This window comes from Pseudopipra pipra, chromosome 1 (assembly GCF_036250125.1).
Source record: "Pseudopipra pipra isolate bDixPip1 chromosome 1, bDixPip1.hap1, whole genome shotgun sequence".
In the NCBI taxonomy this organism is placed as follows: Eukaryota; Metazoa; Chordata; class Aves; order Passeriformes; family Pipridae; genus Pseudopipra; species Pseudopipra pipra.
In genome coordinates this window covers 50,556,506-50,844,863 of record NC_087549.1, presented here as the reverse complement: position 1 = coordinate 50,844,863, position 288,358 = coordinate 50,556,506, and the positions used below count along the sequence as shown (strand labels likewise).

At 40.2% G+C, this 288,358-nt stretch overlaps 3 protein-coding genes across 34 annotated transcripts; all 3 read left to right on the top strand.

The window, feature by feature from the left end:
* Positions 1–72,959: 72,959 nt before the first annotated feature.
* On the top strand, positions 72,960–214,580 carry EPB41L3 (erythrocyte membrane protein band 4.1 like 3). 29 transcript variants are annotated; one of them, XM_064656282.1, is made up of 27 exons: positions 72,960–73,097; positions 149,035–149,240; positions 154,246–154,443; positions 172,051–172,155; positions 174,404–174,446; positions 177,591–177,666; positions 179,238–179,456; positions 179,772–179,859; positions 183,368–183,520; positions 185,623–185,720; positions 187,059–187,234; positions 189,322–189,542; positions 193,040–193,606; positions 197,677–197,730; positions 199,624–199,659; positions 199,826–199,891; positions 200,367–200,558; positions 203,903–203,977; positions 204,397–204,498; positions 205,256–205,984; positions 206,510–206,632; positions 207,146–207,538; positions 208,567–208,695; positions 209,133–209,231; positions 210,310–210,390; positions 210,657–210,773; positions 212,015–214,580. In XM_064656282.1, exons 3-26 carry the CDS (start codon positions 154,390–154,392, stop codon positions 210,765–210,767), a joined length of 3,990 nt encoding a protein of 1,329 aa, XP_064512352.1. In that variant the 5' UTR covers positions 72,960–73,097; positions 149,035–149,240; positions 154,246–154,389; the 3' UTR covers positions 210,768–210,773; positions 212,015–214,580. The 29 variants fall into 29 exon arrangements, with proteins under 29 accessions (XP_064512352.1, XP_064512518.1, XP_064512305.1 ...); XM_064656235.1 differs by lacking the exon at positions 72,960–73,097 and adding an exon at positions 79,976–80,076 and having other exon boundaries at positions 149,014–149,240; XM_064656227.1 differs by lacking the exon at positions 72,960–73,097 and adding an exon at positions 118,428–118,526 and having other exon boundaries at positions 149,014–149,240.
* A 27,736-nt stretch (positions 214,581–242,316) lies between these two features.
* ZBTB14 (zinc finger and BTB domain containing 14) lies at positions 242,317–249,807 on the top strand. Of its 2 annotated transcripts, none has more exons than XM_064656159.1 (3): positions 242,317–242,710; positions 244,656–244,736; positions 245,143–249,807. In XM_064656159.1, exons 2-3 carry the CDS (start codon positions 244,734–244,736, stop codon positions 246,484–246,486), a joined length of 1,347 nt encoding a protein of 448 aa, XP_064512229.1. In that variant the 5' UTR covers positions 242,317–242,710; positions 244,656–244,733; the 3' UTR covers positions 246,487–249,807. The 2 variants fall into 2 exon arrangements, with proteins under 2 accessions (XP_064512229.1, XP_064512237.1); XM_064656167.1 differs by lacking the exon at positions 242,317–242,710 and adding an exon at positions 243,245–243,498.
* An 11,293-nt stretch (positions 249,808–261,100) lies between these two features.
* Positions 261,101–279,757, top strand: AKAIN1 (A-kinase anchor inhibitor 1). 3 transcript variants are annotated; one of them, XM_064656190.1, is made up of 3 exons: positions 261,101–261,598; positions 268,602–268,835; positions 276,232–279,757. In XM_064656190.1, exons 2-3 carry the CDS (start codon positions 268,802–268,804, stop codon positions 276,417–276,419), a joined length of 222 nt encoding a protein of 73 aa, XP_064512260.1. In that variant the 5' UTR covers positions 261,101–261,598; positions 268,602–268,801; the 3' UTR covers positions 276,420–279,757. The 3 variants fall into 3 exon arrangements, with proteins under 3 accessions (XP_064512260.1, XP_064512251.1, XP_064512267.1); XM_064656181.1 differs by lacking the exon at positions 268,602–268,835 and adding an exon at positions 265,818–265,925; XM_064656197.1 differs by lacking the exon at positions 268,602–268,835 and having other exon boundaries at positions 261,121–261,598.
* Positions 279,758–288,358: the final 8,601 nt, after the last annotated feature.

The window sequence follows — 288,358 nt, the reverse complement described above, 5'->3', positions numbered from 1 at the left end:
TTCTCCTTCGGTAGCTATTCATGATAAAAAGCACACAAACCAAGCTCTCTCCAGCCTCTTGGGATATTTAGACACACAGCTAAAGTCAAAGATGCACAATTTCCCAAGATGAAAGTTAGCAGTGGTAGTAGTTGTTTTAAAGAGAACTGGCTCCTCCTTCCACACAAATGAGAACAAGGTCTGCAGCTACACCACCAGTATCATCACATACCTGTCTCACTAATGAAGTATTTTTGAGATGTAAATTACAAATTGTTTTAGTAATTCTCTCAAGGTTCATATATAAAACACTTAAGTTGCATGAAATATTTGATCAACATCCTTACAAGGAAAGAGTTATTTATGGTACAAAAAAAAGTAATTACAGCCAGTAGATGGCATCATAATAACTAAAGTGATATTTTGTCTTATTCATACTTTGGCATCTTCTAGTGTTTAGGAAGGCTGATTTCTGTCCTGCAGTATTTAGGAATAGGATACTATAGAAGTAGTCAGCTTTCCTCCTTTTTATTCCCATTATATTTTGATTTTGAAAGAAGTAAGTTGACAGTCTCAACTTTCATATCAACGTATGTGCCATATCTCAGAATACATACACACTAATCTTCCACTTTGATCTTTGAAGTTATATACTATGTCTAGGGTTGAGCCTTATTACCCTCAAGGAGATTTCTGCATGGAAAAACAGAGTCCACATGCCCCTAATAACTAACTTAACATACAGCCCCACTCCAGTTTCACAGCCCTGGTACATTGAATAGTATTTTAGGAGCAAAGGTTTTAAGGTGAAAACAAATTTGGACAAAATGAGTAATGTTTGATAGACAAGGGAAGAGCAGTGAATATGGTCTAACTGAATTTCTGGGGGGTTTTTGACTCTGTTTCCTGGGAGATCTTCATAGAGAAGGGTGATGGGTTATTGGCTGGCTGAACAGTGAGGTGGATTGAAACTGAACAGCCAGGTCCACATGGTAGTGATTGGTGGCATGAAGTCTAATTGGAGCCTGGTAACTAGAGGTGTACCCAAGGGGGCAATACTATGTCCAGTACTGTTTAGCATCTTCATTAATGGTCTAGATATTGGGGCAGAACACACCCTCAGCAACTTTACTGAGAACAAAACTGGGAGGAGTGGCTGATTCACCAGGGGTCATGCTGCCATCTAGAGATATCTCAACAGGCTGGAGAAACAGATTGACAAGAACCTCGTGGAGTTGAATAAGTAGCACTAAGTTCAGCCATTAGGCAGGAACAAACCAAGGCACCAGTAGAGGCTGAGGGCTGACTGTGAAGCAGTTTAGCAGAAAAAGACCCAGAGGTCCTGGTGGACCAGGTTGACCATGAGCCAGAAGCATGAGCAAAGGCAGCCAGTGGTATCCCGGCCTGCATTAGGAAGAGTGTTGCCAGCAGAGTGGGGGAAAAGATACTTCCCCTCTGCTCAGCACTGGTGAGGCCACACCAGGAGTACTGCATCCACTTCTGGACTCACCACTCGGTACTTCACCATTCAAAAATCTATACACTTGCATATTTATATATAAATATATATGTGTGCAAGGAGATGGCATACATGAATAATGCTGTGGAGGAATTAGCTATTTTTAGTGCTACAGGCAAGCGTGCAAGAAATTTTATTAAAAAACTTGATAGTAAAAAGTGCAAAAATACCCCAGACAAAGCCAACAGTAATTCCTACATGCCTACTGCATAGTTTCCTTTACATTAGACATTGCCAATGCCTGTGCTCATGAAAATCCCTAAGAGCAGTATAAAAGAAAAAGCCTTCAGCAGAGAACTATCAGTCCTATGCAACTTTGACTGTATCATGTATAAAAAAGGCAAATATCAAGTCAACATAAAGTACTTGAAGTGGACAAATATAAGGTCATTTTCTTCAGCTATTATAGGATTCTTTTGTTTTCTTTCTGCATGCTCCTCTAGTGTTTTGGGTTTGTAATATATTGACCTCATAAATATAAGTACTATTCCTGGAAACAAGCAGGACAGTATGCCACTGGGAAATGAGCAATCTAATCAAAGTTGTTTTTTACTTTAATTGTTTGTGATAAATCCCATACAATGCTGCAGTAAATGTTAGAAAAGCACATCACACATTTCTAGCATAAATCAAGGCATGAGCCTGACTTCCAACAGGACATAAATCTTGTGTGAAGACAAATATTACTCAGAAGCCAACTTGCCCTATAGAATGGGTTTTGTGTAAATTTGACTAGCCATAGCAGAAGGAAAGCACTCTGTACTCTACAAAAGAGCCATACACAATATGAGCAAGAGACCTCATTTCTCCCAGTCGGATATGAGCAAATACAACTTTGTTGACCAGTCTATATATAACCTTTGTCAAATAATAGAAGTTATATGGTTCTCTGGTTACAATGATTATTGCCTAAGTATAGACGTCCCAAGAACATCATTAGAAGGAAAATAATCACTATAACAGATCCTAGAAATAGTATTTTGCAACCCAGTTACTTACCCTTCTTCTCAACCTTGATACTTTGGAGAGTTTCAGGAAAGTAAGATGTGGTTTGAAGTCCTTATTCCCCAAAATGTAGAGATTCATTTCAGTAAAGCATTCTTGCACGGCTTCTATTAAAAAGATGAGAAATGAATAACATTTAGGAGGTAGGGAAAAAATATTTACAGGGAGGTTAGACAAAAAGCCACTATGCCCTTCTTGAGCAAGACACAGTTAAAATGTACAGCAGGTAACCGGTTACACTATCACAGGCAACAGACAAAGAAAAAATACACAAAACTGAAGTTGTGCATGACACACAGACATATGTTGCAAACCTGATACTAGATCCAAACTTCTATATTTGCAACACAACTCCTTCCAAATTCGTAGATCTTCTATCACAATGCTGAGTTCAGGAAAGCATACGCATATGACAGCCCTGCCAGCAGCAAGACGCAACCACCAGTGGACACAGCTGGGGCCTATGATAGAACAGATTCTACCCAATTATTGCCAAGAGCAATGTGAGAAGCAGAGTGCTTCCAGCAAAAGAGTGGCTAGATTCCCAAAACTACTACAACTCCACAGCACTTACAGCAATTTAGAAGGGAACATCACAGAAACATAATACTCCTTCCTCAGAAAATGCGATAAAAAATGTTTATGATCGTATTGGCTTAAAAACTTGTCACGTAATTATAAAACAGTAAGGTATTATTCCATATGAATAAAACAGAAGTATCTGAGTAACTCCAGGATTTATATTCTTCAAGGCCTTTCAACTAAGGATTGTAATGACAAGTCAAGCCAAGTTGAACTAGCCTTGGTTTTCACAAACTTGGAATTGGGGGATGCAGAGTCAAGAATAGCAAGGCAAAGCTTGCATGAGGGAGACCTCTGCAAGTCTGGCAAAGGTAGAAGGTAATGTCTTGTTCAACAGTTGTGCTTAAGCAGTAAGAAATAATTCCAAAGTTACTGCTTAAGCAGTAAGAAATAATTCCAAAGTTACACTGAAAGCCTTGTCTAAGACTGGAGCACCCTCCAACAATTTTTCTTGTTGCCAAAAGTCTTTATTCCTTGGTTATACATAAAGGACGTAAAACAGTGGAGGAAGAAAAAAAAAAATTAAGATTTTAAAATGGAAACCTGTGACATTTGTGGCTCTTCTTGCCAGACTCCCCACCTTGACACCTATCTTTTTTACTCTTAATTTCTTTACCTGTTTGAGAGAAACAGGTTCATTGTTGAAATTGTGTAAAAAATAGCATATTGCATATGTGACAAGTGTCTTGTTTGAAATCACCCTACTCACATTTGATTTTTCCACCTATCAGGAAGTTTAGCTACTTGTATGTTTACGAGTTTGTCATAAGCATTTATATCAAGGCCAAGTCTCTGGCTTAGAGTGTTGCTAATTAATACTTTGAAATGTTTCTTCTCAGAGTATTCTTAAAGGAACAGCAGCTGGGACCGTATGGTCACTTTGCCAAGGCAACCGCTTTATATATTTTCCATCTGGAAAACACAAAAACCAGGATCCAGTTGTCTGACTAAGCATCTAATACCCTTTTAGATGCCCTACAGGATGCCTACTTGACCTCCAGCTGCTGCTGCAGAAGGGTATAGTCTGGCTATAGGTCCAGTGTGAATGCTGCAGATACTTTAGGGCATCTAAAAGTGATCCTATATGATCATGGTTAGGTATCAAACCACCCCTGAAGTGCCTCTGGTACTTCATCAAATAGAGCACATTAACTTGAATAATTTCTGCATATCATTAAGTCTTGTAGCCATGCCAGTAGGTCAAAGCACAGCAAATCCCAGGGAATAAAACACAGCAGCAAAGTGGCTAGGTTCCTTGCAGAAAAAAAAAAAAAAAAAAAAAAAAAGCCCTTCCGCACACATCACCCGGGCAAATATCTTCTAGTTGCATAAAAAGAAGCAAGCTAGAGCTTAACCTAACAAAGAAAACCTGAAAGTAGCATTTCCTCTTGCTTACTACCCAGTGTCAATCCCACCAAACACCATGAAAAGCTTATTACTGGAAGGTGAAGGTCTTACTGTCACGAGCAGATTTTCCTCAGAAAGGCTGATGAAGGAAGAAAGGTCAAGGCTAGCAATAATCTTCAAGAAGTCAGTTTAGGAACAAGGTTCATAGATGGTGTCCTGCCCATGCCAGGATGGCACTCAATTTTCCAGACACCGTCTTCTCTGGCTCGTTTGATAAATATCATAAGAAAATTCCAAGACATCTTAAGCAGTATCTTTTCAAAGCAGATGAGGTCACTAGCAGCTAGAAAAACACGCTAGTGCTCAGTATTTACCAACTAATTGTAGTTAACTGATCAAGAGACAGGTTAACTCTCCACTTAGAAACTGAAGTTTATGGTGTAGCAACAAAAACAAAGTGGCAGTCAACTATTTTTATATTTTATGATGTCAGGAACACTTCAGAGGTTCAAAGACTTCATTAGAGCAGGCAGAACTCTTAATCTTGTTGACAAATCATCAATAAGGGCATGAAAACAGAGATAGCTGGCAGGTGTACCTTGATCTTTGCCAGTCAAGTCATTGACCCACCATGCCGCTTGAAAAGGCACCATTTGAAATCCACACCTACCTCATGAGCAACCAAAAATATTGACTAAAAGGTAAGAAAAAAAAATCCCTATTCATTGTATAATAATTAATTCAATTGCTATGCTGAGGGAAAGGAGAGGAGACAAAAAAAAACCAAACAAAAAAAGCTATTTCTTTGGAGATATTGTAAGGATAGACTTTGATACATATTTGCATAATCCCCAGATTCATTAAGTTCTAGAAACAGTCAGAAGTTATGCAGAATAGAAAAACACTGGAAATTATATCTCTCTGAATAGCAAAATCATTGGTAACAGAGTTAACAGCTTGAAAACTGGCAGCTTGTCTCCCAGTCAAGGAATTATTTCAGGCAGTGAACAATCATATTGCACTGAAAACACAAATACTGACAGAATATTCCTGGGGTTTTCAATCAAAATTTTTCTCCACTATCTGATTAGGAAAGGGGCTCAGAGCAGAAGCTAGGCATCAGGTTTCCAGAACCCTGAAGATACATATTATCCAGGCAGAGAATATGGAGGATCTGCCACCAACTATTGTAATGGTTTTTAATGTATATGCAGCTCCAATATATTTTAAAAGAACATTATACACACATTCTGCAGAACCAAAATTAAACATTTCTGCTGGTGATAAAATAGCATGATAGAGATTGACCTTGTGTGCTATGATTCATTGGGAACAAAATTTTCAGTTAAGCAAAACAATGAGTAGAGGAAAAATCAGCAGTATTCAGACAAGAGAAATGAGGTGTTCACTTCTGCATCTTTCAGGAGTAAAGAGAAAGCCAAGGTAGGGCTCTCAAAACAGGCAGATCAGGCCCTTCTTTCAATGGCACCAAATGTTATGGACAGGTATATAACAAACATGATCTTATAGGAAATTGCATGATCTGACTTCTACTTTGTTATCTTCCAGTCCAGATTACTTCCTGGTAAAGACTTTAGAAGAAGCAATTTGTGCACAGGCAAGTTTGTTGAGGTTGTAGCTCTAATAAGTAGGGACAACATCAGAGTACTTTCAACAAAAGCACAGCTGTCTTGAGTCAAAATTATCTTTGGAATGGGTGGAACAATAAAAGAAGTGAAAACCAGAGTCAGGCAAGAGGTAATGGATAGTGAAGTGGCTAATTTTATTTAGCTGAGCGAAAGAAGCTGTTCATAAGAGGCATCCTCTGTCTAGTTGCAACACTGACTACCTAAAAGGGAAAATAAATAGGAGGATAAGAGAGCAGAATTATTATATCAAAGCTGAGAACTGGAGGAGGTAGGAAGCAGCATCAACAGAAAGAAAACAGACTGTTCTGAGAAGTCATTTGAAGATTACATAGTGTCTTTTTGTTGCATGCCTTTTTGAGAAGCATTAGTTGAACTATGCTTCCTTTTTGCTTAGTATAAGAACAGCAGGGGAAAATAATGTATATTGATTATTTCTCTTCTGTTGGAGTGGAAGCCCAGGACACACATTAGGTTCTGGATTGCAGGCTAAAGCAGCTCCTAAAAGCAGAACAGAGTGGAGAGGAAGAGAGCACCAAGCCCTTCTGAAACTGTACTCAGATGCAGGTAAGCAGGCCGAAGACCTGGAACATCTCCACAAACCCATCAGTGCTTTGAGAAGTCAGAGCAGAGGACAAGCTACTCTTACACTTCTGTTTCACATTCTACAGTGGAAGCAAAAGACATTTGCTGGTGCTACACATGTATATGCAGACAAGTACTGCTTTTTGTCATCTTCAGTCTCAGAGGTACTCATGATTTCACACATATTCCAATTTAAATGAAGTCCTTGTATTTTCAGAAGTGGCCAACACTTAATAGGCTTTCAGTTTATTAGAATGAACAGAGCCCCAGCTTTGAGGTGTCACTTCGAAGACTATGTACACCACAGGCCTGTGAGATCCTGACTGAGGGCAGACTAGGACAGCCTTGCTGTGTGATCTTGACATACTGAATGTCTTTGTGTCTCATTTGTCTCAAATACATACAGAAAACCTATTTTAGCCCTAATGCAGGGCTAACCCGTTTGCTGGCTTCATATTTAACAATTAGGAAAAAGAAGAGATGAGAGGAAAGGCAGAACATGAAAATCATGAACAACAGCTTGGGCCAGTGCTTACAAGAACTAACAGACTACAAACTGGTTACCACAAGTGGCAAAGTCAGATTTGGTACTTACCTGCAATTCTGTTCAGCATTTTCTGGTCTTCCTCTAACATTTTCACATAGAGCACTTGGTTATTAAACTGTCCAATCCCATGAAATGTCATATTAAAGTCTTTACCCTGCAAGATGTCTTCCACTTTAGTCTTGCTCTGCTTCAGTGCCAGAACAGCCCTTAAAAAATAATATATAAACGCTCAAAGTTAATAGCTTTTTTTGCATATGAAAATACTGTTATATTTTTAATACCAGCCAATATACCCAATTTTGACCACTCTGCAGCACTATGCATAGTGTAACAGGTACGTTATAATTAATTGCTAATGCTTTTGTAACAGTTGGACTTAAAATACATTGTGTCTTTCACTTCAACCTTAGATTATATATTAGAAGTGAGTTTTGCTAGTGAATACTCAAAACATTAACATACCAGAAAAGCTACTTGAATATATGCTGCTGAAGAGTCAAAAGGGGTAAACTGAACTTAGATTTGTGTCATGTAGTTTTAATTATCACCATTTTCAACTGGCTCACTAGTTTTATTCTTAAACTAAAACAAATTCATTCTCCCACCTATCATTTGTCTCCATTCTATTCTCCTATTCCAGGCCAGCTAACAAAATATCAAATTGATGTTTCTGTTGTCAGCTCTATGTCACATTTCAATAAAGTTCAGGTATGCACCTTGCTGTGCACAGAAATTTCAAGAAAGTGAATTACCCAAAGACATTAAAGCTTCAAATTAAACCATTTTTCTTAAAGACACAGAAAAAGCATGACTTTTAAATTTCTAGATATAGGCACCAAGTCTTTCAGTAATATAGAACCTGCTGAAGTTTTACAGGTACCTTTCTTTACCCTGGTCTCTCAGGAAGGGAGATCCTATCAGTCTTCAAACAGAGTTTGAGAAGAAACATTCTACTAAGGCTTCATACTTCTAACAAATACTGCGCGTTTAATGCATACAAAGGCCACTTAAGCCAACAACAGTCAACATTATGAACAGTTGGAGTTATAACAGCTACAATCACGTAAGAGCTGCTTCTTTCTAAGGCTCCTGGGGATTCAGCAGATGAAGATTTAGTAAGGACAGGATTCAAGGTGGAAAGGGAATTAATTCTTTGTAAAGGATCTTGGTTTTTCTGCCTTAATAACAAGTAGTGCTATTCTAGCCCTTCATCTAAGTCCATAATGTCTAAGCAATCATTTAATGGTTTGTGTTGAAAGGGACCTTAGAGATCATTTAGTTCAAACTACCCTGCCATGGGTAGGGACACCAACTAGATCACCAACTTAAAATCCCATCCAGCCTGGTTTTGAATACTTCCAGGGATGGGGCATCCACAACTTCTCTGTTCAGGATCAGCACAGCAAAGAATTTCTTCCTAGTATCTAATCTAAATCTGCCCTCTTTATTTTAAAGCCATCCCCCTTTGTCCAGTCACTAGACGACCACCTAAGAAGTTCCTCTCCAGCTTTTGCCATGGGATTTGAAGATGTCTCTCTCCCCCTGTAGGGGGCTGGGCTGTCTGTATCAGCAGTGCTGTTAGCTTGAGAGTGAGACATACTCAGCCTAACAGCTTAAGGCATTCTTTCATGTGATAGCACAGAGCAGTAGCCACTGAACTACAGCATCATTTGGAAGAGCTACGTAGGTAGGTGAAAGATACAGAGTGAAAAGCATTTTGCAAGGCAGATCTGCTTTTCATTAGGTATGCCCATTATTTTTACATTACAGACACACATTGACTCTTAAGTTCATTAACACTACTTAGCTCTACTCACCTCCCTAACCAGTTGATTCCCATTTTTACTGCTGCTCTCAACTAGCTTCCTATCCTCTTGGATGACAGCCTGCCCAGTCAGCAGCACTGGCACAGGTTTTTGTTACTGAATTACTGTACATCATCTTCTGCATGAGGTTCTTTAGCACATATAACACTCCTATTTTTTTTCCCCTCAGACACTCCAAAAAAGTCCCTGGAGTGTACAACAGAGATAATTTTAAAATAAGGCACATACAAACTTGTCACGTGCATCTTAGTCATGTTTAACTGGTGCTGCCTGTATGGGCAGAAGAGTCTTTTTTCTAGTCATATTGGTTCTTTTGACACCTTTCCAGCTAGGCATTCTGCTTTAAACCCAAGCAGATCCTGTGTGACACTCATGGTGTTGAGGCCTGTTTTTCATTCCTATGCTGATGTGTGCTAAGGCCCCTGGATAAAGAGCTGCTCTCACCAGGTCCCCACCTCTACCACACAATGCCTTCCCTGGCATATAAGGGCCTTTCCTTTCTGCCTCCTCATATCAAGAAGTCTCAGGTTTCCTAGTGGGGTACAGTAGCATAAGTCTTAGAGAAAAAATCTGCAGCATACTGGCTCTGCTTTCTCGACCCTCCTAGCAGTTCTAGCCTTTCTGACCACAGGGTATCTTTCCTTAGCCGTCTTTCAACATCCTCTTAATTCACAGGGCCACAGCAACAGCCCACAGCTTGAATTAGACAAGAGAGCAACTTGGAAAGGAATTAGGCAGATTATTTTGTTGTTTTCCGCTTAATGTAAGATGTCCTAACAGCTAACCTTTTCCAGCTAATACAAATATAACTGATCTGAAAAGCTGTGGTTTCTCAAGAAAACTTACATCTGTTGAGCTAATTTGTGGTAGTAACACAGTAAAAAAGTAGTAATATCATTTACAGAAACATTGCTTTTTCCCTTCACCCCATGGCAGATACACAAAATTTCAACCTCTGATGCATCATCATATCCAGCTTTTGTAAAGATTCTTCCTGAGAGGTATTAAAAGCAAGACAGAAACCAATCAAAAAAGGTCTTAGAAAAATAGTGTGTAGGCTCTAATAAAACAATTATTCACAATAGCAGCAGTAAAGCTACCACATTTACAAGAAAATTAGCTGCACTTAAATTTTGCAAGAGTCTTACTTTTTTATTTCTTCTTCTGTTCCCAAGTGAGCTACTATTATAGTAAGGTGCATAGTTTGAATAGGAAGAAGAGCTCGTGACAGGTCAGGTTCTTTAGAGAATATGTGCTCTTGGACATCTTCAATTCTGTCCAAAATCTGCAATGCAGCAAGAGGAAACAGGGAACAAATTTTCATTTTGGAATGCCCATATATTACTTGAAAAATTCAGAATGCTGAAGCCTTACACACTCAAAAATGCAACTAAGTGTTTGAACCAGGAACCCACACAAACAACCCCCTCCACCCCCTAGATCCATCATATAGCAATTTTCAAACTTAATTTTTCAGGAATTGATTGATCTCTTTTCCTTCTTTTAAAGCCTACAGGCTAAACTCATAGGTCTCCTGTGAACCACAATGCCTAGATTTTAAAGTCGATATGAATCTGACCCTAAGCATGTTAGATTTAAGCTTACAGCACTGTGTAAATATTGATGGGATCTTCATGCAGTTGTCAGTTGTTAATAGGCTATGGAAATTGAATAGCATTTCCATAATTAGTCTTATGCCATTTTCTGATTACAAGTTTGATCACAGATTAAACTGAGATCTCTTCCCAAAAGGAAAAAGTAGCAGTAAACAAAGTAGATTGACTGGATAAACATGCTGTTTTCTGAGCTGGTGTTTCTTAGAGCTGTGTGGCCAGTTTCTGGCTCTTGTGGATCTGTGCCTTTACACGACTGACTCCAAAGATTTTTTTTTTTTCGATATGATCTCTTAGGTTTTATAAGTCAGTCATAGAAACAGGCAGGAGAGAGAAGAATTCAATCACACAGGGACTAAGTACCTAGTGGAAGCCTTTGTTACAGACAAGTCATTTAGAGATTTTCAGATTATTTCACCGAGCAAATTCTGGCTCACATGCCTAAGTGCTCACACTTATTGGAGCTCCACTTTATTCTTACATAGATTGAAACAGCTGGGTCAATATGCTTTTGTTTTGCTATCTTTCTACATACAGCCTCAGCAGTCATTGTGCAGTCCTGTAAATAGTCCCACAGTCTGCACGTCAGAAGAGATTAGTATAGCAAGTTTCTGATAAACATGAGGATAAAAGCCACAAACAATTAAAATAACCATTTGAAGATACAAACTCCCTGAATTCACAAACTCTTACGGTACATTTGTCACTGTGAAAAATGCATCACCGAAATGACTCTTACATTAAGCTAATTCCTACTGTAACTGAAGCACAATTTATTGCAGCCTGCTATTTACAGCACATGTTTAGATTGTGAAAACATGGAGCAGGAATCAAGCCATCAAGTTGTCTGACCACACAAACTGCAACCTTTGCTTCAACAGACTGGGTTACATGTTGAGAGCAATTGTAAAACAGCCTCCCCTTCTCCTCCCTTGTCCAACCGTTCCAAGAATATCTTTGAAATAAGAAAGAAGATCCTTTTACCTTCTCAATTTGAGGCACAGACACCTGGGAAGCTGAGCTGGAGTGAAATTCCTTCAGGTAAACATTTAACTACTATTACAGAGCAATGTTAATGTCTTTTCTTACCTCTCTTTGTCAGCTTCACATGTTTTTTCAAAACTTCCTGTTCCCTCTCCCATGAGAATGATCTACCTTATCTCTCTACAGCTTTTTTTTTTTTTAATTGGTGTATCAATCTGTAACACTTTTCTGTAAGTGCTGTGTATTTGATGGGATAGCTAGTTTTTTCTTTTCTCTTTTCTTTTTTTTTTTTTTTTTGGAGCAGTGTGGGGGGATTATGTGAGGAACAGGAAGGAAGCACTTTTAATGGAGTATTGAATGTCTGAGACCACAATATTCTTAGATCCAACCCAGTCCAAGTCTGGTGTGCAGCCTCCTGGAGTCCTGCTTAGACACAAAGAGAGAAGGGCTGTGCACCCACCAGGGCTGGAACAGGGCTTTTCCTTTGTTCTCTTGAAAGAGAAAAATGTAGACAGTCCTAGGCCCTGTCACGAGCAGAGCTCTCTTAAAAGTATAATTAGGGCAAAATAATTATACCCAAAAAACTAACGGCATCTTTAAAACCCTTCTCTAATATAGAAGGTCTACAGTGTAACAGGCAATCACATTGTATGTTCAGTAAGGTAAGGAGCCTCTGCTTTATAGGTAAAAGCATCTGAAATATGTGCATATATGTTTGTATACACACACATTTGGTCAGCAGGTTAAGAGAGGTGATTCTGCCTGTCTACTCTACTCTGGTTAGACCCCACCTGGAAGTGTTGCATCCAGCTCTGGGGCCTCTAGCACAGGAAGGACATGGAAAAAAATTCTTTACTGTGAGGGTGGTTAGACACTGGAACAGTTTGCTCAGAGAACTTGTGGATGCCCCATCCCTGGAAGTGCTCAAGGCCAGGTTGGAGGGACCTCAGAGCAACCTGGTCTAGTGAAATGCTTACAGAACTGCACCCCTCAGTTTCTTTCAGAGCCTCACACAGGGCTGTCTCAGGTCACTGCCACCCTTAAAGGTATCACTTTAGAGGAGCATAAACTGGCAATATCTTGGGCAGAGCATCCAGCTGAGGATGTCAGAGCTGCCAGATTACCAGGGCTGGTGTGAGAGCAGAGAAATTTGGAAGAGAAAAATCGAAAGAGAGAAAGGAAAAAGAGGGGAAGGACATTCACAGAGCTGTACAGGATGTGGTCATAAGCCATATATTAGGACACTCAAATCTCATTAAAATACCAGAATAAGTTAGGCATTCATGACCCTTCAAGCTGTTCCATGATCTCATTCCTCAGATGGCAGGAAACTTTCCAGTTTCCAGCTTAGATTTATTCCTTGCCCACTTTATACCCATTTGTTCGCCTGCCAACATTGTCTTCAGCTTACACAGTTATTTTCCCTTCCTGGCATTTATCTTCCTGATGTGCTCTGCACTTTTGTTCACCTCTCAAAAGCCAGTCATATGCAGGAATCACTGAAAGTTATATGAGGCCATCCTCCAGATAACCTCCAAAGATCATTCTGCTCAAGACAAAGCCATAGCAAATAATTGCCTACCAAGAGGAAGACACTTTTTGACGTCTCCCTCTAACACACACATAGTGTTTTTACACTTAACTAAGGCAAAAACAAAAACACAGAAGCCTGCCAAAGCAAGCTACTGTACTGCAGCTGCTTGTCACACTGGAAAAAAAAAAAAACAAAGGAAAAAAATCTGTACAACAGATATAGCAATCCTACTTAATTATTGCCTTTCAGCAGCATAAATACAGTCATGCCAGTTACAACGTGGAAGCTTAAACTCGGAACACAAAAGGAATCAAGTTATATATTGCAACAAACAATATCCATTTGGTTCACTGGAAAAAGCACCATAAACTAACAGCAGGAGCTGGTAGTAGAGGGTTATATTTTCACTCTGCTCATACAAGTTAATATTCAGGTTTTGCCTTTTACATTTGCTTTAGAAGAAGATATCCCAAGATGCATATATATATTTGTATTATAAATATTAATAATCCATACAATTTATATACTCTCAGTTCTGCCCATGCTAGCTGGGACTCAGTAGTCACTGATTCAAATTAAGACTTTCCCCTGGTTGTCTCTGTCAGGTGGAATAGTATGCTCCTTGTCATTACACCCCAGAACTTTTCTTTCTCTCCATAGTATTTTTGAGTGCACAGTCACCTGCTGCCCCTATGTAAAGGCATGGGGCATGTCCCACCTTACAGTGCTGCTGTTCTGCAAGAGGAGTAGGGCTGCAGCCAAGCCCCCTTGGGATGCAGCAGGTACTGGGACAAAGTGAGAGCTCTTTCTGCTTCTGCATCCTCTGAGCAACTGTGAACAAAACACTGCCATCAGCAGGTCACAGTTGTCTATGAAAGGCTAATGGGTAAAAAACCTGTTCATAAAGGTACTAACAGTGCTGCTTTGAGAATGAGACATTCTGTATCCTCCTTCCAGAAAGTTTTGTGTGCGCTTCGAAATTCATACCAGCAAAATGGGAAGAAGTAGTTCAATGTGAACTACCATTTTCCCCACTAACAAGTACAGAGAGTTATGCAGAAGTTATTTATGATTTGCTTGAAGCCCCTACCTTGTAAAGAAAGTTTTGTTCATTGAAATCAGTCTCTACAGTTATTGTATCCTTCTTGGAATTAATTCTATGGATCTTAAGATAGTGCCTGTAGTAGCCAAGCCCTGCAAGTCTGTATTGACATATTTCAGAAGAAGCCTTTACTGTGGTAACTGGAATGCTTTAGGTCCCCCACAAAGTCTCTAGAAGAAAATCTATTTGGATTTCCACTGTTTTCTGTACCTAGGTTTAACGATATGGAGGTGAAATCATCTCTTGCTTTTTTCAACATTGTTTAAACATGGAAACCACAGAATAGAGCACATCTGGATAAAGTATGAGCATAAAGACTCTACACATGGGTTCTTGAAATTAACTGTCTGCCTAAGATCTCAGGAAAGTTTGTGGGATAAAAGATGGAGAAAAGAGATCAATTCCATGTAATCTTCTGTAGAAGAGAAGAAAATTCTCATTCTCCCTTGTGAACTTCAGTGGAAAAGAAGATGAACAAACAAATTAATACCATTTTACTAAATACAGCCATAAGACAATGTAGGATGGGACAATGCAAGATGATAAAAGCCACTGCTTTTGTTTGAAAAAATTACAGAATAGAAGATTATTTATGGAAGACAACACCTCTGACCCTTTAGAAAGGGCAGTAGTAATCCTGAAAGTATTTTTTTTCCTAGCAGTAGCTGAAACATCGGTGTGTTATAGACAAAGCTCTATCTATAAAAAAAAAAAGCACAACACTTAAAAGGGCTGGTAAGGGTAAGCTTACTCCATCCCAGCCAGACTCAATACACCACTTAAGGTAAGGGAGCAGAATTTGGTCACTCTTGGCTTGTAAACAAGCTTTGCAACAAATATAAATAAGAAATTAAGTGTAAGTTTAAAGTTAAGGGTTTTCTTTTGTTTGTTTTAATAGAACAGCTACTCCCAAGTACCTGATCATCTGTTATTGGAATAGCAACAAAGTAATTTGGAGCCTCTTGTGGACATTTCTTAGACACTTCTTGTCCTTGGTCTTCCTTCTGGTCTTCCACCTTCTTGGGCCCTTCTTGAATATCACCTTGCTCCTGCCTCATCTCTGTAGTTCTTTGGCCTTCCTTTTGTGGGGGCAGATCTGCTTTTAGCTGTTCCTGCTCTTGGCTCTGGTCCTGCAGCTGCTCCTCTGTCATCATCCCATCCAGATCTGCTTTGCCTCCAGTCTGCATCACCTGCAGCTCCACCACTTCTGCTCTTTCCTCTTGGTTCTGGTCCTGCTGGGTTTTTGCCATTTCTCCTTGATCTTCCTTTTGGTTCAGGACCCCCTGCTCCAGCAGCTCCACTACAGCTAGCTCTCTCTGACCTTCAGATCCTGTCATTGGCTCTCCCTGATTTTGTTTTGAGGTCCACCGTTCTTCATTACCTAAGGCTTCCTCTCCTTGGTCCTGGAGGCAGGTTACCTCTTCTGGGTCACAGACCAACTGCAGCTGCACTATGACTTTGATGCCAGCAGTACCTTGTCCTTGTTCCTGGGGCTGTACCTGTACAGTTACTTGTGGGAAAGATGGCCCTTGGCCCTGCTGCTGTAACTGCACCTGCACATTCATTGATGGGGCCTTCCATCTTGGGCTTGGCTTCTGAGGCTGCACCTGCACAGTCACCTCCGGGCACTCCCACTCCTGGCTCGTCTTCTGGGGCCGCACCTTCACGGTGACTTCTGGGGCCTCCCATCCCTGGTCTGTTTGTTGTGGTCCCATGTCTGAGGCCATGCCTCCTTGCACTGTCTGCCGCTGTGGCAGCACATGGATATTGTCCTCTCCCTGGGGCTGCAGAGCAGGGGTCAGTGTCTGTGCTGCTGAGAGATGGCCTCTTCCTTGCTCCAGCTGTCCTGGTGAGCAGAGTTGCTGAGCTCTCTCTGGGCTTTCATCCACGTGAACCTGCTCCTGGATCATCTCTTGATGCCGACTCGTACACAACTCCCGTTTTATTGCCTTCATCTTATTACTCCAAAACTTTCTTCTTCTAGGCTGGGGATTCTCCAAGATCCTCCTGCTCTTTCTCTGGGGCTTGAAGTACCTATTTAAAGGAACTGGAAGAGGGGAAAAAAGAAAAAGTCCAACAGCTATCAAAAAAATATTTCTTACAATAGTTCAGTCTGGGTTCACCTCTGAAGTTGGGCTTACTACAGGGAGCTCCAAGCAGGTCAAATAGCTCAATCTAAAAACCTCTGGAGAGCCCGCCTGAAGACTGAACCACTGCTTCTAGTCACTATACTGTGGTCTTGACTTCTGCTCTTACCCTGATTGTGTCTCCCATACTTTAAAGCATGAGCATACCATTTCACAGCATGAAGCAGCAGAGAGACATAGGCCTAATCAAGAGACTGCAGGTGTGTTGCCTAGCGGTAGTTACTTACAGAGATTCAGATGTAGAGAATAACCTGATTAAAAAGACTCAGAAGTTGAATACATCCAGAAACAAATCACCAAGGAAGCTCTGGTCTCCTGTAACTGCAATATGTTGCCATCTAATCAGACCAGCACACACTACTACTTTTTTTTTTCCCCTTTCCATGCATACATTACAGTTTTTTCTACAGTAAGTTGCTGCTACATCCTTATTTATCTTAACATCTCCCATTCACTCCATCTCTCACTCCATTTCCTTCTCTTCTGAAGTAAAGTTGCAGAGAATGCATTTTGCTCATCCATACTGTTTGGATAAAAGCAGTGAAGGCACTGAAAGAACAAAGGGATACTTTTTCCCCCCTACTTGTTTCAGAGGCAAATTCCACAGAAGCCCAGAGAACCAAGAACATTTCTTCATCAGCTGGTGTAGCTCAACTGAGCTGAAAAGAAATGCCACTTTTTGAGGAAGACATCTAAGCAAATAAATTCTACAGACTAAACAGGATTGAGCCGCATGAGAAAAATGCTTCAAACCCCAGACTATAACCTGCCTTGACTTCAAGTCCTTCCAAGTCATGGCAGCATTGTGGTTTTTTCCACTGAAGCTATAAAAAAGTAGGCAGATATATTTTTCATAAATCTGCTCTCCAAGACAACCAAAATGTTTGTTCAAATTTTGCAGGAAAACTAGATCCCTTCCCACCCCCACAAAACCCACAACCATGAAAAAAAGTCAAAATTAAATAGAAAAAGCCCAAAAAATTCACACACAGCCTACATATTTTAATGTTGGGCAACCCAATATATGTAGTACAGCTATCTCCTCATTAAAAAAAAAAAAAAAAAAAACCAAAACCACAAAACCAACTTATTTTTGCAGTGGGCTAAAGATGAAAAGCTTAAACTCACACTGAATTTCACAAGAAGGCTATTATACATTCTTTCTAGAATCCAGAGGTAGGGGTGTTGTTCCATAGATTAGACTAGTTTTAAAAAGGATTTTTTAATACCTGCATATATTTCACATGCAGTTTCACTAGACATATCTACATTTCTTGTATTCTATTACACTTTAAGAATTTTGTTGACTGTACATCAAATGTAAAGCCTTAAAGAGACTAACAAAGATTTTTAGAATGGAAGAGGCCAAATGCCTATGGAAATAGACTGATCCTACCTCTCTGGAAATGAAGCACTGTGGTCATAAACTTATTACAAAATCAGCTATTATCCATGATATTTGTGCCTGGGCTTCAACAGAAGATTTTGTCCTTCTGGAAGAGTGTTTAATCAGTGATATGATGAGTCCCTGATCAGCTAATAGATGATCCTTAATGAAGGGCACTATCTAATGCAGTACTTCATCCTGAAACAGCATGAAACTTACTTTCAAATATCTCTCTGACATCAGCTTTGACAAAAAGAAGCTCTGCCACTGCTTTCATGTCTTCACTGTCCAAGCGAGGAACTGGAAGAAAAGAACAGTATTGAAGTCTCCCAGAGAATCCCTTTCAACATAAAACTGCTGTAGAACACTTGTGCATTTCAGTACTTGTAATGGGATAGCAGCTGCTGAGACACCATTACACTCTACAGTCAAGGTACTTGAGAAAGCTTTTTCTCTTTCAGAAGCTGTCATGTAAATTAAGCCTCAAGGCTGTGCAAAGCCTTGGTAAGCAGCTATTACAATAGTTCAGAGAATGCAGCATCTAAGTTAGCTCTAAACAAGTATTTAGATGCTTGAAGATGAATCAGAAAGAGTTTCATGCATGTAGAGTGACAAGATTCATGCCACTAAAACTTCATAAACCCCACTGAAGTGTCTTATTAGCAACGTGCAGCTGAGGCATAACAAGCTGAAACAAACCCTGTCTTGCACTCAGCCTGAGCTGCTCCACTATGAAAATTCATTAAAACAGGTAACAGCTTGTAACAAGATGCCATGATGGTGGACATTTGTTTATGGTTTTGTTGGTCTTTTTTTTTTTCACCCCTGAACTAACACTTAAAATCATGTCATCTCTCTTGCATCTGTGCCTGCACAGGCTATCATCAGTGTAGCAAAGAGAAATGCAGCAACTCATGTTGAATATAAAAGAATCACATAGAAAGAAGCTTCGGTGCCCTTTACAAGATAATAGATAATTTTTATGGTTTTCAATACATAATATCAAGGTAGTCTCAACAATATTACAGTTCATTGCCTACACTATTTCACTCTTAAACCTGTATTGCTTCATATGTGCACATTTACCACAAAAATTTTAGTTGATAATCCCACCACTTAAAAAGGATTAGAGATGCAACTGTTACCCAGCCATCCCTACACTATTTGCAAGTCCTTACATCCATTGTGTGGCTGTCAATAATTATGGGCTCAGGATTCTTCTGCCTGAACTCCTCAGAGGCTGATGGAGTGGTAGCATCTTAGTCCTTCAAACATTTCAGCACTTGTGTAAAATAAAAAGCGGCTGGACATCCTGAGTGGTAGCAGTGTCTCAGAGGACTCCAAGTTTTCTCCAAGTCTCCCCTCCAACTGTTATTCTGACCCCTGCCAAGATATTTAGCCCACAAGACACCAAATACTTGTCTACCAGCAACAAGCTCCAGCGCAAGGCGGGCAGCCAAGAGCTGAAGAATGCAGTCTATACAAATAAGAAAGGTTCCTGCCCCCATGGCACTTAAAGAGCCCTGAAATACACCCTGAGGAGGTCCTGCAAGAAGCTGGAAGGCCACCCACCTGCATCTCAAACATTTAAACTATGAAGAAAGCTCTTTCTTCAAATAAGTTGTTTATTCCATTTTCAGTCTTTTGACAGACAGAACTCATGTAGACACTTGTATCCCAGCCAGCAGCTCTGAAACAACACAGTTTTAAAGCACAAGCTCCAAAGGCAAGCTCCCCTCACACTCAGTCCCATGCCAAAGTTTGGAAATCAATACTAACTGTGCCTAACTAGCATCAGCCTTGATCAAAAGGGTCTAGAAGCATCTTGAAGGAAAGCTGACCTGCCTCATGCAGACATTGGCTAAATGCTGCCTAAGACCTCAGTCTTTCTGATACTTCTCACTTCCTCAGTCTCAAAAGAATGAAATTACCAATGCGAATGGCAATACAAAATTCAACTCTGCTGCTCTAAGCTTGAATTCTACTGTGAAATAAAATTCCCCTTTGCCCAACTGACTGCATTGACAGTGTTAAGATCCCATACCCTAGAAGTCAGGCAACATTTGCTTCCACCCAGAAACAGTTTTTGCTCTTCAGAGAAGTGCCACAGGAAATTGTTGAATAGGTGACACTGCCTCAGTACCTCTGAGGGATGATGCTCAAGTCTGCTACAGCCACTTTGTCTCATGCAAAACATCCTCTCTGCACAGAATAAAAGCCATGAGAACAGCTTTTACACAGTTCTGTTTCATCAGATAGGTCAGAAACTCCTCAGCTGTGACAGTAACATGGAAGTTTGCTGGCACTGGTCTGGGAAGCTGAAAATAAAACTCTATTTATGGGTCTTGCTTTCTGCACAAGTCCTCTCCCTTACTAGCCAGTTACAGGAGAGCAGGATGCAAATGCAGTTCAGCACATGAGGCATAGACTTGCATCTTAGGTACAGAGAGGCAGCTTAGAATGCTGGGAATAAATGGAAGATTTACCAGGTCCTGGTCAAGCATAGGCACATGGCCACTGTAATAGTTCTCTTCTTGTGCTTTACCCAAGATCTACATGGCTTCCTGGGTCCTCAGTACTCCCCCTATTTCTTTTCAAATAAAGCTATCAGCTTACTGAAATAATCTGATGTACATGAACCAAAAGGCATTTGAAGCCAAAAGACCTGGATGCTGCAGAAAAAAATCTCTCTCTAAACAATATCACCCTCTGGCAACCCATGCTTAAAACATCCTGCCATGCTAGGTTGTTCTTCTTGCAAAGATACCTTTTCAGCATTCAGCTCCCCCAATGTTAAGGAGAAGACAGTGCAACAAGGCAAGGAACCTGCCATAAATATACTCTTACAAACAATATTTCTACATGAAGATATGTCATCTAAATCACCACAGTATGCCACAAGATCTGTTCATTTATTCTCTATGAATTAAAACTAAGTTAAATCAAGAGAAAACACAGAAATTATTGGGTCCAAGTTTCTCCCCCCTTACCAGTTTATTGCACCTTCATAAGGTAGACATTTTGTTGCAGTTGTTGAGAAATGGTAGCAAGAGAAGAGGAACCAAGTTTAAATACAAAATTCATCGTACAATACGACTTCAAGTAGAGAATTATTTTACTGAGGCATATTTTATCCTGTCTCATTCTTACTTTTTCCTAGAGGTTTAATACAGGGACAATAGGAAGCGTAAAGGTGAGAGGGAATAGAGAGCTATAGTTAATTAACGCAGAATAGAGAATGAGTAATCAAAAGCATCACTGTTCTCTTGTCCATACCTACATGTTTCTTCAGGGTCTAAACCAAGCCCACTCAGAGTGTAGTAAATTCTTCAGTTGCTTTCTTTGTGTGTAGCTTTATCTATTAATCAAGAGGTACTGAAGTTCAAGGGTTTCTTGACATTTTAATTTATTAGTTCCATTTTCCTAGTATAAACATAGCAAAAGGAGGCAACTCACACCTCTCAAAACTGATACTGTATTTGGTGATGTCTATTTTTCTCTGACTAGTAGACGAAGTAACAAATGAGCATAGCATTCCAAGCTGCTATTCACCAGTAGGCTGCTAAATCCTTACCAAGATTAAATTTAAAGGGTTTGTTCCCCTACAGAAGTGAGGCTAAAGAAAGGGAGGGTGAAAATAAGAGAAACAGCAGCTCTGAAGTGAATAATATGTATGTTTGGTGGAAAGACATTAGAGACAGAAACACCCACCATTCAGAGGACACGTGTACTTTACAAAGGTACTTTTTCCTTAGTGGCTAATTACAATTCCACACTTTGTCAGACCCCAGTGAATGAATTGTTCCCAGAGTACAGATGAAAGATAAGAAAGGCTTGACTTGTATTTAATGATCTACCATTATCATATCTGTATGTGGATAGAGTTTCAGCATTTAGCATGCCGTATGCATATAATAGTGACTACAGTACCTTAAAGACCATCACTACATGGTGGAGAAGGAAAGCCAATACCACCATTCCTCTGAAGTGGAATGCAGTTATTAGCTTTTAGGTGATTTTGTGTAGCTTGCTTTATTAGCCATTGTTTAAAACACTATAATTAGAAAAAATATTGGATATGCAAGATAAACCATCCTCCCTCAAATAATACATGCTCCCCTTTGTGTTATGGTCATTATACATTGTGTTAAAGAGGTTTTGTAGAAGTTTCTTTACACTGACTAAAATAATATGATGATTGTGCCACTTTCCCACTGCAGCAAAAAACCAACTCACCCATAAAATGTGTCCCAGTCATTGCATTTCTTCATGAAGATCTCTGAGCAACCATTAAACAGTAATTATCTTGGATACTGTACTGATCTTTTAGGTGTAACAGAAGCGGATATTCTATATCTTCTCAGCTGGTTTAATTGTAATCTCTGCTGCCTCCCTCCCCACAGCCCCAAGTGAAGCAAAACTCAGTTAAGGTGCAATTCATTTGGGCACATTAGTCTGCATTTCAAAGTGCATCTTTATACTCCCTAAAATGAAACAAGAGTGTTGCCCAAGATAATCTTAGGAATTTGCATAACATAATCAGCACACACTTGAGATTACTTTGATTTTTGGTAGGCTTATCATTTATGCAAGCAAACACCATTCTTTAAAAAGGTAAGATTCAATCACTTCTGATACATGAGCAACTAAAATACTGTGTCTGAAGTAATAATTAAAAAGCATGATGTTACACACAATTAGCTGCTCTCCAGCATGCCTAGCAGGGATGTCCTGACTTCGTTAGTCCTTCCCAAAGGCAGTCCCCATTTAACAGACAGGTGGGAGGGCTAAATTCAAGACTGATTTGAAAAAGATACCGTTCTGGTAACCAAGGTTTCCCCCTCACTCGAGCAGAAGCTTCAAAGTCAGGCCCTCCGCACCAGGACACCCTCAGCTCCCACCAGTTCAGCCAGACCTGACATCCCCATTGCCCTTTGGCGTCAGCACTTCTGAAGCACTCACAGACCAAACAAGCTCCATACGGGATGGATGTCTCTTCCACAGGTGCTTCTGTCTTTATATTAAAGCACTTGATGCGTGCAAAGGCAGGGCTTAACTCTGTCAGATTTACAAAGCCTACAGCTGTGGGTTTCTGAAAGCATAGTCCAGATGCCTTACTCTATCACAGACAACTTCTTGTTGCACTTCCACAAACTCCATTATCTCAGCAGTAGTTCACAAGTCAGAATACTTTAAGTGTCTGCTTTCCCACTATCAACTAAGGATACAAACTTTAATCCAAAATACAGGGCATTACATCACCTCAGCCTCTGCTTGTGGTGGTCTCCAGTAGCATCCAACCACAGTGACTGTCTGCAAGTTAAAGGATTTACTCAGTAGATTAATGGATCTTCTTAAGTACCTCATATCTACTTTGAAAAGCAAATATGGATTATTTGCTGCTTTAAAAAAATTATTCTACAAGAACACAAGAACATGTGGAAGTCTCCATCTTAAGTGACTGTATCTAACCTTGAAGAGAGAGAATACCCTATCTGAACAGCTAAGCCTTCATGAGTTTTAATTTATACATATTTCCAAACCCTGCATGAGCATCCAAGCCACTTAATGTCAAGCCCTTAGTTCACACTTGCCTGAAGCCTTGCTAATCAGCCAATTACAAAAATACTATTCAGACAAGAAGTGTGAAAGGACTCAGGCTCACACATTCTTTAGCCTTGGGCAGAACATAGTATAGCCAGGGCATCTGTCAGCTGTGCAGCAAGTGCTGCAAAGGAACATCCAACCACCACACAGCATCCAGTCCTCCTTCAGCCACAGCAGTCAGCTGCAAGGTGGGCTAGAGGCAGGCTTGGAACTGCTGAAAGTCAGCATGTTCCTCTCCAGAGGAAGCAGAGATAGTACCTCTTGTCCAACACAAAAAATCACCTCATCTTATTTTTTTTTGCTTGCTTGGAGGCTGGAAATAATTTTAGGGAAACAAATGCACCTATTTAACAAATATCCTTTAAAAAAAATAAATCTGTTCTTTAAACGAAGAATAATAAATTATTTTAATATTGAACACAGTTGCTAGACATAGTTGCCTAAAGACACTAGGTTTGACACTATACATTATACATAATAAGGTCTGGTTTGTACCTATTGTATAAACAAACAAATATTAGATGAAGATTTAGTTTTGCAGAATTCAAGTTACTGAAAAATATTTTTTTGGTATTTCAACAAGAGTTTTAGGTCAGTAGCTTAAATATTTCTTTGCAAGTTAACTGTCTTTCACTTCTTTATTGAAGTGTTTGAAACTGCATTTTCCATTCTTCTGTTGGAGAAACATATGTACCTGACTGCAAACCTGAATATTTTTCAATAACATTTAAGAACCTGCATTACACACACCTCCTTGGGAAATTTTCAAGCATGATTAATAAAAATGACCTTGGGTATTGGTGTATGTAAACGGGATGAACCATCGAATCACAACAGGGATGATTTTTCTGTCACGTAAACACGCACTTCTGCAGAGTCACGCTCCCATTGTGGTTCACCCTGCACTGAAGGACTGCAGATCTAGTCAGATATGAAAAGGTAATGCTCTCTCTTCCCAGCCTCCCTACCTGTACCCTCAAGGGAGAGCGCAGGAAAATCAATGTATATGAATGGTCCAAGAAAGTGTTTCTATTTCAATAAGTAGCTCACATTATGCATGCCTTCTGTTAGAGGAACACAGATCCTTCTTCCAAAAATTATATAAAAGCATCTGAGCAGGGGGATGGAAACTGTGACGTGAGAGGCAGCCAGTGGAAAGACATATGGAGGCAGAGAAATCAGAAAGATATCAGCAGTTGGCAAATCTCCTCTTATATTTCACATTCATATGCTCACCACATTTAGACACAAAGACAGTATCCAACACTCCAGCACCAGAAGAGAGGCTGGTTTTTTTGCATTCTCCGAAGAAGCACATGCTATTATAGATATAGCCCCATACAGCACAATAATCCTAAATTGTTACTCTGAATTTTGTATTAAAGCCAGAAATAGTAACAACACACTGGACTGTAGTGAAATTATACAACACATTACTATTATATCATCATGCAAGTATGAATTGTCGACTACCATTTAATTTATACATTACTTTTTGGCCTAGGAGATGAGCAAAGCAAAAAGTTTTGTGATACTTGACTGTTATCAAGAAATTTTCTTCTCAAATTGAAGAATAATTGTTGGATATAAAGAAAACAGCTATCCCTGAAGCTCCTTTCTCTATTTACTCTAGCAAGCTGATGCTTATTAAGTTTTCAAAATTTTCCCTGTGTTTTAGTCTGGTTTGATTTGGTTTAGGGTTTGTTTGGGGGAGGTGGGGGTGTGTTTGTTTGGTTTTGAGTTTTTTGGGAGTTTTTGTTTGTTTGTGGGTTGTGGTTTTTTTGTTTGTTTGTTTGTTTTGTGGAAGGTATTGGGGTTTTGTCTTTCTTGTGTGGTTGGGGTTTTTTGGGGGGAGGGGGTCTGAAGGGGGTGACTAAGAGGACATATTTCCACTTGTATAACTGCAATATGACCAAAGTAGAGAGTAAAGAACTACTGCTCTTATGCCACAGAACACCTACTGTAACATGCTTCTGCCAAGCCCTCCTTGTTGTGCTTATGCCCTCTGTCTGGGGGACCAAAAAAAAAAAAAGAACCACCACAAAAAGTAGTTTTCTCAAATAACAACAAAAGAGCTGAGAGCAACCTATCACTATGAAAGCTGTACTCAGATTGCAAAAATAAAAAACACTAAAACCTCTGTAGTGATTTTGTTCTGGTTTCCCTTTTAGCAGGATGTGTTGGGCTGGATTGATCCCTCCATGAATACAGGGAAGTAACTACCCACAGCACCTGCACCATTTTTCTTGGAATGGGTTAGGAAAGGAGCTTACAGCAGGACAGAGAGGAAGGTTACCTCTGACTGCATCCCAACAAACTGCCAGAAGAAAATGAAAGTTTGGTGAACAAATTTAATCTGGTACTACACAGTGTTTTACTAAACCACACAATCTACCCAGAGTTACAAGTTACAGGATGAGACATGATTTTGGACAGAACTCAGTTCTATACTCAGTCATCCAGCTTACTGACCTTCAAAAGCAAATCACATTAAATGCAGATCTTTTCTCCTTTCATAGAATCATAGAATAGATTGGGTTGGAAAAGACCTCCAAGATCATCAAGTCCAACCCCTGATCCAACTCCAATTACTATATCATGGCACTAAGGGCCACGTCCAATCTCTTTTTAAAAACCTCCAGGGATGGTGAATCCACCACCTTTCTGGGTAGGCTGTTCCAATGCCTGATAACCCTCTCTGTAAAGAATTTCTTCCTAACATCTAACCTAAACCTCCCCTGGCAGAGCTTGAGCCCATGTCCCCTTGTCCTATTGTTGGTTGCCTGGGAGAAGAGACCAACCCCCACCTGGCTATAACCTCCCTTCAGGTAGTTGAAGAGAGTGATGAGGTCACCTCTAAGCCTTCTCTTCTCCAGACTAAACAACCCCTGCTCCCTCAGCCTCCCCTCGTAGGACTTGTGCTCAAGTCCCTTCACCAGCCTCGTTGCTCTTCTCTGGACCCGCTCCAGCACCTCAATATCCTTCCTGAACTGGCTTTCTATCTGCCAAATTTGTTTTTCTTTAAAAAAGCATAACACTGGGACATACCAGGTAACTTGTCTTTCACAATGAATTCCCAAATGGGACAGCAAAAAGCTGACCTCTCACCACAGCCTATTAACCCCATTAACTAAACTCATGGGTATTAGCCATAACATGTTGAGACCCTTCTGCTTCCTACAGTTACAGACACAGACACAACTTCTTAAGTATCCATTAGGAAGTTATTAAGGCACATGCTTGCAGACACTTGAGTACAGCAGGAACAAATTAACTGCTTTGATATATTTTGTGATTGTTGTTGAGACTTCAAAGAAATGGCAATCCTGAAAGATAACTTTTCCATGAATGAAATCTTAATTTGCTAGGATCCTCTTGAGGAGGAACAACAGCTCTGGGTATATATTATGCAAACATTTCTTACATGCTGTGGCTTGTGCAGCATGTCAGAATTATTGTAGGCACTTACTACCCTCATACTGAAACAAAATTAACATGTCATAAACATTTCAGAGATATTTAATTTTCTATGGCTGAATGTCTCTCGTGCGTTTTCAGACAGGTCAGATGTCCACAGAAGAGGAGGCTTTTCTGTGGGTTATGCAGGTCAGTCATCTCCACTTCAAATGTGATGCAAACACAAAAGGATGGCAGGGATGGAAAAGGAAATACACAGCACCTGCTAGATGAGATACTCTAGGGAACAAAGAAATGGGAACTTCTGAAATGTCAAGCTTGTTTTTGCAGAAGTTCTAACAAGGCTATTACTCAGAAGCATTCTCAGGAAAAGAAAATATTACTTAATGCTACAAGATAAGCAATTGTAATATATATATGTGGAATACACCTCCAGCATATGTATAGTCTCATGCTTTCTTTAGAAACTGCTTCAAATTTTGTTCAGTCACTGAAGAGAGAAGGCATACTATGCTTAATTGCTCAAATAAACTATAAAGAAGGTATTTACAGGAGTTATTTTTTCTTTATTATGGATTTTTAGGAAGCGGTAATTCACCTTTCTATATCAAAGAGGCAGAAGAAAGAGTACATAAAGCTATAAACACTATTAATTGCAGAGCAAGGCACAATATCATTAAGAGTTATGGAAACTGTCCTATCTTTTTTATTCCTTTTGCATCTGACTATCAAGTTTAAGAGAAAGAATAATTGAACCATTCCATCAAAATCCTGGTATGGATTAAGTCCTTGCCAAGAGTGAGCTAGCATTGATTACTTATAAAAGCTACCAGTTTTAGAGCCAGTTTAGAGCCACAGAATAATACCAGAATCTCAGAAGTTGGTCCTTGAATGAACAGGCAGCTGTGTCATCAGCATGAAGGAGACAAGCATATGATCAGTAGCTTCAGAAGCAATTCAAATAGATTGAGACATCAACTGTAGTTGATCTATTTAAATTCATGAGATCATATTCGGAAACGTGGAAGAGAGCTGCAAGAATAATACGTCTCTTTGAACTAAGTCTTACAGAAAATTTATCTTTTGATAGTCTGTCTTAACATCTCAAGGCAGACTGGCACCATTACATTCTACATCAATAAAAGGAATAAAGAACTCCACAAAAAGTAATGATTAATAAAAATAAAGGAGCTCTAAAAAAATGCTCTGGGTTGGGAGCATTAGAATTGAATGTTTTTTTTAGAAGTAAACACTATGGCAATAAGAATCTTAAGTTACAGCTTGTATACATAGATATATACACATATAATGTGTATGTACATATACATACACATATACATTTTATATAACCTAAACATGCATTTTATTTATACAAACTTATGTGTGCCAATATCAGAATATAAATCAGATTGCTCTTTCCTTAACTGTGGAAAGCCTTTACACTGCATATCCATGAATTCCTTTCAGCACTAAAAGGATCCCAAAAGCAAGGAAAGATTATCTGACAGAGAACAGCAAGGACTTATCCCTGTTAGCAGTCTGCAGAGGACCTACAAATCCACTCTGCAGATCAGAGCCAGCAACTTAAGGAAGCAATTTTCCCCTCCCAATATCCCCCTTTTGGCTTCGAAGATTAAGATATCTCCCAAGGCCATGCTCTTATTAAAGCAGTTAGAAAACCCTAAGGAAAGTCACAGCAGACTTACTGCACAGCTAAGAGGAAAAGAGGCAAATTGGATTTAAGACAGTTATTCCATAGGTGAAAAGGAATGAGAGCCACAGACAGGATCTTGGGGCAGCAAGACAGAACAGACAGCCAGTGGTCAGTAGGGGGCAAGGGCAAAGGCGTCACCTTTTCTTACTGCATTTTACCCAAGCAGAGCCTCTCAGTCCCTCAGCAATGTGGTAGAGCCAGGAGACATCTCTCTGGAGGTGATGAAATGCTCTCAGCTACAGGCAATCCTCCCTCAAGCACACTACCAAGTACTCCCCAGGGCAAGGTAGACCTGCATTACCAGTGCTCATCTGCGCTTCTTGGGCAAACAAAACAGGAAATTTACATTTCAAAGCTACTGGCTTGGCATTGGTCCAGTAATACCAAGTTCATCTCCAAGCTGTTATCAGAATCACGTGCCAAACCCAAACGACAACCTTAAGGCTGAGAGAAACTTTACTGTCTTCTTTCTTTGAAAAGCATCATGACAGCAAATGCTAAAGCATAAACAAAAATAATACACAAAAGTTACAAAGAAGTGGGACAGTTTTGTCTTTAACTACTCCCAGTGGTGGTAGCTGATTAGGCCAGTAGTCACTTGGTAACAGCCTTAGATTTAGGTTATTATTCAAGCTCCATGTCTTTGGAGGCCTATTAAAGGGACAACAGAATAGCTCAGCACATTATATAGCTATATTTAAGAGGGTCAGGTTTCTACTAACATACATTAACTGATGTTTAAGGCCAGTTTGCTCCAAGGACAGACATTAGTTCAATAAATTAAAAAAAAAAATCAAATACAGAGAAAATATTTTTATTATCATCTCCCCTCCCCTAAAGGAAGGGTATACAGATTCAGTTTCAAATAGATTTGGGTTCTGCTCCTTTTTAGTTTTCCAGTCACTTCAGCATCACAGATAGACATAGCCAAAAAAAATTGGGAACAGAGTTTTAAAATAGGAAAGATATAAACAATTCATAACTCAGATTTATAGCAGACTGCTACCTCCTGCTATATAAGCCAGCGCTAATGGACAGCACTATAATAAATCATATACCCCAAGGAACACATTTCAAAGGGAGATTCCCTCAGAAGTAATAACAGTCAAAAGGTACTCTACGGAGTCACCATAAAAAGGGACAACGCAAATATGGTGAGCAATTAGATTTTTCTGCCTATAATAGCTACATTTTTACCCTCACTAATACCAAATTAGCTCAGACCACACCATCTCATGTTTCCTCTCTCCCAACCCGCAAAGTCCTACGATGCTTACCTATTTTCAAGCACATTAGCAGAAGCCACAACTTGCTGCTTCTCTACACACAGCATATTTGCTTAACCAACTATCGCTCTTTAAACAGCAATGCTATAACCATGAAGACAGTTATGAAGCAAAATTTAACCACCTATTAATTCACCTACCTGCTAATAACAATACTAACAGCTTACATGGACATCCTTTAGACTAAATATTTTGATCAGCAACAACTATGATGCTAGACACACCTAAATCTTTTGATTAAGACTTTCACTCCCTACAGGCAGAACTGAGTGCTGAGATGGGGTTTTATACCAAATCCAATTCACATGACCCAGCCTTTCTCATGAGTGTGACCCGTCTGCACCTGTAGTAAATAAAGTGATTAAAACTGAAGCTGAACTACTACAAGTTACTGCTTATCTGATAGATTGGAAAGACAGCAGGGCAAACATTGATACAGCTGAAACACCAAATATTTCCTCAATAGATTTACTGCTTCATATATTTTCTTACACTGAACACATGAGGCTCTTGGACACTCTCAGGTAAATGTTAATGAATAAAAAACTAGGGCTGGTTGTGACCTACTTTTATAAAAGCTTCTCCTTTACTATGCTCTTTCTTTTTTATTTTTGCTCTGCATGGTCTTTGAAATTTGCTGAGAAGACACTCTTGGTGGCATTTAGCTATAAAGTTAAGGTGTGTGTTATAAATCTTTGCAGAGAAGGTGGGTTCTTTAGCATGTTGCTTCTAAAGGGAAGGATTTGAGTTATTTCCAGCATTTTGAAATTAATAAATTGGCTAATATTAAATACGTGCTTCTAAATAAGCAGTAGGATTAGATGAAACAGTGAGTATTTAGGTAGCAATTCTTAGAAGAATAGACTGACCTTTGAGAAGGCAAGAAAGCTAAACACTAAATACTGGCATTGCACAACTTGCTGGTACTACCAATTGTTATTTTCTCTAGTCATGCTTCAAAGGAAGAATGTAGATTACATTGCAGGAATTCCCTAGTCTTATTCTAAAATCCCTGTTGATAACTCACTCCCTAGTATACTAGGGCCTCTGTAATTTTTTTAATCATAAAATAATAAATATCATGGCATTAGGTTACAACAACTAATACTGTCTTTATACAGTGCTGACAAGTCTTTTATGAAAAACATTTAAATCAAGTTTTGTTATGGGTCAAATGAAAGATGGGTTTACCAGTAAAACAGGAAGATCCTGACATTTTCTTACACAATATACCCAGAAAACAAGGCTATTTTCTTTTCCTAAGTAAGTAGAGTTGCTGAGAGAATTTACCTGTCGTAGTGGGCCTAACTGATTTATGGAGGTCACAGCTGGGTTCTTTTCTCTTTATCCAGACTTCTTAGCCAGCTTTCCCTCTGGTTGCAATATTGATGCAACAGATGCCTGTTGCGGAGGAGTCTGTACCAGTACCCCTCAGCACCTTGCTCTTGCCAGAGACACAGGAGAAGGACTGGATGACCCATGTAACATTCGGTGCAGGGACTGGTGGTATAAACTCTATATGGTGAAATAAATCTTGTGGGGGTACATCCTCACGGGACAAAACACTGGACTGCCATTGCTGGACCTGAGATAAGGCTACTGCTCTTTGAACTGTGGCTGGCATGACCTTATCACTACCACTGTTCTAAGCCAGAGCATCCTTCCCTGGTTCCCTACTGGGGCAGTGTGTGGGACCCTGACCTCCCTGGGCCCCTACATGGGCTGTAGGTGTAGTGGCTTATTGTGCAAGTGACAAGCATCCACGTGGTGGGCTGTGAGTACTATTAGGGGTCAGGTAGATGTTTTCTTGTGACAAGCCTTGCGAAGGTTGATTATTATTTTGTTATGAATTTTGCAGATAAATGAGAATTCGAAACAAGAAAAGGTTCATCGGTGTCCCTAATGCAGTCACAGCATGCTAATGAAATTTGGTGCCTGCTGCATGGGCAGAAGACACTCACAGTTTCAAGAGGTGTGAAGGGACAGCTTGGTGTGCAGTGAGAGGCAGTGATGTCCTCTGACAAGTTACCCTATCAGAAATTTTAAATTACAATTTTAAAATGCTCTCAAGAAAGGAAAAACTTATTCAAGAATCTTGTATTAATTTTTCTTTTTTTTTTTCTTCTTTTGTCCAATGACGCAAACATATTCCTGAATTTGGACTAGCTCTGCAATAAAATATTTTTATGGTTATCTAAATGGGTTGCTCCAGATTTTAATCACTCACTGAAGACTCATCCTTTCCCCATTGTGAATGCTGTCACTTGAATAGCTGACTCAATTACATTTTCAGATAGGTAGTTTTAAAAAAAAAAAAAAGAACAGTGATGGAAAAAAGTGCTTCTATTCCTCTGGTTCTTAGTTTGAATTGACTATGTAGGGTGTCTTCCAGAAGCCTGTAATGATTAGCTGTTTTGTTGTTCTCTCTTTTGAAAATATTATTAGAACAATCTATTCCTGGAGAGAGTGTTTTCATATGGGGAAATTTTGTGGGGGCTTTTGTGGGGAAATTTTATGCCCTTTAAAGATTTGATAATGTTCTCTACCATTTACAGATTCTGCGGTGTACATTTAATCTCAGGGATGTTAACCTTTCTAAACTTTGAAGTGTAAAAATCTTTTATTTACAGCTGATCTCTCCTTAAAGGAAATCTCTAGGTTTTTGCAAATCTGATGCCTGAGCTGGCACTTTTCTGCCCAAATCGGCCTCTGATATGTGCTGGCTAGAAGGATGTCAGCGCTTTTACTTAGGTGAACACCAAATACCATCTCAGGCCTCACGGTGGGCTTGCAGAAATAACTGATGGCAGATGGGCAGTTAGCTATGACTCTCCAGTCTCTCTTACTGTTATGTACGGGAGACAGGTTTGATTGCTTCTCTTCTAGCAGACACAGGGCAGGATATACTTGGTAGTTGAAGCTTAGGAATTTCTGCATGTAGAGTACGTGTGTTTAGGCACAAGCCTGAACTTAGATCTGCACCAGACATGCAACCTGAACTAGCCATTGCAGTGTGCCACATGGAGACATGCTAGAGAGGTGGTGATGGTGCTGCTGAATCTCCTACATATTTCTCACTAAGCGCTTGCGCAGCATGTATAAAAGCACAATCAAATTAGATGTCTCCTACCCATAGCTGATCTTGATTTAAGCATCTGTGCAAGGAATGAAAACAATTTTTTTTATATTTTTTGGAAGTGGTAAGGGCTTACATAATAAAATACACTGGGGGTATATACAAAGCTAATGTAATTGCCAAGAAACAGTTAGGGAAAAAAATTTTCTAGCCCTCATTTCTTCACTCAAAAGCATTTTCATTTCTTAAGTACAGTCTTGTGAGATAATCCTTTAACAAACAGCTGGTTTGACTCTGCCAGCCAGTAATACCTGGTAACTTCTCTTTTCTACCATGAGTCAGTTCTCACAGTCCTTTTAATAGCATATTTTCTTGGAGCATATTTCTTTGCTTTGGCTGACTAGAGGGACACATTCATGGCCTTATGTGCAGACCAGGCAGTCAGTGCAGACCAGTCAGTCACCTCCTGCCCTAGTGGAGAACAGCAAATGCATGAGGCTAGAGAAGCAAAGAAAGGAAATATCTAGGAACTAATACATATATATATATATATATATACTACCATCCAGGTAAAAATAGTTAAAAATCACATAGGAAACCTAATGGTTATTTTTTCTTTAATGGTCTGTCTCTAGGAATATCATTCTCTGATTTTCTCCAGTTCCTAAAGAATAATTTGGCTGCCTGTGCAAGCTCGATTTGAGTGTGATTCCACAGCTGCAGAAACCCATTGATATATGGTGGTGAGCAAATCACCGCATTTTTTTCAGGGCTCAGCTGTTTAAAATATACTGAATGCAAAATCACTGGTAAGTTACAATGTGTTTAAATTACTCTAATTAAAGCTTCTGTAATATGGCACAGTTCACGATATTTCATTGCAAATTATAGCTCATGTACCTACCATGGCAAGCATGCATTTTTCCTTATCTCTTTATTCAAAAACTAGGAAGAATGGGAAGAAACAAACTTTTCAAGCTAAATTGCAGACTAACTAGCTGAAGTCTTTTCACAAAATTTTTAGCACCTCTACAATGAGACAAACAGTTAAATTATGGGTCTAAAGAGCTTCATCTGGTTGCGGGAGAATGAAAAATCCTTCCTTAGGATGGCTTTGGTCTGTTACTATTTTTACCAGCTTGGCTGTACTGTACAAAAAAGTGCACTTAATATTGCTTATCCCACTGTGTACCATACCATGCAGATTGAAAGTCTTCCTGCTGCAGACAAGAGCAAATCAAACTCATTAATGGCAGGTAGATATTAGACTAGTGCAGATGGATGTTTGAGAAGGGTTTATTTGAGGATTGTATTAAGATGAAGACCAGCAAGGAGAATCTTAGAAAGTGTTTTCCTGGCTTTGTTGAAGATACATACTATGGATTTTCTGGAGTGTCTTTTCCACGTTTCTTGGTAAAGCTTGAATTGCTTTTCCTGTATCAATATAACCAAAGACAGGCATTTGTAACTTAATGGTCCATTGTAAAGAAGCTTCAAGCAAGTGTCAACAGTGTTTTCCATCAACCTGGGTTGCAGCTACCCAAACTGAGTTTAAAGAGCTTGTTCTGCATCTAGGACTGATCTGGCTTGGGATGGGTATGTAGAAGTTTGTACTTCTGCATTTGCCTGCTCCAAGACAGCCTCTTGTGAAGAATTTTAGTTCCAAGTCTACGCTGGGGGTTTATAGAGTATCTTTCCTTTTGTATATAGAAATAGAAAATGATGACAGAAGGAGGAAAAACTCCCAGGTGAGCCCAGGTATGAGGAAAATAGTTGGAAGCAGGGACAGACTACCCCCAGGCAATGAACAACTACTACCCAGAGTTATTTCAGGGAGAAACTTTGGTAAGCGAAGCACAGCTGGATTTGACACTGCATAGATGTGAAGGCCAAGAAGACAATCTTCTCTAAGTACTTTGGCAGCAAAAGGAATACCAAGGAATATGGTGTCTAGGAGCAGGCAGACTAGTGGCAAAGGGCATTGTAAGGATTTGATTCTCAAGGTCATCTTCTCATCAGTCTTTATTGGCAAGTTTTTGACCTCAGACCTCGCGGTTTCTTAGTAGTGGCATTTAGAAGAGTGAGGTATAGGAAGTCAAGATATATATTCCCACCTTGATAGAGGAGATCTGAATTCAAAGATGGAGTTGAAGGAACTGACCCGTGTTGTGCAAAACTGCTTTTGGTGTTGTATTGGGTCTGGCTGAGATGTAGCTAATTTTCCTGTAGAGGCCCTCACAGTGTTGTACTTTCCATTGTTTTGGCTATTGCTGAGCAGCACTGGCACAGCATCAGTGCTGTCTCCCCAACATTCCCCCTCATCAGTAGGTTGGACCTGGGCAAGGTCCTGGGAGGGGACACAACTAGGCCAGCTATCCCAAATTATCCGAAGGCATATTCCATACCACATGAGGTCAGCTCAGACATAAAAGCAAAGAAAAGGAGCAGAAAGGAGGGCATTTGTTACTTATAACGTTTGCCTTCTCGAGCAACCACTATGTATGTGGAAGTCCTGCTTCCCAGGAAGTGGCCAGATATCGCTTGCTGCCAAGAAGCAGAGAATAATTTCATTTTTTTCTCTTTGCTTGTCACATGCAAACTTTCACATTTGCTTTAGCAAACTGCTTTTTCAACCTGTGAGTTGTTTTCCGTCTTATTTTCTCTCCCCTGCCCAGCTGGGAAGGGGGAATGATAGAGCGGCTTGGTGGGCACCTGGCATCCAACCAAGGTCAGACCACCACAAGTGTTCAAGAGAGGTTTCTCATGACTGGGAAAAGAGGAATCTTATTCTGACTTTAAAAAAAATAAAGCAATGAAGGAACGACTATAGCCTGGCTCGACTCTCATCAGTAAATGGGAACATTATGGAGCATATCCTCACAGAGGCCTTTTCCAGGTACATGAAGGACATAAAGTCTTTGGAAGCAGCTAGTACAGATTTATCATGAGCAAAAGGAGACTGACAAACCTGATTGCATTCTGCAACAAAAATGAGCGACTCAGTGGATGAGGGGAGAGCAGTGGATGTTCCACATATCTACTTTGGCTTTTACCTTGACAGGACCTTCCATAGTAAACTTATAGGAAAACCAGGGAAATACAAACTGTGAGGATTCACTGCAAGGTGGATAAAAAAATGGCTGTTTTTAATTGACTAGTGCAGTAGTAGTCAGTTGTTGGAAGGTTTGGCAGCTATGTACAAGTAGTATTCCTCAGGTATCATACTGTGTAATGTCTTTATTTGTTACCTTGGATGAGAGGATGGAATGTGCTTTTAGGAAATTGGTGGGTGATATGAAATCTGGGGAGAAACAGCTGAAAGACTGAAGGGCAGGACTGAAGCTGAGGACCCTCAGCAAGCCACAGCAGTGGATTGACAGCAACCTCATGATGCTCAATAAAAACAAGCACGGATGGGATAATCTGTCACATGGATTGAGGCTGACTGGCTGTGGAGCAGCTCTGCAGGATAGGACCTGGAAATCCTGACAGACAAGCTTAACACCAGTCAGCAGGTTTTTATGGCAATGACATGAATTACAGGATGGAGAAGAGGCTGAGCAAAATTCTTTTTCCTTTTTGTCTTGGCACTTCTGAGACCACATCTGGACAACTGTGTCCAGTTTTGGGCTCCTCAGTACAAGAAATATATGGACCTGCTTGAGCGTGTCTGGAGCACAAGACATAGGAGAGGAGAAGGAACTGGCTTTTTCAATCTTAAAAAACAAAGGGCAAAGAGATTAAATTGCTGTCTACAACTACCCATGAGGGTGACTACAGAGGGGATGGGGATAGATTCAGCAACACATAGTGACAGGGCAAAAGAACATACTGCAACCTGGGTATATCCCAGTGGTTAAGTTCTGCAACAACCTGTTGAAAGGGTCTGAGTAGGTTCCGTCCCAGGGCTTATTCATTCCTGTCATATTCCTAAAAAGCATGAAGAACCAACTATCATCTTTATAGCAAAACTTTTACACTCTTGGGTAGTCTCTTCTTTCTTGTCTTTCTCAGCTAGGTCTAATCCCTTCATCCTTTTGACTTCAGGTGTTTTAAAGTGATTCTCCCTGGTTAGTTTTTCTCTCCTTGTAATTCTGCACCTCGTGGTATCCAGAACTGGACACTGAGCCCTAACTACTGATTCTAGGCACCACATGAGGTGAAGAAAACCCCAACCTGCTGCCTATGACTTAGGTGTGATGCCTGTGTTGCAACATACAAAAATTTAATTTGTTTTTTTTGTTGTAATAGCATCATAGCATCATCATGTATGCAGTTCACGATCAATTATATGAGCTAGGTTATCTTCTGCAGTAGTGGTATTCAGCTGCATGGTTCCTACTCTGTGTTTGTTCTTCATTCCTATCTTGCTTCCCTGCAGTTTTATGCTTTGAAATTAATTTTACAAATTTCAGGCAGTACCTCTGGTTTTCAAAGGTGCAGAGTTTGTGATGCCCCTTTCAGTGTGCTCCAAGTTGGCATTTGTTCCTGCTCTGAGATGGAATTTATTAACAGAAATATTAAGTTGTGGCACTACATTACCAACTACCCCAAACTTTTAGCTAACATCACATTTAGTTGCAATGACAAACCTCTTCAACACTGAAGGCAGATAACCAAGATCAAAAAAGCTCCACCATTTCTTGAAACTTTTGATTTGTTCTTCCTGAGTCTTGAAGTTAAGCTTTCTGTTTTGTTCCATAAATTTCTTTTTTGGAGATACATTCTGAACCTTTCCTGTTCTCAGACCTTCTTTGTCCTCAATGAATATTCAAAGAGAATTGTTCCAAGATTACTTTGGCTTATTTCCCTAGACTCTTTCCTGGAATTTCAGCCATCCTGACAACTCAAATACTTTTAACTCTTTATGAATATTAAGCATTTTCTTCCAGGTTCTGGTCTGTGTCTTAGTCCTCTATTTAAAATTGCATTAAATGTCTGGTCACAAATAAACCTAATTGCAGATGAGATACAGATCTAAAGTACATACTCACTTAAACCAATCTTTTAAAAAATCCCAATAGAAATTGTGACTGGTTTTGCTGATAACTGCATTTATGTAAACACTTAAAACTAACTTGGTTCTCTTCAATCCTTTTCCTTGACTATTTTTCTCTATACAATCTACATTCAGTATGTAACTGTGTTTCCTTTTACTGGCTTTTGTTTTTTTTCTGTTTTGCCTCAGAAATATCCTTCACTTCACATTGGTCAATGCTTAATCTCCACATTGATATTCAATTCAAACTGGACACTTCCTTACGGTTCCAGTACAGTCATTTACTAAACCCTTCTCGAGAAAGTAACCTGACATAATGGATATCTCACAAGCTCCATGTGGGCTGACACTACTGAAGCTGTGCTATATGTTGTTAAGGTAGAAATTATGTACTTGTTTTCAGAATAAAAGTTTGCTCTTAGTATTTGTAGGCATTTTTCAGGACAGGGAGTTGGTCTACATATTCATAACTGAGCCAGTTCTGCAAGAACAGTAAGAAAAAAAACCATGTTTATCCTAAAGACTAAAATTACATAATTTTTAAATTAAATATTCTGATTTGATAGTAAATATACAAAGGTTATAAACAGGTGTTGTTTAGAAATGTATTACTTCAATGCAAATATTCAAATGCTAGTATTCACATTACAATTCTTTATATCCACTGAATAGGTGCAGCATAATATCTAAGGACAAGAAACTAGTAGAAGGGAAGCAGCCTGTCCTTCATGGCTAGCTTACGTGAAGCAGAAGGAAATGGAGAAATAATCTTAATAGTTTTTATTGATCTCCCTTTATATTGTTACAAGCTAGAAAATCAAGCTATTTATTGACTGAACTTTGGATAGCCACCTCTGATTAGCTCAGCTTTCATGAGCAAATCTTACAGTTCAGTGAAAATGCTGCAGGCTGTCAGAAAGTGTAGGAAGATGTGAGGTTACAAAACAGATGTCATTTTTCTTCTTAACCAAACAAATTCAAAAATATTCAAGGTTAACCTTATCACAGTTGATAACAAAACAGAAGGTGTTGACATGCTTCTGAACTTACTCTTCTCTCATTTTTATTGACAAATGAGCTAAGATATTTGTCAAGGATTGACAAAATACAAACTCACAAGAAGGGAAATATTCAAACTATAACAATTTTTCCAGATGAAGTCCTGCTTGCCTACTGAAGTTCTCAGACCAAATTTAATGATGTTCCTATATTCATGTTTCCTTTGGCAAACATACTAACACAGTAATATCAGTCAAGTTCCAGCCTGGCATCCCCTGGTCACAGAGGTTTCCCCCTGGAAAACTCTGAATTTACCAGACCTGCAAGTTTGGATTCTGCATTGGCAAATTAAACAGGATGGTGGGACCTGCTCCTGGGGGCTGTCCTGTGCCATCTTAGGCACAGTCTCCAGGTTCAGACAGGAAGGACAATGCAGCCCTTGATGCCTCACACTCCATAACTTCCCAGCAGTCTATAACAAATTAAGGAATAAAAAACTGCAGATACAGGTATGCTATCAAGAAAAGCTGGGGTCATGTATTTCTCCCAGACCTGTTCCATGGAAGAAAACTTCTTACTGTCCTAAACCGTTGTTTAGAAACTAGACTGTGTTCCACATGATCAGTGAAAACAATCTTCAGCATCTGTTTGTTGATGTGTTCAGAGGAGGTGGAAATTTTCTTCAGACTCCAGATCTAGAGGTAGGTATAATCATGAACATTTGAGCAAGACCCCTTAACTAGATGCCTGGTAACTTGTGTATTACTAGAAGTAAATACATACTCTCATTTTCAAGCTTCTTTCTAGAATGAGAAAGCCTAAAAATACTAGAGTTCAATTCTATAAGAATATGAATAGAAGAAAACAGAACTTATAAATAAGTGAAGTAGAAAAAATTGGAATTAAGACTAAACATATAAGTTAAAAGCATTATCAACAGACAAGGATCGAGTTTTCTTTTAAAATCCAATAATCAGACACAATCTCACATACCCAACTTTAGCTGCACAGAATAGATCCTGGAGTTAAAAGTTAAAGGTAACTAAACTGTACTAAAACTCTTCATGCTGCTTTTCCCCACAGATGATCTGAAATACCTAGCTGTTACTACATTCTTTGAGTGACATGAAAACACCATCAAGTTTCAAATCTAACCATAATGACCATTTATATTTGTCTAAATGGACAAAAATTTAAGGCCCAGGTATTTTCCTCTTCCAGGGGATGCAGAGCACCCAGTTCCCTCCATTGGGATGATCAGCCATGGAGAGATCCAACATGGTAGAATCACAATTTTCCCCTTCCCACTTTGGACCCACAATGAGAATGTACAATTTCCAATGCAAGCCCTCTCTTCTGAAAGAAATCCATTTCCAATTTATATCGCAGCAGTTGCAGTGCTAGAAAGTTGGTGGACTTCTGCTGGAATTTTCCTAAGCTTCTTAAATTCATCATGTCTTAAATCCAATAGATAAATACTCACAGGATTTTTGATTTAAAATTGGTGCTTTTGGGGTGCTTTTTATGACCAAACGTATAACAGTGTTGCCTGGAATGAAATGCCGAGAAACAGCATCTTGGATTAACAAACATCCATTTTAAAAATAACTGCTTTTGATTACTGGGCTCTAAATCAAAAAGTCAGTGCAACATCCAGGGGTGCTTTTCTCTATTGAATGTGAATACTATTTAAAGTGAGATGTCTTCTAACCCTTTAATTTACACCTTCTAGGGACGGTTCTGAGTCACGGTCTTAATTTCTGACTATCTTTTCCTCCATGGGTTGCAAAACACATTTCAAAGACTCGAATAAGTGAAGAGACCTGATTCAAAATTCCTTGGCAAACCTCCCTCCTATTGTGAGGAATATTGGCTGCCAGGAGTCCAAGACTAAATTCTGTAAATACAGTGTGTTTCCAACACTCTTCACTCATTTCAAATATCTCTTGAAAATCTGCTCTTTGTATATTAGGTGGACACAGATATTAGGTATTCCTATCTGTATTGTCCCAGATGGTAGCATTCCTTTATCCTTCGTTTGGACACCTTAGAAAATGAGAGGATCACTCAGTTTCTATGTGGCTCTTGTACCTGAAACAAAGAACCTCCATGTGCCCCAAACTCACATAGAAGGAAGAGTTTGCATTAAATATTATCACCACTGAATTCCGATATTCCTCAGAAAAATATAGTGGAAGGCTATTATAATTATGTAAAACTTTTTACAAGTCTCATAGTCTCAGTGTTGCTGCTACAACACTGTTTCTGAGATGAATGAGAGGAGTTTCATTCACTACAGAGGCAAGTTTCATTCAGATATTTGTTACATCCTACTGATGGCTTGTAGCTTCCAATAGGTGAGGCCTTGTTTTCTTAGCTAATGGAAAAAATATTTCTCGACTATGATATTATCTGAAGCCAATTTACTTGAGAGGTTCAAAAGGCAAGCAGTGTGGTGGGTGACCACTAACCTTTTGACAGTGCATGGTTTGATATGGGGGAACGTTTATTAAACAAACAATATTAACTTGACCTAAGACTGACTTTGAAGTTTGATCTCTAGCAGGAAGACCTATCTAATGATTAAACCATGGAATTAGGGTCTTAGGACCATAGCTAATAAAAGCCTGGGATGCTTATAACCGGGATGCTGCAATTCTTCATTCTAGACACATGCTGACCGCAATGAAATCCAAGGACCGAGGAAGATGATTTAAAGCCATTTACTGAGAAAAGAGCTGCTTTCAGCCAGCCCAAGGAAAGGATTAGTGCAGGAGTAAAGGCTGGACTCTGACCTCTTTAGAGGTTAGATGCCTGAGGGAGGCATATGAGGTGATTCACAGCAGGGCAAGATTCATTGAACCAGAAGGGGAGGTCTAAAGGAAGCTGACTCTGTGGTATGCTCTGTGGTATGTAGCTGAGAGCAGGTAAGTTCTGCCTTTGGAGGGCTGTTTTCTGCTAGGCAATCACAGAAGAGTTGGAATGACCCTGAGATCAGAGAACTGAGATGAGTGGGGATCCCAACCCAGCTGAGGCCGTGATTTAGAAAGTGAGGTCCTGCCCAGGAGGGCCTGCTCTGTTGGGAAGAGAATGGAAGAGGAGAGTCACCACTCACCCCTTTGCACAGCAGATTGAATTGGCTGAATGGATGGGAATACATATTGCTGCCTCTTTTTTTCTTCCTTACCTGTAACACAAATCTTTAAGCCTTCAAGAAGCCATCCTCCTGCAGTGATATGATAGGATTCCCAAAAATGTTTAGCCCAAGAGAAAGGCAGCACTGTTAGACTGTAGTGTTTAATGTGGTCTAATCATTCTTTAATTATTTTTTTCTATAGCCAAATACACAGCCTTTAACATGACCTACAATGGTTACAGTAAAGCCAAGGAGAGAACTTTGGAGTTTAACAAAACCAGCTTTAGAATGTGTAAATTTGGTGGGACCTTTTTTATAATGGATTTAGAAATAGCTGTCAGAATACTCCTCCTATTCGCAGTATGGCGTTGCATAATGATTTTGGTGCCACCATCAAATTTTACACACTGAGGCCAAGATATTTGAAGACATTTAGGTATTTAGTCCTATGAACGCAGAGGGGGCTTGAGATGAGGTTCAGCAGCCTAAGCTCAAATGAGCAGAGCCCTCTCAAATGCCCAATGGTACTCAAATCACCTTTATGGGCAGGTAGACATGACATGGTACCTGCAGGAATCCCATACTCTACCTGAGAGGCAGCTGAGGAGGACAGCCCATGGACAATCCAATGACTCTGGACATGACAAGGTACCTGAACCACTTTCTTGGTTTTTGAGGGCAGTGCTTCCTGCAGGCAGAGAGGTGCCCACGTGGGCTCTGTCTGAATATTGCACTGAGCAGCCTACTCAGCCTTCCTTGGGGACTTCCATACCACACTGCATTTTGTGGGGGAAGAAGGTCACAGTAGGGAATATCCATGTCCAGATCCAGCATTTTCCAAGGGAGGAATACTTTTTATTCTGATCTGTGAAACCTAAGTGAAAATTTGAGTCCTAAAATAATATATTATAATTATGTGTTGATAAAGCACTGCAAAGATTTTCAGTGCTTTATTAAAGGTTTTTAATATGGATGATTGCATATATCCCAGCCAAAATCTTCTCCATCCTACATAGGTATTTATCTCAGCTAGCAGATTTTGTTTGCTCAGATCCAAATTAGAAAGTATTTAAAGCAGATAGCACATCTCTAAAAATATACTGAATTTACAATGAAGCTTTAACATTCTCTTGCTAAATTTCACACATCTCATTTGATTTCTGAAGAGAAAAGGTAAACACAGAAATTTTCTTCACTAGCTTTCATGCACTGCTTGTAACAATAAAAGAGGAATATTTCTCCTATTATTACCATGCATGTTAAGTAGAGAACAAATTCCCATTCCCTTTACAGGCAAGGAAGTCAAGTTTTCAGCCACAGTTTGTGCCATGTTTTTTTCTCTTTATTGGTAAGGCAAGCTCCTGTGCAAATTGAATTGCTGCTGTTCAGGCCCAGCTGAATACAACAGGTGAGGATGAAACAAAATTACTTCTGTCTGTCTTAACAGGACTTTTTAATAAAATTTATTTTACACAGCCCCAAATCTTGCCAGGTTAAATTTTTGCTTTAGCCGTGTTGACATTCTTGTTGATTTATTTTAGCTCCAGCGCAAAAGTTTAGCGTAACGGGAAGAGCTGAAGTTGGAATGGTTACAGTGAAACCTGATTGCTGCCTGTATTTAGATAATTTTCCTTCCAAGTGACAGTCCATTAAACTTCTAAATTTTTTTATTTGCTACTAAAGAAGGTCTTTGCTTAGTCTTTGGGTGCCAGGAACTAATGAAAGATGTTTTAGAAGAAAATCACCAGATTTTGTAAAAGTAGAACTAATAGGACATGCAGAGCTTGTACAGTATTACAACTTTCAATTTTGTAGAAAATGAGATGGTACATCCCAAAAGGGGATTTTTTTACAGACATTACAGATGTTTATTTTTCCCTTAATTTTTAAAAAATAATAGTTTCAAAATTCAGGTTTGGAAAAATGTCCTAGTCATTACTTTAAAAAAAACACTCTCTCTATTAAATATATTTGGTATCTTATTTCAATTCCATTATTTTTTGCTACTGAACAAAAGAATATAAAAAAGGTTTTCAGTTTTAGTATCATACAGGTCTACCTTGATTTTTATCACAGAATCCAATATAAATAACACTTTGAACTACTCAGTTATCCAAAACTTTTAAGAACTTCTGTAAATCACTTTATCTGATACCTTCTCTTTCTTACCCTCTTTTTCTCTTCACCTCATATGGCCTCAGAGCTTCTAGCTCTTCACCTCTTCTCCATCTCAGAGTTCTTCCAGCTACTGCAAATACTCTGAATCTAACTGGAAAGATAATCGGAATTACCGCAACCATGTGATATGCCTCTCCCGAGTTATGTGCTCATGACCAAATGTTATCAACACTCATCAGGTGAAGAGTTAAAACTGTCATTATGCTTTTATATTTAAGTACATTATACTCTCATATTTGTGTATATTTTTCTGTATACTTGCAGTGATGTCCCACTTGGGAAGAAATGTAACTTTGTCTACTTCTATGAAACATTAATGTTTGGTGAGAGAGACCAAGCTGCCCAAGTGTGTTGGGGTTTTCACATTTCACATGCAAGTCTGGATTTCCAAAACTGCTAAGAACACATTCTTGGGAAAAAAATGGAGCCCTGAGCCATCCATAAGAGGTCTAAACTATGGAATGAAATAAAGGTGACTGTGTGGTCCGATGTCTGTGCTTAGGAGTGAGTATAAGAGATTTCAAACAAGGAAAATGCAGGGTGACAATATGACAAAAGAAAATATATGCACCCTCACAGTAGAAAAGAGTTTTCTGCTGTTGAGAGAGAAATTCCTGTGTTTCAGGTTGTGTCCGTTTCCTCTGCTCTCGACAATGGGCATCACTGGAAAGGTGCTGTCTCTGTCCTCTTTGTACCATCCTCTCAGGTGTTTATAGGCATTGATGAGACTCCTCTGAGCCTTCTCTTCTCCAGGCTAAGCAGTCCCAGCTCTCTCAGCCTTTCCTCACAGGAGAGATGCTCTAGTCCCTTCATCATCTTTGTGGCCTTTTGCTGGACTCTCCAGTATGTTCATGTCTCTCTTGTACTGGGGAGCCCAGAACTGGACACAGCAGGAGTGCTGGGTCCTCACCAGTGCCGATCGCTTTGACACAGACTCTACAGTAGAAACCTCTGATAGGCAGCTACTCTGGGACAGTCTTTCCTCTCATCATAAAGATCATTTGCTGCTGTCAGTTTGAAGATAAGTAATGCCAAATGCTCAGCTCAAAGTGTGGGAATAAAAACAAAGGGGCTGCAGGTTTCAGCATTGACAGGGCTGTTCTGTCAAGAACAAAATCCTTGTTTCCTTAGTTGTACTTTAAAAGTTTTTTAATATAGACTGAATTTATTATTCTGGTCAACCTGACCAGCCTGGTGTTCAAGAGACTTCAACGTAGTTTTACAAGTTGGATTCCTCATAGGCTTACTGTAGGGCAAGTCTGAACTGCTGAGTTTTTTTCCTTTTAAGTAACAGGCAACAGCTAGCTAATGGTATGTGCCATTTTCCTAATTTATATAGCCTATATTATCTATGAGATCCCTAGTATTTTGCTATGTGAAGTAATTTCATGAGCTATGAAACCCAAGAGTCTGCAGACATAGTCAAATCCACTTCCACAGAACAAAGCTGTGTTACTCAAACACATGTTCAAATATGTTACTGAATTTGGAAGTAGCATTTGTGGAATGTCATCTCTGAGTTATCCCCTCACCAGAAAAATACAGGGTGAAATTCTCAATAGAGACAAATTTGTATCAGCAGGGTCACAGTATCCCACACTGATGAAATTTTTTCATTGCTTCAGAGTTTGGAGTATTTAGTAGGAGCATCCTGGTCAGGAGTGGTGCCCCACAGATTCATGGTCTCCCATGGGAAGTGGACCCCACCCACTACTCTGGTTTGGCACAGGAGTGACCACTGCAAGGTTTTATTGGGTGGACATCCTGTTCCCCTGAGAAAACATAGCCTTTGGGGAACTTCTCATGGGACCCACAGATGCTGAAAGCAGAGGCTGCTGTGCACTTGGTCCCCAGCGCCACTCCACCAGCCAGCTCACACAACTGAGCATGCTGGTCACAATGGTTAATGGTGTTATATCAGGATGTTCAGGAGTGTTGGGATCGTTTATTTCCTCCTAGGCACAGTATGGAAAATTGGTTCTGGAAATTATATGGCAAAATCAAGTGAACAAATTGCTGCCTACACTTTCCTTTTATATAGCACCAGACTGGAGGCTACAACCCCTACTAGTGCCCCAGTGAGCAGCCAGCCCTGTGAGGTACTCCACCAACTGCTCTTGCACACCATGGAAAGTGAAGTGGGCAATGTAAATGCAGTACATTTGGGTAAAGAATATTGTGCTGAGATAAAATCATCCTTTCAGAGTTTTATTTTAATATTATTTCTTTCCCATAAGAAAAGATAATCAGACTATAAAACCTTACTATTTGCAATGCAGGTAGCATGGAGCCTTTCCTGCATGAAATCTGAGCCCTGATCTCAGACCTTGATATAAAACCTTCCAAAAAACTACATATCAGCCCAATATTTATCTCTACAATAACCTCTTCTTTGTGCCACACCATTTTTCGTTCCCCCCTTGTACTTCAAGAGCTTTGGAAAACCTGTTTTTCAAATACCTCCGTGCGTGTAGCTTATTACATTAGTCTGTTCCTTTCTGTATAAAAAAATAGATTAAAACTCAAGTCATTTCATGGTCGGAAAAGAGTGTCAATAAAAGTGAAATAATGTTTGAACAGTTTAGTAAGGTGGGTTAACCTTTCGAAGAACACAGCAAATACTTTGTGGAAAAACAAATTACATTCACGTATCCTCTTGGCTTTGCAGAGGTAGTTTTCTGATGTATCTTGAAAGAGCTGCAAATGCGTGTATCAAATGGCAAATACGCTGATGGTTGCCCTGTGGCAGGTTTAAGAAAGGCGACAGCCAGAGTACACAGCAGAATGGTTGCCATGTCAGTTTTGACATCTGTTTTGGAAGAATTTTGTCTGTCTCTAAAGCAGTGTGATCCTCAGTGTACAGTCACTTTGGAAGTGTTAGCTAGTCCACATTGTGCTGAGCACTGTGATGCTTTGAAGTGTCAAAAGCTGCTTAAGATATTTTAGCAATATATAAGCCCATTTCCTTTCACAGAAGATTCAAGACAAGGCTGTGGGAGAGTGAAATTTCTTCTGGAAGATTACACCATTTCTATATTAAGTGGCAGAAAATCAGTCACTCTAGCCCTTGAAAATTATGATCTAAATTCTGAGTCAATATTCTTGTATTCTTCCCTTGATGGGTTGGCTGAGGCTCAGGAATTGTCTCCATTGAAACAAACTGTATGTGGCTGTAGAAGATGAAGCTCTGGGCTTGAAAGAGCCTAGAAGAGTATCCAGAACGGCAGGGGAATGTGGTACAGTGTGGAGAACTCCACAGTTTAATCATTTTCCTGCACACGTTTGTTCTGTTCCCTGTAATAGCATATTGTAATCTAAAATTCAGTTCATTATGAATGTATTTTTTTCCATTCTGTTAATTTGAGAGACTTTGACAATTAGAATTCTTAAACCAAATTCATTTAATGTTCAAAAAGACAGAATTGTGGCTAATTAAAGATAAGAGCAAATCAACCACATAAAACAATCACATGCTGTACTGAGTGTGATTACAATAGCCAACGTATTGAGTACTGTGAGCTATAGCCTCTGTTGCTGATGGGGAAATACACTGTGTCTTCTCTGATAATGCAGTTTCCCTCCCTTGGTCAGGTAGCATTTATCCATTTTGTAAAATGCTGTCGTCCTGCAGATTAGTTGCAGGCAACAAAGCTTTTCATAGTCTGGCTCAAATTCCCCATTATGATACAGCACTGTGCCTTAGGCATTGCACTGCAAGCAGTAGCGAAGATTTACTTTCTACCAGTAAGTGATGCACAGGCACCAGAGCCAATCCTTCTATAGACACTGCCTATTTAAACAGCTATGGATGGACCATCAACCCCCTGCACTAACAGAGAACAGCATACAGCTCTCATCTTTTCTTCCCAGTTTCCTTCATCCTCCAATTTTGTTTCCCTTACTGAAGATTATAGCAGGCCACAATGGTGCAGATCTGGTTAATAAGCAAGGCAACAAGTTAATTATTGAAGTTTGGAAACATGAAAACATGTTAACTCAATCAATTTGAGAGGAATTTTTATGTACTGAAATAACTGATTAACATCCAAACTTGTGCACAGGCAGAGACACATATTATCAGCATCAAACCAGAAGTCAATTTAAACCTGCTAGCTGAATTCAAACTCCCATTCAAGAAAATCTATGGATATATGAACAGATGCTCAAAAAGAAAAACCCTCAGAGTCTGTTGTTATAACAGTGATGACACAGATATTGTCTGGGCTGAACTTATTCCAGTCAAGATTCCACTATTAACCTCAAAGCCTGAGTTTAAGCGCACTTTATTCTATATAAATTAAATGAGAATCTTATATGAGCGTCATATAGAAGTAGTCCAGAGGGTCTACTTTTGTCCCAAGAGTGACCCTCATTAATGAGGTTGTGGATATAGACTTGAACCAGCATGAGATGAATAGTCACACTGAAGTGTGAATGTTTTGGACAGCCGGTGACCTTTGCATTTCAGACCATTGCCACTATCACAGAAATAAAATAATAGAACAAGGATATAGCTCCTCTCTTGGAGGACTTAGAAATGTTTTAGGATACTTTGGCTGCTGGCAGATGCTAACTAAGCTAGAATGATAAACACAGCCTTCAAGTGCTTCTCTTTGTAGATAGTATTTATCTGCCCAGCTTGCTGTAGCTAAACCAGTGCAAAAGCCAAAGATTTGGTGAAGACATATAAGTGCTCCTGTGTAAAGAATATGCCTGTTCTTTTCTAAGAAGCAAAGCTACCTTTATTCTCACTTATAATGGACTTGTTCAGAAAGTAGAGGAGCATGAAAAAGAAGTGCAACTTTCTCTTGCCAGTTTTGCTTGCTTTCAAGGTTCCTTGAGCTGTCAGAAGGGGACAGAAACATATTGTTCATGAGAATTGGGCCCACTGTGTTTAATAGCACAGAAGACTATTCAAAAACCGTTCAAGAATGAGTAAATGAAGTAAAAAAAAAACTTAAGCATTAATTAGATTTGGAATATATCACACATCTCCCAGATCAAAGAACTTATAATTAAAAATGAGTATGCAGATTTCAGTTTTCCCTGTATGAAAAGTCATACACTCTATTTTTATCTACCATTGTTCTTGGCAGTCCATGCCAGTCTGGAAATACTCTGGATTTTGGTCAAAACCCTCCAGAAAATGACCTCATTAAAAATATAGTTGTATAGCATAAACTGGCAGAAAATGATTGCAGCTTCTAAAAGGCTTAATCTTTCGATATGCACAATTACTTTGGTAACTGGGGCCAGATGCAGCTATAGGTAGGGGATCTCTGCTACTTATGGACCTAGAAAAGTTAGGATTTAAGATCTGCTTCTGGTTTATGCTGTCAAGTGACTTAATGAAGGTCCTGTTTGGGCTTTTTTTCCAAAGTGGATATTTAAAACCTGTGAGGATAAGTTGGAAAAACTCTTTATTTTGTAGATGTAGCCTTAGTTTTGTAGCTACTTCTGATCATCATGATATTTGTTGCACAGATTCAGAAACATGCCCAGCACCATTTGTACAAGAGGTCCCAGGTCACTTCTCTTTACAGAAAACAACAACAAAACCAGTGTTAATTTCATTCAAATATCTTCGCATGAGAACTCAGAAGTAGAAGCATTGCTATAAATAACAAGGAAAAAAGTAGATTGTTACTAAAAGCTAAGGATCCAGTTTTCCTAAGAGCAGGATCTCTAGTATACCAGTGGTCCTGGTCTTCTGTTGCTCAGAGCACTAACATATCATATCTTCAGTGCCAACTTCTCAGAAATCATGATGTTAAGGCAACATTTAAAAGTTAGGATTTCCTCTCACATTTTGTATCAAGTCAAGTACCTTCCAATATTTTTATAGGTTTAAAGGAAAGGATTTTTTTTCAAAAGACCATGATAAAACTTCGTTTGGAAAATGTATGTTTATTTCTTCAAACAGAAATGCCTACAATTCAGACTATGTCAAGTCATGTTTTTCTGCAATATTTATTCTGTGCTCTTGACAGTCCTTTTGGCATCATCTCCTTCAGTATTTCCCATTACAGCCAATTATTTTAGTATGTCACATCAATACCCTGAATCTGTTTGAAACAGAGGTTTCCCTGAACTTAGGGACTGTTCTTGCTCTGAGAAGCTAAAGATTTCATTAAGCAGGATGGAGTAGGGACTCAGAAAACCCAACACAGGCTTGCTGTTGTGTGCCATGGCAGTCTTGAGGAAAGCACTGGGAAGCCCAGCTGCTCAAGCAGGAGCACCTTGTTCCCTGCCAAGGAGAGTACACTCCAGCTTGGTGTTCCAGATTGCAGGCTGAAGGGGACAAAAATGGCAGTCCATGTCCACGTGACTGCCTGCTTGCTCTGGCACCTTGTGTTGAACAGACAGCCCAAAGACCTCCATGCCTGTTATCATTCAGTACACATTCAGTATGTGATTCCAGGCAGTGCTGATATTGGCATACACTGATCTCCAAGTGTGGTGGGTCTACTTTGGCTGGCTGCCAGCCACCTACAAAGCTGCACTCTTCCTCCCCCTCCTCAGCAGTGCTGATGGGGATGGATTAGTTCAAGGTGTGATGAAGCCAGTGCAGCAGCAGACTTTCTCCTCAGTTGCATTTCTTTCATTTTCCCCTCAGACCTACCAGTCGCTCCTCTCACTTGATTAAAATTAAATCAGTTAAAAAAATGTTCTTACTGTTAGTTCATCTGAAAACTGAGCTGGGGCCTCAGAGTGCTTCAGTCAAGTTCATTCACAGTCATTTATGTTTCTTCATTTTGCTTTTTTTGATGGAGTTGTCCTATAGTGCACTCACCTTTCCTCCACACAGAGCAATAATTCTTTGTCACTCAAGGCAAGAACTACCCCATGGGTCTTCTTTCTCCACGTGAGATCCCACACAGCATGGACACACCTTGAAAAGAAGAGTTTAAGTGTCAGCACTCTTCCACAGTGCCTGTTGCTGATCAGGAATGGCAAGATGAGATCCTCATGAGTGCCAGACACAAGGAGATATCATATACATTTTGTATTTCTAAAGCGACTACATCACTCAGGCTATCTATCCTCTGATCATCTGCACGCCTTCCTACCCTCCCTCCCATATCTTCTCCACTTTCCTAGTCCACGAGACAGCTGAATGACTGGTGAACTTCTGAGGCAGTAAAGTAAGGGAAGAAAGAGAGAAGACTTGGACGGTGATGAGATTGGTGCTACCTCTTCAGCATCTGCCTGGCAAAAGCAGTGTCCCACAGGACACACCCACAATCCCTTAAAACTTGTTGGGGAAAAAAAACCAGTCTTTCCACCTTGTTGAAGGAGAGATTACCTTCATCTTCAGCATTGACATGCCAAATTCTGTGCCAACTTGCAGAGGGAGCCTTGGCTTAAAGACTCGTGGTAGACCATTAACATTACAGGTGGAGGAGAAAGAGTGAGGTCAGGGCAAGGGAGGTGCAAGCTGTCTCTATCCAAATACACAGACAGTTTTTAGGAAAAACCATGCCTTGTAAGTGTATTGACTTTTTCATGGCATGTCCCAGGGGAGGTAGAGCCACAGCTGCTGTGCTGGGTGAATGCCTGTCTGGATTACATTTGCTCTGCCACCTGTTGCAAGTGGGAAATTATACTGTCTATTGTAGAACCAATGACAGACTTTAATAGCAAGCAAATAAGCAAGGGCATGGCTGCAGTTCTGCTGGCTCTATTTTGACCAGCTGCAGCTCCATGAAGAGAATGCTCAGGGGAGAAAAAAGGACCTAAGCCCTGGTAAGAGACTTTTCAGTGAAAGTGGAAGCGAAAATTCACTGTTTGCCCATACAGATAAAGAATAAGGAAGTAAATAAATAAAACAAAAAAAGCTCTAGTTTAATTTTTTCTTCTAGCAAAGAGATATATCTGAATTTCAGTTTTAGTTCAGAGGATTGCAATTTATTTCTAGACACTGAAATTTATACAGAAACCAGCAGGTTTTCCTGTCTAAATAAAGTATGGGAGAAAAAGCTGTAAGCGTACGGTAGCCTTAGAAATCCTATATTCATGTTGTAGTGAAGATGGGAGAAAAACAGCTATTCTTGCTGAATACGTCACTAAATAATCCACTCCGTTACCATGATAGCCACACTGGTACCTTGAAAGGAATTGTGCTTGTGTTAATGTGGCATGATGAATGACAAAAATAACCTTGGATCCTCAAAGAGCTGCAGAAAGAACTAATCAATCATGTTCTGTTTCATTCTTTCTAAGCAACAATTGTTGCTGATAACAGGTAAGTAAATAGAATTTATTATCCCGGTGGAGGAAAGCTGAATTAGTTGCCTGATGATAAGCTTCCATACTGTGAGCAAACTGACTGTTTGCAGATACTTCAAACTCAAGGGAATGTGTATGGTCAGAGGTATCATTTCTGATGAAACAGCGCATTTGGTTTTAAAGGCTCTGCAGCTGGCTATCCTCACCCAGCAGGGATTCACAGGCTGCATTTTGGGGCTTTCCTCCCTTAAAAACTTGTCTTGGCAGCACCAGTGCTCTTCATGCAGCCAGGCATTCCTTGCCCAGAAGCCCAGGATAAGGCTTTGCAAATGTGGGACTCCAAACTTCTCTGAGCAAATCCAATGCTGTAGACACTGGAAAAAGCCTTCTGCAATCTCCCATATGTGGAATCAATCTGTGTGGCCCATAGAAATGAGGCTTGGGTGCTCACACTAGGGTGACTGATTGACTAACTGTGAATGAGTGTGAGTGTGGGCTGGGGGAGTCTGTCTCAGCTCGCACACTTGCCACTGGCCAGATATGACAGCAGGTCTAAAGTTATGCAATCTTCAGATCCTGAAAGTTTCATGAAAATAAACAATAGTATAGGTGAAAAGACCATCTCAGTGCTTCCTCCAAGGGGAAGGCTGCTATGTAATTTCATCCCTTGCTATGCATATACACCAGACAAAGTCAATAATGCCTGATTTGTTCACAGTGAAGATGAGGTAGTTCACAAATTCAGAAATCTCTGTAGAAACTGTCACTACGAGAATTTCATGAGTGATTAGTTACTCATCAAGTAATTCTTCCCTTCTGCTTCTCCTCAGATAGTTCCCCTGTTAACCTACTACAACTGAATAAATACGTTTAATTACTGTAGAGCAAAATAAAATGCCTGCTACAGAAATGTGCTTTATAAGAGTAGCAAAAAATTTGAAGACTCGTTGCCCTGTGTGCGGAATCAGGTAAAGGTCATGTGGATGAAATATTACATGGTCACCTAATTAAACACTGCTTCACAGTGAACACATACATGGGGAGTGTACTCAGTCTCTGTTAATTCTGGATGCTTTTCTTAAATTCTGAGTGCTTTGCTCTGCAGCTTTTTTTTTTTCTTTAATAAAAAGACTAGTTTAGAATTTTTCTGGAGGGCTTAATGATTTCTTCAAAAACCAGGCATGCATCATTTGAACTTTAGCAGCAGTATTGTTTATCCCCACAAGAACAGCGTAAATCTTGGCTTCCTGATCACTTTTGCTACTGGAACAGTGGGGGGGGTTGTGCTAGATTGCAAGCCAGCCTTTTGGAAATGAGGGAAGGTGAGATTCACACATAGTTATTGGATTTCTTAGATATCGCCTGACAGCAGAAGGGTGGAGAAGCCCCTGGGATCAACCTGGCTTCTTGGAGGGCAGAAAACCCCAGTGGCTACAGATGGTCTGTCTCCATGCTCTCTCTTTTCTCTTCAGTTTGCTCTTACCCATATTATTTGGTCTTTTATCTCCATTCATCACCACCACACATCCCTGTGTTCCACCGTTCATCCCATATGCACTTATTCTGCCTCTCCAGTCCTACTCTGGTTCTCTTTTCCCTCTTTTCCTCCCTCAGCCTTGACAACCCCTCAGATACACTTGCTTTTGGGCTCCTTCTGACCTTCAATCCAGGCAGGGGCTTCTACCCCTTCAGCTGGCAGGAGCCCCCACACCAGGGGGATTGGCTCGCTGCTTTTGGGGCTTGGACTTGTACCCAGCCACACTCGGCTGCAGAATAAGCTGGCTGCAGGCAGCATTTCAGAAGACAAGCTGCCTTCCCCAAAGCTGTGACAAGGACATCTAAACTGAAATAATTAATTTGTCATGTGGGCCGAATGTACAGTTAACAGTGAGACCAGTCCCCTGCCCATAGGAGAAAATGAAGAGAATGATCATAATATTTCTTAAAATGGGCAGAACAGTAGATTCTTTCCTCATCCCATCCACCAAAGCTGTTCTGTTGCAAAAACACTGTGGGGAAAAAAAGTCAACTGGCAGAAGATGGGGTTTTTTCACATGGATTGCTTCCCTACAGTTGCTGAGAATGGCAGCAAAACTGGCCATCAGTTGGAGACTGTCAGTCTGTGTCCCCGTAGGTGCAGCTCTCCGTGCTGCCTGGTGTTGCAAACCTCTTACAGCCAGGGCACAAACGTCTTGGAGAGGGAATAGTGGCAAGCATTTACTCTGCTCCTCCTGCAATCTTTTTGCAAAGAAAATATTTTCTATTCAAATGTCCAGTGCACCTTCTAAGACATCTAGATAATCTATCTTCCCTTGAAAAGGAGGTGTCATATCCTGCCATATTTGCAGACCAGTAATTGTAGAGGAGGTAATGCTTTGTGGGGCTGTCTCACTAGAGAAGCTCAGAGCTTGGCTGAAAGCAAGCCTTTCGTGATTTCCATCATCATAGAGCCACATAATAGAAGAGGACTGTGATCCAAGAGCTAAGCTTTCATTAACACCAAAATAAAACTCATATATAAATAGAATATGAACCAGGTCATTCTTGCCAATCCAAGTTGGTAGACAGTCTGAAATAATAGCTCTGAGCAACATATAAACTGTTGTCATTCTTCTTAATGTGGTGCTAACTAGGAAATCTAATTATCACAATTTAAATGTCAGCATCATTAAATATTTTGCTACTGAATGCTCTAACAGAAACATCCAGCTAATATGCTCTTATTACATTCCCAAACCACTTCCCATATTTTTCACTGTGTGGCAGAGGTACCACCTATTCTCTGCCCAGTCAGCAAAACCTCCAGATTCCTCCCTACAATTCCTAGGCTACAAACTAATTTGGCATTGTCAATCTGCCAGCCTGGGACACATCTTGAAAAGAAAAGTTTGGGAGAAGATAAATAGAATTTGGGGCTGAAATGAAGAGCACAAGGAATACTTCACAGGCAGAGATACTAATTTTAATCACTATAATACTAATTTTAATATTCATTTTTACGTTAAGTTTGACAGAGTAAGGTGTTCATGATTGCATTTATCTAGATCTGATGGCATTTCAGATAGTTTCATTCCAGTATGTTGAGGAGCTGATAACAAAGATTTTGGCTAGAAAGATAATGCAACTCATAGGGGTAAATATTTGCCAGAAAAATAGTTGCTGCTGGTTCCTCAGTACAAGCACTCTTCACTGATTGTTGCATATGCTGTGCCTGAGGCCCTATTCCACCTTGAGCAAATGGCTATTAAAAGCTTGCAAATAAACTCTTGCTAAGAAGCTTTTTTGGACACATTTGAATCAATTGGTTGTTTGAAATAAAAATTGAACTTTCAAACTTACTTGTGATCACAGAATCGCAGAACTTTTAACGTTGGAAAAGACCTTAAAGATCATTTAGATCTTTTAAATCACTTCAGGCATGGTGACTCCACCTCTTCCCTGGACAGCTTGTTGCAATGCTTGACAATCCTTTCTGTGAAAAAAGTTTTCCTAATATCTAATCTAAACTTACTCTGGCATAACTTGAGGCCATTTCCTCTTTTCCTATTGATTTTTATTTGGGAGAAGAGGCTGACCCTCCATTCACTACAACCTCCTTTCACGTAGTTGTAGACAGTGATAAGGTACCCCCTGAGCCTCTTTTTCTCTAAACTGAACACTCCTAGCTTCCTCAGCCCCTCCTCAGAAGATGTGGGTTCCAGACACTTCACCAGCCTCATTTTCCTTCTCTGGATACACTCCGGTATTTCAGTGTCTTTCTTGTAGTGAGGGGCCCAAAACTGAACACGGGATTTGAACTGTGACCTCACCAGTGTTGATTACAGGGCAATGATCCCTTCTCTAGTCCTGCTGGCCATGCTATTTCTGATAAAGGCCAGGGTACCATTGGCCTTCTTGGTCACCTGGGCACACTGCTGCCTCATGTTCAGACAACTGTCAACCAGCGCTCCCAGGTCCTTTTCCACCAAGCAGTTTTCCAGCCAGTCTGCCCCAAGCCTGTAGTGCTGGATGGGGTTGCTGTGACCCATGTGCAGGACCCAGCACTTGGTCTTATAAGAAGGGCAGTGAAGCTGTTGATGATGACTTCTACACCACAGGAAGTCAGTTTCTCCAGGAAAATGGTGTGGGAAATGGTGTCAAGGGTTTTACAAAAGTCTAGGAAGACAATATCCACAGCCTTCCCCTCATCCACTAAGCAAGTCATCTTTACACAGAAGGAGATCAGGTTGGCCAAGCAGGATCTGCCTTTCACAAATCTATGCTGGCTGGGCCTGATCCTCTGATTGTTCTGCATGTGTCATGGCACTCAGGATGGTCTGCTTCATGACCTTCCACAGCACTGAGGTGAGGCTGACAAACTGACAGGCCTGTAAATTACCTAGAGTGTGTGCACTCAAAGTGTGAATGAAAACAATTATCATGAAATGCACTCTATTCATGACAAAATTGAGAGATGAGGTATAAGAGGTGGGTTGATGTAAAAGTGCTGTAGTCTGGCTCTGAGCTGCTGAGTAGTTGGATTCCCCTATAAACTTCATGGTCGCTAGTGTAAAATGCTGTCTGCTGCCATGCCCAAATAGTGCCGATGCACGGCAGCAAATCTTGCTGCTGGGGCACTCTGACCTCCCAAACAGCTCCTGAACATGCCTGTGGCCGGTGGATGAATGGTTCTGTCCATGACACTATCTGACCTCAGCCCCAGGCACCTCTGATGTCAAATATTACATTGGTTAATAGGAGAGGCAGACCTAGAAGGAGCGGCCAAGGCTATTTGAGGAAGGGTGCAGACACATAACTGTGCATGCTGGCAGAGGAGAGTGTCCAAATTAAGAACTGCAACCTGTATAATCTGCAAACAGTGTGTCCATCCCCATGGGGCCACCAGTAACTTCTGCAGGGAGCTTGCATTCCAAGCCATTACTTCTCTGAGTGATTGTAATGTCCGTAAAATAACATATATATCTCTTAAATAAGGTGAGACTATAAGCTAAGGCTACCATCCTCAAGGGAAAGGCTGTATCTGAATTCCTGATGACAAAACACATTTAATGTGAATGACACTGAATGTGCTGCAGAGATGGAAGCAGTCAATGACAGTCTCTTGCATCAGTAGGTATATAAACATCTGCACTATGCAAATAGTGCAAACTGAACAACCAGGTTTCCAAACTGTAGCTTTCTTTCCAGAAGTTCAAGCGAGATTCATGTTACAAAAAATGTCATCTTGGACAGGAAGATGAAAGAGAGCTTTTTATGTGAAGGCAGCAATACTTACCACAAGCTGTTTCTCCTTTAGACAATATCACTACTGTAAAAATCAAATTGAATGCTTTGTACTTTCAAATCAGGAATCAGAAATGTCTTCTCAGAGTAATCTCTTGTTGAGATTCAAATTGCAGTTCCCTTTAAAATGGAGGCCACTACAGTCTGTGTAGTTGTGCCAAACTTTTCCAACTTGCCAATTTGCTTGAAATAGGGAAAGCACAGTTCAGACAAGTGCTCACTGTGCACTCAAAATAGATTCTAGTGACCGAATCACAGAATATGCCAAGCTGGGAGGGACCCACAAGGATTTTCAAGTCCAGCTCCTGGCCCTGCACAGGACCCTCCCCAAGAGTCACACCATGTGCCTAAGAGTATTGTCCAAACGCTTCTTGAACTCTGTCAGGCTTGGTGCTGTGATCACTTCCCTGGGGAGACTGTTTCAGTGCCCAACCACTCTCTGGGTGAAAAACCTTTTTCGAATATCCAACCTAAACCTCCCTGATGCAATTTCAGACCATTCCCTCAGATTCTGTCACTAGTCATCACGGAGAAGAGGTCACTGCCTACCCCTCACAAGGAAGTCTGCAATGAGGTCTCCCCTCAGTCTCTTCTTAAGGCTCAACAGACCAAGTGACTTCAGCTGCTCCTCTTAGGACTTCCCTTCAAGTCCCTTCACCATCTTCATTGCCTTCCTTTGTAAACTCTCTACTAGCTTAACATCTTTCTCATATTGTGGTGACCAAAACTGCATACAATATTCAAGTTGTGTTTTTGGAAATAACTAATCAATCAGCACATTAACATAGGGACTTTATTTCCCATCAGTATCATCCCTCCATATAACTGGTGTACTGCACTTCAAAAATTCTCTGATTAGGTACTCCAAAGAGATCCTCAGGCAGATCAGTTCAATATCACCTTTTCTGGTCTCGGTGTCCCAACCAAAAAGTATAGTGTGGGCTGCTGGTTGTTTTGGATTACCTCCAAGGGCTAATTGATAGCTCTTTGGATGCAGCTTTGCCATCACTTTTGGAATGATAAAGCAGTGGGGGAAAAAAAATAATTGATAGCCAGGCCACGGAGACCAAAGATCCCGAAGTTTGCAGACTCAGTGAGGAACTGTATAAGAACAATTCAGATGGGAACAGCATTGGGTTTCTAATGGTGTTTTGTTCTTGCTCTGTCTTTTCATCTCCTTCCAGTCTGCCAGTGCTCAGAGCGGAGCCTGTGTGGTCTCACTGCAGCCATCCAGAAGGAGAGAATTAGTGGTCTGCTCCATGACATGATTAAAGAAAACAGACTTGTAAAATAAATACAAGTTTACTGGAATATGAACATTGTCAGTGGGAATGAAAAACAACTTCACTTTTAAAGTAGTACTTAAAAACTAGCCATCCATAGAGCAAAAAATTAGAAAAATAACCGGATATTCTGTAGAGGGTCAAATCTGGTTTGCATCAGTCTCTTAAGGCTCTCCAGGGAAGAAAACTCTCCAGAGGTGAGGAGATTTTTAGGTCCCGGAGCAAATCTGTGGCAGGATCTGGAGCTGATCTGTGAGTCTCACAGGATGGTGTGGCTGGAAGTGCAGCAGGCAACACTTTATTGTGTGCCATACTGCAAATACTTTTGCTGTTCTGATCTTACCAGACTGTGAACTATTTTCTTTCCTTCTCCTGGGAGATCTTAAAAAGGAAAATTATAAATAAACAAACAGAACCTTTCTCTTTGTTCCTGTGTCCTCTGACTCTTCACTGAAATTCGTCTGTGAAGAGGAGGCCTGAACTGGAACTGAACGGGTAAGTTGAGCTGAATTGAATTTTGATGATCTGGGAATTCAGAAGTCCTCAGCAGTAGAAAGTGCATTGATATAGATCCATCAAAGCATTTAAAAACTATGTCCAAGGCTCTTAGTACTGGTGATATTTGACCTATAATGAAAGTAATTTACTTGGCATCATCCCTTCCAGAAAGAAAACACACTAATGGCTTATTATTTGATAAGTGATTTCAATGGAAACATTTCTCATTCTTGGATAAGATTTTCATCCATAAAAAGAGTATCAAATCAATGGTAGAGATCTTTGCTAAAGTGAAAAAAGGCTTTGGAGATGCTTTGAAAAGTCCTTCGCTTAGCTCAGATAGTTTGCATAAAGCAACATGATGTTTCCACTTTGAAAATTATTTTCACTGAAAATAGAAGAAAATTTTAACCAAGGAAGTATGTTTTACCTGGTATAGCTTTTGTTTTAACAAATTATTTCCTCCTGCAAATGGTCTATTAATCAAACTAGAAAATTAATGTTCTTTTTCTTTTACCCATGTATATTACTGTAATTTTACTTTGTTCAGCAACTATAAAAGGGACTTTTTTTCCCTCAGTTCTCTTTCTTGCCATTTGACTAAACATATATATACAAATATGTATATATATAATATATAAAACAAAATACACACTAGAAAAAAATGCTAACTTTTAGAATGTAGATGAATTAATATGGTTACTGCATTATTTATTTCGCAAGGAGCAAAAAATTTTGGCCAGAAAGTAGCTGAGTCATATTAGCCTGTCTCAGGTGCCAGCCTGGAAGCTGAAGACACTCAGAGATGATTGCAGGCAGTTCTAGACTTACACCAGGTAACTGCAGTGCAGAACTGTTTGAGGTAGACTTTAGTAAAAGGACAAACATGTAATGTCTGGACAGATGAGGGATTTCAATGGCTGTTTGTTGGACTTAGAAGAAAGGTTGTTTAACAAAAACCTCATTTGTGTTTACCAGCAGTACAAAGGTTCACTGGTGGATTTTTTTATAGAAACATCATTCCTAAATAAGTATTCCAAATTATTCTCTTTCGAAAAAAATAAAGAGTAGCATTTGTAACTGCTAAGGAACAGAAACCTATCAAGTACCTCACAGTATTTGCCTAAACTGCTAGTAAAGAGAATTCAGATGTATCTTTTAAATTTAATGAATTAATTTTTATTTCATAACAAATGTTATTTTCTTATAATTTTTACATGGTGAAATAAAGTGGCCTTAATTCTATTCAGAAAAAGAAAAAAAGATAATAACTAACAACAGGAGTCATCACCATCCTGGCAAGAATTACTCAGATATGCTGTTTGCTTAATAACCAGAGAAGATAGTTTTCCATTTTGCTGGAAGCATGCACAGTGCTTAGAAACATTCCTTATCTCTCTATGTCCAAAATGCCAATGTTGGAACCTAGAAATGTTCCCTCCTATTACACCCATGTGGGAAATGGTCGTAAGTCTGCAGGATGCATTTGGTTGTGCCAAGCAGCTCCTGCAACTCTTAAATCCGAAAGGGTTACTGTCCAAAGTAAACAGGAGATGTCCAAACCCATGTCTCATATCCTGGAGGTTTTAGAGTTTTTCACAGGATTAATTATTTATTGGGACCTTGCTTGGGCCTGGAGTACAATGAGAGAAATTGCACTTGAGTCTGATGGCACAGTATTCACCTTTCTGAAGTCTGAACTCGGCCACCGGTGTCTGTGTAAGCTGCATCAGCCAGACATCAAACTTGAACAAAATTTGATATATATTTTAGGAGCAATTGCTGATGGTTTTCTGACTAAAAGTAAGATAAAACAGATTATATCAACAGTTCCAAGGCACTCTTCATTCTGGAATGGCAATGTTTTCCAGACTAAAATACGGTTAAACTGAGGGGTAGATAAAAATGGATGGTAAACTATCCTAGTTTATCATATTGTCTTTTGATAGCATTTGCTAGAAATATGTTTGTAGGACTACAAACAAAATCTACAGTTTCAATTACAGAATTCTGAAGTTAAGGATATTAAGTCTATGCTGCCTATGCTGTCAAGTCTTTAATTATGAGTTCGCCCACTGTTAATAGATGGAATGATTTTGCCAATGAATGCCATTGATTTTTTTTTTCTATTTTGCAATTCAGTCAAAAGTATTTTCATTTTTTAGAAAAAAAATATTTCTACAGCAATGAAATTTGTTTGGGAGTTGAACTTCTACTGTTACTTCTATTGAAACATCCTTCTTACTTCATGGTAAAGTTATTCCATAGGATTTTCTCTCTGTATAGTGACTTAATTGGAAAAGGATAATGAACAAAAATCATGCCATTCTTAGAAATATCTGTTAATGTATAATGTTTTAATGTAATATAAAAATGTATAATATTTTAATGTAATATAAATGGAAAGTTTCTATGTAATACTTGGGAAAAGTTATCCTGTTTTGAATGCAACAGTCCATAGTATCACAAATTCATCTTCACTGTGATGAAAACTTTCTCAGCACCATCGTGCTGATTGAACTCCGTCTCAGTCTTTATCTTACATCACAGTAACCTTTGGTAGTCAATATCCATTAGCCATTTTCCTTATGTTTTATTGTAAATCTGAATTAAAATCTCAAATCCTGTTCCAATGACCTGCTTAGTAGCTTTATTGTGGGCATGAAAATTTATTCAATAATGTTCTAATTCAGGGGAGCACTTAATGATTATATTTAAACGTAATTTTGTTCTTTTAGATGCTTTACTGAGGACTAAAACTGCACACAATGTTATCAAAAGAATGTAAAACATATTAAAAAAAAGTTTTGCAAATAACTTAAAACTGTGCAAGTTTCTCTAATCGAGCTCAAAGGTCACAGAGTAAATGGGAAGTGACAACTCTGACTGTAATATTAATTTTGAAGGCACAATACGTCCTCTGAACTGGCATAGTTACTGGCTTATCAGAGGAATGGTAACACATAAAACATATGATTAATCTTCTTCCCAAACTGCTGATCACACATTTAAGGCTTTATAGTTTCCTGCACAGGTGTCAGGCTCTGCTCTCTGCCAGGGTAGATTATGGGGGCTCCACATATAAAATCAGTGCCATAAACCCCTTTACACTACCCATGACTCTGGCATATGGTGTGTATGACATGGAATGGGCAGATGTGTTTGAAAGCAGCTTAGAAAGATTTTTAGAATATAATTTTTTTGTGAATAACAGACTGGCAAAACAAGTCTTAACTACTGCAAACAAGACAGCTTGCTAGAAAATGTGTGTAAGGTATAGTGTGTAGTGGGACTAAATGCCATAAATAATTTATAGGAAACATTACAGATTTAAATAAAATAATACATATATGAAAATTATATAGTTTTTTATTATTTTGGGATTTTATATATTCTTTAGTCTTTAAACAAGTAACACTCTCTAGTCAGAGGACATATGGCCCTTCCTGTATTGCCAATATCCCAGGATACAATCCCACTGCTCTTTATATGCTCTTTTAAGTTGCCTCACTAAAGTGTTGACCACAAGAAATAACCATTCCATCTCACCCATACAAAACACACTATTTACAGGTGGTTAGATTTTTTTTTACACCTAGTGACTACATTAATATCCATGCTAGAAATCATAATTAAAGCTAATTGCTGTCTTCTGTTGGGCCAAGTTTCCAAAGCGTATCCTGTGCTTTCAGCTTCACTGTCTTTCCAGCAACACTCAAAAAATTATGCCCTCAGTTATGAAAAGCTATTTTCCTCCACTCATATGATTAACAAAGATGCTACGGGTGTCAAAGAATTACTGAACTTAGACATATGCCTTCTACTACTTTTGCAGTTGCATGTATTTAATTTTAGTGTGTGGAGTTAATAAATTGTGTAAAAATAGTCAAATATGTAAACGTATTTGTAGTTATTGAGTCTAATAGATGTTATTCTGTAATTCTTAATGAATTACCTATTGTTTGCAGGATCTATTTCATCTTTTAGCTCATTTGAAGTCTTTTGTTTTTTTAAATAGGGCCCTCATGAATGTTAATAATCTCTTTTTTACTGTAATAAGGAGTGTGAGGTGCTATTTTAATAATTAGTTTTGATGCCTTTACTTAAAATTGAAAATTAAATAAAAAACACAGATTTCATGGTGATACCACCCGAGACAAATATTATCTCACCAAGGAATTATTTTCTGTCTTTCAGTCTCTAGTGTGAAGGAGTTGGACTAATTTTCTGGTGGTTTTTTTTTTTTTATCAGTACCCTTACCACTTGTTTTGTGAAAACTTTTGCAGCTGTCAGGAGGTTTAACCCTTCCTCTCCAGCATTTGAAATCTGTGATTCAATCAGGGAGAATAATATGGTCTGAAAAGATGTGTAAGTCCATTAGACAGTCTTGCTTCAAGTATTTTTTATTTTTTTAATATAGCATACACTGCATATGGATCTTAAGTATATGCAATGATCCTTTTGTAATCAATTCATGATCCATGCTGTAAAATCATATATAATAACCTAACGGGTTATAATAGTAGCTGTCACAGTAACTGTAAATGCCATTGAGAAACAACATAGCCAAATATAAAGGCTGTCAGGAAGTACCTTTACAAATTTTCTGATCCTCAGAATGTTTTCACCTTACTTGTCATCTGTATTTTCTCAACTATAAAATCCAAAGCTTTAAAAGAAAATAGTGAAAATGCAGCTACACAAGCATGGTCTGCTTCATGTCTTCTTAGGCTTGTGGCAGCTCACACAGAAACAAAACTAACCTTATCTCCAGCTGGACCTGGGTCTCCATGTCCATCCTAGTCCACCTATGCCAGCAGATGCAGTGCCCATCTTGCTGGAGGATGTCCTCTGAGGACCACCCTGGTGGAGATGTGGCCAGGGACTGTGAGAGGGAGAGCAAAAGCTCAGCAGAGCAGGGCAAGCCCCACAAATCACAGCACCTGCTCTTATTCCCAGCCCATCTACCCAAACCAGGACAAATGAGTCCCAAAGCAGCCCTGGTAGCAGACATTTCCAGCATCACTGTGCACAAGCCTTCACAACAGGAAGTTTGCACACTGCAAGGCTAAATGCAGGGACTGCTCCCACAGCCCAGCCCTATCACAGGAAATCCTCCACAGAACAAGGAGTTGGAGGTCCTACACCATGGTTCAAGCTCCCAGTGCTGCACCAGGACTAAAACACAGATACAGTTGCTATAACAAAGTGCACATTGTCAAGAAAAAAAAGAAAAAAGAAAAAAAAAGAAAAGCAAGAGAGAAGTAAAAAGCAAGGGAATCCACAACTTGCAAATGTTTGTAAGATTTCAGTCTGTGGGCTCATCCCAAACTCCTGAGGATCTGAATCCTTCTACCTCTCCTCTCCCTACATATCAAAGCTTACCTCCCACCTCCAAGGGCTGTGCACACTTCCCAACTGAGCTCTTGACACAAGAGCCCCTCTGCTTCCAGAAACCAGGTGCATGAGAAGACAAAAGCGGAGGAGCTGCCATGCTGTGCTTTGGGTATGAGTCCTTTGCATTGCAACAGGGTAGTAAGAGGCAGGAACCTATAGGGGATATGCCAAATAAATATTCCAAATAAGAATTCATCTGTCTTTAACTATGAGGCACCTGTTCGTTCAGAGGATTAAGGCATATGTTTGTATCCCCCTGCACTGCTAGACTTCTTCTGTGACTGTTGGCACAGAAATGCAGACTAGAATTTTCACCTTCAGATTGGAGCTATTTTTGTTGTATAAGTGAGAAAGCCCAGATTACAAACAAACACCTAACAGTACAGAAGCACAATTTCCACTGTCAAATTAAAAAAGGTTTAGTCAGACATGACAAAAAGAATTTTCTGTGGGCTTCATGAACATGTTCAGAAGAGAAGATGGATTTTCAACAAACTGAAAAGGGACACATTAAAAGCAAATGTAATAAAGCTTTGCTGCTCCAGTACCGTATAGCATCCTGAAGGGATTTATCGTGTCACTGGGGTAGAGAGCACTGCTTCTCCTGAAGCGTTTCCATGGACAGCCCCAAGAAATCAAGCTGTGACACACATCTGGATAGCTCTGTACACAAATGGCATTGCATTTAGAGATGAGGAGTTGGCAAGAAAAAAGCAGTAGTCCATGCACTGCATGCATTTCTGCAAATTCTCAGTTCAGCAAGAACCACAAGTAGAATGAACAACTTTTTCAGCAAGTGATTTTTTTTTCATGCCATAGGCCACCAGACATAAAACCTTACCTGGAGAACCACCTAAAGGACAGTTGGCTAATATTTTACCATTTTGAAAAAGCTGTCAAATCACAAATCTTAAAAAAAAACATGGAAGGAAATGTGAAACACTAGTGACATGGCATGATTTAGTTTGCACTAAAATAACAGGTGAAAGAGTAATACATTCAGAGAAATCAGAAGAGCTTGAAAATTCATCAAGCTGGAAGTATTTAAGCATCTGGAAGAGTTATTCATACAAATTAGATGTTTCTTTTCTGTTTATCCCTAAAGGAAGAAAGGTTTCATAACTGTGGGAGAAGCTGTATTGCTCCAAGGCTGCAATACACATCTTTTTCAGTATGTTTTGTGAGAGGAGTTCTAATTGATAGTGGGATGGGACTCTAGCCTGCTGTATGGAAAACTGCTTTAAGCGCTGTAAGTTATATAGTGTTGCAGTAAGATAAGGCTGCTCCTTGCAGGAAACCAAAGTTCACAGAGTTCTATTGTTTTTACAAGTAGGGTAAAATCTGTTTGTTAGAATATAATTTTCTTTTTCCACTGAAACACAGAAGGACCAGACAGTTAGAAGCTGTCTTTTTGTTTGTGAGATCTTTTTTCGGGCTTTTCAGGGTTGGAAAGAATAAAAAGTCATTTATTCTTGGCTACCTTTCTGGGGCCACACACACACACTCTGCCTGTCTAGTTGCCTGCTCGCTTTGTGCTTCTTTCCACCCACAAGCTAAAGCAGAGCTTCAACCAATTCAATGCCCCATTTCCTGGGTTTGCAACCAATTTCCGGTGAAACCCCTCTAGCCACATGGCCGAGCTTCCAATCCAGCCTTCCTATATTGTGTTGCACCTTGGGCAGTGGCTCGTCTTGTTTCAATTACCACTAAATAAATGAGACTTTAATTCTTCTTTCATTTCATTAGAAAAAAAGACGATCACCATGCCCTTCCACTTCAGTGTGGTCTGTGACTGTCCAGACTTCACACTTGCAGGCAGCCACCAGTCCTGTCCAACAACACAATATGCCTCTTGCATATTCGTGTCAGCCAGACCAAGGACAGATGTTTCTCTGGTTTGACTGCACTTTTGGTCTGGACTGATGAGCCATTATAGGGCAGAATGGTCAATATGTGATACTGCCATCTCCTTTGCCTTGACATAGCTTTCTGATTGAAAATTATCTAATTTGTTTTAATTTGAAACATGGGAGTGTGCACGTTCCATCTCAAACGTTGAACAGAAATATTTTTGTTTCAAACTAAAGAATACATGCAATTGGCGTCACTAACTGGGAGATCCATGTGGGCTTATTTCATTTTTCAGATTAATACAGAAATAAATTTGATGGCAGTGGTTAAAAAAATATTCTTTATTTTACAAGCTTAATATGGTTTTAATATGCTGGTATGTTGTTAATGATGCATAACATATTTTCGTTCATCAGAGTCAGAAAATGGAATTGCAGTGGAGTAATTTGCTGTTTTCTCACTGAGAACTGGGAAGAGTGCACTCTGTGGAGTATCTGAATTACTCAGAGAATCACAGAATGGTTGAGATGGGAAAGGACCTCTGAAGGTCATCTTGTCCAACCCCCCTGCTCAAGTATGGACACCTACAGCAGATTGCCCAAGGCCATGTCCAGATGGCTTTTAAATGTCTTCAAGGAGGGATACTCCACAACCTCTCTGGGCAACCTGTGCCAGTGTTTGACTGCCATCAATGTAAAAAGTGCAGGGCTTTTTTGTGTTCAGATGGAATTTCTTCTGATTTAATTTGTGCCAGCTGCCTCTTGTTCTGGCACTGGGCGCCACTGAAAAGAGCCTGGCTACCTCATCTTTTTTCCTTCCCATCAGGAATTGACATACATTAATAAGATCCCCCTTCTATTCTCCAGACTGAGCATTCCCAGCTCTCTGAGCCTTTCCTCATGTGAACCTCAGATGCTCAGGTCTCTCACTGACCTTAAAGGCCACTAGCTGGACCTCTCTCCAGTAAGTCTGTATCCTTCCTGTACTGGGGATCCCAGAACTGGACCCAGCACTCCAGCTCTGGCCTCATCAGGGCTGAGAAGATGGGAAGGATCATCTCCCTGAACCTGCTGGCATCACTCTTCCCAGTGCAGCCCAGGATACCACTGGCCTTTGCAGCAGGGGCCAGTTGCTTCAATGAAGGCCACATAGCTGGCTGGTGATCAGCTGGTGATCATCAGAACCTCCAGGTCTTTCTCTGCAGAGTTGTTTTCCAGCTGATCAGCTCCCACTCTGTACTGAGATTGTTCAAGTCCGGTTGCAACACTTTGCATTTCTCTTTGTTGAACTACACAAGAATCTTATCTGCCCATTTGTCCAATATGTCAAGGTCCCTCTGGATGGCAGCACAACCTTCTGGTGTATCTGCCATTCCTCCCAGCTTTGTTTCATCTGCAAATTTGCATTCTGCCCCATCATCCAGATCATTAATAAGGAGGTTACACAGTATTGGCTCCAACACTGAGCCCTTGTGCACATCTCTAGTGACTTGTCCCCTTGAACCCACTGCCCTTGATCACAACACTCTGGACCTGGTCATTCAAAGAGTTTTCAGTCCACCTCACTGTCCACTTATCTAACCTGTACATCATCAGCTTATTTATGAGGGTCTTATAAAAAACAATGTTAAATGACTTTCTAAAGTTAAGGTAAATAGCATCCACTGCTCTCCATTCATCCACTAAGCAAGTGACGTCATTGTAGAAGTCTGTCAGTCCACTTAAAATGTCAAACAGCATATTTCTTGCTATTCTTTTCAGGGGCCAAGCTATGGAGGCTGAAAAAGCACCATTTCATATGACGAGATCATAATTCACAATAATTTATTTAAAGTCTTTTGTGAACAATTTGATAGATATGCACTACAGATTGTTATTATTATAAAATTCATTGAAATTACTCACTAAATAAGGAGACAATCAATAAATAAGAAAAGCTCAGGAGACATGGCGATGGCTTTGTCATTTGCAATTTTTAAACAAAAAATGACATTTTCTTATCAACAGTGAAAAATTGCTCTTGTGACACGGGGAAAGAATGATGCTAAAATAAATTCCTTTCATTAAATGAAAATATGGTGTGGGATGAATTTAAGATTTTAAACAGCACAATGTGGACATGCAATTACAGTCATAGCTGGTTATAAATGACCAGTTATATCATCTGGTCAAGTCCCCTGCCAATGCTAAATTGAATTTTGCATGCATTATGTATATTTTTAGGCAGCCTGGACACCTTCAGTAAATGTGATAAACATATTTTTAAATAAAAGTTATTCTGTGGTGTCTCAGAAGTCTAGAGAAAGAGAGAAAGAAAAAGAGAAAGAGAGAGAGAGAGAAAGAGAGAGACAGAGAGAGAGGTATCACCTCAAAATCCTCAGTGTTTCTACATCAGGTTAGTCTCATTTCAGCTTTACAAGAAAAAGCTGACAAGCTCTAAAAGAGGCCTCACTGCACAAAGAAATCAATGCTAAAGTGCACATTGATTTCAATAAATCTGTTTCAGTCCCCAGACCATGTACTTGCTGGGGCAGGGATGCTGCCTCTTTCTGTCTTTTTGTCTTTCAAACTCATGTCTGCTGATGATAGTATAAAAATGAAGCTGGGGATAGCTCTAATCTCAGATAATAATGGTCTCCAATTTGAAAGCAACCCTCAGGGGCTGACAAATTATAACAAACACTGCCCTGGTTCCCCTAACAGACCCCTATGATTTAAAATGACCAGGCAGGGGCAAAGCTGCTTCTATGGTGTATTTTCATTTACTGGAAACAGAGCATTTAAACAAGTGCCCTTGGATTTTATTGTAAGCAGGTAAGTTGTCAGACCAGAAAACTTTTCAGGAACAGATTTGCACAGCACACAAGTGAGGATTGGTGCCACAGTGGAAGGTCTGCAAGCTGCCTTTGGGGGCAGAGGATGCCAATAGCCGATGTTGCCAGTTGATGTGCCTGTGACGGCGAGGATGCGGAGACCATTCAGAAAGGTGCTTCTGCAAAGAAAAGACCATCTGCACAGTGTATTAGTGTAGTATTTATTAACCTTTTTATGTGAACACAAACTTAATTGTAAATCTGTACCTCTGGCCTCATCCTCAAAGCACTCCAACCCTCAGGGAGGGGTTGGAGTTCTCCTTCAGAGTATGAAGTGGAGTGACCACCAGCCACTCCTCTCCCACCATCTGATCTCCTGGAAATGCCTTAATAAGCAATCACAGATGAAGCATTATTAGGTTCATTTAAAGTCAAAAACCCACCACTGCCACACAAATAATATGGAGGACCCATAAAAGTTTGGATATATGAGGCCAGTCCACACTAGGAACTACTGGAATGTGTGGAAATAATGATCCTGTCTGATGTAAATGGCTCTTTAGAGTGATGCTGCAAATACTTCCCCTCATTCATCATCCCATGCTCACAAGGTCTGTGCTCTCCTGAGCCAGCCCTCTGCAACTTCCCATGATGACATCATGGTCAGAGACGAATGTCCTCTGTCACAAGGTTTCAACTTTTTATCACCTATTACCACGAATTGTCATGTCAGGTTACCATAAATTAGGTTAACATTCTTCTAATGCAGTCCCTGAAAGGGATACTTAGCAGGGGAGTTTCAGAGACAGGTGCTTAGGATGGTAGTTTTAGTAAGGAAAGACTCCTATACAATGTGCTGAAAGCATTAACCACAACATAAGCAAAAAAAAAGTGCTTCAGAGCTGTTACATCCTACTAAGTAGCGACATAACGAACGTATGTAAGCCACCTCCCAAAATGTGGCTTTGGAAATATGAGCAGAAAGTACCAGAGGAGGGTCAGCGTGATTTATTTCTGTTTTACCTGCCCCAGAACACCCTCATTTCCTGATTAACACAATGACTTGGCACAACTTGAAGCCCAGCAAGTCAGATTTCTCTCAGCAGACATCCTGATCACTCCGATGGATATTTTAGGAACTCACCATTAGTTCCTTTAATTAATGCCTCCCCAACAGGGACTGACGCGGCCTTTTCTCGCATCAGCGGAACAAAATATGCTTCAGCCATTTTGTCCAATAAAGCAGGGCCGGGCAATTGCTTAGGAATTACCTGAAGCCAGTTCCCCTAAAGACCCAGGCACCTGCTGCCACCCATGGCAGAGCACCAGCTTCCCCCAGGAGCCTTGCCACCCCTAGCACTCACTTTACAGCACTTTTGCTACACACTTGGTTCCTTCCCAGAGCCCACCTTGACCTTAGCACAGCTAAGAAACTCGTTATTCTATAGGATGCACTGTCAGCCTATTATGTGATAGCAACGCGTGGCACGACCAAAGCCACTTTGGTGCTCACAGCTTCACTCACCTCACAGCCCTGCTCCTGCTGGGAAGCCTGGCCTCACCATTCTCAGCTGGAGCCACCTGATGCATTGGCCAAGGTCACATCCCAGCTCTCTCACCTCATTATGTGCATCCTGACATAGACACAGGACTTTAGTTTCTGTGAATGCTTTGCCAAACAGCAAAAGAATGAAGTCAGAGCCTTTGAGACCATCCCCTCTTGCATATCAATTTGCAAAGCTGTAAGAGTCAATAACTGTACATAGATCCTCAGTTAAATAAAATAAAAAATAAAAATGCAAGCACCCAGGAAATTTGCTTGCCACACAAAAACTCCCTTCGATAGCAAAATGTTCTCGCTGAGCCAACCTAAGCATAACTTATCATAGAAAATTATCTTGTGTGCTGAACTAAAATTTCCCCGTCAGAACTTTAACCTTTGCCACTGGCAGCTGGCACACCGTGCCCCCCCCCTAAGGAGCTCTCCCCCACGGGTATCCTTTGAACTCTTAAGACTACATGTGGTGGATCTCAGCAATTATTTGTGCTGCGGGCAAACTTCAGGCAGAGGTGCCAGCAGGAGCTGCTGGCCGCACGCCAAAGGACGCCACAGCCCTTCCTACTGCAGCCTGCACCGTGGCCTTTGGGACACAGACCGTCTGTCCGTGTTGCTTGGCTCCGGGGCCTTCCCTGCCGCTGAGCAGAGGGATTTGCTGGGCGTTAAGCGTCGACTCTGCATAGCCAGCAGGCTTTCTAAATGCGGCGATTCTGGCTGCCTCCCACGGAGGATAAGTCAGCCTCGGCGTGACTTACAGACCTCGGCAGGGTCAGGTGTAATCTTGGTGTTAATGATTTAGGCATGACAACCAAAGCGGCTGGTCTGGGAACACTCTTCCCCTCGTCTGGACATCTCACAATCGCTTTGCCCAAGACAAGTCAGCCGTGAGTGGTTTGGGTTCTTCCCCGCTGTGCTTTGGTCCAGGAAATTCTCACTTCTGTGTGGGTATCCTCTTCACCTCTAAATGTGGCTGAAGATGTCCCCTCCTGGGACAGCTGTTTTGCCAGAGCTGCAACCTCCTTCTCCAGAATTTCAGGGTGGTTTCTCCCAAATCCAAGAGGGGATTCCCACTATCTGGAAACTGTCTTTAAACTCCAACCAGCGCAGCTGCATTCTTGTTTCCGTCCCTCAGTTCCCATACACTGTCTTTCTCTGCCTAGAACACACTTGTGCAAGTGCTACCTTTAAATTGAACAGGAAAAAAAAAAAGTCAGAAATTACAACGGGCTGTTGAGGGAAGGAGACTGAAAGGATGAAGTACTCAGGGTTTTTTGCGGGCAGCGTTGCCCGGGAAGCCCCGAGGCTGCTCACTCGGCCCTGTCCTCTAACTGTTGCACAGAAGTTTGCGGTTTCCCTGGGTCTGTCACGGAGTGCTGACCCTGTGACATCCTGCCTGGGCTACCGCTGCCTTTTCGGGGCATTAGAGACCATGTTCAGATGGTTCGGACCGGGTGGCAGCGCCTGCATCAGAGCCTCTCAGCGACTGCTGAGGCAGCGAGCTCCCCGTAAGCCCAACAGTACGAAGCGATGGCATAAAGTAACGTCACGGATCCGCTTTCAGCATTTTCCTTTTTCCCCAGAAAAGGGGAAAAAAACCCCACCAAAAAACAGAGACGGTTGGGGGTTGGCAAGGGGAGCTGATGCCTCTCACGTCTCCTCACCTGCTCCGACCGCAGATCCGCGGGCAGAGGGGTCTGGGACCCCTCTGCCCACCTCCGCCCCCGCGGTTGCTCCGGGAGGGCGGAGGCGGAGCGGCGGCGGCTCCAATGGGGAGGAGCGGGGCGGGCCGAGCCAAGCCGTGCGGTGCTGTGCCGTGCTGGTCGCCGGAGTCTGGCGGGCGCTGCAGGTGGGAGCCCGGCTCCGCGACGGCGCGTAACTTCGGCGAGCTGGGGCTGTCCGCGCCAGCCTTCTCCGCGGAGAGCGGGAGGAGCCGCAGCGGCGGCGGAGAGCACCAACCGGGGCGTGCTTAGGTGAGGAGCTGCTGGCCCCGCTCCCCTCGCTTCCTCTGGTCGCTCTTGCTGCCGCCTGGCCCGGCGCGGTTCAGCGGGGCCCGCAGGTCGCGATGCGCTGCGGGATCGCCGAGCTGTCCTTGGCTTGAGGTCAGCGGGGAGGGCCGAGGGGCGTGCGCTGCCCCCGCGGGGCGCGCTGCTGCCGCACATCGCTGCGCGGGGAGGAAGGGCTGGGGGCGGCGGGGCTGCGGCGCGGGGGCGCCTTCTCGTCTGCTTCCATTCTCCTCTCCGCGTTTTTGCTTTTGGCCGTGTGGGCTGTCCCATGCCCCCGCTCGTCCCCGCCGTGGGTCGTTTCGGGGGTCCTCGGCCACGGCTCGCCCCTGCCCCGGCGGCGGGGCGGACTTGCCGCCCGCGGCGCGGGATGCGCGGTGCGGTGCGGTGCGGGAGTGCCGCAGGCGGGCTACAGCTCTTGCGGGAGCCTGTCACTCAGCTGCCCTTCCCGCCTTTCTGCCCCCCGCGGAAATTCCGCCTGGGCGCTGGGACGCGGCGGCGTCTGCAAAGTTACGGGCGGTGCGCGGCGGGGGTGGGGTGCGGGGGCGCGCAGGGGCCGCGCTGCGCCGCGCAAGCTGGAGCGCGGCCGGGGGAGCATCCGCTGGTAAGCCTAGCCCGTGCTGATGGGCGCTGAAGCCAATTTTTGGGAAGGTTTAACGTAGGCTTGGGGCCAGTCCTGAGGAAGCCGCAAGGTTTTGCGGGCGGGCGGCAGGGTCAGTGCGGCTTTAGCATTAAAAATGTTTAATAGTGGACATTTATGAGGTGTTCCCCCCCCCATCCAATTTCTCTGCCTTTTCGGACGTTTAAAAAAAACCCGAACTAGTCAGCTGGCGATATTTACATTTCTGTAGCAACAGCAGCTCATTAGAAAAGTGATACTAGCAGGAAAATTAAAAGTAGTAGAGTAATAGAGACCCGGAGGTGGTTGCAGATAGCGCCGAGGGACCCGTAGTCCCCCGCTTCTCGGCAGTGGGCAGTGGCGTGAGGGGGCCAGGGGGGTTTGGGAGCCTGTGGGAATGCGGGGGGCTGGGAGCGCAGGGTGCAATGCAGAACTGGAAGCGCCGAAACTCTGCATTTTGTGCATAGTTCAATGCTGGGTGGCCATTTTTCTAATTTTTTCCGGACAGACTGTTAGACCCACAAGATGCTCATTTGGGACTTGAAAAAACACCCCCCCCCCCTCCACTATTCCTTTGCTAGGGGATAGTTCCGATGCTAAATGCTTGCATTTTTGTATTCCAAATGGGTGATCCTTCGTCAAGCTTTAAACCTCATTAAGATGTAGCTAACCATTTGTGAGGAGGATTTTTTTTCCCCCCTTCTCTCTGTCTCTCTGGAGTTTGCTTGCTTGTTTCTCTCTTCTTTCCAGGGAAGGATTTAGTCCCTGGTGTGATGGCTGAAATGGTGGCACGCAATTCAGTGTGCTGCCAGATGCTTACCTTCTTTCAGAGTTTGGGATAGGCTCAGGCAGTATTAAAAGCTTGCTAAGAGGATACTGTTATATAGTTTCCTCCATTTTTGGGTTCTGTTAAAAGCAGTCTAAAAATACTGGATCATCATTTCCCTCATGTGTAACTACAGGACTTTCCAAGAAACATTCTTAGATATGTGCCTTTTTTTTTTCTCCTTTTAACCTTGCAAATTATTACTTTTGGTACCTAACAGGGAACTGCTGTGGTATCCTTGTTCTTGTAACTTGGAGGCATCACTATTGATTCTGAATCAAACAGTTTTTAATATCAAATTCTTCTTATGACACAGGGTTGATTATTTTAACTTGCTGAAGAGATACCCCCAACGTTCCTAGAAGCATCCAGTTGTTGCCAAGTGCCATAAACATTTGCAATTAGTGCAAATCTGTCAAGAAAATGGCCTTTTCTTTGGCTTTTTTTTTTTTTAATTGGGAAACAGATTATCAGTATCTCAGTACTATTCCTGTCCTTCCTGCAGCACCATTTATTTCAGCATATGACATTTATTTCAGAGGTAAATGTTATAGAAGTCCCTTGCTCAAATATTGGTTGCACATTACTGCCCAGAACTAGCTTAGGAAGGCACTTTACTATCTCAGGCAACCCTATCTGCCATTCCACAACTTCATAACAAACCCATTGGAACATGAAATGACCTTGGAAAGGTATCTTTCAATCTGACACGAAGCATTCTCTTACGGGGAACAGCATTGCTCCACACAGAGCCGATGTTTTAAATTGATGCTTCTAAACTGATTTTTTTTTTTTTTTAAGAGGGGAGGGAAATGGGTGGAATATTGAATTTGAAAAGAAAATATTTTTTTAAAAACAAACCCACTCAGCTGAAGTTTGAAGCACCACTCAGCTGAAGAAGGAGGTGTATTAAGAATGTACATATGATAGTGACACTTAAGTCATGGGTGAAAACAAGACTTTAATTTTAATCAAAGGAAAACAGCATTTCCTCTGCCAGTTCTGATTTGCTCATTCATGAGATCTTCAAAAGCCCAAATTATTAGTGGGACTAATTGAAAGCTAGTTGGGTGTGTTAAATGGAGAAAAGAAGTGATGAAGTCTGAAGGAAGCTTTACATTTAATTGTATTGTTCTTGACATCATAATGTGATGCTTCTACATCAAAAATGTTCCATGACCCTTCAGTCCACAAAATATTGCTCCTTTGGAAAGGTTGCGAGAGCTCTTGAGAATTAACAGCAGTGAAGGGAGAGTTTTACAGCTGTTGAGGGAATTAATGGAGATGCCTGGCCAGTAAGCTAAATGGGATTTTGGCCCAGATACTGGACTTGACACATCAGGTATTGCAAAAGAGTGATGAATGCTTTCCTGCCCGTGGTCTCTTTACCTCCCATAACGGTGGTGCCTCCTGTTGAGCAGTGCCTGCTCCCAGCCTCCCACCATACTCCAGCCTCAGGAGCTCAGGTTATGAGTGCCACCTGCTGGGTGATGAGCCTCTTTATATTAATTATAGTTAATTTATATATATGTATGTATGCATTTGTATGTGTTTACATACATATACTCTGTTTATGTGTATATTTATTTACATACAGGTGTATGGCTTTTTCATAGATGTTCTTGGATGAACCTACGAAATGTTGCTAAGACCTGAAGTTCCTCACCTTCTGAGGGCTTACCACAGCTTGTGTTCGGTGACACTCAGATATCTCTGAAATATAAAGCCCAAGTGCTAAAGGGGAGATTTTGGTACTGCTGTTGATTAATGTTCCCTTTGCTTTACTGAAGGCAACCGGGAATTTTCAGCTGTATAGCTCATTGCTTGTGATATGGTAAGCTTTCACAGGTGCTTCAATGGTCAGATAGCAGGCTGTGGAGGTAGGGCTGTAGACCTGAAATGGAGGCTGAACAAACCAAACTCATCTTTACATTATGCATTGCTTAAATGGAAAATCTTCACAGCTTATTTCAAAATTTTTCATATTAACTACCATATTTCCAAAAGTTTTATGAGCATCCCATCTTGATACAAAATATCCCTTCTCATTTAGATTAACTGAAGATGCACAGAATTTGCAGAATGTTCCTGGACAGTTTTTTTCCATTTTAAAGAGCACATTTTTTGTATTTACTTTTTAACGTTTGCATAGAAGAGTAAAAATATAAAAGTTTGATTCTCACTTAGAATTGCTACTGGAGGTGGCATAAAATCTGACATCATTCCCAACAATGTCTTTCCAATTTCCAGTAGTTTCCATCTCTCCTAGACCACAGGAGCGTTGGCTGGAATGCCGTTTAAATACCAGTTTGATTCAGCTGGATCCAGAGTGAAATCAGTTGCAGCACCAAGGCCTGTAGCTGTTCTGTGTTGTACTGACAGTATTAGGGAAAGATGCGTAGCCATGGGTTTTGGTGTTTTGTTGGACAGGTAACCTCATTACTGCTTTATTGCTTATTTATTTCATGGTGTGCTGGTGCCAGATGAGTCTTTTACCCTGTTTGTGGATTAGGAATAGGTCCAAGCTGAACTATAAAAGTTTTGAGGAAACTTTCAAATGCTTTCAGCTGGAAAACCTATATTGATGTACTTTTGTGATAAATGGATAAAACGCTTTGCATGGTTTTGAAAGCGTATTCCACCACTTGAGATCTGGACTCTGGAGAGTGCATAACAGTCAGGAATGAGTTGATGGAGCAAAAAGCAAGTAGTGCAATTGCGGAGTTCATCTTAAAGTGTGATTCTAGCAAAGGAAAAAAAAGTACCTGCCATATCAAGAGAGATTGCAGATAGGCTTTTGAGGAGGGGGACCCAGTAATAATACATAACTCAAGTTCACTGTCCCCTAAAACGTTCACAGTTAATTTGATGCTTGACAAATTGTGATTTCAGTGTCTGGTGAAGAAGCAATTGACCCTAAAATTGCTGCCTAAAGCTGAACCAATGTTTTCAGTTTCATAACAAGTGTCATGCAAAAATAGAATGTGAAGAGGAACAGGGGGAACGCAAAATGCCTCTGTGGTCTTGCTCTTATGTATCTCTTTGCACCCTGACCCAAGCAACTGGTGGGTAGTGTAGGCAGTGGATGCTGCTGCAATGCTCAAGGCAATTTAAATCTCATCTGTTTGTCCATCCCATCATGGCATATCATGACTTTTTTTTTCCCTCACAAACCTTCTGAGCTGATAATGTGTCAAATTTCAACAATCACACCTTCTCCTCGCTGAGAAATGTATATGCAGTATTGTCAATGGAAATGCTTCTCTCCTGTCTCCTCCCCATTCTAAATAAACTAGTTCAGCAGCTCTTCTGCTCAAATTCTGCCAGCTCTGAGTCATCCATACATTTTTGATTTGTTCCTTTCTCATCTTTTGGCACACCATGCTTCCCGCCATTCCCCCCTACTCAGCATCTGCTTTCCTGTGACCCCCTCCTGATAAATTTGTTAATATTAAGCTTGCTTCATACCACCATCAAAATCTCAGTTTCTTTAATATGCAGCCCTGTGTTTATGCAGGTCACTCAGTGGCCTTTGCAATCCTTGGGAGTATCTTGGAGTCACGTCTGCTCCAGTGAAAATGTCCTCTCAGTAGTCTCAGCTTCCCTTGCAGAGGTAAAAGACAGGTAATATCTTGTGGGCAATCCGTCACTACAGTCATGCTGACAGTAGTGGTGCGTGGTTGGTGCTCTGGGGAAGGACTGTGGTTCACAAGACTGACAAGAGAAATCAGAAATGAAGGCAAATCCTTTGCAATCTCTTTTCCCTTTCCTCTCCAATATTCTTCATATGAAGGTGTTGGAAAGGCTCCTACTGGAAAAGCAGTCATACAAAAACAGCAACAAAAAAAAAGTTGTTTGCTAGCAAAGTGGTAAATAAATGAGCAATCCTCATCCTTCTTCTGCAGTCTTTCGTGCTGTCTTATTAATGGGCCATGGAGGCAGAGGAGGAGGTAACTCATCAGTTGTTATTCATCGGTGGGGGGCTGCAAATGAGTTGATTGTGCCAGTTCCGTTTTATTTTTTGACACCAACAGATAAATTTGTCTTCATATGACATGATTTCTGCAGGGATCAAGTAGAAACTACATCAGGGGCTGTAATGGTGGCTCACTGCCCTTTTAAGCTGCCTTGGGATTTTTGGAGGCCAAAATGCTGCTCTGGCTTTGAGCCCTTTTCTGGTACCAAGCAGAAGAGCATTGAGTTGTGAGGATATCTGTTCCTGAGAACAGCTGGTTTGGACAATTTGGATGGTTGAAACGTGAACTGAGAAGATATCCTGCTCCGTTGCAATGGACTCTGCAATGACCTTTGGCTTTTTGTCATCTCATCAGCCTTGGAGTGATGATCAGTCTGATGGTCATAAAGCTGCTGGGAGAAGATGGCAGCATTTTCTTCATTGCCTCCTTTCCTTCCACCGCAGGCTTTGGCACTCTCCTTGCCTGCTGTCTCTATGCTTTGGACCTTGCGCATATCCTGAACTAGCACAGGCAATTGGTTTCTCTAGTCAAAAGAAGAGCACGCCTTTCCCTGCCCTTACATACACACACGGGGTTTGTTTAGGCTAACCCATAGCAATTGGCATTTCATACTGATGTCTTTGAAGTGTTTCCTCTTCAAAGGAATAATAATGGAAAAAAACCAACCAAACAGAAAAGCAAAAAAACCAAATGCTAAATTGGTCGAGTGTTTAGGAGCAGTTGCCAAAAGAAATCAATGCTGAGCCTGGGAAAGCTGTAAAATTCTTTCTTGGGTTTTTATTAGTAGGAGAGAAGTGACACACTCTGTGTTTGGACACTCAGACACTGTTCAAGGTCCGCATTAAAAAAAAAGTTATTTCAGCTTGGGTGTTCTTGACAGTTTGCAGATGTGTAACAGTGCATCGATACTCAGCTGTGGGGTAGGCTGCAGGCCCCCTTAATTGCAAAGAATAAATTATTGGTCCCCCATCCTTGACTGAGGATTCTGAAAATGAGCAGTTGCTGTGGCCTGTGGTGGTTTTGCCTCACTTCCTTGCCAAATGTTACATCTCTTCATCAAGGATTTAGAAATGTCAGCAGTATGAGAAAATAACATACCTTTTCTGTATGTGATGTTGCCCACCTGTCATAGCCTGATGGGGGAGGTACAATAGAAGGTTTGATTTTTCTTAAAAATACCTTTTTCCCCCCCTTAAAAAAGTATTCTTTATGAGGTCAGCCTTGACAGATCTTTATTAGACTGTAATTATTATTCTTTTATTAATATGGCATTGCAGTTGTGTTTATTTCTTTTTAGAGTAAGTTCAGGGTGTGGGTTTATGTTCATGCCATTTAATGACTTATCTGAAACTGTTCTGTAATGCAGACTGTACAGAAAGCAGTAGGTTTGTGTTGTTCATTGAATCTCAAAAGGTTTTTTTTTATTTCTTTTTCCCTTCATTTTCCCGCTGATTGCTATGACCGTGCTGCAACCATGAACTTCACAAACTGGATGAATGGCTGCCTCCTGGAATATGGATAATTTTGGTGAGTCTGAAAAATGAATTTCACTTATTTCTATCTGCTTGGGAGAGAGAGGAAGAATGTCATGTATTGGAAGTTGGGTTTGATGAAAGCTAAGGCTGTTCTTGCAGTGCTGGTTTTGTCAAAGCAACAGGCAAAGCTTACTGAATTTCAACTTATTTTTGATGGAGTGTTTTTTTTTCTTATTCTGCTTAATCATTGGCAAAGGTGAAGAAATTAACATGCACTGGATTAATTTGGAATACTGTCATTTTATGAGATTGAGTATTATTGCCTTTGTAATAATTTTTAAATTACTTTTCTGTAAGACACACTGTGAAGCAACGGCTTAGAACATTTTAATTTTTCTTTTCTGGCTTATTCAGTTGTTTTGCAAGTAGTTAAGACAGAAAATGATTAATTCATTGGATGACTTTTTAGAAAAGCACTATGTCGTTCTTCTTACTGTTCCTAATACTGGTGTCGCCTGTGGTGTGAACTTTAAGACCTGAAGTGTTGATGGTGTGTTTGCATTAAATATTGTATCAGATTTTTCCATGAAAAGGTCTTCCATTCCAAGTAGTTTCTGGTGAGGTCTCTTTTTTTCACAATAAAATAAAGAAAGCACCAAACTCTGTCAGGGTCATATGCTTTTCTCATGTGCAGATGGCTGACCTGCAGAATATCCATCTGGGGGTACCTGCTGTTGCTACCTGAGGATGAGGTTTTGGCACTTTGGTGTTTCAGTAAAGATGACTGGACGGCTGCAGGGAAAACATTTGGTTTGAGCATATCAGCCTGGAGATCTGCCCTAGAAGCAAGCATGGTTGGAGGTGGTAGTATTTACTGAGCTTTGTCTGTAGGAGTAAAGCTGCCTCTGAGCACTGATAGGAGGTGGTTGGCAGCTTAGCAGCCTTGGGATTTATCTCTGAGCTATTTAGACCTAGCAGGAGTGACTCGTTACTACTAATAGGCTCAATTAAGGAAAACAACTTGCTTCACCTCTCACTTGTGTTGTGACTACCTCGCTTATGCACAGGCTTAAGTTTTGAGGGAGAAGGCAAATATGATTTGAGCATGGAGTTGGCTGCTTGTCGTGTTCCAGGAAAATGTGAGTGTTCTTGGTGTGGCGATGGCCCGTTCCTGGGTAAGGTGTGGGAGTGAGCGTAGGGCTGGCACTGGCCACTTGCTGACAGATTGCAGCTGGGTTTAGCTGGGGCACACCCCTTGGGGGTGGGGGTTGGCATTGGCTCTCCCTCTCCTTCCTTTTCTGTCTCTCGAGTGTGCACAGTCTGCGTCACCTGCATTCTTGCACTGATGCAAAGAACCTGGGAGTATAAGATGGCTTTTCAACTTCTCAGGCACAGCTTGAGAGATAATTTGAGATAAAGCCTGATATTTTACTTTTAAGCATTTCTGAAGTATTATTGCTTAATCCTTTTTATTGATCCATAGCTTGTGTTGGAAAGCTGTTGTCTCAGGGCAATTTTCAGAGTCCTGGAGGATAATGGCACTAATCACATTTCATATAACCTTTCAGAACATTTGTTGCACTGCTGCATTTACCTCCTCTCTTAGTTCCAGTTATATGTCTTTTATTTCTCAGTTGCATGGCTTAGAAGTGCAGTTAAGAAGCCTTCTGCTTGACTGGTACATAGTAATTTGGTGACTGAGAAGCAGAAAGGTCTGTAAGTGGACTGCTGCTTCAGATTGCCATCCGTTGATGTGCTAAGAAGCCTTGATCAGCCTGAGAGAGCAATAGCTTCTGGGCCCAGAAAGTAATGCATATTTACTGTGATGGACACACTACTCAAAACTCTTTGAGTCTGAAAACTAGAAGATTGCATTCCTCATGGCTTTGCTTCAGCATGTATCTTGCTTTTCTGGCCTATTTTGTAATCTACATGAATAATTGGCTCTTGTGTTGCACCTATATAAAGAGATGCTGCTTTGATATCTGGAAATGCAGCAATGAGTGCTGAAGTGCTGCTGTCACCATGGCACATCAGGGGGAAGTTCGATGTGATCACATGGGCAAGCATTTCCACCCAAGTTTTATTCTTAGATTTGTTTTTCGCTTTCACTCTGATTTGGTTATATTTGAATTTTTGGCAAATGCTGCTAGCAAAGTTAAAATTTGAAATAGCAGTCTAAATCGAAGAGCAAAGTGTACTTTGCATAAACAGATAAATAGCAGAGCTAAAAGTATAAGGAATTATTTCCTTTCTTTTCACTAGAAGAGTTATGTCATTCCAGTTTCTTCCCAGTGGTGGAAGGCCAAAAGACAGTGGACACCAGTTGAAATGAGAGAAATTCGCTCTGGTTACAAGGAGAAATGTGTTCACCTGAAGGACAGACAGCTGGCTAGGAGCACGGGTTGCCCAGGGAGGCTGCGCAGTCTCCATCCTTGGGAGTTTTCAGGACCTGACTGGACAAAGCTCTGAGCAACCAGTTGGATCTCGTAGCTGGCCCTACTTGGAGCCGAAGCCTGGATCAGACACCTCTTGATGTCCCTCCTAGCCTGAATTATCTTGTGATCCATTAAAAAACACTTGAATTTAGAAGGACTTTTCTGCTGGGAAAAAGAATAAAGCAATAAAGGAAGGGTAAAGTGGCAGGGTCATGTAGGGTGTTGTGGTAACAGCAAGGCTGGTGGTGGCTGTTGTAAGACAAGGAGGAATGCAGCATCTGTCCAAGCTCATTCTGGAGTGCTATCTGGAGTGCTATCTGACACTTGCTGTATGCTATTTGTTTTATGTCAATGCTAGGTATATAGCTAGTTTCCAAAATTTTGGAAATAATCAGTTGAGTTTTGTTTATATTGGTTAACACTGCTCACCTTGTGGGAGCAGTCTTCAGGACAAGTAGATTATTCCTTCAGAAAGCTTCTAGTCTTTGGGGGACTTTTTGTTTAGGTTGCCTTTTTTTTTTTTTCTTTAAGATTGATCTATGGCTATTTCCAGTCCATCAAAAATCGTGTAGGAGTGCAAAGAGAAGGCAGATTAAAATCTGTGGTTGAGTGAACTGAAAGTGAGTCAGCTCCCCAATGTGAGGTAGTGCTTATCCATGGTGATATGAAGCCAAACAGAGCTTCTGTAGAGGGAAGAAGAGAGAAGTGGTCCAGGTACTGAGACAGCCTTGCAGGATGAAATAGGTGAGCCTGTAAAGAGGAGTGTGGATGAGTCAGATGATCATAGCACCTTTGGAGGACCAAAGCACTGCTAATGGTTTAGACAACCCTCCAAGTGTGTTTTCCTCTGTGTTTTCAGGAAGATGGCCTTCAACACTGGAGTCCAGCAACCACTTGAAAACAAACAGAAAATGTACAAAATTCACTGTTAGTAGTTATGCCTTGTGAATGTGCAAATGAATTTGAGTATTTAACCCAATCTCAGTTTTCCCATTGTATTTCTGGGTTTGGTTTTATGCTTGATTTTTGTTTCTCCTGGAAGGGCATCAGTTTAATTTACAGATTGACTTTCCTTCTTTGTGTTTGGAGGCAATACAGGTCAATATGGAAAGCAATAGTTAGTAACTCCAAAGGGGATTTAAAAGGTTTTTGCTTATTTTTGCCCTTTTTCTACTGCTATTCTGTCTGCTTCCACCCATCCTTGGCAGTCACGCTCCAGCTGTGATGGGCTGGGTGAGGTCCCAGCAAGGACACAGTCTTGTCCCTTTCATATTCAGAGTCTGAAAGCCATCAGAATTATTGCTGTGGGAAACTGAAAGCTTTAGATTTTAGCCTTAGCTTTACCTTGTCTGTAACCACTCCGCTCAGGATGTCTGCACAGTGTCTGTCTCCAGAGTTATGTTGGTGTAACTGTTGTAACTTTGTGTCCACTTTTTCTTCAGCATCAGATACTTCACTGGGTAATTTGCCTTTTCTTTTGATTTCTTTTATACATATGCAAAGCCTTTGTATTTGTTCTTTTCTCTGTTTTTCCCACAGATGGTTATCTTCCACTGTTGCATGGGTAATAGTGCTGATGAACAAGTATTTCCTTTGACACGTTAAAGCATAGCTGTAAAGAAAATGAAGCAGAGAAAATTACAGTGGCAAAGGTTCCTAAATTATAGTTGTACAGGAAGATTGTGATAAGGAAGTAGTTAAACATTACTATTTAGTCAAACCTGCAACTGTGGCTGGTACTTCGATTGTCTCCTCCTTTTGCTGACACTTAATTTGTGTGGTTGGTCAGATACTCTTCCTGCTAATAAAGTCCCTGTTTTATTGAACTGAAAGCTTGTGGAAGTACATGGGTGTGTTCTCCCAGGGAGTTTTAGGTTAAGTGTCAAACAAATGATAATTATTTTCAGATTTACTTGTAAAAGAAATGTTAGATGTTTGCTATACCCACTGTTAAAAAAAAACAAAACTAGAACGAACCAATAAAAAACCCCGTGACACAAATCAATCTTCCCATCTGGGAGCAGATACGTGTTCAGTTTAAATATATTGGAAAGCAAACATAATGTAATAGGATTGAACCACGATATTCACAGATAGAAGTATTAACGTTTGAGCTGGCTGTGTGCTTGCTACAGCTGGAAAGCACATTGCTTTTATGGCTGCAGTATGTTTGCTCTAGCTCTGACAAACAGATGTGATCATCGTCCTGTGCGTGCTCTTCAGTGGGGTCAAGCGGTCGCTTGTCAGCGTGATGGTGACTACAAGCCACGATCTCCTAGCAGCAGGTCTCACATTTGAAGAGCTTTGCTTGGTTTCAGAGCATTACAGCAGTAATCTGCAAGACTCCAAAGACCATCTTTCATCCACAAGGGGACCAAGAAAATGTGCTGTGTAGGTCTTTCACGGAATTAAGGAGTGAGTAGGGCCTTTTAGGAAAACTTGCACTGATCATCCTAGACACTGTGCTTTTCCTTCTGAAAATAGCCATTAGGTAATAACTTCCTTTGTCTTTCCTCCCAGCCAATTTACAATGTGCCCTAAGGCAAGGTGGGTTAATTTTGTTTTAGGAGGATGGATCACTGTGAGCAGAAGGTAGTTTTCTGTAGTAAAGCTAGCTGCCTTTGTGCTTATCTTAACCTTGATGAAGCTATTACCATAGGTTTGTTAGGAAAAGAGTGAGGTGAAGGCAGTGGCCCGGACTGAGCAAAGGTTAAAGCAATCAGCGATAGCTCTGCTGTCAGCAGAATTGCATTGCTGGGAATCGCGTCTGAGGCTTTGCACAACTTTCTTGTCTGCTCGGCTCTTAGCTGTTCCTATGAGCATGTCCTTAGACAAGCTAAGGAAGGGCCAAGGGTTGTCGGCCTGCAATTTCTGCCTGCCCTGTGCGTTGTGAGGACAGTCCAGAATGTAGCAAAAATACTGCAGGAGTGGCAGTTGTTTGTGGTGGGGCCTAAGATAAACGGATTTATCCAGTAACCGTGAGGCTGCTCAATTTGGATCTTGGCAACTTGGCTCTATTTTTTTTTTTTCTTTCTCACCAGAATGCTTGTACTGAGGTTTGGTATTGTGGCATCCTATTTTTAACACCAAAGCTCACTTATCTCTAGTTGAACGTGTGGTATGTTTCGTTGGAGAGAAGTGGCATTTTATCAAATGTCATAAATGAGCTTTCATGCTGGAACTAATTCAAGCCAACCACTGAAAAAGGATTATTCCTATTTAATATAAATTTATATGTACAAAATGATCATAGTTGGAATCAATAGAGTTTATTGTCAAAATGAAGAGATGTCAGACTCAGTCATAGTTCTCAACCCAGCAGTATGTTTATCATATGGTATTACAAAAATCCATATATGCCTAGTTTATCCCAAGTATTGTGGGTCTTTTACACCAAACTAATATATCTGTAGAGGAATATAAATTCTTTTGCAGTTGCGCAGTACTAAAGGCTGTCCTTTTATGCAGAGATATAATTGCTGACCAGTATATCTTTTTGCATTAAGGACAGTCGCTGCAGCTGTTTGAGTCTTGTCATGTTTATGCATGACCAGATATTGCAATAGGCTGTAAGAGTTTGCTGCAAGGAAAGCTTTAATTTTTCAGTCTTGGGAAGTGGGCTCCATCTAGTGTTTAAATGAAAGATTAGACTCCAGTTCCTTTTCTTGAATGCCCTTGCAGCATGCATAAAGGACATAGAGGAGGAATTGCGATAGGCATCACTTTCTCTGATGATTATCTAGAATGAGATGTTTCTCGATACAGTCAGTATGGGAATGGCAACCTGAAATACTTCATCTGTCTTCCACATTCACTTGAAGCTAAAATAATGCTTTTATGAAATAGCACAGAGATAAAAAGAAATTAAACCAGCCTGGCAATGATGTGATCCTGAAATATTTTGTGGTTAGTTCCTATATATACTCTCACAGTATTTGATGTGGCATGTTGGAAACCAGCCTGTTCTATAAAATCAAAATTAGAAAACTAATTGTGGAGATCTTTTAAGAAGTAATGGATTTTGAAATGGGTATTGGGTATTAATATCCAGTCAACAGAATAGTTTCCAATATGCAATGCTTCTCCAAAGAAGCATATGGGATTCCATCCTTTATTTTTACTGTTTTCTTAGTCTTTCAGCTTTCGTAGTATTTAACCCTCTGGCAAAGGCTATTTAATTTTTTTTTTTAATTAAAAAGGATATCACATTTTGAACTATTTTAAACTAAAATAGAAAAGTATCTGATAGTTAATATCTCATGTCTCCAGTGCCCTAATGATAATGGTGCTGTGCAACAGGACAAGAAGCATCAAGAAGAAAAATGGTTTTTTCGTGTATTCAAGGTGGTGTGAATTTATCCAAGCAATTTTTTTTTTCATTTTTTTTTAACCCAAACAGACTGAGAAAGTTTAAATAAAAGTCTTAAAACTGAATACAGATTTATCTTCTACACTCCAAACTGATGAAGCAGAGACTTAAAATATTTAGTCGGGAGGGCACAACAGCAGACCTGCAGAGAGGAAAACCTGGGATGTCTGAGAGCTGTTTAATTATTAGTACAGTGGGGTTTTGTCCAGTTGTGTTTTTTCCTCTGGATAAAGGGAGATTTTGGAGGCCACTTAACCAAGCTTTTAGCCTGAGCTACCAGGCACGCAGGAGCCACTCATGTCTTAGCCCTCCTTGCCTGCACGGGGATGTTGCAGACCTTTACCACAACTCAAAGGCATGGTGAGGTTGTGTGACTTGACCCCATGGTTGCTTACACTGAGGGCTGGGACTCAGAGAGCTGCAGAGCTGCCGGCCCTTGTGAGATAGAGGAGATCCCCCCACCAAATCCCAAGACAGCTCTTGGCTTATTTTCCACCAGTTTCTGGAGCAGTGTGGAGTAGGGGCTGGGATCCAGGTCTGAGTCATTGGCAAAGAGTCTGTTGTTGCTTCATCTGTAAAATATTTGGGGTCTGGGATTTCCAATTGACACTTGCGAGCTGAGTGCAGACAAAGTTAATGGGAAACATCTGGTGCCAGGAGGGAGTGGTGAGATGGCTACCTCGGCCACGTGAAAACAGGGAGCTCTTGTGGTGGGGTGCCAGGCTGCTCACATGTCTGCAGCGTGGGGGAAAGGGTCAGGAACGATGGCTGAAGAGGGGAGCCAGGGAAATGGGTGGTGAAATCCTCCTGGGCACAGGGTACCACTGCCAAGCCCTGGGCACGGATGGCCCCACAGCATCCCAGTGTTGGGCTGTGCTTGTTTCACTTGGCTAAGGAAGGTAGCTGGTGGTTCAGTGGGGGTGCTTAAGTACGTATAAGTATACACGCTTTCTTAACACTTCATAACTTTTTGTTGTCGTTGTTATTGCTTTTGAGACATGGCAACCTCTCATCTTCAGTCCCATATAGCTGTAAGTTTGGTCTCTCAACCCCACAAGAGATGATAGCATCAGATGGACACCTGGACTTCTTTTACTATTAAATACTGTCTACTGTAGGAAACAAAAACGTTTCTTTATCTGTTGAATTTTTAAAAAATTTAAAATAGCACATTGCTAAATCCAGTTTACTTTTTTTATGTTACTTAATTTCACATTTCTCCTGGAGTGGACAAAGAAAGCAAGCATGTTTTGTGTTACTTGAGGCTTCTGAGTCTTACAGTGGTACAGTAGATCACTAAATATTTTGTGTTGTTTGTTTTTATTAGTTACCCACTTAGAAGCAGTGGTTATACTTCAATTTCTAAAAAAAATCTGGATATATCTGTTTCCTATAAATCCTACAAACCCTTTTGTCTCTTCCAACAAAATTAAATTTGATCTGAATCTAAACTGCCGCAGCACCTTAAGATGTATTTGTAAAACTGCAGATCAAAAAGGCAAGGCATTATTTTTCTTTTCTGGTGCCTGATAATCCAGAGTCATCAACTCAAACACTGCACTATATACAAATCCCCTTTCTAGCTGAGGCTAAAATTGACCACAAAGGTCTTAACAGGTGGCTTTTTTTGTCACCCACCAGGTAACAGGATGGGACTCCTCATGTATGTTGTTGCTTTGAATCTGTGAGAGATGAGCTTTGAACCTATGCTTGCCATGTCCAGCACTGCTGGTGATCATGCTGGTGGTGTCTTACAGCCAAGAGAAATGGTTTGGGGCTGGCAGGGGAGGGAGGGTCCCAAAATAGTTGTCCCTGTCCCCCAGCATGGCTTCATGGCACAACTGCACCAGTTCTTCCTGGCTGGATCCAAGATAATAAATGGTAAAGCTCAATGAAAGAGAGAAAAACCTCAAAAAGGCTGGATTTGGTCATGATGCTGAACTGCTGGAAAGAGGGTGGCAGCACTAGGGGAGGCTTGTAAATACTGTGTGCTGCTGCATCCAGGAGCTCCCTCTGAGCACAGAAGAGTCTAAAGGGACAAAGCAAATGTCAAATAGTCTCTGAACCTCAAAATGGCAAAATGGAGGATAATGTAGAAGAAAATTGCTTTGCTGTACTTGGAAGAGCTGTTGCTGAGTTTATAACAGCAATTGAAGAGGAAATCAAAGTCTTGAGAACATAAGGTTGGAACCATGGTTCTGGTACATGAAAATTGAGATTGAAGCTTTCTGATCATTCCTGTTGCTGTGTTAAAGGAGGAATGTACTAAAATAGAGACAGGGACTGGAAAAGAGCAGAAATAATTAATGGTTTCAAGTAGTGCAGTTCATGAAGATGATGTAATTACTCCTAACCTATTTAACCTGAAAGAAAAAGAAAGCTATAAGTAAAACGGGGAGGGTTAAGGGGGGAAAGAAATTGAGTATTAAGAAGACTTGACTATTTTGAACTCTGTATCTCCAAGTAAAATTAAGGTATAAAATACTTTATCATCTACCTGTTCTCTGTTGTAGTAGAGGTAGCAAATAGTGCACTGTGGAAGTAAATAGTAAAGGGCAGGCAGTTGGCATCAGCTAATTGATGGGTTGGGCCATGTATTTTGAGAGAGAGTACACTAATACATCAGCTAACTAGATTAAGACTGATAAGATGGCAAGATCCTTAATTTAGATCAGAGGTATTTACAAGGTGTGTAGATGTGGCGCTTAGGGGTATGCTTTAGTAGTAGTGGGCTTGGCAGTGCTGGGTTAACAGTAGGACTTGATGGTCTTGGAGGTCTTTCCCAACCTAAACCATTCTATGATCAGTATTTCAGACCGTGGTATGTGGTCAGCTCCTGGCTGTCAATGTTCCTCAATGTGGTGGGCACAGCACCCATGTCACAGTAGATGTGTGTTCACCTCTCCTGCACTTTCATTCCTTTTCCCCTCAAAAACTTGAGCCTGCTGGTTTGGGAGCTGGACCTAGCTGGCACCTACAGTTTTGCATTCATTTTGGTTACCTGACTTGAACTGCTTTCTTGCTCTGCTGGGGATTGATGTCTTTGGTAGCTGCATGACCTGTTGGGTCTGTGCCACATTAGCATGTGACATTGGATATTTATGAACCAGAAGTGTGCTAAAAGGACATCCATTTAAACTGGAGAAAGAGAAATTGGGAAGGTAACTTTGCTGTCCTAAGATTGAGAGGATTGGTTTTGTGGCCTAAACAGTTGCTTTTAATATGAAATTGTCTTTTTAGTTGGGGAAGAGATGCTATCATCCTTCCTTCTTAATGTGTCCATAAGAAATAATGGCAATCATTTTATTGTAGCTCTGTTTTCATGCGTTTGATGAGATGATTTGCTTTCGGTTCTTCTAGAGACATTTCTGAAAGAAAGCTTGCTATAATTTGTAGACACGAAATTGGTAAGAATTTGCCTGTTGTCACTGATGTAATTTCTTCTTTGTCTGACCTTATTCACCTGGCATTAAAATCGTATTACTGAATTTCAGTTTAAAAATTGCTACAGCTAATAGGGAAAATCTTTACTTTAAGTGGTTTTTTGGCTTGATCTAATCTGTGTCCTTAATGTCCACTGTGGGACTGGATCCAGCTCTTCAGTGCTGACAAGAGCCTTTTAACGTCATTTATTTATTATGGGGGAAACAGTGTAAAAGCTTAGTTATTAAAGCCACTGTTTATAGGGGAAAATAATGAAATTGCCTAGTCCGAAGATAGAAGTTATACAACTTAATATCTAATCTTAAATAGCATTATTAAAGCCAAATACACACCATTAAAATAATTTGAGGTTTACTTTGTTGCAAAATCCAAGCAGAATGCCTTCTGACATAATACTTTGTAATGCAATGGCCAAAAGTTACTGCTCTGCCTGCAGTGCAGCGTGTGGGTTACATGTAAGGCAGGTTTTATTAGTTTGCCATGCCAGACTGCCTGCCCTTGCAAAGTGTCCCTTGTGCTGAAAGCCCAAGAATGCTTGCAGCTATTCTCCTTACAAAAGTAGGCATGCGGTTAGTTGGAGTTATTTTGGATCTAATTGCTGTTTAAATAGCAATATAAAACTAGATTGAACTGGAATATGCAACAGGATTTGTAAAGGTTTTTTCCTTCCTCTCAAATTTCTGCTTTGCTCTGAAGTTATAAAGGGGCAACACATACCTAAAAATTTTTGATTCTAGAAAAACTGGGATGTGATCTAAACTTGTCAATTAAAACATACATGTTCCCACATACAAAAAAAAGTTTTATAACTTTGTTGTTGTTGTTGTTTTGAATGTAAAATACAATGTTGAATTCTTGAGGGTTTGTTTCTCTTGATAATTCTGGTTAAGGGAAAAGCTGACAACTAGTCAATAGCATGGAAAAGAAAGTGTTTAATTAATGTTGTAAGAGGAGAAAGAGTTTCATTAATTCCAGAGATGATTTTACTTTTTGTTAGATTTGATTGCTTTCATGCTTTGATTTGCATTAGCATGCAAATATTTCTTCCTTGCTATGCTCAGTGTTGAAAGAGATAAATTAAAGCAAAATACAAAAAGAAGCAATGAAGACAAATCTTTTTCTTCCAAAGGAAAATGTAAATGTTATCAGTACTAGGAGAAATAATGAAAAAAAAAGTATGCTTCTCAGAAAAGTGCATTAATCAGAGTTTTGAATATTTAAAGAACAATTTTGTCATTACATCAAAATAGCTCAATCAGAGGAGGCAAAATGTAGTATTGATAAATGATGATGCCTCCAAGGGAGATATTTCAGGTAGTATTGTCACCGAAGTGTATTTATAGAGCTCCCAGGAGCTAATCAATACTAGCACTGTGCAGGAGTGCTATCTTTTTGCATCCTGATTGGGCTTATTTTACCTGCTGTATTTCAATATTTGAATAGAAAATAGAAAATTTTTGAACAGAAAATAAGCCATCACTTCTGGGATTTTTGGAAATGAGAACCTTGACATTTGTTCTGAAATACACTGTTACTTTTTTCTGGAAGAAGATGGGGAAAAAAAGTGTAAGGAAACTACGATTGGTTTAGATCACCTGATGATAATCTTGTGTGGGGGAATTATTTCATTTATTCCTGACCTGTATTCAGTCCTAGTATCTGTCATGTTATTATTAAAAGAAAATCATCTTTTTACTGTTTTACAAAGGAAATGTTCCTTGAAAAATCTCTGATATCTCAGATCAGCCTGTTTGATAATTTTATACATATGTTGTAGTACGAATTTGATGGCTTTGCATATAAAATTTAGTGTTGCTGATATTACACTGGTACTACGCGGTATATTATTAAGAAAACCTTGCTGCAATATTTCCAGTTCAAAAAAAGGAAAAAGAAAAAAAACTCTGTTGCTTGAATGCTGCTGACAAGAAGGTAGGTGAGAGAAGGGAATATGCACAGAGGGGTCACAGTCTGGAAGTAAAGAGGAAAATGCAGAGGCTATCATGCAATTAAGTTAGGCAGTGTTCATGCATATACTCCACATTTGCTTAAGAGAGGGTTTGTGAGTGGTCTCAATCTCAAAAGGCCTTCATACATGCTTGAATTTAAGCAAATTTATAATTGTTTGTTGGATTATTAGGAAGAAATTCTTTACTGTTAAAGTGATGAGACACTGAACTGGTTCCCAGAGAAGCCATTAATGCCCCATCCCTGGAAGTGTTCAAGGCCAGGTTGAATGGGGTTTTGAGCAACCTGATCTAGTGGAAGGTGTCCCTGCCCAAGGCAGTGAGTTTGGAACTAGATGACCTTTAAAGTCCCTTCCAACCCAAACCATTCTATGATTATCTCCCAAGCTGTTTTGGAAAAATACTACTTCCTATAAATTCCTAATGCTTGATGCAAAGAAGGAGGAAAGAAAATCCTTGAACCATCTATGGTACTATTAATAAAAGAAATAATGAGACAGAAAAAGGGAACCCTTTTATTGACAAATGCAGTCTGTCCCCCGAAGTGCACCTGTTATCCTTTGATGGGCTTTCCCCTTGAAGTCTTGCTGTGCTTTTGCCTGACCTGTTGCTTTGTTACAACGCTCAAAAACACTTTTCCCACCCTGCTGCATACAGGTGTCTCCTCTGGACCTTTCCCCTGCTTCCTGATTAACTGCTCTTGACCTCCACTTACTGTTGTGCTTGATGCCTCCCCAGTATGTCCTGCTCTTGCTGTCCTTCCACGCCCTCCTGTCATGCTGCAGGAAGCCCAGGTGCCTCCCCATACTCTCCTGGCTCTAGCAGGGCTCTGCCTGTCATCTCAGCCCTGTGCCACATGGATCCCACCTTGCTGCTGACTTCATCCTTTTTCTTACCACCTCTTTGCTAGCCATGGGCAGCTGCATGGGGCGCTGTGCTGATGAGGCTGGTGGCTCTTGGCACAGTCTCGAAAGTGGCTGGATGGTTTCCTGTGTTCCCGTTCTTCCCTCGAATCCCACTTTTTCTAATTTAAATGCTATGTTTGCATTTACCAGCTCTTTAATTTTCCTCCTGCTCTGGTTTTTGTGGCTCTCCTAAAGCTGAAGCAGAGGGCTGGAGACCCACTGAAACTTTCTGACTGAGACTGGAATGGAAACAGAAGGCCTGGGACCCCAGGAGTAGCATAGGAAAGCTTGTTTCTATTTGGATCCTTTACTAGGACAACTCTTTTAAGCTGCAATACAGTTTTAAAAAGTGAACTTCCTTTTGAAAACCTTGAGGTGTCTCATGGTTATAGGCTGAGAACTGACTTGGAAGTGTCCCAGAAGTGGAGCCATTTGGCTTGCTGTTGCTGTCTAGAGTGGTCACCAAAGACAGCTTTCACTTTTTAACCTCTACAAAATATTAGTAAATGTAATTAATGTCTGATGCCAACCTTAGATATGTACGTGATGTCTCATGGGGAGAATAAGATTAACATTTTAGCTACTGATTTGTACTTTCCAAATGTTCACATTTACTGGAAGAAATTTTAATTATTTCATTTTAATGCAGTTAGATTTGTTCTTATGTCCAGGCACAAGAGAATCATTAGGTTTCTGGCTCATCACATTTATTCTGTAAATATTTTTTTAGTATATCAAATTCCCTGCATTTTTTGAATATGAATACACTGAAGTACAGTGGCTTAATTAGTTTTATTTTCATTTTGCATATTCAACATTAGGGAAATGCATCTTTCATCCATGATGGGGGTACTATATTTTGCACTAAGAGTTGTATTTTGGCCAGCAACATAAAGATCTACTTGTGTATTGAATAAATATATTACAACTGCTGATGAAACACTACTCCCCTTCCACCTCCCTGTGACGTGCTGCTGCTTGCTCCTATCCTAGTTAATTTCTGGAAATGTTTTTTTTCTGAGTATGGTTAAATGGCAGGCCAGAGATGGCCCAGGTTTTATTGTCACCACTGAGTGGAAAAACAGTAACAGTGTGGTAGAATGTGTCTGGCAGATAGGGTACAACCATTTTGACTCTTCAGATTAAATAAATTCTCTCCTATTCTGGTATAAGGGTTTTAGCTTGGAGCTCTGCCAGTCCAGCGGGAGTGCACCCTTCTCTCAACTCTCTTTCCTGCCGTCACTGTCTCATATTCATGGTCCAGCTCCTTCCCTCCCTCTTTCTGCAATGCCTCAGATCTCACTTGGATGTTTCTTCCAGGTTGACAGCTGATAAAATACAGAGTAACCCTCTTCTCTTCTGTGTTTTAGTCTTCTTTTTATTTATCAAACAGTTTCTCTAGGTTATCCTTTCCACTGCTTTCTGTACAAAATATAGCCAGAAAAGGACTTTTAATAGCTGTCAAGTTTTCAGACCAGTACCACATTCATGAATGGCTCTTGTAAGCTTTTTATTTTTCTTAAAGCTCCCTTTTGTGGTGACACTAAGAGAAAAGCAGTGACTGCTGATTATAGGCTTGCTGGGCATCTGTGGGCTTTTCTTGCTTACCTTACTGTGTCCCAGGAACCAGCTCTGTCTCTGATGCCTTAGTTGCAAGCTCTGCCTTGAAAGCAGCATTTGGGAGGGATGCAACTGCTGCTCCTTCATGCAGTGACATACCTCCTCCTGATAATGGAAGAAATAAACCATTAACAGGCTCTTGTATAGGAGAGAAAAGCATTTTGCAGTTATTAATCAAATCCAAACATACTTAGCCCCAACAGCAGGAGGTTGGGCTTTTATACTGAGAGAGAGATCTTTTATCCTTTCTTTTATAGGCCAGGGCGAGATCTTTTCTGCACATAGTTTGCAGCTTCTTCCGTAAGTTTTCTCCATCTGGGATGGTGTGCTTTGAGTCCAGTGATGTTGTTTATTATTATTATTGTGTTATTATTACTATTATGATTTGTTTTTAGCTAGAGATTTGTGAGAACTATATTTCTCACAAAATATTGGGTTAGGTTGTACTTGAAACAGAGCTGTCTCTTTTTGTGGGTCTCTCAGAAAGTAATAGTTCAACATAGCCTGTTGGTCAGAGCAGCAGTAGTCAATGGGAGGACACTATAGCAGCACAAGTCATTAATAAACCAAACCAAAAACAACTAGAAAAACCCACAAATGTACTGTTTATTTTCCTACTATCCCATTCCCAGAGATCTATAGGATCCTGCACGATGTCTGTGGCTTCTTGCCCAGCAGAGCAAGCTTGTGTCTCCTAATAACAACCATCTGGGAGGACCATTGGAAGGGATTCCTGCTAGTTAATTATCTTCCTTCAGCATCTTCTCAGTCTTTTTCTGGGCTGAATAGGGAAGTCAAAAGCAGCTATACAAGCATTTTTTTTAAAATGTTATATGTGAGATGTTACTACTGCCAAATAAACTGCATTATGCCTGTGGAAGCCATTTGTATTTTTTCTTTTTTTATTTTAACTTCATGCTGTGTACTAGAATTAACTAACTCCTACTGAGCTGGTTTGAAAGTTTCAATGTAAGACTAAGTCTGTGTATACTAAATAATAAATCAAGTTCATAGGTATAGCTCTTCATTATATTAATTAAAAAATGATGCCTTTAGATTCATATGCTTGAAAATTATTAATATGTGATGCAAAAATAAGTAATTTTCTGGTGTGTCTACTTGTTTGCTTACAAGCAGTTTCTATAATTCCATGTTGAAATGTGTTTTCCTACCTAGCCTATATTGTAGCAAGACATGTTATCATATATCAAGAGGAAATCTAAACAAATCATCAGGTCATAAAGTCCACTGATATTTGATTTTTAAAGTGTTCCTTCCTTTCTTTTTTAAAAAGTTTATATCAGGCAATGTATGGCAGAGAGATTAGATCTCTTATTCCCTCCTAAATCCTTCCACCTGCCCCAAATTTATAAAACACGTGCACAGAGTGCATCCACAAGACATGTTGGCAATTACGTTAGCAGAGGTGTTGCTCAGGTTTCTGCATTGCATTTGGTGGATGTCACCCGTGGTGGCTGCAGAGGGAGAAGGCAAATAGAGCAGTTGGTGGTCAGTGGCCCTGGCTATTATCACGGAGGGAGGAATGCTTTAGGAATGCCAAGTGAGTCCCAGGCGTTGGTGGCTTTGCAGAGGAAGGAAACTGCCTTTATTCAACTCTACAAACACTGCAGAGTCTCGTCAAAGTCTCAGAAGCTCAGTAAGATGTTCTAAACACTATTTAACTCCTTACTGTGAATATTTGTTGTAAATATAGCTGTTCAGATGAAAAAAAAGGAAGTGATCTGCATGCATTTTGTTCCTGAGTTAGGCTTCCCATGATTAAGGTTTTTGTTCTCTTTCCTCATTTAGAAGTAGTCTCCCACCCTCTTTGCAAGTGTAAATTGCTCTCCTGTAATGAGATCAATGGACCTTCACAGATTTACAGTAGTAGAGAATAATTTGGCTCATTACACATTTGATGAGATATGAACTGTGAGGCTATCCTTGCATGGACAGACAGTAAAACATTAAGAACTAATAAAAAAATGTCATGTTCTCCAACAGTGTGCTCTGGCTGTGTATATAGGAATATATTATTACATACAAGTGGAGAAAAGGTATCCATGGGTCAGCTCCATGGATTCCCCAGATGAAGGATTTTCTCTACTTCCTAATTCCTTTGTGTGAAACTGTTTTGTCGGTCTGACTGGACAGAGGCTCGGGTTTAATCTTGGGTTCAGCAGATGTCCTGGAAAAGTGCAGCTGCTTTTACACAGACATTACTGGAGAGGGTTTTTTGTCTAATGGAAGCACAAATCCTAATGAAGTCTCTTACGGTGGTACCATGCTGATGTTAAGGGTGGTTGTTTTGAGTCATAATCAGGATTTAAAATCAAACAAATCACCTAAAAATTGGTTGTTCCTGTAATTTGGTTGAGCAAGTAATCCATCACCCTTTGACAGCCAGCTGGCTACAGGAAAGGCTCTCACATTCCTGCAGGTTTGGTGTAGATCCTTGAAACCTCTATTCCTGTGACAGCTCTGGTAACTGGTTTGTGCTCCCTGGCATCCTTTGGGAAAAAGTTAAATGTACTTTCTTAATTTAATTTTTCTGGAGTATGTTACAATGGTATTTTCTATGATATTGATACATGTTCTATCCCTGGTGGTGGGAATTTTGGAAAGGGAATGAGAGTATAAGATAAAATTGATTGTGAGATGTGAGGAGTGTACTTTAAAAGTACTAACGTGGATTATATGCAGGTCTTTTTCTGCAGTTTGTTTTAAGAGTTAAATTATTTTTGTTTCTCAAGTTTCTACACATCTCAAACTCATAATGAATTAATATAGGGAAGTGAATTTTGTTGAAAAGCTACTATGAAGACTTCTATTGAAAAGTAAATTTGAAAGAGCTCTGCTGTTGGCCAGCTGGTTATTGCATGCTCTTTTCCAAGTACTTTGTGGAAGTACTTTGTTTCCTCATGTGCAAAAATTTCCCCCCACTACCATGACTGAGATGATGAACTGGTTTGTTCACATCTTGCACGTAGACTGTTCTAGGCTGCCTTTTTGTCCTATACAATACACATGATGTTTTTACCAAACACATTAAGAGAAATGGGCATAAGATGTCTAAAGAGATCACCTTGAACTTATAAACTTCATCCTCATAGTGTAAAAACTCAGTGCTTTGATATTTTTCACTCCATAGTACTCCACTGGTGAGTAGAATTGGATTCTCTCTGTTCTTAGTAAAGGCAGAGCTCTTTACTGGGTTGTGTTTGGTTTTACTTTATTTTGGGGGGCATGGTGGGGTGGTGGATGGGATGGGAGTGGCTTTGTTTTTTTGTTTTTAATAGATAACTAAATCATGCTTATAATACTGGAAGGCAATGTATTTTACACACTTTGTGGGTTAGGAGGCACTCAGGAAAACAAAGATGGCTTTGGTGAGGTGGAATAATCCTCCAACCTCCTGCTCAGGAGGCTTGGGTTAAATTTCTAGGTTATGCTACTTCAAAATAATTCTTTTCCACCCCTCAGTTACTGCTGACGAGCAGACAGGAGTGTTTTGGCTGCTCAGTGAGGCCTCCCTGCTGTGGATCTGAGACATGTTCTCTGGTGGCAGGAACCGTGGATGAAATATCTGCGAGGGCATGGCAGCCCTTCAGCATCTGGGGCTATGCAGTGTGGGTGCTTCATTTTGTTTATCCACCAGCTGCTTTGAAATGGGTCGTAACAGCGCTGGAGTCTGTGCACAGAGCAGGTGCCCAGGCTGTGGGAGGGATACTGTATGGAACCTCCTGTGCTCCAAATCCGACAGTGACATCTCTGTAAATCAGAAACCTTAACTTGCTTAAAATGTACTGTATTTTGCATGATTCTGTGGCTTGGTCTGATGTGGGATGGAGAAGATGCCTCTTGTCTGCTGTCACCGAAACCTTCCTCTGGTGTGTGGCCATGATGCCTATGAAAATACACATTTGCAAAAATGGCAGAGATCCTTGTCTGATACCAATGTAGGGTCCATTCCAACCATAGATAGCCCAGGGGCATCCTGAAGTAGGTGGGAGCCTCGTGGGCTGTCTGGCACTTACAGAGGTTTTTCATTTACACAATAAATTTCCACCTTTTGTAGGGATGTTATTTTGCTGCACTTTGTACTAATTTCAAACTAGAGTGAGAACTTAAGGTTTGGGGTTCCCTGCCCACACCCCTCCCGCCACTAGTAAGGGGCAGCAAAGGTTCTCAAACCTGGTTTTCATGGGAGTTGTAAATAATTTTGGGAAGTGAATAAGCAGAATGTTAAATTTTTTTTAAGGAGTTTCGTAGGTCCCTGGTCTTTACGATGACTAAAAATGTTATTTTCAAAATTTTTTTATGAGAAGATGATTTTTTAAAATTTTATTTTATGTAACTTTCATTTCATGCTGTTTAAGATTTCACAAGTGAATATACTCTGCTTCTGTGGAAAAAGTTAATATAAACTCCAGATGTGATTTCCTTCTCTGCAGAGGTAAATTTAAACCTAGTGATTCCTTACAGGCTTTGAATCAGCCATTCTTCTTTTCTTTTCCTTAATACCTAACTGATGAATTACAGAAGTAATTCGAACTTTGTTTTCCAATTCTTTTCCTTTTCTGCTGGCAGCTGGAAGTTCTTTCACTGTGGTGCATATTAAATCACAGCTCGCTGAGGGTCCTCTAAACAGGAGTGCAAAGGTCTCCCGTAATGTTCCTCAGGATTTACACCTTTGGGCTGAGAATATGCTGGTTGCATATGAAGCCGTTGAGAACTGTTGACCTAAGAAGCCTTAGGAAATTTTGATTTTTTTGTTTTTAAAAAAATTAATTCTCACTACCCCTGACTATTGCTTAGAAAGTCATTACTCTATTGCTGCTTTTTATGCCATTTGCACAACCTTTCAGAATAATTTGCTTTAGAAAATTGTACAGTGAGTCTTGACAAAATCAGATTGAAGGCTCAAATAACAAAGTGTGCGTTTGCAATGTTCCTACAGCTAATGAAATATAATTTAACAAGTCAGTTTGATAATTTGCCTCTCAATTCCAGAGTAAAGTTTCATTCAATGACTGTCAAATTTAAGATACCCCAAGCCTCACAGATGAAGCAAAGAGCATGTTTGTAGCCCATTTACACTGGGAACCAGACTGTCAGTGTGGAGCCCTGCCAGTTTGAGACAGATGAGAATCTGGCTCCCTACTGAGAGCATGAGATCTCGGTGTTTTTGGCATCTAGTTTTTGACCCTGACATCCAATCCAGTAACCACAACTGTGACTGAACTGCTAGCAACCAGCAGGTTTTTTTCTTTTTATTTTTTGTTCCACAGTAGAAACGTGTCAAGAATAGATAGTGAGGTTCACATGCTGTTGCTAGTGTGTTCAGGGAATCTGGGCAGCCCCTCACACCACTCTAGCAGAGGGTGAGATAGCAAATGCAATCATATCAAAACCCCCTAGGATAGTAGCACATGGGGCTTTGATGCTTTCGGAAGGGGCAAAGGACGATGAGGAAGCAAAGCTGGCCAAAGCAAGGATGCTTATTTTTTGGACAACCAGCACAACTGCAATGCCCTTGGCCTGAGCAGGTGATTACATCCCAGCTGAAATCACCATCAGCTGTTTCAGTGTGGGGCCACACACTAGCCCTTTCACAGGGAGAACTAGTCACATCGCTTACTGGTTCAACTAAATATTGCAGGAACTTAGATGGCAATTATCATTCTATCATCAGTACATTGCTTCAGTGGTGATGGATGGTTGGATGGATGGATTTACCTTCCATGAACTTTTTACTTGAGAAACAATTCTCTCTCCATTGTGGGCAAAGTGTAATTAAACAAGATTCTCAGAGGGATGAGTCAGCTAAATCTATTCCTTTCTCCAGGTTCCTGCTTTTTCTTCATCTTTCATGTCTAATATTAATTTGATTCTTTCAGAGACAACCATTTTAACTGATTAAGTAGACCCTAAAAGTTGATGATGTGTTGCCAACATTTTTAACAAGATGTTCCTTCAAAAAATCATCCATCAGCTTCCTGCTCTTCTCAGAGGAGTGGGGAAAAAGAAACCTGTCAATTCTACATCCTTCACTTTGTTCTCAAAAGTTCCTTCATTTCTCCTTGCTGCACATCTGGTTTCGTGCTTCATAGCTTGCATTGATTTTTTTGTGTGCCTTCTCATAAGAGTAGTTAATGTTTCCAGAAGTGATGCTCGAATAAACATATCCTGTCCCTTCTGTGGGAAGGTGGTTAGGGGACCTTTTCTAAAGAAGGCTTCATGAGCAGAGTTTCCACTGCATTGCTGGGGCTGCCTTTGAAAGCAGTGGGTATTGAGCCTTTCCCTGGCTGAGCAGAAGTGTCTCAGTCCTAAGCTTGGGCACAAGCTGTTAAAAGGTGTGCCAGGGTCCAGATCTGGATGGGAATTCCTGTCAGGTGACTTTACACTCCAAAGCCTTTTCCCTTAGTAAGTGATTTCTATTCACTGTTACAGTGCCATGAAAAGGCCTGAAGTTTTTAGAAATAGTGAGAACTGCAGAAAACTTCATTAGTAGACTGGGAGGCAACCCTGTGAAGCTTAGCAAAATCAGAGAACTGCATCTAGGAGGGAATAAGCAAAAGCTGGGGACGGCTACCTCAGTAACAGCTTTGCAGGAAAGTCCTTTTGGTGGACAAACTGAATGTAAGTCAGCAGTGAAGGGCAACCACAGAATCATAGATCATAGAATCATTTAGGTTTGAAAAGACCCTTAAGACCTTTCAGTCCAACCATAAATATAACACTGCCAAGTTCACCACTAAACCATGTCCATGATGATTAAAAAGAGCATAGACAGGCATGTCAAGACAAGTGCCCCCTAATCAGGAATAAACAGGCTGTATCCAGAGTCCTGGGCCTCATTTTGAGTCCTGCTCCCATAGAAAAAAAGATTTTCCATTTTAGAATGAGGGTTATCAAAATAAGAAGGAGGCTGAAGGGTAGAATGACAGTCCAAGAGAGGTGGGAAGTGTGGCTTTATATATCCTCAAGAAGAAAATTGTTAAAGGGGAATCTTACAAATGGTTTATAAATAAGGGGGCTCAGAGTCATCTTGAAAGTGGCAGCAAGGGGATTTCCTGCTAGGTGTAAATAACCAAATTTCACAATAAGGATGATCAAATATCAGGACAGGTTGTTGTCCTAGTTAGAACAGCTGGGCCCAGTTCATCACTGTATGGGTGTAACCCAAAACTGTGTATTCTATAGCCTTCCATGCCATTTCCCAGAAACTGTTATCAATGAACCGTTTACACCATCTGCACATAGAGCCTGACTCCTCAGGCTATAAACTAGGCGCTAAGAGGCCTGTGAGATAGGAGTTGCTCTTGTCCTCACACCCATTAAAGAACCCCCTGCCCTGAGGGAGGTACTGAGCATTCCTGCCTGAACTGGAGGTTATATAATCTTGGAGTCTTGGGACCTTTTGAACCACTCGTGGGATCCAGAGGAAGACTGCAGATCACCGCTCTCTACCAGACTGCAGACCACCACTCTCGACTGGACTGCAACCACCACTTTTCAACCAGACTGCAGTCACCACCCTTGACCAGACTGCAACAGCACTCTCACCAACAGGTTTTCCCCTCTCTTTTTCCTTTGGACTCAGGGGGCCCAAAAAACACCACTCTGTTCATGCCCCAGGGTGCTGGGTTATACATTTGGGTTTTGTGGGTTAAAACCAATTGTTTGTCTGTATAATTGTACTTACTGTATTATTTTATTAAATTGTTATTCTGACTTATAATCTCTCTTTTGAGTTGAGTTCATTTCCCCTGCTGGTTTACCTTTAAACCAGCACAGTTGTGCAGAGAATATACACACTTTTCATACTTGAAGATATGCAGAATTTGACAGAATAAACACTTGAGCAACCTGATCTATCTTTGAAGTTAACCCCACCTTCAGCAAGGAGATAGGACTTGATGACTTTGAGGTCACTTCCAGTCCAAATTATTCAGTGATTCAAGTAAAATCCTATGCTTTATGAACTCTTTGATTTTTAGCAGGAATGACTGCCAGTCTGGTCTTTCTCATGAAAACTGTTTTCCAGCCCATAACTATTCCTGATTTGAAACACTTCAGCTAACTCTTTTATCCAAAAGGAGTGTGTGCTTCACTTGGAATGGAAGAGAAGGGATTTGTTTTTTACCAAGTCAAAATTATCTTAACCTTGTTTTCAGGAATGAAAGGATTATATATGGTTTTACCTGTATTAAAATATTTTTACAGTCCTTTGTCAAAAATTCTATTAATCTCATGCTTTCTGGCAAACCCTATTAGTCTGGCAGGCTGCGTGGCTTTTTGACAAGGCCATACTGAGTGAAGTACTGCATAAAAAGTTTGTGTTTAGTGAGGATTTGAACAAGTTGGTAAGACTAGGTCTGGACGGAAGGGAAGTCTCAGAGTAGAGAGTGTGATGTGGATCAGAAAGGGAGGAAAAAGAAGGGAGCAGGAAAGAAACAAGTCAGAGGAAGGGACTGGAAGGAAAGAAACAAGTCAGAGGAAGGGAATGGAGCAAAAATCTTGCTTTTTTCCTGGCAAGACTCATTTAGTGGTATACTCAGAAACCAGTCAGCCTGCTTTTTACATTTTGCAGAAGGCCTGTGATAAATAGGACGAGGCAATGCAGGTGATGCAGTAGCAGACTTGACTTGATTGACCATTCAGTTCTATCCGTTAGCCCAGAGTTCCCTAGTGATGGTATGTCACTTATCTGAATTTTCCCTTTTCTAAGGTCTGAGCTGTAATTTGAGAATCACAGTAGAAAAAAAAAAAAAGAGATGTAGTTGAAAAATATTGAAATTGTGCTAGAAGATACCAAGTGGTGTTCGCACGCTTCCCTGGGTGGCACAAGTTGGGCATCCCAAACTGATGGATGCTTTTGACACTAATGTGTGTGGCTCAGTCTCCTGTGTAAAAAATGTGGCTGGAAAGATGGTGATTTATCGGTATTGATGGCTATTATTGCAGTGCTCATTTATCAGTGTTAAGTACCACCGGAAAGCAAGCGAGGAAATTGATAATTCTGTCTTCATAACTCAATTCCTTAAATATTCTTCACCTTTTCCACTGGATAAGGCAGCAACTCCTTCCTGGTCAAAAAAAAAAAAAAAAGAGAAAGAAGGAGGTTGGACATAGTGCATCAGTAGAAGGCAACTTAATTCTAGCATTTCTGAAGTACTGACCAGTGTAATGCTAATGTATTCTGGTGGGTAATTTTACCCATAAAATTACGTTCCTATTTTTTTTGGTCAGTTTTCTGTTGTAAGTGTTGGCTTTAACGACATGTTCCTCTGAAGCTTCTCGGTCTGTTTGCATCCTCAGCATTACTGATGTAAAAGGAGAAGTCCAGCTTGTCCTGTTTAGATCACTCAGGGAAAAGGTAAAATTGTCTTTCAGGGTTTAAGTGGACCTTTCTGCTGCAGGAGCTTCCACCATCTCTTTAACGTCACTGATAGCAAATATATATTTCTTCTGAATTTTGGCTCCTGCTTATGATACGTTGGAGCCTTTATTTTTAGAGTTACTATCTTTTCTCCCGCTGCCATATCTGTCTGCTGAGTGTTGCACTCCTGCCAAGTTACACTTGCTCTAGACACAACATAAACATAATTACATGTAAGAAATGTGAAGTTGCTTGGATTCACTGTGAAAAGGGGGTTTAGTTTCAAAATAATTTCACTTTAGTCCTGTTTCTGGTCTTAATCCTGGCTATCTAAAGCAAGGGTTACTTGCTGTTGATGTGTACACGGTATAGTGTGCTTAAGCTCTTTTCACTATGGAGATCTGAGATGCTACAGGAGAAGAACTAATAGTATGACTTAGGTGTATTAATGGAAAAAATTTTCTCATTTTCATATTGACATCTGAAAGGGATCACTACAACTGTGAAATAAATAGGGCATGGGGGAAAAAAAAAAGGAAATATAGGAGAAAAAGGTTTTATCTTTCTTTAAAAAAGGTGGCCCAAATAATAAATGGTACTAAGGACAGAAAAGATTTTATTCAGTGTCCCTGAGGTCTATCTTCATCCCAAGTCCATTAGTTCTCCAATTATTAAGACTATTGTACAAACCACAAGGAAAATCTGGGCGTGTTTTGAGAAAGTAAAATATTTGTGCTTGAAGACACATTACTTTGATTCTAAGAAAATAAAAAAGGAAAAAAAAATAACAGCAAACAACTTTGTGTGACTCCCATTAGTTCAGAAAATGCCTGTTTTCAGTTAGCTCTGAAGAGTAAAACTTTGAGTCTGAACTTGAATAACATGTGTATTACTTGAACATTGCTTTGATGACTGATTTTTTTTTTTTAAACTTGTGGAAAAGTCAAGGAAACAGAACTTAATTGGTAATTTGGATGAGTTCTATTGTCTGATCCAGTGCTGGTGCAGAGGGATATAACTGCACATCACAGCTACCGTGGTAACAGACCCATTGAAAGGAAATTTTTGTTAAGATCTGGTGTAGATGTTATGCAAACATATACAGTTGATTTAAAAATTAAAAAAAGGTAAAAATTCATCAAGAGACACAGAAACTGTTGAATATAATTAGAATGTTAATTTTATTCCTGCTTCTCTTCAGTGTAATGTAGAACTGTCTGATATCTGGTGGGACTAAAAAGGGTTTGACTCTCCCTCAACTAGATAGTGTTCTGCAGTTGGGAAATAAAAGTGGTACCACAAGCAATGATGAAGGGAAGGAATTGCATTAATTAATTGCAAAGCAAGGCACAGGTGAGCCCTAGTCCAGAGGACTAGGCTCCTGGGGAGGCAGGCAGCTGCACAGTTCATGGGTGATGTTCTTCTCTAGAATTCATTAGAATAAAACAAGGTCTAGAGAAGAGGTCCCAAACTACTCTGGTCCTGAGTGATGAGCCCAAGAAAATGTTATGCTGCCCTTGACCTCATGTGGAGCAGTGTCTTGCAGTGATTTAAAACAACAACAAAGGCTTATGTGGCCATTTATGTGAATCTGTGAATAACTTGCAGGGTCATTTGTGAAGCTCCTGGCAGAGCAGCCTGGGAGCTGTGGGGACTGCACCCCCCTTTCTCTTCCCTAAGAGGCTAGTGGCAGCTCTTGCCTTGGCTGCGCTCAGCCTGACACCCTGCAGAAAGGGTGCTCTGTGTGCCTTCTCTCTGTGGCAGGGGATAAAAATTAAGCTTGGGAAAGCAGGATACTTCAGACCATGCATTTTGAAAGTTCTCCTCTGCAAGAAAGGATTGGTGTTGCAGGATTGGTGAAAACCTGACTCTTCTGTGTCTGCTCACTGCATGCCAAGATAAGATATAGTGAAGTGGCACAGCCTATTTAAAAATATTTTTCATAGTTAGAGAAAAACACAGGTATGAAAGAAGGAAAGACTGGGGCTGTGTTCTGGCCTGGTTGTGCTCTTGTAGCACCCATTTAAATTTCCATTTATATTTTCGTAATACACTCATCTCCTTTTTGCCTCAGAGCTATTTTAATTGAATTTACTTGTTCTGCCTGCCATTTAACTGTGAGCTGCTCCGACTAAAACCAGTTTCAATGCAATAAAAACCCAAGATGTTTCACTAAATTTCCGGTATTAAAAGCAGCTGACCTTCATATGCTGCGGGGGGAATGGGGAGGTCTAGTGGATCTAATGCTGAGAGACACACAAAAAATCAACTGTGCACATAACTTGGATGAGAAATTATTGTAATTGCACTAACTACCCATATTATGTGCAAGCGTGTGTGTGTAATTTTCAAATATTGTCTTCATTTGAATTAAATTATCAAATGGGCTGTAATATTAGGCTAGAATACTTTTGGGATGAGTATGTATTTTGTAATAGTTAGTTCATTACTAGGCATAATGTAGCTGTTTCTCTTGAATGTACTTTTTTCCATTTATTTGTAAGAAAGAAAAAAGAGGTATTTTTAAAAATTCTCCAATTAATATAGCATTACTACTGGGTAAAACACAAATAAAGGGATAGAGTCAGATTTTAGTTCTCCCCAGTACATATGTATACAGCTGTACAGCTGTTAAAATTGTCTGTGTCTAATTTGTAAAACAGAGCAGTCAGACAATGCACTGTTTCTCTTCAACACTGTATTTCTGTTGGACTTCTTGGGCTTGACCACCAGGAATATCAGACCACACAGGGCAGGGACACCCTTGCATCATTAAACTGATGAGTTTTCCCATCCTTTTCTATAGCCGAGGACTTCACTCACTGAACTGCTGAGATCAGACCTCTCTGCAGGAGGAGTATCACCTTTGCTTATTCAAAGCTACTGTGGAAAATTGTATAGATATAATTGATTTTATTTTTTTTTTCCACCTCTGCTGTACTTCCTGGGATAGTCTGTTTAAGGCTCTTGTTGAGTGAGTGATAAGATTTTCAAACAGAGGTTTAGAAAGTCTCTGTTGTTTCTCAGTGCTTTGGTTGGAAAAGAATGTGTTGAGATAAGGCCTTTCAGTACCACCAATGGGTAACCTATGTGCAAACAGACAGAGAGGCTGCTTATTTGTGTGTTTTATAATGCTGCTTTAATTCTTAGTCTTATAAGCAACACAACTGTTCAGGCAGAGAAGCGGTCTTGTGAAATCCGATATCATTATCAGCTGCTGCCAGAGAGCAGAATATGCATTAGAAAATCATATGGAGGAGGCAGGGCTGCTTCTGCCTGCTCCCTCCTTTCCTCTTGCCAACGTGCTGAGAATCAGTGCAGGTTTCAAATCGGATTTGAAACCTGTTCGTTTAACCTAAAACTGCCAGATTCACCACTAAAACATGTCCATAAGTGACATATCTACATGTTTTTTGAACACTTCTGTGGACAGTGATCTCATAACTTCCCTGGGCAGCCTGTTCCAATGCTTATCAACCTTTCCAGTGAAGAATTTTTTCTTAATATCCCACTATTACTTATAATAACTTGAGGATAGCACCTCCTAAAATCACTTAGTAGAAAACATAATACAAAGTAGATGGATGCATTCCCAGTGTAATAATGAACACTTGGACAAAATGCCTTGATTGTTTTTCTAATTCTCATACACCTGATTAGTTTGATTTTCTTTTATACTAAAAAGTAAACTTTATCATAGTACAATGAAGACTACAAAAAGTAAAGGAAATTGTAGTCTACAGAGGTGTAAGAACCCTGGATAAGAACAGGTCCAAATACTGGCTGTCTTCTGGGGAGTCTGAGTTATACGATGCTATTATTAACTAAAAATTTTTTCAAACTTATTTTTGTTGTGATTTAAAAATGTCACATGTCTCAGCATGATTCATACCACCTCTCCTTTCTATGTTTGTTTTCTCATTCCAGTAGCAGACTGTTACAACACTCAGCTTCCCTTCCACAAGTTACTTTACTGCTCTTTGGAGCCATAAGGCTTAAGCAAAATGGAGATGTACAGATGTGGGTGGGAGGAAGAAGGGGAAATTGAAACTCTCAAAAAGACTTGGTATTTTTTATTTCCCTAAATATATGTATATAAAGAGAACCTGGTATAGAAACAAGTATAAGAACATCAGAAATTTGGGAGAGAGAATATACAATACAGTTGAAAATTAAATAACTGCTACATTGCAATGCTTTCAAAATGCTTTCTCTGGTAAGAATTTCAGCTGGTTTTAGTCTGAAAGTATTTGCAGCTCATCTATTCCACAGAACTTGTATTTTTCAAGACAGATTCACTATTGGTCCTTCATAATGAACCAGGTTGATAACATCCCAGTACTTAAAATATAATCTTCCAGCGATGTGATCCTGGTATCCTCTGGAGTCATGCTCCAGCATGTATTATTTGCTCAGGACACTGGCTGTGTTCTTCATCTGTCCAGCCCCCTTGCTCTTGAGCGTGGCAGTTGCAGAGCTGAGTTCCCACTACAAGTCTCAGCTTGTTGGCCCAGAAGATGGAGATGTTCCCTGGGCTTGTCCAGGTTCAATGTTGGCTGCGTGGTTACAAGTAGCTGTTGTTTCTCTCTCATGCTCCACTTCCAGTGTGTCATCTCTGTGCACACAGTGTACAGTTGTTCCACATATGTAAAGCTGTGGCTTATTTGGGAATGCCTAAGTATAGCTATCACTACTTTCTGTGGGCTAAGAAAATTGACCCAAAATATTCCTTAGATTTAACTTAGTCAGTTGACACTTGGTAAACAACTGCGGTAGATGTTTTAAAAGTGTCTTTAGTTTTCATCACTTTATTCTTTTGTAAATAAGTAAAAATAACTGAAATTTTCCTTACGCAATGCAAGTATTTTATAGGTTTCAGGCACTAAAAGAGTTAATTAAAAAAAAAAAGTGGTTAAAAGCAGTTGCTGTACTCTTGGTACAGAAACTGAGGGTATTAAGGACTTAAAAGATAAGAAAGTAAGATGTAACATGCTACATAATCTTAGCATAATAACTCAGTTTGCATGTATATAATGCATGGTAACTGCTGTTTTATGGCAAATTTTTCAGATGCTGTAATTGCCTGGTGAACGTTGCTCTACTACATTCACTGACTGATGAATTCTATACAAACTTTAGACACACCACATAATGGGATGTCTGGGAAGTTGTAAAGTGAAAATTTTATTTGATTAGCCTAAATAAAATTGATAAATAACAGGGAACATAATTTTAGCTTTAGAGGGGCTTTGAAGAAGGAAACTGAATAAAATATCCATATTGATGATGCAGTGTTTGCAAGAGACCTTATAATTCACGCGCATTTCAAGATCACAGTCAGTTACGGAAAAACAAAATTTCACTTTGCTTTACTTTGTACGTTAACCATTGAGGAGCTTACAGAAGTCCTTACTTCAATCATCATAGTGGACATATATTAGAGTATTTTATTTCATGGGTGTTGTGGAGTATAGAAAATTTATTTCTCTCAAAGGCTAGACTTTTTGTCATATAATTCCAAGAAATTTTCATTAAAAGTTGGTGTTTAAAATTATTATTGGTGTTGTTATTATGATCATAATGATTTGCTGCTCATTAAAAATAGGAGGAAGGAATACAAACCCAAAACCTGGCAGTTAGGAATTTACTGATGACATGAGAACACTTTTTGTTTGAAGCTCATTTCAAACAAAATTTTTCATTTTCAAAAAAAAAAAGATTTTGCTCTCTGAAGGGTGTTGGTACTCTTGCAACCCAAGAAATGTGTCACCACAATTGTGGTGGAAGCTCAAGGCTGAGTTCTCCAAGAATAAACCACTCTATCTCCTGCCTTTTCGCTTGGTTGGAACATGAGAACAAGAGCTCACATTTCATCATTCATCAGTGTAATCACTTTCAGGTTCCTTCAAAGAGTGGCAGAATCCCCCAGAAAAGAAAATAGAGCAGGACTTTGTATGCCTAATGCAAAGCAGAGGGTGGGTGGTGCAGGGAAAGACATGGAGCATCTACACCACAAGACGATACTTCAGCGTCTTTGATGCTGCACATTCAAATCCACCCTGGGTAGTGGTGTGAGAAATAAAGAGGTGTGGTGGTGGTGTAGCCATGGTGGTCTAGGATAGTCTAGAGGCAAACCTTGTCTCTCCAAGGGACATGTTTTGCTTTGGCAGGAGCTCAGCTGTTAAATGCCCTGTGTGGCCATAGCAGACAGGTAGCCCGTTTGATTAATCAAGGCATGTGTTGTGATAGACAATCAGCATGTGCAGTGCTGCCTGTCAGCATGCATAGAGCTACTGCATATGCTCTTTCCTGCCTTGCAGAAATGTCTAAAGATTCAGAGCACTGGGCTTGGTGGGGTAAGGATGGAGTGTAGAGAACAAGGAGCAGCAATAAAACCCTGTGAATACAACCTTTCTCATACTTAATTTTCCTCTTCCCAATTTTTCTCCCCAAAATGTGAAAGGAAAGTAGGAGAGCAACTCATTGAAGTCATCTGAACCTTCTGAAGGCTGTTTTATGATTTCATTTATCTGGCTTGCTTGCGTTTCTTTGTAACTTCTTTCTTCTGCCAAAAATAACTTTTAGGCTATAGATTAGCTGCTCTATAAATGCTGTATAAATAGCAGTGAAATGGCCCAAACCTCCAGAAATGGATTCAACAACAAAGTCAGAATTGGAAGGGTTTGGGACGTTTTATTCCAAACTAATTGAATTACAGAATTTTCTTGCAATTGCAAAGGAAACAACTGTGTGCTGCATATTGTGTAAATGTAATGTTTTATATCAATGCCACCATGTTTTTCCTTTGAGAAAATATTTGTAGCACTCACTTTTTCCAAATATAAGTCTTGTCATGTAAAAGCACTGTCTTAAACTGAAAAGACTCCTTTTCCAACCTTATTGCCCTTGCCTGGCACCTCAAACATCAGCAAAATTCCAAACAGCATGAAGTCTGGTTACTTTTGTTAATAGGTGCAATGGATATTGCAAATTTTTCCTAAGCAGATGGCTTGAGATACCAAAGTGCAAACTGATGCTATCAGTCACCATGGTCTCATCAGAGTTGAGCAGACAAGTTGGGAAACTGAGGACCAGACTTGTTTTTAAGCCCTGACACTGTTGGCATGATTTTATCTTGTTGCAGAGATTCCAGTCTCATTTTTTCTGTTTGTTACTTTGTTTTGAGAGAGGAGCTAGCATTAAAACTTTAGTAAGTGTGGGTACTTGGGTTCTCTGATTGATGTGTTAAAGTGAACCTTGGAAATAATTTGCCTGAAGCTTGAGCAAAATGAGTTCAAATATGGGGAAGAATGCAGCCTGGATTTATTTAGTTCACAGACTTTTTGTAAATACATTATTTTAATGATTCTTTTGAAACCAATGACATGTGCTTGCCTTTAGCTGTCTCCAGTGGTGCTGTGTCAGCCCCCAGGACACCAAGTGGATATTTGCCTGTTCCTGGAGTTGAGTAAGGAATGGAAAGGCAGTATGTGCTTTGTCTGTTGCTGCCCAGGAAATAAATTTCTCAACCTGAATATTTGTTTAGGTTTTAGTTTCAACATTAGAAACTTTAGCACACAAATTTTTTCTTTTTTTTTTTTTTTTTTTGGAGTTGATGACAGGAGTTGCTATATTTATTTAATTGTGCACCCATAAATTTTCTGGAAAGTGGCAGAGCATCTCTTCTTTTAAACGCAGGGTCCTTATGAAAGCTTGTGTGTTCCTATCAGCCTTTTTCCAAGTAACTTTTTAAAGCAGTCAAGTTGGCCTGATGCTTAAGGCATCGAGGGTGTTGCTTGGCAACTTTGGGCTGTGGGTGCGTTTCTCTGGGAGCAGCTGGACAGATGTTTGCACTCGGGCTGACTGGGAGCAGCGCCTGGTGGTGACTGAGCAAACCTGGTCTTAAAATTATTGTTTCAGGGGATGTGGGATAAATTAAACATTTACATTGTGAGAAGCTGTTCAAGATACTCATTATTTGCAAAGTTTAAAAAGCTTTTCAAAAGGGTGAGAGGCTTGAGATGCTTTTCTTGGGTAGTTTTCAGTGCCTAGGGGACAAAAACATACCATTTGTCATTTGGGTGAGTGAAACTTGTTTAGTTTAAAGCTGTGAGTTGAAGATGATGGTTTGTTTTGCTGTTGTTTGATCTCCCCTTCATTCCCCCCCTCCCGTTCCCCCATTTGAATGTAACAGTATCATTTACATGCTATTAAGAGGATTTACCCTTCAGAGATACAAACCCAGATCTCCCAGGCTTGTTTCTCAGGTCTGTGTCCAGTTGGCGCTTGGTTTCATTTCAGTTAGAAAGAAACCAGTAGAATGTGCTACTTTCTATCCCACAATACAATTTACTGGGTGCACGCAGGGCACCTAACTTTAAGGTATGCCACTGTATTTGCCAAGGGCAAAACACAGAAAACCTGGATCTGATTTTTCTCTGTGAATACTGACAGTGAGAGTGAGTAGCAGGGGGAGTAAGCTGTTGAAGCAGAAGGAAGGGATGGGTTTCTCCTCACTACTTTCAGTTTTACTGGCAGTGTCCCATCAATTGAATGTGAGACTTAAACTGTAATATGAATTAAAGCATGTTTTAGTGCATTTTGAATGCGTCTGAGCAGCTATAAACATCAGGTGGAGGAGCTCTTGGTTGTGTGCAGAGACTGTCTGTTAGCTGGAGGTGGGCTGGCCCCTAGGAGCCCTTCTCAGGTGGGAAATGAAGGTTAGTGGTATCATTTTGAGCAGTTACTCACATAAATAAAGGCTGTTGGCCAACACTGCCATCTGATGCCAGCACAGGCTGGCATAGGCCCCAAAAGAGGCAGCAGTGTGACGTTGCCATCATCTCCACTGCTCATGTCATACCACACCACCCACTCCTCCGTCTCATATTGATGAGATCTCACAGGGAATTGTGGTGAGGAATTGATCAGATTTCTCACCTCTCCTCCCTTTTTAGCTTTAACATGAGAGGGTTTGCCTATTTCTCCCCATGGCTTTAATGAATACTTGTAGTGTCTTAGTGAAAGGGGCAGGACAGAGGTGGGAAGGAGCAGCTGGGAAATCAGGGGAATGATGGAGACTTTTCTGTTGCTGGTATTGCAGATGTTTAACTGACTGGGAGAATGTGGCAGACTGAGCCAGGGACGTGCTGTGTGGAGCAAGGCGACATCTGGCTGGGTGGGCCCTGAGCCACCGGGCACAGCCCCAGGTCCTTCCTTTGTGAAGAGCAGCCACTTCTGCAGTAAAGTTTTGTGCAAGGAAAGAAGTAAGAGCAAGATGAGGTGGTGTACTGGGAACAACTGTGGACTTTTCTAACTAGAGATGGAGAAATTGCACTGTATATATTGGGGTTTTGCTTTCTTGTTTCCTCCAGTAAGTATATTTGGTAGATTAAAAACATCAGCCCTTTCCCTTTCTGTGAGTTTACTTACTGACAAACATTGGATCTGGGTTTTCTACTTTTATGTCACTTTGAGAGAATAAAGATGGAGAGGTATAATTTGACAGGAAAGATAGCCAAGGAACCTAAAGTTCTTATTTAGACATGCCAGGTCAGAAATATTTTAATTCTAAGGAATCCTTGAGCCTAAAGTAATTCTTATACCACTAAAGAAAGCAATCTGTGACATCTTAGCATTTAAGACAATACAGATAAAGGATAATTGTGTTCACATTTGAGCAGGACTTCTTACCTCTTCTCAATAACATTTTAGTGTGATGATAAGCATAAATATTCATTGTACTTTAAATAAGAACCTATAGTGCTTCCCTAATTGCTATTAACCTTCGTTAAGATGAGAGTTGAACTGTGTTGGGTGCTATGCAAACACTCATTAAAGTGCTTTCCCTCCCTGGTAAATCTTGCAGCTAATGAAGACAAATTATATAAAAGCAGCTGGGGGCTATGCCTATTAACTTGGCCACCGAGAGTTGTTTTATTAGAGGTGTCATGAGAAAGAGGTATCTTAAAATGGGATTGTAGAAGGCAGTTATGATTCAGGGTGACATTTCTATTTCTCGTAGTACTTCATGAATACAAGCATTGATTCTCCTTTGTCTCAATGAGACTTGAGCTTATGCTCAAGGTAAACTCCTGCTTAAATCCTTCTCTGAATTAGATGAAAAGAAGACACAGGAGAACTAAAAACAGTTTTGTAACTAAAATGCAGGACTGGGTTTAATGGTATGGAAAAGGAAGAAGGAAGGCTTTCCTATTTAACACCCCAAAAGTAGAGCAAAACAACGTGCACTGTGGGAATGAAAACAAAAAGCCAGAATTTCGTGGACTGAAATAGATGGACTCAACAGAAAACAACACAGTAAAAGGGAAATGGTCTGTGTTGACCTCCATAGACATGGTTACCATCTGGGAAGCTTGCAATCTTAGAGTTGCAAATAGAAAATGAGAGTTGTCTTTGCCTCCCTCATTGTTAGGCTGTTCAGGAACCCTACTGAAATTCAAATAAATTCGCGATAACTGCATATTGCACATCTTCTGTATTGTGAGTTTCCTGTAGTCAGTGTATGTTAGATCAGAATACAGTTAAACCATAGCAATGATTATGCATAAACAAAATAAAAAAAAAAATAAGATCTTAACTGAGATTAAAAGCTTCAGTTTATTACTCTGTCTGAAAACTAACTTTTGTATGTTTTGAACATAGCCTCAGGTACATGCCAAAGCATTGTGTATCCCTAAAATGTGGCTACCTTTGGTTCACAGTGGGGCTGGAGAACAACAGGAGGTAATCACTCGATAATCCAGTTAATGCTCTCAGTCAGAAAGTAGCTACAGATATGAAAGTCGCAAAAGGCAGTTGCTGACTTAATTGCAGTAAATCTTCTACAGGCAAGATTTCAGTTGCAGAAGCACTGGGGCCAAATTTGCTGATTGTTCCTTCAGTAGTATTAAAATGGGGTGGATTTGGCACTGAATGGCAGAGTGAGACTTACTTCAGACGGCACACCAAATAAATCTCTTCACTGAGGTTAATAAACCGGTGCCAAGAATAAATCTGACCTGCAGTGTCACTGAGTTGTACTAAGGGATATCTCACCAGAAGGTTTACTACTTACATATTTGAAGGCAATGGTAATATTGGCCAATTAGTGGGCATTATGTTTGCAGTGAGGGAAGACAGAAATAGAAGATCTGGTCTGATTTCTAAATCTTACCTTCATCTGCTCACAGTAATCACTCTTAATTATGAGAATTTTGTTTCATTGCCATGCAGAAAGTTAAGCTGCATGAGTCATGGGCAGAACAGTTTGCTTTTAATAAATGGAAGTGAATACGGTAATAATAAAAAAGAAATTGAAAAAAAAAATCAGTTTGACTCCAAACCCATCTACCCGTCTAGACAGATATTGCCAAGCTCCTGTCTGCTAAGAAGTATCTTCTTAATAATGCTGTACTAATGCTACTACTTTTACAGTACTTTCCATTTTTCAGTGCTAATTCATCATTGGCTGGACTTGAGACAGTCTTTTGCCGAGTTTGATAGCATTTTTGTGTCTTGCTTTTCTGTAATGTGCTATTTTGAATGCCATGTCCAATCAATTAGGGAATCACAAGAATGTTTTAGGCATCAGTTCCCAGAGCTGGGCAATAATCCTTGTCCCTGTTCTTCCAGGGTTGCCTATTCATCTTTTCCTGGCAGAGACCGTGTGTCTCCCCAATCCTCTCTCCTATAAAAAAAGTCCTTGTAGTGGCCAAATGCTCTGCACAGGCCTGTTTTCCTTACGGCTCTCTGCCTCTGACTGGAACCCTGTGGGGAAGGGGGTGTGTGTGTGTGTTGGCACCTTCTCCTTCTCCACCTCTAATTTACCTGCTTCATGTCAGAGGCTGTCTTTGCCTTTATTCTTCCCTGGCTTTTTCTCCCTCCCTCCCTCCCTCCCTTTAAAGGGCTTTCCCAAGCGAGTTGCAAGTGTTCACCAAAAGGGAGAAACTGGAATAGCAGAAGTGATGGATGTATAGAGAAAGGAAGGCAGAGCTTGCCACCTATTTTATCCATTTCCCCAGTTATGTGTCGATCTCCTGAGTGACTCTGACTCTTGCTTGTACAGTTGTGTCCTGGTGTCTCGGTAGCTATGTGCCTCCCTCCCCAAAGGATGGGATGCTGGGGACAGCCTGGCTTCCAGACCAGCACGGAAGCAATTCGGACATGCATCAACTGCCCTTGGTTGGGAGAAGGGACTATTTTGGGCTGCACCAAGTCTGATGTGAATAGAAACTCAAACAGAACCCTTTGCTCCTGACATTCAATTCTGAAACATCACCTCCAGAAAGACGAGAAAGCAGCAAAAATAAAATTATTGTCCCATAGCAAGGCAGGAGATCAGTCTCTTCTAGTGCTACCTGGACTTGTCATCCGGTCTTCCTTTTGTGTAAATACTTGGAATAACTCCAGTGAAGTGCAGGGGGATTATTCACATTTCTCAACTGTGAGAGAAAAGTATAGATTCAGGCTTGCTATAAATTACTGAAAATACCTTTTTTTTAAAAAGAGAAATTATATTAAAAGCTGTTGACTCATGGAAACCTAAACTTCCATGGAGTTCCCATCTGACAGAAGTCAAGGCAAGTTGGACAACGAACCCACTTTGGAATTAGAAAGTAACATTTGAAGTTGAAAAAAAAATATTAAAAATACTGTGAATGTTGAGAACTCTGAAACTTGGGCCCATATTAGTACCTCAGATTAGTACCAGCTACCTTTTATCTGTAGCAAAGATTTCCTGCTTGTAGGAGCAACCTATTAATACCACTTTATATTTTGAAGTTAAATCAATATGCTGAAAGCCTTCTAGATCCTCAGGTGAAAGATGACATTATATATGCAGTATAACCACAAAAGGGATCACAGAGGATAGTGTAACTATGGGGCAAATCTACCTGCAAGTACTGCTTAAAGACAACAAGTGTGGCTGGGTAACTCAAATGCTCCAGCAATGTATCTCTGCTTAAAAGTGATGTAATGGGCAGTGAGTGCAAGAGCTGTCAAAGGTTGAGCTAGTAAATTCTTCCTGTTTTTTTTCAGAAAGATTTCTAAAGTTTCCTAGCTTCTTTTGAGGCTCAATTTGACTCAGACCAACTCAGTCCTTCTTTTACTTTCCTCTTGTTTTTTGTTTTTGTTTTTTTTTTCCAAATCAAACCTTGTTAACTCTACTCTGTGTCTTTGCTGTCAAGTCCATTCCCTTGTGATTCGTGATGGTTTCCAGAGCTCCTGGTGGAGAAGAATGTGCAAGTCTTGTTATTTCAACGACATGACCAGAGTTATGCCCTCTCTTAGTTGATGGCACACATTTTTCTTTTGAAGTCTCTTTCCCTTTTATGCACGTTATGGGTGTGCCAGATGTGTTAAGTGGCACTCCTGCATAGCAGGTGAAGAGTGGGGTATGTGTCTGGCTATGATTCTACACGAAATACAGAACAGCACAGTTTTGCAGACCTGAGAAATTGTATGCTGCTGCTTACTATAAAAACCTCTTACTCTTCTTAAATCCCCCAGAGATGCTGCTAATTAAAGGAGATATTCATGCCCCCCTTACCTCTCCCAATTCATATCAGAGCCCTGAGTATAATTTGGATCTCATAAGTTTTGGGAGCTCTCAAAATGCCTTATATAAAGGGCCTATGTAAAGCCCATTTTATTCACTGTGCTGTACCAGTACTGAAGGTGCAGCATGAGAACGTGTCGATCTGTCGCTCTTCTGCAGGCCAAGCCATCACTGCCCTTCCTGTGGCCAGTTACTCCTCTGGAAAAGAGCAAGTTCAGCTGCTTCTGGTCCCCTGGAGAAGCAAACAAGTAGTTCCTCTGGGTGCCATGGTGCATCAGAGTCTCAAACCCAACCGTGTAGTAGTTATGAGCTCTAAGAGAAGCTACATACTTACCAAAGTGGAATGGTGCAAGTAGGATTAATCCGCTTCCAAACTACTTCTATATGCACTAGAAATTTTTGATACTTTTTGACATGTGGTAATGCTGTGGTCTGTACTGGAGTGAGAACTCCAAAGTCGTATTCAGTTTTACAGTTTCCTTTTTAGATTGGGAGCCGATATGTAGCAGGACCTACATTTTATTTTTTTCTGTTTTGGCTATGTTGTTAGGGAAATAGGGTTCAGATTTTAAGAGCATGGAGTTTGTCACTGGAAATTAAAATTGAAAAAGCTGGTAACTTCCCTCCCCATCAAAACCCCCCTAGTGTAATTGAAAGCTAGACCTTGCCAGCACACAGCTTGCTGCTTTTAAATTGACGAGGAGCCTCTCCATCGCGGGCGTTTGGCTGCAACTGCAGCAGCTAAACTCATCTCTCTAAATAGACGGATTCATTTAGCTGAGCCAAAAAACGGCCGGATTTCTCCGGACGCAGGTGGGGATCCCTGTGCCGGGCGGGAGGGGTGCGGGGGTAGGTTCCCTGCAGTGTGCCTGGGGAGCAGCCCTTGGCGGTCCGGGGAGGCGGGGAGGCGGGCAGGCGGGGGGCCTGGCTCCACAGCCCTGCCGGCATCCAGCTTTTGCCGTTCTCCGCGGCGTACGCTTTTTTGCCCTTTTTTTTTTTTTTTTTTTTTCCCCTTTCCTTTTTCCCTCCCTCTCTCCGGAGAAGCCTCGGCAGCCCTGATTTGCTGGGGAGCGGCGGAGGCTCGCTCTGGGCAGAGCCGGGCTGCGCTGCCGCTGCTGACGCGTGGCCGCCGCCGCCGCCGCGCCGGGAGCTGCCCCGCGCCCCGTCCCCGCCGCTCCGCGCCGCCGAGGAGGGACCTCCGCGCCGCTCCGGCATCGCTGCCTGCGGCGCCCTCCCCGCCGCGGGAAGCAGAGGGTATGCCTGGGGGGGCGGGAGCAGATTGCATCCCCCCCCTCCTTTTAAATATATACGTATTTATTTATATATATGTGTGTGTGCATATATACATTATATATGTATATACACATCATTCTTAGGAGCCATTTTTAAGTTGGGGGCGGCGGTGTGTGCGCTCGGCCGGGCTGCCCGGGGGGCGCCGGGGGTAGGCAGCGAGCGGTGCCCCCCGCAGAGCGGGGAGGGCGGCGGGGGCTCCGCAGGGACACACAGACTGGGCTGCTGCCGCCGCAGCTCTGCCGGGGTCTGGGGCGGGGGGGCGCTTTGCAATTCTAAATTTTTTTAGGGCGATACGCATTTCTGTGGGAAACTTCTGTAGGCGGCAGAGGCGCGGAAGAGTGGGGGGGTGTCTGGCGTGGTAGGGCGCACTCTGAGCCCCCCCCGGGGCCGTGCCTCCCCGAGTGTCCGCTGCCCCGCTCACCTGGGGGGCACAGCACCTGGGCGGTGCAGGGGCCCGGCCGGGGCTCCGCGACTGGCGGTGGCGGGGGGGGCTTCACCCCCCCCACCCCGGCCCGGGCCGTGGCTTCTGCAATGCGGTGGGTGTGGTTATGCACGGAGAGCACATCGCAGCCCCGGACCGCTGCAGTGGCAGCGGCGCGCCGGCCCCTTCCTGGCCGGCAGCGAGGGGCCCCGCCGGGCCGGGGCTGCCCCGCTCCGCCCCGCGCTGGGGACGGCGCGTCCCTGCCCACCCGGCCCGGCGCGGGCTCCAGGTGCGCGGGAGCGCGGCCCGGGCGCTGCATCCTCGCACTCCTCCCCATCCCCACGCCAGGCCCCGCGGAGTGCTGTGTGGAAGTGTCGGTGCTCGGTCAGGTCTCTGGGGAAAGGGGAATAGAAAAGCCGCGGGTGCGACCAGCGGGCGAGCTGAGCGGGTCCGGGTGCGGCCCCTCGCCCTTGGGTGGCCGGAGAGGGGCTGGGGTGGGTGGTTGGAATAGCATTTTGTCTTTTTCGGTTGTCCCATCTTTCACTCAGAAGTGAAACTTTATCGGATATACCGAGAAGCTTACAAACTCGCACTCCTATGATGATCGCAGTAGCAAAGCATCCTCATCCGGCCTTGCGCTGCCTTGATTTAATTTCTCTTGGGGCTGTGCTGGAGGAGGAAGGTGCTGGGTAAAGGCTGTTATCACTCACCGCTGTTCTCCAGCATGTGCCCGTGTTTGAGGCAGAGATGGAAAGTATTTCCTCCACTGAACATGCATGCTGCTTGTAAGTTGAAGGGAAACTACCTACGTTTGAGGTCTTTTCTGTCAAAATGATTGCAAGTCAGAGGCCCGCTTGCCAAAAAAAAAAAATAAATAAAAAAAGCTCTGGGTTAGTTGTGTGCCATGTGCATCCATCCTTTTACAGCCTGGTGAGCTGAGTGATACCTTTTTCATTTTACTTTTAATGTTGTTAGTATTTGTCTCTGTCCATAGAAAGCTGAAATATTTGTATAAAGAAAGCAACTAAATCTCATAGAAAATAAGAATATAAGCAGAATACATAAGGCTTTGACCAGTAAGGTCAGATGCAATCAAATGTATGCTTTTTCTCTAAATCTATGGAGAAGAGTCCTTTGATAGAGTATTAAAAGGTCAAGATCATCGTACTGCATCACTGATGTGGTTAAATTCACTAGTCTTGCTGCACTTCTGTGTGTGTACATACATAATGGAGTATAAGCAAATACTGCTGTGCTGGTCTCCTTGGGTTAGAAAGTTTCAGCTCTATGTGAGCATGAGACCTGCATGGCAATAAGGGGAGGAGAAGAGAGCCCGAGAGCACCGCATTAGAGTAGGAGCATTGGGAGTTTATTCCTGACGGCACCGCATGAACAGAAGGGCTCCTTGAGCCGCTGGCATGCTGCAGACCTGCTTGCTGCAGCAGAGAACATGAAACATATCGGGAAGCATTAAAAATACACTGGTTTTATTTAATCAGACCAGTACAGCCCGTGCCGCTCCCCAGACTAACTGCCCGCAGTCGCATCCCTCCGTTAAGTGGCGCAGCCTACGGCCTTTTCTCCCGAAAGGCTGCCCCGTATGACCGAGGAGCTGGTCGGATGCGCATCAGGAGCTCATGCGATGGGAGCCCGCTGCTGCGGTGGGCAGGTTTAGCCTTGAGGAGGAGGAGCGGGGGAGGGGGGGAGCAGGGTGTGGCACCCATCCCCAGCCTGCCCCTGCGCCTCTGCCTTGGCGGCTCCTCACTGGATAGGGCTGTGTCTGACTGCTGGAGAGCTGCACCAAAACTGGAGAGGTCTGGTTTGGGTTGGGGTTTTGTTCTCTCTTCCGAGGAGGAGCAAGTGAAGGTGAAGCTACAACTTATGTAATTTTTCAATTAAACAGGGTGAAATCTTTTCTTGTCTGTAGTGGAAATCTGCAGAATATTTAGTCTTTGATGAGAAAAAATTATTGTTCACAGATTTTTCTTTGAAGTCTGGGGAGGGGTCTGTGGGTAAGAGTATAGGTAAGAGTACTGATAGGAGGTTTGTCCCACAGCAACATGGTCGCACCTATGGTTGTTAGATTTGTTGTTTGATGCATGCTTGTGAATTCCATGGGGGTTATGCGTGGTTGTTTTCTTAAAATATGTAAAATGTCACTCCTTTGTGTTTCAGGCATGATCTTGAGTTAACGGAAAGTTCTTGAAATGTGTTAAATGTGTTATTCACGGTGGGTGACATTCAGACTTGTTTTGTGGAAATCTCATGTACCAGTAAATGACTGCTTGTTGTCTGAGGGAAAACGTCAAACCATTTATAAGTGGTTATAAAAGACTACTTGTCTCTCATGAGAGGAAGCATCAGCTTTATTTCCCAAGCTACAGCATTTTCAACACAAAACACAAAAGTAACTGTGACTTTTTTTACATCAAAATACATCATTGGGTGGGAATCTCTGTATATTCAGTGCATGTTGGGCTTTGAAAATGAAGGGTCGGTCCATGCAGAGAGAGCTGTTGTGAGTCTGCAGGATTGTGATCTTTCATTGTGTATAGCATGGACCCAGGATACCACAGTTTAGCATCTTATTTATCACATTTTTACAGGAAATATGTTATGACTGCAGTGTTTGAATGTTATAGGCATATGTTATGAATGCAGTGTTTCAAAGTGCAAATTCTTCCCAACAGAATTTCTCTCTTAATCGAGTGAATATAATGCATGCATATAGCTGAAAACTATGTCTGCTGTCAACTAAGCTGAAAATTAGGCTGAAAGTAAGTTTATTCTGAAGAATCACGATGGATTGTTTTTATTTGGTGTGAAAGTTAGAGTATATAAGAGTGTTACCCAGAACTAGACTTAAATAAGCATCACTAAGCAGTTTGAGTCAGTACCATAAAGGAAGTTTTTTAAACAGATGAACCACAGATGAAAGAATGATAGATTAGCTAGTTTTTATAGCAAGTTTCTCTAAATTTTCAGTCTCCAGTTTTAGCCATTCATAGGGGCTGCGGAATGGTCCAAGTCTAAATGTGTATATGGACACACAGCACTTCCTCTTCCTTTAACTGGCTAAAAACACCCAAAGAGAAATGCTTGTTTTCTTTAGAAAGATCTCAGTTTCTTAAAATAAACAGCCTAGGTAGTGGAGAAGAGGAGCATAAAGCACTTATCTTGGCTTCAGTAAGAGAAAACCTACAGGCCCTTTGCTCCCGCCCATGCCATTCTTGATCATCATCACTATAAGCATCGGTGCAGAGGAAGCTCGGGAGGATTGCAGAGGACTAAGTATCTGTGGAAAAGCAGAAATGGGTCAGTATTTGGGACAAGTGAGTTAATCTGAGACAGTGTGCTGTATAGATGGCAAAATCGGTATCTTCTGCACCCTTCCTGAGTAATTGATATAATGCAATTTGAGTAATTGTCAGCTTTCTGTCTCTGGAGGAAAATGAAATCTTTACTTTTTACTTCATCTTTGTATCAGCAGAGCTGGCTGTTCTTGAATAAAGTGGATAAAAGCAAAAAAGGAAATTATAATAATCTATTTGCATCCTATGGGATGCAGTATGCAAAAGGGTAATACATAAATAAAAAGTATATGAACCAAAAAAAAAAAAAAAAGGTGTGGGGAAAACTTTTTACATAGACCTCTTAAATTTTTACCCTTTCCTTTATGTGTCTTGGAAATACTTTTTGTGGCACAGAGAATTCTCTTCAGTGGCTTCACTACCTGTCAAAACTGATCTGTTGGCAAGCTGAGAAACAAAAGAAGTACTGAAATCTGCATGAGCATCACCCACCAGATGTTTGATCCCACTGAGAAAAGTCTTTCAGTTTAAAGGGTTAAAGAGGAATGTGGAAAATGAGGACTCAGAGCATGTGTCAGAGTAAAGGGCTAGAATAAATGGAAAGCATATGTGAATATAAATAAATATTTTCACAAAGGCGAAGGGAATGTGAAGAGAAAAAAGCAGGATACAATTTTGAATACCTGCTCACATGCATGTATTTGTATGAAACAGATGTTTATTGGCAAATGTGACAGAGGGAAGTAGTCATAGCACTGCTTTAATAAGTGAGAGTTGGGAGAAGAAAGCTCCTGTATGGAATAGAGAATGATGTTTCTGGTTTGGGGCTATGTTAAAATTGAGACTACGAAGGAGTAGTGTGCATCCATCGCTTGGCTTTTCTGCAGCCTTTTTCCTAAACCAGGGGTTGGGGTTTATTCCCAGATGGGCTGCAGGTAGCAAGTGGGGGGGTAATTTGGGGTGACAATAGCTGACCCTGGTGGGCTCTTGGCTGGAGCCCTGTTGATGATCGATGGGCTCTTCCTGGGAGAGAGATAGGGAAGACATCAGTCCCTGGCCCATGTCACACCAGAGCAAGCACACTTACATCTGTAGTTTTGCTCTGCTCTTTAGTTGTGTCCTGCTCCTCCAGTCAGGCTCTTGCCTATTGCTCCTGCCACATATCCCTTTTCCCTAGCTGCTGTCACTGGCTGCGTGCCCCTTTCTTTGGGCTCCTTGGTGGGGTCCCTGCTGGGACAGGAGCCTCTGGCACTGTCCGTTCTTCCCGTTACTCAGGAAGGTGGTGAAGCATCTGCTTCCTTCTCCTCCTCCCCATTTGGGATTATTCCTTCATGTTCTTCTTCCTCAGAGCTTCATCCCTTGCAGTGGCTCAGCTTCAGCACTCTCTACCTCCCCGGAGGAGAGGAGTAAATCCTGGGAGGCAGCCACGTGCTGGGGAGCACCAGCAGCCCTTTCCCTGGTGGCAGGAGGTGACACTGCTCATGGCAGCCAGGGAACATCACGCTGCTGGTAGCAATGGAGCAGGAGGACTCCCTGGTGGAGGTTACCTTGTTTACTCCTTATGAATCTAAGGGCAATTATGTGTAACACCTCCTGTTTCCTAGGACATACTGGCTGCAAATACAATCTTGTTTAATAAGCCAGCAGACGTAAACAGGCTGTGAAGAACAGAAGAAGGAAGAAAAAAACTACTCAGTTCTTCCAGACCTAGGAAACATATGTTTATGCTAACTGAGAGACCTGTTCTTGCACCCTGACTCATGTCGGGGAGTGTCTTAATCTGCCAGTCTTCCCACAGAAATCGGTGAGCCTATCTGTGAAGCAAGGCTCAATTCAGTTTAAATAGAGGTATCAAAATCTGACCCAACCAAATTGTAGCTTCAGTCAGGAAGCTGTAATCTTTCTAAGGACCCTGGAGATGATTACTTCACCAGGTAAACTGAATTTATCGCTGTTTTCTTTCAATTAAATTACTGCTGTTGCAGAGCAAGTGTTGGGAGAGGCAGCACTTAGCCCCTGTGCTCCCTAGTGTGATTGCTGAGGGTGCCCCACAGATACACTGGAGTCAGTACATGGACATATGCATCTCTATAGAGAAACACTGCCACTTGCCTGTGGGAATTATTTGTATCAAGAAATCTAGTACCTCTGTTTTGATCCCAGTAGTGGTTCTTAACCTTTCATATCAGTAAACAGGAGGTTTGATAAGGGTAAAGGTAGTGGTTGATGTATAAAACTGTGCACTCGGGAAAGCAGGGTCTTCTTAGTTTGGCCAGATGATCTTGATAGTCCAGGCATTGGTTGCACAGAGCCCTTTGTATGGGGTATCTGGCACCAGCATTGCCAGGGAGGTTGGAGAATGATGGGCAGCTGCCTTTTTGAAGGTCAGCACATCACCTTGTCTTGATGCAGGTGTAAAACACAGGTCTCACTTCCTCTTAAGGGTCTGGCCTAAGGCACAGTGCCCTCCTGTTGTAAGCAGGTTTCTCAGTTGATCATTTTATAGTGAACCACACCACACAGTTGGCTGCCAATGCCCAACTGTTTGGTGCGATTGACATGCTGGAGGGGAGGGATTACATTCAGAGGGACCTTGACAGGCTTGAGAGGTGGGTGGGCCTGGATGTACCTCATGAAGTTCAGCAAGGCCAAGTGCAAGGTCCTTCACAAGGGTCCTGCACAATTCCAAGCACAAATACAGGCTGAGAGATGGATTGAGAGCAGCCCTGAGGAGAAGGACTTGAGGGTGTGTGTGGACAGGAAGCTCAACATGATGCGACAATGCATTCTTACAACCCAGAAAGCCAACTGCATCCTGGGCTGTATCAAAAACAGAGTGGCCAGCAGATCGAGGGAGGTGGTTCTGTCCCTCTACTGCACTCTCATGAGACCCCACCTGGAGTATTGTGTCCAGCTCTGGGGTCCCCACGGAAGGGTGTAGACCTGTTGAAGCAGGTCCAGAGGAGGGCCACAAAGATGATCAGAGGGCTGAAGCAGTCATTCTATGAAGACACGCTGAGAGAGGTGTTGTTCAGCCTGGAGAAGAGAAGGCTCTGGGGAGACCTCATTGCAGCCTTCCAGTGGTTAAAGGAAAGTACAGAAAAGATGGAGAGACTTTTTACATGGGCATATAGTGATAGGACATAGGAGAATAGCTTTAAACTGAAAGAGGACAGGTTTAGATTCAATATTGGGGAGAAATTCTTTACTGTGAGGGTGGTGAGACACTGGAACAGGTTGCTCAGAGAAGTTGTGAATGTCCCATCTCTGGAAAACATAGAATCATAGAATATGCTGAGTTGGAAGGGACTCATCAACATCATTGAGTTCAACTCCTGGCCCTGTGCAGGACACCTCAAGAATCTCATCATGTGCCAGAGGACATTGTCCAAAGCCAGGTGTTCAAGGCCATGTTGAATGGGGTTTTGAGCAACCTGGTCTAGTGGAAGGTGTCTCTGCCCATGGCAGGCGGTAGGAACTAGATGATCTTTAAGGTCCCTTCCAACCCAAACAGTTCTGTGATTCTAGGATAATGACAGTACATGACTGCTTTAACCATGTGTCTCACTAGGAAAATGCCGTTATAAAATCTCAAGAGCAGCCCTGGAAGGAGAAGCCCAGCTGCAGGGTTGAAAGGTGAAGTGAGATGACAAGGGTTTTTTTTAATGTTGGAATTTGTCTTTTCCATTTCTTCTGTCTCTCCCATTTGGATCATTCCAGAAGGCTATAAGTTTTTGGTCAATTATATGTGCTTGAAGAGAAACACTGTAATGTAGTTTCCTCGCACTGGAGCATTATTCTTGTACAGCTGGAGCTGGCAGCCTTTCATTCCCTTACCACCTCCTTTCTTCTCCTAAAAATAGCAGCACACTACAGCGGTATTACAGGAGAGGCAGAAGAACGTTTCCTGAGCAACAATTTTTGCCGGATGGTGGTTGAAGTAGCATCAAGAGCAGATTTGGGGAGGGAGTTGGAGTGAGATAAAAATAGGAACAAAACAAAATGGGACCAAGGAAAAACTGGTGTGGAGAGGATGAAGCTGGTCAGTGAAAAGTACATGGATGGTAAGGTTCACTGGGCTGTGTAACAGCTTGCCTGGGGAATTGGGAGAAACCTCAGCGGTTGAATCATTTAAGAGTTGTCGAGACAGAGCACTCAGCAGCAATGTATGGGTAACAAACTCACAGTGCGGATAGGAGACGTGGGTGACATGACCTAATTTCCATCTCTGATTTCTATGATTTATTAAAGAGTTTTGCAGACTTTCTCTTAGCAAGCTTAGAGCTGGAATTTGAGGCATGGCAATTAGGAGGATCCTTTAATACTGTGCCAGCACTCTGTCGGGGTTTCGTCAGTGACTTGTAGGGATAGCGTGCTAAGTGCAGCCAACAGAGGTTGTGGACAGGCTCTACACCAGTTTAGATCTGGTAATGACAGTGGCTTGTATTCTGTGTTCAGTCCTGCCCTCAATACCACTAGTCATATTTGTAGATTATAATCATTCTATTCATGGGCTATAGTAGATATTTGGAAAAAGTAAAAAAGATAACCATGACTCACAACCCTTCTCATGCCACCCTATTTAAGGACACTCTCAAGAACTAGAGAATAACTGATTTTTCATAGTTTATTCTGATCTTGGAAATCCTTTCACACCTGTAATGGGATGGAGAAGCAGAGCCAGCAGACAGTGCTTCTGCCATCACTGGTTGTCCAAGGCAGGGAGAAAAGGTAGTGCCCATCACCTTCATCAATATATTTAAATATATTCTGTCTGCATAAACAATGTTACTTACTTTTATGTGCACATAACTAAATATGCCACACAATTATTGTGATGGCGAAATGCTGATATAACTAAAGTACTTGAGAACTAAATTACTTGAGAACTAAACTAAACTAAACTTACTTGAAAAGCCTACCTTATTCTTCTAAGTGTTGGTGCTGAGGTTGTTATTTCTAATCTGTTACCCACTGACCATAGTTTTCATGAAGCCAAACCATCCAGAATTTCACACTTAAAGTTTGAAAGTATTTTATCCTAATCTACTAGTTCTGTGACTCAGATTTCTTGACTTGTTCTTCATTGTGTGAACCCAAGACTGTTTTTCTTACACTTGTATCATATATAAACCATGAATATTGTACTGTGCAGCATCTCTGCCAACATAGTGCTGCAGAACAGTAAAGCCAGTCCTTTTTTCAGCCTGAGGGGACAGTGATTAAATTAGGGATGCAGAGCTGAAAAAATAAAAAAGTTCCTTCTTTTTAAATTTTTACCAGCTTCCCACTGCTGTTCTGAAGGAACAGACATAAAATGTCTCTTGCCAGTACAGGGCAAACTGCATGGTTTTGGGGTTACCCGTGGAGGCAGGATGGTTACCCTGACCAGAAGGATGTCAGCAGCTTCTGTAAGAGGAGTGTCTCAATTAAAGTGAACTCTTTACCTGGCTTTCGGCTGCCTCCCTCTTTGGCTCCAATTTTGTTTTTACCAATCTGCTGTGCAGACATGATCGTTGTGTTTTCCCCATCTCTTATTGTTCTGAATCACCTTGCCTCACCCCAGTAGCAGTTTGGTTACTGCACTTTATTTTCCTGTTTCCCTGTGTCCTGCATTTTCCATCACCCGAAGCGCCCCTTTCTAACTCTTGCCTGTGTTTCTTCTATCTAAAAGAAAGATAGCTGGTATGAAAAAAGATGCCCTCCCATGACCTTCTGATCCTGTGATGTTGCTTTGAAGAATGCTGTCAGTGTAGCTATGCCTCCTTTTTTTAACCACTTTGTGGAAATCTATACAAGTGTTTGATATCTCCATAGATTTGTAAGAAATCTTGCTGTGCTCTTTTTTTTTTTTTTTTTTTTAAGTAACAAAAGTGCTGGCATGCAATAGAAGATGTGGCAACAAACTATCATATGCTAAAGTAACTAACTGTCATAGGATATCCATCGTTCTCTAGCTTCCAATCTAAAATGGATACATTAACTACATATTGCATTATGTACTTCGCTGAAAATCCTTTACTACCTTTCTTTTAAGGTATACCAAGGCTATCATTATTCCTAACCTGCATAATTGTGAGTGTGCTTCCTTCATAGTGTCCTCTGCACCTGGAATGTTGTAAGAAGAATAATTTCTGCAGGATGGGAATGTTGTAAGAATTATCTGCAGGATGGGACTTGGCAAACAGATCAAGGTCTCAGCCAAGGAGCTACACTGTCTGTTCATTTTCTAAACAAAACTATTTCAGCTGAAGGCGAGTGTTTTGTATCTGGTTTCCACTGTCTGTGTTTTGATTTTGTAAAGTAGATGTGATAGGCAATTATTTCTGCATACGTGACATTGTTTAAGAAATACTAGTGGTTAAATATTTCTTAATTAAATGTTGGCTGCTGAGCCTGAAATAAACTGTCCAGAAATTCAGAAAGAATAGCAAAAACATTAACAAGAGTCTGAATAAGAGTTTCCATAATGAATAGAATTATTTCCTACTTGAAAACATACTAGTTGGAGATGTGGGCTGAGCAGAATTCAGTCTTTGACTAGAGGCATGTTTAATCCAACATCTTTAGGTTCCCAGGCAAGGAATCCTGGTTTTGGCCCTCATTTTAAGACCTTGGATAACCTGTTCTAATTTATCCCAGTATTCTGAAATTGTGGTGTATGGAAATCCCATTTTAAGTAACTGTGGAAATTTTTAGAACTTTATTTCTTTCTGAACTCTGCTTAAACACATAAGAAGGGAACTATTGATCACTCATATTAGAGAGATACAAAATTAGTGTATAAGAATAATATAAAGCATTGAAGATAACAGTTCTGCAAAACGGTTCTGGTGTGTTCCAGAACTGGAGTAACAAGGCATCATGACAAGTGCGCTCTGTTAGAAAAAGACAACTCCTTGAAAACTTAGTGTGAGCTTGGAATATTTATTGCCTTCCATAGGCAAATGAAATAGTGACTAGCAATAGGTGAGGCTTTCGTTCAGATATGAGTAAAAAGCTCCTCGGGCTCCTTAGCCCTCCCTACCAGAGCCACAAGTACAGAACAAACAGCTCTTTCCAGCTGCAGATAAAGCCCTTAACTTTGTTTCTCTGTCACCTTCCTTGCAAACCACAGCATTTCTTATCAGTGGGGCTGCCCAAGGTCCTCCTCTGCTTTGGAAAACCAGAGGTAGGAGGTAGCAGTGGGAACAAGGACAAGGTCTCGGGCCCTCCTGGCTGCAGTGCCTGGGAGGAGCAGGACTTCACACTCAGGAGCTGCAAGACACAACTTCCCCTTCTCAAGGATTTTCCGTGGTAGCTCCTGGGGCTGGTGACTGACTGACTGACTGTTCTGCTTGGTCTTTTGTCGTAGGCACCACGAAGATGAATAATTCAGTTTGTCAGGTGAAAATTTAAATTGCATCAGTCACACCTCTTCTAGAGTTATCCTGTGATTAAAAATGACAAACGGGTTTCAATGAAACACTGTTTTCATGTTCTCCTAACCTCTCAACACATACGTATTTGAAGCCTAAGAGTGTCATGTGCACTCTTCAAAATGCACGTTTGAAATGATATGTTTAATGTAAGGACGGAGAAAAGTTTCACCCATAGTTTAGATGTAACTGAAAGTGTATTCATTTTCTCTTAAAATATTGAACTTTATTGCCTTACTGCTAGGAACAAGCCATAGCTGTCCAAGCTTTGAATTTTTGCACCTGTCATTAAAGCTTTACTGTTAAATTGTTAACCTCAACCACTGGGATAACATTGAAAACCAATGGGTTCCTTTTCTGAAGGTGCCCCCACTTTGTGTCTGCTTGCTGTTCTCAGTGGTAGTGCTTCAGCACTCAAACAGATATTGCCCTACTCTACAACAGATAGTATGTGGAGATGTAGGCTCCTAGTTTGCGGTGCGTGGAGTTGCAGAGCTCTGGGATTGAAGATGCTGTGCACGGTTCTCTATCCTTCAGGTTTGGTTTGGGGGAGCTTTGTGGGCTCAGAGATGCAGCAGATGTCCAGAACATTTGAGACCCACAAAAGTTAATGGGGTTTTGTGGCTGTCTGGTGCAGTTTTCTTGCCCTGGATTTGAAGGGCTTGTGGATGATGAGTGTCCTGAAGCCCATACTGTGTGTGCACTGGGTGTTACACTGCCCCGACCTGCTTCAGGGTCTTACGTCACATCACCAAAAACTCCAGCATTTGCTTTAGACATCTTCTCCCTTCCTTTTTCAACAGTGAAGCCAGTAATTTTCTCATAAAATATGAAGTCCTCTTGAACACTGCAAGAATAGCACCAGACAAAAATGTTGCCAACAAGCTCTGCTACTCAAGTAATCATTTACATGAATGTGAGAAACAGATTTTTCAAGACTGAAGTGCTAACCCCAATTTACTGTTGCAATCTAAAGTTAGATATTAGGCCTTTCATTACTTCTATTCAGGTGGTCTTTCCAAATCTTAATTCTTTTGCCACAGAGTTCCAATTAAAACTTAGAGCTTGGATCAAACAGCTTTGTAAATGATGTTGATTATGCAGCTCTTTCTGGTGTGTTTTCCATACAAAACGTGTAAACACATGCAGTGTTTATCCATCGGTTTTCAAGCTCTTTGCATTCCACTTATTGACACTATAAAGATGCATGAGTTCAATTATTGAGATAATACTACTTGACCATTTAATTTCCCTAGTAAAAGATGGGACAATTTGTAAGCAAATGAAAGGTTTTTAGCCTAAAACCTGTAAGTGTAAGAGGCTTTGATCCTAGCCCATGGCCTTGGAAATCGGAAAAAGAGCTTTCTAGGGACTACTTAGAAATAAATGATGGATATTGGTGCCATCTCTGAGTGTGGCAGCTGGAAAGTTTAATTATAGGCTGGGAAGTCAGTTAGGGATTAAGGAAAGTGTTAGCAGAAGGGGTGACTGTTAATGACAGCTGTGCTGTAGGCTTCAGAGAGGCAAAGTACATATAGAAGATAAGTGTAAGGCTAGACATATGCTGGCTTTGAACATTCAAAAACTCCAGGCCTTTGTTCCTTGGCACATGAACCCAATTTGTATCATTTTAACATCTCACACATGTGAAAAGGTATGTGTAGAGTTGGGGAAAAATTCCTTCTTTGGTTTCAGAGTCCTGAGCACTGGTGAGATTGTGTTTACTGTTGGAAAACAGCACGTGGGCCAGGGATAAATATAAACCAGGAGAGAAGGATGCACCCATGTCCACATTAGGTGAGTGGCATTGGCCTGAGAGAAGGAGATCCATACAGTGAAATATTTGGGCTGAGGTCCTGCCGTCCACATGCTTTGCACTGGCTTTGCTCTGGTCCCAAACAGCACGCTGCCTCTGCCTGCCAAGACCTGTGAATTAAAACAAGTTCAAAAACCCATGCCATGGAGTGTAGGGTTTGTAAGCATGCTGTACCTTATGTTGCAGACCCACATTAGTAGTTTGAAGAAAGTTCCACATCCTTTTGCCTTTAAAAGCGATACGTTGGGAAATAGTTCAGCATCTGCTCAGGGTGCCTATAAATCCTGTTGCAGAGGTCAGGCACCGCTGCCGAGGTTAGTAATGGTACAAATGGCTAGGATAGCTACAGCTAACACAGTGTTAAGGCTCAATCAATCTTCTTCTGTCATTTTTCTAGGAACTAAGTTCAGGTTTTTTCATTCAAGTACATTCACTCTGTTCTGAAAATAGCAAAATAGAAGGTTTTTTTCTTCTGTGGTACAGGTTTTTCACTATATAAATTTTGTTTGAATGAGGAGGAGTTGGAAGGGATGTGTGCCAGACTTAAACTTACTAGGTGCATACATGACTTAACAAATCTGCTTTCTCACATGCTACAGTATCTGAGAGGACAAAGAATGATAACATGAGCCATCTTTTAGGGAAAAAAAAAAAAGACACCACCCCCCAAAAAAACCCCAAACAAGAAAAAAATGCCCGAATACCCAGAGGCAATCAAAAAACCCCAACCAGCCCACAAAACATACATCAAAAATCCAGACCTTTTGTTATGAAGAGTGTTTAAAACAGATGTGCAATAATGACTTGGTGTCTCTATTGAAGGTAACTGCCTAAATAGAGAAGTTTGGATTTGTCTCTGTTTTATGTGAATTTTGAAATTGCCTTTTATGCAGCTGCAGTAATGGGTCTGCTGTACCTTGCAGACTGCTGTGTCCTGAACATTAAAGGAATAAACTAAGAGAATCATCATTTCCATTACAATCGAACTGATTTGAACCTGTGGCATTATCTATAATACATTTCATAGTTTTATAGCTGTACATGATCTTCCTTAACAATGAAACCTTGTAGAACACAAAAACGTATTTAGTTTAATAAGTTACAAAACTGTCTCTTATGAGATTTCTGGGTGTTACAACACCAAGGTTGTTGCAAAAAGGTAATAATTTAGCTTTTCTGCATATAATTCCATAATGAACACATGGCTGTGATGTATAGGGTAGTATAGTTTGTTGCTTTAAAAATAACTGAATGATTTTCATATAAAAAAATCGTATTTTTGGGGTGCTTGCCAGTTTTGGTTACAGCTGGAGCTGGGTGGTCGAGAGAAGTGCCGATGGTGTTTTCTGTCCTTGCTGGTATGAGCATGGGTGCTGGGTAGGTGCTGTGGCATGTAGGGCCTTTGGTCTCCCTCTCTGGTCCAGCTGCTTCCCACTCACTGAGGAAGGACAGAGGTATTTACACCCCTTGGTCTTGGAGAGCTTGCATGGGAAGCTGTCTCGCATTGAAAAGAAAGCGTTTCATGTGGTATTTAAAATGCTGGACAAGAATTCACAGCAGGCATTTCCTCTCTTCTGAAGTGTGAGCAGAGGAAGAGGAAAAAGAAAAAAAACCCTAATAAAATAGAGCTCTCTTTAGGGATGGTGAAAATGCATACTTGAACCTGTTTTACTTAAGGTTATGTCAGCGCAGGTCAATCCATGTGCTGAACTGGAGATGAAATAAAAAGAAATAAAAAAACCCTCATGCTTTTGAAGGCAGCATGCTTTTATGAGCTTGTAAAAGATTATAAATGGGGTGAAACGAGGAAGAACCTCAAATATATGTATTTTGGAAGTTGTGCCCTTGATTGTATACTTGTGTGTGAGCAAGAGAAGGAATCCCTAACTTGCTTAGTCTGCAGGCTGCTGGGGTTTTCTAAGTGGTTTTGGTTTAGAGTTCCTTTTTCCTTGTTGATTCCTCCCCTCTCCCCCCAACTTGGAAAACCCATTAACTACAGCTGTAATTCTGAGGCTTAGATGCAGTTCTGAGCACAAATGACCCTGCCATATTCCTGGTCTTATTTAGCACTAATGTGTTAGACAAAAAAGAAAGTCTCAGAACCCCACCCTGAAATACTGCAAGCTGCTTTTCTTCTTAAGAACTCCTAAATATCCAAGTCCATACTTGCATCCACTTAAGCCAGCTTGAACTAGCTTCTCTGCAAGTTTTCAGTTGTCTGAATGCCAGCCATTGTCTAGCAGTGGGTTGGAATGAAGCAATATCCTATATTGGCCTGTCAGCCCTTTTTGTGGCTTTGTGTCCCCATGGCACATTTACTGTCAGTACCAAAGGTAGGAGATGATATTCTCCTTAGTGGTGTAATGTAGGCTGGGGTTTTGCTCCCTCTTGAGAAACCAATATCAAAATTGTTTTTAACATACATGCTAAAGGAATCAGCCTCAATCAGTCTTTTGGCTTTTCCATTTCTCTCATTGGAGCATGAGCTACAAGCAGAGCATGTAGTTCATTTCATGAGTGTATTATGATTCACAGATTAAGCTGAAATTGCAGTCTTTCCTCATGATTTAACTTTTGGTTCGTTAAGGGTTGAGGCATACATTTACCAGCATACTGAGAGGAACCTGACACTTATGTTGCAAATAACTTTTCCCCAAAAGCACTGCTTGTGTTGAAACAGTTTGGGCTCTGGCTTCCAGCCATGGGTTCACCTAAGCATATTACAAGAAGTGACAGGTAGACAGAAGTAATACGTATTTTAATGTACTTGACTCAGCTAGAGACCGTAAAACGAGGTAGGCTAGACTTTCCATTCCTAGCAGATGTGAGCTTGCTCTCAATTTATTAATAAGTTACGACACTGCCAGCACTGCCACTCAGGTCACCTTAATGGCCCTGTGGCTGTTGAAAGCGGACAAGAGCATCGAGTTCCTGTGTTTTTTGGAAGATGTCCTCTGCTCTCGTGAAACCACTACAGCAAACGTGCTGGGGGGTCAGCCTGGCCAAATTGCTAATGCCCTCAAGACCTTCTCGAGGAGGTGGAATGCATATGTCAGCGGTGGATGGAAGCTATAGGTGAAATTGGAAATGTTTCCAATTGCAACTCCTTAATATTTTAATAAATAGGAGAGTGTAATGGCATGAATGTACTTTGAATCCAGGGAGCTGCAGTTGTTCTGATACAAATCATGTGCACTCTGTCACTGAAACTAGATCTTTTACAGCAATAAATACTTTACTTTTTTGATGATACACAGCATAAGAAAAAGGACTTTTAAAGTATAAAATGAAAAAAAAATAATATTTACCCAGTAAGTTGAGGGTTTTTTCCTTGCTTTTTGTTGAACGTAATGTAGTTAGGATAGTTATCTTCCACTTGGGAGATCTTTAAGCACGAGTTTGAAGAAAACAGTGTGGGATTTTGAACAGATCAAAGGTTAAAACTGAGTTGCTAATTGTCATAATATGGTGAAATTATTGAGCTTTTTGCTAGCAGGAAAAGTATTGTTTTCAGGTATAAAGCCTTCCTTCCAAACTGTTAAGCACCAGTAAGCACAGCTGATCTTCAGCTGAAAGTAGGGTTTGGATGCTATTACTCGGAAGAAAGGTGGACTGATGGGAAAGAGAACAGAGAACAGGAGAAAGACCCTGAGAGAGAACTAAAAATAGGACTTGCCAGAAGAGACAGAGAGTGGTCTGAGGGACGAACAGCAGCCGTCTGCGAGCTGCAAAGCCGTGTTATGTATCCATTGTCGTCAGGGTGAGGGGGAGTGTGCCTACATTTCAAATAGGAAGAATTAGGTCAGACATTTTGGAAAATTTTTATTAACAGTAAGGCTAGGAAATCAATGGAATATATGGCCTGTGGGGAACATGGAAACTTCAGCATTGTGGGATTTTGGTAAAAGGTGACATAAATATATACCAGGCTGAGTTTAGACAAAGGAAGCTGGGAAGGGGAGCATAGGGCATTGATGTCAGTATGCAAGACAAACCCCCTAATTAAGATCCAGCACATATCTTATGTGCTTGATTTGTTGGTGGTGCTTTTGGCGTGCTTGCATGGCTGTCTCTCTCCAAAGAGAGAGAGCCTCTGGTGGCTGCTGCTGTAGGAATAATTAATGCTGTTCTGGAGCTGAGGGAAGGATTTAGTAGTTTTTGCTTCTTTGGAAACCTTTAAAACAATTATTTCTTAGGGGTAAAGTTTCTGTGGCCCCAGATGTGGTAAAACTCATGCATATAATGGAGGTGACAGAGAGCAGAGTGGGTTGGAGCCCAGCTGCAGGGTCCCGCTTCCCTGGGGCATTCATGACATCTAGCGAGGGGGTGGATTACCTCATTCATTTTTTAGTTCAGATGTAATGGCCATGTGAATATTGGCATGGAGATTTGTGTCCCCACAGAAAACAGACTTAAGAGTGAACAGAAGAGGGGAAGGAGAGGTGAAATGCAACTCTGTCGTTAATCTAGCACCAGGCAGAGCTACTAGAAGTTTTTTCGTTGTTGAGCCACCATTTATGATGCAGCAAGGGTAACTCTTTGTGTTTTCTGCATGTTTATTAGATTCTGAGAATGTTGAATTGTGCACTAAGGTATCAAATTTGTTTGATATATTAAACTTTGAAATTATAAATGCCTTCTTGGGCAAATCTTTCCAGTAAGGAGTGACTGTTACCCAGTTACCTTTCCCCCCGCCCCCCCACACTTCCACATGCTGTGGAATATAAACAAGTTGAATTTTATGGTCTGTGACCTGAAGGGTACTGAAAAAAAAAATTTGGCATAAAATCATCATTAGATAACAATGCACAGCAGTCCTTTGTCACTTGCCCAGAGACTGTTCTGTGCAACATTAGGAGGAAGGATGGAAAAAGCTACTGTTCATGGACTTGTTTCATTGATTTGGGCATTTATATGGTTAGCATGTGAGACAAGTTGGAAACTCAGCACACTGAATAGGGTCTGGTATCAAAGTCTTTCACTCTGTTTCTGAATTGCAGGATTCTCCCTTAAATTAAGGTAGATTGTTTGGATTATTTAGTAGCTATGAAATTAGTGGTTTGTAGCCTTAAAAACACACCATCAAATATTTAGCAGAGGTGTGTATAAGGAAAAGTAATGTGGGGAAGGAAATAATTCAGGTTGTAAAGTTATTTGTTCCTCAGTTAGGTAATAACACCTTTTCTTCTGCTTTTAAGTTATCAACTCAATACAGAGTATTTTTTTTTTATTATTTTAAATGCTCAATTCCTGTTGAGTAACCTAGATTTACATTACTTGCTTTTTTGAAACCCTCATGATTTAAAAGCTGCAAAGAGCTTTTCTTCCTCTTTTTGCTGCAAGAAGTCTGTCTATTCCCTCTTACTCTTAACTTTTGTGATTAAGCTGCATTATTGCAACTTCCTACTTTCTTATTCTTTATCTCCTCCTCCATTTTTTGTGACCACTGTCTTGTGGGGACACTTCAAGCCACCTGTCTGTCCCCATTGCCTCAAACCCTTCTGTCCTCTCTGAGCTGCTGTCACTTCTATGTGTCTGAACTCCAAGAAGGTCATACATGTCACAGAGGAGTTGCCAGATCTGGTGACATCCATCTTCAGAGCCAGCATAATCCAGTATAACACTGGGTCAGGAGTATATAATGTAATTACTATGTAGCTGTATGTAGAGCATTTCAGGGTTTAATAGGTAAAAAGGGTTAGAGCCTCTTTAAAGATAGCTATTTTCTTTGTCAGGCTGTATTGGATGCTGATCTGCAAATCCTCATAGTTTAACTGCACAGATGGTGAAAGGTTTTTGGCTTTATTGGGATGTTATGTGAAGACACAGAAAGCTTTCTCTTAATTCCATGTAGAGCTCATCGTGCAAAGGACCCTCAGGACTTAACTAGTATGCATTGGGACAACATATGTGCGACCTTCCTGTGCTTTGGAAATATGTAACTAAAATGGTCCTAAAACATGTAACCAAAGTGTAACTGAAGCTGGGAGAGAGTCCCGCTTACTCTCTCATTTTAAGTGAGATCACTCTACAGATGCCTGGATCCACTGAAAATATTCTTGTCATCCATGCCTTTCCACTCTGATTGATTCATTCCTAGAAGTCCCTGCTCCTACAGCATCCTCAGATCTTGATTTGCATCCAACACATTATTTAACAGCTGGTGGCTCTGAGGCATTAAAGCAGACTGCTAGCATGTGTATTTTAGTTTTGGGGGAAAACATTGAAATGCATTTTAAAAGGTGGCTGGGAGACTGTTTTTGCAGTGACAGTGTAACTTGGAGCACAGGTGTCATGGGCTAGCTGCCAGTGCCAAATTAACAGTATTTTTGTAATCTGTAGCAGGTAATTAAAGCTCTGGGGAGCATGGGGATCCCAGAAGAGTTTAAGTATAAAAAGCTAGTTGTCTGATGCCGTGGGTTTGGTTTTGGAGAACTGCTGGTTTGCTGATGCAGTGCTCCAAATTGGAAAGTCTATTAGTTGGTATTGCAGGATGTGTTTTATGTTCAAAACTGACATGAATCCCCATGAAATTAAAATCTAAATATGACATTAATAATCCATTTCAGAAAAACAAAAGCTATTATGACTAAACACACTATGATGCCTCACTATGTAGCCTTACTGTATCAGTCCCCTTTAATACCTTTAAAAGTTGAAAAAGTGGATGTAAAATTAGTGTTAGTATAGGAGGGAACAAAAAAAAAAAGGAAAATGAAGTAGGAGCACTTTTGTCCCAAGCCTTAACATGTTGGCTCTCCTTGCACAGAGCGTCTTTATCTAACTAGGTTTCAGGATGGTTTCTCTGGGGTTTTTTTTCACTGCCTATGACTTCTTCCTTCCTTTTGTGTCTGCCTTAGTTTTTGAAGTTTTACTGATTATTTTAATCCAGCGTTCAGGAACACCTGGAGCTCCTCAGTGATGAAGAGCAGGCGCTGCTCTGAGATGCTGTGGGGGAAGGCATTGCTCAAGAGCCCTGCCTTGCACGACCCGTGTCACACATCTGCCTCCACAAAGAAATGAATGATGACCGCCTTAAAAAACTTAAAAGGCTCAGTTCTGGGGAGGTTTATGGAAAACAGTGTGGCCTCCTGAAGCTGAGTATACTGCAGGGCAGCAATGCCTGTGAACCTGTATGGAGCTGGGAGCAGAGATTGCAGCCACAGTGCTGATGTATGTCTTGCCAGGATGGAGCAGCAGTGGACAATGGAAATGGCTGTGGCCAGTTGAAAGAGGTGTTAGGCAGCTGCCTGCCAAATGGCTGTCTTCTCTACTTCCTTCCTCCACCTCTGAACCACTCTGGATTAGAGACAAAGCTACAAAAGTGTAAAAATTAATCCCCTCCAAACTGTAAAATTGGGGAGATAATATCCAGTCACTGCAAAAAAACACCAAAACCCCAAAAAACCCACAAAAAATTATAATACTACATTGCTTTTACAAGTAATAGGCTGGGGAGGGTTTGATTCATCAGTGAGCAGTCCTTTGTGACTTTTTCAAGCACTACTCAGTAAAATGAAGCAAAAAATTGACTGTTTTTGTTGCTGAATTCTAGTTAGTAAGAGATCCAGGAAATCAGAAAATTCAGGTTGATATTTTAAATTACAATTCATTTTTTTGTTTTACTTAATAGTCTCTTCCATCACCTGAGCTAGAAAGATAAATGTCTGCTGGGAGGGAGTCAGAAGCCCTTGGAGGAGATGGGCTTGATGCTCTGCTCTGTACCTTGCCTGTCTGATTCCCTTGTTTCTGTGAGGTTAGGCAGGTCACCAGCTTGGGAGCACTGGAGCACAGTCTATTTAGGTAGTGTATGAAACAGAAAATATTGTTCACAGGTGTTACAGTATTTTGGCCTGAGGGTAGTGTGATAATGTAGCACACCTGCCATGTGTCAGCAACTTGTGAAACTCTTTTTTTTTTTTAAACTTTGAATTCATTCTATTTTCTGCTCAATGTGAGATTATGAACTTTAATGATGTGATGCCTAAAGCACTCTTAGCCTCTGTGACATTAAATGCAACTTTTAAATAGTGACTGATGCACAGGGAGCCCCATGTGAACATTTGGCTCCTGAGCAATTTAGAAAGGTCAAAACTTCATGTAAATGTGACCCAAGTAATCGAAGTCAGTTGTCTGCAGAAAATTAGGGTGTGCCATTGAGAGGTCTTTCTTGCCTTTCTAGTTTCTGAATGAAATATTTATCAATTGGTTTTAATCACAACACTACAAGCAGTTTTGCTGGGGGGGTTGGGTTTTTTTTTTGCCTAGGTTTTTTTGTAACTGCAATGAGGAGAGGGGTGAAATTAAGGGTGTTTCTATGCAATTCTCTCATGACCACCATCTGTGGGATGTAGTCTCCGTTACTGGTTCCTTCATTTCCTTCTCCTCACATCTGTCTACTCCCTGTAATTCCCTGTTGTTTCTTACCATACATATTTATCAAGTTATTTGTGTATTATTTTTGGTTCCCCTTACCTTTCTGCAATTGCAGTATTTCTGTAGGTTAAAGGTTTTTAGTGTGTAGATGCTTTGCTGAAGTCTATTGTAAGCAGGAGTTTATTGTGTTTCTCATGAGTTCTCCTTTTACCTTTTCGGTTTTTTGGTGGGTTATTTTTTGTGTTGGTGGTGACACTGGTTGTTATTTTCTTAATGAATGAAATAACTGTCAGTTTTGGGTTTAATCACTGTGCATTTCTATAGTTACACTCGGCACTCCCAGAAAGGTGTGTGTTTTCCAGCTTGTGTGTGCTCCTGCAGACAGGAGCTGTCTTGCAGGAACTGACATGAACAGTGGCCATGATCAAACCTGCTTTTGAAGCTGGTGGTTGAATCTTGGCAGTGGGGGATGAGGGGGGCAGAGCCAGCCCTCACTCTGGATGCAGGGAAAGGTGCAGTGGCAACTGCACCCCATGCCTGCAGACCTGAAAAGAGAGTTTGATAGGAGAATGCAATTTGCTTCTTCCTCTGGTAAATCAATGTTTGCCCATAGGGAAAGCTGCTTGGATCAGCAGGATAGGAAAAAATGAGCCAAAACATGTTATGGTGGCCTGATTTTTCTTGTCCTGTTCAGAAATTAGGGTAGCCTTGGGGTGCTCTAGGTGTTATGACCTCCAAAAGATGATCTGGTGTTTTCAGGAAACCTGGTCAGTCATACTCTTCATAAAACCTGCATGCAGGAAGGGCAGCAGAAAGGGCGGTGATTCTGGGTTTTATTGCAGTGGGAAGCCACACAACCAGAGAGGAAAACAGACCCAGGTGATTTCACTGAACTGCAGAAATGAAAGGTAAACAGGAGACAAAAACGTTATCCTGTGTGTCCGGGTGCTCTGAAACAGAAGCAAATATGCATTTCTGAATTTACAGTTGCCAACCCAAGTGGAAGGGGTAGCAAAATCAACAAAATTCTAATATCTTATGCTTTATAAAGTTGCGAACAGAGAATTTTTCTGCTCCTATTTGTCTGTATGTAAGTGTCCCATGATGACTCCACACAACTATAGATAACCTCTTCCTGACTGTCATTACAGGTGATATGCTGTCTACTCTAAATCCCACTTGATGACAATTCAAGTTCTTGCTTCACTGTTAGCAAATGCTTGATTGATTTCTGTCTGCAGGAAGTTTGTATGTATTGCAAGGCTCTTATCAGCCTCTCTTTCTGTTCCCTTTCCCAGAGTAAAAAAATCCTGCTCCTTAAACCTTTTTCCACAGATCACATTTTCTAAAGCTGCTATTGTTCTTCCTACTCCCTTCTTGATGTATATTTTTCAAAAAATATGAATCCCAAGCTGAAATACAGTATACTGTATACTTTTCCCTGGTGCTGCAGAAGGCAGAACATCTCCAGCATTGTGTCGACAGGAATTCGCCTTCCTTAACACGACTTCAGACCCTCAAGCTGCTTCATTCCTGACACATAACCCATATCTTCCTTATCACTTTTAACTTCTGAGGTCTCCACTCCTGCTGCCATTATCCTTACAGGAATGTAGTTGGATTCAGCATATATATGATTTTCTGTCAGGCTGCTTTTCTCGTCTTTAAGTTGGGTGAGGATGCCAGCAGTGTGTCCCAACCTCCCCAGTTTGTTGATGAGCATGGATCAGGCACTCTCCTGTCCTTCACTGATCCTCAAATGGCTGTGATTCTCCAAATCAATAAATTTTCACAGGTTGTTATCATGCTGCTAACTGTAGGCTAGTGTTGGGGTTTTTAATCACTTGTGCACCTTTTTTATCCTCTTTTTCTTGTAATGGAAACTATTTCTGTAGTTCACTCATGAAAAAGTCGTGTGGGGCTGTTTTAAAAGGCTTTCTAAAGATAGGCTCTGTCATCTGTACTACTCTACTTCCTTTTTATCAGCTGGGACAGATGTCCTGTCACAGAGAGCAAAAGAAACATTACTCCAGTTTGACATGAATTTTTGATACATTAATGTTAGCTATTTGTTTTGTTTTGTTCCTAATCTCATTATTTTTACAGGATTAGAAATCCTTTAGCAGTGTGCTCCCGTAACTTTGGTATTAAAAGTACACTGTAATTTCTGGCTTTTCTGTTTCCTTTATAAGCTTGGATGCTGTGTTTGGTCTCTTCATTTCTTTTAGACCTTACCTGGCCTCTCTGGCATCTCCATGGCAGTGGTTAACAGTTTAAAGATGATTGATGGTGGTTTCCCAAGCACCGTAAGGAGGTTTCCAGTAGTTCCTGCTGACTTGAAACCAGCTGGCTGACGGATGGGTTTGCTCTGTTCTTCCCTTGCACATCCTTTGCATCAAATGAAATATGCCCCCATTATCTGGTCCCATCTAGCTGCTGTGAAATGAGACACTGAAGAATTCAGCCTTTCTCGTGTTCTGTAACACGCCTGGTTTTCCTTATTATGTATTTATAGACTCTCTTATTATTTGCCACAGCTCTTGGTGATTTTAAGTCAGTTTTTATCCTGGTCTTCATGTTTCCTTTTGTGTTCATGTGTCCTTGGTTCTGCTTTGGTGTATAATCCCTTTTTGATATATTCCCCTCCTTCCCGGGTCCTTTAAAAGCTTCTGACACTTTCTGTCCCCAGCCTTGCTAGGTGAAGGATAATCTCTCCAGAAATGCTCAGCTGCACTTTCATTTGATGGTGGTGCCACCACAGAGGTGCCTGGGATGGCGGAGTTTTGGGTCCTGATGGGTATTTCACATCTGCAGTACCCTTCTTGTCCCCTCTGAAGGGTGTGTCTGGTGGTTTTAAGGTGTCTCCTCTCTCTCTTCTGGATTACGTGACTCCTTCCTTAGATGTTACCTCTAGTTTTCCTTCTTTCATCTTCATCAAGAAACTTTAAAGAAATCTGTATCATGCACCTTCCTGGCAGACCAGACAAATATTTTGAGTCATGCTATGTCTTTCTTGCATCACCTCCAAGCAGCCATTTTTATTATTGTTGATTAACACCTCCCTGCCCTCCCTGCAGTCTCCCTCATGCACTTATGTTTGGGCCCATGTCTTGTGCCGCCACATCTGTTAAGTCACTTAACCTGGATCACACTTTGCTGGCACAATGGCACCTCACTCTGATGCTCAGTGCCTTTCTTGGTTTTCCTCTTGTCTCTTTTGTTATGACTTTTTTGACTTTCTTTTATTTTTTTTTTTTATGTGCAGACTCTAATGCTTTTATGCTTATATGTGTACATTTAGGGTGAGATGCTAAACTCTCAGTACAGCCGGTGTGTTTGTGCCTTGAACTATAAGGGTTGCACTTGCTGGGCTGGAGCCTCACAGCCATGTCAGACAGATGGGGCACCCACTGATGCTGGAAGGAGAAATGCTGCTTCTCCCTCTGCGTGGTGGTGAGGTTCAGCCTTCCCAGCTGAGCCACCAGGCCCCAAAATTACACTGGTGCTGGCATGAGGGGGGTGACAGGAGCTTGTGGTTGGGAGGGGGCATCCAGTGGCCCTTTTTGGGGCTGTTTCCCAATGATGTCCATTTAGGACACATCTTTGCAGTTGCTTTGGCTTGTTGGTGTTCACTGGAGTAGCTGTAGTGCCAGGGAGATGCCTCCTCTGTAAGGCCTGGCTGGCACTGAAGGATGGTGATGGGTCAAGAAAGAGCTGTTTTTAACTCCCGGGGTCCCTGCACCAGATATTTGTGGCTTGGGTGCCTCCTGCACATGAGGGCAAAACTCACCCAACTTAAAATGGATCAACAGAAAATGGTTCTTTTCCTAAAAAGGAACACAACTGGAATGAAATGAGCTGAGGCTTCAGGCAGTTTGATGAAAACAGTTTATATTTCAAGCTTAGAAGGTGGAGTTCTGGTGTGTATTCTTTTCTTGAAACATATATTGGCATTTCTGTTACTGCTCATTGCAGCAATATTGTTCTCCATATGCTCTCCTCATCAGCATCTCATTATTGTTGGATAAATATGCCTCTCATTATGGAGAACATTATTTTTGAAGTATGGAATCATTATTTTGTTACATAACTTCCAAATTTGGACCTTTGCAAAGATTTATAACAATCTTCAAAAATTACTGTAATTAAAGGAGAACTTTCCACAAAGAGAATTAATTAGATCAAAGAAGCTTTTAAATGTAAATCATTAATCTGTGCATTACAGGAAATAGTTAGTGACTATGTATAGTTCATTTAATTATACTTGGTTCAATTTTGTTTTCTCATTACATCACAATTTATTCAGAATTAATTCGCAATTTCTTTTCTAATGTGATTTCTGTTTGCTTAATATAGCATGTATTTTCACTAGCATATAGTTATATATAAATAAAAGTTTATTAGTGACTGCTGGGTTAATTAAACTGTGGAATCTGCTGTCAATTATCTGTGAATTTTGTTGCTCTGTGGATGCAACCCAGAAGGTCTGTGCTTTGAGAACGGGAGGTAGAGTGTCAAATAAGTTTTTGAATGGATGAATGTATACAGTAGATTGGGTCTGTCACTTACTGGAGGGGACCAGGTGACACAGAAGACAACATAGTTTTGGTTCCCTTGTGGAGAAGAGGAAATTATGAGCTTAAAGTCCATAGCAAGTAATTGGTAATGGAAATGGTAATCTTCTGAGCAGTAATAGGTTGGTGGCTGAAGGTAACCAGGTCTAGGTGTGCCATAAGGTTTTAGGATGTAGGGTTTTTTTGTGCAAGTGGTTTACAGGTTTTGTAATCTTATGTAATGAATTTGCATAGTGTAAGGGTAGGAAAATATTTATTTTCTGTAATTTAACCTAATAAAATTATTTTTAAATGTCATGGGTTTTTTTATACCTATTAATATACCTTGACAGTATATTAATATTTATACTCTCTTATCTGTTCATCTGCAGCACTCAAACACTTATATTTTAAAACTGCTGGAAGTACATACATTTTTAACTTAATTTTTTAGTAGTAGATTAAATAAGCTAATTTTGAGCCATTTCCCCTCCCCCCCACTTTTAATCAAAACACTTGATTTTCATTCTGATTGAATTCTGTAGCCAAATTTACCCTAGCCTCAGACTATCCAATATTAGCATCATCTGCGTTGAGTTTGGACTCAGCTAATCTTTTTTGAATCTTTGAACACTGGACTGTAAGCCAAAACTTAGCTATCCAAGACCACATCTGGCTTGCATAGTATTACCTCATTTGTGTAAGGTAGTGCTCCCAGTTTCTTTTCATTATTTTGTTTTCTGTGTGCTGGAAAGGGGAATTTGATATGAAGGCTGTGCTGGCAACAGAAAAGGTTTTTAAGGAACTTCAGTGATTTCGTTCTCACAGTAGAAGTCGTGGTTCTGGTACATAGCTAGGTACAGTAAATAAACTAATCAAATAGGAATAAGAAATTCTCAGCCAGCTGCATGTTTGATAAATGTTTAGGCCCTACTAGCTATTCTGTCAGGTTTGCTGCATACAAAGGTAGAGTAATATTTATGTTGGTGAATTTCTTAAGATTACTGTTATTTCTTCTAGTGAGTGAAATTACCTCTTACTAGGAGGACTGTTTTGCTACTTATAACAGATGAAATGCTGTCAAAGTTCATGTGGATAAGCAGCTGTTTGCTGAGGAAGGCAAAACAAGCTATTGGTTTGCACTGAGAGAGGAATGTTGGTTTTTGTCTTGCAATTTAGGTATTTTCAACCTACACTAGGTGGAATGAGATAACTCTTAATAATACAGTCATCTGAGCAGTTTGTAAGAGATTGGATTCACAATGTGTTTGCTTTGCTTCTATTTACACCTGTAACATAACAGCATGAAATGAATAGTATTTTGTTCTCAGTATTTGTTACTAAACATGTATGCATGGGGAAATAAAGACATTTGGAAATGGGTAACCTTAGGTTAATTAAACCCATCTGCTGTCTGACTAATGACAGTAATACTGTATCCAGGGAATCTCTTATGCTAAAAGATTTGATAAGGCACACAAAGTTTTCTAACAAAGCACTCTTAAACCAGCGAGGACTCATGGAACTGGAGAGAAAACCAATCCTGGAGAGTAACTCAGTATTGTAAGGCTGTGTTTCATGTGGGAATGTCCCAGAAGAATATAAGAACCACGTTTGTTTTTCCCTGAGATTCAAAATTATAACTGGCAGGAAAAGTAAAACTTGTTTTTATCTCATGCTACATGAAGTTGTGGTTTATGGGGCTGATTTAAATGGCTGTGTTTCCATGCTTACAAACAGCTAGGATACAAATGGTCATTAGGAAAGAAGCTACACAGGGTGCAAAAATGAGCTTCAAGTGACACCATGATGGCAGCTGAAGGAAGACAGACTTTTGATTTGTATTGGTTGGCAGTCCGATCCTATACTTCTTATATATATCCTTATATATATACCTCTTATATCCTTATATATATATATATATATATATATACCTCTTATATATATCTTATACCTCCTTAATACCTCTTTCTAAACAGCAAGCATGATAGCTACTTTTTATTTACACCATTCTAATTCATACCAAGAGGGGGGAAAATAAAGACTTGATACTACAACTTGTATGCATTACACGTCGTATTGGTCATAGGTCCTCTTTAGTATTGTTTGATCAATGATTTTTGTAGCTGTAAGTTAGGTTTTGGCTACTTCCTAATGCATAGTTTCTGGAAAAGAAAATGAAATATGTAGTTTGAGTTTACTGAAATAATTACTTGGTTAATTTGCATTTCATATTTTCATACGCTTGTACAAAACATGATGTTGGGGGAAACTTGGGACATTCATGGAGGCCTGCGTGCTTTTCAAGGCAACTGTAACAGCATCAGATGAAAAATAGTTTATTCCATGTTGAATTGACAGATGGGTAAACCAAAACTCTGAGAGAATAATGTTGTTCTGGAATTTAATATTTAAAGCGTACAAAAAAGAGTGGCTTAGGAGAATTGAACGTAGAGGATGGGTTTGTGTGATCTACATTGGAGGAACTTGTTTAGGCTTCCTTTGTAGTGAGTTGGACGAAGTTGCGCTAGTATGTGATTTATCTCAGCTTAAAGCAGGAATCTAAAATAGGTCAGATGAATCGCTCTCTGAAGCGTCTGTTTTTCTCCTCCACATTTAAAGTGACCATCTCAGATATGGACAGCTGAAGTTCAATTAGGTGAACACATTTCCGACTGTCACATTTTAAGACCCAAGCTAATTATTGCTTTTTGTAGATGCTAAAGACAATTTGTTAAATAATGCGTTTTAAAAGGGCTTTTTTTATACAGTTGTGCCAGTTTGAGTGTAGAAATTTATGATGTGTTCCTAAACAAGTGTGTCACACGTTAGTACTTCAAAAATGTGGCCTGAAGCATAAATCTGCCATGTATGCTTTCTAGTTCTGCTTCTCTCTTGTGTTATTTTGGCTTACATGGGGTAGGAACATGCACTCCTATCCCCATACGCAGGGCAAAAGCTGAGCACAGGCTGAATGCTGTTACTTGCTTTGCTCTACAGGGACATGTGTTCACTAGAGAGCTTAGCCTTGAAAGTGCAGAATACGTAAGTGAGTTTGGAAATAGTAATTGGCCTAATTTAAAACATTTTCTGTCAAACAATTTAGCTTATTAAACATTTTAAAAAAAAATAGTTTATTTTTCTTGTGATCTATAATAAACCTACTTCTACTAGTAAACATTGTAGTGTATTCTGGGAGTTGATAGTGAATTCCTAGCAGATGAGTTAGCAGATGTATATTCTGTGCAACCACCTATAATTACACAGTAGCTATGGTTACCAGGTTAAAGGAATCATGTCCTGATGATGAACAGAAATAGATTGCAGCAGACTGGTTTGTTTCTTAAAAGCAAAATGCTCAAGCAAAGTTCATGAGGTCTGAGAACATATGAGTAACAAACGTAAAAGCACACTCCCTTTACTGAATTGGTGCAGAGCCTGCTTTTTCAAATCCTTGTTTTGATACAAAATCGCAGTATTTTTTTAACATTCGGTTTTGCTTGTATGTAGTTGGAGAATTGGCACATTCTAGCACATGCAGAATCACAGAATCCTTTAGGTTGAAAAGACCTCTAAGATCATGGAGTCCAACAGATAATATGTTGCCTGGAAGCATCAAAAGCACTTGAGTACATTTCCCAAAAGGAGTGCAGATGTTGAGGAGCTCAAGCCATATTGGTTTCAGTGTAAAGGACAAAAGATTTAATTTTTCAAAAGTTTCCAAATGCTTTAGAACTGCAGTGGATTTTGTTGGATTTAAGGCCCTCAATCACATAAGTTTTTCTCATCATGTTGCTCTCCCTCTATGAATTATGAACTATGTATTCTATATTTAATTGGAACAGAAGTCCTATAATGTCAGTGTATTACAGTGTAAAATAAGATTTTATGGAAAAACACTCTTCCTTAGAGTATGGATGCATTTAGACCTGTCTTTTACACCAGGGAAGCTTTCCTAGGGATGCCAGTTGGATCAGTGTGATAGCCACTTTAAATTCTAAGCATATCAAGACTAACACTTTGTGCCCGATCTTTCTTCATTTTGTAAGCCTAGCTTACAAATTCACGGCTGTGAGAGTGTACTCAGTGGGTCTGTTCACCTTGTTTTGCAGAATAACCAACCATGACTACAGAATCAGGATCGGACTCCGAGTCCAAGGATAAAGAGCAGGATCAGCAGGAGAGCCCTGCGCAGCAAGGGGCAGCAGAGACCCAGCCGCAGGACCAGCAGCAGCAGCAGCAGCAAGAGCAGCAACAGCAGCCAAGTGAAGAACCTCAAAACGCACTCGAGCAGTTCTCAGCTGTGGCAGCACACAGCACACCAGTGAAAAAGGAGCAGGTAAGGGAGCCTGAGCATGCAAGTAGCTGTGTACCCACTTACTGCTCCTGGGAAATAACAAGTCTGGTATGTTAGGAGGGGAAATATATATTCAGTGATGCATGGAAGGGTGTTTGATGTGATGCTGTAGATCTTGGCTGGCTGGCCTTTTGCATCTAAAGAATAATAGTTCTCACACAGAATGTTTTGAAGTTCATGGCAGGTATTTCTGCCTGCAGTGCTTAAATATAAAGGTAGTCTCATTAACTAAGCAGGAAACATCTTCGATCTTGCATTTGTGTTAGATAGCACACAGTGTCAGTTTTTATGAAGCTGAAAATGTTTTCAGAGTTCATTTCTTTTGACACCTGCTGAACACTGATTTCATGCTTGCTTGTCTGATGTGTGAGCCATGAAGTCTGTGGTCCCTTAAGTTTCTCATGGTTCTGGAATAACTGCATTATAATTACTTGAACTATTCATGTAATAGGTTTCAGAAGAGCTGTTGCGTGCTTTTCCATTTGGTTTATTGTAACACTTATTAAATTTGCGGAAGCTGCTTTCTTCTTCCCGTTAATAATTTCCAGTCAATAGGATTAACAGACATTGTTCTTCATGGGTAACTGACCCACAAATAATGAGGTACCTGCAAATCACTTCACTTAGCTCCATAAGGTTATGACCCTCATCTGATCACATTCACCTTTGGAGAGAGTCAGTCTAACTCCTCCTCTCCTCCATCCTTTAAAAAATTTCTGGCTGTTTGAAGTGGGCTCCTGTTATTTTACCTGGCTGGAAGAGACAGTGCTGGTGAAGCAAGCAGATGTAAGGTGTTACTTAAAATCAGTGTGAGTGCTCCTCTAGAAGCTCTCGGGAGCTGGCTGTGGTCTTGGGTTTTAAGCTTTTTTTCAGAAAGCTACAGCCCAAACTTAGTGTTGGTGTGGAAAAAATGAGCGTATGAGCAATTTCAGATGCAAAATATTTTTGTATCTCACTCTGGTAGGCGTGCATTATCTAAATGTTTGGCACAACAAATGTTTCTGGGACCAAATTAAAACAGGTGTCTAAAATCTTCCATCTCAAGAAGTAGACAGCAGGGCAGGATTTCTGCTGTTGATTGCTGTTGAAGTTCAGCCCTTGGAAGAACTGAGGGTTTTTTTGAATCGCCAGCCATTTCTATTGTTGATAACCCTTGATAACCTCACTCCATTGCCCACTAGACACCTCTCTTTTCTTGCTCCCACATCCACCAATTATGTGTTGGGACAATTTTGGTCTCTGAAATAGATCAGAAATTGCCTGTAATTATTTTGGGGGAGAGAAGCAAGGGCTGCTTGTCCAAAAGAGGAAGGTGTTGAATAAACTGGTCATTAATTTAAAGTGTAATTTTATCAGTCCTAGGCATAAGTAGTATTATTTTGTTTTTCCAGACATTTTCAGTAATCATTACACTTCAAGTTTCTTTTCATCTTAAAAAATTAAATAAACCAAAAAACCCCAAACCACAAAAGAAATCCAACCCCAAAATAACCACACACACAAAAAACCACCCCAAATTAGACACCAAAACTGTCCATCTTTATTAAGAGGTGTGAGTTTGCAGACCTGAGATGCTCTCATGTGCTGCGTGATCCCTTTCTTTCCCAAAGGAGATCACAGTGAGCTGGTGTCTGTAGAAGGCTTGATAGAAAAACTGGGTTAGTGAAAGGGATATGCGACACCTTCCTGTTGAGATTACCAGATTGAATCCAAATGTCCATGCTGTAAGCAGACTGCCAAATCCAACAGCGATGGTAGGCCCAGTACATTTCACAGTGGCTTAAGTGTCTGTATCACAGGAAAGAACCGTTCAAAAGCAGCACTAAGAGACAAAGCTATTTGCAATGGTGTCATTAAAAAAAACAAAACTTGAAGCTGCTCATTCTCTTTCTTGATGTCTGTAATTGTAGTGAGGAAATTGATTTTTGCTCTTGCTCATATGAGAGAACCTTGGGAAGAAAGATTTAAATTACCAATCCATGAAAGTGTCTTTTGTCACCTTATACACATAAAAAACCCCAAAACATTTTAATGAAGAGGAAGAACCTTTCCATATTGAGATTAATAGTTATTAGAGAAATAAGTCCTTCCTATCAGGTGTAATAATGCAGCCTAACTATATGCCTGCCTTCCTGTCTCTTTGAAAAAGAGAAGGTGGCATCACATGGGTTGGGCATCAATATTTCCAAGCAACTACCATAAGTAGGTGGGATTAATGTGTTGTGCAAGCGTGGTAATATCACTTCATACCCCAATGAGACGCTGCGAAGTAGCCAAGATCATTACTGCTGAATCCCGAGACTCCAAAGGCTTCCTTTGAGAGGAGGTGCAGCTTCAGAAGGGCTTGAACATACTGTGTCACAGATGAAAGAGGTTATGCTCAAAAAATGCAAACCCTGAAGCAACTTCTGCTGCACTAGAATTTAGTCGATAACACCAAAAATACTGCAAGAATATGGTACAAAAGTATCTCGGAGAAGAATTTAGAAGAAAATGCAGCTACGCTTGCAGAGTTCAAAATGATTCACTGTGTACATGGATTTTTCACTGGCTATCTTTTTTTCCTAGATTCCAGAATGTCAGGTTTCTTTAGGAAGAAGGGTCTTAATACAGTCTGAAAGTACCTCAATGCCTGAACATGTCAGCATAGTTTGGGGTAATCTTCTCTAATAGTTCTTGGCATGTTTTTTTCTCCAGACAAATGAGAGAAAATCTTCTGTATGATTTTAACCTAGACACATTCCCCTGATCTTAATGTAAAAGGGAACTTTAACAAACAAAATAACCTCAGTAATATTTTTAAATATTTATAAATAAACAAAACTCTGCTGTAGTCTTAAGTTTCCAACTGTCTTTATGAAGGAAAATAACTACTAGTCCATTAGGATTCCCAGAAATTACTTGCAGGCCAAATATAGTTCTCAAGTTTAAATGGGCGATGGGCACCCTTGTTGTTGTGGGCTTTTCTCTCAAGCAGCTTTTCTGTTTTCTTGTAAAAGATTAGTTAGTTCCATGTGTCTGGGGTATTTCGTTGGTGTTTTTTTTTTTTGTTGGAGTGGAGTACTAACTCTCACATCAGAAATGTCATGAGCCACTGTGTATGACAGTGCTGCTTTTTTTTTCATCCCCAGAATGACTTCTGCATCCACATATAAGCACATGCAGCTTCCCTGGCAGATTTCTTTTAACAAAATGTACAGAAATCATCAGAGTCCCTCTGCCCATCAGCAGCAGTGCAGCTCTGCACAGAGGCCCTAGGAGGAGGCATCTTCAGTCTTTTTTATATCTCATTGCACCAGCCTGGACCACTTGCCAGCTGGTTGTGGAGGTGGTGGAAGGTTAGCTGGCCTCAAGCCTTGCTGTGAACCCAGGGGGACTCTCTCTCTTTGTCACAGCTGCTGTGAGTGTTAAATGCTCAGCAAACAGCTAATCCACTGACATACTTTGTGTCTCCATCTCCTGACAGTCTTCAAGGTATGTTAGGACCTTGAGATCCAGATGTCAAAGCTGATGTCCAAGTACTGGAAGGAGAAAGTCCTTTAGTGCTAGAGCTAGATGGGAGAAGAGATGGCAGGTGCTGGTCTGCTCCTGGGGAAGAAAATCCATGTCTTGGGAGATGTGGTGGATTTTGAAACCAGCTCTTGCTTTTTTATCTTTCTAGTTCCTTTTTCTTCTAGCCTCCCCACCTAGGAAGTGCAGGAGACCATTGCCATGTCCTGTGTTGCAGAGAAAGTAGGACCGTGGGGTCTTGCCTCACCTCCTTGTAATTTGCTGGGGCTTTGGTGGGAGCTGGCACCTTTGGTATCACAGCCAGCCAGCTCCAAATTCCCCTTCTCCCCATTCACCTGAAGGCAGAGGGGAAGCTTATGGCTTGTTTTTATGAAATCACTCAGGGACAGTTCACTGTGATTTAGCAGTACACTATTGTTTCTGGTTATATGATGCAAGGTTGTTCTGGTCTCAATGCAGATTAAAGCCTTTAGATGGATTTGCTCCATTCTCATGAAGTCTGTTATATTCAATGAATGGAAACAGACTTGGAGGGTTAATTTACAATATATTTCCAGTAATGCTTGTTGCTTATTATACTGAAATAATTCAGAGCTAAAGCAGGGTGGGGGTTTTTTTGCCTTGTAGTGAGATAACAGAAAGACTTTTTTATTTTATTTAAGCTTTAGCTTAAGTATTACTGCACTCTTTTTGAGGTTTTGTTTGGAATCTATCAGGACATAACTGATGAGAAGGGTAATGACTGCAGCACAGTGCTGTTGCTAGGAAGGGTGAAATGCTGTAGAGCTGCTCTGGCTTTCATCTAGTGCCGTGGAGAGAACCACGTGCTGCACTGTATCACGGTAACTCTTCAAATGGCCTTATTCTCAGATAAACCCAAACAAAAGTGACCATGGTTGTTTCTTCTTGCCCCTTTTCCCTGCAGTATATTTGTCTTTCAAACAGCACCTTTCTTGTCAGCCGGAGGGACTTACTGGGCATCTTCAGAGAGCAAAATTCAGCATCTCATTCTGTACTTATGATCCATTAGTCAGCTGGCTGCACATAAAAGTTGTTTGGTCCCTCACTTCCATCCTATTTGTTTAACCCTTTGCTTGGGTGCTTGGGTAGCCTTTTGCTCTCCCGGGCATGTCAGCATCCCCCTGTGAATTCACACTGTTAGGGGGGGCATCCATGCCCTCATTCAGGGACTGATTTCTCACTGACAGCAAAATTAGTGCAAACCTGATGGTATTTTTCTATTCCGTATGGCACCATGGAAGCATCATATGATTTAATAGGTATGGGACTTTAAAATAATAGCTGGGAGGAACCTGGGAAATCTTTCCAATAAAGATTGTCCTACATCAGGGGCTTTCTTGTCCAAGCCCCACACAATGAAAGGCTCAATGAAATGCTTGGGTGAAGGGTGCACAGTGTACTGCACGGCATGATTGGTTTATCTCACTTCAAAAAGTATCTATCTTTCTCTCTATAGGTCACAGAGAAAGAACAAGAGTTTGCAGCTACAAGTGCAAAACAGCTGGAATATCAGCAGCTAGAGGAAGACAAGCTTTCTCAAAAATCTTCATCTAGCAAACTCTCCAAGTCTCCTCTAAAGATTGTCAAGAAACCGAAAAATATGCAATGCAAAGTGACACTCCTGGATGGATCGGAATATGCATGTGAAGTAGAGGTAAATGGCTTTTTGTCTTCTTTTTTTTCAACTGTCCAGAAGTAAATAGTGGAAATTATATTTCTAATTTAAGCAAAAGGATGAATGTCCTGATATTTTGCCGGTGCCAAGCTCAGATATGCTTTCGTTGTTTTTTCTGGACACTGAAGAAGGTGCACAGATTTGAGCTAGGTAAGGCATTCTGAGCACTCCCTGAAACAGCCAGAGACTTTGGATTAATTTTTTGTTGGCACATGCCACATCAGAATGCAGAAAACAAATTATGGGCAACAAAACCCATAAACAAAGAAGGATTTTGATCGCATCGGGCTTTTCTTTTCCTCGGTACTCTGCTGAGTTGAGACTTACATTGAGTCATTGTCCATGAAGTAATTCTGACTATTGTGAGATGAGTAAGGGCATGAGAGATGTCCTGGGTAAGTGGGGGAAATTTCAGGAACAAATAACAGTGGGAGTGGAGAGTTTTGTGTGCTTATCCATGTCTGTGAACCATAACTGTGTCTCAATGTTACTGGCAGAAAGATGCTGTGATTTTTCTGTAAGGAAACTTGCTTTCCCTGCTGAGACTGACAGGAGCCTACTTTTGGGACAAGTGCACTCTTACTAAGGAGCCAGTCTGTGCCAGGGGGCAGACCCGTGCTAAGAGGATACCTTGCCTTGAACTCCAGAAGGTCCCAGAAAAGCAGAAAGTGAGCACATTGATTGCCTCAGAGTAAGCATGACAAAATTCAGCATTTCAGAGTTGACCCATTTCTCCATTCACTCGTTGTCAACGAGATGATTTTTGGACAGTGGACTAACCTTTCCTGAACCTGCTTCGGGTCAGGAGGTCATGCATGCAAGGAAGGGCTGATCCCTGGCTGAGCAGCGGATAGTAGAGGAAGGATATGTGTTGGAGGGCTTGGCAAAGCCAACCCTTCTTTGGGTAACCTCAGAGTGCCATGGAAAAGAAAAGTCACCTGGGGAGAACAGGAGAGTATAAAGGCAGAGATTAAATAGTCTCCAGTCTTGAAAGGGGAATCCGAAGGAGCATGGAGAAGGAGAGAGCGTGGAGGAAAAAGTACTGACTGGGAGCCAAATCATGACATCTTTACAATCAGGTTGTGCTTGGCCCTCATGTCTGTCAGCTGCTCTCCTTTTAAGTGCTTTGGAAAATGGCATGTGAGGAAAAGCCTTATTGGTTTTTATTTAACCCTGACTTTGCAGTTTGGGCCACATTTTGCTATGGTATGAGTGAGTTGCGAACAGAAGCTGGTATTTTACTACTCTTACAACAACTTGGCAGTCCATGCTGTTGAGTATCTTTTAATTTCACTGGTTGAGTCCTCTGTTGTTTCCTTCAGTCTAGGACTAGCTGTTTGGCCACATACCTTGTGACTATTAAATGGTCATTTCTTGACCTGCAGTCTCAGTTTGGTCTCTCAAGGATAGCATGTGAGCCATTAAGCTGGAAGAATGACTCATACTGGCTTTGATGTAAAGAGTCAAACTTGTTTCAGCTCTTGCCACTTGCTTGTAAAATGTGAGTCACTTTTTGGAATACAATCAAGCAAATTTTACCAAATAGGATTTCTATCGAAATCTTGTAGCAGGCTGAGCTTTATTGGAATCTAAGATGGTGCAGAAAGAGAGATTTGTTATGTCAGGTTTCCACTTATGCAAAAAATATGAATAATAATTTCTGATAGGAAGTTGCACTCTTCCACTAAACTTGAGCTCTGTTGGAGTTGAAGTGTCAAAATGCTAGCATATGCAAGCCATCATGTTTTATTGCTTGTGAAATTTCTCTGCTCTGCAAGTTCTGAATAGCTCTTGAATAATGTCCAGTATAAATTTTGTATGCATTTTTCTACTTACATTGCTGAAATATTTTGAAGTTGTATTGACTGTCATCAGTAATCATTTTATCTGCTTCTAAGATGATCAGGCTGCCTAGGCAGAATGTAATATTGATGAGAATATAGCTCCTAAAAGGATGAATCCTCAAATGACAAAGCTGTAAGGCTATAATGATGAGCAGACTGTTGAAACAGAAGTTAGTTAGAAGGAACAAATATTTCAGGGAACAAGTGCAGCTGGAGTGACCTATGCATTTACTTGCCTTAAAAGGGCAATTCAGACTTTGCATCCTTCCTAGGTGGTATTGTCAGTATGTTGTGTGTATGGAGGATGCAACTAGGGGGAACCTCTCTGGCGCAGCCCACTCCAGCCCATCAGAACATTTTGTAGATCCCCAGGGGAGTCTACTTTCCATGTGCATAAAGTTTAGCTACAGCAAAAGGATGCTGAGTCCAGCCAAGATAAATTCTGTGACTTTCACTGTGCTTTTTCTCCTGAGGAGAAAAAAGTATATACAAAGGGAGTTAGTAGGGCAGAGAAACTGAGGGTCTGTCTCAGCAGACATCTCAGGAAATCATGTAGGAGGCTGAAGGTGAAGTTCTCCTACAAGAATTTTGGATAATAACAAAGTTTTGTGGCTGTTTCACAGAAACTCAGTGCTGCAACATGAGAAATAAATCTGTCATGTTTCAGAAAAATGCTGTCATATTTGAAGGCTCACCTACAAGTGAACTCACTGTATCAACTTAAATGGGGAAAAAAACCCTATACATGCACATCTCTCTCTCTATATATAGATAGATATATGAAGTATACTGAGACACCCAACAAGTTATGGAGGTCAGTAAATTCCCCAAGATTAATTCTTTAAAGGAAAGGTGAGAGGGGCAGACAACACATGGCAATCAGATATTTAATACTTCCATTCCTTGTGTTCAACCCACTCAGCTGCATCTTTTGGAGTGGACAGTGACCCAGGGTAGGAATGTGACAGTTGGTGAATGTGAGTCAGAAATGTCATCCTATGTTGTCAGCTCCTGTCTTTCAGCTCTGTGTGTATTGTGCTTCTATCTACTGAAGGCTGCAAAGCAATGTAATCTAGAAGGACCAGAACCTTAGAAACCTAATTTTGAGCTAGAATTATAGCTCTGTCAGTGAATCTTGGTTTGGATGCAGGCCAGATATTTATCTCTCCAGAACTGCATTCCCTAGTCTGGGAGTTGGGGATCATTATAGAATCCATCAGTTACTCTACAGAGCGGTTTGCAAATGACAAATGCTTTTTATATATGTTAAATATTAATGTCATTTAAAGGAGCGTATTGCTCTCCAGTAGAGTGCAGCCTGCAGCTTATCAATTATGTGTTCATCCAGTTAATGACCTGGCAGCCAATGTGGCACATACTCTCAGATTGAAACGCTTCTGAGGCAGGTTTGGTTAATCCATTATCCTCTTGGTGTCCTTTGTTTCAGAAGCTCCTCTTTATTGTTCCATATTTAATTCTGAGCCTCTTTGCTGCTTTCTGCTGTATCTTTCAGTCTCTCTCACATTTAGTGCTTTGCATTTGTGACACTGGGAGTTTTCATATTGTATGAGATGTATCTAAAGGGAAAATGTAGAGGAACTAACTAACTTAAACTAACTAACTAACTTAAATGTAGAGGAACTAACTTAAAAGCTGAGGTTAACAGGGGTTCGTCTAATGTGGTATCCATTCAGTGAAAGGATCTTAAGCAAATGCCAGGTAAAATCCTTCCCTTGAGGCTCTGCAGTGTTACTGCCTGTGTGCTCTATCTGTCCTGACCCAGAAAGTCTTTCATGCGGTAAGACATTACAAGCCAAAACCAGGTTAAGTAGGTAACCCAAACCTGTTCATTCATCCTCCTCCAAAACCATAAACCACCAGTGCTGCCATCTCTACCCTTCCTGCTGTTCTTGTCCAGAAGCCTTCAGATGGTAGTGGCAGTCTTATTTCAGAGAGGGGTTTCCTTTTAGAGGTGGGATGGCCACCTAATGGTGCCTCCCTTTCCCAGGGAAGGCTGTTGGCTTCTGGAGAAGAGATATTTGCTGTACACAGACATTTCCCCAGTACTCTGTTAAAGAAGAACAGCCTCAGGGTGGCTGCGTGTTTCTCCAGTGTTGTGAGCAAGCTGGAGCACTCAGTCACAGGAGTTGACGCAGTCTGCTCAGAGGAATACTGAGTGGTGGTATCCACCTAAATGTCCACCCCTGCTGCAAGTGGTTCTCCTTGGCCTCTTCACTGTCCTCTCTCAGCCAGCATCAGGCTCAGAAATGTCGACTGTCAAAGAGGCCATAGCTGTGGTCAAAGCTGCACTGCAAAAATTTAGCTGAAGACTTCTGTGTTAAGCAAGCTAGACCTGTGCTTTGCATTTTTTTGTTTGAAGAACCAAAGATAAAGCAAGATCAAAGACTGCTAAAACCTTAGAAAAGACAATGAACAGACTAGTTCAAGTTTTTTCTAAGATACAAAAAAACAAGCAAAGTAACTTATTTCTGGGTTTCATCAGCTTTAAGTAGGGATACAGTTATGCTTTTTCTGGGATTTATTTCCCTCCTTGTTCCACTCTACCCCATTTCAATTTTCTGTTATCTAGACTACTGCATTTTAATTAAAAGATGCAAGTGGAACCAGCTGTTATGCTCTCCATTACACATAGCCTAGTTTAAAGTGTCTTCCTAAAACAAGTTGGAATTTGTATTTGTTTCTGCTCTAAACATGTACATGTTATTATTCACAAAGTGAGATCAGAAATCTATAACATAATCTGTCTAAATGGTAAAATGGTAAAATAATGAGATTTCTTTTTGGTAGGCTCAGCTGTCTGAGCCCATTGGTAATTTATACTCTTTCGTCATTCCTGTACCGCTCAGACTTTCTTACTGTGCAGACCACCAGTAAATTAAAACAAATGTTTCCATGGCAGCCTGTCTGTGGCATCTCTGCAGCCCTACATCAAGCAGTGAGTTGACGCAGGATTTTGATAAGCTGCAGAGCACATGGAAAGCTGACATCTCACAAAGCATTACTGCTACCCCCACGTCTGGATGAGTGGAGGTCAGCTGAGGTAGGAGGGGACTGGCAAAAATACACTATTTATGTTTGGTTGTTGGGTTTTTTTCCTCAAATTTTCTCAGTCACACTGCCACTGGGATCTGGGCAGTGGTTGGGTGTCCCATGCTGTAGCTGCTGCTATGCCTTTGTGATGAACCTCTGGTCACTTCGTCCCCAGATGGGGGGGACATGTCCTCCATGATGGAGACCCCACTTCCTTAATGAGTTTCCCCACATCCTCAGGTAACATCAGAGTAGCGTACTTGAGTTGAAATGGCAAACAGTTTTGTTTCCATACATTTGAAACCAGGATTTGTAACATGGACAGAAGCCGACTGGAGTAAACAGGTCCCTTTCTGCCCTATGTAAGTATGGGCTAACACTCCTTTTTGAGGGCAAAACAGAGGTGAAATAAACGGATTCTCTAATAGGTTGAGATATCGCGTTTTGCATAAATTTCTCTTTTTGCTGTTAAAAAGTGAGAGTACATGGATGCTTCTTTAAAAAATAAGTTATTAAAAACTGTCATAGGACAGGCTTGAAGAGTTGAGAACAGACGGACTTATTTCTGCACTGCCTGAAATGAAAGGGAGTTGTTGCTGGCTTCAATGCTGTGTGTGCTGCTTTTCCTGCCCTGCAAGACTCCCTCTGGAGGAAAAATCCTCATGTGTTTCTGTATGACAGTGGGGGAATGCATGGCCCCGTGGTCCTCCACTTTGCACAGTGTCCGTGCTAACCCTTCCGTGGGAGCTGTCTCAGCATGGACCTGCTTTTGCATGGGGAGTTAATAACATTGAATTTCTCATCCATTTTGAGGTAGGCTTTAAGGTCAAGAAGGAAACCTCTGTAATAGGATGCACTCTGATTTCTGAAGGATACAGTTTCAGTTGCCCCCTGCACATTTTAATTGTTTAATGAATTCCACACAGTCTCTTGCAAACGGCTTTACATGTGAAACTGATTACTGAATGCAAGAGGGAATTTTTTTAGTAAGTCTTTTCCTTTTGACCTACTCGTTGCTTACATTTCACTTAATTTAATATGAAGACTTTTGTTTTGGGTTTTGTTCCTTCCCCAGGACGTGTTTCAGTAAAAGTGACTGGGTTGGGAGGCATCAGTGCCGTTACACAGCATGTTTTCTGTTCCCAGACCTTCTAATTAGGGCTGACTTGGATTAGCCAAGGGATTCACTTAAGATCTATGTTACCTGACACATGTCAGTAGGAGTCTAAGTATTGCCTGAATATGTTTCAGCTGAATAAAGTTAATGTACAATTCTTCTGGCTTTCTTTTTCCAAATACCATAGGCAGCTTTTTATGTCTTAAAATACTCATCAATTCAAGAAGCACAATAATCTGAAAATCGACACCAATGTTATCCAACTCATGATAATCAACTGTGAGGCTGAGCTGAGAAAGGTTTTTTGCTTAAGCTTCGTAATTGAAACAAAAATAAAAATGTTGGGATTCTCTTTTAGTGATGTTTATTATTACTATTTCACTGAAGCTAAAGAAATCTTTATCAAAACAAATCACTTCAGGTTAAGCTAAGCCTTTTGGAAATGCCATGAGGCTGAGGGAGGATGTTGGTGTGGGTCTGGACCATTTCTTCCTCACTAGGAGAGGCTCAGCTCCCTGACACCTTCTCACAGCTGGGAACATCTGGGCTGTGTGGTATTCACGGAGAAGGTCTCTTGTAATCTTGGTAGCAAAACACCTAAGTGGTGGTCTCTTGCATTTTCTCCAGTTAATAGACAAGTATTTTAGAGACTGAATGAGAAACCAAGAATTAAAACCAAGTAACTCCTCCAAATGTCATACCAAGTGAACAGCACACTGGGCTTTAAATTCCACCTTTTGGCACAACAGAGGACATGGCCACAATCAAATGCCAGAAGCTTAAAATAACAAAAAATAGAAAAAGTTGTACGTGTCGTCTCCACATCTGTTTTCTACATCCAGTCCTCTTATCTCTTGCCTTTTGTTAATAGTTTCTGAAAGTGATTTCTGCTGTGAAATGAAGGACTTAGCAGGTAAAAATCTTCATTTTGATACTTTGGAGGTGCCAGCTATTTTTCATAGTGTTGAAAACTATTGAGAGGGGTCCACCTACATTGACAAATAGTTTCAGCTGCCCTGAAGCTGCATTTTCTAGGGAACAAATGGCTAGCTGAAAACTTCCTACTGAAATATTGCCTCTGGTCCCCTTCCCCTGGGGCACCAGTTGGACATAAGCCAGACAACAGGAGCTTGTTTACCATCTGGTGAAGTTGTTAAAAAATCTGGTTTGGTCATGCACACTCAAACAGAGGTACTGCAAGGCTCATTGCTTGTTAATCTGTTTGCAAGAGCCTAGGAGAGGATGATCTTCCACTTGCCCTTTACCCCAGACAGATAGATGTCTGGTGGCTCCGAGGGTCCTGTCCTTGTAATTGTCCTTGCTGATGGCCTCACCAGGGTGAGACTGTGTCACTCTCTTCATATTTGTCTTCTCCAGGCTTATTTCCTTGGGTGGTCCTTGCCTCCAGCTTCTTCCTGAGTGTAGCCAGCACTCAACCTCCACACATGTTTTTTAAGCACTGCTGGAAAGTAAATCACAAAGAGTGGATGAAGGGCTTTGCTTATCCTTTTCCCTTTCCCAAATGGATACTCAGATTTTAAAGCTTCTTGCTGTTTGTGAACAAATGTGTTCATTCCCCCATCTATCCCGTGCCCATCCAACAGAGAAGTTGCTGATTTTCATGTCACTGCCCAGTCACGCTCCTGCCAAGCTTTTGTGCATTTTGTCATGTTTCCTGCCCCATTTCTGTGTCACTGAAGTGCCTGCTACTTGCTCGAGCTCCCAACTGAGCTGTCTAAATTCATCATCAACTCTGTTGCTAGTTGCTCCAATTTATAGGTGCTGTCCCCATGTTAGCAATAAGAGTTGCTGTTTCGAGACCAAAACCAAGTAAATCTCACTTAATTATCATTCCCTAACTATATTAGCTTGTCATATAAAATCCTAATGCCTCATATGGGAGATTTTTTTTTTTCCCAGCTGAGCCCCATGCAGTGTTCACTGGGCTGCTTTTATGTTTTTTACCCGTGTCTGTTGATACAGTGAACAAAATATCAGAGACAGGACTGGGTGGTGAGGAAATATCTGCTTGCAAAGCAAAGTGTTGATAGGCAGCAAGGTCGGTCTCTCATGGTTTATCTTGCTCTGACAGAAATGATTTTGATCTGAAGTGGATAAAGCTTGGATGTAGCTTGAGAACAGGCTGTTAGTTTTCTTCACAACCCCAGCACTGATGGTGTAATACGAAGGTACCTCAAATCTAAAAGGTTCATCATCCTGCTGCCTCTCCTGCCTCAAGAGCATCTCTCTTTGCTGTGGTTTCTGTGCAATGTATTTTTTTTTTTCCACTTCAGCCTGGCAATGTAGGTCAGGGAGAGCTCTGTGGCTTTAAAATTCATATGGCAAGATTACTCTGTAAATCGGACTATGTTGACAGTGGAGCTGTTTTCAGCTGAAAGTAAACAAAATGTTTATGGTTGGTTGTTGTTAATGTCTGCCAGGAACTATTTATATTATAGGTAGTGATTGGTTCCCCTTGCTCACTGTGACGCTACTAGGCTTGTGCACAGTTAGTTAGCAGTTAAGAAGGAGAGATGAGCATTTGCTGAATTGGCTCAAGTATAGGTAGAATAAGGAAAATATTTGTATTTATAACCTCCCTGGAAAAGCTTCAGCTGCTTTACTGAATCCCAAGAGACCCATCTGAGTTACTGCAGAGTGTTTTGCAGGAGATGGTAGGGCAATCAGGAGGCATTAAGCCAATGGATCAGCTGCACATTTAGCTAAAATCCGAGCCCAAACAATCTGTGTTCTTAAGAAAGCTGAGTGAGGGGGTTACTTTCTCTGTTGAAAAGCCTCTAGAAATGTGGAATACTGTTTATTATTTTATGTCATCATTTAGCAAATGTGTAAGACTAATCAGTGCTGAGAACAGAACTGCTGATTGAGAAATTGTGTCCACTATTTTTGTATTCATTTATCAGAGAGTAGTGCTCATAAGCTGTTACCAGATCTCAGTTTATACAGTATGCATCATTCTGTTGATGCACTTGGGATGCATTTGATAATCATCGTGTTTGACAGGTATTTCTGTAGTCATTGCGCACAGGCAGACATGGCTTTTACATTTCCATGTATAAAAGCATGTTCCAGAGTGTTTGTTCTTTCTCAGGTGCCCCCAAAGCAGTTGCATTGCCGTGAGTGAAGTGCCCACTTTTTTCCCAAGGACGCAAACAGTGTGGTGCACTTGTTGGTATGCTGAGAGCTCATGTGATGCCAGTGCTGGTGTGATCTCTGCTGCTGATGTAGAAGGCAAAAACCCTAATTTGGTTTGATGCCAGAATCGGGACTAGGTCACCAATCTTCTTACTGGGGTTTAGCAGTCCTCTGGGTTTTTTTAGATTAGTGCGAGCTGTTTAGGATTGCAAGCTCAAACGGCATTAAAGAAGGTTGCCCCTGATAAAAACTATGTCATATTATACAATGTCATTGACATTTGCTGCAGGTGTGTAACTGCAGCATGGACAGTGTTACATATTTATCTGTTTATCTAAATACTTCATTTGCAGGAGTCAGAAAAGGTTATTTTCAGGAATGGTAATACATTTCAATATGGTATATTAAGATAAATATCAATAAGCTGATAAATTATAGTACTACCATAATGAGGGAAAAAAGAAAGTGATCAGTCATCATTTTTTCTCTGTGGGTATTTGTTGTTTGCTTTGTCACTCCATATATCTTACTTCTGTCTTTGGTGTACAGTGTTGTACAATAGACTTCAGCAAAGGTTTTGTTCCGTAGCAGAAATTACTTACTTGAAAATGTTTTGTGTAATGCCTAGAACATCACTCTCAACATGCTGAACTTTCAGATAAATTAACTGTTGTTGATGTTCTGGAACTGCCATCGCCATTTTCGGCAAGCACAGCAGGGGATGTAGATGTCTAAATTCCAGTGGTTGTCATATTATGCTTACAAAAGTTTTTATCATGCACATTACACATGTAAGATTTAGTTCAGTAAACCAGCAGAAAAGTTGCTCTTTTTCTGCCAGTTAAGACTCCACGAAGGATTCTTTGTCCTGTTCTTCTTTCTGGATGCTCCTCACTTAGCTTCCTGCTGGAGACTTCAGTTGAGAAATGATAGATTTGAAGAAAATCAGGGTTTCTTTTTTCTTCTGTCACCTTTCTTCTTCATCTTCTTTTCCCTGTGGAGAGAAATTGTGGAGAAGTGTAAACAGCACAAGAGCAAATCCTTTGAAAATGCAAATTAAAAGTGTGTAGAAGTGAAATGAAGTTAAACTTCTTTTGAATTACTTCTTCCATTTATCTTTCTTGGGAAAAAAGAAAAAACGATTTGCCTTTTTTTTTTTTTTTCAGCTTGAATCACGATTTATTCAAAGAATGTGTTCTCCATATTTGGAAATTATCTGACCAAAAGTGCAATGATTAGCTTCTAGAATTTCCTTCATATCTTGACCAGCTCAAAGTCTTTTCAGAAAAAAACCATGCGAAATTTCATAGTATGTTGATTATTATTTCATTCACTGATAAAAATGTGCTTCTTACCAGAACAGCTGTGTGAGTGTAGGATCTCTCATTGGCTCTCCGTAGATGGGGAAGCAATGTGATGTGACCAGGAGCTTCTCTGCATTTGGAACCACACAGAATTCACTTATGAATTTGCATCTGTTTGTATGCATACATTAAGTGCATTAAATTTTACATATTTGCCTATGCATATTAATATATTACATATATGTGATGTTAAGATCTCTCTCCCAGAAATGGGGTTCTCAATATAAAAGTGATCTTGGAAGTTTGGTCACTTTAGCTTGCAAGTCATGAGCATTTGCAGAAGTAGTGGGGCTTTTTTTCTGAGATGAGGCATATTTTTGGGTAAGTTGGGTAATTCACGAGGAAAGAATGAGAAAATGTGCTGTCAGGAGGCTGGAATTCAGCAACTCAGCGACTCAGCTGGGGGAACTTTGGGAAGAGAGATCTCACTGCGGTGAGAACAAAGTATAACCACTTAGTCATTTTCACTTGTTTGTGTTGCAAGAATAATTGCAGAAGCTGTAACAGGGGAGGGAGAAACTTCTTGTATGTTCTAGTTATTTGTTGCCATATACATTTTAACTTTTGCAGGTGTTTTCCTTGTGTTTGCACAGAGGAGACTACTGTGCAGACCATGTAGTGTAGAAGCCAAAGTGTCAACCAAAATAAATTGCAGAGAGTAATTTAAATTGAAACAGTAAAATGAAATAAAATCAGTGGTCTGGGCACAGTTGGTATCTTTTTTATCAGGCACATTGCAAAGGAAAAAAATTAACTAATGGTTCCCTACCAGAAAGAACAGGGGAAAAAGAAGAGGTTAGTACAGCCACATGCCAAAATACATTACAGCATGCAAGGCTAGAGCCAGCCCATACATTTATACAGTGCATTGTTAAGATTCATTGGAAAGTGCAAATGCTAATTAGGAATGTGAACCAGATAACCTCAACATCAGTTCGAGTCCAATTATTCCTACTGGGATTTCATGATACAGATCTGTTTGTCCTTCTTCCAGCAATCATGCCCAACTAGAGTTATTACAGTAATTGCATGGAGTTTGATGCCAGGCTAGTGCTAGTGTGACACTGCTCGCTGGCAGCTTGGCAGCTTTTCCGAGGAAAGCGGCGATGTCATTTTTGCATATGTATTCGCGCAGAAAGATACGTGCAAACTCCATTTAAAATCCAGGTCCACAGCTGTGATACTTGTTCATCTTGCTGTGCTCCTTGACTAATCAGAAAGGGAGGTAAAGTTTCAGTCCATCAGGGTGCCCTGACCTTGAAGTTACTGTGCAGTGGAGATGATGGTTATTGGTGGCAAAAATTAATCCTGTTGTAGCTGTTTGGTTGCAGAAGTCTCTTCTCTCTTCAGGTTTTCCCTAGCACTGCAAAATTTGGTCTGAATGTGATCTCTTGTAATTGATTCCATGCTGCAGGCAGCTCTTGCTCCACATTCTGCACCCACATGAAACTGCAGTATCGAATGCCAAAGTAGAGCCACCCCTAAATGCATCGCTTTGGAGACTGCAATAGTTTCATTCCTAAAAAGCAGAGAGGGCTGTTTGCTGCTCTTCGGCTCCTCCTGTATCCCTATCAGTGAGAGGAAGGTAATCTGTGGAGGTGCACAGGGATCCCAGTGTCATGGCTGTGTATCACGGTTTGAAGGGACTGGGGAGGCCCCTGACGTGAGCAGGGCAATGGCTGGTGCTGGGTCAGGCCAGCTGTGGCATTGCCTGGCCAAGGCCTTGAAACCTTCTGAGAACAGAGACTCTTTGGCCCTCCTGAGCTGCCGGTCCTAGCATGGCATTGCCCCTCCAAGGAGAAATCTGTCACACAGAGGGTTGGGTTCTGTCTGGAAGAAGCTCAAGTGTGACAGATCCTCAGCATGGACACCTCTTTGCTGGAATAAAACTGGCAAAAACAGCTGGTCCTGTAGGTTGGAGGTTACCCCAGCAAGCGAAAGTGGGTCATTCAGGGTGAGGTGCAGCAGAAGAGAGGCTCAGGCTGCATCATCAGTGGGTGCCAAAATGCCCTGCAGGAAGACTGCAAATGGTTGCGTTTCAGGACAGGCCAAACCAGGAGCCACAGCAGCTTAAAGGAGACATTTTGGAGAGGTGGTGCCTGCTGGCATGGGGGAGCCAAGCCTACAGGCTTGCACAGAAATAAAATTTGTCCCTTGGAGGTGCCAGTTCTGAATCCTGATAAATTTTCCTCTGGCACAACTGGCTTCCAGTCTGGGAAGCACCATCTAGCACATAACATTTGAAATCTTTCTGATCTCGTCCCTGTATCTTACTAAATACCAAAGGAATTTCCTGGGGTCTTACTAGTACCTGTATGACAAGAAAGTTGGTGTCACATCTTTGTATTAAGTTGTTGGTTGCTCATTTTCTACGTAATTTTCCCCTTTGCTTATCACAGTACAAGAACATACGGGTTTGGTAGCTTGGTTGCTGCAATACAGGTTTTTTTATTACCTGAGGGTCCCGATGGGCAAAAAGGTTGAAAAAAGTCAACAATGTGCCCTGGCAGCACAAAAGGCCAGTGCCATCCTGGGCAACGTTACTAGAAGGTCAAGGGAGGTCATCCTTCCCGTCTACTCAGCTCCTGAAGTGCTGAGTCTGGACCTGGACTCCCCATACAAGGCAGACATGAACATATTGGACAGAGTCCAGCAAAAGGCCACAGATATTATGAAGGCCCTGGAGCATCTATTTCATGAGGAAAGTCTGAGAGCTGGAACTGTTCTGCCTTGAGAAGAGAAGGCTCTGGTGGGATCTTAGCGATGTCTGTCAATATCTGATGGGAGGTGTAAAGAAGATGGAGCCAAAGTATGCTCAGTGGTACCCATTTGCCAGGACAAGAGGCAAGGGCCACAAAGTGAAAGATAGGAATTTTCATTTAAATGGAAGAAAAAAAAAAAAAACCATCATAGTAAATATCATATCATGGTCAAACACTGGCACAGATTTCCCACACAGGCTGGAAGTCTCCATCCATGGAGATATTCAAAACCCAAGTGGACACAATCCTGAGCAACCTGCTGTAGGTGGAAGGGCGGGTGGACTAGGCAATCCCCAGAGGTGCCCACCAACCTCAGCCAATCTGTGGTTCTGTGATTAACATGCAGTATGTATTTTATGGCTGGAGTTGCAATGTATCAATAACAAAGGCTTGAATGTTTTCACTTGAATAATGTGTGTGTATTATAAGTAGGTTACAGCTTATGGGCTTAATCATAATAAAGGAAAACTTTTATATTTTTTTTCTGCATAAAGAAATACTGAATATTTTACTCAAATGTTTGCCAGTGAGAATAATTGACTTTATAATAATCTTGTTATCCGGAAAAAGCTAAGACAGAAGTACTTAATTTTTGAGCTCCTCATTGTTATCTTGTTCTGGTGGGATTGTAAGGTGGTGGGGGTATAATGGAGGGATATGGGCTGAAGAAGCTGATGTAGAAAGGTTTGAGCATGAACTGTTTCTGGAGAAAACAACTAGGGGAGGCCTTCAGCCTTGGAGGGAGGGAGAAGTTCAGTTCCAAAACCAAAGAGAAGCTGGTGAGAGGCTACTTCTCCTTTCCCTTGTGTGTGTATGGGAATTGCTGGCAGGCACAGGCTTGCCAAGTTTGCTGCTGCTGGCTCCTCTCACTAGGAGCTTGACCAGGAGGCTGTTTATTCCCATTCCAGCTTCAAGAGAGCCCTGGCCTTTATAGAGCTGCAGGGATGAGACTGTGAAAAGCGTAAAGTTTTTGCTCCCAGACCTTTGTGTTCATTTATACCATTAAATCTATGTTTTGTATTTTCTCTTTTCTTGATTTGCCAGAGCTTAAGCAAAGTGTCTTTTTTCACATCTGCACATTTCATTTCATCCCATTCATGCCTGAAAAATATATAAGAGTATTTTTAGTGGAGACTCTTGCAATATTTGCCTTTCAGAAAAGCTCTTCATTTACAGGGCCAGTATTTTATAGCTCGAAGTCTTCTTTTTTTTTTTTTTTTGACTGCTGAGAATTGATTGGCATTTTTGGGATTAACTTATGATCCACAGTAACCAGCAGACTGTCAATCTTTCATCGTCTTAGACTTGTCATTTCAAAATGATAGAAAGCGAAGGTTTAGGATAGATTGAGGAGCTGTATGAATTTCTAAGCTGACCTTTCTCTCCTCCTCCACTCTGTCCCTGCCAAAGCAATGATACCCGTGTCTTTCTTGGCATGGTTATTTGGGCACACAGTAAAATAAAAGCAATTAGCAAGAGCACAGGAGGTCTGTTCAGTTTCTTTAATTATATATTCCTAACTAAACCTCTTAATTTCCCGTGAATTTATGCAGTACCTTCCCTTCACTGTATTTCTGTGCAATGGTGGTTTAGAAGCAGAGTGTGCCTGCTCACACCACATGGGTGCAAAGTGGCAGTGCTGCCAATATACAGGTGCATGAGGATTTCTTTTGGCTTTTTCATTAGAGCAGCAGGGGTGGCTCCATTGCAAGGCAACCCCCACTCCTCAAATGACCAGAGTCGTCTAAATCCTGCTCCTGCAGGTCATCTCTGACCTGGGACAGCGGTCAGAGGCTCATCTGTCTGGATGCTGATGGGCGTTTCTGTGGATAGTGGGAAGGGAAGTGGTCCTAGTAAGGCTTTCTATCAGCTATCACTAGTTCCTACCTTTTGATGGGGAAGAGAGCACCGGAACCAGGAAAGGCTCTCAGTTACATGTGGTATTTCTGATATGCTCTTGCAGCACCAGCAGTGTTTTCCCATATCCTGATGCAGCAGGAATTTTGCAGAAAGTGACTGAGTACAGCTTGGGCATCTTCATACAGGAGAAAGAGGAGGACGGAGATATATTGCCATGCAAATTATTCGGGATTGCCATAGCCAAGAAATCCTGAGCGCTGGGCGTTTTCTGGTTGGTTGGTTTTTATTACGACACAGCCCTGCACAACTGTTTCCTGTAGTTCCCTGCTAAAACACCCTACCTTACAGCTGCTAGCTAGTATTTCTCAAAGCAGACATCTGTGTAGCTATATGGATTGGCCAGATAAAACAGCTCCTGTGTTGGCCTTAAGTGACTCTTAAAATTAAGAGAGCACTGAAGTGTCACAATTTGAATACATGTAAATGGCGCAGTGGTGCAGACAGTATTTTTCAAAGCTGGTGTCCTCTAGAGCTAACCTGCTTATTTCTCTCCTTTCAGTATAAGTACTTAGTTTGTTAAGAAGTAAAGAAGCAGGAAATTTGGCAAAATGCAGCATTGCTTGCTTATAGCAGAAATGTGTCTATTCTGGCTGGAAGATTCTGAGTTCATTGCTCTCCACACAGCAGTAGTGAGATCTTTTTTATCCTCCTGTTCTTCTACATGGAGCATCAAGTATAAAACCACCAACCTCTTGTTATCTACTTCCAAGTTTGGAGCGTGAAGAATTAACTAAACATTTGTTTGACATTATAAAGGAGCTGGAGCATATTTATGCTTTCTACTACAGGGTGGAAAGCATGTGACATGTAGAACAAGGCCATAAAGCTGTTTGCTCAAATGATGCTGGAAGACACAGTAAATGAAGCTACAGCAATACACTCGTAATGCAATTCTGGGCCTGTTTTTTTTCCTCAGCTGGAGAACACTTTTTAGGCTCAGCCACATGCATCAGCTTCCCCATTGATAAAAATGTAAAGGATGTTTCCCAGTGTCCTTTCCAATATACCATCAGAACACCAAATTTAACATAAATTACATTAAGCTGCACAACTCCCTCCATTGTCTCTTGTAATGTTTTCACGGAGTGTTAGGCAGCAATCCTCAATTCTTTTCTTTTTTTTTCTCTTGGCTTGCTTACCACTTCTAAAATAGTTTGAGGCCAGCATTGGGCTCCATGGGTTTGTTGGCATAGCTGTGTCAGCTTGGATTGTGAACTATCCTCTCCCGGCCAAGACTGCTGGGCTGGTAACGCAGTCTGGCTGCAACTCTGTCAGCAGAGGCGCGTAAATTTGGGGGAAGCATTCTCTCATCTTCTGTTTCAACCGCCTGCATTGCCTTTGAAGCAAGTGGTGTATTTCCAGTCTGCTTCAAGTCATGTGTATGCTACAGATAAAGAAAATGCTGTGCTAACATCAACTAAAATATTTATGTATGCGTGTGTTTGGAATAAAACGGGGAGATTTTTTTCCTTTAGCTGAGTTGCACTTACAGAAGTAAGCAGTAATGAAACAGTGTCCCAAATAATTTTGAATTGATTATCATAATTAATACATATCAAAGTTGGAACATGTAGCTTATAAAAAGGACATTTCTGTCTGTGTTTGGTCTTTTGGAGATTTTTTTTTTCTCAATTTCACATACAACACTGAGAACCAGGATGACCTGAATATTTACTGTCCAATACGAGAGATACTACGAAGCTTCTGCTAAGGGCTCTGGCTGTTGACAGATATCTTCTCATCTAACATGTCAGCAGTAAGGAGGGTTAGTGGGACAATGGGAAGATGCTTTCTTACCCAGCTGCATTCCCAGTTAGATACTAGGCTCTTTCCATGATTTCAGTAGATGGTGCAATCACATTTCCGTGTATATTAGACAAAAATGAGTCCTGGAATCAGTCCACGTTGTTGCTGAAGCAAAAAGTATATCTCCATGTTTGGTTTTATCTCCAGTGGATTGGCACCCCGCTGCAGTCACAGCTCTGATAATCCATGAGCTGGAATATTTTGTGCTGCTGTTTGTTGCTGTTTGCACACAAAGAATTGCTCTGGTTTTGCAGAGATATGACCTTAGCATGCCCTTGGAGTTGCAGTTTCTGAAAGACAGGAGAGATCTTCTGTTGAGACTTGAAACATGACATGTGTGACTTACTTTTAACTCTGTAAGAAGACTTGAGCTTTTAGGGAAAAAGAATTTGCCCCATTCAACAGCTTCCTGTGAAGCTCCAGGTCAATAGGTTAGAAAGATGGATGCATTGAATTGAATGATTTTGAAGTTATTGATTTGACAGAAGAGGTGCTATTTTAATGCTTTATTATGTTATTTTGCAAACGTAATGTTTTTTGTTTTGTTTTCTGTTAATTTCCTACAGAAACGTTCCAGAGGTCAAGTGCTATTCGACAAAGTGTGTGAGCATCTGAACCTTTTGGAAAAAGACTACTTTGGACTAACATACAGAGACACAGAAAACCAAAAGGTAACCCACAGAGCTGCAGCTGACCTTTGGCCTGCGAACACCAGAGCTCACTGAGAGACTCCCCAGTCAGTTGCAACAATCCAGAAGTTGGTTTTATCTTCCTTGCCAGGTTCCATAGACATAGTTTGAGCTATTGTTTTTTGTGACTCACTCTACTTCATAAAAGCATCTCCTGTGTTTCCCTGGCTTCCCTCTGTTTTGGCTGTTTATGACATGAAAGAAGTTAATCATATAGTTGGTTCTCTTTCTAGTATAATTTATTCCTTTACTGCCATAGATGAAAGTCAGATTGACATTCAGAGATACACTGCTAAATATATGATACTAAAATATGGCTTAATAATACTGTGGTTGGGACACAGATAAGCAGGAGATGATTGACTGCTCCTGCTAACTGCTAAGATAAAGTAAAGCTCCAAGTCTTGACTTTCTTTATCTTAGCATTATTGTTGCTTTGACTAAAGACATTAGTCTTCAGAAGCAGTTGGTAGCAAGAGTGAATCACATTCTGCTTGTCTGCATCTCAACTTCAGTATGAAATAAGCTGTGTCAAAGATTATCTAGTGTGCAGGTGATATGTATATATATATTGTTACAGGGAAAGAGAGAGTATCAAAGATAATTTAAAATATGCTGTGTGATTTTGGCATTTTAAGATAAATATTTTGAAACAGTGCAAAACTTCTTAGCAATATATGCAGTAGCCCAGCAGAGCTCACCAGGTGAAGCTGTTTTTGCTTTACGTGGCCTGAAAGGTCTTCCTGATGGAGCTGGAGCTCTTACTACTTTTTTAGCTGCTTGTGTCTTGTGGGAGCAACAGTTGTATTTTCTAGACTTCCATTTGTTTCAATTATATATGATACAAAAAAAGTCAGTCTTTTTGTCTCTCTTTCCCCCTTTCTTTATGGACTTCTTTGTTTCTGATTCAGAAAATCACTTAAGCAGATACTTACTTTGTCCATGTCAGTGCAAGATAACACTTTAACATATGCTTAGTTTTGAGTTTTTATAAAAGCTAGGCAGATGTCTGAGTTCATTTCCAGATAGGTGTGCTTTCATGTACTGGAAAGAGAAGAATGGATTTATTATTAACACTTGGTTTAGAAGCACTAAACATTTGTAGGTCACCATTTACTTTACAGAACTAAATAGTTAAAAGAATAAGTGCCTGCCACCACATGTATTGATCAAGAACATATATTTTTAATGTCAAAGTACTTAGCAATTCACCTCCATCCTCTGCTACATAACTTCCAACCAGACAACATATGTGCCCACATCACATGACATCTTTGTAAACAGAAATGCTGATGCATCTTTAATTTTGTGGTACATAGTGTGCTTTTGTCCTCAGCAATAGCTGGAGTTCTTCAGGCTCATGTTTTGCACCACAGACCAGGTTTGGACAGCTGCAAACTGGTTGTTTTTGTTGGGGAGGGATTGTTGTGTTCTGCTTGTTTGATATTTCTTTAGTGTTTTTTTGTTTCTCCAATACATTTGTTTTTCTTTCTTTGGAGAAAGTGAAACTTTCCTAGGGGAGGCAAACTTTGTTCTGGGCTGTTATGCATTTTAAATTTGATTCTGTTAGAGGTCAAGGCAGCAGTGGCACTAAGAGACCCCAAGCTGTTATGTACCTCACCCAGAGGAATTTTCATCTGCTCCTTGGCGTCCACAGAGTACTAACACATCACTGTGATAATTCCCCATCTCCTCAGAAGGGTTTTTATCTTGCATAGTCACTGGGCTTTGCATGGTATGGATGGGGGCAAAGGTGCTGTGGTTCTGCCTCTGGTTTCCTTGGAAAAGCCCCTCATGCCCACATTGGTTTGCAAATGGGGTAGTGTCCTCCTCTGCACTTGCTTATCATCTAGCAAGACTTTTCAGCCTTTCCAGGATTAGAGAAAAAAAATTAACCAAGCAGCCAATTGTAACAACCTTCTAGAAATTTAGTTTTTCCAGAAGATACTATGGAAAAAGATTTCTGTGGATTCACTTTACCAGTTTCTATTTTTTTACTCTTTTATTTCAAACCATTTAGCCCCTCAGTGTCTGGGAAGGTTAATAAAAATCCTGCTTCTACTCAGGGCCACATCATGAAAGGTAGTGTTATCCCAGCCTACTGCTGCTCCAAGGAGAAAGGGGTGGCAGACCTTTGCGTGTTCTAGCTTCGACTCATAGCACTGTTTTAAAAATAATGTTTGTTGTGTTTTCTAATTCAAATTGAAAAAAGGAAACATTTTCTTTGCAGAATTGGTTGGACCCTGCCAAGGAAATCAAGAAGCAGATCCGAAGTAAGTTTGTTATTCTTGTCCCCTTTTACATGTCTCCCTGTGGCAAAAAAGCTTATTTCACAATCATCTTTTTATCCAGTCCCAACTCTTTGGCAAAAGAATTACCTGCATCTTTTGGATATTTTACCCCATAATGAGAGTGGTTACTGAGGCTCGTAACAAATGAACATGCATTGCTGAAAACAACTTGACATTTGCAGAGATGCAAAAACCCGAGGTTTGACATTAAGCAATGTAACCTTAGGGACTAGGCCATGTATATGAATTATTTCTTATGTTACTGATATTTATATCGTATCCAGGAACACTACTCATGCCTTGTACTGAAATATTTCACTGATGCGAAGATAGCATTCTACCTAAAATATCTTTCCTGTCTGCATTTCAGAAGCTTGATCTTTGCTCCTAAAATGACCATGCAACTCACAGAGAAACAGTCAATTTTCTGATTCACATGAATCTTTTAAAAATCTTGGTTGTTAAAACTAGATGTCTGCTACATTAGAAATTCAAAAACCTCTCGAAGGAAAGCCTTGTTGAGACTGCTAGGTTCAAAATTTGACCTGCCTTTTTTTTCTTCCCCTCACTTTTAAAACTTGACTATATTTTATGTGCGTGATTTCTGTGTGCAGGAAAGCTCAGTTTTTTGTTTTTGTTTTTTTTTTTCTTTGCACATGTTGTAAATTATTTCTTCTAACACTTTTGGTTTTACAAGCAAATATATCTGGTAGTTCACATTTGTTGGACCAGGCCTGGCAAGTGAATCCTTTCCCTCCCCAAGATTCAAAAGGTTAATTTACACTGGAAAATTTCCCCACTTACTATGAACAACCTCACCTTTCCTCTCGTAGTATTTTCATTACAGGTAAGTGATCTGCAATACAAAGTGATGAAAATTTGCCTTTTCTAAATCTCACGAGAAGATGTATCTGGAGAGGAAGGTGCTTTAGACCTTGATGAATCAGGTTATGCTACTGCTCAGTACAAGTAAAGCAGCTCAGCTCCGCACCACAGATTTGAAATGCATTTAATATGTTCCCAAGCCATGAAATAGACAATGAAAGGTTGTGACAGCGGGAGATTAACCAGGGCAGAAGAGTCTTGTCCTGTACTTGAGGCAGTGGACAGTTGTATTTGCGGAAGATGACAGCAATAATTTGCTTGTGCAATTCACCCCAGAATTTTGGAACAGGACAATGGTGAAAAGTAGTGCTGTTACCCATGATGCTTTCCAAACATATATATATATAGTCCTGCTAAACCCTGGTTGAGTTGTACACCACTTGTACCACACTGCAGACCACAGGGATTTCATCCCAGTGGTGAGAAAGGGCCATGTGTGTGACTCTTCATTTGCACCCACTAACTTGCACAACGTTAGGTTTTATTTAAAACCCTGTGTGAGGTGAAGGCCTCTTACTGTAGTATCTTAACCATCTGTGCTATATGATAGTCTTTATCATAGATTTGATTTATTTGATGTGTGCCAAGGAATAGGTTTATGGACCCCTTCCATCTGTTGTGGGACCAGGTGCCACCCACTGGCTGCACTCCCACCTTGGGTCTGGTCCACTCCCAGGTGGGACCATGCCTCATCCTCGCTGCCAGCCAAATCTTCCTTTACCAGCTTTTATGGCCCAAGAAAACAGAAAAGTTCCTAAAATCAAGGACTCCAAAAGTCTTACAAGGAGCTGAAGTCCTGATGATAAACATCAAAACTCTTCCTGCACACTCATAGAATAGTTTGGGTTGGAAGGGACCTTAAGGATCATCTTAGTTTGAACCCCTGCCATAGACCAGGTTTCTCAATGCCCCATCCAACCTGGCCTTGAACATACGAGCCTATGTTCTCAGGTGTGTGCATCATCAAAGTGAATGGGGGTTTGCATAGAATGAAATTTCCCTATTGTCTCTAAATAAATGCTCCCAAACACCCAATTTGGAGAACTATACAGTATTTCTGGGCGAGTAGATCTGTCCAGCATATAAGCTATCCTGCTAGAGAGTGCACCAGATATACCTTCAAACCCCTTCAAACCTTCAATACACTTTAGGAGGTACCTAGGCACAACATGCCCCTGAATGGAAGATCATGGGAAAGCCCTACCCTGTGTCAGGTTTATAAGGAAAAGTCTTGATTTTCACGGTGTTCCTGAGCACTTTCTTGTTACATGGCCAATATGGATTTTTCGAGAGGGATATTTATTTCTAGTTAGATTTGTCCTTTGACACCAGTGCATTTCAGAATAGAGAAGTGACATTACTTTGCATCTGTAATTTATGTGGCAGAAGTAGATATGAGGGGTATATCCCAGAACAGAGGCCTTGGTGAAACGTCTTGTTACTGTAAAAGCACCTTGTTGCTTGTGGTTTGGGGTTTTGTTATTGCTTTTTATTTGCATTCAAGACATGCACTAGAGTAACCTGACCCTTTTTTCAGAGTAGCTTCTATATTTACATACCATGTTCAACTCTTTTTAAAATCTTGATATTCCTTCTTTACAACATTTAAAGCTAACACTCCAGAAATAATTTCACCAACTGTGGTGGTACAAACCGGTATCCATCACATGGGTCACCTAAACTTACTGAAATAAGTCAAGAAGAATTCCCTAGTGCTACGTACTTTTTTCGGTCATGCTTTCTGTGTTTGTCCTTGCAGCTTTGTCTGCACAATTTATGTCTGCTGAAGAAAGGAGCTATGTGCTGAGGCAGCACTCTGAGAGGATGTTGTGAGCTGGTTTGGGCAGCTAGACCTTGGCACATAACCCTGCCCCAGAACCCATTCGTACTCTTGACTTGTGGTGTTTTCAGTACCTCTGATTTGGGTTATTGTTTTTTAAAGCTTATATAGACTGTGTTTTCAGGCGGTTATTTTCAATAAACCTGGTTTTCAGACTGAGGGTTTTTTTAATATTGGTAATAAATTACTGCTCCCTCAGAGTCCTCGCTTCAGTGGCAATCTTACTAAATAAGAAAAGAGCTGTAAAATCTGATCTAATACAGTGTCTTCAGTGTGAAGTGTGGGAAAAAGATACTAAATCCTGTTCTTATTAATTGCTTGGCTGGGATATTTTTAAGTCAGCATGAGCATCTTTGTTTGCACTTACAGTGTACTTTCAGTCAATCTACGTTTTTTTCCAGGTGGTGCTTGGCAGTTTGCATTTAATGTGAAATTCTACCCTCCAGATCCTGCCCAGCTATCTGAAGATATTACCAGGTATTTTAAACATTAAATACCTTTCTAGGAGGGGCTTAAAAGCTGTTCCTAGTAGCACTTACACTGTAATTATCCAAGAAAAGGAATGTTTTATGTTCTCATTGCCTTTCTTTCTCATATGAGCTTATGGAAAATATGCAAGGCTTTGGCAGAAATGACAGTATGAACAGTGTCTATCTTTGGAACTATGAAGACTTTTGTTTAATTTAATTCTAAACCCCAGCTTTTTCAATGCACATATTCCTGGGAGTTGATTTTAATTTTCACAAAGATGCCTGATACCCATTTTTGCCAGTAGTAACGAGTTATTATTGTATGTAAAATCATATCTGTGAAAGAAAAGAAGTGAGATGATGCTGTGGTTTAAGCACCATACTGATTCCCAAACCCCAGCTGAAACCGGAATGGATAAGAATAAGCATGTGTGTAAATTTTGCGTGTCATTTGACAAAGTAAGCAATTGATGTGCATGGAATAGAGAATCCGATGGTAATGAATGGCTGCTCCCTGCTCTCCAAGTCGATTAGCTCTGCAATCTACACCTCTGCTCTCTGTTTTTGTATTCAGATTGCAACTGCAACCAAAAGAACCCTCACCTGATTTCCTCCTTGGTGTAAGGCACAAAAGCTTTGAGCCATGAGAAGTTTTGTGCCATCAGCTAATTGTTCTCTAGCCTGTTTCAACATTTTGAAACCTGTGGATATGTTTAACCTTTAATGCTTTATGGAGTTGCTTGTTGCTTTTAAGGCAGCACAAAGCCTTTGGCCTAGATCAGAGGTTCCCTGTGGTGGGTACTGTGCAGAAATAGTATGCCAAGAGTTCACATTTGAACAGAGGACTTCAAAAGGAAAGGATTGCTTTTTTCCTCTTGTCACTCTCAAATTTCCCCCGGTAACTCTGCCTTTGCCACCAAACCAGTGTTCTCCACATTATTTTCTGTTTTCCTCTATCTAGTGATCGCTTGCACTGCTTATCTCTGTGTTTTTAGCAGCATTCACTGTTTAAATGAATTTTTGAGAAAGCACAACAGTTTGCTAAAGAGACAGCTTATGTTTTTTGAATGACTTAGAGGTCAGCTGCACATTAATGAACAGTATATGAGGTTTTTAATTATTTTTAAAGAAAAATATAATTATAATTATATTTTTATATAATTATAATTTAATTATTTTCTTAAAGAAAAGAATTATCAGGTAGATTTATATCTTAGTGATTTGTGATAGAAATCTAGTATGTTTAATGGGTATTTCTCCATTTATGTCACTAAACAAAGTAATAACCTATTTTATTAAGAGATCACCATGCTACTGTATAACGGTAAATTAGGTGTTGCTACTGATAAATTAGGCAAAATCTTGGTGTTTTGATTTTGAAGTTCTTTTGGTTGTTTGGGATTTTTTTTTTTTTTACAAAATTATTATTATCCTTGTAAATACATGAAAAACTATGGGCTTGGGAACTGTCTGCAAACTACTAGCAGAACTGAGACCTCTTGACAGCGCTCGAGTGGTGCTTCTCTGAGGGCAAAGGTGGAGGAGCACTGTCTGAGCCGCCTTGGTGCTCTGTTGCAGGTACTACCTCTGCTTGCAGCTGAGAGATGACATTGTGTCGGGTCGGCTGCCCTGCTCATTCGTCACACTGGCCCTGCTGGGCTCTTACACTGTGCAGTCGGAGCTCGGTGACTACGACCCGGATGAATACGGCAGCGACTACATCAGCGAATTTCGCTTTGCCCCGAATCACACTAAAGAGCTGGAGGACAAAGTGATTGAGCTGCACAAGAGCCACAGGTACGCAGAGGGCAGCAATGTGAGCTCTAGCCTGCTTCTTCAGGTACCATCCTGGTGCATCAGGAGATATTAAAATCTGCTGCTGTATACTTAATATTTTTCGGATAAGACTCCTCTCTGTGTCTTTGGATAGAGAAGAGCTTTGCAATGTGAAAGTTAACAGGGTCTGCACCAGATCTTTGGCTCTGGTAGGTACCCAGCTGCCTAAGGGGTATGGCTGTACTTCTGACAGGCTGAAAATGTTTTCCAGCTGCTGGATTTTGTTTTGGATTTATTTCCTTAACATTTATGCTAGAACTGGTTGCATTTCCTCAGGGGAATGACACCTGCAGAAGCTGAGATGCATTTCCTGGAGAATGCCAAAAAACTATCAATGTATGGAGTAGATCTCCATCATGCCAAGGTAGGTACTTCGGTTCTTTCATGGGTCACATTTCTCCTGTGGCATGGTACTTTAATCTGCATGGACTCCCTGATTTATTCTTTCTTGTATTTTTGAGATGGGAGTTTTTTTGGGATAAATCATGTGTCAGCATGAGGAAAGGTGACTCATGGGATAAGCATAAATATATCTTGTACTGTAACATAATTTAGCCTGTAGATTCAAAGCACATCAACTTCCATGTTGATTAAACAACCAAATCCTTGGGGAAAATATTGAATGGATGTAGTAATGAGGAAGGATATTAGAAGCTGTCTAGAGAGTGATCAGTTGTCATTTCATTCAGCTACATTTTTCAATTTAATAAGGCCAACTATGTTATCTTAACTAGATAAGCAGATAATTTCTAATGCTGCAGAGAACTTACAAACAATTATTTAGCTGGGCTGGAAACCTAATCAGATTGATGGTAATGGGGAGACAGCATCTTGTCTCTCTTCTGAAGTGTGGTCATCGCAGTTGACAGGAAGGGCAGTAATTCTTCTGGAAACATTCTCCCATGATCAAGTAGATTCTCTAATCATCAGCAGGTTAAGTTATGAATAAAACGTGGTCATTCTTATTGTGGCTTGAGAGAGCCAGCTACTAGCCTTGTGTTGGTTGTCTGACTTTTGGGTTTGGGTTGGTTTTTTTTCTCAAATAAATAATTACTATTTTTTTTTCACTCTTCAAAGTAAGACTACTGGATTTTAACATTTTTGAGGTTAGCAAGCATCCTTGGCAAATGAGTATTGAACCAAAGAATTCTGCCCTGTGGAGAGCACTGCATTTTCTGTAAAGGTCAAATTATTGTGAGCCTGTTTTTGCACTGCAGCAGATCCTTTCAAGAACTGAGATAAATTTGCAGCTCGGATCTTGAAAGAGCCTGCAACTGTGTCCCTGGGGCATTTCATAGGAGCTGTGCATGTATGTTAGAGAATTCAAGGCAATCTTTTGTGTTTTGTTTATTGCCTTCAATGAAAATGAAAAATCTGAGTACAGCTCAATGGGCAGCAGTCTACTGCCTTCCCTGTGTCTTGCAGATAGGCACAAAATCTTGAGGCACACTCAGAGCAGAGAGAAATGGATAGGCAACTGTCACTTGTTAGCTTTTTTCCAATACAAAGATACCCATAAACCAACAACAAAGTGGATTTCTGTTCTAAATATTTCCTGTTCAGGCTTTGTTACTGAAAATAACATAGCATTAAGTATTATTTACAGAATATTGGAGAAAGGCTGTGAAGTTTAAGATAGGATATTCTAAGATAACCATTTTATTTATTCTTTTCTGAAAAAAAACCCCTAGTATCCTGGTTTCCTATTCTTTTTTTTTTTTTTAAATGGAAAGACTCAGAGCAAGAGAAGTAGGTAGACAAGCCAATCTCTCTCTAAAGTGATTCTCTTAATTTAAAAAAGCTACAGTGGTAACCAAATTGTGTCTGGAAATCCAACAGTAATCCTGGAAACTGAGCTGGAGGTGGAAAAGGTAGACTGCATGAGAAGTCATGTTTAGTTTTAATTAGGAGTGCCAGCGAGATCTGGTGGTGTCAGGCTAGGGGACAAGCATCTCTGTGGATGCCTTTTGGAAGTCACGCTGTGGCAAATGTCTTCATGTAAATGTCAATTCATTAAGGCTGTGCCAATATATTAGGTGTTAGACAGATGCTGGACTCACCAGCTGCTGTTAAAACTAGTTCTCAGTTATCCAGTGCAAGACTGTGATAAAAAATATGTTAAAATAGACAGATTTATCCTCTGGGCTAACACCATTCTGAGGTAGCCCCCAGTTTGTATGTGGAGCTGCAGGGATGTGCAGCTCAGCATTTCATGCCTCAGATGTCACAGCTAACAGTTTTCTGTTCCATGTAACCACATCTCTCCAGAAAAAAAAAACAAATTCTTTTACTCAGTTTCATTTTACCTGTAGTATCACATTGAAAACCAGTCTCTGACACCGACAAGTAAGAGAAGGTTTGAACAGATGTAGATCCGTGGTGAAGGTGTGGAAAAGGGAGGAAGGCATTTCTCAAAAAGTTTTTGAGAAAGCGTATCAAAAGAAGGAACCCCTTGCACCTGCAGCTATGTGCCATGTATGGGCACACAGGCATTTCTGGCATTCACCAGGCAGTGGGATTACTGGCAATGAGACTTTCTTTTTTAGAATCTGGTCACTGTATTTTGGCGTTACTCTTTGCTTAGGAAACTGAAACCGAAGTACTGAAAAAAATTAACTTTGTCTCTTCTGCAGTACTTGACAGTAATATCACACAAGAGCTTTATATAGAAAAAAACTGGTTTTAGGTTATGATACTATCATTGTTGGAACACTTATCCTCTGTTGGTGTATTCTCTAACACTGGAGTGACTTTGTGGCACTATTTCTATGTTGTGATTTTTAAACTTTTTTTTTCTATTATTATTTCAAGCTGTGCCATAGTCTTTTCATCATGACTGACCACGCGTACCTTTGTGTTCATTTTAAAATGTAATCAGATTTTCATCATGTGCTTAAAAGATGGCTGGTTGTGAAAACCAGATGAAAGTTATGAATTCATTTCATGATTATCATAGACTGACATCTTCATAGCTTCTGCTGTCAGGTTTTTGTGACTTCAAGTTGTTTTAAAATAATTCAAGTGCTTTAGTGCAGTCAGTGCTTTAAGGTGGATTTTTGTTTTCTCCAGCACTGCTAGTACTTAGCAAAATAAAAACAACAGTGATAGAAACCAGTGAAGATTTGGTTTAGACTATTTGAAGAGTTCTAGAGGAAAGAGAAATGTATATTTCTTATTTTAAAAATACATATTTATGGGTATATTCTAATAAGATTGTGGACAAACCTTCTGTAGTACTAATGTGTTTGACCTACATCTTCCCTGTCAAATGTAGGTTATAGCATAGGCACAGCCCCACACTTCTAAAAAAGAATCTTTTCTGGTCCAAATGCCCAACTTTCTGCCCACTGGGCATTTCAAAGTGAAATTACTGAGCATACACACAACAGTGTTAAAGAAACTAGCAAACCTACTAAAGCCAAGATGAGCAAACTACAGAAGAAAATCCTTTCTAGGGATTTACCAGATTTAGTCATGGAGATGAGTGATACCAGGAGACGTAAATTTTTATGCTGTCCTACTTACTTTCAATCTGGTATTTATGCTAATAACCCTTTTTTATTATGCTAATAACATTTTGATATATGGCTGACACAATTCTTTTAATAACATCCAACATTTCCCTCCTGTTTTTGGAGTCTTTCTAAAATATAAGGAAACATTGGCAGCCCTCAGTTTGTTTCACCCTGCCCAACCTTACTATTACTTGCATGAATGCATTCAGTGAGTAGGGTAGCACTCAGAAATCAGGTCACTACAGCTGATGCATTAAAAAGACATAGCTCAGATAGAAACACAGGATACAGGAATCTGTAGTGCTGTAGGATGCAAGGATAGGAGTACTCAACAAAGTGCATTGCTTGCTTTTCCAGGATTCCGAAGGAGTGGAAATCATGCTAGGAGTCTGTGCAAGTGGACTTTTAATATATCGAGACAGACTCAGAATAAATAGATTTGCCTGGCCAAAGGTTCTGAAAATTTCCTACAAGAGGAACAACTTCTACATAAAAATCCGACCAGGGGAGGTAAGGGCATCCTGATACTCTTTAGTGAATGAACCTCTTGAAAAGAACTGAGTTCTCATCGATTTGTTGATTTTTCATGTCTTACAAGCCTTGAACGTTCCTCTCCATTTATATTTTTTTAATTTATGCTGATTTTCTTAGGAAAGATAAGGTACATACTTTCTTTAAAATACTGGTTAAAAAAAACTTCTTTGGTATTTTTATGTTTACATCCATGAACTAACATAAAGAATAAATATGGCCATCTGCATGTAAAAAGCTCATCCCTGTAACATCTTTCTTATTCATGGAGAGCTTGTTATACTCTGTCATGTTGTATATTAAATTGGCATCTATTTATCTTACCAAGAGATGTAGACAGGCCATACCAAACTTCATAAACATATCAGACCAGTACACTCAGAGTGGGAGCAGAGATCTAGAGACTGGTAAAACAGAGTCAAGCATCCGTCATTCAGCATTTTTGGTAACCTCAACACATTAGCCCTCCCAGGCCCACCGGAGCCTGTCTTCTGGCTCTGGAGAAGGGGATGTGAAACCTCGTACAGCGAGTGCCCTCTCGTGGCTCAGCCGGATGCGTAGCAAATACCGACCTCACGGGCCGAGCATGCGCTCACCCAGAAATCATAGAATCATGGAATGGTTTGGGTTGGAAGGGACCTTAACGATCATCTAGTTCCAACCACCCTGCCGTGGGCAGGACACCTTCCACTAGACCAGGTTGTTCAAAGCGCCATCCAACCTGGCCTATAAGATGATTACTTTTAGGAAAAATCCCAGGAGAAATTCAGGATCATTACAGGTGAAGGAGTATTTCCATTTTAAATGCTTCACAAATTATTCACAATAATTGATCTGTGATAGATGAAAACCCCATATCCTTTTAGAGTGTGGGGCTGTATACCAGGACAGAAATCACCTAGATGAAGGTTGGCATTTATCCCTTAATGCAGCGTGGCAGACAGGGGTCCTGAGCCAATGATTCATCATTGACCTGGGAAATCTGCTGAGGTCCTCCACCCCTGAATCTCAGCCTCTTTTAGAGTCCTAAACTAAAATCCACAAAACTACATCTCCTGCCTATCAGCAGACACAGTTTTAGTAACCAAATTCCCAGTCTTGAGTCTGATTTAAAAAAACCAAATGAACAGCCACTGATTTTCCCAGCGCCTGCACTGAAGTTCTCCACCACCAATGCTCTGCTGGCCTTAGTATATAGTGTCCTGTGACCAGGTCATAGTTCCATATATAAAATAATCAATGCAGCCTCTTTCCAAATTACATTTGATGATAATGTGATTCACCATCCCATGTGTCATCTTTATTATTTTGCTGTTTCCTGCCTTGTTTCTCTATCAGCTTCCATAGGGAACCAGGCTTCCTTACAAGCGCCCTTCTGCCTACCTTTCCACCATCACAGCAACTCTGTTGCACCTACTCAGCTATCTGCATGTAGCCATCATCATGTTGCAGTAGTTGTAGCTGGAACAGCTTCTGCATCTGAAATATATAAATTTGCAGCACAATCTAAAAAGGTGTCTTAGTATCCCCAGACAACTCTTTTCAATTACCTATCTTTGCCTCATCCTCCTCAGCAGATAAATTAGCTATAACCACTGTGATTTACTAACTGTAGTTCTTTTACTATAAATCTCCTTAGTCTAAGGCTATGTGAGGCCAAATCAGTCCCTAGGGACTATTGCTCCCCTCCAGATATTACCAGGCTTCCCACTGTAGTTTAAACTGGTGAAATTAAATCAACAGGGTTAAAAAACTTAGTGATGTTTTTCTCAGAAGTCTTCCAAGTCTTAACTGATCTCTTTGTTACTGTGGGGTATAAGACATCACTGTCACTATAAAAAACCTCCTGCTCATTACCAGTGTTTTCCTACAAAAATGATCCTCAAAAGTTGCCATTTATTATCACTCAGCTTCTTTCCCAGACAGTAATCTGTAGAATATATGTGGTTATATACATGAGCATATATGTTCACCCTTGCAATGAGATGATACAGACAGAGGAAATGAAGATGAACCTGTGTACACTGTCTAAAAATAGATGCACAGCATCAAAAACGTACTTATTCTTTTTTCCTACCTAGTTTGAGCAGTTTGAAAGCACTATTGGGTTTAAGTTGCCAAATCATCGTGCTGCAAAGCGCTTATGGAAAGTGTGTGTTGAACACCATACATTTTTCAGGTATGTTGATTTCTTTTCCTAAAGGTGTGATATAAAACGCAACAGAAAAGATCAATTTTGTCAGCAGAGACAAAACCTTTTGAATCAAATTGTCTTTTTGATCATGAGGTACCTCTGAGCAGACAAGGGAAGGTTGTTGCTTCTTCAAAATTTGAAATGTTTCTCCCAAATTATTCATACTATTTTAGAAAGATACTGCTTAAAAATCACCATATGGTCCTAATTAATCATTTTGCTTTATCTGTGCCGTGGTATTATCAGCGACTATAATTAAAAGGATGAAGGACTGCTGCTCTTCTGCACATAAACTTGCATAGGGAGAACAACTTACATGGAAGATTGCTGGGGGATGTGGGTAAGAATCTAAAAAGAAAAAGGATATTTTTATTTAATTACATATGAAACTACAGACAGTAGTAGGTAGTTTATTTTTTAGTCACCTAAAATACCCAATCCATAGCTGTAATTTTTGGATTACTGTGGAATTTTGCAGCTATTTTTTGACTTCTAAGAAGACCCAAGGAAAGTTTGGGATAGTGGAATAAATGCTGTAATCAGTTTGTGCTAAGATAGTCATCAGAGATACTTAACAAAGGAAACTCAAAAGAGTGAGATTTTCAGCAACTTGAAAGGGTGTTTGGTGCTTAAAAACCCCCTCTGGCGGATGTTTGGGAGGACTGAAGAATTTGTCTCCTTTCCTAAAACTGTTGGTTCAGGCTGTCTGTATGTTCGTATGAAATGCAGTCTTAGCAGCAAAAGATCTAAAGAGATATGGTGTGCATTTTTGGTGTATTTTCTGCTTTTGAATGAAAAATCGTTGTCTGAAGCATAAACTCCGTAACAGGAGAATGGCTTCTTCAACCAGCTCCCGTGGCCAAAATACAGAGGGTGGGAGAGCTCTAACCTGAAAAATGTCTGCAACCCTGTGAATGAATACTGCCTGGCATTCACTGGAAATCTGTTCTGGCCCTATCCTCAGCATAGCAGCACCATGTTAAATTTGAAGTAAAAGTATTTCAGCACAATGAGGGTTCCTGGTACAAGGAACACCTTGTATTTAGTTTTGGTGATTAGAAGATAATAAATCTGATTTTCAAGCAGGAAGGAGCTGAGTGATTCTTGACTATTAGGAAGAACTCAAATCTTCAAATGCATTAGCTAAATGGTTTTGTCATGCTGTATGAGGGGCAATCCTTTGATTCCCTTTTAGCTGCAGACCGGTGAGGCACAGGTTACGATGGAGAGTGATACCCAGCAGTCGTCTTCTCTCCTCTGCAGAAAGAGTGGACTGATTTTGGAGGAGGGGGAGTAACAGGTGTACTGCTTGGTGTGTTTTAGGCTCCTGCTGCCTGAAGCGCCTCCAAAGAAGTTCCTTACGCTGGGCTCCAAGTTTCGCTACAGCGGTCGGACGCAGGCCCAGACGAGAAGAGCCAGTGCCCTCATAGACCGTCCTGCACCTTACTTTGAGCGGTCTTCTAGTAAACGTTACACCATGTCTCGCAGCCTAGATGGTGGTAAGGTCCTCTCAGCTGACTTTGTCAAAAGCTATTGTTACAGTGGTCACTGCTCTAGGTTAAATATGAACCTCTTGTCGTATCATCTCCTTGAGCTTCAGCTGAGTAGAGGCTGTGAGTACCTGTGTGTTCAGTGCAGGGGTAGGGGAGGATGCAGAGAAATTCCATGCTAAATGTACTGCTGTAGTCCTTACAAAGTGTTTCCCTAGAGGATGTCCTTGGGAGCCCACTCATCACAGAGCTTCTCTCCTTCGTCTCACACCTGTAGACCATTTCCCTGCTTTAGGGAGCAACAGGATGACTGGACCTGTCTGCCCAAGAAATTCAGGCATCAACACTTTTTCTGGGTTTGCATGCGTGACTCTTTGGGTTTTGGTTGAATCTATCTTTTTTCCTATGGAGGTTTTGACTTAAGCTTGATACAATTCAGAAATTAATTATTTCTCTTGAGTAGTAACACTTGCTTCCAATTACCTCATGTCCTAGTCGGATGAGCTCTAAAAGACTTTTTTTGTACATTACTTTTGAAGGTATGAGACAGAGTAACACACGCAGCTTAAAAGCATGTCCTTTCTCTCTTTATCCTTGGTTTGTGGAGGTCAAGGTTCTACTGCTTGCTTAGGTTAAATCAACATCTGATTCAGAGTATCAGCTACTTCCATCAGCTGTTACTGTTATCAGCTGTTGAGTAAAAAGGGGTTGTAGTTTTGCAACTTATTTTTTTAGAAAAAAGACCGAGACTAAATTCAGAATCATTACAGATTGAAAAAAAGGTGAATTCTCCTTCAGAATATCACAAATTGCAATGACTATAGTTGGTGGTGGGGAGGGAGAGAAGCTTTGATTTAAAAGTACGAGTGACAAACCTTTTTCTCTCCCCCTAAAGGTGCTGCTTGTCATTAATTATTTTGGAATCTTCTAATACTGATGCGCTTCTTGCTCGTTACCAAGCAACTGGTGACCTGATTGCTGTGCATGTGTTTCAAAGCAGAAATTATCCTTCTGCGTTATTTTGTTTGTAACATCTAAGCAAGATGTCTCCCTCTACTCCCTTTGCTTTCTCCCACCTCCTAAGCGCATTCCCAAGAGACAAGATACCTGAAATGCTTTTCCCAGCATTTGTTAGACTCTGCAGGGATTTTGTGATGTTAATTGGCCTACATGCAAATGGGGGAAAGAGGTGTTTTTTTAATCAATGCTTATGGTTTCTTTACCAGCATCGTTACTATGATGCAGATGTGGCTGTAACCTTCTGCACTGTGATTATACTGTGATCCAGGCTGTCATTTGTTACAGATGCAAGGAACTTCATAAATTTGAATAATCTTATTGGCTTAGAAATTAGTTACACAATATTCAAGAGCAGGGTCTGTTGAAGTTTTTATTACATTCTATGTATAAATGTACATTTATTTCAAAATTATTTATATATATCTAAGTTTGCTGAATTATTGAAGACTTGCATCCTAAAATATTCTGGTTCGGTCCACTGAATTGAATGATATCGCTTCTCAGAATTTTTTAGGATAATGAGCTCACCTAACTGGCAGACTTTAGTACTCAGTAATACAAGGATCACATTTCATTTTTTCTCAGGTATTATGCCTGTGTTACATGAATATTGTCATTTTCTATAATGCAGCACCTTACTAACTGTGCATTTGATCTGCATTGTTATATTCTGACAGATTTAAAAAAAAACATCTCTTCCACCCCCATGGCTGATGTCATAGCCGGTTCTCCTTATGTTTCCTGCCTGATAACTGTGGCAATGCATTGAATTTTTTTTCTAGTGTTTTACTACAGTAGTACTTTAAATGGCTTGCTAACATTTAACAACTGTGTAATGCACACATTAGCTACAGTAATGTGTGTATACACATCCATAAAATCTGTTTATGCATATAAAAGCTACGAGCTTTATTTCAAGTAAATGATTTATTTAAATGCTTCTGGTTTTCTGAAACATGACATATTTGTGTTTTCAGCATTATCTCAAATGTTTTTCTAAACCAGCTTTTTTAATTTTATGCAGCTTCTCAGCAAAAGCTATTTCAGACTTTCCCTCTTTAAATATTTGCTTTTAGCATCAGTGAATGAAAACCATGAAATGTACATGAAGGATTCTGTGTCTGCTGCAGAGGTTGGTACTGGCCAGTACGCCACAACAAAGGGCATCTCTCAGACCAACTTGATAACCACTGTGACTCCAGAGAAAAAGACAGAAGAGGAGAAAGATGATGAAGAGGGCAAAAAGAAGAGAGCAGAGGAAGTCACCCCAATTTCAGCAATACGTCATGACACCAAGGTAGAGTTTTCAGGGTTTTGTATTCAACAGAGCTGCCTGGAGAGTGCTTGGAGAAACACAGAATTTTTAGGGAGGGAGGGAGGAGATAAAACAAGTTCCGTGAAAAGAAATATACTGTGTATATACGTCTTAAATCAGTGTTTCTGTAGTCCTTTCAGTTTTCATAGGATGTTGTAAAAATTAGTTCCTGCCTTGGACTGCTTTTTAAAATCTGTTTAACAGTCAACCCGGTGTTTTTTACATAGTATTCAAGAGCTCCCAAAAGTAGCCTGGTAGTGCATGTTTGCTCCTTTGGTCTTCCGTTGTATTTTGACTTTAGTATGGCCATAATGTTTTTTATATTTTGACAAGGCAACAAAACAGTTCTGCATTCTTGTATGTAGCTCTGTGCTTTAAACTATTGTATTTTTCTCTTATACTTGCCATAGCACTCTGTTTCCTTGCATGAATTTCAATGGGCATTTTTTTCTCTATTAAGTTCTGGGTATTAATCTGCTTTAATATAAGGTTTCTTTTCCTGGCTTACAAAAGCATTTGCTTCCCTCGTTTGAAGTTTTGTATTGAAGAAAGCAGTTTTCATTGATGGTTCTCTTCTTAGTTGTTAAACTTGAGTCACAGCTCATCATCTCCAATCCCACCACCACCACATACACATACGCACATGGTTGTGCATAATGTCTAATCAGTTTTTAATATGGGGTACATCAAACAGGAGGACAGAGAAAACAGTCACTAGAGATTGACAGTGAAGAGAAATACAGTACAATCACATTCAAAAAGTGTACTGTGTAATGCACTTGCTAAACAAATAAGGTTTACCCTCATCATTTAGGAAGAAAAACCTTTATACCCACGCATGCAAATGTTAAAATCTGAACTTCTAGCTTTATCATATGAGGCCACAATGAGTTACATAAGTAAAGGATCAAGTTCTCAAAAAGAGTTGCAATTGTGGTACCAAAAATCAGAAACAAATTGAATTACTGAAAATTGCAAATGAGAAAAGATTTTCTTTTGAAAGTGTATGCTGTAATTGTAGCATTAAAAAGATAATCTCTACAAAATTTAGCTGGGGTCTTCTTGGAACTCTATTAGTTTCTGCATGGGGAAACATTGATGAAAATCAAATATGCAGGAAACGTCCAATAGAAGCGAGTTTTGTTCCAAATGTTTGTAAATTTCAGTCAATCCTTATATAGCTAGAAATAGTCAAAGGTATTTTAAGAGACTATTTTGATGGAACTTAATTATGCAGAAATTATTAATTTTTACACCCCACTCAAGAGGTGGGTTCTGTTTAAACCAGCCATTAGTAGAGCTTCAGTTCTGTAAGCCTATAGAGATCTCAGTCCTGCTTCCACACCGACCTGCCAACAGCTTTGTCGTTCATCGTAAAGAGAATAGGGCTTCAAGAAACACAAAACAAGCTTGAAATCAAATTCCTGTGTAAGGGTATATGAATTGTATAGGTAGGTTTTCAACTTTTCCATTAAGACATTTTGCCTTTGTTTTATCCATGTGTGTTTAAGTACCAGAAGTTATTCTAAATATTAACACTGCGAAGATGTCAGTAAGTGAATAGTCTGTATTAGCAAAGAATACATTTACTTTGGCTTTTTTGCCTTTAGAATATAAAGAGAAGTTCTGTGTATTTAGCTCACATAAGGCATTAAATTTTGACTTGAGCTTACCGCATTAAACACATAAAGACACCTGTAAGCAGTTTGAAGCTAGACTTGGTTTTGATTGCTTAATTTGAGCATACAGATTGCCTGAACTGATGGATTATTAGAGAAGAGAGAGATGCAAAATATTAAGAGGAGGGAAAGGAGTTCTACCATGTAATTACTTGGCTTAAATCCCATTTCTACCATCAATATACCTGGTAAAGATTGGGCTTAGTAACTAGCATTGATACAGCCTCTGTCTAAAACTTGGATCCCTCCTTGTTGCCTCCAATTTGACACCATCTTAAAGAGGCAAATGCTGTTTTGGCTTTGAAGACATTTTGCTTTTGGGAGTCTGGAGTAGCAGTGCAGTTGAAATGGCTTTTATAGCTCCTTGGGGAGATGCACTATGGATGGAGCAGCTCAGGCACTTAGGGTTTGGTCATGGAGCCAGTGTGCCACTTCAGCTAAGTGCACCTGGTGGACTTTGGCCAAAACATCTCAAATCCATCAGCATTGTGTCAGATGTGTTGTACTGGGATATGCATTTTGGTGATAATAGTGGTTGTTGTCCTTCTAAAAAGCAGTTGTGGCTGCCCCCAGGGAGCTTGTGAAATGACAGTCACCATTCCTGCTGAATCACCTCCCTTCTCCTACCAATTTTTTGTCCTCAAATGACCTGAAAGACCATTTGAATACCCTACAAGTGGCATACCAAAGTAACTCCTGCTTGTTGGTAGCCAGTATTCTTTGCATTGGGATAAAATTTGTAGCAAAAGCATTGGGTGCATTTTTATCTCTTCCCTGTAGGTAGAGGGTCACATTTTGACTATGAGGAGATGTGGCTGTGTGGGGCACAGACCTCTCTCTGGTCAGCCCCCCTTCAGATCCCCAGTGAGAGAACATGGGGCCTGCCTAGCCACACACCTCAGCTCCCTTCTTTCGATGTGCCACCGGTGGCGTGCAGCATGGAGGGATGACAGGGTGCATGGCTGGGAGGGAGTGAGTTCCCAGCTGTGCCTGCTCCCGCTCACGGTGGGCAGGGGTTGAGGGCAGGGCTGTGGGGATGCCCAGGAGAGGCCAGCCTGAGTGGCGGTGGGGGCTGTGCTGAGGACCTGGCTGCTAGGATGGGTATCTCAAGTGAGTTTTTCTTCCATCAGTAGCAGTTAACATATGGATTTTTATGCCCCCCTCCCAAACCAGAATGTGTTTTAGTTAGTTTTAGGACCTAGATGGTTTTGGTTTTGGTTTGTTTTTTTTTTTTTAATATTGCAGTGGAGGAATTTGGGCATGTAGAGTTTCAGAATTCTTGGAGTTTTGATTATTACTGCTGAGGTTGTCCAAGACATAGATGGGAAACTTTTGGTCCCCACTAGGTCTCCTCCTGACTGCAGGAATGCTGTCACAAGCAGTGTTGGTGTTAGAAATACGTTCCCTTCTTTCTTTGTTGCTCTCCATGTACTTCATGTTGAAAACTCCTTATGATCAGAAGCCAGTCTTACAGTAAGTGGAAATTGGCAGAACCCAGAACTCCACACGTGGCCACGGAGGCCTTTAAGTAAATCCTGTGCTGCAGAGAGGACTAGGCAAACATTGAACCAAGAAGTTGCCTTTTGTAAGCTGGAATCTCAAATCACTAATACCTGTAGTGTGTGGCATAGGAACATGCACCGTTTAATTCAGTGGAAAGCTGTGGTATTAAAATACTGTTTATAATTTTATATATATAATATATATTATTTATCATCACAGAAGAAAATTAACTAATTACAGTTTTCTTTTTGTCCTTTTGCTTTTGCGCCTTGTTTGCTGCTCTTTCTCTGTCACCAGACATCTGTGCTTGGCACTGACTCCCACCACCCCTCGCCATCCTCTCAACCTGGCCCCCATGTATCTTCAGCAAAGCTTCGCAGGAGATGCAAGGAGAGAGCTCGGACAAAGTCCTTAGGCTGTGAGGCGCCCAAAGAGAGCGCTCCAGAACACAGCGAGTCGGAGCCAGACTCTGACAGAAAGGGGCGAGTTTGCTCCGCCGAGCAAGACATGGCTTTCGGCTACAAGCAAAAAGCTGTCAAGGGCAGAACGCTGTTTTCCTTCTCCTTGCAACTTCCAGAGTCATTTCCTTCCCTCCTGGATGATGATGGCTACCTGTCACTCCCTAACCTCTCCGAAACCAACTTCCTGCCTGCCAGTGTGCAGCATTACCTCCCCATCCGCTCCCCCTCCCTCGTGCCTTGTTTCCTCTTCATTTTTTTCTTTCTGCTCTCTGCCTCTTTCTCAGTGCCATACGCCCTCACTCTCTCCTTTCCTCTGGCTATGTGCCTCTGCTACCTGGAGCCCAAGGCGGCCTCCTTGAGTGCCTCACTTGCCAATGACCTGAGTGACAGTTCAGAGGAAGAGGTGTGTACCTCGGCATCGAACACACTCTTTTTCGTGTTCAGTGCTTCAGTCCTAACCAGTGTTAGATTGCTGCAATAGTGGTCCTACTTTCAGAGCCTCATTTCTGTCTGTGCTGATATGTTAGAAGGGGTTTTTTTTTGATTTGGGGGTTGTTGTTTATTTTTTCTTCTTTTTTTTTATTTTTTTTCTCATGCTGGGAGTGCAGCTTGGGGCCCAGGGTTAGGCACAACACTGTGTGGAAGTGGCTTGGTTTGAACTGTGTGAGCTGGTGTAAAGTGACTTGCACTAAATAAATTGTCACAGATCAGCTCTGGAGTTTTGTATCTGAACCAACCCAGACCTTTTTCTTCCCTCTATCAATTTATTCTAGGGTTAGAATAGTTATCTAAATAGTGCATATTAAGTATCATCTTCTGCGTAATTACTGAAGCATGCATATATATGCATATGTATCTACATTTATTTATATAACTAGCTACCCAACAATAAAGAGCACCCTCACCAACTTCAGCATATTCAAAATCCAGATGGATTCAGCCTTTTGCAAAAGGCTATCAGCTGTAGCCCAACTGCAGAAAAGGCTTTCTGGTCCAGCAAAACCTGGATCTCGATTTTCAGCCTTGATCCCATCTCTGCTGCATATTAAATTGTTTTCCCATGGTTAAATCCAGTGTATCAGTGAGAGGTCAGATTGGGACAGCTGTTCTGCAGCTGTTTGGGGAGCGTGCCATGTGGGCTGTCTTGACATTTGCAATGTTAGATTAGCACTGCCAAAACCGATGCCTCAAGCCACCAGGGTCATCACAGGCAGATAAACCAATTGCAATAGGAGTCTGCAGTAGTTCTGGGAACAGTGGATGTGATGATATATCCAGAAGTAGGAAAAGAATCTGCTTAAGTAACAAAGTAGATGGCATCTCAGTTTTTGCTGGTGCCTGGTTATTCTTTGTTGACAGAATAAAATAATGAGTTCATTTTTTACTCAATTTTCTTTTTTCCTCTTTGTCTTCAAGTACAAAAGTACAGTTTTGCTTTGGATGTAAAGAAAAAAGCCCAAGATCAGATAACGATAGACCAGTTGGCCGCTTGTAAAAAACCGCCTTGGCCACTTGTCGATGCCATTGCAGTAGTTGTCTTCAATAAATCAGCTTGCACATCTAAACATTTGTGTCATCTGCCACTATTGGTTTTGTAAGATTGGGTGCAGGATTTAATTTCCTTTTTATAGAAAGCCAAAAGTTGCATCAATTTGTCTTGTGAAAACATTGGGTTTGGATGCTTTTGGCTCTGTGATGCCTGACAATTAAAAAATAATGTGCAATTTCTGATAAAAGGCATCCAAAACACTGCTGTCTCATTTTGTGTCCTCATTTTGAGACAGCATTTAGGTCTCAATTTACATTAGTTCTGCACTTGGATTAATCTAATAGCAGTAACAGCATTAATATAGTGCCAGCTCCAGAGGCAGTAATGAGGCAGTATTTATGTAATACATTGGTCTGTTCCTTTTTCAGAAATGAGCGCTTCTTTTTGTTAGTAAAGTTAGGAAGTATTGAGCATAAAAAAGTATAAAATAGGCTTTTTTAGTGTCACTCTTTTCTGAGGGTGATTACTCTGGCAGTGCTTCCTGGCAGACAACACAGACTTGTGCCTAATCCACGGGGTATTTCTTGTTCAAAATATTGCATGAAAGTGAATATGTTTTAAACTCAGGCATGTCTGCATTACATTGGCAAAACAAATCACAGCAATTATGATCGCAAGTTAGGGGAGGTGCAGGCGCAGCGTCTCAGGAGATAGCTGCCTTCTGTCCTATTCCATCCCTTGCCTGTCCGCCAGCCCCACCAGCAGCTGTACTACAGCCCATCTTGGAGCTGAGCCTGACCTTTCTTATTCTCCGCTCTGGAGGCCTGCCTTGCTCAGCCTTAATTCACCATTCCCTGCTTTTTGATAACCCCAAATCTTTATTTCAGGTAACTCAGCAATGCTGACTTCAACTCCATGGCTGTTGATTGGCTTATTAGCAGACGTGTATGTTGCAATAAAGCAAGTTTTATGCTTTATTTAGGATTTCATTGCTCTTATGGTAAAATAATAGGAACCTCTTTTTTCCCCTTCAATTCACAAATGACTGGACACAGAGATGCAGAAGGCTAAGGCCAGTATCCTGAGCCAATCTCATTCATTGTTGAGCTTGTTGTCCCTTGAGCGATGCATCTGGATTCAGTCTGTGCAATCAAAGACAAAATCTCACCCCTTAGAATTCATTAGCTTCCATGTTTGTACCTTAGCAGCCAATATTTCTATTGACTTCAAGTTCTTAAATGAACTTTATGTGCCAGCCTTGTGTTACTGTGTTTTGACACAAATATTTTAATTCTTTTTAAATGTCTAGATTCATTAATTCCTCTTTCTTTTTTTTTCTTCGTAAATAGGAGTGACAATGCATAGATTTTCTTTTCTATTGCCGTATCTTTACAATTGCTTATAGTGTTATAAAGTTATGAGATCCTTCGCTAATAAAGAAACAATTTTCTAACACTTTAGTGAAAGCAATTGGACTAGCCTAATAGACTATTTTGACAGTACAGTTTCACTTAAAAATGGATGCGGTCTGTCTCACGAGTGGTTATTGCTTGAAAAATTGCATGTAACTTGCATTCATGCACTTATCAAATAGTGCAAAATGCTTCTTTATTCTTCTGCCTGTCAGACAAACAATACAAACTATTCAAAAGAAAGAATAATAGAAAAGAAAGCAATGAAAAAAATATCAAAAAAACAGTTGTATGAAACATTGGAGTTGTCAGAAAATGACAGAAGATTGGAGGAAATTCAAAGCTAAGACTGATACTCCATCCACCAGTAGGTTATGGGTTTTTTCTTGTCCGTACTGATGAGATTTGAGCATGAGATGTGTTGTCCTGGCTTTAAATTACCTGCCTGGGTTACTTTAGATTATCTAAGGACCACAGAAAATCACTAATCAAACCCAGAGATCTTGCTGGTATCGAAACAACTTGGATGTGCCAGTCTGGAGCAGCAGGAAGGACTTACTAGTTTTCCATATGCTTAGATAACAGCCAAGTATCTTTTGAACTCTCTTCTCAGCCTGTAATAACCTGCACTCCACTCTCTGTTAAATCCTGACACGTTCTCCACTAAAATGTTCTTTATGGTGTCAAGCAAAGCAGGGATAGATCAGTCTGTGTAATGCTGTGCTTTGTTTCATCTTTATCACTCATACCTAGTAATTGTTTTGGGGGATGGGGGGAGTTACTTTTGTTTTTCTCCTGCTTTCATCCATATTCTTAAATGAAATGAGAAGTATTTTTTATTCTTTTGGTGGCAGTTTTCTTTCTTTTTACTATTATTAACAATTATCAGCTGCTCTTTATTGGAACCGAGTGGGATCTGAGCCTTACCACTACTCCACAGACAGACAGTAGATGGGCTGGGGGTATAGTTATTTGAACTCCTTGGTAATGCAGACAGCCTCATGGTGTATAAATGTGGAGACAATAAAATCTTCTGTACAAATGAGGGGCTGAAAGTCAGGTGACTGTTAAAGTAGCCTTTTTTTTTTTTTAATTATCTTTTCCCCCTCTGGATAAAAATTTAACCACCACTTTATATTGGCTAGAACAAAAATTTGTTAAATAATTTTATTTTAAAAAGTTATTGGGAGAAAAAGTTTGTTTAGAAAATATTAGCTGCTTTTTTCGCCCATTTTTTTTTAAAGCTACCTGGCTTTCTTAAGGAAAAAAAAAATCTGCTATTCAAGTAACACTTTTCCAGTAATGTTTTGTATGGCTTATAAATTTGTTCCAGTAAAGCCATATACTGTGTACAGTACGCCTCGAGTCTTCCTCTGAGTCTGTTCTGTTTACTAATATAGCATTTTTATTTTGCTTCTTTGACTTGTGCGTTGTTTGAAAAGCAATGCTAATGCAGTTCACAGGGATGTTGAGTTTAACAGTTCCCCGTGTGAGCCGCGTGTACTGATGAGCTGGGTTTATTCTTTATTCCTGCCTTCCTCTTGGGACCCGGTTACTTGTCTAACCAAATAGACTGACAGTGAGCAGACGGATACTGCGGCTGATGGTGAGACCACTGCCACTGAGGTTTGTACAGTCGCCGGCACCCAGCTATGGCAGGGGAGAGCATTTTTCCTTGTCTCTTCCCAACCCTGGGCATCGGGGCTAAACCGCATGTCTGTTCCGGCAGCTCAGGATCCCTTTCTGCGCGTGTGTGCATGTGTGTGCCTGCGAGTGGGACAGCTTTGCTGGGGGAGTTGAGTTTTCAGTGCTCCCTACGGGTTCCTCTTATTTCTGAGTTTAGTTTGGAAACTGCAAGGCCTCCACGTTGTGCGGATAGTGGGGCAGTGGCCAGTGTCACACACACTGGTGCGCCCCACCTGGATGGTCGTGCTGGTCAGATCATTCCCTGGGGCTTTTTGTTTCTTTGTTTGCGCTTACACTCTGCCACCTGAGTGAGAGAGTGGGGAAAAAACAGTTAAAAGCAATTTTCAAATTTACTGAATAAGGGTATTTCCACATTATAAATACCTAAGTTTTTCCTTGAATTTAATTTCACATGGCATCTTCACATATTGACACCACTAGTCTAGGTATTGTCTTCAGAGGAGGAACATAAAATGTTTATATTTTCCTTGCACTGGGAAGCCTCATATCCACAACACAGTACATAGACTGCACAGACAAATTCAACCCTATGTGACTTCACTGAAGTGCATATAATGCTTTCATAATTAATATGGTTGCAGTTGCAAACATGAGCTGAATTTGGTCTGACATCTGCTAGAAGACAGAGCCTTACCACAAACACTACTGTAGGTTTTCAGAAGGATCTCATTAATATTTGAGACTGTTAAAATTATCATCAAGGAAAAATTTTTTGTATGACATATCAGGACAATTCAGCCTTGGCTGTAAATAGAATAGATTTGAACTGAGTTATAAAGTAATCAACAGATTTTCCCGTGAGTCATTTGACTAATTAGGACTATATGAAAAATTGATGATAAAATATCAGCACAGACATTAAAAGAATTCAAACAGGGCAACAACATAAACTCTGTTGAGACGAGTCAGGAGTACAAAATCCTTTGAAGTGCCTCTTGCACTCCATAGCTTCAGGCCTTGAACCCTCCAGAAAGTAAAATGTAATCATAAAATTGTGACATTTAAAATGTTCATTTTATTACTTAAAAATGTATGTTAATCTCTGTAGCTGCCATCTTTATTTTAGAGGGGAATATATAACAAACCTCAGTTTTCCTTACAGATACCTGATTTTCAAAATGTGTGGTATATTTGCCACCTGAAAATTGCACCCTCAGAAACCGGGTTGCTGGGGCAGTCCTTATGGCATTACTTTAGAAAACATGCACTGAAGGGGATGGGATGTCTGTGTCATTCCAGATGACCACCACTGCAGACCTATCTCCTGAAAGATTATATACAGGCTAAATATGAAATAAAATTATAGAAATACAGGAAGGGGCTGAGCTTAGGAAAATAGCATTTCAAGCAAATAAAATGTGCTTTCTTCTGTAGAAAGTGTTGCGGGTTGTTTGCCCATGGCGAGTTTATGCAAAGCTTTGCTTGTTGCCCAGATGATACCATATGTGTAAACTCTGGGTTTACGGAATTCCAAAGAATCTGCTGTTGCCATTCAGTACTAGTCCAGCCATGACCTTGGTGAGAAGGTGCAACCGCTGCTCCATAAATAGAGATCTATGGATGTGGAGTGTAGCAATTTTTATAAAAGGAAAGGGTTTTATACCGCTTTGTTAACAAATAACAAATTTGAGAAGAGGAGGTTTCCTCTGAGTTAGAAAAACTGTGCAAAGCCAGTGCGTCTACTCCTCCTTAAGCCCTTATTGTAGAGAAAATGGGATTTTAACCCAGTATGTACCTCTCACCAATGTCCATAAAGCCTTAATTGATATGAGTGGGTAAGGTGTTGTTTTCCAATCTTTCTCATGCTGGCAGTCGGATCAAGAGGAGGACGGAGATCTAAAGGCACAGGTACAGAAACGAAAGGCCTAGATGTTGCTCAGGTATCAATGTGGAGGTGTTCACCTCTTTCAGCATGTTACTGTCGGTTCTCTGTGAAGAAATGTGTAGAAACAGCATTTTGTATCCTTTCAATACTGTGTCCCTTACCTTTCCCTTTCTTTTTCACTTCTTTCAGAATAGTCTGATTAAGCGAATACAGGGTGAAAATGTGTATGTCAAACATAGTAATCTTATGTTAGAGGTTGGTATTGGTATATACCAGTGCATGTACGTACATGTGTGTTAGTTTTAGTGGTAAACTGTGGATCTGCACTATGATGCATGAACTGTGTACTCCCACCTCCTAATAGATTATTTTTTTTCTCAGATTATGATGACTCCTCTAACTTGTACTGTAAATACAGATATATGCGTGTGCGTATATGTGTGTGCCTCCACGCGCATATGTATGTTTGTTTGAAGCCTCCTGATCAGGTGCAAATTATAGCGATACGGATAAGCTCTCTAAGAGTGTATTTATACTCACTTGTACGAGATATGCTATGCTGTTATCTTTCAAAATGCCACATTTTCACAGAGTGTTGTGTTAGTGCTGTGCTCCCTGGCTCCCTGAGCTGTTACTTCCCTCTATACTAACCAAGTTGTGTGTTTTGGCTCTAAAATTTGGTTGGCTTAGGATGTATCACAAACTGCTCTATTCTTTTAAAACTGTCCAGGACCTAGACAAAACCCAGGAAGATCTGATGAAACATCAGACCAATATAAGCGAGTTGAAACGCACCTTCTTGGAAACCTCCACAGAAACGACTGTGTCTAATGAGTGGGAGAAGAGGCTTTCCACATCTCCCGTTCGGCTTGCAGCAAGGCAGGAGGATGCTCCTATGATTGAACCACTAGTGCCTGAAGAGGTCAGCATGAGCTGAAAGGATTCATTGTGTATTTGTCTATTCATTTTTACTTATAGCAGCCCTCAGTAGATTAGAGGCCGTAGTTAGAAGCTATTCCCTGCTTGTAGGCATCCCCTTTCCTCAGGACTGAAGCTCTAGATGCAAGGAAGATGCAAGGAAGAGCAGATACTATCAACATATATATAAATATATATAGTATTATATATATAAGAATATATATGTATTTAGAGAATGAAATTCACTATAAGCTGTGTGGCAGAATTGGGTCTCTCTGAGCTGTCGTTACAGTTTCGGTGAGCTTGAGGAAGTCCAACCATGCATGAAAGAAACTGTGAAAGTGATGGAGAGAAAATTTAAATAATGGTGACTGACTGGGAGAAGCAGTGTAGTGAGACAGATGGGGGTATGATGCCAGGCTTGACAAGAAAATACAGAGCAAAGGGCAGAACTCTCTCAGTCTTTGAAGACAGGGAAGAAACAATGATGATAATTAGACCACTTTGGCCAGTTCCATAAGGGTCGCTGCAGTCTGCTGGATACTGTTCCATTGAAGACCCAATGCAGATTGCTAAGTGTCTGCATTTCTATGCAGTGTGCATGTGTGAAAAAATCCTGATTACTGTGCGGTCTTTGAAGCATTTGTAAGAAACTTGTGAATTTAAAAGCTGGCATTTACTTAATTTGTGGGTAGATAATGACATGTAGGGGTAGCAACATTCATGTTGCAGTAAAATACATAGATCTTCAAAAAAAAAGACAGCATCTTGGTTAAAATCCAGTGGAGCAAAAAGAAATAAGCTCGTGTGTTTTGCATGAAAGTTCTTTTTTTTTTTTATTCTATTGTGGATGGATATCTGGTTTCTGCCTCACAGAAATCATCTTTATGGTTACCTCTTGGTTTTAGCATTACAGACCAATAATGCAAGTGGTCTTTGCATTTTGCAAAGATGTGCAATTTGCTTCTGTGCCCACAGCACTGAGGTAATGTTGTAAGGAACTCAGCAAAAATTGGCTGGAAAGGCTGTTCTGCTTTTCAACCTCAGAGGTTGGTGTTGCAGTCCCACAACTCTCTGGGGAAGGGAATCTGTGGAGGCACGCAGGTAGCATCTGTCAGCTTCTCCGCTTAGGGAAAGGGATATTGCCAAGAAAAAGGCTGTCACCTACTCCTCTCCCACATTATACCCATCTAACCAGTGGCTGATACAGGCATCAGACATGCACTGGTGTGGCCATCAAGTTGAATTAAAATACCTAAAAAAGCGGACTCAATACCCAGAGCTTCCCTTTTGTGGGGAGCACAGAGGAGTCGTAGTGTTGTTCCTACCATCTTGTTCAGGAATCATAATAGACCCTAGAACAGATTAGTTTGCTTGTAGTTGAAAATACGGGTTTTCTTTCATGAAAGAAAACTGTAAAATAAAATTATAAATATAATGGACAGGATGCATTTAACATATTAAAGATGTAAGGAGTGGATGAAAAGGGAGCAGGTAGCTAGCTGAGCCTGAATCAGATTGCAGAGGAAGCAAACTTAAAATAGCACCACCCTGTTTGTTTAATGTCTTTATTACTTTAGAAATGTAATAACAATTTTTAATTAAAACACACAAGCAATAGCAAAGGCATACACAGTTATGTAGGCTTCACCCTGAGGAAACACATCCTAATTTAACCATTCTTTTGGAAAGGAAAAGGGCAAGAATTATCCTTATCTGGTATCTCTTATCTTACTAATAGAAAATGACTTGCTCAAAAGCAATGTATCTAACTAATCTACAGCTATTTCACAGAACCTCACCCAAGTGAAGGCATTTCTGTGGAAAATTGAGAGAGGATTTGAGCTATCAGAGACTAACTCTGAGGTGTCTTCTGGCAAAAAGGGGCCCCTGCTGTAGGTAACATGTGGCCATCCTTTTTGGTCCCACTTAGCAGGGTGGTTTCAATTCCCATGTCCTGCTGAGAGAGGAATTTTTCAGGAAAAAACTGAAGTCATCCATAGGTCAAATTTAGCACCTTGATATTTACCAAGAAATGCAGAGGCAGTCAGGGCAGAGAGCATATAGAACTGCATTAGCTAGTGCCTTCTGCTAGTCAAAGAAGTTACACATTTAATTTAGCATATCCACTTTAAAATTGTATTCAGTGTATTGTTACCTGTAGCTCTTTCATTTAAAAAAAAACCAAGAACAGAAGGGAAAATATGCCTTTTCAAAATGTGCAAACCCACTTGGTTTGTTACAATAGTAGAGGAAATACTTCGTTCTTCTTTAGTTGTGAAAAATACGGTTTTAAATATCTGCCATGATGGTGGCCGATAGCTGCAGAACATGAAAGCAAACATATTAACAAACTCCTTGACAATGTTTAATCTGACCTGGATTGGATCAAGCCAACACTTTTATGCATCTCATCGCAGTCGGGGAGATGAGCTTTTACCCCTTCCTCTTTCTAGTTTCATATCTTTCTTTAAATTTCTGCCTTTCTTCTTGAGTATAGGCTTTTGTCATGCCAGTCATAACACTTCCACTGGCATGTCTATTAAGTGCACTAGCCACTGAAGTGGCTAAGTGCAAGGTCAAATAGCTGGGTGCTGATTGCATAGTCAAAGAAAATCACATAGCCACTGAAGTGGTTAGAAGGGGTTTAGCAAGAAACCTATTTTGTTCTGTAGAGACTTGCTTTCTCTGGCCAAATGGCAACAGTGGCTGGCTGAGAAGGTGGCTCAAAAGGCTTAGGAAGTAGAGTCTTACCAACATTTAAAATTTTCCCAGTTGGTCAAGTTGCAGAGATACTATTCTCACAGCACTGAGAAGGCACTGATGGGATAAAAAACTGAGGAGGAGTTCAGTGTCTCATTATAGTGATAATAGAGCAATGGTTAGCTTCCTATGTAGGAGGAGGACTCTTGAGGCCTCTTATACCATCAGGGAGTGCTGCAATCTTTGCAGGGCACACCTTGTGCCTGCTTCAGCAGGAAGGGCTGCAAACTCAGAAGAGAGCCTCATCCAGGGTGAAGGTGGAGGGGCCTGTTCTCAGCATCAGTCACTGTTAAATGAACAATATGAGATGAAAGGAACACAGTGCATCCACACCGAGGTGTTACTCATTTTAGTGGGTTTTGTACTACACAAGTGGTTTGCTTGTGACGACTTTGCATTCACCACAGAGAGGCACTGATTTCACTTCTTATTGGAAACTTCTTTACTGTAAAATGATTCTCTTTAATTCTGTTTCCTAATTTACCATTCAGTTAATAATATTTAGTGTAGAGAAATATGATGAGCTACTGTATAGTGGACTTTATACCCTCCGCTTACTAAAATAATTTATTCCCCTGACATTAGACCAAAGAAGAAAGAGAAAAATCAGAAAAACTCATATTTTTGCAGAAGGGAGGTACTACATTCCTTGAAATGCAGGTAAAAACAAACAATACTTTCTTGAAATGCAGTCAAATAGGATGGCAATTATTTATTATTTTATTATTTTTTTTCCGTTCCAAGCCCTCCCTTTTTAATATGTTTTTTTATTATTATTATTTCATAAGTTTCAGATGGAGATGTAATCTGGGGACAAAATTCTGAGGAATGAGTCCCCTCCAGAGCTTATATCTTCCTAATGGAGACTGATTTCTCTGCTAGTTAGAAATCTACTTGCACGGTGCTGTTTGTGGATGTTGTTTGTGGTTGTGCATGCATTTCCAGCATAAACCTCACTGAGAACGTTATGGTGAATGGGGCACTTCTGTCACTAGAATGAATTTCCTTTATATTATCAAGTGAATCTAGATTATGCCGAGTGATGGTGAACTTTGTATTTTTATTGGTTTTTCTATTAGCCAAGTGTGATAGAGAAGAAGCTGCAGGAAGGAGAATCTGCTGGCACTTTGGTTACTTCTCATCAAATCATTATCCAGAAAAGTATCCCATCATCCCTAGAGGTTATTTTTAATTCATTCGATTTTTAACTACCTCATTTGTTTAGTTAAATACAGAAATTATGGTCTTAAGGTCAAATAGCTGGGTGCTGATTGCATAGTCAAAGAAAATCACGTAGCATATTTGCATGAGGAGGGAAAAAGATGCTGCAATTAAGTTCCATTCAGAATCTTTAGTAGTATGTTTAGTTTACACAGTTAACTGTGTTGTACTGCTCCATTTAGACAATCCTGAAGAGGGTTGAAGTTATTCTAATGAAAACAAGGAAATTCAGTGCAGGCTACAGCTATGTACAAATGCATACTATTATAAAACCTCATCAACAGTGTGTTTGTGACAACCGGGGAACAGTTGAATGGGCTTATTTGCCCTATTTTTGTAATTTTTTTTCTTTTACAGTAGCATTATGAACCTCTGTGATATGTGATTTTTAACCCCAGGATGAGTCCAATCATCATTTTAAAACATGCCCTGAAATGCTATACCACTTAAAACGAATACAAACATAGTGTGGCAAAAATATTTTTTGTGTCCACGTTATATGGGCCTCTGAGGGGAGACAATAGGCAAAGAAATCATATACCTAAGGTGATTCTGCTTGTTTGTTTGATAACTGCTTTAAGAACTGCAATGGTAAAAGTTGTTATGTGCTTTCAGAAGAGGCAGCATTGATTTCTTAGAAGTCTTCATACTTTAGTGTTCCTGAAGTACAGATAAACCTTCAGATATTCTAATTTAGCTTTTATATCTCAAATATAGGGCACTGAGGATTGGGTTATTATAGACAAAATACCCTCTGAGGTAGTTGATGGTGAATCGGAAAAAAATCTGGCATACAAGGTAGTGACTGTGAGCGGTAAAACTGCCTTTCCACCTGAGATGTTAAAATCCAGTACCGTTCTAATGCAGAGCTTTGAGGACTTGGAAAGCGAAATACAATCCAATGAGGAGAATAAGCAGAAAATGTTCACTCTAGGAAAGTCCTATGATACCATGTCTGGGAAAATTGTAACCATGACAAGTAAAGCTAAAGAGGGCGAGAAAGCAGTACAAACTTCAGTAGAAACTTCACAAAAAATGGAAAGGGAAGTGCAAGAATCTGTGAAAATCATTCCAATAGTGGCCAAGTATGAAATTCTCAAGCCCGTCACTGATGAGAAAGCCAGGCGGGGATCCGACATGCAGAGCACAAAAAGAAAGCTGTCCGACTCTCTGACACCCATAAAGGAAGCAGAATCTCAGTTGCAAAGTCCTGAAGAGGAGAGTTTGAAAAAGACACTAAAGATGGACCAGGATTTGCAATTACATGGTACACTGGGAAGCTTACAGCTTGGCAAAGCAGAGAAGCAACTTGGCAGTGAAGCTGTAAAAGCAGGGGCGTTTGCCTGGACAGATAAGAGCCTGTCTGAGTGGAGATATTCCAGAGAACAGCCATTTACCATTGCTACTGCTCACTATGTTACTGAGTCATCTGCATCAAGAGTGGTGGTAACAAGTGGCTTTGACTTCATGCCACGATTTAAAGATAAAAGCATGACTTCTTTTAGGCAATCCCCTCACACCGCCCTACCTTTTGGTTCTCTTGCTGCCTGGCTTTGTGTTGACAGCAGCCAACCCAGCTTATTTTTTTTCTCTCATACTTTGAATCTGTTCCACAGTCTGAAACAGACATTATATAAGGCTTTCAACCTTTCTGGTTTATTTAAAGATCCGTGTTACTGAAATGTACTATTGCTGCTGTGGCTTGTTAATAAAAGGAAAAAAAAAAAGATTTGCTTGAACCAGCAAAATGCCAATGCTAACAACTATGCTTTTAAACTGTTGCTTACTACAGCCATTATGAATTCGCTCTGATTTATTTTTCCATTCTTTTCCCGTTTCCAACTTCTCTGTGCCCCTGCAACCTTCTCTCCTTTTCCTCTGTCTCTGCCTTCAGTTTTGGCAATTAATATGTCTGTTCATGTGGGTCTGCCTTTCTTCTGTGTATGACTCTACATTTCTTTGTCTATTTAGACTAAACAGTCCACCAGTGAAAAAACCTTGGATGGTTCAGATATCTTCACTCTAATAGAGTCTGCCAGAAAACCGACTGAGTTCATAGGAGGGGTTACTTCAACTTCCCATAGCTGGGCTCAGGTGGCCGTTTGATTCCCTCCATCAGTGTTATAACTACACAACAATTACTTTTGCTTTTCTGTTGTTTCCTGGTTTTTTTGCACAATTTGGAACTATATAAGTAATGCATGTATTCATGTGCCTTTTCCTTTGTTACAAGAGATCACAACAGAAACTTCACTGAAAAAGGAAAAAAAAAAAAACAAACCAGGTTTCCTCTCATTTCACTTTATTTTGGTCATTGTGCAGGGTATTGTATTTTGCCTTTATAAAACTCCCACAAAAATACCAATGAGAAAAACACTGACACTGACATTTCTCTTCACTTTTAAAAGTTGTGATTCTTGCTTTGTTTTGCATTTCTACTGTACTGATAACATCCTGAGAACAAATCCGTGCAACATGAGAGAAATAAATTGGCAAAATATAATACCCATTTTTTAGTTTATGTTCACAGTACATTAAGCTGAGGAGCTACGGCAAATAGTGTTGTCTCCTTCTGATGCTGAGTGTTCTTTTCCTCCTTCCCTGCAGAGAATAGACACAACGACATCTCAGGAGATAACTTCCAGTGACATGAAGCAAGCAGTTCAACCACATCAGGATACAGTGAAGAAGGTTGTACAGGAGACTGTAGTTGTCAAGGAGAGACATGGGATGGAGGTGCATGCAGGCGGGGATCCTGCTAAAGTGGTTGGACTTGCACTGGATGCCCACGCTGAGGCAGCATCCGCAGTGGCTGCTGGCGTGAAAGGGAAGGAGGGCTCTTCTGGGACTGAGGGGGCGAAGGAGGAAAAAAGGGAGGAGGCTGAGAAAGCCCTAACCAAACAGGAAGGAGTCACTGCCACTGCTTCATGTGAGCAAGCAGAGGAGCACAGAACAACAGTCCAACTTTCAGAGTCTTTGGAAAGAAAATCTCATTTTGAGGTAACTTGTTATTAAATCACTCACGCCTGTGCTGAATTGCGAACATAGGCAATGGTGGACTAAGTTAATTCCTGTCATGGAAAGTAAAGTGTGCCAAGTTTGTATGATTGCATCTTTGAAGCATGCAGTTTGTTTCTCCTCTTATTTCCTCCTTGCGTGGCATGTGCAAGGCTTGTTGCTGCTTTCCATCATTAGCAAAACGCCATGCATGTTTTATGTAAAAGTGCTTTTCATGCTACAGAGAAATACTGAATTTCGTGGCATTTTATGCAACAGATAACAAGATCAGCTGGCATTGTCTTTGGGAAAGTCTGTCCAGATTGGCGAAGTTCATATGTCCTCAAAGACAGGAAATAGATTTTTTTTTTTCCACGCTTGGTACAATTATGATCAAGTGTACAGTGTCTTAACCCAGGTTCCTTACCTTAGACCCATTAGCAGAATTTCAAGAGCTGGTTTGCAGAGGGTTTTTTTCCAAAGAAGGCAGAAGACTAACCCTGAACAGGGTTCATTCTCTCATCATGTTAAGAAAGCACAGAATCACAGAATCCCAGAACAGTTGAGGCTGGCAGGGCCCTCTGGAGCTCATCTGCTCCAACCCTGCTGCTCAAGCAGGGACACCCAGAGTCAGTTGCTACCCAGGACCATGTCCAGAAAGCTTCTTCTGGACATCTCCGAGAAGGGAGTCTCCACAACCTCCCTGGGCAACCTGTGGCAGTGCTCGGCCACCCTCACAGTGAAAAGGTGTCTCCTGATGTTCAGAGGGAATCTCCTATTTTTCAGGTTGCGACCATTGCCTCTTGTAGTTTTTAGAATGTTTTTGAACTTTGTTTTCATGAAGTCCAGGGAAGTGTGAAGTGTTGCCAGCATTATATACATATATGTGCCACTGTAATGAAGATAATTTTCTCCTTTTTTTTTTGTTAAATGCAGAGCACTTTTTAGTTGTTCTTTCTTTTCCCCAAGCAAAAAAAAAAAAATCCTTCTGAGAAATCCATATTCCAATTCCTTGTTTTTTGTTCACACAGTCACCAGTTGTGAAGACTGAGACTATCAGTTTCAGCAGTGTTCCTGGTGGTGAAAACCTTGAAATTTCAACAAAAGAAGTGCCAGTAGTCCATACAGAAACAAAAACCATTACTTATGAGTCTTCTCAGGTAAGAAATTCTGCAAAAGACACTGTCTAATTTAATATGCCCTTAAGGAACTCATGTTTCTTTACCCATTTTTAAGTGTATGCCTTAGTGTAAATTGTTCTAAATTGTTCAAGTATTAAATATTGGCATGAGGAGGATGTACATCAGAATAACTTACCTGAGGGTGACTCTCATGTTCTGGTGTAGGGCCTTTCTAGATAAAACTACAGATTTAAAAACGCCAGCTTCTCATCTGTCCTTCCAGAAGTGAAGGGGAGCCTCCAGATGCAGACAGAGAAATACTGACACATGATCATCCTAATAGCGGTTATCTCCCTACCATTAGATGCTCACTTTATGAAGAACTGTAGAAACAGGGAAGTTTAACAGTCCAGTTCTTGTCTCCCTGTGCTCAGAAGCACTTTTTTTGATGACTGGTTTTCTCTTCTGGTTCCTAGGTGGATTCCGGTGCTGACTCCGAACCAGGTGTATTGATGAGTGCACAGACTATCACATCTGAAACCACCAGCACTACAACTACTACACATATCACCAAAGTAAGTCCTCAGAAAACAGGGAGCTCTTTTTTCACCAGGGTGCATGCTTTCTTAAGCTCAGTTCCATGATTTATTTCAAATTGTGGACCCATGCTTATGCTCTCTAGGCAAAATCTTGTATGCTTTGGGTACCTGTCTTCGTTTACCTGTTTTTGGCTGTACTGACTTGATTAACTCATCACCCAAAAACTTGACCAGAGTCCTGAAAGTCATGAACATTTAGCGTATGTCTTTGCAAACACAAAACCTTGTTGTGCAGAGACACTTGATTTACCTGCAAATAGTCTGGAACTGGAAGCAGTATAATCACATTGGCATCATTTGGTAGCCTGGAAGGAATAATTTACCTGAACATGAGGCTCCACTGACATGACTATACTGCCTTTCATTCCTGAGCTGTTGCCCGTGCACGGTGTTGAAAGCACATAGTAAATCTGTACCATGTAATCATAACAGGACATTCAGTCAGCTCAGACACCATGGCTGTGTTTCTGGGTAGTACCCTGGGGAACTCTCCAACAGCCAGACTGAAAGCTCGTAGCTGCAAAGACAAAAGATGCTGGGTCTTCCAAGTTCCAAGACAGTATCTAAATAACAGTTCCTCCCTAAGCAGAAACTCTCTTAGTGCTCTGATAGCTCTCCTACCAATATTCACTGGGGACAGGATTTCATCTTTCTGCAGTGAAGTTTCTAATGCTACTAACCCTTTAGTAGATGAGCTATACAAAGGCCATACCACCCTGTATTGTATGGAGTGTCTGTATTCCCATTCTGTTCTTCATGGGACAAATTTACTATAAATACCTACCATTTTTGACATACAAACATCTCTCCTGATATATGTGCAGATTGACTAGAATCATAAAATAATCTGTGTTGGAAGGACCTTGGGAGGTCATTAATCCATTGAGAGCAAGCTGACTTCAGAGCCGCTTAGGGTGCAGTTCTGGGTTGCCCCTTCTGCATGTGCTGTTTGAGCCAGTTCAGTCCAGTCCTGTCTAGGTTCCTGCCCTGATCATTCTCTGGATGAGTAGCAGCACTCCAAAGTTACTGACATGCATTTATCCCTCCCATCTAGACTGTGAAAGGAGGCATCTCAGAGACAAGAATTGAAAAAAGAATAGTCATCACAGGAGATGCAGATATTGATCATGATCAGGTAAAATCTATAAACTGCTATAAAAGCTACCATGAAGACTGCCAAAGAGAACATTTCTAAATACTGCTTTGACAGATACTGTTCATACTGGCATGCCTTAAATTAAACTGGATTAGTAGTTAAATCACTGATGGTATATTTCATATTTTAATCATTTTCCCCATTTGTAAATTGTGTAATATCTCATGAATCTCTCCACCTTGCTACTGATCATGCATGTTCCACCTCCTTTTTGTTTTTGCCCTTCTGTGGTTTCCTTGGGATAGGCGCTGGCTCAGGCAATTAAAGAAGCCAAAGAGCAGCACCCTGACATGTCAGTGACCAAAGTAGTGGTACATAAAGAGACAGAAATCACACCAGAAGATGGGGAGGATTGACCAGAGGTAAGAAGATTAGATGATTTTCCTAGGCATTTACTGGGCTGGCATGTTGCAAATGTTGTTCTCCTACCATATTTCACCTGTAACTCTTCGCTTTCTCTCAGTGGCATTTTCCACTTGCATTTGCGTTGGTTATCAGTTCTGGTATTTGAAAGTAGACCACGTTCAGCTCTAATCATCTGTCTTCATTTAACGGTGCCAGCTGGAGAAAGAGAACTACTCATTTGCTTTCGTTGGCTCTCTGAAAAGTCCTCATTGTCCATGCTTTGTTGTAGTCTAATTTTCTAATTCTGAAGTAATAAAAAATCATCTGCTTTCGTATCATTTAAGAACAAAAATAATTTGTTCTTAAAGGTGTGCATTTTGGTTTAAAAATGCCAAGGAAAAAACCTACAGCTGCTTTTTAAATGTCCCTTGCAGATATGTTACAAGTTATGCTTTAATTCCCAACTTGCAAAGATATGGTCCAACTTGCTGTTAAACGCAGTGAATTAGTTTGTCAGTATTTGGGTGTCTTGGCTTTCTTGTATTTGAAAGAACATTTTATGTTTTAAAGCATCCTGATTGTTTATCAGGATGAGATGATAATGCAGCTTTTCTTGTGTCAAGCTTTTTTTCAGTAAAGGCATGCTCTCCAATAGTGGCTGGATAAACAGACATCTTAATATTCCTATATTTCTTCTGTGTGCAGAAACATGCCATGCATACTAACCTGCTATGCAAAAGCTGTTAATGCCAGCACCACTGCACAAATTGCTTTGAATGCTGTATGCAGAAGGGGAAGAAAACGCTGCTTGTCAGATTTGTTGGAATCAATAGCAGCATTTTATTCTTAAAACAATATGTATTCCTTAGCACTTGATGTAAGTAACAGAGTATAATGCACAGCACCTTTTGAAGCTCTTTGGCTCTTCTGCTTTTGGATATACAGACCCTAAAGAAAACTGAATTTCAGTGTCAGTTATTTATTTGGAAGATGGAACCAGTCACTAAGGAGTGAGTAGCTGTGATTCTTGTGGTATTCTGCTAATTGTTTCAGAGACAGCTCAATGTGGCTTGCTTAAAAGTCTATTGATGTCGCTAATTCTTTCCATTGGCATCAGTGGACTTTGGATTTGGTCCAAGTTGCTCATACTGGGATGATGCCATTTTCAAATAGCTTTTCTTACATGAACAAAGTTACAAAATATCTTTTGTAAGAGAGTAGTTGCTTCAAATAATTAACTCAATTCTCTTTTCTGCAGGAATAACCTAGATTGCATATGAATCCAGACATGCATACCAGTAGGAATACGAGAGCCTATACGGAGTCTCAGTTCCAACATGACTGACTTGTATCTGTCTATGGAAATTTTCAGTACTGAAGAATTGATCTTGACCGTTAATAAAGAAACTGGCAGAGATACCTTCCCATAGAAAGCAATCTGAATCAGCAGCAGTTAAACAATATTGCATGAAGCAACAATAAAATTACAGAAAAGCAGCATTTTTAATTTTCTTAAAATGTCTAAGTTTTCAGCTATACCTGCACGTTCATAAACAATATAAACAGTGATCTCATGTAACACATAAACAGTTCATGCCTTTCACAGTTTCTGAAAGTCTAAACAAATTAAAATTTGTTAGGTGGCAAGCCTTTTGTTTATGGATATTGTAAATGAAGATTACCCCCAAAATGCTAGAAGCTGTATAGGTACTGTGTATAATGTTTTACCACACATTAGATGTGCCAATAACACAGTTTATTCGGTAAACAACTTGAATCTTATATTTGTTTCATCTGGTTTTATTACTGCCCGATAAACAATGATGAATCTCTACTCTTATCAAAACATTTAAATGCTTACAAAGTGTGCTTTGTATACCTGAATGAATACCCTATGAGGTAGTAATGATTTTAGTATATTAACTTTACCGATTTTTGTCAGCATTGTTCAGAGTCAGCTTCCAGTCACCCTTCACAGATCCTAACCTTGTAAATTATATGTAGTTATTTTGGAGAAAAAAAAAAGAATATCTGTATTTTACTTAGTTTGCAGCTTTAGAAAATTATTAATCTGAAATAACCGTGATGGTTTTCTATTGATTTCCCTTTTGTTCTCAGAGGAAAAAGAAAATCTGTTTGAGAATCTGGTCAGCATTTACTATCTAGTTCAGAGTCAAGCCTTAACCTGTACAGAACATCCACCAAAAACTCATTAGTGTCCAGCTCTAATACCCACAGAAGGGATAGCGTCCATTACACTGTCAGCTGCATCACAACACATGGTGAATGTATGTTTCTGCATAGTGAAATAAAAGTGGTAAATGCATCCAAAATCGTATTGTTCTGTGTCTAAAAGCACCTAGAGGTTTTTAATATTCAAAACATCAAAATGTTACATTTGTAGGACACCACAGGTTTTACTCGTGTGCACAGTAGATGTGTTTTGTCTTCAGCGGCTGACGCTGCACTGTGCAGACAGTGGGAGTTAGCAAAGCATCCGAAGGGATGACGGTGTTCACCTTTGTGCATATGATGTTTGCAAAGGAAAAGGACTGTTTGGTTCCTTCTGTTTTCTCTGGTTGTGTAAACATTTCACTGAAGCTAAATGAAGGATTTTGTCATTGCTTAGAAAGTAAAGGACAGTAGGGCTTGATCCAGATCCACTCTCTTTTAGTACATTTGTTCTGAAATATGGATAAAATTCTCTTTAAATCAGTATTACTTACGGTTCTCTCTTTCTGCTCCTTTGCCACATCTCATTGACACTCCCCTGGTAGTTTAAGAGATATATGTAACAATTAATTCACCCTTCAATCTGTATTTCTTTGCAGTATTGAAAGAAAATGGGTACAAGCAGACTTTTCAGGACATAAAGGGCCAAATTTGCCCTTCGTTGTTTACACAGGGTTCCCTCTCATTGAAGTCAATGGATTTGGCTTCATTGGAGAGCAGGATTTGACCCAGTGACTTGTTAATAAATGTTTATTTTCATAATTTAGAAAAAAAAATAGTATATATAGAGAGAATAACCTGTAGATAATAATTAAAAGTAATATCCTGAGGCTTTTAAAGCTTTGCCCTTAGTCTCTAAAACATCTTCCTTCCACCAGCCATTCTTCATGCCTTTAAATCCAGAGTGCTAATGATGTAACACCCCCCCCCCAATCTCCCATCATTGCTCACTTTTCACCTACTAACCACCGGTTCGTTGTGAATTTTGATGGCCCTCTCCTAGTCCAAGAGCATCTCTGTTCTCATCCCTCTGGGTGACAGTAGGCTCAGCTCTCTGGTGCTGCTGGCAGCCAGGGGTGGAGGAGGTCCTCACCTTGTCTCGGCAGACAGCATGCCAGGTCCTCCCTACTGCATTGGGAGTTTAAAAATAGACTCTGAAGCCATATCGATCCTCCCTCAGGTGCCCCTCATGTTGTCAGCTAAGGAACAGCATTGTATTACCTCAGAGAGACACGAGGCGATCACACAGCCTTCTCTCCAGAGTTAGCATTATATTTTAGCATGGCTTGAGGAGATTGTACTCTGGTGATCCTGCACAGTATGTATGCTGTCTAAAGATATTGTGTCATAAGAAGTTAGTCTCCTTGGAAAGGACGCTCACCGCTAAGACACAGCCTAAGCACATACAAACTATGAGGAGATGAGAGTGGACAGGCAAGGACATCTCAGTGCCACTGTTGGTAGTAGACCCTTGTTTGGGGGATGGTTCCTGGAAGTGATGGCTTTGGTTTTTGTTAGAAACTGTTTCTTGGGTTGTCTGCCTAATGCTGTGCCACATGAAATAAAGAGCACCTGCCTGTTTCTACCAACCATCTTTTGTCTCCGTCTCTTCTCATTTATTGTTGGTCTTTGTCTGGCCTCTCCACGTAAAACAGCTTAGAAAACAAACCATCAAATATTGTGTTACTTGAAAACACCATTGCCAACACAGGAGACAGACTCGCTACAACTGGAGTCACAGCTTCAGCCCCACACTCTGCACCATTGTAGTAAGGGACCCAGATGTCTGGGCAGGGCTTCGCACACCAGGCAAGAGTGGGCATCACAAGTGATCACAGCAATTGTGACCATTACAGATACAGAAAGAGTGAATACATCGCCTTGGTATTTTTTAAGGTTTTTTGGAATCCCTTAACAGTTATCCCTCTGAAGTTTTTTTAAGGCTGTCTCATCACAAATGACAAGTAATGGTATTTCTGTGCTCAAGCACACATAAAAAAAATTAATAAGGTTCTAAATCCATATAGTAGATCAGGGCAAGCATTTAAGAGCTTGGCCCTGTTTCTTCCCAGAGCAGATTTAGACAGCTGGTGAGATGATGTGGTTAACCTGTACAACAATTTGTATCTACTAAAATTACAGCTCCTTATAAATAGTTCTTCATGACATATAAATTGTACATTGAGTCCAGGCTTCAGTTCGGTAATCACACTGGCAAGTCTTGCTGCAGGTTTCTTGCCTTAAACCAAAATAGTTCTGTCGTTTAAGATCATAAGGCCCATTTACAAGCTTCACCTTTACACATTCCCTCTTCACAGGTAATAATGGTGAGATAACGAAATGCATTCCCCTTTTTTGTACTGGAACAACAATGGTCTAAATTCTGCAGAGCTAGGAATCAAACCTTTATTTTTCATTATTTTTCCTAGTTATTTAAAGTTTGTGACATGCCTGAGGCAATGGTGAGATATGTTGCACGATTATATTTTTTAATGTTTGTTGAACACACCAGAAGCACATACTATATACTGTATTGCCAAAAAAAATCCCACAAAATCAACCACATGCTCAATCAAACTGGCCAGCACCATTTTTATATTGTTATTTTATTGTTATTTTTGTTTTATATTGTTAGTTACCATACAGTCTGAGATGCTACACAAAAAACTGTCTCAAATAAACAAAGTTCAAACTTAAACCAAAGGAAAGGCTATTTTCATTTGACTTTAGCTATTATAAAGCATTAAGAAGAAAATATTTTCAAGGTACATATATCGCAAACTTTGGCTCACTGTTTTGAAATTTGATCTTAGTGCCCAATTAAGGATTTTCCTTAAAGTTAACAATAGAGAAGAGCTATCTCATTCCCTGGTCTTAGATCCACTTTTTCCTTAAGTACATGGAAGAGTAAAAATTGACTAATGAGAAGAAGTTAAAAACAATTGTTGAATTCTCTTTTTTTCCCATTCCATGATGTAATGAAGCAGACACTTGTTTTTAAATATTTTCTGTTGGTACTGAATTTCCTTCAGTTCACTTTACTGATCTAGTCTCCTGAGATGCCTTTGTAATTTTCTTTTGCTCCTGAAACTCCCTGTCTCTAGTAACAGGCTTTCAGGGTTGATGTTTTCTGTGGCCATGTGCTTATCAAATGACACAAAACTCTCCACTGAGTGGAATAAGACTAAAGTCCTCTCAAACATCCATCCTCTCAAAAGATCTGGGGCTGGATGGACATGAAGAAGGGCTACATATGATAACAGGAGCTGAGCTGGACCTCCTACAGTCCTGTATAGATCCCAAGATATAGTGCTGGTTTGAGGTACTATGGATGGACTATGGGTGGACTAATGCACAACTATGAGAAACGCTACCTCCATTGCTTATACTATTTTTAAAGAGAGAAGAAATTAAGCACTTTTCTTAAATCTATAGATTCCAAAGGATATATCAGTCTTTCACTGCAAATAGTGGTTTGCTGTGTCTTTTGTCGCTAGTGTTATGCCACATCAGGAAAGAGTCTGCCCATGGTTGCTCTGGTCCCTCAGAGCAACACAAAATACCAGTCTTCCTAGCAAAACCTTGGTCATACACTTATGTGGCAGTTTGAGCCACGTTAGAAATCCAAAATCCAATTTCCAGGCTTCCCCACCCCTTCCCACAATTTATCTCAACACTGAAGAGAAAACTTTCAGGCAAGAGGCTTCTATAGGGGAGGGGGAAGTATTTACATTTATTTACACAAATAAATATACTGTATAAACTAAAAGCAACTATATATATATTATTACACTTCTATCAGTCCCTTTGAAGCTTCTCCTTTTAACTTTAGTCCAAGAAAAGCCTTTTCAGGCTGATGAGTAACCAGTCTCTCTCTCATGGGGATGTCTGGGGCCCCTGAACACTCCCTACCAACCTCCAGCTGTTTGCTACAGTCTTTTCTCCTCAAGAAGTCCAAGAAGGTAGCTTTAAGTCCGTCCTCTCATACCTTGGTTCGTAGGCTGCTGTAATTCAGTCAGTTTATCAACGTCCTCTGAGTCAGTTTTCAGCTGCCCCCTGTCAAACCTCTGCAGGGCAACTCCCGAGCCCTTTGGCCCATCTCCAGTTCTTGCCTGAAGTTCTTCCAACTGTTGCAATGAATCACAACTGTTTCTCCTGGCAACCGAGCCTCCTCCTCCTCTGGCCCGTCTCTTGGCTTAGCTTCAATACTAAGCCTTAAAATCCACCCCCCACCAGCCTTAATGCAGTGTGGGGGGGAAAAGCCCCCTAGCCTTGGCCACAGGCAGCTCGGTCAAGTTATACACCGTCCCAAGCGTCCCGCAGCCGCGGGGTGGGGGAAGAGGGCCTGGCCTCCTCGCAAGGGGCCTGCCTCTCCCTCTTACCTCAGGTGCTGTGAATCTCTTCTTTCACTCATTTCAATGCTGCCTCCAACTCTGGCCTAGGCCGAGTTGGGGGCCGCAGGGCTCCCCTTCCCGCCTGGAGGGGGGGGAAGAAGGAGTCCAGCCACCCCCTGGCCTTCTACACCTACACCCAGCAGACACCAACAGAAATTGCCAGCAGCTTCTGGTGCTGTGTATATATGATTTTTTAGCAGAAGCAAACAAGACGAGTGGTGACTGGCTCTCCGGGGAACACTGCCCTGGCACCCAATCACCTCTGAACCCCCAACTCTCAGGGAGGGGTCAATCTTAACCCATGACAACTTAAAAAGACCCTTTGTAGTTACGCATCTTTTAGTTCCATTTCAAGGATTTACATTTAAATAAACAATGGGGCGCATTGCTATTAGTTTTCATATAAAAATATTTTCCACATGTTTCTGTATTCATTAACTGAAAGCAGATTATTCCATTATCTTGGAAATACTGTTAGCCCTTGTTCATACTTTACATTACTCTGGTTTATGCCACTTGATTCCACCTCCACCCTTTTTTCTGTCTCCCATTCAACATCAGTGCTGCTTCTCAATTAGAACTAATGGCTCCTGTAAAGACAGTTGGAACAGAATTTCAAAAATTCTGTTTTAAATGGAAACCAGTATGCTCAAATAACACAAAAAAAAAGTCAGTCAACTCTCTTTCATCATCTCATGTTCCCAAAGGCAGCTATAACCTCCATAAACCAGTGACCTCACTCTTGCAGCTGAAATGACCATCAGTCATTGTAAGCAGGATTAATGGCCTGTTCTTTGAGAATGACTACAGTGACATAAAGTGGAAAAGAAAAATGAGAAAGAGTACTGACACTGGAAATTGTTTTCATTTTTAAACACATTAGACTTTTATCTCGACAGTCTACTAGCTCTGTTTTCTCCAGTGCAAAACTTAAAGAAGAACCTTTTATTCTTGACCGAGGGGGGTCAAGGGATGGGAGGCAAACTGGGTTTCTCCAGACTTTCTTTTTCATTTTCTAGAAGTAACTTTGCTGTCTGCTGTGTTGTGGTGTACCATGACTCTCAACTTCTGTGCACAAGCAAAGCTCGGGCAATGTCAACTAATTAGAACTGCAAAACACAGATCCCAGAACGAATGGAGCTTTGGGGCTGCCTGAATTACAACTCAGAGCAGCGTGTTTCCACACAAGGCCTGCTTTACAGTGCACATGTTAAGTACTGAGCATGTGTTATTTGATGAATAATCCTGTGTGACTATAGTGTAAAAAAGACAAGATTATACAGAGCACATGATGGGGCTCACAGAAGGGTGTGTCATAAATTGTACAACAGAGCAAAGAAAAAAAAATGAAAGCAATATATCTGAGTGTACAAAAGCAAATCATTAAGAAACCTTCAAAGCCTCTTCCAGTAGGAAGATCATATGATGATACTGTTTAATTAAATCAATAGTGTTACCAGTACAGATGTCCTTCCTCAGTGGATTTAAGAGGCTGTTTCTCAGACATCGGTTTTCTGGCCAAACAGTTGATGGATTTGGCATTTATATTCCTAAAGGCATTTATATTCCTTTAGTCCAATCTCCAATCTATATACAACTTACATACCCATCAATCTTTTTATATAGTCACAGAGGTGTTGACAGTTTAACGGCTCATCTCTAAAACACCTAAATCCTAAGATGGACTAAAACAAATGCATTTCCACAGAACATTATTTGTTCTAATAGTATTTTGATGAAATCATCTTTGAATATGGATTAAGCAAAGGATCTTTGTTTTGGTTTGGTTTTTTCCATTCAAAATGCCATCTGGTTATTGACATGTAAGAAGATTTTTTTTCCTGTAATCAGATGACATGTCAGTACAGATACCTTTTGTCATATTGATCTATAAAAGTGAAAATGTAACATGAAAACACTGCAACGTGTGGCCTGATAATACAGAAATAAAAGACTGTCTTGAATATCTGTGTAATGTGGTTCTGTGATGAGGAAGCTTCTGCAGACTCTCAGAATACAGCCTGTAATAGTTAGTTATCATACCACTTCCCAGTTATTTTAAATTCTTTTTGTCCCTTCTTGCTTTCTTTCATATTCTCCAACGTAACCCATCTGTCTTTGATCTATCAGGCTCCTCTCTTGTGCATCCTCTCTCCCTTCCAACTTCATGGCTTTTAAGCAGACTGCATCTGCTGCTTCTCTTTGCATTCATTCTGCTGTTACATCTTATCCCACCTATCAACCTTCTTTAAAGTCTTGCTAGTTCTCTCTGTCCTGCAGTGTTCCCCAGTCATCCCTAACCACCTCATCTCCTACAATGACGGTACATCCAACCCTTAAGTGTGTATTTCTTTGCTTTCATATCTCTCTTCAAATTTCAGTCTTGTTTCATTCTTTTCATCACTGGTGTCTTTCCCATAAATGATTTTACAGTACTCCCTTTGATTTTTTTTTTTGTAGATACTTTCTCCCTCTTCAGCCTTCATCTGATCTCTTTCAGTTTTTGCCAATTTTCTCTCACATTGACACTTGGACCTTTCATGTTTTCTGGTCCATTAGCTTTAATGGATTGTCATCTGCTTTCAGACCTTTTAAACCCCATCCTGACTTTCCTGCACCTCTTTCTGACCTGTCACTGAAAAGCATGCACGATGGAAATCCTGCAGATAGTTTTCCTTAAGTGCAAAAACATTTATTTTCTCTAACAATGTTAAACCACACTCTTGTATTTAAATAAATCCTTCCCCCAAGTAGACAATATACATGATGCCTGTTGTGTCTACTTCTTTCTGCATGAGCTCTTGCCCATGCTTTCCAAGGAGAGCATAATTAACAAGCAGAATGACTATTACCATCCTCTCAAATTCCTCTTAATTCTCAATTTCCACTTGCCCTTTTCACAGACATAGAAGTTTTTTGTCTACTTCAACTTCTGAAAGCCTCAATACATCCTCATGATTGCATCCCAAGGCATCTTTCTCCTCAAAAATATCAGCTTTATTTCCTAAATTTTTAGTTCCTCTCACTGTAAAAATGTCTGCTCTGGTCTTCAGCAACTCTCAATTTCACATCCAGTATCATGTTGTCAGCATTATCTAGAGCTACTCTCTTCCATTCTGGAGGCCGGCATGTTTTCCCCCACAGCAGCTCTTCTCCAGGCTCAGGACCAGTACATTTCTGTTGTTCTCCATGACTTGTCCTCTCTATAGACACATACCGCACTTTTCTATCTTAATCCTGTCTTCTCCATGTTCAGTTAAGTCCTTTTGACCCTCTTTTAGCAACAGGCTGTCTTTGGAGCTTATGGCGTGCATCCTCTCTCCCTTTACACTGCCTTGCTGTGATTCTCCAGGAATGTGGATTCAGCCCATATTTCTGTCCAGCTTAACAAAAAGAAGATAAGTATTACTTCTATTCAACCAATTTGTGTGTATTTACAGCTGCAGCACTGTTTAGTAGAAACAGCTCTGCTATTTGCGTAACCACATTATGACTTCTGTGTGAAGGCAAAATGGAGACACCCCCAGGAAATGAGATATTTGTTAGTGTGTGAGAATAAAGAGGTAACATCATCGCTATATTGATGGCAAAACTGTTTTGGCATAACAGCCAGTTTTATTTCCACCTATAAAGTTGCCCCATGACCAAATGGTTGTCTTCAGTAGGGCCCAACATTGCACGATCTCTGAACTGGAGCTGATTTCTGCCTGATTTGCTCAGAGCAAGGGCTGAGGAATAGGACTGTTTCCTCCCATTCTAATACTTATGGCCCTTACTTAAAGCCTAGGAATGCAAAGAAATCTTCTGATCCATGTGAGTCAGGCTGCTATGACACAAGCTGGCCAAGTCAGGTATCAACTCACTGATTACATGCGTTGGCACATTTGTACTAAAATGGTGCATCAGCACTATTTATTCAGTCATGCCACTAAGCTCTCCTTCAGTGCATTTAATGATGTAAGAAGGGGATGAGATAGCAAAAGAGAGGCAGGCAGAGCAAAATCTCTGCCATAGCCTTGTGGGTGACAGAAACCTTGGCTGACACCCGGCATGTTCCACCTGTGTTGTCAAGTACATCAATCATTTCAGCAATAAAAGCTAATGAATGTTGGGACAACAGTAGCACCAGTTGGGTCCCTACCCAAATTTTTATCATTATATGTCCTTGTCTGACCAGAAATATATGTACAGTGTGGGGACTTGATTCCAGTTTCTCCAGTGAAGTATGTTAATTTCCTGTTGACCACTAACCCTACAGTGTCAGGAAAGACACCTGGTACTGTGGCAGGCCAAAACCCATTGCTCTAGTGATTTGGAATAAAGTATTTTGTCACAGGAAAACTAATTTGGCCAAAGCTAAAACCTACCAGTGATGGGTGGAAAAAACCCTACCCACAGCCTTAACAAAATTCCTCTAACAGCAGCAGTATTGTTCACATGTTATGGTGGAGAAATCAATTCCTTCACTGTGTATGATGGAACTTATTTTTGAGCCTGGGGAAGATGATGTGACTGAGATATAAGGTAGTTGGTAATAGTTCAGCACCAAGAAAGCTACTTCTTATGACTGAGTCTCAGTAAAAAGACTGCGCCATCATGTCAAACTCTGTGCTGTGTCTACAGAACTAATTCTGTGCTTCTTTAAGGCAAAAGCAAGGATGACAGAGGGTTAGAAAAATCTTGTGGCTGTTCATACAAGAACATAGAAAAAAGAAAACCTCCAAACACATGCAAGTAAAATAAGGGAGTAGTGTTGTAGCATGAGGTGATACAGAACAACCAATAGCTATGTGGTTTTGTAAAAAACTTTTTTTTTTTTTTTTAAGGAAAATTACGTAGGGGGGCAATGCTAATCCAGGACTTCTGTAGAGAGAACACAACCTCTTTGTCTAAGTGTCACTTGGTAAAATAATAGATCAGACAAAATGTTGTACTGCAGGAGTAACAAAATGATCATATATGCAATACAACATATCTCTTCTGTTAGTATGTATGAATAGAAATAGGAATAGAAAAGGCCATCCCCATAATGTTGCTAGGTTCCACAGATGCCTTCAGTGTGTATACTAAACCATAATTCTAATCATGTCTTTTGACACCAAAAACTCTCTTATTATTTTTAATGTATACCAGTGAGAAACTAGGGGGAAGATGGTCTAAATCCAATGCCTGCAGACCTCCAATTCCTGTGAATTTTACAGCTGGTGATGGCTCATTCATGAGCTCAAATGTCAAGGGGTTTCATGATGCAGCAGTATTTGCATATGTATTTTCCCCTTCATAAACAGAGGATGAAACTACACACATGAAACTACAAATTCTGTGAGCAAGATTGAAGTATTTCAACACAAAACCAGTAATATCTACATGAAATTATGCAAAGCAGCTATTGCTGAGACTCCCAAGTGATCTGATTTTGGCTATACATACTTTGATAATGATCCACCTTAAATTCTCTACTTGGTCCAAGAAGACCTCTGCTTGCTCAGCTACGCTGGCAAGTAGATTTGTTATATGTCAGTTGGTAAAGCAACATTGTTTGTCAAAACTAATGTCTACTGTGTTGGCACCAACAATTAAAACTCCCCAATATCGGTCTCTCCTCCGGCACTGTTTCCCTGCCAAGGAAAGAAATAATGATCTTTTGAGACAGCATTTGTATCTAAGACTTTTTAATATAGATGCCTCATCCTCTGCATCCATTTTTTTACAGGGGAAGAAAAAATAGCAGCCAGTAGGGTTTCTCTCTTGATTCTTTTGGGAATATACTGATGGATAGAAATCATTAATCCCATGCAGGTTTTGCTTCTGACAGGGCAAGCCGTTGTCCTCAGAAGATGTGATATTTGAGAGCATTTGATCTGTTAGTGTCTTTTCTACCTGGTTTGCATCAATTTCCTCACCAGCCTTTTCTGCCCAGTTACACTTTAACTAATCTAGAACTGCAGCAGGAGGAGAAACCGGCCTCTCCTTGTTCTGTTTCTGCTTTCTGTATCCCTCCCAGATATTCTGCAGTGTTTCTCACTGTATGCATTACAGGACCCTTGGCACTCAGCACCCACCATCATCCTTCTTCTAAAAAAGTTTTCATCTCGATCTTTTCTCTCTGGGATGGAGTCATGGCCAGGCGTCACATTGAGCTTTACTCTCATATTCCCGGTAAAAGGAAATAGGGACACAAGTGACAAGACCTGAAGATCTGACCTTACTGGTCTACTGAATTCAACCTACAAATACAATATTGCTACTACCTTGCTGTCAGAAATTTTCATAGGCATCCTTATCCATGCAAGGTGACAGGGAAACTCTCTGCATGTGTACTTACTTGTCAGCCAATACCTGCAGCCTGCTCAGAGCCTGCTATGATAGCAGTCAGAGCTAGGATCTTCCCACATTATAGGAACCCATATACTGGGTCCCAGTCCCTTTGGCGAGTATGACCAAGCACTAATCTTTCCGTTGGCAGAAGAGAAGTGCATACAATAGCTACCTAAAGAGAAGTTCAAACATAAATAATGTAACGCCCTCCTCTGCTTTTTTCTGTTTTTATTTTTATTCAGTGATAGCTGCAATATATCTATACCCATTTATCAAATGCCCACCATCATTTATAATTCTTTATACCTTGCTGCTATGGCTGATGAGCAGAAGTTCACAAACGCAGAGTGTGTCAGTATTATTGCCAGCTAGAGCCCCTCAGAAAACTAATGTCAGTCTCTATTCAACATATCTCATTGCAGACATTAAGGTGTAAATTATTAATCTCATGGTTGATGGAGAATAAATGGAATATTTCCTTCAATATATTTAATAGGAATTTCTCTTAGACTGAATTCAGTCATTTGGTTTACTGAAACAGCCAGCCCTCTCAAATTTGCATGAGGGTGACTTCAGTAGTAAAAAGCATATCCTCAGCTTAAACAGAGCAAAGGTAAAAGGAAGCCTAGTACCTTTCCTCAGATAGTTGTATTTTTGCTTCACTGGCAAAGAAATGCCCCTACAGTACACAACAGCTATCTGCTGTCGTTCAGAAGTAGATTCCTCCACATGTCCGTGTTGTATGCTATGCTGTCCAAAAGCATGGCTTGTCAGGATCTTGCTTTTGCAGACAGGACAACCAGAACATTAAGAGAAATTCCTTTACTTCTTCTTTCTCTTTACTGTTATACATCATGTTTTAAATAAAATTATCAGGTAGTTCTCAGATCAGACTTACCAAATGACAGGAAAACATGTAATTTTGATTTGATATTATTTTCTGTGTCTTTGTCCCGGTGCAAGTACAAGTGAATTAAGTGTCTTTGTCCCGGTGCAAGTACAAGCTTCCAACAGGTGGGAGGAAATCTCACTGGCAGATGTTGTCTCAAGACACAGAAATGTGTAATGTGGTTATTAAAGAATGCATATTCTTTTCTACAGTGCATATCCCTTTCTGCAGTGCCAGACAGGGAGTTATGGCAGATCTAGAAGAAAATACTATGACCTATATCAGAGAGATAAACAGAAATATTTGTCTCTAAAAAGAGATTTAATTTGAAAAAGGACATGTGTATACCCTGAGGAGTTGAAATAGCCTAGGAGTCTAGGAGTTGAAATAGCCTGAAAAGATGGGTTTGAAGAATGTAACTGTAAAAAGAGGCTAGAGCAAAGAGTAGATGTATAGCAGATGCACCAGGTTGTACTGAAAGCAGGAAAAATAAATCAAAACTGAAGATTTTCTATGTGTTTGCACTGTAAGAACAAAACTTGTGAACAGTACTTGCAAGAGATGTTATTTTTGTTAATAATGAAAAACAGTTGAAGGCTGACTTGAAACCAGATGAGAGAAAAGAAAGGAATTCTGCTGTGTAATTTTTTGGGGGGCTGAAAACAGAAGTCTGCAAGGTCCTCCCATTCCTAGATACTAAGCTTTTAGTAAACTTTATACAGAATGTACACATTCCACTGTTAGCAGGAACTGCAATCATCTCTTATACCCCTCTTGCCCTTTGAAACCATAGGTCACCAAATGTTTCATGAAACTGAAAATGTTTCAAATGTTTCATGTTTGTGTAGTATTTCTTTGAAGTATAATCTTGCCTCAGAATTTTACTTCAGAAGACCAGTGTTCCTTTAAACAGAAGTTTTCCACCCAGTATCTGACAGCAAACCAAAGCAAATCACTGGAACAACAACATTGGAGAAGCCTCATAAATTACAGCACAGATTTCAAATGAAAACCAAGGTCTGTGAACACCATAGACCTTTGAGGGTCTGAACTGGTGAGGTTGATTTTACCATGTAAAGGTAATTCATAAGGCAAATATGCATTGAACTGTGCTAATATTTTTTTTCCATAGGAAACCGTAAATAGACAATCTAGAACCTCCTGACCATGCCCCTAGATTTAAGCAAGTGTATTGAACACAAGCTGTATATCTGGCATGGTATTGAATGACTTACTTCATACTGAAACACAGTAATAAGTGAGGAACTAATAACAATTAGGTTCATCATCCGGATAGTATATGATTTGTTTTATTTGTCTTGAAGCCCCAGTCATGGTACAGGACTTCATTTTTCAAGGTGTAGCACACATACAGAACAAGAATGTGGATTCTTCCACCAAAAAGCTTACAGTCAAACTGTAATGCAAGAGACTGGGTAAAGACACACAGGTGAATACAAAGGGATGTGAGGGATAACGGATAACAATGCACATGGCTTATCTGCAATGAAGAGTTTTGAAAGGAGAGTTTTTAAGCAGGACTTGAGAAACACTTTATTCATGTTTATAGAGAATTCCTGGAACTAACTCAAAATAGTTCCATAATGGACTACCCAAGACAAAACCTAAGGTAAACTAAGAGAAATTAAGACACAGATTTTGATGGCTGGACCAGTGACAGGACACGATGATAGGGGACAATGATGCAAGAAACTGAACTGTACCAGAGTGGAATGGAGCCAAAGATCACAGAGATTTTTATTCAATGAAGACACAAATTGGATAATTATTCTTGTGGGAGTTTTGAGCTAAGCTTGTAAGTTGAACAGAGGTGAGGATGAGGAAATGGGCAGTTAAGGTCATCCATCAACAAGGCAGTCACTGATGTGTGAGCATGAGGAGCCTTGAGAAGAGGAGTAAGACATTCAACAGAGAACAGTAAGTCAAAATTAGACAGTACTTGACAGAGTCCAGGTACCAGGTATCCAGGAGATAATAAGAGTAAGGTGAAATCAAGTGCTCTGAAAGTCAGAGTGAGTGAGAGTATTTGAAAATAAGAAGACTGGAAAGCAAAAGCTGTCACATCCTCATTCTGGTCTTTCTGCACCACTGATCTTATGAGAGGAAAAAAGCACCCAAGTCTTACCTGAGTTACTGCTTACATGAAACTCTTGTGAGCACCATATCGTATGTTCAGAAAAAGCAAAGTGATTGGGTGAGCAGAATTCATGGTTAAATTGCTCCTGCAAAACCAGCAACCCGAAAATTTTAACAGCATTTTAGAGGACTGCAACAGAATATTTCTGGATCAAAGCACCCTGCAATGCCTAAGGCTGTTATGACATATTCAGCCTCTGTATTGATCATGCATAATCCTGTTGATCTTGTAGCTGTGACAGCAAAACATGCAAACATATATAATAATGTTAACACTTAGTGTAGTAGGTTAATAGACAGCATAGTGATCCAAAGCTGCAACAGGTGCTGATGACTGAAATATTGAAATATTGTGAGTATAGCAGCCCTATCTTGAATACTCCATGCAGTTTTGGACACCACAGAAATATCTTATGAAAAAGATATTAAACTGTTAGAGAGAGTCCAAAGGAGAACCATGAGGATGACGAAGGTCTGAAGGGGAAGCCTTATGAAGAGTGGCTGAGGTCACTTGGTTTGTTTACCTTGGAGAAGAGACTGAAAGAAAGGAGAGACCTCATTGCAGTCTATGACTTCCTCAAGAGGGGAAGCAGAGGGGCAGGTACAGATCTCTTCGCTCTTGTGACCAGTGACAGGACTCAAGGAAATGGCATGATGCTGAGTCAGGGGAGGTTTAGATTAGATATCAGGAAAAGGTTTTTCACCCAGAGGGTGGTTGGGCACTGGAACAGGCTCCCCAGGGAAATGGTCACAGCACCAAGCCTGACAGAATTCAAGAAGTGTTTGGACAGTGCTCTCGGGCAAATGGTGTGACTCTTGGGGATGTCCTGTGTGGGGCTAAGAGTTGGACTCAGTGGTCCTTGTGGGTACCTTCCAACTCAACATATTCTATGATTCTATGATTAAAAAAGAAAAAGGTAGCACAAGCCTTCCAGAGTTCATGAAATGTTTGGGCAATACTCTCAAGGCACATGGTATGATTCTTGGGGCTGTCCTGTGCAGGACCAGGAGTTGGACTTTGATGGTTTCTGTGGGTCTCTTCCAACTCCAGATATTCTATGATTCTCTGATTAACTTACCAAGTTGTATGCTCTCCAGCTAATAAATTTAGAGGGTTTTTTTTCTCTTTAAAATGCTATAGCTGAGCTTTTCAAGCTGGTGGTCTAATAAAGGCTGTCTCAGGTTCTCCTGAAACAAAATGACAGTTATATTAGCAAATAAGAATACTTGAGAATTGTATAACAATTATATTTGGTGATCTTAAAAAAAACCAAAAAAACCCCTGCTATGTTTCTCTATATTTGGCTTTAGACGGAGTTACAACACAGCTAAGTGCAAACTGTATGTGGTACAATATCTCCTGACAAGTGCTTGCCCTCTGAAATGCCAAAGGCTTGGACAGAATGTGAGGTACCACATGGAGTGAAAGTGAAATGATGATGGTTTCTGAAACCTTTTGTGGATGTCAAATACCTAAATAGAGGGGCTTGTTCTACTGAAATGAATGACATATACTGTACCTATAGCAATATAAGAGATGAAGTTTATAGCTGCTGTCATTTCACTCTTGCTTCTGTTGTGTTTCAGTTTGCTTGAAAGACATCTTTGAAATCAGAGCTTACACTGTTAAGATACCAATCCTATGGCCTAAGAAACTTCCAGTGCATGCTGGGACTGGTCCCAAAGGCACTGATGGGAGAAATTAACAGGATGGTGTCATGGTTTAACTCCAAATACAGGACATACAGTCTAAGAGAAACAAAAGCCACATTATCTCATAGCGATGTATTTGAAGCAAGAGTTATCCTAGCACTTTGATTTGCTTAAATGTGTATGGAAACTTACTTATCGTCATTTTAACAGCTTGACACAAAGGACTTGGGTCTACTTCTATTAATAACAATGTATCTTATTAAAATAAGCACAAATCTGGAAACTGCTGCAGTTAGAAAATATCTCTAGCTTAAAAAGTGCATAAATAACCCTGATTATCATTTCAGTGAGTGCCGCCATGAGGAACAGCACTGGCCAGCACATGGAAAATTATGTTTTGACTATGATAAGGTCAGAGAACGATAGTCAATATGCAATACCACACACCTGCTTATTTGCACATATCTCCACTTATGAGAACATCATATATAGGGTATGAACATCAGCAATGGCTAGTTACATTTGATTTAGGGAGAGAGATGATAACTGAGATGGAAAAGGTTATGAAGAGACAGAACTTATCTTAAAGCACACTATAGGCTTTCTGTTGACTTCACCTCCATGACACCCACCATTAAAGGATGATCAGACTGGCAACATTACTTTCTGTAAATTGGACTGCTTGACAGACAGTAGCCAGAGCCATTATGCTGATACTAGGAAAATTTTTCTCCTCTATCCTCTCCACCCCTTCCTCCTTTGGCTTCTCTTACATACAGATACTGAGACTGAGAAGGTACTATAACAGTAATTTCTGGACTGTGCATATCTATTTTGGTATTTATAAAAGGTTTTTGAAAAGTTGCTGTGTCTTCGTTGGTATCACACTTGGATGAAGGGTAACTTAGTTTTGAAGTTCCTGTAGGGTTCTACAAGAAGAAGTTCTTATATTAGCATGTGTTTCTCCTCCACATTTCTGAGATCATCTCTGTGCTTTCATGTCAAAATAAAGCATAAAGGAAAACTGCAGAAGATAGAAAGCAGAGACCTATCCTTAGCCATTCACCTTGAATTCTGTGAATAATAAATTTGGATTGAGTGGTAAATGCAGATTAGTTTAGTTGCCAATGCATAAAATAATCAGACTGTAAGTTTTCAAATTCTGCTGCAGATGTACTATAAGTGATTAATGTAACTCTACCTCATTTTAAAATCATAGCACAAATCAAGCAAAAAGACTTGTTGTATTACTATCACAGGCAGTAGTTGCATCACTCACAGCCTTGGCTGAGAGGTCAATGGGCATTTAAGTCCAAAGTATGCATTAGGTAAAGCAGAGTGAGTAATGTTTGGGATGAGCATAAGGCATGATTGTTATTAATCTCTTCATACGTACAGAGACTGAGCAGTGTTCATTTGCTCCAATTTGGCAGTTGCAGCTGCTGGAAATATTTGTATGTGCTCTGTGGAAAAAATTCTAACAGATTGTGGTTATAAAACATAAATTGTTCAAACCAGGCAAATGTAACTTCAACTTATTTCCATGGGACTAATAATTCACACAAGCCTATAATTTATTGCAAGTTATGTTTCCTGTATTTTCTGCAATTTGTACAGTATTGAAGCACATGACCTGATTAAAGCCTACATGCAGTTGACATCGTGTATCAGTTTAAAAAACACACACATATACTGGGGACTCAAACAGATGAAAGAACCTCAAAGAACCTGGTAAGATTAGCCTGTTTTGGCAGAAATGTTGACAATCCTGTGGCTGAACAACCAACGCTGTTCTCAGACCAAGTCCAACTGTACATCATCATCAGACTAGGGACAGTGGCACACTACATCCAGTTATCATTCTAGTGTGCTGTAGCTACATCCCATGGGTCTATTCCAATCTTCCCCTTTCATGCAAGCTCTTCAGATTTGGAAAATCTGTATGTTTTCTGCCTCAGCCAGAAGCACTCATCATGCTATAATTTCATGCTGCAGCAGGCCAAAAGCAAATTGAATAGTTTGCCATACCTGTTGCCCTAAGCCTTTTTTATGCTGTTGTCATTACATTTCTCATTTTGTTAACTGTGTTTACCGGTGTTCATAAGGACATGTGTTATCCCTGGAGATTTCGTACGTTAGTAAATGCATCTAAGCCATTATCTCAGAAGTCAAAGTCAGATTACTTTGCCATAGGTAAAACATTAACACCTACAGTGTATTGGGTTATTTTCAAGCTTCTGCAATGGTAGTTAAGCCAACCTATAGCTATTAAAGTGCCCTGAAACACCACTGAAGAGTGCTGTGTTTAAAGTCAATAGTCAATAGAAACATAGGCAGATCTGAGCTTCAGAAGGCAATATTATTAGGCTTTTTGACATTGGACTTCATGTCTACTCTTTTATATGGATCCGAATCATGAGTCATCTACCGCCACCACCTTCAACTCCTAGAACGCTTCCATCAACGCCGACTCCATACAATCCTAAACATCCACTGGTCAGATTATGTGACCAATACATCTGTTCTAGAACAGGCAGCAGTCACAAGTACTGAGGCCATGTTGCTGAGAACACAGCTGCGTTGGGCAGGGCACGTCTCAAAGATAAAGGACCACCGCCTCCCTGAGATCTTGCTTTATGGTGAACTTGCCACCAGCTGCCACAAGAGAGGAGCCCCGAAGAGAAGATACAAGGACTCCCTGAAACAACATCTCAGCCTTGGCCATATTGATCAACATAACTGGTCTACTCTGGCCTCCAATTGGGAGGCCTGGAGACACACCATCTATCACGCTGCTGCTTCCTTTGAGAGAACATGCAGGATCACTCTTGAGGAGAAAAGACAACGCAGAAAGAACCGTGTCTTGCAGAACATACCACCTAAGGAGTCCTTCTGCTGTGCCTTTTGCAACAGGACTTGTTTAACTCATATTGGTCTTTTTAGCTACCAGCGCGCTTGTAACAAACATGGGTAGAGCCCTTCCCAAATCTTCATTCATGAAGCCTAGCCATGATGATCATAGGCAACTAGGTGAAAAAAAGGAATTGGTGGAATATGCTCTGGATCTAGATCTGATAAGACCAGGTTTTAAAACAAAACAAAACAAAAAAAACAACAACAAGGAAAAAAACCCAAACACACTGAAAACCAACCAAACACAACAACAAGAAAACCCCTCCAAAACCTGATTGCTTTGCTTGGAATATTCTATTCTCATAATTCCTTGAGTGAGTTGGCACAAATGATGCAGTCATATAAAAGCAAAATAAATAGGTCTCTACAAAGGCAGAACAACTTAAACTGTTGCATAATGTCATCCCTTGAAAGGGCTTGTGGATACCTATCATATCTGCCACTATGGTCCATACTGACAGTGGAGGAAAGTATTTTCTTTGCCACTACATATTATTTGCTCGTAGTTGATGGTTTGGGGTTTTTTTTTTTTTCAGTTCAGCAAAGACTGAGGACCGTTAGAAGCCTCTGGAAGCCAAGAAACAACTAAAGGGGGAGAAGGGGAGAAAAGGGAAGAGCTGCTTTTGTTACCTTGTTACCTTAAGTTAATATTTCCTGCACATCATCACTTTGATATATTTGTATCTCTTAGCAATTTATAAAACTGTAGCAAAGCAATTTGTTGAAGACTGCACAACAGAAAACATATTGATTACGGTTAAAAACTATTATCCTTAACAGACACCCCTTTTCCTTCTGGATATGTTTTTGAATTCAAAGTCAGAATTATTAACTTGGATGTACTCAGGAGATTATTCAAAGGGAAATGGCCAGTATATACAAAGTAAGTGATTGTCAACTATTTTCCATTAGCTATCCTAGCTACAGTTTTCACTTAATATGACACTAATTTCTGATTTTATGTAAAGCTTTTTTCTGAGATGAGGAAAATCATTCTTATCTACCATATAAATACTTGCATGTCAGTAAAGGTTTCACTCTACCCACCAAATCCCATAACAGTTAACATCTCTTCATGTTGAAATATTGTGAGGCCCAAAAATGATAACAGGAAGGGGGTTTTAGCAATGTGGAAGATAATGTAGTTGGTGCTAATGCTTCTTCTGGGTTAATTTTTGCAGTAGCCAGGATGAGGCATAGCTAGGACCCAGAGGTTATTCTATTCTACATCACATCATTTTCCAGGAACCAGGAAAGGGGTGTCCTGAGGTCAGGGAAGTGTGGTGGTAGTTTGCATATTACCTGGCTCTGCGTGGTGAGCAATCGTGTGAATCATTCACCTCTTTCTTGTAGATTATTATTAGGATTGCTGCTATTACTGTTTATTTTCTTATTTCATTGCTGTTTCCAGTAAATTGTTCTTGTCTCAACCTTGATCTTTACCTTTTGTGCCTCCAATTCTCCTCTCCAGCTCTCAGCAGGGGGGAAGGGGAGGGGGAGAGGGGAGTGAGTGAGTGGTGTATGGTTTGGAGTGTTTCAGTGGGAACACTAAACTGAGGAATAAGTTTCCAAAACCACAATAATTTACTCTTTTAATTTAATGTAAGAACCTAATGGTCTAACTATTTTATTTCTCTTTAGGAAAGCAAAGAAATATAAACTTGCATTAATTGTGTGGTCCTACACTACTGAGGTAAGCTCCAAATTTTTGACATGATAGAGACTTAATAATAAAGAGTTTTGGGAATTCTTGGGGTTTGTAAACTTTAATAGAGGGATAGAGCCAAAATCACCAAGCAATTACCGCATTGTTTCTTTTGGGCAAGACAAGTAGCCACATGATAGAGAGAGGAAGCTTATACTAATAACGAACATGGAAGGAGAACCAGACTAGTTCACAGGGGATTGTTCCGTTTTAAATAGTAAACCTAGTAGAATTCAGCAAAATCATTGCCTTTATTCCAGAAACATTCTTCACACTGAGTAGCACAGAAAGATACAAGTATCAATACATTTAAGTAATTAATTAAATACTGCTTTTGCAAAATCCAGGCCTAAGAAAGCAGACGAGACAGTAACAATACTTAAATTGATTCTAATACAGGATTTTAATTTTTCCAAATTCTCATCAAACTAAATGGAGAGAGAGTTGTTTTTTTCATCTTGTAAGAAATGAGACTGATAATTTACATTGAGAGCTTTGCATTTGTCAGAATAAAACTCCACTACATCTGAAGAGACCCAGGACATGTTCAATTCTATCCTTAACATAACTTGACACTGTCTCCCATGGAAATCAATGGGAGCCATTCTAGGTACATTAGTGGATGTTAGATGTGATCTTTGAACACCATGACATTTGGAAAGGGCATGAAAAATAGAGGAGCACACATAAAAAAAATCAAAATGTTGGCTTACATTTTTCTTTTGTACTCTAGAATACAACTGTTTAATGTTGTTGAGACTGGTAAGAGACAAAGGCAGGCAACATTATAAATTAAACTCCCTTTGCCCTCTCCCTTAAAAATGCACTTACACCACTTCTTTATTTTAATTTGGTAATTTTATTTCCTGAATTTTTTGTTATGTACAGAGCCATAGAGAGGGATATTTTTAATGAGTTTAAAAGATAATTTCATAGCTCTAGGCATTTTTCTGTGTTGAAATTTGATATTTTTTTCTCAATATGAAGTGATACGTTCAAAAATTAATATTAGTCAATAAGTCAGTTTTATTTATACATTGCATTATAAATTATGGGTTCACATCTAATTCCCTAAAGCATGGCAATATTCCTACTGACTGTACGGATGATGAGCTCAAGCAAACTGCTGGGCAGCAATTTTTTTAGCTTCCTTCCTTTTCCTAACAGGCATATGTCTCATGATGTTTGTATTCATCTCAGGTAACAAACATAAATATGAGAAAGAAAATCCTCCGTGCAAAAATCCATTGTATTCTGCAACTGGGGAGTGACCAATGTTCTGTATCTGCACTTATGAACAGAATATTTGTTCTTAATATGCAGGATCATGCCCTCTCCATAACTGAGGAGCTGCCTTTCAGAATAGTCAGTTTGATGGCCGAATGGAATATCCTCTCTCCTTGAAGATAACATATGTTCATTAACTTGACAATGATACAAAGTGCTTTTCATTCTGCCAGTCCTTTATACAACTACTTGTTCGTTACTTGTTACCCTTAGTGAGGGATGACCACATAAAAGAGGTAGGAGTTGCTTCCATAAAGAAAGCACTAGAATAGTCTGATTTACAAAAATTTAGGATTATAGCTTTGGTAATAGTCCAGCTTGAAAGAAAAATTTGAGCTACTGAGCAGTTAAGACTGCAACATAATGCAAATACACAGAGGATCATAATGAAGATTACTAAAGTAACCTCAATTCTTCCTTCTTTACCCTTGCAGTGCTTAACTTCAAAGCACTACTTTTCTTTTAATGTGGGCCTTTGGCGGTTGCAGTATTTCATAGACTGGCAAGCCAGAGAGAGAACTACAACCATCCAATTTAACCTCCTATGTAAAACAGGACACAATGTCACTTGCTGTTGTTACTTTGAGCCAGTTAACTAGCGTGTGACTAAGCATAACTTTCAAAGCATTAATTTTTTCACTTGAGGATTTCAAGAGATGGAAAATCCATTAGTTTTCTTGCTGGTTTGTTCCAACAGTTAATCAGTCCCTCTGTTTAAGAAATTGTATTGCCTCTGCTTATCTGGATGGTTTCATGGTCTCAGCTTCCAACTATGAGCAATTCAGGTCTTTTGTCTTTGGACTAAAGATCCCTTTATTCACTCACTACTTTCTCTGCATTGTTAAGTGTCTTAGTCACTATAAACAAGTTATCCTAATGCAGACTTGTCAAGGAAGCTAAATAACTTGCAGTTCTAAAACACTTTCTGTAGCCCTCCAAATAATTTTGAGGCTCTCTTCTGTTTCTTCTTTCTTTTCTTTTGCATCTTCTTCAGAATATGGGAACCAGAATTGTGCTGTATTTCAACAGGAAATGAGAGACTGATATCCATCATGAGTCCAAAGCAAAACTACACACACCACCCCCCTGTCTCAACCTACCCATACATATTTATTATTTTTGTTGGACAAAAGTTATGCAGACTTCTTAGGACAGTTACAGACCTATTAGATTTATGAGACTAATTTTATATTATGCTATCTGTTACATTCTGAAAAACATTAAATGCAGGAAAAAAAAATCACACAGCAACAAGGCCCACTGACACCAGTAGTAGAAGTACAAGCAGATGATAAGGAGAACACTACATTGCACATCTGCTACTGTGCTAGGGTCAGAATCCACTGTAGAAACACTGGGCCTTCATCCAAGGGTGTTCAAACCAGCCCAAGCCAGGGGAACTCCACTAGTACTGTTGCCTTTACTAGACCTGTTCCACTCCAACCTTCCTACTTCTGCATTATTTTCCTTTCTTATCTTAGTTTTTCCCCCTTTGTTTCTCTTCATCTCTCTCTTCAGCTTGAGAAGCATTTGAGGCTGACAGATAAGATTCCATCTTCTGCAGCATTTCTATAAGCATGTGGCCAAAAACATCAGCAAAAAGTGATATATAAAACAGTTTTACTGCTACTGCATGAGTTGCACCTCAGAGTTGCCTGAAGGCAATGTATGGGGTTTGCTCTTCTGAAAGAAAAAGGTTATAAGCAAAAGTAAGCACCAGAAGAACTTCAATTTCTCTTTCTGTGTTTGTTATTACTTTATGTATGCCTGTCATTAGGAGTAAGATAGTTTGAGAAACTGACATTACAGACTATTAGAATTAATTCTTTTTCCTGGATAGCTATTGCCACATTTATATAACCAAAGAGACTGTCAGTTCAGGGAAGGTAAGTTGATACCAAAGTTATTCTTTCTTTTTCTACACTTTTAATAACTGGTAATGAAGATGATGTGTTTGTCCATGGAACTGAGAAAACTGAAAAGCCAAATTTTAGCTCCTTAATGTTGTATGACATCAGGATAATTGTTTTAGCTTTCTAGGCCAATTTACTGCCTTAAAATTAATTAAATTCTTCTCTCATTATCTAAATATTTCTTATTCTTGAACAGGTTACAATCAATTATATTTAATTGTTTCAGTAGTGCACTGAGCTTTTTTTTTCTAGTCTGAGTACAGTTCATCTCAAATGACTTTCTGTGGTTATGGTGGGCTTTGGGGTTTTTTGGTGATGGGTATTCCAATGACCTTTAATGACTTAGCTGTTAGACGATATCACTTCTGAATTCTATTTTCATTATCATAAAATAGTTTCCATGCTTTCTACGAATATTTAGATTCAGTAGTGAGATGGAAAATGCAGATGTTAACAGGCTAAAATCTTTCTGATCTCCTTGGAGGAAAGGGCTGATGAAGGCTTGAAATGTAAAAACTAAAACAGTCAGTAAAAGTGTTCTCCATTCAAAAATGTGTACTTTTAAATGTGAAAATCTATGGTCTTTAGCAAAATGTGCAGAAAGTCTGACTACCTTTAAATAAAATGTCACACATAAAGCCACACGACTTGTTCACTGTATGAAACTTGCCACCTCTCTTTAATGATATGAATGCCAAAATATGCTTAACTGCTTATAAATATATAAACATCTGCAATGAGCCAGTGAAGAAAGCAGCTGTATCACCTAGAAGCAGTCAAGCTGTCTACCGGGGGAACTTGATTCCTCTCTACCAATGGCATTTTGTGTGAGCTTTATGAGTGCAGGAACACTGGTCATTCAGTGAGATGCAACAATCTAATTAGATATTGCTTTTAGCTTTTTTACACAGCATTAAATAACAAAAATAGTAATGTGGAATTTAATGAGTAGTTTTTGCAATAAACAATAAACATCTAACTTTCAGGAATAACAAAATATAAGGTTGATGAAGAATAAGGTTGGAGGGGACTGAGGGCTGTAGCTGTGAGACAATTGATTTTTCAATTATAGTCTATCCATAATTATGAGGAACAGTTTCCAATATTCAAACACAAGAGGAAAGCTTTTTTTACAAAATAAATCCATTGCAGTAAACAGTACTTGTTTACATTTGGCAAGCTTGGCTCCTTTCAGAAAATGCACACTATGCCATGTCCAAATGATTCTATTATTATGAAAAATGTCTTCACTGAAAGGGTTGTCAAACATTGGAACAGGCTGCCCAAAGAATTGGTTGAATTACCATCCCTGGAGGTATTTAAAAGACATGTAGGTGTGGCACTTAGAGGCATAGTTTGGTGGTGGACTTGGCCATGCTGACTTAACTGTTGGACTCAAAGATCTTAGAGGTCTTTTCCAAACTAAACAATTCTATGAAATTCACATGTGAATAAAAATCCTCTCCACATAGCCATAATAAGATCCATGATAACTTGGTAACCACAACTCCACCTCAAAGAAGAGTTAAATTGTTCTGCTCTGTCCATTCTCACACCTGCAGATCATTCACCCAAAAAAATATATCTGCCCTACTTACCCAAACAAACTGGACAGCACATAAATAATTCACAGAATGGCAGTCTCTCCTATTAACTGCATACTGACAGACTCTGCCATGCACATGAAACACGGCTGAAACTAAAACCATCATATAGAACCAGGCTGCATATGTATTCTGTAAATCAAAAATACACCTGATCTGTGAATGAGGATTTTTTTCTTTTTTGATAGATCCAGCATGTGGAAGCTGTTATATTCTTGTGGACCAGTTGTTTCTTAGCAGTGTGATCATAAATGTTAGCAGGTCTGCAGTACAAGAAGGAATCAAGTACAGAGACTGCTCTCATGTAGAGAACATTAACTATTTCCCAAAAATGCCTTCTATACATTACCATCTTAAAGGTCTAGAAATAGACAGGTAAGACTGTGTCATTTTAGGGGTTTGTCCATTTGATACCATCTTTACCTAGGATGCATGATCCTCTGGGACCTCTCATACGTGCTCAGTGTACTCTTTCCATTGGGTGCTGTGAATGACAGTAGACATTGCTACTCCCTAAAGCCTGTAGCACTTCTCAGCTTCAGCACCAGAGTACAGCATCACAAGGGAATAAGGAAGGAAGATAATTACACAAGAGTAAGGAAATATGGAGAGAACACCATGAGAGAGGAAGTGAAGTTTCGTGATATTCTTCTGGTACTCGGCATTGGAAAGTGTGGCATCCATCCTTCTTCACTCGCTATCCATATGGTTCCAGTCAAATAGTATGTCAGACAAAGCCAAGAATTGGGCCTAGAGTAAGGTAATTGACAGTGAAAGAGAAAGAAAAATAAGGAAAAATTAGAGGATGAGGAGGATAAAGGGAAGAAATAGATAAAATTGATGAAGAAATAGAGTGCGAATCCCAAAACATTAAGAAATATATACCCCATAAAAGGTGTAGGTGGGCTGGGGACAGGGCACAGAGACAGAGAGATCATTAACAGGGACAGTAATGAGGTGTGTGTAACTATATAAGCTACAGCTAGACCTGACTAGAATTTGGGATGCCTTGTGCATGCACAGAGTATGAACTGCTGTGTTCACATGGCCACATCTTTTTACCTACCACAACTTTTGAGAAATGTGTATCACCATGTGTTAATATACATGACTGTAGATAAATAAACATGTCACAATGTGTACGAGAATTAATTGGTAAGTATGTAATTAAAATGCTCTTCTACTTAGAATACAAGAGTATTAAGTAAGTTTTTTTGGATCAAGTTCTCTCGAAAGGACTTGTGCCCCTTTGGGCATAGGTGCAAACTGTAAGCACTGTTCAGTCATTTGGAGGGTGACATGGCCTCTCACCATCTCTGTTCATACAGCTTAGCCAGGGGTTGTGCCACCAACCTCCATCATCTATGCTCTGCTGCTCCCCATTTGTCTCTACTATTTCCTCTTTTGTGGGGATGCTTGAAAATATAGAAGAGAGTAAGTGATGCAAAAACATGACTAACTCATACGCAAATTCCTGCTGGGAAATCTGCCAGGTTGCTATGGGAAACGCACACTGCAAGGAGCATCTGCTCCCTGACTTTGCTCCTCTGTTCTAGCACTTTCACTTACACTCTCAGGAGGCTTAGATAGACCGTCATTGCTGACGTGGAAATATGTTAATAGAGTCTGATACCCTTTCACAAATATTGGACAATTTGTACCTCCACTTTCTTTTGTCAATTTGGCCTGACTAGAAGCCTGACCCATGAAAAATGAACATGGGAAATCTATGTCCTTGTATGATGACCATTTCTGCAAGAACAAGATACAATTTCAACTGGCCATAATATCATATTTCTATTGCCACTTGTAACTCATACAGACAATATAAACCTTACCATCTCAAATAGAGGAGAACCCAGTGATACTTAATATATATTTTAAATCAGTCACCACTTCAAACACACTAGATGCAAACCTTCAGTCTTCCCTGCTTGCCACCTCCAATGCCTCACACATGATTACAGAGAGTGGCACTTGTCATTCTTCACTCCTGTCACACAATTTTCTAAACAAAACAAGCTCATCCTACAAAGGGTTCTTTTCGCTTACAGATATCCCTGAAATCCAAACAATCTGGAAACAGCCTGTTGGTTCAATATATTCACAGCATCTACAGTCTAGTTCATCAGATAGGAAAACAGCAAAATTACTTCAAAGCCTGATTACTAATCTGTGTTAGATAGGCACAGTGTAATTTCATAGGAAGAGTGTTTCAATCAGATACATGATCCAAACACCTTCTCTGCAGAAGGGTATCTTCCAGTAAATTGAAAAAATACTTGTTTTTTGGCAACTGACATGCTAGTGGAGATGTGAGGTTTTTTATTCTTATGCTTCACCATCAATAGTACATATTTTCAAGCCCAGGTCTCTTTAGCCAGAATTTCTGTGATCTTTGCCTTTTGTTTTTTATTTCCAAAACCATTGCAACATTCATATGCAATGAAAAATATGACACAGTGTATTGGGTTTGTGTGGTGAGATTTTGACGCTGGAGGGGACATAAGGGTGGCTTCTGTGAGAAGCTGCTAGAAGCTACCCCTGTATCTGACAGAGCCAATGCCAGGAAACTCCAAGACAGACCCACTGCTGGCCAAGGCTGAGCCCATCAGCGATGGTGGTAGTGCCTCTGAGAATAATGTAATTAAGGAGGGAGGGGGAACTGTGAAACAGAAGAGATAGGAGGAAGAATATGTGAAAGAAGCAGCCCTGTGGAAAGAATATGTGGAAAGAATATGTGGAAAGAATATGTGGAAAGAAGTACCAAGGTCAGTGAAGAAGGAGGGGAAGAAGGTCCTCCTGGCACTGGAGCTGAGATTCCCCTGTAGCCCATGGTGCAGACCATGGTGAGTCAGGCTGTCCCCCTGCAGCCCATAGAGGTCTACAGTGGAGCAGACATCCCCTTGCAGCCCATGGAGAGTCCCACACTAGAGCAGGTGGAAGCCCAAGGGAAGCTGTGACCCTGTGGGAAACCTATGCTGAAGTAGGCTCTTGGCAGGAGTTGTGGGGCCATGGATAGAGGAGCCCATGTTGGAGCAGGTTTGCTGGCAGGACTTGTGACCCTGTGGAGGACCCATATTGGAGCTGTCTGTGCCTGAAGGACTGCCCCCCGTGGAAGGGTACCACATTGGAACACTTTGCAAAGAACTCAGCCTGTGGAAAGGACTCGTGTTGAAGAAGTTCATGGAGGGTTGTTTCCTGTGGGAGGGATCCCACGCTGGAGCATGGGAAGAGTGTGAGGAATCCTATACCTGAGGAGGAAGGAGCAGCAGGACAATGTGTGATGAACTGACCAAAGCCCCCATCTCCCACCTCCCTGTGCTGCTGGCAGGGAGCAGAAGAAAGAGAATTTGGGAGTGAAGTTAAGCCCGTGAAGAAGGGAGAGGTGTGGGAAAGCCGTTTTAAGGTTTAGTTTTTATTTCTTATTACCCTGCTCTGACTTGATTTATAATAAATTAAAATAATTTCCCGAAGTTGAGTCTGTTTTGCCTGTGACAATAATTAGTGAGTGATCTCTCCCTGCCCTTGTCTAGGCCTATGAGCCTTTCAATATATTTTCTCTCCCCTGTCCAGCTGAGGAGGGGAGTGATAGAGCAGCTTTGGTGGGCACCAGAGATCCAGCCAGGCTCAACACACCACACACAGTTAGACAGCGACAATGCTTAATTTTTTCTTCTCCACAATGCATAGTTAGTCTGGATATTGAAGGTGGGCTTCCTCTACTACAGTATCTCAGTGGGAGCTACTAATGATACAATTTGAAACAGGCAAAAATACACATTCAGCAGTAGCCTATGACACAGGAAAAGCAGTAATAAAAAATGGATAGCCATACCTTTCATAAGATCCTATTTTTTTTTTCCACTTGTAGTTTAATTCTGATTACTTACATTACAGCAGAACCCGGCCCTAGAAATTAGGCATGTCCACACTGCACCAGGCACTGTACAGATAGAGCAGGAAGGGAGAGTGTAACGAAATGGTGCGATTTGCTGCTCAGTGTGATAGAACAGCAGCTACGTGTTTCTCAGGAGTAAGAAGTTTATTGCAGGAGTGTTTTAGGCACTGTCGAAGAAAGAATTAGCACGTCGTGAAACTGTAAAAGGGAAGCTTCTTCCACGCTGGAGAGAATTCTTGTACGGGATTCAGAAATACTTAAAAGATTTCACAGAATCATAGAATGGTTTGGGTGGGAAGTGACCTTGAAGTTCATCTACTTCCAGCTAGTCCATCTACTTCCAGCTCCCGCAGCTTCTCCCGCTCCCGCCGCCCCTCCGCGGTGACGCGCGGGCGCGCCCCCGAGCGCCGCCCACCGGCCGCGCCGCTCCCGCTGCTCCCGGCTCGGGGCCGAGCCCGCGCCGCGCTCGCGGCCGTGCGCCGCCTGCCGGGGCAGGGAGGCGATGGCCGCGCCCCGGGCTCGCACACGCGGCTGGCGCAGGCGCGGCGGGGCGGGTGCCCGCGGCGGGGAGGGAACGGCTGCGCCCCGCGCGCCCCCGCGGTGCGCGCCCCCCAGAGGTGGGGGAGGAGGGCGATAGGGGCCGCGGCGCGCCGTTCCCCCCTCGCCTTCGCCCCCGCCTCCTCCTCCTCCGCGCTCCCCGGGCACAGGCGCGCCCTCTGCTCGCACCGCGCATGCACGCACCCCCACCCCCCCGCCCCCGGCGCGCGCGCGCGCGCACTGGAGTGCTCGTGCAGGAGGCGGCGGTGACGGCCGGAGAGACGCGCGCAGGCCCCCCCCCCCGAAGCCCCCTCCCCAAATTCCCCCTCCCCCCATTCCCTCCCTCCCTTCCCTTTTCCCCGTGCCCCTCCCGCGCGGCGGCGGCGGCGGCAGCGGAGCCCCCCCGCGCTCCCCCGGGAAGCGCGGCTCCGCGCGCGCGCGCGGGCGGCAGGTAAGCGCGAGCCCTCTCCCGGTTCCCCCCCCCCTCCCTGCTCCCGCGCGGCGGCCGGGCCGGCGCTGCGCTGCGCGCGCGCGCTCTCCCTCGCGCGCCCTCTCCCTCCCTCCCTCCGCCTCCTCCTCCTCCCTCCCGTCCCTCCCCCGCTCGCCGCCGCCGCCGCCACCGTTACAGCCCCGGCAGCGCGCGCTGGGTGAGATGGCGGCGCCGCGGGCGCGCCCGCCGCCTGCAGCCTCGGAGCCTTCGCGCGCCTGCCTCCCGCAGGCGATGGGAGGGAGAGGGAAAGGAGGAGGAGGAGGAGAAGGACGAGGACGCGTCCAGCGATGGATGCGCACCCTGTGGCGCGCGGGCCCCGCGCGCGGCAGCGGCCACCGCAACAAAGGGGCGCCGCATCCAGGCGGCGGGAGCCGCGCGGGAGCCGTTGGAGCGAGGGAGGGAGGGAGGGAGGGAGGGAGGGAGCGAGCGGGGCGCCGTCCTTGCGCAGCCCCGTGAGGCGGCGCGGCGGGAGCGCCGGGCTCGCTCCGGAGAGCAGCCGCTGCCGCTCGCGGGCGCCCCCGACGCCGGTCCGGGAGCGCGGGCGGCGCAGCAGGAGCTGGGCTGGTCCCCGCCGGGAACCCGCCCGCGCCGCGTCCCCGCCGGCGGGTGCGTGGAGCGGCGTGCGCCTCCGCGGCCACGGGCACAGCAGCCGCCGGAACCGGCGTGGGCAGGCACCGAGCGCGTCCCGAGCAGGCACAGCCCCGGACACACCTCCCCACGTCCCGGCGGTGGTAGCGGCAGTGTAAAAAGTGTGTGAAGGAATAAATCAGAATTAATTCAGACAATTACCTCAGTAATTAATTCTCCCTCAGTAAATGTCAACAGAACTGCAGTAAAATTCCATATTTTTTAACAGAACAGGGTGCAGTTGCTGCTAGATTATTAGCAGTGACGTTTTGCCTCTTGTTTGAAAAGAAAGCATTTTTCCCAGCTTACAAAGGGCTCCAAACATAGCCTCTTGAAATAGTGGTTGTCTTGCCCTCTTTGGTGCTGGATTGATAACGTTTTCCTGGGCCAGCAGACTCAGAGAGCCCAGAAAAATACACAAGACACAAGAGTGTTTCTTGGTTTTCTTTTGTGGTATTCCTTTTTTTTTTTTTTGGTAGCGAGGGACGGTGTAGCTGAGATGCCTGTGAAGGTATTTGTAGTGAGTCAAACATTCCCATACCATGTGAAACACACGGCACCAAGAGTGGAAGTTGCATACCTCTCATCATACCTGTTGTAGAATGTCATAGAATTTAGGAAAGAAGTTCCCAGCAGTTCTGTGCCAGGTGATAGAGGATTTGTTCTGAACCATTATTAAATTTCCCTCCTCTCTGCTATGTTTCCTTTTTCTGTCACAATGAGATGCCAGCGATTGGGATTGAATAATTTGAATTATGTGTCTGGCATTATGCTTCTGCTCTTCGGATATCTCCATTGTTTGGAGATCTGGTACATTGGTGTCTCTTTCCCTGGTCCTTGATGCTCATCCGCCCATAGCACAGTCTGCTGTCCTTTGGGATGCCCGATCTGCTTGCCAGACCCTCTGCTAGGGTTGCTCGAATCTCTGGTTCAGCAGAAGACTAATCAGCTTCTTGATGGGTTGGTTACTGGGTTGACTGTAGTGATTCCTCTGGAGGTTTTTCAGACTTTTAGGTGTAGCGCGAAGTAAGTAGCAGGAAAGTGGAGCCAGGGAAGTGCAGTAGCCAGAGGAAAGTAAACACGTGATTTATATCAACATTATCAGATCAGTTTATGCAGTAGAACTGTAGTACCACTGAAAAATAACTGAGTATTTTAACAGTGCATTTTGTCTAACATAAAATAATTGAGAGTGCTGTGTTTTAACATACAAATTTAAAATAATTTTTGAAATAGATCTTATAATTTCTTGAAATGTTATTATCTTCCTGTCTTTCAGGCTGAAGGTGGCCCAGTCTGAGGGCTAATCTGTCAAATATTTAATAATCATTTGCTCAGAAAATTTCCCACGTTGTTCATGGTAAGGCTTATATTTGATATTTCATATTTAGTTTGTTGTGCTGACACAGAGTATTTCTTACACATTTTTAGTATTAACGTTTTCTTTAGCTGTAAGAATTACTTAAGAGTTGGATCATACATTTACTGAGAATTGCAGTTTCACAGAGAAGGTTTCCAGTTTTGTATAACTGAATCAATAAATAAAACTGAGTAATTGTAAAGTGAAAAGGAAAGACCTTTATGTATTTACAATTTTAAAATAAGTTTCAGAGTAATGCTTGTATAATCTAAAAGCTTTTTCTGATCATATTAAGAAAAAAAATTATTTGACAATTTTTTTAGTATGTAAATAGTTTCGTCTGTTGGGATTTTATGACTCAGACTGCTTTATAAAAATTACGAAACTTTCCCTTGTTATTTTACAGGAGTTTTTCATCAGTATGTCTGAAACCATTAAGTATAATGACGACGATCACAAAACTGTGTTCCTGAAAACATTGAATGAACAACGTTTGGAAGGAGAATTTTGTGACATAGCTATTGTGGTTGAAGATGTCAAGTTCAGAGCCCATAGGTGTGTGCTTGCTGCCTGCAGTACCTACTTCAAAAAGCTTTTCAAAAAACTGGAAGTTGATAGTTCATCAGTAATAGAAATAGATTTTCTTCGTTCTGATATTTTTGAGGAAGTTCTCAATTACATGTATACTGCAAAGATATCTGTTAAGAAAGAGGATGTAAATTTGATGATGTCTTCAGGCCAGATCCTCGGTATTCGATTTCTTGATAAACTCTGCTCCCAAAAACGTGATGTTTCTAGTCCTGAAGACAACACACAGTCCAAGAGCAAGTACTGTCTAAAAATAAACCGTCCTATGGGAGAACCCAATGATACACAAGATGATGAGGTGGAAGAAATTGGAGATCATGATGATAGTCCATCAGATGTGACAGTGGAAGGAACTCCTCCAAGTCAGGAAGATGGAAAGTCACCAACAACTACCCTGAGAGTGCAAGAGGCAATTCTGAAAGAGTTGGGAAGTGAAGAAGTTCGAAAAGTAAACTGCTATGGCCAAGAAGTAGAGCCTATGGAAACGACTGAATCTAAAGACTTAGGATCTCAGACCCCTCAGGCTTTGACATTTAACGATGGCATAAGTGAAGTGAAAGATGAACAGACACCTGGCTGGACCACAGCAGCCGGGGATATGAAGTTTGAATACTTACTTTATGGTCACAGGGAACATATTGTATGTCAGGCTTGTGGCAAGACCTTTTCTGACGAAGCGCGATTGAGAAAACATGAAAAGTTACACACTGCTGATAGGCCGTTTGTTTGTGAAATGTGTACAAAGGGCTTTACCACGCAAGCTCATTTGAAAGAGCACTTGAAAATACACACAGGCTACAAGCCTTACAGTTGCGAGGTGTGTGGAAAGTCTTTTATTCGCGCACCAGATCTAAAAAAGCATGAAAGAGTTCACAGTAATGAGAGGCCATTTGCATGCCATATGTGTGATAAGGCTTTCAAGCACAAGTCCCATCTCAAGGACCATGAAAGAAGACACCGAGGAGAGAAACCTTTTGTCTGCAGTTCCTGCACTAAAGCATTTGCTAAGGCATCTGACCTAAAAAGGCATGAGAACAATATGCACAGTGAAAGAAAACAAGTTACTACAGCCAATTCCATCCAGAGTGAAACAGAACAGTTACAGGCAGCAGCCATGGCTGCAGAAGCAGAGCAGCAATTAGAAACTATAGCTTGTAGTTAAGATCTAAAGCAGAAACTTTATCAGAAATAATATAAGAAATGAAAATGAACAAGATCTAGTGTTGATATACGTTTAGACTGAGAATTTTTTCAAGAAATCATATTTTTAAAGAATTGAATGTTACATAGGAATACATAGCATCACTTGGTTAGGTATTTTAAAACATTTCAGAGATGGGTATTCTTAGAATGTGAAGCAATTTTGTTGCCATTAGCAGTATAATGCACTAATACCTGCTTTAATTTGAGAGTGTGATCGAGTTCTCTATAAAACAGGGATAATTGCTGGCTGATACTTATTTCATTCAGTATGGAATACTGCATACAACATAAACATTGCAATCAGTGAGAATCAGTAAGTTTGAAAGTGCTGAAATCTCAAAAATCACAAACATGGAAAGGAAATACTTGGTTTTCATAATTCTGAAGCTGTTATAATTTTTTTAGAAACAGACATTGATTCCCTAAGCTTTTTAATTCCTCCTTTTTTCACTTAATGTAGGTAGGTACAGTAGAGTGTAAGTGGGATGGTGATCAGAATGAAATTGCTTCTTATTCCATTCCCCCAGATACCCTCTTACTTTAATCAAGGTGGCAAGTTTAATGAAATACTTGATTTCTTGAAAAAACTACATTATTCACAGTGATTCTGGCTGGCAAAGCAGCAGCGTCATGGCATTCACCAATCCCTTCAGTGGGTAAAAAAGTCTGCCTCATTTGTTTTTGTGTTCACTCTTATATAGGGCCCTGGAGATGGGACTGGGCTACAAAGGAAAAAGGGTGCAGCATGGATGAGACGTGCTCCTTACTCAAACCCAGTAGAAATCAGTTTAAGCTAATACAGCCTGAGGCTGTGCTTTTTATTATGCAGCTTTCAGTTCACCTAACCTAGCACAGTGAAGGTAAAGGAGTGTTTCTGGGAGCACAGGAGGTTTAGCTGCACTGGCAACTGACCTGTCACTGCCAGACTCCTGGAGCTGCAGAGCACAGCCACAGGCTGTCACATACCTGCCCACAGTGTTCAACTGGGGTTTGTGTCATGGCTTGTCGTACCAGCTCATAGGTCCTGTTCAAGTTTAAAAGCTTCCACCTTCTAACTCACCACCTCTCAGCAATAGAGACACTTCAGTGAGTGAATTCAGTTGTAATTGATCCAGAGTCAGTGTTCGCTATTAGTCAGTTGCTTAGTCTCGCCTATTTTCTTTTTTAAGATAAGCTGGGGTACATGCTGCTAATTTAATAGTTAACTCACAGAGTCAACAAAATAAGTTGTCTTTGGATTGCAGTCTCCTGTGTGTAGTCAGCAAGAGAAGACACAATAACAGTGGTAATGTAATCCAAAGGGATATTGAGCCTTTATTTTAAATTTGTAAATACTACAACTGTTGTGAAAACTTCATTTGAAGTTGGAATGGGCAAAAACCCACACTCTTGGGCACATTGTAGTAACATTGGTCACTTGCAATACCTATAGCATATGGAAGTGTTAGATCAGTTTCTGGTAAGTTACTGTGTGGTACATCACATCTTGCTCTTCTAAAAAGAAATTTATAAAGTGTTTTTGGAACTGTTATATGGAACTTCTATCATTGGGTTTTTTTTTTGTTTGGTTGAGGTTTTTTTTTACAGCTTCGTTTTATTCATGTACTCATCAGGTTAAACAGTTATCTTAAAATGCCAGTAATTGTTTGAACGCTGGTCTGTAAATAAAACATGAACTTAATATTTTAGAAAATGTAAACTTCGGACCTTTACCAATATATTTTTTTAAAATGTTGCTTCATTTTACATTCAGTAATATTAGTTTGTAAACAAACTATACATTTTGTACCTGTGCAACATCAGAGGATGTGTATTCATTGCATTTTATTGGTTCTCTTGAGGAACATGATAAATGACCATTGTTAAAATGTTTTACTGTATATGATCATAGATATAAAGATAGTAGGTCCAAAATAGGATCTACGTTTTTTTCTAAATATATTAGTTGTGCTATGTTTTCTTATCTAAAATTGTGTTCACTTTTTTTCTAGATTAAATTGGGGTTGATAAGAACGTACAAAACGTAATAAGAGTTCAAAAGTGTAAAATGTGAAGAAAGTAAATTTTCTTCAGGTCTACTATGAAAAGTGCAAGAAGCAATGAGCTTAAATTACAGCAGTAAACATTTACATTAAAAAAAAAAAATCTTTTAAAGGGTTTAATGCCTGGGGAAACATTGCAATCTCCACTAGTGGTGACATTCAAAAATGGGTTAGACAAACATATGTTAGGAATGGTTTAAATATGGTTAATTCTGCTTTGAAGCTGAGGGATAAGCTGAATAACCTCTCAAGAAGAGCTTCATTGGTTTGTTGTTGGGGGGAGGGGAGGGTTGTTTTTTTTTGGTTGGTTGGTTGGTTAGTTGGTTTTTTGGAAAGTAATAAATTAAAATGGATCTCATGAGACAGCAGGCACTTAAGTAGAAAGAGCTCAAGTCTTACGGTTAAAAGAATATTGCCCCCTGACTTTCGAGCACAAGCAGTCAGGCTGTGAATTTGAAATTGTTATAGAAAAACAGGCTTGCATTAAAAGACTCACTACCAAAAGTGTGATAACATTCTGTGTTACATCAGAGTAAATTCTGCTATTGCTAAAGCTTATGGCCGGAAAAGTTAACAGCTGTAAGGACTGTGTGATGTTTGTAGCTTTTAAAAGCTGGGACTGATTGATATACATAATCTAATACAGAAGTGTGCAGAGGCATGAACAAATGTTATTGTCGTATGTTCCTTGGACAAGTATAAACACCTTATGTGAGACTTGGTCTTAACAGTCTATGACAGGATCAAATTAAATGAAGTCAGTTGAATTACCTCCATGTCAAAGGTTTTGAAAGGGACCTTGGCCTCCTGCTAGTTTTTAGGTGCTTAAGTGTCAGAAGACTGCTTAGCTGACAATACTGGTTAAGAAGGCAAAGGCTCAGTTATATTTCTGAAGTTGATTGAAAATTTTATTGGCAATTCCTACTACCACTACCAATTTTACATCCTTTTAAGGATGTAAAATTACCTTATTTTTCTTTTTTTGAAAGCCAATGCGTAATTGTTTTTCTCCCCTGTTGTTTTTACTCAAGGCAGAGAGAAGGCCTAGAATACTTAAGTTTAAAGTTTTGGAAGAGGTTTCAGAAAGAAGGTGTGGATGTAACCTTAGCTGTATATAGATTATTGTTAATGTGTTCTAAATTAACCTGTTTGTTGTGTATGTTCTGAAGGGAGGTTCACTTATATATTGTGGGGATCTGTCTGTGAAGTTCAGATAAATCTGTCTTCATCTTAAGACACTACTGCTTCTGTCTCTCTCATCTGTGCCAGAAGATATCACATATAAAAGCAGGTGTGCATCAGCTCCGAACCACCGAGGTTTTCCAGCCTGATAAACAGTAAGCTGTAAACCATATTGATTGAGTAATGGGCAAATTTTTATTTTTGCTTTTACAAGGATGGCATGGCAGCTTCTTTCAGTGGATGAGACAGTGGATGAGATTCTCTCTGACTAAAGGGAATTTTGCTGTTGACTGTATTGGGACCAGACTAGTCTAACATTCCTTAAATGTTTTTGAAGAGCAGGCAAGTTAGCTAATTGGTGTGCATGCAGGAATGACAGAATGCTGTAGAAAATAGATGGCTAAAATAACATTGAATATGGATTTCTTTTTTCTCCAAATTAAGTAGCAAAAATATTATGTATAGAATTAGTCCTGAACGTACACTTGTCAGTCTGTGGTTTATGAGATCAGAGTCAGTTATGTCTTTAATATACATAGGATAGCAAACACTTGGTTACTCTCTTTGGCTGACACTGAACCTCCATCCATCTTATGATGCTGTGTGACCATGTGGCTTCAATGGAACCCTCTGTGTATGGGAATTAAGTATATGAATAGGTGTTGTGTAAGCAGGGCTTACATGTGTACAATGCAGCAACATGTTAGTTGACGTGAAATGAGCTTCTTTTGGCGATTGTCTTGTGTAAGGTCAGCACCAGATGAGACACTAAACCGCAGTCGTCTCAGCTGCAAAAAGATCTAAATATAAGGAAGTATAATAATTTAATTAAAAGGCTTTGCACTTAAAAGACTAACTTAGAGTGAAAAGAAATATTTGAAATGAGAACTTTGCTATTCTGTGATTTTAACTGGGTGTTCTTAAAATAGCTTGGTTTTTTGTTTGGGTTTTGTTTCGGGGTTTTTTTAAGAGAAAAAGGAACAAAAGTAACACATTTTATCCTCTGGTATCTGCTTAATTTCTGATCCTAATTGTGTTAGCCATAGGTATGCTGCTGATTATTTGGCACAACTCAGTTTGGAAACTAAATGTTCAGGAAGAATGCCTTTCAGCCCTTCTCCACTCCTCACCCCTTCTTTTACACAGTGTTCATTTATCAATAGCTAAAAAAATAATAGAAAATGAAGCAACTCACAGTTGAGTGAGTACTTCTGGTTTTATTTTTCAGCTTAATTCTTTTAGAAAGATTTAGACCTGGAGATTAGAGTATTAGAGGTCAATTTGTGAAAGGAAATGCGTCATACTCACTTCGGTAGCAAACGTGTGGGTCAGTTTCTGTTTGTTTCTGTTTGTTCATATAAGCTACAAAATACTAAATACTTTGCAAAGTCTTGCCATTTAGGTACCAAAACGAGTTCTTTTGAAGATCAGGCCCCAGTTTTCTAATGTAGAGATAACTTTCGTTATTCCATTAAGTAAGAATACTTAAAATTAATAGAGTCTGTATGAGATACAGAATAAAATATCTGATTATATCAGAAAGTCTACCCTAAGGTTAGAGTATATTTTTAGGGACAGATTATCTTTTATTAAGTATTTTATAAATTCAGACACCTCTAGGCTTACAGAAAGGACAAAGCATTTATGCAGGAGAGTACATCTGCTTACAACAGATGACTTTTCTGAATGTAAACATTTGCAGATTGATACAGAACAGAATAATTCTACCTGGAAGGTAAAGACAGATCTAAGGAATTTTCATCTTTTTCAAACAGTTAGTCTTTAGATCACAGCAGTATGCCCAATCAGCCAGAAACTTGCACATTTCATTAAAAATTCCATTACTGCAGTTGGTCTGTCATTTGTCTTCATATAGATCTAAAACAATTATAATAACATTCTTACTCATTTCAGAACAGATGGAGAATTTCCATGAATAGGTTTGATAAATATGTGTCATAAGAGTTGAAACACCTATTCTCAGGAATGATTTTTAAATGTAATACAAGAAACCTGAAATAGCCAAAAATAGTAATTTTTGAACTAAGAACTAAGACAAGTAGATATAATGCATTGGATATAGATCATCTTTATGAAATTATTAAATCATGAGAGCTATTTTCTGCTTTTTCCACCAAAACATGAGAATTTTTCTTCTGTTTAGAAAAATGTCTTTTCTGATGCAAACCCTTCTGTTGAAAACAATAACCAAAACCACCCAAGTCCTACTGTGCCTACACTTGTAGTTTTCTGACTTCTTCCCAATGGCCTATTTATACATTTAAGTAATCTGCATATGCTAAGAACTTAGAGTATTTTTGTCTTTTAAAATATTCTAAAGACCAAGCTTCCCTGCATCTAAGTTTTCATTCTTCAGTAACAAAGACACTTTTTTTTTCAGGGTCCCAGGGTACTACAAACAGTGCTTACAGGAACAAAGCATTGTAGTGGCACTGCAGATTGCTCAAACAGGAGGATGGGGTATACTAGAGCTCCACTCTGAGATCAAAACCTCACTTCTTTCTACTATAGAATTTGGAAATGGTACTGACACGAGATTGTGTGTACTTCCACGTGGGAGTTTCTCTTCAACTGATAACTGAGGTTATCAGTTATCTGCAGGTGATTTCTGTCTGATTTGTACTCATCATCAGCATAATTAGGGTTTACACAGAAGAGTTTTCAGGATGCTGTCTTTCAAAATGTTAGTTAGTTCTAATTTTGCATGCTGTCAGACCTTGTTCACATGTTCCTGTTGTGTTTAAGATTGCATGGGCAAAGTGAAGGAAAAGTGTTGGGGTAAAAGCAAGAAACTAGTGTGAAAATGTTCTAAACACTGCATTTGTTAAACTATTACGAATTGAATGCAATTTTGCATTTAATACATTTAGGGTACATTATATTAAAGAATATGTTTTCAATGCTTAAGAAGTCACTAGTCTCAGATCATAATTTTTTTATTTCTTTCCATTACTTTAATCTCCAGCATTTAGAATCAGTGTGTAGCTTTAGTTTCTCTGGCTATGAAAGCCATGAAGTGTCATGTAACTCTGATGCTTGATATATCAAATTATACTGACTGTCTATAGCTAACCACATTTAGTACTTTTTTTCTTTACACCTGGACATCCATCTTTTTTGTATTTTAGATAAGCCCATTAGCATTCTCCCATTTCCTGTTACAAAATAACTGAAGTTTTCATGAGATTTGCTTAGGCCACTAAGGAATGTTTTCTCAGATGGCAGTAGAATTTGATCCGATTGCTTTGCAAAGATGTAAAATGAATAGAGAGTGGCTTCTTGTGTATGGAAGAATAGTTTACAATGTTGGGGTTTTTTTAAATTTAAGCATTGTTTTTATTTGTTTCGGTTCTGCTATAAAGCTTGCTGTTTGAGAGTACAGTCTTCTAAAGGCACAGCAAAGTATACTTTGTATAGTAAAGCTTAATTATGCTGAAAGGGTGAGTCTTGTTCCTTCTTGATTCCTTTCCTGCTCAGAAAGGTGTCTGGTGAACTTCTCTGTCAGTGCAAGGTAAGTGATCAAAGTATTCAGGTAAGAGCAGGGATGATGGTAAACAGCGAAGAGGAAGGAACAAGACCTTCTCATATAAACTGGTGTAAGGAGTGACAGCTCACCCCCTAAAGGTTTATCTTGTCATGACAAATCTCATTGCTAAGTTATGTTCTTTTGTTCCTGCTGAATTCTTTATTTTTGAGTACTTGTGAGGGTAAAGAGGTTCAAGGGAAGTTCAAAACAATTCCACCTGTTTCTTCAGGTAGAATTTACCATGCATAAAATTGTGGTAGATCTAATATTCTGGTTACTCATTAATATGCTGGATAGTATGTACTATTTATAACAAAATAATAGCTATTGACTTTGATCCAAAGATGATCTAGCCTCGGTTCTTTGAGCACAGGAAGAGGCTTGGCACTCTATTTAGCTTGAACCTATTTGTCTGTCTTAGGTGGTAACAAAAAAAGAGAAGTAATGCACCAAGGCAGTAGGCTTTATGCCCAAGGCACAGCTAAATCATGAGATGTTTCCCTGTTTTCGAGTTAACGAAAGAGCTAAATGAGGTCAAGGAATCACATCCACAGTGATTTAAGACCAAAGTTGTGGTTGCTGCAGTTTATTGTTGTTTTTCTGCCTGCAGTAGCACTCCTGTAAGGTCTCAGTGAACCAATTCATGAAGAGCTGAAGCACCTGAACAATAATGACTGTTCTGAGGTATTTTTTCTTAACTTTATCAGCCCCACATGATTGCCTTGGTGCTAGGGTCAGTGGAAGAGCAGCCTCAATTTAGAACGACTTCAGTTATTGTGGAGCTACCTCTTAAGACATCAGCTTTGTGTTTCAACTGCCATAGTAAAACTGCAAATTGTTGCTAAAAGGGGTAATCCCGTTCTCTCTTTTTTTGCTGTTACCTTTTGCACCTGTTTCTTCCGTCTGTTAGCCTCAGATTTAGTGGCTTTTGTGGCTTTAGAATAAGCCAGTTGAGTGTATTCCTATAACAAAGCAATTCAGTGCTTCAGTGAGTTAGTTTTAAATTGACCTCCCTTGTCGAACAAATTCATTAGGTTTGACCCAAGGTAAGTGGCAGGAGCACATTGCTAGAGTTAGGAAAAGGAATGGAGCAGGACTTGCCAGCTTTGGCACCACACTGAATGCCATATGATGAAACACAGCACTTGTTGCACGGTTTGTGAAAAGCAACCAGGCAACAGAAAGGATCAGACATAAGTCCTTTGCAACACTCACTGCTGGTAGACTTATGGGATTTTGAAGAGGGATATCTGTGCTTCATTTCTGCTTTTTCAGGAGAATGGAATTTGGGGTTTGAAGTTGGGGCTTTTTTTCTCTTTGTTATTATTTAAATTAATCTGACCCTGCTTACCTCTTATTCAACAATCCTACACAGCCTTGAATGGTGACAAATTGATCAAATTAAGGAGAAAAGAGTTATTAATAAAAGACAATAGGTATTTAACTTACTGAAGAACAAAACTAATCCCAAAAGGATGAAAAATGTATTTTTTCAACATAAGTTAATCTTTGCAAGTATTAGAAGTAAACAATATTTTCCTCATAGTTATTTACATCTATTTTAGGTCACTTGCTGTGTAAAAAATAATCACTCTTTTTAGTTATTGCAAATAATATAAATCCAAAGTAGGTTGTGTATTTCATTAGGTGATGTCAGCTAGACAGATTTCATCACAAGAGTTGTTTTTTTCCGTCTTTCTGGTTTAGGATCCTGTGACAAACTTAAAGCTTTCAAATGATTGATTTTGATTTAAAATATATAAATATATATATAAATATATATATATTAATGTATAAATATTAATGCACTTGAAGGCCTGAATATAAAATGTGTAGGTTTTCATACATTTCCACTTGGTACATACTTCAGATTAATGCGTTTTATATGTGGTTATTGAGTTGTGTAGCTGAGGCTTCAGAAGGTATTCCTTGCTGAGAGTTGCCTTCTCTCAGTGAGAAATTCTTACCTGAAAATATTTCTGTTCTCTGATATTTCTCATAGTTTTCTGTGATTTTAACATTTTTTTTCCCCATCTGAAGTAATGGTATTTGAATATTTTCTTTTTACAAAATGCCTTATTTTATATTACAGCTATTATTGATTTTGATATTTTACCCAATAATATTTTACTAATTTGTCTAGATTATCCAGTAAGATTTATAACAACAATGGCCACTATATTCATACTCTTAAAGTATAAAATAGAATTTAAACCAGAATTTTGAGCATAAAATTTGTAATGCTGGTGTAAGCTTTCAATATTTAACTTTTCAGCACAGTACAGAAAACTTCATACCCCAGAAAGCAATAAGATCTCATTGACTGCTCCTATTGGAAAGACTTGATTTTTTTAAAAAAGTATGTATATGTATATTCTAATTTTGTTTCTGGATTTCTTGATCTTCGGTCAAGTAAGGAAAAAGATTTCAACTGTCAGCTTGGGAATTAGGAAAGAGCAGCTCTACTCTTTTGTATTTCAGATGAGTTAGAAGTCTGAACATAACTGGGCTTGGTTACTAGACTAACAGTTATCTATAACTATACATATAGTAACAATTAAAACTTACATTTTTTACGGTGCCTGACAGGTTTGCTTATGCTCGAGTTTTGCCATTCGATCTGAAAAAAAAACCCCAAAAACCAAAAAACAACACAAAAAACCCCACCAAACCACGACCCTGCAATTCTTACTTGAAAATGTCATTACTGCCATCATAAACAGAGTTATGTTAGACAGAAATGTTTTAATTGAAGTGAACAATTACCCATTTCAAGAGTGTTAGTCATATGTTTTCAATATAAAGCATAGGTTTAATTTTCCACTTCAGTAATTAACTTTTATCCAGTTGTATGACTTTCTTGTAGATCTCCCATTGTTTCAAGGACAGATTAAATGCAGTCAGACAGTAGCCCTGATTTGATGGATGTGATAAATTCTGCTAGAATAGGGATGTCCTATTATAGATACTTTTCAATTGGACATGCATTATGCTCTGTGAATCTTGCTAACCTAATTTAAAGTTTTGATACTCTACTGTTTTAAATGCTTTCTTTTGTATCAAAGTTGATGTTTTCAAACTCAATTTAAAATTCATATATTTATCTTATTTGGCCACATTTTTTAATTTTTAGCCATGCATGACGAAATCCTCATTCCTTTGACTCTGTAGGACAAGTTGTGTATTTAGTGTTTGTATTTCATATTGCTGTAATTCAGTACAATTTCCCATTCTCAGTTCTTGAATTTAAGCTGTTTAGTAGCATATTAAAATTACGATTTCGGTATTTACATTTTACATACGTTTGTTCTCTCAGCATTAAATTAAGCATGTGGTTTAATATTTAGGTTGTTTACATTTGTCAAAATGTATAACTGATTTATTGAGGACTCTAATAGCATTTTTTATGAGTTAGGAAGTTTCTTCATTCATTCCTCTCCTTAGTTCATTGGCAAGCTGTTTTGCCATGGGTCATAAATGCTTCTTTAATTGTCTCCTTTTAGGTTCTTTGAAGACTTGAGCAAATGCCAAATTTTATGATTCATGTCAAATTACACACACCAATAAGCTGTGGCATGATCAAAGTCTTAAAACAGTTTTTATAGAAGAGAGAAAGACACGTAAAAGCCACTCATTTTTAGTGTAACAAATGTCACACTGGTAGTAACAGAAAAGGTTTGAAGGTGAGAGTTTCATTTGTGGCAGATTCCCAACCCATCCTATGTATCTTCAGTGTGGTGCAGAGTGGCCTGATCCATGTCAGGAGACAGTGGTTGTGTGTGAGGTTCTTTAAAGTCTCTGCCTATGTTTCACAGTGTCTCTGCTAGATCTGGAGTCATTAGCCAAGGACTTGACTGGACTGAATTCCTTGCTGTATAAAAGAATTCCTGTGTAATGGAAAGCCTCTGAATTTTGGACTGCGATTCATTCATCTGTCTCGGTGAAGGGACTGGCAACTTGCAGAGGTGTGGCAGGTGGGAGCAACAATTGCTTTGATTCTACTGCACAGTTGTATGTGCAGTGATGTTTTAGGTGAGTCCGTCAATGTTTTATTTAAACCTCCTGAATTTATCTAGGTCCTTATTTCTTGTTGATTGGCTTTTGCTTTGGATTCAGCTTCTCTAATTTTGACTTCCATCTAAAAGAGAAAGATGCCAATTTACTTATGGGACTGTTGGAAGATAACCATTCATGGGGGTGAGGCATTCAGATGAGAGGGTGGCAATAAAACCAACTAGATGGAAGTGGGGCTTTTGGGATCTATTTACAGACTGTGGAAGTCCTGTGGTGGACTCATCTTTTTGCTACTTAGAAAACCCTGCAATAAACAAAACGAAGAAACAAACAAAAACCCAACCCCACTCTAAAACTGTACAGCTATTTCTCCTAGACTCTGTCTAAAATTTATTCATATTTGTAAATCTCAGCCCTGGACTACTGTGCAGTTTATCAGATTAATTAAGAAATATTAATAGACTGATGAATTGAAACTGTGGTGGCCACATTTATCTTCAATGGTATTCACTTTTTCCTGTCTTGAGAAATGTTGCATGTTCTTGCTTCTGGCTTTCAAGGTGTCATGTCTTTAGCTGCTGGAAATCTGTGCATCATTATTCTTCTGGAGCACTCATAGAAAGGTAACTGGCTTTTCATTTCATTATTTTTTCAGGAGATTTGCATTTGTGCCCCTTTTTCTTTTGCTTTTCTACCTCCTCTGTTTATTCACTACATCTCTCTGTTAGAGGTATAATAATCAGAGAGGTATTAGAAGTTAGGTCCTAAATCTAGGAGCCTGAATAGTATGACCCCTGGTATACAAATTGCCATTTGACACTTCAAATATTCATCTAATATTTAGATATTTCTTGCTGACAGTCACAATTTCCTCTGAACGATTTCCTTGAATTTTCAGATGTAATGTATTGCATCTGGGCTAGTAAAGATTTTTGTTGTTAAGCTTAACTATAAGACAGTCAGTGACTGTAGTAAGTTTTTGAAGACCATTATGATAGTAGTCAGTTTAGCAAAAGGCATCAAGTAGTTAAAGCAATTTCCTAATTGTATTAGTCTTCCCTCCCAAAAAGCTAGATTTGACTATTAAAGTTTAGATGTGGAAGGAAATTTAAAAAAAAAAAACCAAAACCAAACTCTAATATAATAGAGAGATAATTAATTCTCAAAGTTGAGAAGAAAGCTTTTTACAAAATATAATACTAGCATCTGATGTAGACGTATGAAATCTTGTTTATCGCTTTAGAAAACATTTTATTATAAATTGTTCTCATATTTAAGTAATTACTTCTGAATGATTCTTTCAGAAAAGAGTTTAAAATTTTACCTGAAAAATATTAACTGTGTGTACTTGTTAACAAAACATTGAAACTTTGAATATCAGGTAAAAATACCTCCTTAATACATATTTACTAAGCTTCTGATTCTATGCGACCAAATAATTGTTTTCAGGGTTTAATTCAGATGTAAAACCATGGAATTATGAATAGCAACAGATGATTTAAAGTGACATCAGTCAACTTGATTTTTATAACTATCTCAAAATGTTAGTTAACTTTTTAAAAAAGCATTACATTTCTTAAAAAAAGTACCCTATAGGTAAGTCAAGACTTCTTCAAAAGTTTTTGAAGATACATACTAAAGAATTTTTAGATGTCCTGGTGTTATACAGAAATTAGTAATTCCTCACTCGAACAGTAAGAATGTAGATGTTACAGAGGGACTGTATAATTAGTGATAAAAATATATACAGATTTTTTGTAAGTGCTTTTGTGTTTTCTATTTCATACAAGTTGATGGTACATCTTTTCATATATTTTTAAGATATAATGTAATTTTTACCACTGTGCTTCATTCTCAAGGTTTATTTTTTTTATTACTGGGAATACCTGACAATGTTTTCCATTGATCTGAAGTTGAATGAAAAATAACTATTAGTTCAGTCTTTGTTTTGGTGGCTTTACTGCATTAACCGCACATTTTTTGAGGTGACAGTTCACTATAGAGCTCTGTCATGTGCAGTTATTTCAGTGATTTTGTATTCATTTGAACTTGTGACCAAATCTGAAATTGAAAATTAATTATGTGACAAAAAGAAGCCCAAAATGCTTCTTGATAACATTTATTTTCTGTGTGAGAAAACATTACTTGATGGTAGCCTTTAATTTGAGCAAGAAAACTGAAAACTCTAAAATAAAATGTGCCTGGTTTGAGCTATTTGTTAGGGTAAACACAGAGAGCAGTCAAAGAAAGAAGTGTGTTGAACATTATCATTAATGAACTGTATTCTTTCCCCAAAATGTTTTGAAAATCTTTTAACAAGGTGCTCCACTACCTCAAAACCCAATCCCTTGTAGACATCCATATAATTTCTTTTGAGGATATATGTAATAGAAATATATCCAATAGATTTTTCTTTTGGGACAAGTGGCTTAGCATCTCTTTTTCATGATGGATGACTCTCCATTGAGCAATGGAGATCCACAAATCAAGCATTAGGGGCGACATAACTGATACATCATAAAAATACTAGTGTAAATTTTCTTACGGCCTTTCCAAATTGTATATCAGTTCTGATTTTCTAAAGATTACAGGATATCCTCACCTTTCTCTTAAGAATGCTAAATAATGCTGACTGCAGTCTTGTCTGTATTTCATGTGGGATACTTGTACTAGAAATTGTTCTAATTGAGTTCTTTGGTACCCTATTAGTTCCCAGACTTTAGGTGAATAAGAATAATAGATGAAAAAAGGTTAGAATGGAGAATTTTGAAGTAATAATCATAGAGGGAACACCATTTCTGAGCAACTGGAGATATGTTTATATTTGTAATTCAGTTGTGCTCTGAGAGAAGTGAAATTAAGTCCCTGAAATACAGGACAGGAGAGAGAAACAAATGGCAATAAAGAAGCTGAAATTGTTAAGGGCAATTAAAGGAATATCCAGAAATTGGATACTAGAAACGATAAGTGAAGGTAAATCTGAAAGGCATTTCCAATGAGAAACTATGTTATACAGTTAAAAAAAAAAAAAAAAAAAGAAAAAAAGAAAAAATTGTCATCAGATAATTAGTTTGACAGTGATGCCTTTCTTAAGTTCTTGTTGAAGTATATAGGCAATATTATTTAAACAGGCTAGTGCTTTTCTGTATCTGTATTTTAAAAATAAGGCCTTATTTTGAGACTTAAACCTCTCCAGGTTTAATTGGAGAATTCTATGTGTGTAAAATGCTTGACTGTGAAAAAGAATGAAATAAGTTTGTGGGTTATGAAATGACCTGTAGGTTATGAAAATGTGGTTGGAAAATGTATTGCATATTGGAAAAATTTACATGCAAACATTCATGCTAATTTTTTTTTTTTTTCAAATCTACTTTCTCTAATTTACACTGGTAATCAGTGTTTTTCAAAATTCCTCTTGAAGGAAAGGCTTAAACAGGAGAGTTAGTTTTTCTGAATTGTGTCCCATTTGGCTGTTGTTCATCTTATTTCTATAGAAGTTCAGGGTCCGCAAGAAATCTAAGCATGGGTTTTACAAACAAAAGCAAATTAAATCTGAACCATGAGAGTTTGGGGAAAATTTTAAATTGTCTTCTCCTGCTCTTTGGCCTCATCTTCTCTATTTTATTACTTATTCATTACTTTCTTTACTGTTTGACCCTGATGTCATATTTTATATGTGAAAACATTCATGTTCCCTCTTAAAGTGCTGCTGTTGGGTACAGCTGGGTTAAGGGGCCTGTGAAATCAGAGTATAAATTCCTCAGCATTTGAACCTTTGGAAAGTAAAATACTGTGACAAAGTACAGTGTCACTGCAGCCCGTTACCAAGGCTGTTAGCTTGTGGTGAGAGCAGTGTACCCCAAAATGTCAGGCAGCGGGGCTGTTGCCGCGAGGTAATTAGGAGCAATTAGCCGGGCTCCCTGCTGGGCACGTCGCTATTGCTTTTCTCCTCTTTGCCCTTCCCCCTGCTGCCAGTGCAGGGCAACGAGTTGTGGCAGTGATGGTTCCCTGGGAGAGTGTGTGAGAGTGTGTGTGTGTGTGAGAGTGTGTGTGTGTGTGTGTGTGTGCCCGTGCGGGCGCCCCGGCCCCCTCCCCGCCCCGCCGCATTGTGGAGGGAGGGACCGCGGCCCGCTGCCGCCTCCGCCGCCGTGCGGGGCCGGGCGCTGTCCGTGGTGCTGAGCCCGGCGGGGACGGGCGCTGTCCGTGGTGCTGAGCCCCCGCAGGGCCGGGAGCTGTCCGAGGTGCTGAGCCGCGCCGCCCGGGCGGTACCATGGTGTTCGCTCCAGGTAAGGACAGCCGCTTCCCGGTCCCAACTGGGGAAGCCAGCGGGAAGGGCCCGGCCGTGCCGGAGAACTGATGCGGGGAGGGGGTGATGGGTGAGCCAGAGCTGCCAGCAGGCAGAGGCAGGTAGGTTCAAAGAAGGTGGCTTAGCTTAGGATGTGTTTGGCTGTGGAGCCGGAGGTTATGAGGGTCATCCCTGTGGTTCCCATCAGAGAGGGGAGCCTCCTATACAAGTGTGCAGAGGACTACTTGTCAGACTGCACAAAACGGTCAGGAAGGGGGACGTGGCCTTGGACTGACTGGAGAGTGAGTCCCCCTCAGCATCCACACTGGTGACTGCAGATGAGACAATCTGTGAAACTCATGGAGATATTTTACAAATTTCAATTCCTCCCTGTCCTCCCCAAAAATATTTGAATGGAGGAGAACAGAAAGTTTGTTCGGTCCAATTTTTACTGAAACAGAATTGATGATTTCAGAAGGAGTGCATGTCTAATGGGAGACCTCACTCTGTAAGGGTGCAGAATCTCTGCTGCACAGTATATATTAGCTAACACATAGAAGAAGGGAAACTACAGAGAATCTGCATTGGATTTCATACATTCTGCTTTGAAGTAGGCAGTTTGTTATTCAGAAAGGAATGAGAGGCCTGGTAGCTCCAGGATATAAATGTGTAGTGAAATGACTTGAAAATAACTTGTTTAAAGGTGTATAACTGTCAGTAAAATAGTGGGTCAATAGAAAAGGGAAGGTAAAAGCTGCAATTTGACAATGAATAACTATTAAAACCTTTTTTTTTGCAAAGCTAACTGAAGTTTTGTCTTCTTTGAAGTCCTATATCCAGTCTGTGGAGGGGAAAGAACCTTCATTAAAATAAATTATCTTGGGATTAACTTTGCTAGCTCGATAGAGTCTAAGTTTTTGGAAAAAATACTATATCTTTTCAACAATCTGAAGTTCATTTTGTCTCTTTAACTGCCCGGTTGCTGTCTAATTTGATTCGTTCACTTACATCGTGTTCTGAAACTGGGACCAAGTGATTTATATTAATAGAACCAGCCACTGCTTTTTGTAATACACCTTTCAGTATTAGTGGCTCTTTTCTGAACTCCTTTTATCTGTCAGACTGTCACCATTAACTGTACACGTTCTTGAAGTGCACTGTGGGACCAGAATACTGCAGGAAGAGATTACCTCTAAAATAATGAAAATGGGCTTCCCTCCCCCCCCAAAGACTGACAGAGAACAAACCCCCAATGTCATTAATAACTGCATGAATTATTATTTTCACAACTGTAATCCATAGACAGAAAAAAAATCTGTTGAAATTGGTTTTGTATAGTCATTCTTCTTCAGTTTGCTTTTACTCAAAGAAAAGCCCATGGTTTCCTTGCAAATGTTGCCATAAAATACATAGGGCAACTCGGTAGGAGTTTGTAAAAGAGATGATAAAGCAATCTCTGATTTTTTTTTTATTGCTTTTTTTTTCGCTGCAAATCAACCCTGACCTGGCATTATTTCTTCTCCAGATATTAAAAAAAAAGTAAAAATAATCAGAGCTTTATACATCCTTAGCATCTTCACAGTTCTTAAGGCCATGTAATGTAAGAATATTGTAAATTTACTTAGAAACTGAGTTTCATTTCTTGAGTCAACTTTCTGATTTTATCTCACTGTGATGAACGACCTCATTTTCTGTTCCATTTATTTGTTGAGATGCGAGAGGAGAGGAAGCAAAAGTCCATTTATTTGTTGGGGTGTGAGGGGAGAGGAAGCAGAAGATTTATCAAACTATAAATGTTTGGGGTCAGAATGATAAACATACTTCCAGAATGGAGGTGGAAAGAAGAAAACAAAACAACAACCAAGAGGAGACTTACCAGGTTTAAATAGACTTTTAAAAAGTTGGAGCCAACTGACTATTTACTTGAATAGATACTTTCCTGTTAATCTTCAACTCCTGAAATCTTATAGCTACTGTGTTGAAAAAAACCCACAATAAATCCCCCAAAATAAACGAATAAACAATCCCCCCCAAAGCCTGGATATTACTGAGCTAGATAGATCAAAATTGTTACAAAAAGGGCAGTATTCCATGTTCAAAATTGGACTTTCTGGGTCATTTGAGACAGTGTATTGCTATTTGCAGGTATGTAAAAACATATTCTTCATATGTGATCTTTCTTCATTCCCAGTTAGAATTAAGTCTGTTCCAGAAAAAGAAATTAAAAAAAATACATTTTTCCTTACTTGGTTTAATGTGAGCAGGGCTTCATTACAGTTTTCTTCTATTTGACTAATGTTATGCTGATGTATAGGAAATGCAGTCCAAATTCTTAGATGTTTGGGCATTCATTTTTTTCTAGAGGATTCACACGTTGTGCTGCCCTTACAATGGGGTATGATCCATGTGGTGGAAATGTGCACAAGCTACATATTGCGAGATTTAACTTCTTTACCTTTCCTAAATTGAACTGCCTTAGGCAGCCTGAGAAGTAGACAAAAATACGTTACTTGTCGTTGGATTTAAGGATGGAATTATGTATGGGACTGCAGTAGAGAAGCATGAAATTTCAAGGTTTTATGTTGGATCAAAAAGCAAAGACAAGTCATCACTGTTGAATCGGCAGGTTTTCTTAGGAGATAGATTTTGTTTAGAGGATAGTGTATTCCAGAATTTAAAAAAAAAATCGATGCCAAATTAGCCTATAAAATATTGATAACTCTAAATAATTCCAAAGATTAAATATCTGTCCTTGTGAGGTAGGAAATTAAGAGGTATTAAAACAGTTATTTGTTCTAAAGCATTAGCAAAAATTACAGAATGCAGCAAGCTTTCTTCTGATAGCACATAATTAGGTTACAAAGGTGTGATCTTCCAATATTGGCATTTATCAAATTTAACAATAATTTTAAATGTTAGTAATCAAACTAATTTGCAAACTTTAGTTACTCTTCCAAAAATTACCTTGGGCATATCCCATGCTTATTATCAACCTTAAGATGTCTTTTTTCAGTGCAAACATAAAAATAATACTCTTTACTTCCCATTTGCCTGAACATATCCCATGCTTATTATCAACCTTAAGATGTCTTTTTTCAGTGCAAACATAAAAATAATACTCTTTACTTCCCATTTGCCTGAACAAGCACAGTACAAAGGTGTTTTTCATGCTCCAGTGATTTTCTCTGATGCCATTTTGCACAAGTCGCTCAAACGGTTATGTCTTAGGCCTTTGCCCTTATGTGTGTGTACTGATATAGCACAGCCATGGCCTGCATTTTTAAAATTAACTTGGGAATAAAGTTAGAAACCTGTTAAGGACATCTGAGCTACCTAATGGGTTTTCTAAGCAGATCTCACCAGAGTATAATTTCAGTGATTATTTTAGTCTATTTTGAGAATTTTACTCTTATTCTGTAAAACCATAAATAAAATAACCAAATTATAAAATTTTATCATTGCAGACCATCACACTTTCATCTAGTACAAAGCTGTATTTGGTTGAATAGGTTTGGGGTTTTTTGGCTAAATAATGTATCCTGGAAAGGAGTCAGTTTTGATCTGAATACTTCAAGAAAGATTGGAACATTTACACTGACAGCTTTTTTCAGTTCAGAATACTCCCTTCTTTTAAGCTTGTACCTGGTTTGAATTGTGGGATTTCATCTTTTAGGTGAATCTTGTTATTTATCAGTGTAATTTGAAGAATTTCTTTTACCTGGCATTTTCTCAATAACTAGAAACTCATGTGCTTTGCTTATGATCCTGCAATCTAAAAAGAAGGAGAATGAGATAGAACTAATTTTTGTATCAATATTTTTATGTAAAAAAGAAAAAAGTGTGAACACTAAGTTTAAAGATAGACATTAGAGAAGTCAGAATATTCAATGCTCAGCGCCTTTTTCATGCAACAGCAACACCAGTAGCTTTTCAACTAGCTTTTCAGCAGCACAGCTGTTCTTAACACTTTTAAGCTAGGAGCAGTATAGCTGACTTGCATAATGACACAAGATCAGAAGCGTATCCTGTACCAAACATTTTAGGAATCTCATTAAACTGCAATTGAAGACGTCGCAGCTGCACACTGAAACAGATGTGCTTACTGGTCTCAATAGTCCTTATCTCCTCTGATGGAAAAGCTGGGATAGCAGCAACCTGTTGTACTGTGGAAAGTGAAGACATGAAATTTCTTGATAGACTTTTTCTTTTTTTGATTATAGAATTGCAGGTACTATGGAGATCCCCATCCAAAATGCCCAGATCAAGACGGTATGGAGGGACATGTTAATGAATGCAAAAATTGCTACCAATAACGAGTTTTTTTGAAGGTAACCTGTTATGGGATATCTCCGGTGTTTGTGCGGAGTGTGGTATTATGTCCATTAATGAAGTGTCTTTTATCCATGAGAACAAGGCAGGATGCACTCCTTGTCCCCATTAACTGCTTTGCTATGTTCTGGTACTGCTCTGATTTCTGTAGCCCCCACAAAAAAAATCCCTAAGACAGAAGAGTATTTGTATGTGGGATTCTTACTCATTAGCTTACTGCTGACAAAATTCATGTGATGGACATGAATCAGAAGCTACAGACAAGACTATTTGCAGGGGCTCAGGCAGTCTCATATGTTTTTCTTGTCCAGAATTTGTGATGGCTGGTAGTGAGTGTAGGACCAGTTGCTGACCGAAAGTATCTAAATGCATTTACAGCTAAGAGTTCTCAACAGTAGTTTGAAGTGTTTGCCACCTGGTAGGAAGAAATCATATAAGAGGAAATTTCTTATTCTTTTTTTCTGAGGAAAAATTGTTACTTATGCTGCCCTCTCCCCAATGACACATTGATCTTCCCCCTGCTGTGAAACTCCACTAGCAGATCTCATTAGTGAAGTGAAAGAAAGTTTGTTCATAGATATTCAGAAATGTGGTGAAATTATCAAGCTTAAAAAATAGTCAACAGTTCTAGGTGCAATCTTTCTTTAAAGTATGAATCAATATAGTCTTAAAAACTGACACAGAATGTACATTTTAAAATTATTTTTAACAGAACAGAAGGCTTAAACAACTGAGGCTGGCACCTTTCACTTCCATATCACTGAGTTGAATCCTATTCAGGTTAGCAGTGAGAAGAATTCTGGTTTCACAGTGGCAGTGTAGTGGCCTATATTGAAGGAGTTGTTCATAGCTGGGGGATGGTGGTAATAAGTGATACAGTCATTATTAACATCCTTATTGGCACTGTTTACTGAGCAGGAAAGTCAAACAGTCAATGTAGAAAAGGAACGAGTTACACTGACCTCTAAAGTTTATCCCTCCAAGTCATTATTCTTCTAGATGAATTGTTCTCTTGTACTTGTAATAGACATAAATAATAAGATTCCAGTCTTATAAGCTTTATCATGATAATGGAAATAAATGCACTTACTGTAAAATACAGTGAAAGGTAGATTTATTCCTATACCTTCAATCTTTTCTATTAAATGTTTTATTAAGGACGTAATCCATTCTATTAAGTTTACAAATACTAGGTTAAGCAAAAATTATTTGCAAGTAATGTATTTATAATTTCTTTATAGGCTTTCTGAAATTTTCTGACTACTAGTTACCCATTTGTATTGTGTTCTTTACATAATAACTTGAAAGGTCCTACTGAATTTCAGTGAATGTCAATTGGAGAAGAGTCTTTCCTGATGTCAGCAGCAATTAAAGGCTGACCTAAAGAGTCATAAAATGTTTCAGGTTCCTTTAGAATGCCTTGCCAGGGAAGTCGGGGCAGGTGAGCTCTGTGCTGCTGTTGTCTGCTCCTGTAAATGCCTGTAGTAGTGTTATCAGAAGATACTGTCTTCCTTCTTCAAGAGAATTTGAAATTTTCTGCCTGAAGAAGTAAATTGAGCCATGTACTACTCAGCTGTTTCTCTAATGGTAAGGCAAATATAATCTCCTGTGAATTACTTGCATTTGCTTCACTTTGTAGTATGCATATTTGATACAATGACACTGTATTTTCAGTCTTTGGGCAATGAATCTATTCCCAGTTTATCAGTATGGAGGGGTTGCATGTCCATTACTACTTCTATTAAATACTCACAGATTGACATTGCATTTTATCTTGAGGTAATAGTTCCTTAATAGAGCAGGAAATATTTCTCTGGGAAGACAGAGAATTAGTTGCAATGGTGGAAAAGAGCCTGTTGTAAGGACAGATTCTGTCAAGATTACAGTTATGAAAGAAAAAAATAAGAGGTTTTACTCTTTCAAGGTGCCTTTTAGGTTTATAGAATCTTTGATTCACTTTCTCTTGTGAGTTTGTGTATATGCATACATATATATGTATATATATATGTATATATATATAAATATATAAAATCTCAGCCTCAATTACTAATAGCCATGTTAACAGCTTTGATACTCCAGTCAAATTCCAAAATAAGCAGGAAAGTTGCAATTTTAGGGCTTTTTTCTAGGGTTTTTGTTGTGGATTGTAGGGGGGGGTTTGTTTGTTTGTTTGTTCTTTTTTTTTTTTTTTTTTTTTAAAGCTAAAGAAGAGCTCTGTATCAACTGAGGTTTAGCTAGACTATTTCTTATTCCGAGTAATCTGGTATAAACTGAAACACATCTAAAATGTAGCAGGTTGTTTTCACTGGTTTGCTGGCTTTTGACAGGTTACATAAACTCTTCACAATTTTCTTCTTTAAAAAAGTCAGGTTCAGATATAGCAAATTTTAATTAACCTGTACATACATCTTTAAGACCAAAACCCACAAAAGATTGCAGAAATATGAATACAACAGCTAGCAAAATAAACCTTTAGTAGTGGAATACGCCTCCATTGAAAACTTCCCCTTTACTTATGCTATGCAGTGTTGGATACAAAAGTCTTCTAACACAAAAGCTAAGTATTTCAGTGGGGGTTTGTGGAAGTCCACCAATGAACTTTTCGGTACAGATTCAGAAGACCTACATAAATGTTATTTAGCTTTCCGTTCTTAATGTTTTCTTTCTTTGTGTAGGAATTTCTGAGCACCTGAACAGTAGAAAATAGAAGGCAGAGAGAGTTAGATCATGAGTGGTGTCCCTCAGGGCTCTGTCTTGGGATCGGTGCTCTTCAGTACCTTCATCAATGACACAGACAGCGGGATCGAGTGCACCCTCTGCAAGTTTACAGATGACATGAAGCTGAGCAGTGCAGTTGGTACAACAGAAGGATGGAATGCCATCCAGGGGGATCTGGGCAAACTTGAGAGGTAGACCCACAAGAACCTCATGAAATTCAGCAAGTCCAAGTGCAAGGTCCTGCACCTGCAGGTCAGGGCAATCCCAGACATGAGCATGGACTGGGAGAAGAGCTGGGAGAGCCTTGCCGAGAAGGACTTGGTGGTGCTGGGATGAAAGGCTGGACATGAGCCAGCAGTGTGTGACCAGCAGATCAAGGGAGGGGATTCTCCCTCTCTACTCTGCTCTGCTGAGAGCCCACCTGGAGTGCTGCATCCAGTGCGGGAGTCCTCTGCAAAAGAAGGGCATGCACCTGTTATAGCAGAGAAGGGCAGCAAAGATGATCAGAGGATTGAAATACTTTTCCTGGGAAGACAGGCTGATAGAGTTTGTGTTGTTCAGCCTGGAGAAGACTTTGTGGAGTTTTCCAGTCCATAAATGGAACTTATAAAAAAAGGGAGGGTGACTTTTTATGTGGACAGATAGTGATAAGACAAGGAGGAACAGTTTTAAACTGAAAGAGGGGAGACTTAGATTAGACATTACAAAGAAATTCTTCACTGTGAGGATGGAGAGACACTAGAAGAGGTTTTCCAGAGAAGTTGTGGATGCTCCTTGGCAGGGAGTTTGGATCCTTAAAGTCACTTCTGACCCAAACTACTCTACAATTCTGTTATAGGTCACCTGTTTCTGTGCCGTTGGACCTCTCCCTCCATGGAAGAATCACAGGTTTTGATATAGAGAGGTTTCTTATTTCAATATTTGAAATGGATTCCCTAAAGAAATAGGAAAATTGTACAGATGGAGAGAATATAAATTTTTCATAAACTTTGAATTAGCTGGTCCTAGATGTTCTTTAGGAAGTATCTTATTTTTGATACTCTGAACTGTAGCCTAGGAGCTAAAAGCTCTGATAAATTATTGTTAGTTTACAGTATTGGAATGAGAAATTTTCCTTCTGGGATCAAAGTCTAAGTATCACATTTATGTGTTTGGGTGTGGCAGAATTGTCTGTGACCAACTCTTTGAACTACATTCAGTCTCAAAGCTGAAAAGACACAGTCCTTAAGGAGTGAATTTATTGCTATGTGTGAAGAAAATATATGGATTGAAGTGTTTAATCTGGTTTTAGTTAATATTATTAATTTATGGCAAGAAACCTTACTAAAATATGTTGAAAAAATGCTTAGGAATAGATAATGTATCTATAGATCTCAAACTCTAAGAAAAAACAACTTTGGAAGCTTCATTTTGGCTGGCATATTTTAAATAGTATGAAATAAATTGCTGGAGTCTCCGAAAAAAAAAATTTCCATATAACAAACCAAAGAGGTTTCCTGATATTTTCTTCTTTTAAGAAACTGAAAAATTCAGTGGGGAAAATAATTACAGAAACTCAACTGAGATATAGGTAGTGGCTGGATAAAAAGATACAGTAAAGTATTACTCTGGAGATATTATTATGTCCTTTGCAACAGTTTATCTGTATTTCTGCTCTTATATTTTATTTTGAAGAAAAAAGTAGTCTGTGCTGGCCCCCTTCTTGGGGGAAGTTCTTCTTCCATACTTGTTTTGCAGCAGGAATTAGGGAGTGATGTTAGGGCAAAAAGTAAAACTGAACCTAACCATGAATTTTCTAGTGAAAGTGAGTGTTACATTCCCCTGCACAGAGTGATTAGGGTATTGGAAAAACTCAATGATCCTAAATTAAAACACTTTTAGCTGTTCTGATATGTTCAGTGTCCTCCCTTCTTCCTCAAGGAATTGCAGTAACTGAGTAATGCTTTCCAATACTTGACAGCTATTAGTCAGGACCTCACCAGGCTGCATTTCAGAGCATGAGAAATGGTACTGGACACAATTAACTCTAATGCAGTTAAGAATGCATTTATTATTTATTTTTTTAAAATATTAAATTTACAACTTCCTTGTAGTATCATTTCATGAGGTCTCTGAACTGGCATCATTACTAACATTGAGACAAATTGGGTCTCTAATCCTGTGAACTGCTCAATGGCTCTCATGCATAAAGTTGGTTTGTGCACATGTGTTGGAAAGCCTTCAGCCCTGGCTGATTGCCATGTTCATTCATTCTGGATATAATTAAACTGACTCATCAACATTTCCTGATTATGGATGCTGTGTAGCCTCATACTTTATATCTCTTCTTCAAATTAGGCATTTTGTACTGAAGTTCTAGCTCCAACCTCTAAAGCAAAACAAAGAAGGAGATTTTTTAACCATTTTAATTCACAGATTACAAAATATTCACCAGAAGAGGCTCACCTGGAACTTCTGTGCTGTGGTCAACAAGATGGAGATATGTTACTGCCTAATGCCACAGGGAAGTTAAAGAAATTAACTTGGTTTCTTGTAGAAGAATATCAATATTGATGCAAAGAATGTTAGTGTTAATTATTGCAACATACACATGTATATTATGTTATTACAAACTTGCCTGGTTCTGAAAGTTTTTAAATATGTAGAGCTTATAAAAACAGTTTAGGTAATAACATGCAACTTTTTTCCATAAATACAGCTCACATTCATCCACACTGGACCATTTGATGAATTCTAATCATCATGGTCTTGTTTACTTATACTGTCATTTCCTTTAAAAATTCATCAGTACTCTCAGTTGGATTATAAAAATTACAGTAGTAATTTTCAATAGAATTGAAATGGATTTTCCAGAGATCAGCATTTATGTTGAATTATTATTAATTTTTATTAATAATGGAAAAAAATTAATTCTAATGTTACAGAGCTGCGGAAAATAATATAATGGTTAAATATTGCAATCCAAAGCAATATATTGATAAAACTAATAGTCAATTTTCCGGTTAAAGGCTATACCTGCATAGTCTCATGTAAAAATGAAGAAAAAAATATTTACTTCTTGGCTCTTTCAGCTTCAAGATTCCTGGATAAATTAAAATTGTAGCTAACGGGGAAAACATTTTGGATATTTCTGAGTTCTAAACTGATCAGAAGTTTGCTTAGAGGAATGTGATTTTTATTCTTAGTTTTAGATGTGGTTAAGCTCAAAGCTGTTTACACAAACAAAAAATTCTCATTTCCAGAAGACTGACATTAGTGGTATTCATTTGCTGGAATTAAACTGCAGTGGTTATTCCTGTGAAGCAGAACATAAACTTCTGACCTCTGATGCATAGCCCTTGAGATTCAAGGGCTATGCCCCCTTCAAGGGCTATGGAACCTGTCACATGAGCTAAGCTGCTCTCTTCAAATGCAATGTTTATATTGTTCCTCAAGACAGAATGAAATGTAACCTTCAGGAAGACATGATGAGCTGCATAAATGTCACAAACTTTGAGGAAAGGTGAATTAAAATTAAAGGCATTATTTTTCTCCTTGGAAAATTAGTAACCTCATACAGGCGAAGAAGCAAAAGGGATAATTGAGGGACAGTAGAAGTTTCCTGAGACTGAATGTACATTCATGGTCATGCATGCTCATGCATAACTAATGTCTTCTCAGAAAGTATGGGATAAATTATTTCTATTCCATGTTCTCCAAGAGTGGAAAGTTTCTTTCTACCACAGCTCATTCACCATTTAGTTCCTGCTCTCTTTGCATGTCAGAAATGTTGCTTCTGTTTCCTTCTAGATCACCTATTGTGCACCCCACAGTTTATCGCCAGCATTACTGGATCTGGGATGAACTTGCATCTTTGCAAGGTCATGCCTGTGGTAGTTTAGTTTCATGATAATATTCCAAACAATCCTATGACAAGATACAGTAGAGAACTTAGATGCTGATTCAAACAAATTACCTGCTGTTGAGTGTTATTTAGTAGGAGTGTTTATAAGGCATAATAAATTTGTAGCAAGCTGAAAGGGAAAGGCCACAGGGGATATCAACAGAAAGTGTACTTTGATTGTGGGCTGGAAAGAAAATGACTTGGGATGCTTTGAAGAAAGTGAACTGTATAAATGAGAAAAGGCTCATGTGCAAACAGAGGGAAGTTCTGCCAAATGTTTTTTCTCTGTACCTATTTTTTTTCTGTGTATACCTTTCTTGGGTATTCCATAGTCTAGAAACATCACAGAGCATGTAAATTCTCCCACACTAGATGTTTTTGAACTTAAACTAATATTATTTCTATTAATTGAAATGAATACTTGAAATTTACTTCAAATACTTTTATTCTTTTTCCAAACTGCTAGCATGTTTTCCTTTTTGGGGAACATCCTCAAGCAAGCTAAGAGAATTTCAAGGCACTGATCTATGGGACTAGTTTTATCTGGAAGTGGAATATGTGACTGATTCCTGCAGCCAGTCCAAGATTTTGAGGGTTTTTGGATCCCTCAAACTAAAGTTTAGATTGCAGAACCAGACCAGAGTTTGAAAGTTAATTTTCATCTTCTTTGTTAGTTGGCATAAAATTTAACATGTTTTTATTACCTTATCTTTCACTTGGTAAAGATACTTTGTTAGGTGTTAATGATAAATTACTGCTTTGCATTTAACATCACTTAACCTGGATATTTCAGTTCTCTATTTACAGAATTGAGGTGCTGGGTTCCTGTATGTCAGGTGAGCATCTAAAGATAGACAGTAAGTAGAAAAGATTTTCTGACATCAATAGAAAAAAAAGTAGTCTTTACACAAGGATAACTAGTAGACAGAATGCTGCTTCTGATGTCCTTCAAATTTTCCCCAGCAGTTACTTCAAGTGACCTATTTGTCATAGAATTTTAACTTAACTAGTTATTCTTCAAATTTTAAAAAAAATAGATAAAAATTAATTGTATGTTATCACCCCAATAACTCTTATTTTGATTACCAAAACACCAAATACTTGGACAGCAGGAGTGACGTCTGTTTCACCTGATTGAAAAGACAGAGTTCTTAAAATGCCTGATTAATTCTATAGGCAGTCAAATTTCTGCTTTGATGTCCACAGCAGTCTGTATTTCAGCAAGGTGAAGGTAGATATGTTCCAGCTCAGCCTCTTTGGGATTCTTGCATGAATCATCTCTGCTTTCCTTAGTCAATTCCTTTCTTCTTCCTCAGAGTAGGTCCAGCATATCAATAAATAAATGAGCTTCTCAGAAACAGCTAGCTAAGTGATTTCCTTGAAATGAGTAATTGGAAGAAGAGAATGTAGTGGGAATGCTCTTCAAGACACGGCTGTTTACTCCTTCAGGAAGTGGAAAAATTGGGGTTTATGGCAGCCTAACCAGCTAGACTCACAGGAGTGAAGAAAATTCATGGTGGGAAGGGACCTCTGGAGGTCGTCTTGTCCAACTCTTGCTCAAGTAGGGTAATATAGAACTATTTTCCCAGCATCATGTCCAGATGGCCCCTGGCCACCCAGGGGTGGGAGATAATGAATTATTCCTTTCTCATTGAGTAAGCTTTGATTGTTTTGCAGCTCATTGTTTTGGGCTCGCAGAACAGTTTGGGTCAGAAAGAACCTTCAAAGATCATCTAGTCCAACCCTTCTGCCATGGGCGGGGACATCTTTTATTACATCAGGTTGCTCAAAGCCGTGTCCAACCGCATCTTGAATGTTTTCAGGGATGGGGCATCCACAACAGCTCTGGGAAGGCTGTTCCCAGTGTCTCATAATTCTTATCATAAAAAATTTCTTCTTTATGTTCCGTATAAATTTGCCTTCTTAGTTTAAAACCATTGCTCCTTGTCCTTTCAGACCTTTTACTTGCCCTGGTAAAAAATCTCCAGTTTTCTTGTAAGAAATTGTATTGAAAGGCCATAATAAGGTCTCTCCGGAGTCTTGTCTTCTCCACGCTGAGCAACCCCAGCTTTCACAGCTTGCCTTCATAGGAGAGTCATCTAAGCCCTCTGATCATCTTCATGACCCTCCTCTGGGCATGTTCCAACAGGTCCATGTCTTTACAGTGCTGAGGACCCCAGACCTTGACTACTCCAGAATCACATGGGAGCAGAGTAGAGGGGTAGAATCACCTCCCTTGCCCTGCTGACCACTCTTCCTTTATATAGACCATCATAGAACTGGCTTTCTGGGCTGCAAGCAGACATGGCCTTCTCATTTCCACTATTTTGTCTACGGCTATCTTGACGTCCTTCTTCAGAAAGCTGCTCATAATAAATTCACCACCGATTCATTGTCTGCATCGATATTGCACATTGCCTTGACCCAGGTGCAGGACCTCAAGCATATCACATCTTAATAGTGTATTCCTTAAGGAAACTAGTGATTCTCCATTTGTTTCTATCTTTATTCTGCTTCTATCTTTTTATCCTGAAAGAACATTGGGAATTTATCACGGTTCCAGATATGGACCTCTCATAATAGCAACTGACCTTTAATTAACTCTGATTTCTCTCAGGATGTAATTCTTAATACATGTCATTAAAAAAGACGGCAAAATACAAATACTATTTAATTAAATGCTTGAGCATATCAGTCATTTAAGAAAGAACTGAGATCAGTGTCTTCAAAACCTTTAAAATTAAATCTAGTGATGTAAATAAGCACCTAGGCTAAGAATTTCAATTGGCAACTGAGTTCCTAAATGCCAATAGGTGTAAATCACCTTAATTCAGAATATATATTTTTTAATCAAGATAATTTTGAATGTTATGGAACACTTTTTATTGTCTGAATTGTCATTTGTGTTAGGAATCAAAACACTTTTAAAGAGAAACCTCTTAACATAAACTATTCTTCTTCATTACCAAATGTCAGTAGTCACACTACATTACTTTTTTGTTCTCCAGATTAAACTTTCTGGCAAAACAAGGAAGTTTCACATAAGAAATATGTATTTGTCAGGTTGCTATAGAAAGTGTTTTCTGTTTTACGTATAGCAATCTGAGCTTTTTTTTAATGTTGTGCAGATATCTTTGAAAACCTAGCTAAGGATTAATAAATTGCACCTAACAAAATTTTGTACGTTGAAGTCAGTTAGAATTTGATGGATGAGGGCTTTCAATCTGAAGTAATAGTAAACAGAAATGTTAATGAAACAGATTTTTTTCTGTATGGTGGTGTAGTACATGTCAGGCTTGCAAATTGAAATCCAATTCCCTACCCAGAAACACAGCTCAAGTCAAAAAGGATGTGATTAACAGCTGGATGAGAAAACCCTCATTTCCTGTCTTACTGCAAAATGTATCTGTGCTTTTTTCAGCTGTGAAGTCGCAGCTGTCCCCAGAGCTGGGGTGTGGGTAACTCAGCTGTATGACTCAGTCTCCCCCTTCATTCAGTCCTGTAGCACTGAGCACACAGGGGCACTTTCTACCCTAATTTGTCTTCTGTATTGGCAGGTTTCTTACGTAATAAACTGTCCCCAGGCACTCTGTGGTTTGGTTGTTTTGTTGGGTATTTTTACTCTTCTCTTTTTCTGTCTTTCATGTTTTCACAGAGTAGTCCCAAGTTCTTAGTTCCTTTTCTTTCTTGTTTGGCTTTGGCAGGTGAGAAGCCAGGGACGGAGCAAGATGAAGTTAAGCTGCAGAACGCCAGCAAGCAGATTGTGCAGACTGCTATCCTCCGAGCAGTGCAGCAAGTTTCCCAGGAGAGCCAGCAAAAGGAGAAGCGAACAAACAGTACAAGCCTCCAGCTAGAAAGAGGAAAACTAACCAAGAAGCATGAAAAGAAGTAAGGGAGCAGATTGGGTTTTTTCAGTCCTCCAGTCTGCAGAGTTTTCAGCCTTCTCTTTAGTATCAGCTGTATTGCCAGTGCAATGCTACTGTTGTAAAGCAAACCAAAGTATTATCACACCTAGACATAGGGTAAAACTGCAATAGTCCTCAGCTGAGAAATATTAAGTGCATTAGACGAATAACTCCATACTTATGCAGTGCCTCTTAACAGAAACAATAACCATAGTTATAAAAGTAGTTTCAAGCACAAACTCTTATGATATGAACTTATTCTCAAAAGCTTGTTGTCAGAGCACTTTCATGTTAAGTTCTGCGTGCAACATTTATGTCAGTTCAGCTGGATGGACTCTTCTTTGAGCGAATGGGTTCACTGAAGTTGTCTTTACCGAAGAAATAGTTTACTGTCAAGTATAGCAGAATGATTTCAGACTCCCTTGAAGCACGGGTTTGTACTTTGCTTTGATTAGACATGAGCTATGTGAAATGGAGTATAAAGTGGATTTGGCAAGTTCTGTGAGCCAATTTCTTTTTTTGTCTTAGAAAAAAAAAGAGCAATCCAGTAAGACTGCAGTAACTGTGATCTATTACTGTGATCATATACCTATGATCTGTCTTTTTTTAAGAAAGTTAAAATAAGTACTGAAGTTTTAGTCTACTTATTTGAAATACTTCTATACTTCTGCATAAAAATCACTTGTGCCTCAACTATTCCTTTTAATTTTCTTGATATTGAAAGAAGATAAACTGATGTAATGCTAAGGAGTTTGCCAATATATTCTTCAGTTTTGCAGCTTTTCTGGGGCTTGATTTACAAGACTGGAGTGTCTTAAAAAAGGGGTTGAATTTATTAATATCTTGAAGGATGAAAATATACTGTGTCTGAATTCTGTCATGGTAGATATTTCTCACCTGCTGTGCGTAAAGTGACTTTATATATTTGCAATTGTAACATAGATTCACCTTAAATAGCATTGCATTAAGCTGGTAATACAGAGCTTACCCTTTAAGTGCTCTATATAGCTGAAGAAATCCATGATGTTTCAGAAAATACAAATTAAATAAATGTTCCCTTCACTTTTATGCTCCCTTTCTGTAATGATGATTGCGCTATTATATGTCTGAAATTAATAACTGTATATTTAATTCTAGAAATGGCTTGTAGCTCTGCTTCAACTGAATTCCTGTAGTAATGCACCTAGAAATACAGAGAAGCAGATGTTCTGCAAAACTGTGAACTATTTTTCTACTCAGCTAGGTGGTTCTCAAAGTGGTTGTGGGTTAAGCAATTGGCTATTACTTACTGTGTCCTGTTGCTTGTGTTTAAAAAATTTTGGATTCATCATGGCCAGAGGCTTAGCCATTAATAGCCACATACTGTAATATTAAGTTTTTAAATTTGCTTGGTTTCTTTCCTTTTTTTTTTTTAACTTAACAGCACTGACTCATACAAGATAATAATTTAGCTCAATCTTCTTTCACTTAAAAGTTAAAAGAAGAATTCAATATGATTAAAGTTGTTTCAAATCATCTAATAATGAAAACTGACTTGGATTCCAAGTACACAGATGGTTCAGTTCTGTAGACACTGCGTGAATGTTTTTAGCCAAGCAAACTGAAAGGTAAAGTGATTGGGTCTTGAGGCATGTGTGGTTTTGTTTTAATAGTAATTGTTTTGCCATTAGCTTTTTCGTCAGTTCACCTTTGGTTGGGAGGTAACTCTTTTCTAAGCACTCTTTGCATCTTTGCTTTCTGAGAGCCTAAGAAAACTGATCATGAGTAAAGGTTCAATTCCGAGTCTGACGAGCAGGCAAGTCCAGTGAATGAGAGAAAGCAAACCTTTTGGAGAGACTCTGTGGTGCAAAACAGTGTTTGCCATGGACTCACCTACAATGCTGCAGGAAGGAGAGATATCGAACATATCAATTTCTTTGAAAATATTCTACTCCTTTAATGTTTTTTGTCACTATAAATTTGAAATGTGTCTGTTTTGTTGTGGTTTTTTTTTTTTTTTTTATTCCTGGTAATTATGTCAATAATCTTCATATAATTTTAAAACTTGTTTGTATGTCATGTTTTTTTTAATTAATCATTTTAGAGAAAGAATAATTTCAAAAGCCAGTGAGTCCAGGCTTTTGCCACTGCTTTATATGACCCTATTCCACTCCTGGTCCCACTCCTCCCACTATACTGTTAGACAATATCTCTTTACTGTCCTAGTCCTTTCAGACATACTATTACTCAACCATTTAACAGTCATGTCCACCACTGTCAGAATACCGATGCCATCAGAAGTCTAGTATCTTGGAAAACTAAAAATGGTAAGAAGCCTAGCAAAACCTTGAGGAAGTTTTCTATAGTCTCCTATTGAGGACAAAAAAATACTGCATCTTAAATAGTGTAGTTTTCCCTGAGAGCCAAATGATGTGTCTCCAATCTAGAGTATACATCCCTAAGTTAGAGCATGCATTTAGTATTTCCTATTGACAACAGATGTTCTGCACACCACTTACATCCAGGATATGCAACTGAGGTTTGTACTACATGAGAGAAAACTGCACAAAAGTAAACTTTACCCTTGGTTCATTATATGCTTACTACATGATGAAAGCGGGTATTTTTTGGTATTATCTTCACTGACAGATTGTATTTTCTGAAGAAAATACAGACTTTAGAAATTATTACAGATGTGATGTAGGTCTTCCTACAAATAAAAAAGAACGCCTAAAGAAACTCTTAGTACCTTACATGTCTCTGGTTTTTCCTGTCAGAAGAGGGGAAGCAGTTTTCAGATTCACTAGACAAGTCTCATGAAGCAAACTGTGCTCATGAGATTTGTAGTAATGAATGCATTATTCAGCACAGTAATTCATATCTTAGAAGTACAAGACAATCAAAATGGTATCTATAGGTATTTAAAACAAACTCACCACATTTTAGCACTTACAGTGGTAAGTAGAGGGTTGTGCAACTATGTGAAATTGTATTTATCACAACTCCAAAAGAACAGAACAGTCATGTGTCTGTGGCAATCCTGCACTACACTTGCTATGTTTTCAGTCAGTTTGATTATCCAAATTTTATTACCATACTTGTGCTATTCTTTGTAAGGGTAATCAAGCAGCAATGCTTAAACGGAAATTCGCGTGGTCACAGCAGAATGTTTTAAGAGATTACTAAATGCCACTGTACATTGGTGGTTTGGTTTTGGTTTTTGGTTCTGTGTGGTTACATTGGAAATTCCTTGCTCTAAAATAAATAAAACCAACAACTGTGACTTGGAAACAGCCATATTAATTTTATCATTTCAGAAAAATAAAAGCATTTTGTGATAATATTATATTTAAGAGTTGAAAATTCTTGAATATTTATTAAATAGCAAACAACCACCTAAAAATATTACGGTCTCTACTCATGTTGTGTCTGATTATTTTGTTTTTTGTTGACATTTTTTAAATGTTTCAGAATGTAGTATGTCTACAATGGTAAGTAAAATTGCTAGGTAACTATTCTCAATATTACTATCATGAAATACGCTGCAGTTTTTCTTTAAATGGGTGTTAATATCAAATGCAGGGATTAATGTGTCATTACTGAAGGCTTTTCTGAAAACAGTTTAATTGCAGTTAGGGGGAAGGATAAGAGAAAGTACAATAAATTCCTGAAAGTATGTGGGATTCACCCTAAGTCTCTTGGTTATCCACTCAGGTCTGAAAAGAAATTAAATTAATGAAAACCTGACTCCTGACATAACCTAATTTCTCTCACTGGGTTTCTGCAACACAGGGATCGAGTTGTTAAAAGAGTTTGTGGGAGTGAGGAGAAAACTTAAGTTGTTGGTAAATATCTTCTTTACCTGACAGTAAGGAGTGAGCAGCAGTACTGATGGAGCTTAGTTTCTAATGGATGGGGTTTCTCTTCATAGGCTTTTGGAGCCTGGCAGAATCTTTTTCGCTATTTTGGGTTTTCCAGAACAAAGGGGGTATCTGATGCCTAATAGGTTTTTAATTTGTGTGTATACTGCTGTGTCAAAACCAGTAGAAATAAGGTCTCTATTCTCTGCTTCTAGAGCTCTATTCACAAAACGTTGTGGACACACATGGGATTTTATTTTTAAAGACCACTGAATCTTCCCTGGATTTAGTCAACTTACCCAGCAATTCTTTAATCCTTAAGACTTAATGCATGAGCACACATACTTGCATACTAGTGTTTGAGTGCTCCAGGGAACACCAAGAAATAGATACATATTTTAAATCTATTTGCTTCTAAGCTGTTCTTGTCTGCCAAGCAGATTTTTTTCTTTAATTAACATAATCAGCTTTTCTTTTCTAATAACTTTTCCTCCAGTGACTTGCTACTTGGATTTTATTATATGAGCTTGATAGTTTTAACACTAAAACAACAATAGTTCATGTTTAGTTTGGGTTTGATTAGAACCCCTGTGGTGTTACACATTACATTGTGGTATGGCTTTTGTCTTTCCTTTTACTAAAGGTGAGTAACAACAATAAATGATGTTCTAAAGAGAAGGAAGTTTGGAGGGGGAGTGCTGTAGTTGTGGTGGGGGTTTTGTGAGGGTTTTTTCCCTCAATTGCCTCTAGCAGGAGGCCAGAGGCCATATGGGCAAATCATCATGAATCATTCACACTTGCTGTGACAGCAGCTCAGTGTAGAACTTGTACAGAAAGAGAGACAATTAACTCTTATGAAAGATAGAAACTGAACCCAGCTATTCAAAGCTGAACTGAGCTGATTCTAAAATGTTAGAGTAAGGCACTCCTGGTAGCTTTAAGGAAAATATTCCATGAGTGCTTTGAGAGTTGAACCCAATTTAGAAATACCAGCTAGTGAAGACTGTAATTGCTTGCTTTGTTATATGAGGTGGAAAATGAGCACTACTGTATTGTTCTGAAGACTTAAGTGCTACTTCCTTGTGTCTATGGAAAACTTTGAATTGTGTCTTTTGGCAAGGTGACACATTTGCTCCTGCCCTATGGAGCAAAGAGCTGCTCTTCTGTTTGCACATGCATCTCAGAATGTTTAGACCCTGTCTCCAGTTGCTATAGTAGATGCCCTTGCCCTGTAATTGCTTAGTAAACATAGCTCCTACTAATGCTGTTCCCCATCATTTCTTTCCCATGAAGCAGCTCATTCTAAAAATCCTCAGCTACAAGATGAAATATGAAAGCCATCTGCTTCCTAACGGGGAGAGTGAATATAATAAATCTTCTTTGCCTCATTGGTGGGATATTGACCCTTTCCCACAGAAGTAGTTATTTCCAAGGAGGACAACACTGTTAGCCAGTGCTTGCCTGCTATCTCTTGCTGAGGGATTACCCATAAAGCTGTGATCTTCAATATTGCCTTTCAAGGGAAAACCTACTCCTGGGACACAATTTGTCCTGACTTGTCACAGATTTTAGGTCCAACTGACTTCTGCTGACCACATACATAGTTTTACCCACTATAGTAGAACAGCAGACTTTCAGGTCTAATATGTACATTGCTGAGTATGTTTGTACTCCACTAGATGAAGAAGTTTATATGTATGTGGTCCAGTAACCTTAAGTAAAACTTTTTATCAGATCTTGTATTTCCTCCCATCATATTTCCCAGAACTGTAGATACTTTTCTACAACCGCTTTGTTTTACTGAGCATTAGACTTGCTAAATCTATAGGCAGGAACAAGGAATCTTGTTGTCCTCCTCTATTTAGGTCACTGAAACCTGCAGGGAGTGACAGAGCTTTGCTGTTTGGGAAAATGACACTCTCAGTGCTGCTTTTGTGGCTCCTCTCTTGACCTTGTGTTTCTTTATTTTCATGTATTTATGTATTCACTTCCCAACAGGAGGTCCACAAAACAGATATCTGAGATACCAGAGGTGCAAAGGCACAGTGTGTACTTACATCATCCTCAAGTTTATAGTTTTTCGTATTCAAAAAACGATCGGATGTGGCACTTAATGCCATGGTCTAGTTGATAAGGTGGTGATCAGTCAAAGCTTGGACTTGATGATCTCAGAGGTCTTTTCCAACCTAAACGATTCTGTGAAACCAGCCCCATGGCATGCTTCCTTTTCGTAACTAGCTGAAAGAACACAAGGCTTGAAATCTCTATTTTTCCTCAGCGTTTGAGACATTCAGATGCCATGAAGTCAAGAGCTTCTTTGAGTTCAGGAGATATACAAACCCTTCTGTTTGCTAAATGTGTCTTCAAAGATCAGTCCTGAGTCAGGTGACCGCTTGCTCATCACTGTGCTCAGAGGAGCTGAGTGGATAAGAAAGCAGCATGTCTCAAGCCAGGCTCTGAGGAATAGAACTTTGCAGAAGGCACTAGGATTTTACCTGATCAGAAATATTCCTCCTTATGTGAGATTGTGTTGGTGTTTTGTTTATTTAATTATTAAAAAAAAAAAGAAAAGACCTCGAGGGCCCATGTTTACTACCGGGGAGGAAAGCAAACCCAGCACTCTAGGAAAAAAGCTGAAAATTCAGGACCCCTCTTCAGGGGACTTTACCTAGAAAAAACATTTTTTTCAAGGCCAAAGTAGCACATCTTCGCTAACTTGACTTGTGCCTTCAGCTTTTTCTCCTCTTCCTTATAATGCAAGGAAATCTTGAAGTCTGCAAAGTGAAGTTAACTCCCACTCTTTGGGGTTTTTTTAAGGGTTTTTCTGTGCCTTTTTTTTTTTTCTCCAATTAACCTCTACTGTTTTTTTTCAAGGTCATTTTTTCTCTTGTTCTGAAAACTGCTTTAAAAAAATAATTGTTTTATTCTCTGTGTTCTCGCATATCTGGAACAACATATTTTTTCTTGACTAAGCTAAACCCCCCTGTTTTTATTGCACCTTTTTTTCTTTAATGCTCTTCCCCGTGCCTGCATTGTGCATAGGATTGTAGAAACTACTGCCACATTAGAATTCTGAAGCTGCAAAAACTGCCGTTCATGATATATACTAAAACCTTACTTCTTTGAAAAATCACTTACTCTTGGAAATCAGATTATATAACTCCATCTGCCCTGGTAAGAATTAGGTTAACATCTATTTTCCCTACTGGCTGGCTAGAAGCTTTTTTCTTTCTTCCTTTCTTTTTTTTTCCCTTTCAAATATCTACATCTTAGGCTATTGGCTTGATTATTTGTAAAGCTAAACATTGAACTAGAGAGCACAATGAGATACTGAGAATTAAGATCCTAGCTGAGGTAAGGGGACTGCACACAAAGCTGATGACATGAAAGTCCAGGATCTGCGTGACCTGCGATTTTGAGGTACAATAATAAACAGCCAACAGCAGATTATGATGTCCGGATACTAGCAGCTTTCAGAGTGCAGATGGTGATGCTGTCAGAAAATATCAGCCTTCGGTCTGTAAATGTCTGTCACATTTCATTAGGGCACACAGATGACTCTATTTCCTCCACTGCTGAGGCTCGACAGCAGATAACAAATGAGTTTTACTGGTAATGGCCCTGTTCCTTATTATTATGTGATCTCTTCATTTCACCCAAGCATCCATATCTACAGAAGCAAAAAAATGCTTCCACATAGGAATTTTCGTGTTGTTGGTGACAAAAAATGTGTCATTGCTCAGGGAGATGCCAAACGCTCTGCAAAAGGGCAAAGAAACCCAATTTCCTCTCAGTATGCCTCTCTAGAGGAACAATCCATCAGCCTGAGGCTTCAGCGTGTGTTTGCAGACACCTAAAGGAGACAGACAACTCCTCTTTGTTTTGTGACTGCCACTTCAGGTATTAGCTAGTACTATGTTTCTCCTGCTATCATTTTGCCTCCACCTTGGACTAAGACTCCCAACAGTGCAGATACATGGAGAGCAACAGGTGGTATAAAGGGCCGTGATGAAGCCACTGTTTTGCCCTAGCAGCACAAGAGCACAGCTAAAAGATCTACTCCCTCTCCAGTCTTTCTGGCATGCAGCAATGGAGCAACAGCTTAAGCAATGGGGTTGAGGGATTTTGGCCCCTTCTGTTATATGGCCTTCCTTATCAAAGCATAGGAGGACATCAGCAGACCAGAAGGAACTGAGAAAGGTACAGGAAAAAAGGCCATAGATGGACACTGAAGACCCTTGAAAACATCAGTCTGAACTCTGAGGGGACACTTGATCTACAGGGCTGCTCTGAGGAAGCAATATTCCTACAGATTTTTCCTATAAATATTTATGTCTTTATAACAGAAACTGTGGTATGTTTTGGGTGAGATGAAGCAGCGGCCTCTTTTGAGAAAATAAATTATTTACCAACAGAACTTGCCCAGACCATAAGAGATCCTCACTGCTCAGTCTTTTTTACCTGCTTTATGTAAGCGATATGCATGGAAAAATAACCCCACAAACAGAGTGATTTTGCTGTGAACGCTCTGTGATAGGTGAAATCTACTGCCTGTGCATGACAGCAGAAAGCCTGTGATATTATGTGATGCAAACCCCACAACTGAACATATCTGTTAGGCTGTCAGCATTGTTTTCGTAGTCAACTCCATCCCAAAAGTCTTGCACACTAGTTCTGGTTGTTTCTGGTTTGCTGACTAGATTTTTGTTTGTATATGTGGGAGAGACAGACAGGTTTGTGGCAGTCTTTATCTTTCTTAAAAGTCTTTCCTTTGCTGGTAAGGGGAAACCATCAACTTATCCTGAAACAAAGAAAACTTGTTCTGGCTGCAGCTGAAAGAAATCAAGGGGCGAGAGAGCAGCTGCACTTCTGTGCTCACGTTTGGTACACGGGTAGGTTCGGAAATCATTAGTAACTTCAGAAAACAAAGATTTCTAAGGGTGTTTTCTGAAATGTGACAGAGCAGTGGTAGCTGATAAATATTCAATAGGCTTTACTTTTGACAGGCAACTTCCCTGGAACTTGTAAATGAACTTCTTAAGATCTTTCTGTATCATCCACAGTGGTCCTAAAATCTCAAATGAGCAATTTCTTGGTTTTACATATATTCCCAAATGCACCTCCTGGAGATAAATCAATGATAGGGAGTAATTTTTTTTTCTAGAAAATGGGATAAGGGATTCTTTTAAGTCACCTCTTTGTACAGACCAGCTCTACTTGTCCCTCTGCAAAAAGGCAGCCTGCCGAGTTAGCCATTATGTGTCGCTCTGTAACCATCATGGCAAATCAAGAAAAAAAGCTGAAGGCTCCAGCTGTGGTTTAGAAATTGTACATGCTTATGTTTTAATTGTGTTAAAGGCACATGATGTTTCTGTAAGAACAGCACCTGGAGGTGCACTGGCTCCAGCTCATTCCCATTTTGAAATCTACAACCTACCTACTTTTAAAAATTATTATTTTAGAAGAGTTATGTAAATAAATCAATACTTCGAGTGAGCTGTAGAATATTTTTCCTAGGAGCTGAGAAATTATTTGTCATGTTTGCCTTTATTTCTGAACCTAGTTGCAGTTAATGAGCCCAAGCTCCTGGAAGCTCCTGGCAGGCTTCTAACCATCCTGAAAGGAGCCTGGATTTTACCCAATCACACTTCTAACACTGGCTTCAAAGCTGCTACTGCTGCTTTCAGATTGTACAAATTGCACTCCAGATCTTGGCAACGAACCATATGCAACAATGCACAATGAGCTCAGCTGAACTTGAGTTACCCATTTATGTGATCATCTGGGGTCAGTGGTAAAGTTTTCTTTGCCTGACTTCCTAAGGAAGTGAGGTTTACATGTTCACATTAACTGTCTGGGCTTGTGCCTCCCAAAATCTTTTGTATCTGTTGGCCCATGCAACAAAACCTGACAGAAGGGTCTCAGGATGTGACACCCCTTCTTGTATGGAAATGGAGCATCCAGGAAAAAATAGCAGTGAAGCTTTGATTTTGAGGGAAGCTCTAAGGAAAATACATTTCTCCTGAGCAAGCCTGAGCTACACGGTCTTATAAGTAACTTTGTTACTCTAGGGTTTATGTTAATATTTGTAACCAGTCTTACTTAATTTTAAAACATTTTAGTGCACCTGAGCTTTTGGAGGTTTGGATGTGTTTTCTTAAGGTTTTAAATTCTTTACATAAATTAGAGGAGCACTCTTTGAGACCTACACAGCAATATTTGCTATCCAAGCCAACCTACAAAAGCAAAATACTCTCTCCATAGGTGCATTCGCAAAGGATTGGAAAAAACAAAATTTACACATTTTACCAAAAGGAGAGAATTAAGTGTTCATGAAACATGGGAATTCATTCACTTCCTTCAATATTCTTCGTACAAATATGGTATGATCAACTTTTATCAGGTTTCATAGCTTCAATAATGCTTAAAACTTTTGAGACACATGCACAAAGAATTAGTAGCTGGAATCAAACTTCATACTTTAGTACCAAGATACACAAACAAATTACATTTCCTTCTTTTGCTTCTCCATTACAATTGTGAGTTTTAGCTAAAAGATAATCTACAACCAAATAACTTGTTATTTAGTCTTTGATGTGGCTTACTCTTCACATAATGCATTACATTATAAGCTGCAGCAAATACAGGATCCAATTACTCTTAAAAATCAAAAGTGTCATAAATAATTCCTCATATTGTACAAGAAATAGTAGTATTATTTATTTATTCACTGGAGGCTTCTTTATATATTTTAATATATAAAATACAAGTTGCAGCTATGCAGTCTTCACTGGATGCACAGAATTCATGGGAATGTAGAGAACTTGTTAAGATTCTTTCAACTGCAAATGCAATATTAACCACTCAATGAAGATATGTCTCAGAATTTCTGAACACTTAAGTCAAATACCACACTTCCAAGTCTGAAACACTTGGAAAATGATTGAAAATTCAAATGAAGACAGCATATTTTCCCATGAAAATACTTGCCTGCATTATCATCCACCTACATGGGATTTGCCAAATTTACTACTATTACTGTAGTAAATCTCTAAGTATGTCCAACTCTTAGGAATATTTTAATACCTCCTTAGGAGTATTTAATATTTCTGTAAATTGTGACATCAGAGGAAAACACATCTTTACTAAAGAAGTCTTTGATTCTTTTCTACAGCCAAATGCCATCAATACAAGAAGTTGGGTTTTTTTAACAGGATATGTAGCTCTGAGCTTTTGTGCATGCTTGAAAACAAGGCTATTTCATCAGTGGTTGCTGTCGAGCAGTCCAAAAAAGGTCAATATCTCAGAGGGCTTTTTTGCAAAAGTTTTCCGTTTAGTTTTCCTTTTAAACATTGTTCAAACCTTAATAGCAGTAGCTTTCCCTTTCCATTACCATCACAGAGCCCTGGAGCTTCCCCAGCCATGCAGGTAGCACTGCACTCTGCCATGCCATGCCATGCCAACTGCAGAATCCCCATGAGCTGGCTCACACGTCTTTGCATGGCTGATAGCTCTGCCTGGGAACTTTAGGGAGCTCTTGTGGTGGTGTCCTGCTAGAAAGAGCTGCTCCTGTCCTTAGATGAAGAATGGTTTAGAAATCTTCCCAGCAACCTTTCAGACTTTTTTTTTTTTTTTTTTTTTTTTTTTTTTTTTTTGTAATTCTGTGATTATTTAGTGTTGTTGTATACACTGTATTGTGAAGGTGACCAGGCACTGGCACAGGCTGCCCAGAAAGATCATGAGGTCACCATCCTGAGGGATATGAGGGATATTCAAAAGCTATCTGGACACAGTCCTGGTCAACCGGCTCACCACAGCCTCTCCCCCCATGCGAGAGCCAGGGGAGTACCAGCCACCTCCTCCCCCTGCTCAGTGAAAGAAAGCCCAGCTCATGGCCCAGGGAGGTTCTTGGCTGCCACAACAGATGCCCACACAAGAGTCAGGAGATCTGTCCTGGCTGGTGGTACCAGGCAAGAATATGTGCAGCCCCTGTGACTGCCCTAACTGTACATAAAGCTCTCATCTGCAAGGAATCAGTCACACATGGCTAGTGTGACTATTCTCCACTTTGCAGTTTAGATTATAAG

What these genes read in the sequence shown, in the direction of transcription:
- EPB41L3 (XM_064656235.1), top strand. Translation starts at nt 149,025, where the DNA reads ATGACTACAGAATCAGGATCGGACTCCGAGTCCAAGGATAAAGAGCAG. An exon ending in GAACACCATACATTTTTCAG is followed by an intron (nt 185,721 to 187,058) that starts GTATGTTGATTT and finishes GGTGTGTTTTAG; the next exon opens with GCTCCTGCTGCCTGAAGCGC. An exon ending in GTATCCCATCATCCCTAGAG is followed by an intron (nt 204,499 to 205,255) that starts GTTATTTTTAAT and finishes TCTCAAATATAG; the next exon opens with GGCACTGAGGATTGGGTTAT.
- AKAIN1 (XM_064656181.1), top strand. Translation starts at nt 265,889, where the DNA reads ATGCAAAAATTGCTACCAATAACGAGTTTTTTTGAAG. An exon ending in AATAACGAGTTTTTTTGAAG is followed by an intron (nt 265,926 to 276,231) that starts GTAACCTGTTAT and finishes TGGCTTTGGCAG; the next exon opens with GTGAGAAGCCAGGGACGGAG.